Genomic DNA, 254,798 nt, shown 5'->3' on the forward strand with positions numbered 1-254,798 from the left:
TTATCTGGACCCATTTCAGTTTCATCCAAGAGTGCTTGGAGTTGTCCCGCCACCACCCGCTCCAACACATTGCCCAAAAACGGGATGTTGGCCACTGGTCTATAGTTAGTGGCCATCTCTGGATCCAGTGACGCCTTCTTCAGGACCAGTCGGACTACCGCCTCCTTTAAAGGGGCAGGTACCCGGCCATCCCTCAGAGAGGCCTTAACCACTTCCAAGATCCAGGTCCCTGTCCCGTGTTTGGCGTTGTTAATTAGCCAAGATGGGCAAGAGTCCAGTAGACAAGTGGTAGGACATACTTGTCCAAGCATCTTGTCAACATCATCAGGCCACAGTAACTGAAACTCATTCATCAATTTTGGACCAGACAGCGACATTGGTATCTCCCCAGAAGCCTCTGAGTCGCTAGTAGAGTCCAGCTTGTGACGAATCTGAGCGATTTTCTCCTTAAAATGCTTGGCAAAATCATCACAGCGGGCCTTCAAGGGTGGTACCGGATCTTTCTTAGGGCCAGGATGAACCAGCCCTTGTACCACCCGAAAAAGCTCCGCCGGACGACATTGTGAGGAGGCAATGGAAGTGGAGAAGAATTTCTTCTTCGCCGCCCTCACCGCCACAGCATAGGCCCGATAATGGGCTCTTAAGTGTGTTCGGTCAGATTCATCCCGTGAATTCCTCCACCTACGCTCTAGACGTCTCCCAACCCGTTTCATCGCCCACAATTCAGGTGTATACCAAGGGGAAGAGTGGGTTCTCCCCGGCGGGAGAGGATGCTTAGGAGCGATCGTGTCAATAGCCCTGGTCATTTCCCCATTCCCTAGCTCGACCAGAGCCTCGACAGGAGCACCAGTCTTGTCAGCCGGAAACTCCCCCAGGGCCTTCAGGAATCCATCCAGATCCATTCGGCTCCGGGGGCGGACCCACACAATCGGGTCCGCACCCTTACAGAGGGAAAAGCTGCTCTCGAGCACAAACCTCACGAGGAAGTGATCTGACCATGACAGGGGTGTTAGACACAAATTCCTCACCCTCAGACCACCCTCTTCCTGCCCCGTCGAGAAAACCAGGTCCAGAGTGTGTCCACGTTCATGGGCCTGTGACATGTTGAGACAGCCCCATGGCTGTCATGGAGGCCATGAAGTCCTGAGCTGCCCCGGTCAGACCAGTCTTGGCGTGGAGATTGAAGTACCCCAGGACCAACATCCTGGGGGTCCTCAACACCAGGTCTGAGACGATCTCCATCAGCTCAGGCAGGGAGCTGTTGGGCAGAAGGGTGCACGGTATACCAACAGAATCCCCAATCTGTCTTGGTCACCCAACACCAAGTAGAGGCACTTTATCCCTGGCCTCGAAGGGACTGGAAGCCCCATGAGTGAGGGAGATGGAGGCTCGGTAAACCAAAGCAACCCCCCCTCCCCTCCCCTCCAGGCGTGGACGGTGCTGAACTAGATACCCGGGCGGGCACATTTGAGAGAGGGTGACAACCCCCACCTCTCCCACCCAGGTCTCTGTTATGCAAGCCAGGTCGGCCCCCTCATCCACAATCAGGTCGTGGATGAGGGACGATTTATTGTGGACCGACCTGGCATTAAGCAGCAGCACCATCAGGCCTGGGAGGCGGTTGACAAGACTACCTGAAACCCTCTGGCTGGGGGTAAAACCAGAAGGAGGGACAGGTGTCAACCATCTTTCCCTCCTTCTACGCGGACACGTTAAACCCCCACCGCTGTAACGTCCATTGCCCACAACCACCCCAATGGTGGCGCCCATGTGCTCCCCAGGTAACCCAACCGCCGACATGGCCAGGAACAACTCCATAAAAACAAATTAAAATACAATAAAAATATTAAAACAGTATAAAACTCCCCGTCTACCCCTGATATAAAATTCCACCCACTGACAGAGTCTCTCGCCAGCCCAGACCCCGCATGGCCAAGAACGGCCACAAATGGTGGCGGCCGCCCTTCGGCCGCCAACCCCAGGCCATGACCGGCAAGTTAAGCCGGCACCCGCGCCCTGCCCCAGTCCAGCGTTGCTCTCACTGATGCTGGCCGGCAAGATGGCGGCGCCCTCCTCAGCCACGACGGTGGCCCAGCGTCTACGACCCCGGGATGGACCGGCGGTGGCCACGGAAGCGGCCTCAGCTGGCCCGTGGACCCGGCGGCGTGCCTGCCATCCAATTGGCAGGAATGCTAAGAGTTGTAGTTCTGGAGGCGCCATGTTGGAGAAATTATCCAAACACTTTCTTGCAAGTGTTTTCAGTTTTTCAAATCAGTGTTTATAATCTCTTTTGCCTGTTATCTGTTCTAGGTGCGTGCTGTCTACCCTGAGGGTGGTTGGTTTGAGGAGGGTATGAAATTGGAAGCCATTGACCCCTTGAATCTGGGCAACATTTGTGTGGCTACTATCCAGAAGGTAGGATTATCTGAGAAGAGAAAATGGTTTAGCTACATTAAACTACAACAGTCAAAAATCCTCTCCGTTTGTGTATGTACACTTCTAGCATCTTTTGCTTTTGAAGGAATAGGAAATTAGATGTCGGATTCATCGAGGAACTATTATGAAAGAAAAGGGGTATTGCTGTGGGAACTCCTGGTGTGCCATGCACAGAAATGAGAGATCGGAGTCCCTTTAGACAGTCTGTCCTAATGTGGCATACCAGATGCAAATATCCCCACACAATGAGGAACATGAGAATATTCCTATTTAATGAAAATGTAAGGGTCTGCTGTTTTATATCTTATACTGTTATTGTAGTGATGTTACAGTTTGGGCATATGCATGTTCAGATTTTATTTGCTGACTTGATTCCTCTTGTGAAAGAGAAGCAGTGACTACATGCTAGACAAATAGAGCTGAGAAAAGTAGTGAGGAAATTTGTCAAGCTTGGGCACTAGAAAGGATACAGATGCTTTTATCTACCTTGCTTTTCTCAAGCCAGGTTGGAAATGACTTCCATAGAATTCTGCAATGGATAAAACTTGGATGCAAACTTCATTTCCCTTCCCTTCTGTCCTCAGATCCTTTTAGATGGCTATCTCATGATTGGTATTGATGGCACAGCCTCCGAGGATGGCTCTGATTGGTTCTGTTACCACGCTTCCTTGCACTCCATTTTCCCAGCCGGTTTCTGCAAGAACAACAGTATTGAACTGACTCCTCCAAAAGGTGAAATTCCAAAAGAGCTTTCTCTTTGCCAGTCTTTTCACAGAAGCCAGCAAGCAGCACTTTCCCACGATACTACAGGAAGAAAATATTAAAATATAACTGAACCCTGTAGATTATTTTTTCTTCTTTGTCATCAAGATCTTAGTGAAGGATGGAACTGAATGTATTGATCCTCCCTGTCTAGGAAAATAGTTAGAATTTGATTGTTCTTTTACTACTCTTTGGACTTACTATAAGATATATGATCCAGAAATATATTTTCTTGCTGTTAACATCACTGCTCCTCTTGCAAGAATGGGTAGGAGGTGTGTGAACAAGCATGCACATTTACCTGCTTCCTCGCTCCTCAGGAATCGGAAACTATTTGATTTTCTGGATAATTCTCACAGTGTAGTCTTTCTCACCTCCATTCCAAAAAGCAAACAGTACTATTTTGTCTCCCTGTCATTTCCTTGTGCTGCTTTTTGAGCAAACAGGCACAGAAAGGTAGCCCATCAGTCCTGCATGTTAGCACAATTCCTCCTGGTGGGAGGCTTGGCATCCTACACCTTCCTGTCTGATGCCAGTAACATCCCACATTCTTACTTCAGGGTATGATGCCAAGACCTTCAGTTGGGCAACTTATCTAGAGAAGACCAAAGCAAAAGCTGCACCAACACGTCTGTTCAACATGGTAAGTCCACATGGGGGGCAAGATCGCAGCAAACACCCCTGTAGAACCATAAATCATTGAGCTGGCAAAATAACCCTAACTCTACAATAATATATTAGTATAGAAATATGCCAAACTGAGTTTGAAGGTTCAGTACTATGACCATTGACAACATTGTTCTCCTCAACTTTGTTCAGCTGCTTAAAAAAAAAACAAGCGAACTTCCTGAGCTCTAGAGCTCTCTACTGCATCTTGCAACAGCAAGTTCCATGCATTAAGGGTTGTTTTGTGTGAAGAAGTGCTTCCTTTTGTCAGCCCTCAATCTATTGCACATTCAACTCCATACAGTGACCTGTAGTATTATGAGAAGCTGAATTTCACTCTTTCTGCAGACTGCACAAAATTTCATGAACCTAAATGAGATTTTCCCAGGCTGGCACCCCCTGGATGTTTTAGAGTACAACTCCCAGCTTCCCAGTTGTCCTTTTTCCATAAATAAACATACCTGAAACACTGCAGCTTTTTCCACGTGGGAAAGGCATTCCAGTCACGCAATCATTTGCCATCTTCTGTACCTTTGTCAAGTCCATGACAAAGAAACCAGAACTGTTTCCATTATTCCCAGAGTCTGCCTGTGGCAGCAATTAGCAATTTTTAAGCTCTTGGCTTATTTATATTTCTTTTAAGGTGATTGCTGGGTCATCTTTCAATCCAAAACAGGCCTCTACAATGAATGACAGAATAAAAATGTAAAACATTTTAGGGATTTTAAGCATCCCGCACAGCAAAATTAAGAATGGAAGAAAAGCCATTATTTAAAAACAGGGAATAGAGCAAATAGACATGGCTTTGGGTTGTCTGGTATCACAACTGTGTGAGCATGAAGAATCTAATGCAGAAGTTGACATACTGAGAATAGCAAACCATCTTGCAAATCTTCTGTTGCTTAGCTTCCTGTTCTAAGATGTGATCACTTGTTTGGGAAAAGTTTGGAAGCCGTGGGATAGTCGTGGCTTCTAGCCGCTCAGTGGTTGGCTGTTGTTCTCTCCCCTAAAAGTTCTATCTCGTGCCTTTTTCTTCCCCCCTTCTATTTTCCCTCCACCAAATCCCAGGCCTAATGTACAACCCAGTTCATATTGGACTCAGAACCAGAATGACTGTGATCTGAGGGCAGGGGAAGCCCAGCTTGCTGCTTTACAGTAGCACTTGCTGAAAGGAGATCAAGCAGTTTATACTGTTTATAACCCAGGCACAGCACGTTGAGTTACATGCATAGGTTTTTTTATGCATTGTAATGCATTCTTTGTCTTACTACATATCTCATGCTGGAATACTTCTCATACTCTTTCTCTTCCTGGATTGTTCAGCTTTCACAACTGAATTGACTATAGCATATTTGGGTTCCTGAAAATGTGTCATTTTTTAAAAAACATCATATTCCTAGCTGTCATTGATCATTAAATACATGTTACTACTTGGTAACTTAGTGTGTTTCTCCTTCCCCCAGGATTGCCCAAACCATGGCTTCAAAGTGGGTGCCAAACTGGAAGCAGTAGACTTGATGGAACCCCGGCTTATCTGTGTAGCCACAGTGAAGCGGGTGGTCCACCGGCTCCTCAGAATTCACTTTGATGGCTGGGACAGTGAATATGACCAGTGGGTGGACTGCGAGTCCCCCGATATCTATCCTGTGGGTTGGTGTGAACTGATAGGCTACCAGCTGCAGCCACCAGTTGTCCCAGGTAAGAGATGATGCCTCTTGTTCTAGCTTCAGTGGTTCAGCCCAGACTGGGTAGCAGGCTGACTCGACGGTATTTTCTCTTTTTCATGAGTGAGAAAGAAGCTTTCCCTTTTTCTTACCATACGGAAAACCTTGACAGGTTAGAGTCCCAGAACCATAGTGAGAGCTAGAGCAGTCACTTACAGGGACCTGAGCTGACATGCAATGCAACAGGGGTTCCTAGGGAGTGGGGGTATGTCCCCTTGCAGAGGCCATTTAGCCCACAAGTCTTGGTCTTCTGGTCATGACTCCAGTTATTTAGGAAAGAATAAGCTTTAGTTTCACTTTAGGATTATTCTCTTCCACAGTTAGCTGCGGTTGGTGCTACTGAATCCTAATTTTCACTTTAATTCATTGTAAGAGGTCTACTTTCCCTGTATTTTTCTCTTTCCAAAATGAAATACTAGATGCAGCCCAGTCTGCAGTGCAGAATTTAGAGTCCTGGGCATCTCAGTGCCCTGTGTGTATTTCTGTGTATTTTTCTTTTCTTTTTAAATTTAGACAATGTTTGCAGACCTCATTTTGTGGCTGATGTGAGGTGGGCTCCTGGTGTGGACAGTAATGACTAAAACACCTATTTGCCCCTGCCTTTCAGTGACTTCCAGCAGAATCAGCTACTTCTGCTTATCATACTCAGGTTTTATTGTATTTTATCATGATTTTATCTTGTTAAACCACTTTGGAATTCTTAAAATGAAAAGCATTAGAGAAGTTATTTGAAGTACATAATTCGTTAAAACCTGTCTGAAAAAGCAGGTGACACCTGGAAGACAAAGCTCCTGCTTTGGAGAGAGAGGATAGCGTTGCTCTTCTGCTCTGAACAGGAAGAGCTCAAATGGACTTTCACTTGCACCTGCTTTCATAAGGGAAGCAAAAACAGCTTCACAGATAAGCAGCCCATGAAGTCTGGACTATGCTGACCTCCTGATTGTGTTTCTCTACATGCATACTCCCTTATCCCCCCTAAAAAACCCTGTTAGGGCTTTTTTTGCAAAACACATTTAATATATCAGGTCTCAGAATGAAATATACAAAGTAGGCAAATATTTAGAAAGTGTGACAGAGTCATGAGAGAGGGGATTCTCTCTCACGGCATCCTGTCTTTTGCACAAGACGTTCCAAGCATAAATAGTTGGAATTAATCATGGAAGTGCTCACCTGGAGACTTTACTCAGCCATAGTTAGTCTCTACTACTTAAAGCCCCTGTGTCTGTATATCTTCTGAGATAGAGCTCTTCTTTTCTTGGTGACAGAACCCATGTCACTTGCATCTGCCAAAGATGTGCCAAAGAGGAAACGAAAGCCATATGGAAAAAAAAGTAAGTGACCTTTGGATCAACTTGTTCCCCTATGAGGCCTCTTCATTTTGTCTTGACATCAAGGGAAGATCTGATAGTTAGATGAACACAGACACAAGCTAGGTGCAGATGCCATGTTGCCAGGAACTGCCACTGTACAGGCCAGGAATATGGGGTGTGGCAGGGGATACCCATGGAAGGATGGAGAGGAAGGCGCATGGGAGTCTACAGGGCATGCTGCTTGTTGTCTGACATTATGTCTGTTAACAAGGTTGCTATCCTTAGTCTTGGTTAGGAAGTTGCAGGGTGTTGAATTTTACATCTGCATTCTTTTGCTCCAGGTCAACCTACCCGTATGTTTATTCTAGACTATATCTCTGCCATATCATAGGTGATAACTCATTAGGAAGCTGCTCTCTGTCTCAGACCCCCATCAGTTTCTGCATATGATGTGCCTGTATGCTGGGGAAGGAAACAAGAAATTGCCTTAGACTCTGGTGCCTCCAAGTAGGTGCCTGCTACGAATTAGAAGATGTGGTGCAGCAATTCTGTCTTTTTCTACATTAACAAAAAAGACAGGAGACTGGGGAAAGCAGGAGGGTTAAAAATGGAAGGCAATGTCTGGTCTGCTGTGCTTCTGTAGAATTCTGAGAGTGAGGCAGGGCAATGCTGTGATGAAAACCTCAGCCAGAAGCACTCTCAGATGGATTACTGGACCCTCCCACTCTTGCAGGCAGGTGCTCCCCACTTCCTCTGGCAAACCTTACCCAAATTCTGTTTTCCTGATCTCCTTTAATGGGAGATAATAGGGAATAAATAGGGGACCCTATATGTAAAGCCTGTATTATCAGTGATGGGCTACAAGCTTTGTTTAAGGCCCTGAGTCTCTTTCACTGAACAGGCCCCTGTTGGGTTAGAGGAGTAAGACCCCGTACCTGAGGATCTGGAGAAGTCCATTGCTCCAATTTTCAACTCCTATTGTGTTGCCCAGCTAGGTGGGTTGAATAGACACAGACTATACCAATAAGTTAAAATGACATTCAGTAGTATCTGTGTCAGCATAGTGTCAATTGTGTTTGGTTTTGATGCAAGAACCTGAATTCAAAACATTGTCTCATTTGCTCAGTGGCCAAACCTAACTCGCAAGTTCTCATTGTCAATGGACTGTGCAACCTCAGCTCCCCTTACCAAAGAGAAGTTCCCCGCCACCACCAAAAGAAAACCAGGAGAAGGAGAAGCTTATCTCCCTTCTTCCTGATACCTATTGATTGGAGAACCATGTAGTTATATGCCTTTCACTTGCAATAGAAATGGAACAGTCTGGATCCAGGTTTGCCATTTCAGCAAATGTTGCTGCTCTAAGTTCTTTAGAAGAAGAAATTTAAAAAGAAATAAAAATTGTTAGGAAAACGGGTGCATGACATTCGTTGTTCTTTATCTCAAGGGAAAAAAATAACTTCTAAAGCTCGTTCCACAAAGCAAACAGCTAAGAAAATAACTACCCCAAAAGCAAAGGAGGAAACGCAGGTGGCTAAGAAAACGGCTGCCTCAAAAGGAAAGGAAGGAATGCAAGGTATCAAAAAAATGGCTGTCTCTAAAGCAATGGAGGAAATGCAAGCTGCAAGCAAGACCTCCCCAAAGCCACCATCTGATGAAAGTAAGAAAGGGGATTTACTTAATTATGCCTGTTCTTCCTCTTCCCACAGCCCAATCTGCACTTCAGCCAGGACAGAGCAGGGGAAAGGTGCTAGGAAAGTGCTGAGATTACTCAAGCATTCTCACCTGAAGAGGTGCTTCATGTTTCCTTTGTGTTGGGACAATAGTGCAGTGTCACTTTCAGGGAGGTTGGAGGCTTCCTATTACTTGTATGGAATGGATTGCCAGAAAGAGATGGTATGGTGCAGGATAGGAGAGCCCGGAGGAATGTTGTCCATGGGGTCGTGATGGGTCGGGTACGACTTCGCAAATAACATAATCTGGCACCCAAAATCCTGGATTACACCTTCACTATGAATCATGTAAATGAACATTCTTCCTTTTCAATATGCAACACTATAATTGTGTGTACTTATTTTTATTTATATGTGTCTGCATAAATCCTACTAGCTAATTGAGCTGCAGTCATCTCAATAAAAGAGCAGAGCAGAGCAGAGCATGGGGTGCTTAAAATAATGCATGATGTGGAGAAAGTAGAGAGGGGGACCTTTTTCTTCCTTTCCCATAGCACTTGTACTTGGGGTCATCCCATGAAACTGACTGAGGGTGTGGGGGGGGGGGGCGAGGTTTAGGACAGATAAAAGGAAGCACTTCTTCACACAGCATATAGTTAAACTATGGAATTCGCCGCCACGGGAATGATGCCATGGTGGTGATGCCACCAATGGTGATGCCCTCAGTTTGGATGGCTTTAAAAAAGGATTTGTGACAGGAGGCTATCAGTGGCTACTAGACTTGCTGGTTGTGTGCTTTCTGCTTTTCCAGAGGTGGCCTGCCTGCATACACCCACTGAGGAGCTTGGGCAAGAGGAGGTCTTGCACCCATTCTGCCTGAGGGATCCTCTGGGCAGCTGGTTTGCCACTGTGTGCACAGAGTGCTGGATTAGATGGACTAGATGATCTGTTCCAGCTTGGCTTTTCATCTGTTCTTACGTGTTCTTAAATAAATCTAACAACAAAGAACAGAGGCTAATGTAGTTATCAGACTTTTCTGAAGTACAGCTTGTTAAGAGCCATCTGATACATAATGGCCTACATTATAACACCATTTTATGTGGGCTGGTTGTACCCTGGTATGCATTCAGTGTCCAACCAACCTGTGGCCCTATGGATGCTTCCAAAGTAAAGAAGTGCTACTTCCAATGTAGTTAAAGTCTTACATGCCACACACCTTAATTTGCAAAACAATACACAGAAGTCAAAGTTAAAAATTTGCCCAGTCTTTCTAGGGTTTGTATGGAATTTTGTATGGAATTGTGTACTAGGTTTCAGTCTTAGTGTTTCAGAATTACTATTAGATTCTGCATTATCATCAGTATTCCAATAGTAACCATGTAGTTCCTAAATAAGGAACTATTATAACTAATAAGGGATAAGAGGGAGGAGGAGGAAGATGTAAGCTGCCTCGAGCCCGTTGTAGGAAAAAGGCAGGATATAAATCGAAAAATAAATAAATAAATGCCTTGACCCTAAAGATCAGTAGATTTTTTTTGCAGCTTTGCCTTTACCTATTCAGTCTGAAAATCAGCATGCAGCAAACATACTACAGTGGAATATGACTTCCAGTGCAGAATGTTTGCTACTGTTTGTTGCTTTTGATCAGTAACTATTGTGTATATCTGGATGCAGTTTGTTGATGGCATTTTGCTACTGTATATTTTACCATCAACTTGACTGTGGGAGATTTTTGAGAATTGTGTCCTATATTGTGAATGTAGCCCCTCACTCTGTTTCCTAGCAGTTGTTGCTGTGCAAGTGAAAGAAGAAATCCTTGAAGACTCAGTGATGGAACTTGAAGCTTCACAACTTCCAGTCCCAATCAGCTGCTTAAAGAATGAGGACATGGAACTGGAAGCCCCAACCAGTCCTGGGCCAATTGGCTGCTTAAAGTCAGAGGACACAGGGCCAGAAGCTCCAGCAAGCCCTCATCAGCATGGATGCTTCAAGGATGAGGATGTGGAACCAGTTGCTCCAGCAAGCCCTGTACTGATCACTTGTTTAAAGGATGAGGATGTGGACTAGAGCTTCAAGAAGCAAGGAAGTTACATAGTCCTGCACAACAGTCCTTGACAAAATAAGTAAACTGCTGGCCTCAGTTGGCAACTTGAGCTGTGCATTACAAAGCTGTCTTTTTTTCTTGATAGTAGATGCTGTTCTTGGAAAATAGATGGACCATATCATGTCAAAAGACAAGTCTTCAGTGCCTTTCTAAGAAAGCGGTAGAGAGAGGAAGGTAATAAATGCTGAAGTACTTCCTGATCTAGGCATGGAGGTGGTTGAAAAGGAACTGTGGGAATGGGCAGGAGCCCCTCCCATGGGTGCAAGGAACAGGGAGGGGAAGGCTTCTGCCCAAACTAAGGCTTAGCTGTAGAAACTGCCCGCCAACAGGGCTCCATGCTCAGAGACCATGAAGTAGAACTCCCACCTCAGGTGGTAGGACATCTTTCACCAGCCCTGTCCGTACCCTTGAAGAAATTGTCTTCCAGAGAATTTAGGGAGGACTTCTTTATTCAGGACTTCTAATCATAGTTCTTAACTATAAATAAGTGAGGAAACCAATATTATTCAAACAGAAATAATAATGAGCATTTCTTTTGTTCTCTTTTTACTGTGAACTGAAGCAAACATTGAAAGAAGGGAGGAGAAAATGTAATGTTTTTAATGGGCATTGCTGTTGTATGTTGGTTGATTTTTCCCTTTTTTGTACACATGTAAATTGTACTGATGAAACCATTAAATAAAATTTAGTAGATAAGCGATCTCATGTGTGGAAGAAATATAAGGTCTTCTCCAGTCAAGAAAAGGTTTATAAAGCTTCTTGCAAAAGCAAGTTTTCTATTGTTTGCTGATTTTAAAACACACTTGTTCTCAATCTTTGAAAGGACCTCTGTCTTCAAGTAAAGATTTGCAATTTCACTTCTTTGGCAAAATGGTTTCCAGGGTCATAATCATGTCAAGATTTAAAACCTTTTATGTCCTGGAATTTGATAGTTTGAACATGAATCAAATTCATGTTCAACATGTAGAGGAGAACCATAACTGCTGAAGAACTGCCTGCATTATGTTCCGACATCACATGTGTTTTAAAGTAGGTCTTCTCAGATTAGAAAACCATTTTTAGCACGGGCAATATGAACATGAGCAAGCACAATAAACATGAGCAAGCACAAACAGCATGACTCTTGTTTCTTTCCTTATTTGCTGAGCTCTTTTGTGTTTTGAAAGAAGCTTTGAATGCCTATTGGCAAAGTGCTGCCATGCTCCAAAAGGCTTCATGTGGATTGCAGGCTTCAACTCACTTTCTTGACCACTGCTCCATCTTTGTTAACTTCTGACTCTGCTTTGTTTCCTACTCAGTGTATGCAACTGCTTCTCAACTGAGGTTTAACTTTCTGGAATCAGAAAGGATTAGGGTACACTATAAATCCATGTCACATACTTTATTCTTAAAAAAAAAAAAAAAACCACTGTCTCTTTGTTACCCTCTTTCCAGTGGGTGCCCTGATGTGGCTGGAAGCCAGTGGGTCAATTTGGTCAAGACGAGAGACCTGAAGTGTGGGCCTTTCCTGTGCAGCTATGCTTCCTTCTCAGTTTTTCAGGTCTAAACCCAATGTGAAGGTGGCTTTTACTCACTCCTGTTCTCCAGCAAATAAATAAATGTTTGCATTGAAAGAGGAAGAGTCACAATCTGACTTTATATTTGAACAAATTCTGTTCCTCAAAGATTTTTGGAATTTCCACACTTTTTCCTTCAAAGTGTACATTTTTAAATCAAGAATGCTATGTTGTATATCATTTTCTAAACAACTCATTATAGTAAGACCAGGAATATAAACAACAGAAAATGATTATCGTTTTCTGGATGAATCTTATACTCAGTTGTTGCACACAGATCAAGGGACAGCAGCTGTATGTTGGTTTTTTCTATTTAGACCAGCATGGCTTAGTTTATGTGCTTTTTCATAGTTGGCACGTATATATTATATAACAACTATATATAATAGTTACCTTTAAAGTCTGTTCCATATGTTAGAAGAGCAGTGTGCTTTCTACTTTAGAACTGCAATTCTTAGTATAAATTGGTGCCCTTTGTGCGAAACCATGTCCTGGGTGGAGGGAGGCGCATGAGTTAGGTCAAAATCGCCTTGAGCCATTTCAGAATTGTTCTGATCAGTGGCTTGCCAGATGGGGACACGTGTGTGCACATATGTACACATGCACACAAAATGTATACTAACAGTATACTCACATTTTGCCAATATCATATATGAAGCAAGCTCAACACTGAACACAGTGGAAGCAGAAAAGGAGGCAACAGAAGACCTCCAGGAGGAAGCTACCTTTTGAAAGTTCCTAGGTGAGACCGCTCCAGTCTTCGTGCTGAGCCGATCACTTGATGAACAGAACACTGCAGTCTAGCCACTGGCCAAATGGCAGGTCCCCTGCTTTTAAACCCCATCCGCCAATTAGTGCATAATCCTATTTAAAAATCTCCCCTGAGGAAATTCCACTGCTTTCCTGGGCAACTTGTTCCACTGCCTGCTTGTTCTTGCAATAAGAAGACTTAAGCAAAACTACTACAAGCATAGTTAGGATCAGGTTGTAAATCTGCTGTGTAAGAGTTCACACTCATTGCTTCTTGTGTTTCCTCCTGTAAGCTGTTTTTGCAGGCCTTTTCTTTGGAACCTGGTATATGGCCTATTCCAAATTCAATGAGCTTTCAGCTTCTCCTATCCTATGCTTCTGTAAATCGTGATTATTTTTTGCATTGAATCTTTCTTCAAATAACGATCAGCTTCCCACTTCTCCCTTTCCACTATCTCCACACCATAAATAATTTCATACTCTTTATCATGTCTCCCTTTTTCCCTAAATTGAAAAATCCCAAGTATTGTAAACTTTTAAGGGAGTTGCTCTAAGCCCTTTATCACTCTGGGTGCCCTTTTCTTCTCTTTTTTCCAGTCCTATGCTATTCTTTCTAAGATCAGATATCAGAATTGCACACAATATTCCAAGACTGATTGCACTATTATATTTATCAATAGTATTACGATGTTTGATCTTTTTCTAAATGATCCCTAACATGCAATTTGCTCTTTTTCCACAGCAACCACACATTGGGTGGAGCCAGAATGGACATTTTTATATTAAAATTGCAAAGGTTGCTCGGTATAAGTAGATGTCAAGTGATAGACATGGTGACAAAAGTATTTTAAATTCACATATACAGTGATGGGCTGAGTTGACAGTGGCAGGCTAGGAAAGAGGTTTTGGTGGATGAAAATATTGATTCTGTGTGTATTGGGGGTGGGGGGAGCAGCTATTGAAAATATTAATTCTGAAAAGATTGAAAAGATTAATTCTATGTTGGGGATAATTAGGGAATCAAAAATAAAACTGAGTTGAAAGCAAAAATACAGAGGTTAAAGGTTGATTGCTTACCCCTTAACTCAAATGGCATTAGCTGCACAGTGCCATAAACTTAGCAAACAGAATATGTTGCGTACTGGAAGTCAAAATAGGTAGCCAAACTTCAGTTTTGTCAAATGTTCTGATGCCTAAGAAAAGAGCTACAAGGTCCTTAATATAAATGATACTATGATCAAGATACCACATAAAATTTCCTTGTCAACCATTGCTTTCTTAAAAAGGAATACTCCCATCTGTATTTCATGCAGCAAAATGCTTCTAATCAGGACTTTGATACTCCTCAATTCAGAAAGGTGCTGAAGTAGCACAGAATTCTGTAATGGGCACACAATTCAGCAATCTTAAGAATCAAAAGGATTTTATTTTTTTTAAAAAGCAAACTTTAACATTTTTTGAAAACCCTTTTGGGGTTATAAAGAGAAGCTTGAAAGTGTGGGACGTATCTGAGGAATGCTCAGGTCCTTTCACTGCCTTTAGATGGGCATAAATAATAAAACTAAACATGCACATTTGCCTAAGTGAACAGCTCATGGATTTAAACTATACATGGTGCAGAATTCTGATTTTTTTTGTGGAGGTGGAGGCGGTTGCATTCTTCTCCACTGGCCACCTCTTCTAACATCCTGAGATTATCTGTCTTTTGGCACAATCAGGTCTGTCTTCTTCCATTGAAAATGCAACTGCTGTACTATTATGTATTTACAGGCCATGAGTGCATCTACTGATGGATTTATTCTCTTTCTCTAACCTTGCTTTTCTAATAGCAGAGAAAAGTAGAAGTGTGGTTCTCGCAGAGCTCTTGCTTCTTTCCCTTTCAGACCTTACTTTTCCTCCTTCCTCTAACTTGCATATCCCCTGCCCCCTGCCTCTTCCTGGAGCTTCTTCCAGCTTTGGCTTTGGCTTTAGTTAGGCTTGTTCGTTTGGCCTTCTTCGTACTCCATCCTGGGCAGCTTTGGAAGGCAGCTGTGAGCTTCACCTTCTGCCCATGTACAGCCGCTGGTGAGCCACAGGCGGCCCCTGTTCTCAGGTTCAGCTTGTCAAGCCACCTGAAAAATAGAGGAAAACAGTGAGCAATTATAATCTGCTAAGCCCACCTATATTTAGAAGCACTCAACTGGCTTTACATTTTCTTATGTTTCTGAGCATTCTTTCATTTACTGGCTGTGTTCACGCAACACGACAAGCCCCTGTGTGGTTGCCATGGTTCAGAGTTTTTTACAACAGTTTACCTGATAGACAATCAAGTGGTTTCTACTTTCTACCATGAATGGGTTCAGAACACAGTGGTAAAAATTCACCATGGCTTGTGTGGTCGGAACACACCCATTGTGAAATATGCAGAGGAGTGCTTGGGCATGCTGTTCCATTAACTTGCCCAATAGTATAATTTTCAGAGTCAACTAGGTAATATGACTGATCAGCTTAGCACATCCAATGGCCCATTCATCACCTTTTGCGATAAACCAGGTTAGTGCTAAGCAAGCTTTTCTCTGCTGAGGGCAGTGCTCCAAGTGGGTAGTCTGCTGGGCTGCCTGTTGGCTCTGAGTGAGGCCACCTGGTGGACAAAGCCAAAGCCAGTCACCCTCTTTCTGCTCTCCCCTTTGTGTTCTCCTTCCTTCCCATGCAGCAGGCTACCACTGAAGGTATAGTCCTCTCTTGCCACAACTGATTGTTTGCAGAGCCCTTTCAAAGTTAGGCCAAAGGCCGAAGGTTGCTCTCTCTGACCTAGGTGGATACTGTGGCATTTAAGGTTTGTTTAGACTTGCTTGTAACAGCCAGGTTCTGCGGAGAGGTGCAGCTCCCTCAGATGGCCTGATAGGCAGGGCAGCCTGGCCCAACTCCAGAATGGGGTCAAATGCAATCATGCAGACCAGCTGGAAGCTGCAGAAAGTTCTATAAAAGGACTCCCAGTTCTGCCTAGCTTTGCCGCAGTGACACGAGTCTTCCTAGTGCTGCTTCATGTTCATAATCCAACTTCTGTCTCCAGTCCTACAACTTCTTCAATTGTGTTTTGACTCCTACTTGTTCCTGATTTGCCTCTGGTGCTGCCATGACTTGCCAGGTCTCTCACCCTTGGTTGTTCCTGGTTCTGCCTTCACCTCTGGTTCTGAGACATTGTGCCAGTATCTTATCCTTGCCTGTTTTTCCCTTTGCCTCTTGTCATGCCACACCTGGAGCAGATGATCCTCAAGGTACCCTCCAATCTATAAAACAGCCATGTATAGTGATGGTACTGGAGAAACAGTAAATGTAACTGTATGACAACAAGCAGGGATAGACTGCTGTGCAATTATGTGACTTTAGGCCACAAAAGCTAGAGCAGCATCCCTAATCGCTCTATGCAGATGGCTGGCCAGAGTGCTGGACCGTGCACATCGCCAGGACTTCTAAATCCTGCCAAATAAGAAAAAGAGCAATTGCTCCTCCCACTGCTGTTCTACAAGTTCACGTGCACTAGTAGGAAATAAAGGCTTACTTGCGCAGAGGGAGAAGCTGACAATTGCAGCTGAAAGGTACATCGCTCAAGTTGATCGCTTCCAGGGCAGTGAAGCCATGTAAGTCAGGCAAGCTGTCCATTTTGTTCTTCTCCAGGTACAGGCTCTTTATCTTCCGACCCAGGCCAGTGAAGGCACCAGCGGACATCTGCAAGCACAGAAGAGGTTGGCTATGGGGTTGCTCAAGGATGACCCCAGTGACTTATGCATGAGCATGCTTCTCATCTAGGCCAGTTAGTCAAAACTTCAGCTCACACTGATCTTCTGTGTGCCTTCTTAGTGTCAGCAAACCTGTGTAAGGTGCAGTTCTAAGTACCTTAGATGCCCTATCCCACCCCAGACCATTCGAATTATTTTGACGCCTTGTTCTTGAGAATGAAAAAGGGTGAATTGTTTCCTCAGAACTGGATACTATTAGCCCATACACATACCAGTGGTTGAGGAAAGGAATGAACTCTGGGTTTGGTCTCATTAGTACAGAAAGGTTAGCACTGCATCTATCATTCGGTGGATGGTTTTGCGCTTATGCATATATATTGTGCAGTTACTTGGAAGGCAAGCTGTTTTTAAGAAGCTGCCATGTACTGAGTCCATCTAACTCAGTATGGCAGTATGATGGGCACTCTAGGTTTTAAGCAGACATATTTTCCAACCCAAAGTGTAGGTGTTGACCCCAAAACCGTCTGCATACCATGCATGTATTCTGGGTTGTGCCCTTCCCTGTGCCTTGAAGTGTCTTTAACACCAGCTGAGAACCATGTGTACCTCCTGATATTGGTGGACTGCCACTTCAATCATCCCTAGCCAGCACAGTGAATGGAGAAGGAAGATGGGAATTTCCCATCCAACTTCAGGAAGGCCCTACATTCCCCTTCTCTGTTTTATGTTCCCCTTCTCTGCTGCATAGCCAGTAGAGTTTTAGTAGGGGTGGCTTCTCTCGTACTTAAAAATGTGTGAGCAGCTTTCCAGGTCCAGGGAGAAGATTCAGTCCCTGGCATCTACAAGGCGGACAACCTAAGACACCTGACCGATAGTCCAGAGAGCTGTGGCCAGACAGTGTAAACCCCTGCTCCTCAGCCTAGTGCCCTCCAGATGAGCTTGATGACAGTTCTCATCATTCTTAGCCAGCATGGCCAAAATTCCTTACAGGAATTAAGTCTAACCCATCAAGTTTTATATTAGTAGTGAGGCTTGTGCTTAGGAAAGGGTAGCAAAATATGTTCTACATGCTGACGAAAACCCTGTGATATATAATCTCAGAGTTTACTTTTAATATGACATCATTAAACCAAGAAATGTTCCCATAGCTTCAAAGAGATATTCTTGGAAATTCTCCTGCTTCAGTTTACCTTTTCCAGCCCCATGTTATCTAGGTACAAATGCTGTAGGGATCTTGCCACTGGAAGGAAGGCATTATTCCCAATGTACTTTATGGGATTCTTGGACAACTTCAGTTCAATAAGCATGGGCAGACCTCTGAGAGAGCTGGTGGGCACTTCTTGCAAAGAATTCTCATCTAGGTGCAGCTTTTCTAGAATCTTGGCATGACTCAAAGCCTTGGGAGCCATCTGAGCAATTCTATTTCCTGTTAGGTAGAGCCAGCGTAGCTTCTCCATCCCAGCCAGAGCATTGTCCGGCAGCTGACTGATTGAGTTGTGTTGCAAGTGAAGGGCAAAAAGGTTGGGCAAGTGACTGAAGACCCCCTTGGGCATGTGAGTTAATTTATTGTGGTCCAGGTAAAGATAGGCAAGCTGGGTGGTCCCTGCAAATGTCTCAGCGTCTATAGAAGAGATGTCATTGTTGGACAGGTACAGATAGAGCAGTTTTTTCAGGCCCTGGAAAGCACCAGACTGCAGGACAGCAATCTTGCAGTTCTGCAAGTGGAGAGATGTCAAGTTTTTCAAGCCAGGGAAGGAGCCTTTTGGTACAGACAAAAACTCATTGTGGCGCAAGTCCAGGAGCTGGGTGTTACTAGGAAATCCTTTGGGAATGCTCTGGAGATTTCTGTTGTCACAGTTTCCATGCTGGTAATCAGGTGAACAATTACATCCTTTGGGGCACTTTACAGTCTCCTCCTCTGGCTCCCTGGTGACTGTGGCCATGCTGGGAAGCAGCTTTTCTTCCAAAGAGTGATCTGTACACTTCATGTCTGATGTCCTCAGGGATTCTAGATGCTCTCCCCTGGAAGCAACAGGGCCGGCACACACCACCTCAGCATGGATCCTTGCTTTGGCTGCCCATTCCTTGAAGGGACGCATGTAACACGTGCAAAGCACAGGGTTCCCTGTTAAATCGATGCTTTTAAGGTGGGCCATTTCTGTCAGTGGCTGCAGCACAGACAACTGATTGTTGTGCAGGCTGAGCATTTCTAATAGGGGGCTCCTGACAAAAGCTCTGTGTGAGACATCCTGGAGGGCCATGTTGTCCAAGAAGAGCTGTTTCAGGGAAGCCATCTCAATGGCCTCCTCCCCAATGTAGGTGATGGGATTGTATCCGAAGTTCAGGCGGGTTGTGCCTGACAGTCTAGACAGTGGCTCACTTGGAAAGAACTGCAGTTCATTGTGATCTAGGCTCAGTCTTTTAAGTGTTGGTAAGCCACCAAAGGCTTCACTGGCAAGTACATGGAGTGAATTATGAGACAAATTTATCCACTTGATCAGCTGCAGTCCCTGGAAGACCATATCTGGTAAGTAAACCAAGGCGTTCCTGGCCAGATTAAGAAAGCTCAGGAAACCGAGTTGTCCAAAAGCCCCTGGCTTTATTTCTTCAATGCGATTGTCTTCTAGAATAAGTTGTCTGAGAGAGAACAGGCCATCTAATGATTCTTGATAGATGAAGGCTATATTATTGGAAGCCAAGTTGAGATAGATCAGCCGTCCTAATCCTCTGAATGCCCCTTCCTCAATGCTTTCCACCTTGCATTTCTGAAGGTTCAAGTGGGTGAGGTATGGAATAGGCAAGAAGGCTCCTGCAGGGATGACTTGAATTTCATTACGCCGGATGTCCAGTCTTTGGGTGACCTGTAGATTACACAGATGAAATCAGTTTTATCCCCTATTCATTAATGTTCCTGCTATTTCTGTTTGGCTCAAGACACTGTAATAGTTGTCCTGGTAGTAAGTAGCAATGTGCTAAGTCTTGCTTAAAACTTTGACACATTGGGAATGGACAGAGAAATTAGCATAGCAGTTAGTCTCATTTTTTAAGTCTGTAGATTAAATTTTCATTTTAATCCCAGAAAAAGACTAGGGGATTTATCCAGATGAGGAAGCATAATATATATAGAGAGATGTACTTAATAATAAATGGGAAATTAGGATAAGTAGTGATTATATCTTTGCTAAATCACAAAACTAGTTATTCCCTTGGTATCATTGGGCTGGTCCCAGATTTAAAATGTACACAGTGAAATCAAGTACTAATTCCCAATTTCAATGGATAGGCTCTTAAGTATGAGAAAATCTAGACCCAAACTATTATCTTTAAATAAGATAATTCATTGAATCTTCTATCTACTCACTTTTTGGGAAGGTGCTTTTATGGCAATTTATTTTTAATAATGGGATGCTTTCCCCAATATCTAACTTGCTATGTCAGTTTGAAGGAAAGGACTACTAGAACTCCTTGGAATGAAGACTTGGGGTGATGCAGTCCACACAGCCTCAGAATTGAGATGTCAAAGTCCAAACCATTGCCTCACCCGGTCTTCCTCACATCCAGAGTGAAAAAGAGCCATGCTGGCTGTTTTAGCGATTGGTTTCATTATTTTATCTTGTAAACGGCTTTGGATTTTTATAGTTAAATGAAAAGTGATATAGAAATTATTTGCAATAAGTAGAAATAAATGAATAAGATTGTCCATTCGAGATACTGGGAGGTTCAAGCTGCATCATCAATGAAACAATATCTGATCAATTATTTACAGGTTGTGGAAATGGATAGACCGGCAGATGCTGTTCAAAAGAGAAATGGATTAGAGACAGCTGCTCTTTATTCAGGTGTGCAGGTAAGAGCAACCTTCCCTGGCTTCACTAGAGGCATTCCCAGGGTGACCACTTGCCCCAGTGCTTCCTACAGACTGACCTGTGGGATGTTAACAGGCACCTCAGTGAGGTTCTTGTTCACGCACATGACTTGATACTTGATGCTGTCACAGATGCAGATCCGTGGGCAGCGTTCAGCCACCACCTTTCCCACAAGCAGGGATGACATCAGGAGAAGGCTTGCAGAGGCCCACATCTTGGGAAGCTGCTGAGTGGGCAACAGAAAAGGAAAAGGAAGTCAGTTGTTAGACCAGGGATGTGGAATCTCTTTAAGCCTGGGGGCTAAATTTCATTTCATTTCTTTTCTTTTCATTTCAGAGAAGTTCCAGTCAGCCACATGCCTGCGGTGGGTGGGGCCAGAGGTAAAAGGTGCATGGTCATAAAACATACCCAAACATCAACATAGTTTATCTTAAAGCTCTTACTCCCAATAATCTGGGGAGGAACTTCAACCTTGTATGGGGTCGGGGAAGTGCAGAAGCTGGCAAACCCCAAGAAATTGGGGTTGGGGAAAAGGAAACATGGCCTTCTGACAAACCCTGGAGGTCCAAATCTGGCCCTTTCCCCTGTCCCTGAAGTTCTGCATCACTGTACTGGACCATGTTCATGTTTCTGCAGTTTTATTATATGCTACCTCTGGGAGCCTACATTCAAAACAGGTTTTCATCACTGCAGCTTTTTAAAAGAGCTCAACAACACTGAAGAGCAGCTTGAAGAAGTGTATGAAAGGGGATAATAAAAGCAACAGAAAGCAGATGGAGATTATGCAGCAGAAATGTAGCTCTTTCTGGTATCCAGGTCGTCTATCGGTGGGTAGGCTTACTCATTCTAGCAGTGTCATTAAGATTCTTCACACAGTCTTACACTCAGTCACTACAGTCATTTGAAACATATGTTTTACTTAGCATTCATACAAAGCTATCTCATTTCAGACTAGGAAATAAAACTAACTCGGATAAAAATAGCTGTGAAACAAAAGGCTGTGAAGCCAGTATAGGGAAGAAGATTCTGAAATGTATTTCTTTCAAAACTCTAGTCTGGCCGATCAAGCTAAATATTCTGTGTTTCACCACAGATGGAAATGCAATCTCTGTATTCCATCCAGTGCGTGGGCTCAGCTGCTTATCCTCCCAGTAATACCAAGTTTTCGGCACAATGCCCCACAGCTGGGGAAAAAAGCTCTTTATCAATGTCACTTGAGTTAGCCTTCAGCACCTACACAAAACTGAGCTAAACCTCTTAATAGAAAAATTGCAGGTGTCCCTTGCCATAGGTGTCCCTTGCCAACAAGCGGCGCTTTACAATGGCTATAGGTTCACACACCGGGGAGCATGCAAACAACTTGTATGCCAGGCAACATGTGAGTGGTACTAGAAAACAGAAGGGGATGCTTGCAGTGACACTTTATAATGAGCAGTCAATGCACTCATGATGAATAGGAGCCACAGCCCTAGATCAACTTGGCAGTGTAGGAAGATATAGTGCGTTAACATCCTAACTTAGCAAGAACCTGCTATGTGTGCCATTCACAAAACCTGGAAAGTTCAACTCAAATGTAAACTGTAATAGGAACATGAAAAGCAATATTAGTCAATGAAAAAACATCATACTTGGACACATCTGAAATATGCCTTTATATGCTTTTATAATTATTATTTCTGAGGGAAATGAAGCCATAGCATTTCAGTCCTGATATCATTATAAAAATAATGACACACAAATTACAATAATTGGAACCGAATTACTAGCTGGTCTGAGGCAGGCACAAGATAATCTATGACCTTGTCCTTGCAGCTGAGGACTGAAGAGGGACTACATGTTATAAGGAAACCTGAGGTTTTCAAACTGGCTCCTCTCAGAACTGTAACATGAAGGCCATTTGCAAGGCAGAATCACCACCTGCCCATTCTCTGCATAATTCCTCCTGGCCACCCCATTTTCATCTATTGTATCCAAAGTGCACATACTTAGCTGGGGCCCAAAAGCCCAAGACATAAAATAAGTCCTGCAGGGAATTAAGTTGGGGAAAGTATTAAGTAATTCACTGCTCCCCACACATGCATTCTTGTTCCTTTGGCAAAGATGGACCTGGGATCCCCTGGAAGCGGAAGATGCACTTCTGAAACAGCATAAGAGAGACCAGAAGGTTGAGTCAATGACTGTAAAAGAATGACTCTGTTCTGTGATCAGGCTTTAATACTGCCTTGAATATCCTGCAAATTCCAGTTTTGTTTACATTTGTCATCACAAATGCACAGCTGACACTTCAGTGTTGCATAAGTAAGGTAATTATTTGTGTTGGGAAACATAAATGTGTTAGAAAACAAGCAAATCGTTAGCATGCAATATGTTTTTTTTAAGTAATAAACAATCGGTGTGCATGCTTCAGGCAAAAAACCTTTCCCTTAAAAAAAAAAAAGGATTGTTCTATGTGTCCTTGATATGTCATTCTGAACAGCAGAGTTAGGGAGCACCCCCACTAGGGCTGAAGCCTTGAATTTTTCATTTGGAGCCCAGAACGTCGGGAAGGTTGTGTGTCCCCCCCCCCCCCGATTGTCCATAGGCAAGTTCTAAAATAAAGGTAAGGGGCCCCGATGAGCTCTGTGGTGCCCGATCCCCCTGGGTAACCCTTTTGCCCACACGTGCGCCACTTCCTGCTGCCCCTCCCCTTTTAATCCTTCTGCCTGATACTTTTGCTGCAATCGAATCCCCTCCGTTCTGCTATCCATGCATCCCTTTTCACAAATGTCAGAGTCCCTAGAAAACAAGGTCCTTTAAATCTACACAGAGAAAGGAGGAGAGAGTTTACAACATACGTAAATTAGCATATGCAAATTCGCATGGTTTTTGACCTTTAGGCCTGAGCCCCAGTCATTTTCCTTGCCTCCCACTGCTCCTGTTCATTATAACGTAAGAAGAGGGACCTTAAAAAAACCATTGCCAGCCATCCAGGCTTTCCAGCTTCCTCCATATTCAACGCCATTCGCCCTTCCCTGCCATACTCAACAGTCAGCCAGTCTTCTCTGCCGCTGAGCCTACAGAATTCTCACTGAGTTTGGGTGCATTTCCTCCCCTTTAGAAGTTTTTGCCTTTTATTTCTACTTCTGCAAACTCTGGGATTCCCCCAAGCCTTATGCAAGGACAGTGAATTTTGGCTATGTAAGGATCCGCATGCAGATAATGAGTTCATTATTAGTACATAAGCAGAATCAAATATAACATCAACAAATGGTTTGAAATTACTCTGCCTTTTTGTTGTATCAGCATTAATTAAGAGCATTCCCTTCACTTGAAACTTTTCCCTATCCCATCAGCAACAAACCCAACTTGTAATTATGCTCATGAAGGTGATTGTTCTTTCTTTTCAGTTAAATGAATTTAAATCATCTGAGTTTTGAGAATTCAGTCTTAAGATGTCTGTGCTGATTTAATATTGCTGCTTCCAGGTTATTTTCATTTTGAGAGAGAGAGAGAGAGAGAGAATTTGTGCGTGCGTGTGTGTTACAGAAGACAAATACCAAGTCTCCGATTCTTAGAAGGATTCCTAGCATCCTTTAGTCAGGCCCCTCATCTAAGACGAGAGAGCCACGGGGGCTTGGGGGGGGGGGGGGGGGGGGAGGAGAGCACGAAGAGGAGAGGGGGATGCAGGCGGCAGCAGCAATCGCCGATCAACTGCAAGTTTCGACAAAATTAAAATGGTGGCAGAAATCTCTGCAGGCAGGAAAGAGTACATAAATGAAACACAAGAAAGCAAAACTACAGCGCTTGTCATTTGTAGAGCAATTTAATTTTTACGGTATTCCCCTCCATCCGTTCCTGCTTCCCCTGGTGCTCAGGATATTTTACATAATGCAATAAATACACTCAATGAACAAAGAATTTAATTCTATTTAGAATGTCATAGCTTGGAGCCAAGAGGTTTGTTTTCTTGCTTTCCCTTCACTTGTTCTCTTTCAAACAGTTTCCTGTGTGAGTCACAGTTTTACCCATCTCTCCTGTCCCTCCTCTTGTTTATCTTCTGTGCCTTTGCTCTGTTATCTGGTTAAAGGCATCCTTCCAGCTGACAGTCTGCTTTCTCTTTACAGGCTGAGCATTTTTACACATGCATCATCGACATTGTCACTCTTTCTGTACTGAGAACAATTAATACTAGCTGCCTTGATAATGCAACACACGCACACACATAAAAGATGGATTGCTAAGGGATGGTGTTAAGTGAAAGTGTAAAAATGATTTTCACTCCTTGTTTTCAGCCAACTTTGTTATATGTCAAGGGTGTCTTTTTATTCATATAAACAAAATTATATATAGCAGTAATTAACATTATATCTTGGGAAATGTTGTGCGATGAACATTTTATTTCTTTTTAAAGAGTAGGATGTGTATTTAAAGCAAGGCTGTGGTGCCTTGAGGAACTGTTGATATTTCCTTACTGTGCAGTTTGTTTTGCGTTAAGAAGACTCATTGCATTGTAGGAAGATCAGGATCAGGCCACAGCTTTGTCTGGTCCTGCAATTTGTTTCTATCTATGAGAAGCTCAAAAGCAGGATATGAGCAGAGTTACAGTACCTTCCCTCTCATGTCCTCCACATTCTTCAGCATACTTGCCTGTAATACTGAAGATAATATACAGCCAAACTGACTAATGCCATTGACAGCCTTATCCACCATGAATTTGTCTAAGCCCTAGCTAAAGCCATCCAGGTTGGTGACTGCCACTTTTGCTAAAATTCTCTACTAATGAAAGAGTCTGCTCTGTTCTTATTTAATTTGAACTGCAATCTACTGATCTTAGTGATATTTAGTCTCAATCCCTTACCTTCTCAGTCACTCGTTGACTGTAACAGGTTTGTCTGTTTATCAGCAGTACAGTTGGCTAGGAACAAAGGTACACAGAAGCCTCCCAAATTTGCCATGAAATGTTGAAAGCCTTAAAGAAGAAAGACATGCTAATACAATATGCTGATTCGCCAAATATCCAGGCTGACCTGAGGACTTAGCAACAGTTGTTCTACATTTAGAACTACCCAAATGCTACTTTAGCAGTGTGAAGAAACTCCTGTTCAAGAAAGAAACAGTCTTGATTACTTGAACCAAAAATTTTCTATCCTTTGGCAGCAAAGGAGTATTATGCAGTGTAAACCTAAACTGTGACTAACACTTTCCCTAAATGAGTTGATTTGAGTTACCTTTTCCTGGGGTACCCAATAACTTACCTCGTTATTTTCTCCCATATGGGCAGGATGGGAAATATTAAGTATAGTTGGGAAGAGCAAAGAAATTCCCTGCATGAAACCCCTTCATCTAGTACCTACCAGAATCTTGTGAATTTCCCTGGTATGCGTGTGTGCAGTGAAAAGAGCTGAATGAACTGTTGTTCAGTAGTGGTATGTTCTCCCTCCTTCCTTCCCTCCCACCCACCTTTCTACACACACACACACACACACACACACACACACACACACACACACACAGAGAGAGAGAGAGAGAGAGAGAGAGAGAGAGAGAGAGAGAGAGAGAGAGCAGTAGCAAAACAGAAGCATTGCGAATCACTTTGGGCTGCAGTTTAATGCGTGCCTGCCCCATTGAATTTAACGACCATTACTTCTGGGTATGTATAAGGTTACACTGTTAACCTGTCAGCTCCTACTTAGAAATCAGGCAGCAGCAGAAGACTCTTGTATACATTCCAATGTTTTTGAATACAAAATTGCTACTGGAAAGAGGAGGTAGAGGAATATAGAGCCACATGTGCATACTTTACAATTACTATGCTATTTGCACAGTATACATAGTTATACTAGAGAAATCATAGCAGGTGATTTGGACTGGGCTGCTGGTCCATGGCTGCCAGTTGTTCCTGGTGGCAGACACCAAAATATGTGTTAAGTGCTGCAGTGCAGAGATATGTGAAGCTGAGCATTGTTACAAGTCTGTAGGGATGAGCAGCTTGTGGCCTCACACAACCCACTGCCTAACCTGAAAAGCCCTTTGCATGTAGACCTTTGGCAGAAGTGCTCTCTTGCTCTCACTCTCCCCGTGACAAGCCATAGTGCAGGAAAGAAGAGCAAGAGAATGAGAAAAGAGGGTGCCAGAAAGAGAAAAGGGATGATGGGCTGACTTTTGCTGTGGCCCACTTACAGATCACCCCAGAGGAAATGTGGCCTTCAAAAGAAATAAAGTTTCCCTCCTATTTGGAGTATCACCCATGCAAGCATTTGCTCTGTGAATAGAAATTGCCATTCTAATGTGTGGATTATGCAAAAAGCCTTGTGGCATGAAGAGAGGTCTAAGAGGTGAAGGCCCTTCTTATCTGTAGCTGCCGTTTGTCTCCCCTTCATTTCCCACCACAGACATCCTTGACAAGCATATCCAACTTACAAAGATATCTCCAGGGAACCCACAAGGTTAGTCTCAAAGGAAACTTATGAGGCTATGATGAATGTTTTGCTTCTGTAATATTTTCCTCCATGGACTGATTTCAATTTGCCTAAATCAAGTTGACTTAGTAAATAACCACCTCTGCATTTATTAGGACAAGAACTGGCATCAATGTTAGGCATGGTTGGCTACTTTTTGTGGACCCTCACCTCTGCAGGGGCCCATTGACAAGAGCCCCATAGAACTTGTGCTCTTGCATTATTGCAGCCTGCTTCTTCACCCACCTCATGCTTTGGACCGAGCAATGGTGATAGCGGTGGTGAGGGAGAGCAGTAGATGGCACTGCCCACTAACTAGCTGGTTCTTTGCATGTCAAGCAAGTGAACATTAGCAATGATGAGAAAGAATATGAGTCATAGCAGCTGGTGGCAATCGTAGTAAAAGGAGGAGCCTCTGAAGGAGGTGAGCATTTGTCTTGCCCAAGGACCTTCAAAAACCTGAAGCTGGCAATGACCACGACTATTTGTGTGGTATTTCTGAGGATTCTAATGCCTGGGTAAGTGAATTTAGTGGGCTGCCACTACCTGGAAAATAATATTAGGAGGGAATATAGAGTGAATGCCATGGCCTCCAACTTTGACTACTTGATGATATATCCCAGTAAGGGTCTGAAGCAATTAGGGAACTCAGTCAAGTTTGGTATCGGTTTAATTGGGTCAGGAGATTGCATCTACTTTTAGTTGGAGTTTGGGAACTGATTTGGCTAGAGTGCATCCTTTGTTTCTTTGATGGTGGTGTAAGGCACATGCAAGGCCTTGCAGAGCCAAAGAAGTACACCCTTGTAGTAAGTGCCAAGTAAATGGAGAGAACATGCACCCCTTCTCCCGCAGGGACTGGAGATTGCACTATTAATAGTAATGCAAAACGGATGGGAACTGTACAGAATCCAAATTCTGTTTGTTCAGGGAGTCAATGATTATTAGGATTATGAATCTTCTCAGTATCCAAGTCTATTTCTGCAGTTGGCGTGCTTTTAGCAAGTGTCACGAAAATGTGATAAGCAAGGTCTGCTATTGGAAGCTTGCTTGTGTCTTATGATGCTCAGTAAGCCTTTATTATAATGGTGTATCAATATTTTGTAGCTCTTTGGCTGAAATCACAGTTAGGATTTTCAAATCACTGTTAATGAGGAACTGATAAGATCATTACCCGGTTCATGGCAAAGTTGGCTTCATGTGAATTCAACAAAGATGGCAAACACTTACACTCCAGTTCAGGATGTGGAATGAAGATTTGCTTAGTTTGTGGGAGGTTTGTGGGATCCATCAGGTCCTGGCCCTTTCCTCCATTTCATGTTCTTAATGCTGAATCTTACTTCTGTTATTGATGTCACTAAGTCAAAGCTTATCAAGTAATAGCAGAGGAAGTCGCTGAAGCAGATGATTTGTGCTTTAAAAATTAATGATTGTTTTTGGTGATGTTTGGATAATTTTTGGAGCAACTCATACAAGGAAAATATCATTTCTGAACTGAAATTGCATCAACCATTAGGCCTATATTTGCTATACTGGAGCCAGCAACAGCAAATTCACAGAGGGTCTGATATTAATGTGGGTGCTGGTGGGAGGTGAAGTAAAACAAAAGATGGGCTTCAATGTGTTCTGCCTAGACTCACATTACACATTCCTTGTTTCTTTTTACAGGCCACATAGGCAATAATTTTATATATGATTTAAGCTTTTCCTGACTCTTACAGGGTAGCTTTGGATTTAACAGACCTTTATTTCAAAATATTCACATAATTCCATGTGAGTTAGATCATTTGTTTTTCAAGTAGAGTTGCCCCTGCTGTTTCTGCCTGTGTGAGCGCATTAGGAAGTAGGAATTTTCCAGTAGGTTCTGGAAACTCTTTTTCCTGGGCAGAATGGAAGGTAATAGGAGTGAAGACAAACTGCTTTGTCTGCCATAGGGCTAAGCATTTTTTTTTCCTTATTGGGAATCCAACTTTGCAACTCCTTTGAATAACAGAAAATAAGGGATGCACATAATTACAGAACACTCAAGAATATCTCAAGAACACTCCATCCAACAAAATATGTCGCTCCAAAGTGCCCCTTGTTTTTGAAAATTCAGTCTGTAAAAACCTCAGGGAAGAAATTGCACCTATACACAAGTAACTGTTGTTTCTGCTGCCTGCCATTACAACAGAAGGTATGGGAAACATGTGTGAAGAACTGGCCATACTTCCATTAACAGTGGATACTTTGAAAGAGCATTTGGGCATACTGTCCCTCTTCCATTGACAGAAACAGCGAAGAAGCTCATATCATGGCATGTGGTGCTACCTCCTTTTAAACTGTCAGAAGTGAAAAGCTGTATTTACACACACTCTTATTTATGACGATATAGTCTCACTCTGCAAGCAATTCCTTGGTGTGTGAACATGTGTGAGCACTACACATGTAAACACATACAGAAAATGAAGGTATATTCCAACAGTTTCTTCTAGATTTTTTGTAAAATTATTGACCATAAGCAAAATTCCAAAATCCATATTAATGTAATATATTTATTAGGCAACCAAAGACAACAAAAATGGGCACTTTCTGGATCTCCAGATCTTGTCCTCAAGCAAAAGAAAACAAAAGGTAGTAAGGAGGGAAAGAAAAGGAAAATGTGTGTTGTTGGTGTTGCTGATATTGAAATCACGGTGTCTGCATAATAACAATTACGTGATGGAGCAATAGGTAGACATTCAAACAGGAGATGAAATGGTTACAGGTTTCACATGATCTGCAAGAGATTTTTCATGATTTTCACTACCACCATCTATTTCTGCTCCAGTGCATCAACTGTGATGTAAAAAAAGGGGAAATAGCATTGCCGATCCCAAGGGCTTTTTTTCATTAACTATGCCAAATTATTATTTGGAAAGTACACCCAGCGACTTGCTGAATCACAATACATGAAAAACCAGTTTTTAGTTTATTGGCTTGGCCTTGAGAATTCGCCAGAAGACACTCCAGATTTCAAGGACACACTGAAACATAAATCATAGTTATGTAATTTAGTAATAGGTAAAAACTACACTGACAGTTGTTTTCACGCCTGCCAGAAAAAATTTGTCTGGATCCTGTGTACAAGCTGTTCAACAGGAGGTGCACTTATATAATCGCTTTCATTTCAACGGCACATTTTACTTGAGACGAGTGTCATTTAAATAATTGGTTGATTAGGACTTTCGCATTCTCACTCAATACTATTTTTATATACCTGTCAAATAACTATTTGCAATTAATGAAGCTTACAAAATATCTATAAGAAGAAGCTGCGATCTATTCCTTGCATGCATGGACCCCCCCCCTTTTTTTTGGAGGGGGAAAGACCCTTAAGGAGGAAGGAGTGATTTGAGGCATTTCGTTGGCTTGAATGAATTCCCTCCACCGCCTCCCCTGAATTAGCGAACACGGTCTGTACGTCCTGCGGCTCACTTCCTTTCTCTCTGCCGGAAACTACCATTACGCCCTAATTACCCGGCATCCTTAGCGACGAAACTGAGCGTTTCTATCACAAGAACGTAGCTCGCGGTGGCGCTGAAATTAAACGATCTCGGAGAAAAGGAGAGAACTGTTTATTTGCATACCCATCATGCATTGCACGGAAGGGCATGAATGTCGATACATTTTTAAGATATTTAAACGTTGGTTGTGGATTATAAGCATTATACTTGTCTCTCAACTTTGAAAATAGTACGTTTATTGTCGAGACAAAGTTTGGCATTCCAATTTTATATTCACCCTCACCTCTGAAGTTGTCGCAGAACTCCGCGTAGCAACTCTTGGAGAGTTGGAGTTATACTCTGGTTTCTCTTCAGATCGTATAAATCTTTCGCCTTTTACTAAAGATTTCCGTGGAGAGGAACATTTATGAGTTTGTAACCAATTTTTTGAGGCTCTGCTTCGGCAGAGCTATTTTCGTTGGTAAAAAATAGAACTGAAAATGCGGAGGCTTAAACAAAACAAGGACCTTGTCCTCGTTTAAAATATTAAGTGTCATCATGAATTTTATTATAAATAATGGTGGTACTGAAACAAATTCTGACTAGCTGAAAATAATTTTTTTGCGAGCTAAAACATGAGTTAGCTAGACTTTGTTTTCCAACAGTGATCTTGGGTTAAAACATACTTTAAATAAAATTACGTATTTTTTTGAGGAAAACATAATTGTCCCCCATTCTTCTTTCTGATGTCCCCAGTTGAAGTATCTGAAAACATTTAAGGAGAAATAATTATCTTATAACTTACCAAGACACTCTGATCAATCAGTACAGGACAAGTTAAATGTTGGCAACAGCTGAAAGAAACATACAGTGGCTCCTTTATCATCGACTGATTTCAAGACTGAAAGGGGAAATACAACCAGGAGAAGGTATTTTAAGAGATTTGACAGATTTTGAAAAGCTGATTACACAGCAGAATGACCATCTACTGGGAAAAATACACACATTGTTATTACATTATGATCCTGAAAGCCATCAAGATAAGAAATGTATGATAATTTGGAAACAGAATCATGGCGAAGAAATATTGTGTCAGTGGGAGGCTTTTTGAAAGAAAGAGATTAAATTCGCTGCTAGTCAAGCATTAAGAGAAAATTGGTATAAGCTGTTTTATTGGTGGTACATAACTCCAGAAGTTATTGGAAAAAATAGATAAGAATTACAATGGAAAATGCTGGAAATATAACATGGTGAATGGGACTTTATCATATGGTGGACTTGTGAAATAATGAAAAAAAAATGAAAATTGATACATGCAGAAAACCTTTAAAATCAAGTTTCCCATGAGTCCCAAGAATAAATTTTGGATACTGTACCAGAAATCCTTTCAAAAAAATATATCAGAGTTATTCAAATACATGACACCTACAGCAAGAATTACAATTGCTTCTACATGGAAATCACCAGCGCCCGCAACAACTGAAGATCGGAAAAATAGATTAGCAGAATATGTGGTGATGGCTAAGTTAACTAATTATGTAAATAGAAGACTGCTAGAAGAATTTAATGACAAATGGAAACTTTACTATGCTCAGAATGATTGATTTTGAGAGGAGTTTGGCAGGGAGGAAGAGGAGCTGAAGCAATTTTAAAGGATATGAAGTAACTGACTGTTGTATAGATAAATGGTTTGTTTGTTTGTTTTTTTGTTAAATTCCTATACAGTGTTGAAAGATAGATAAACTTTGGGGGGCGGTTAAAAGTTTTGAAACTATTGATTGTATTTGTTTAGAATTTCATTGGCAACCTTGATCAATTTAGCTTGTTGATTTTAGTTTTGTTTTACTTTACTTTGTTTCTTTCTGTATTAGTTCATGTTAAGAAAATAAAAATTTTATATAAAAGAATAAAAAATAGAACTCAGTTGGAAATAGTAACCTCTGGTGATATTATTCCAGAGTTGGAAAACTGTCTAGTCCAACATCTTCCTCCTTACAGAACTCAAAGTTATTTATCTATTTCCATTTCTATGCTGCTCCATAACACAAAAATTCTCCGGGCGGGAGACTTCAGGTCGACATTGTGGTGAGATGACTGTGAAGAACAGGGCTCTGTAATTCGCGCTGGTAATCCATTCGACAGGGGGCCAGGAGAGGCCCATCCAAGCCCTGTTGGGGCAGGGATTAGAAGCCCGAGCATACTTCTGGCTGGTGGGGAATTGTTTTTTGTTATAAAACAATAATCAGAAAAAAGAAAACAATAAAATAATAGATAACATCTCATAATGAAATATACCCACACCCCGAAAACATGCAACCAATAAATTAACCAAAATTAAAATAATCCATAGTAAGATATAAAATAATTAAACTAAATTAACCAAAACCTTGTCTAAATAAAAAAGTTTTTACCTGGTGCCTAAAGGAAAGAAGAGTAGGTGCCAGGCAGGTATCCCTGGTGAGAGAATTCCAGATTCTAGGTGCTCCTGCTGAGAATGCCCTCCTGCAGCCCTTTCCCCTTTGGTCTCCTTAGAGGAGGGCATTCAGAGGAAGATCTAAGTGGAAAGTTAACCCATTCTTCTCAGGTGGTTGTGTGTTGTGTTATTTTACAAAAAAAGGTAGCGAACATCCTGAACTGGTACTACTTTGCCTCTTTTGTACTTAAAGTGATTGTTGGAGAATATCTGAAAAAATGAGCTGAAAGGAGATTCCACTTAGAATATAATCCTTTAGAAGTTTGGCTGGCAGGGCCATGCTAGGAATTGAATTCAATATGCCTCTGGTGTATTCTCAAAAAATATCTGAATATACATGTCTGTACCTTGAGGATCTCCTTTTAGTAAAAGCTGTGAAAATGATATCTATTTTCTCTTTAGAATAACTAATTCTTTAAAAAATAGATTTACTCCTATTCCAGAATCTAATGCTAATGCCACTTTTTAAAGCGAAGAGGTATTTGTACTCAGCCCTCAGTACTAATTAGGAACCATTTAATTATTATATTCATCCATTTGTTTGTTGTTAATGGAGTAGCCAGTAGGTCATTAATTTTCAATATTCTGATTTAGCAAAGGTCAAAGATCTTTCAAAGATCCTAACAATGCAATTAAAAGTGTTGCTGAGAATTGGTGCCTGGTTATTAATTTCATGTCTTTCATCCTGTCTTTCCAGGATCACTGCATGTTTAACTAGTATTTTGAAATGGCACACCGTATCCAGTATTGGACATTGGGTTGGATCTGCATGCAACTGGGCAGGCAGAAATTCGGTGGAATTTGAACCCCTGCTTCACACTCTGCCCTATTCAGAGCATGCCTCTCACAACCCTCTGGGTAAAACTTCAAAAATTTGAGTATCAAAAGTACCAGGTGTTATGAAATATTCGCTCTGTGTGTGGAGCGGGGGGGGGGGGGGCAATGTTGCCTCCCTTTCCCCAGCCCCTTTTCAGGACAAACAATAGGAGGAAACACTTGTACCTCAATGCAGCTTCTTTCAGACTGTATGGAATACAAGGGAGGTATATGAAAAAGCAGAGAGGACAGCAACCTGCCCTGCATTTCTGCACTTGGACAACAGTCCCAGCACTGGGCTATCAAGCAGTAGTCCATCAGGTAAGGGAGATTTCAATTCAAATAAATTATGATAAATAATCCACCCCCCCAAAGAAAAATCAGGCAAAGCACACATTAAAGGGGGAAATACATTAAAATGTACTGCTCTGAATTGACACTGTCCAGCCAAATTGAAGGGGCAGGTGGTGGTTCCCCATTAAGCAGATCTCTGTTTTAGCATCTCAGACTTTAAATAAAAGTGGTTGTTGTTGTTGTTTTGCTGCTTAATTGTAGTGGGTGGCGTTAAGCATAGCTGGACTGGCCTTTATGCAGTAGCTTGTCTTCATGCCAGGACACATATTAAGTAATTTCCAGCAACACATTTGCTGCTAGTAGGCAGTTTTGCATCTTCTGTGACTAGTATTTTGTTTTGTTACTAGTGAGATGTAGTTTTTATCCAAAAAAGTGCATGAAATTGCTTTTAAAGTCTCATAAGACTGGTATGTTGTAGTTGGGGGTGTGTAGGGGTTGCGCTTTCTAAGTATGTGTAGATAACTGGTGTTTTCTATTTTTAATGCCCATGATTACAGCAGGGAAAGGACCCAGCCCTCCCCTCCATAAGGGGCCATTTTATGAACTTTTAGATTGTTTATTTTATGAGCTGAATACTCTTCCAGTGAAGTTTATTTTATTTTGGACAATTTCTGTCTCACCCCACAACAATAAAGTCTTCAGAAATCTTTCGAATGCATCATAAAAAGTGACTGCTGAGTGCAACAAGTGCAATAATAGTTTTAAAAAACTTAAATCCAAAACCTAAAAAATAGCAACATGTGATCAGCCACCTAAAACAACATCACACTCCTTCTATCCATCAGAATCCAAAATTTGTGCCCTCCAAAATGCCTGCAGATATTCACCCAAATGGCACTGACTTCCTAATAGTGCAAGCCTTGCTCCCCATTTCTGCCAGTCCTACCACGATTAGAAGGACTAAATGTGCATTTAGGAGTTTAGCTTACAAGCAAAACCAAAAATGACACACATCAGAGGGTTCCCTCAGCAGAAATGCCCCAATCTCCTTTGAAAGTTTCAGTGGTTTGGAGGGCCGTACACTCCCTCCTCTAGCACAGTAAAACTGCAGAATATGATCTCCCAGTAATTTCCCTTTTAATGTAAAAGTAATTGAAAGTTTCTTCAGTGCTTATTCAAATTAATATACTTTTCAGATCAAAGAATGTAAAAGTAGCTCCTCCTATCTCCCAATTTCCTGCCTTTCTTGGCAACAGGGCCATTGATCTCGTATGTCTGCAGAGAATAATAGCTTATCTGCCAGCTGTCAGGACACAGCAGGAATCATTTAAAGCAGATGGTTTACAAAGACCAGCCGATTGAAACAGGGAAACCTGGAGCAGGAGGGCCTCATGCCAGTGTTTCCTACTATCCAGATTGCTGAATCAGCACATTTTCAACTGTACATTTTGGCACAGACAGAACAAAAGGAGGAAATCTTGACTCTCTGCCACTTGGGCTCACTTTATTTCCAGAGTGGACACAAAACGGCAATTGTGTGTCTTGTATCATCTTAAAGACTCAAATGCATCGTGACTTGAGCTTTCATGGACTCACATCTGTTTCATTAGATGCATGTATGCTAATTGCTTGACAATGAAACAAAACCTCAACCTGGACTTTAAAGAAGCAAGTGCACTGGGTCCCCAGCAGCACAGGGAGGCTAGGACTGGGGCAGGAGGGCCTTGGGGAGGCTATCAGCCATGGGGAAAGGAGGGCGCAGCCGGGGTGGCTATTGCTGTGTGATTGCCTGTGTAAGTCACTGATCAGGTAGATGTGAAGACCTGGGGGGAAATGTTTCTCCCCCTCCCCATTTTTTTCGGAAGACCTTTTTTGCATTTCTTCAAAACAATTGGAAAAATTGAATAATTTTGGATTGATTTTTAAAGTCTTTAAAATGATTTTTAAAGAAATATATAGGTAGATTTTTTTAAAATAATTACACATGTTGTTACCTGGCTTTTAGTCCTCCAAAATGGTTTCTAAAAACTACATAATAGGAAGATGTTACATTTCTTGAAACTTCAGCTGTAAAACTTAACAGGGATCACCGCAATAAACCCTCCTGCCTAAAGGAAACTTACTAACCTGGTTGCTGTGTTTAACTTTGGAATTGATTTCATCACTGTAGACAACCTTTCAAATTAATTAAAATTAAGATGATTATTAAAGATAACCATTTATAAAAAGGAATAAAATATCACTCTTCAAATCATGAATAGCAATTGCTTGAAGGTTATTAAATTAAATATGAATTGTTAACATTCCCAATGCGTGGGCACTTGCCTGATGTACTCAGACACTTAAGTGCTTAAGAAAGGATGTATATTCAGGATCTCTTACACCTGAGTGGGCAACTTTGGGTGATCTTGGGGCCATGGTCAGCACATGGAGCACTGCAGGGGAGCTAAAAAAGAGAAAACTTACTCTTGGAATGTTAAATAACTCATACCGAGTATTTTTTGTTTAATGCTAAAGTTAACTGGTTCAATGTTCTTATAGTAGTAACTATGGTGGGAGGGGCTAAAAGGCTTTTTTTCATGGAGGGGGGCTGCAGGAACCACAGGTTGCCCACCTTTGCCTGATGCAGTAGCTGCAGAGTGGCAAAAAGTGAGCAGACAGATGCTCCCTTCTCCATGTTCCCAAGCAAGCAAATGCCCCTCCTTGGCCCACGTTCCCACGTAGCCTGACTTGGGCAACGTTTGTGTTTGCTTTGGGTTGCATGACTTTTTGGGACTGCCCACTTAAAGCACTTTTGGCATGTAGACTACAATTACAGCAACTAGCAGTGCATTTTAAATTAATGACCAGCACCAAAGAGTATTAAAACAGTCGAAGGTGTTTTCGCACTACTCTGCCAAAGCAGCCCTATGAGAAACAGATTCAGATAGGACGGGTGTACATGTGTCCAAGTTGGTGGACAAGTAAAGATCTGTAGATGTAACTTTTACATATACCCCTCTAGTAATTGTTCAAAATTGTTTGCCATATTACCTGCTGCTAGTTTTTCAAGTATATTAAATTTGTTCACCATCTGCTCTAAAAGTACAGGGAGCTATACTGTGCCTCAGCGGTGGCACCCGGCCTTCTCCTTCCTGTGGCTGTGAAGTATGATCCTTGCCCGCTGTGAGCTCTTCCTGGATGGTTCTGAATGCCCCCGCAGTTGCAGCTGCTCTTTCATAGAATTTTATTTATTTATTTATTTATTTAGGAGACTCCTATGCCGCCCCATTCACCGAAGCCTCGAGGCGGCTCACAACCATAAATAAACTTCAAAATAGAATAATATAAATTAACAATATAAATTAAGTCGCCCTGGCCATCGAATGGTTTGTTCGATGCTCCCATGCCAACTTATCTTCTCTCCCCACTGGCCTCCCTCATGCCACTGTGGAGCTTGACCTGCAGTTCAACCAGTTTGACAGCCTGCTGGCAGCCTCTTTCCCAGATCTGCCTGAGCTCACCACTCTTTACCTGGGGAGCAGCCACTTGCGCCAAATTGAGCGTGGAACTTTTCAGGGTCTGAAGAATTTGTACCACCTCCATCTGGACAACAGTCTCTTAAAAGAGATCCCAGAAAGGGGCCTTTGAGAACCTGACCAATCTAGTGTTTCTACACCTGGAGCACAATCAAATCGCTTACCTTTCATCAGGTAATTTCCAGATTGGTTGTTTTGTAGCACCATTATGGAATTCTTGCATCTCTCTCCTTTCTTCTTTCTCAACTATCTCGGGGTTTCCATAGTATGGGGAGGAGGAGTTCAGGCTGAGGCATGTGGAGTGAAGTATAAGTGGATGGGACATGTAAAGATTAGATGAACGCCAACAGTTTACTGACTCTTAAGCACAAAGCTGACCTGGAATGGTTTAATACAAATAGGCTTGCACAACTCACCCAATCTAATTATGCTGATACCTTCATATTGTATTAAGCTGGGGTGAACAGTTCATCACAAGAGCAATAATACACAATGCCGGGGTTTGTGTAACACAATCATCATTTGTCAGTTGGTGTATCAACTTGGACCAATTTCCTTGGGGTGGCTTCTCCACTGGCAATTAGCCATCCCAACAACCATGGGCTGTGCTATATTTGCTACATTCCCAATGTTGCCTGAACCTGGGCAACTGACTGGCCCCATAGTAAGCATAGAGAATCACTACAGAGCTGCTTAGCACAAGTGGCCCAGTAAAATAAAATAAAATAAAATAAAAATAAAAGAGCCAGTTTTGCCAAGTGGCTCCTGGACAGCTGCTAGTACCATTTATCCCCAAACTGCACATGCAGGCAAATCCAGAACACTTGGATAGTAAAGGACAAACAGCCAGGAGTTTTATCTCAATAATAAAAGCTGATGCAAAGGAGATGTGGTAAGCAGGTAAGTGAGAGAATGCCAATTAATCGTGGGTTGTTTAATCCATACTTTGTTACATGTGAACTAGGGCTTATAAGTATTAATAGACTGTTCATCTTGCACATAGAATAGGCACACAAAACTAAACTAATTTGGTGCCCTCCCTGTGAATTCTGTAGTCTCTGCGGCACAAAAGCAGATATTTCCCTTTTGGTGAGAACAAGAACAGTTGCTATTCCTTCTGCAGATTTAGGATTAAACTAACACAAAAGCAGGCTTTATTAAAGATCAATGTTGCAATATTGCAGGAGGGATCAAGAGTGTAATTCTATACTAAAGCAAATAAAATTACCAAAACAAAACAAAAGCAGACTACCTCCCCTGGGGGCATAAACAAGTTAATATTGAGTTGTGTGGGTATGGAGATAGGAAAAAAGGTCAGATTTGTTTATTTGCCTCTCCCAGTAGTTGAAGCTCTTTGGGCAATTATTGGGAAACAAAGTCAATACACTGTGGTTTGTGGTGGTGTCTGTGTGTGCTATTTTGCATATCCAACTGCAAAGCATACCCACTACACCATGGCAATTGCTATGGCATGCAAATCATTTATTTATTTATTTATTTATTTATTAAAACATTTTTTAATAAATGTTAAAATTTTAATAAATATATATATATATGAATGAGATATATGGTATGTTCTAGGGTTCTGTGAGGGCTGTTTAACCCTTTGTTTGCACAGCCTGACAAACTTCAGGCAGAGGTTGGTTACAGGAATTGGTGGCTGCACATGCCCTCCACATACTGCAGGAACTGACCTGCTATGATGTATTGTGTGAAACAGCCCACTATGACTAATATGGTCTGTGAAAATGAGATGCATGCCAGTGTTCTTACTTTTATTTACTGAAATAATTATACCCAGATTCTCAAAATTGCCAAGGGACTAAAGCATAGGATACTCTTACCACACCTTTGACTTCAGAGAAAGGAGGCTGCAAACCCTAAATGTGAAAATAGCATAGCACTAACTCTCTCTCTCTCTCTCTCGCTCTCTCTCTCTCTCTGGTGCATTTTCCTCTTTGAAGCAGCTGAGCGTCCTTGATTTAAGTCATAACCTGTTGACTGAACTTTCAGACAAGGCTCTTAGTGGCATCCAACAGCTACGCCAACTTGATCTCAGTGCTAATTTCATTGCCAACTTGTCAGTCCACACTTTCCCAGGCAGTTTGCGCATCCTCCACCTCAACCACAACAGGCTAAAGAGTGTGCCAGTTGCCACCTGCAATTTGGTAATGCTTTCCAGCCTTCATCTAAGTAGCAACCCAATCAGGGAGCTGACAGCTCTCTCCTTTGGAAGGAAACTTGGCTCCTTGAGGCAGCTGTTCTTAGAAAACCTGCCCCTGGAGAACCTTACCAGCTCAGCATTTAAAAGGCTATGCAGACTTGAGGTCCTGAGCTTGAGGAATAGTAGCCTGGTATCTCTGTTATCTCTAAAGACGCTCTCTACTTTGTATTTGACTGGTAACAAGTGGAGCTGTGACTGCAGCTTGATCTGGCTTCGTACCTGGCAGAAAAAAGCATCGAGAAAAGATCGCAGCTCAGTGGAGTGCAGCTCACCAGTGGCTCTACAGGGACAACAGCTTGTGAATATCGAGGTAATTGTCAGTTCGATTAACACCAGCAGGGCACAGAAATGTTGTACCAGCAGGACAGCCTGTTTATTTTTAAAGTAACTTTAGCCATTACTTTGCATTTTCCTTTAATTCCTCAGTTTAAACAGAGCTCTACTGATGGATTTGGTAGGCAAGTGCCTTTGGGGGACTTTTTCAGGAAACGGCATGTGGAAGCTATTTCCTGTGTAGGCCAAAGCATTTTCCTGTATAGGGTCAGCAGCTGAGACTACACAGCACCGAAAGAGGCTCCCTTTAGATAACAGCAGGAGGATAGAACTCTCAGAACTGCCATGAAGGCAGTGAGAGCACCGTGAGACGCTTGTTCCATAGCTCCCTATGAGACTTTATTTGGATTTTTTAAATATAGCATTATTTGTCAGAGGATTGTGGCCAATACCAATATAAACAATACACCCAGCCTTCTATCCTGGTTGCCCACCTGCCTCCATTTCTCCTGCAAGCCTTGCACAGCAGCTTCTTTTCAGCTATGCTGTTTTTTCTCCACCAATTATAATTTGTCAGTTTTTAGTGAGTACAAAAACTCCCTGACCAATTCCCCAGAACGTACTAATATAGTATATATAGTAATATATATATACACACACACAAATATAGTATATATAGATGGTATATAGCTAAGTAGCCAATCTAGTCTTGTGTTGTTCATCATTCTGCCAGCACTGTATGCATGAGAAACAAAGCTGTCACCAAGTCAAAAGCTCAGGTTGTGGAAGGTGAAGCCTGTAGGTTCAAGAAGTCCCTTTTACCAGGTCAGCTGGCTCCTGATTTCATCAGGTGGCCACCTTTTATCGGCATGCATCCATCCTTTCTTTTGACAAGAGGGTGGCTACTTGTTTGCTATACTGATTTGTTCTGTGTATCAAGTCAGGTTCTGGTTTTCTTTAAGTGAAGGGATTCTGATTCTCTTAAACACAATTTCCGAAAAAGGATTGACAGTGCTCTGTACAACCACAGTTGCTGTCTTTGCCTGCACAAAGGCTACACCAGTTTGACATAAGTAGGCTCTGACTGTGGAAAGCTTGGGCTGGTGGTTTATACTCTAATCTATTCTTGTCTGATTGGGTACTCGTTACTTTTTCAAACTTATATATAACCATAATTATATTCCATAACATTGTCATGTATACACTTTTAGACATTTGCATAACTCATAGCTCAGAATAAATACTCTTTCCACCATTAAGTGTTAATATAGAGAAAAACTAGAACTGTGTTCAAGGTTCATGGTAACAGGAGACAAATTCCTAATGTACAACTTGCAGAACCAAAAAAGGGTTGTGTTAAAAGGTTTCAAAAACTTGATCAAAGCGAAAACTTGATCAAAGCGAGGATTCCTATTTCATACCATCTTCTAGGGTAAATACAGTAATATAAATGTGATGATGATGATGATGATGATGATGATGAAAATTAGGCAATACTTTCCCCAACTCAAAGATAGTATGATGGAACTACTATCATACTATTATGCACATCATTGCTTCTGATGTGCATAGTAGTCCCATAGCACTACCTGGCAAGTTGGTTTTAATGTTTGTATAATGCTGCAAGAATATGCAAACCCTGCCATCCAGGGGCAGGCAAGAAACAGCAGGACAAAAATGCATACATCATTCATAGGCATTGTTGTCCCTCTTCCCATCTTTGGTTCTCTTAAGAGGTTCAGCTTAGAAGTTCTGCAAGTTTTCCTATGAAACCATGAAGTTCTGTAGTTGAGGAACATCCACTGTACTAAATTTCTCAGGAATTTTCCTTTAAAAAGTGTGTCCACCCCTATTACACAATGTGACACTGAATAGGATTGCTGATGTGTTTTCCTTTGCACTTGCTTGTCTTTCCTTTTGTTCAGTTACAGAAGCTGACACGTCCACCTTTTCAAACTGTTGTGGACACAATCAGTCATTCCTCCGCAAATGTACAAAAGGCCACTACTCCATTCACAAAAGAACCTTTGCCAAAGGCTGCTACTACACCTCCTACCACTGCTTTAATTACCAGCATGGTGACCACCACCACAGGACCAGCGAGCTACCACAGTGCCATCGCAGGACCAACACGGCCTGATAAACCTTATATACTAGAGAAATATGACCCCTGCCTCTCTGACCACATTAATAGCAGCAGCACACGGACAAAGGGCAACACTGCTCTGGTGGTTACTGGTCTTTCTATGGAAATCACAACCAGTTTGAAGTACGCTGCAAGTCTTCTCTGGATCAGCACATACTCCAAGTGATTGGAGGTTTAACAGAGATTGAGCTTCATCATCTCCAACCAGGGACAGATTATAAAATGTGCATTATCCCCCAAAACAAGAATATCTTTGAGTGTGTAGTCCCTACAGCCCAGCAGTGCACCGTAGGGCATACCAGAACCCAAATTCTGCCTCAGCACAGCAACTTAGCCCTGGGAACTGGCATCAGTATCACAGTTTTGGTTATGCTTGCCCTGGCCCTCTTTGCCTTTTACAGGTGCAGGGTCCAACCAATCCGGTTCCAGTGGTACTATAATGAAGCTGCCTCATCTTCTCAGAACCAAGGCGTTGCCCAGTCCAAGCTGACCTCAGAGTCCTCCTGTGAGAACTCGGAGAGTGACCAGCATGTTTATATGACAGTAGCCAGCCAATGGCCTGAAGAGGAGGTAGACTGCACCCCACTGCCTCATCCAGATTTTCATCCACACCAGTTTATGTCTCTGATATTTAAAGCTACAGAAACTTCAGGCTCCAGGCCTCCAAGCCCAATTAGGCAATTGCAAAAGGGGCCAATCATTATTAATAGCATTCATATTTTTCACAGCTGTGGGTAAGAGTGGCTGAGCTATACTTAAACATAGATACTGAAGTAGATAGGAATTAGATGGGAAGCATAATCTAAAACTGCTCTTTTTATAAAGATTTACTCAAAGAAACAAAAATAACTGTTATTCCTTTTTTACAATACAGTGAAGAAAATTTTACTTATATACTCATGTTTGCATCAAGCTTAGATATGCCTGAAAGGAATTCCATCTGTGTTATGTCAGTAATTGTCAAAATACAATGTTGCAGGTTAGAGGAGGACAAACAGGCAGAGATGCCATCACAGCTGCAGCTGGACTAGCCAGGACTAAGCCCTCTCATCTGCCATCTTTCAGAAGCAACCCTACCAGGATAAAGGGCAGTTTAAATGCCAAACTGGGAGGCTTATGGGCATCCAGTGCTGAGTGGGAGAAGCAGCAGAGGCAATGCTCAAAAAATTGCCTAGGTGAGAGATTTTTGTCTAACCGGAATGTCTCAGAGGGGGAAGGAAGGAGGCCAGAGCACCTTCAGAATGTTTTGAATGTTGGCCTCAATGGTTTTTTCCCTTCCCACCCCCTGAAATATCCCATTTCAGGGTAGCTTTTCTGCTAATGCAGATCTTTCTGCATTGCTGCAAGGAGAGCAATGGAATACTGGTTCTCAGCTCTAAGGTTGCTGACCTTGGATGTGGAAGTCCAAAAAGTACACTAACTCTTCCTGATGCTGGCTAAAGGCCATAGAATCACTCCATGATAGAGCCAATTGCCCATATAGTGTAATCAAATCCCATTTGTGACAGAATTCATCACCTATAGTTTATGACATGACTGCTGTATTGATAAATAACACCATATGGTTCCATTTTTTCAGTTCAATTTTTCCAGTCCAAATTTGCCTTCTGCCATCTGGAGTAAACCTGCAGGTCATGTGTGCTTTGAATACCTCACATATTTGGAGCTGGCTTAAACATTGCATTGCAGATTCACAATCTGTTTCTCAGGGTTTTTTTAATGAAATGCAGCTGAGGGGCTGTGAGTGTTAGCATAACAATGGTATGAGGGAAGGGGAAACATTTTAACTGTAGACTATTTTTACCTTCAGTGTTATATTCCAGTTATTTTCCCATTTGTAAGGGGAAAACTATAATATTGTTCCCACTTTAAGAAAAACTGTTCCCCACAGGCCAGGTGAAAAACAACAAGTGATGATCAAATTGGCAGCCCCCAGCTACATTTCTTCAGTTATGAAAAGTGAGAGTAATACCTAGAGTTTGCTATTCTAAGGCTGCAAATAGCTTTTCAGAGCTGAAAGAAATACAGAAGTGATACCTTAGCATTCCCATACTCCTTCTGTTTGCCCCAAAAAGATGTTGAGCATTTTGAAACACTGCAGAAATCTAGAGACCATTTTGACAAGGGATAACTGCAGGATAATAGTGGTTATTTTTGTAAACTGACAGTTTTTGAAGAGTTGGAATGTAAATTTTGTATAAGCCTGGGCTACCAAATCCCATAGATTGCTCTTTCCATAAATTTGTGAACACACCAAACACTACTAGAATTGTTCCACTGTTCCTGTATATACATCATAGTGGTAAGTCATGGGTTAATTAACATGCATTGTCCACAAACAGCTTCCATTTCAGTAAAGTGCCTCCAATTGACCTGAGGTTGTAAATAGGCTATGCAAACCCAGGCTGTTGAGTTTTTTAACTCAACCTAGCACTTACCCAAAAATAAGCCATGATTAGCTGCTGCAATTGGTTAATCAACTGGGTTGATCAGAGGCAGTTTATAGAAAATGGAAGGATTTTCTTACTGTGACGTGTCAGCTAGGTAATTCATGGATAGTTTGCTGAGTTGAATCCCATTTTCTTGAACACAAACGTGACAAAGAGCATTACTTCACTGAAGAAAAACAAACTATGTTTATCAACTACAGCATTTAGCTAGCAGTTAAAGTATGCAGTTTAACATTTCCATTCATAGTTGATTAAAGCAGCAATTGAAAGAAGAGGCTACTTCCTAAATGAAGGCAATTCATTTAGGAAGGAGATAAACTGTTGAGCACCATTTTTGTAGGGAAGTAAAATATTCTTACTCCCCTAGTCGTCCTCTTTAAGCAATCCACTAGGAATGACTGCTGTGCAAGTCCCATTTAAATGAATGACTTGTCCTTTATTTCCTTCCTTTGCAGAGGAATTACCTGGAGATTATCCTAAAATCTGTTTTTTCCTATTGAATAAAAAAAGCCCTTTTGCTTAGACTGGAGAAAATCTGTGAGAAGAGAAACTAATTTGCAATATGCTCCACTCTTCATTCTGCTGAGGGCATAAAACATAATCAAGTGTAGTAGTACTACAAACTTTAAATACTGACATGGAAAATAACTGCAAGTGTAAAAGCTAAAAAAAAAGGTAGAAAATGGTCATTATTAGAACTGAATATAGGACTCTGCTTATTGTCCATTTCACATCTGCTCAATGAGCACATTTCCATATATGGGACCCTCACCCAACAGATGAGTTGATAGAATCTTCTATTTCATAACCAATAATTCTCCCACCTGGAGTGGTAGTAGAAAGAGAAATAATAAATAGAAAAAGATTCCAAGGGAAGTCAGAATTGATTATGCTTATTCTGAACTGAACCTATTTTAATTGGGCACATATTTATGTATACCACTATAGTCTCAAGCAGGCCGCCAGAATCAGTCTTGTTAGTGGAGAACATCAGTGTGTAGTGAAGAAGGATCACACATGTGAAGAAAGCAGGCAATGAAATGTCCCAACTGCACCCCCTACACTTGCCACATCACAAAATGCTTGGAAATAGCCAAAAGACTGACACTGCTTGATAATCTGGTGCTTGTCTACAAATGGAGGGGGAAAACCAAGTCCAAAGCATAATGCCAAAATAAACTTAGATGGAGCATTTGAATGCTATCCTAAGACAGGTGGTCCTTTAACAAATGACAGCACGAGATATTAGGTGAGTCCTAAGTCCTGACAACAACTGAATTTAGTCCCAGCTGTCTAAAATACAAGAGAACCTCAAAGAAATACATCCTCCCCCAAAGTAAGAAAACATGGGGAATGTAGAGTCCACTTTGGAAACATGGAAGTTAAACACAACCCACCCAAGAACAGTGAACCAAAAAAATAAAAATAAAAGCACACGGCAGAGTTCCTCAAAGTTTGTTATAGCAGAAGGCAGCCAAGATATCCTGGTATGACAAGACAGGCAGAATGTGTCATCCCAAAGTCTTGATGTCTTTGTCTGCTATCCACCTCAGAGCACTGATGGCAGTCCTATCATGGGAAGGTGCACAGCTGGTTCTGTCTTACAGCTGGTGGAGTGTTTGTAACAGCAAGTGGCGGGCAAATGAACATGAATCCAAAGCACAGTTGGGCCTGCAGAAATAAAATAGAAAGGAAAAGGGGTCAAGCATTAATCCCAGAACTTCCCTTTATATATATCCAAATTGACTGATATTCTCAAAAGGGTAAGTTCTGCTATTCTGCATCTCAGGAACTACATTCTCTAGCCCTGGAGCCCACCAAAGGCAACTGCAATCATAAAATACTTACTGTGGGGCAAACTGTTGTGGAAAACAGGTTACCTGTAGGAGAAGGAAAGCTAAGGGCAAAGAGGCTCTTGCACTGGGGAAGTCTGTACTGGGCATCTTTTGAATATGCACATTTATACATAGTCCACAGTAATGTGGGCAACTATACTTTGCTGGCACAAAATCATGGTATTAGCAAGCATCACTGCATGACTTAGATCAAGTAAGCAGTAGCCAAAAAGGGCAAGTTATTTAGGTCACAGTTCTATGGTGATACCCACAACCCTTTGAACTCAGAGGAATAAGGATGTCCCATGCAAGGAACGTCATGCAGTTCTATGCTCTCCTCCTCTTTGCCACTGCTCTCCTCCCACTGTGTAAAGCCTCTAGAGAGCCAACTTAGGCTGTCTAACCATGGCACTTCAGAAGGAGAGGGAAGGAGGCTGATACACTGTCAGGATAAATTGCCTCTTGGTGGCACCAGTCTTCTTCTGCCACAGAACACTTTCTCTGAAGTCACTGTTAAAACCTTGGAGAAGCAGTTAGCATGGATGCAGAGAGGGGGTGGAGGGGATCCAAATATAGGCACCTAGACGCAAGGACAGAGCTCTTTTCGAACTTTGGATATGTGAATCAACAAGTCTTATGGCCTTTAAGTCCTATCTAGGAGCCAGAAGATTGCTCTGTAACTCTTCTATGACTAATTGTACTTTTCCAGGGCATTAGGGTATGTCCATTAGGGTACGTCCTTCACAAAATATGAGGATGTGCCATTGGGCTGGAAGAATAAAGTCAGTTGGTGAGGCTTACTTCACATGTTCTTCAAGGTTATCCTACATTTGTTTTCATTGGAGAACAAGGTATAGTTGATGTCAAGGAAATGTGATTTACTACATTATTCCTATCCCCACATCCTCCATTCAATTCAGTTGATGATTCTTGTTCAAATTCTTTTGGGAATGAGGAAGTAAACTCTAGGAATGTAGAATGAATGCCTAGTACATAATGAGAAAAGGAAACTCTAAAGATGCCATATTAAATAAGGATTTACCTATTGGGTATCATATGTTGAATGTTTTAAATATCTGTGTGTGTTCATTTAGTGTGCAAACAGGAAATATTATAAACCAAATGCATTAGAAGTTCAAGGGGTATCTATTAGGGTACCCAGTGACTTTTCCCTAATGTGAGGCTTTTGAAGTCCAGGAATTCATGTACTTGCTTTCCATCAAGATATCTGTATCTATCTATTTCAAGTAGTCTTGGTTGTAGAATGATAAGTGATTTTAACTTTCAAATTCAAACATTGGGTTAACATGTTAATTACCCAAATTAACTTCGCTCACTGTTATGGTCAGTTTTGAAATTAGAATACACAAAGCTAGATGAGTAATGTGTTATGCAGAAGGAATAGCTTCTATTAGATTTTTTTAAAATGTGCAGCTAATTTTTCTCCCAAAGGGAAGCATAATACTTACTTTGTGACAAAGGCCAAGAGAACCGGGACGAGAGACTTAGGAAAATAATCCTGCTGGACCATATGGTTCAGAGTCATCAGAGGGCCATAAAGACTAGGAACAGCCTTGATCTTCTCTTCACTCTAGAAGATGGAAACAGACGGGAATGAGCTAAATAAGCAATTGTACCTGGGGCAGCCTGAGACATTTGGTGAAATGCATTGATTCAGCCTTGCAAAAGCTCTAGGTATTATTAGAACCTGCCCAATTCTCTCTCTTCTTTCCCCCACATCTGTTTCCTTACATACTGCAAACTGGCTGTCTTCCTCAAGGCTTTAGAAGCCCAAGCAGACAGCTGGAATAATCTCATGATCTCTTTTGCATGAGGAATGAAAACACAGAACTATATCATCAGTGCCCATTCTGGCCTAAAAGGACTAGAAAAGGTCAACCATGCAGCTGCTATACTGGTTCTACTTCTGCAAGGACAAAATAGGCTTAGAATATGTGCAATGATGATGGGAAAGAAATTTCTCATTCATGTGCTGCTTGAGTATAACTGACTCCAGGCCCTGTCTATGCAAGCAGGTTATTTGCATTCAGTAAATGCTACAAACAGAAATGGGGGCTTCCATTTTAGAATATCAGAACATGTTTATATTTATATGTAACTGCTAAGTATGCATAGAGCCTTATATGGTTTGGAAAGAAGGACTTTCTCAAGACAGAACTCACATGACAGAGTGACTCCCTAGAGGTTGTTTAACCCATAAGCAGCAGCATGGGTAAAACCAAGCTTAAATTGTGGTACTTTTTGGAATGAGAATTCAGTGCAGCTTTACAGATCACAGTTCATAACTATCACACAGAGTCTACCTCATGCCTCACCTTGAGTAATCCCATGTGAATCAGAAGGCTGGTAATGAAAGCATCAGAATTGAAGGTAGCAGATGAAAATGCTTCCCTCATCAAAGCATCTGAGAGAGACAGAGAGAGAGAGAGAGAGAGAGGCTCTTGTTTAAGAGGTCAAGAAGCTCTCATCTTTATGATAGCAGGCAATTTGATTTAACCCATATCTTCTAAAGCCCCAGGCCAGATATCATGCTCACCATCAATACCCGGTTTAGGTAGCAGTTTCAACAATTCCAAAGGCTACACATGATAATATTGTGGAATCCCAAGAAAAGGACTGGCCACAACTTCCACCCACTCTGCATACTATCACAGCATGCAATAGATGAGACTAGTTGTGGGGATGTGATGGCCTCCAGATGTTATGGACTACAAATTGCTGTAAGCCATCCTGAGATATTTATATAAAGGACGGCATACAAAAGTTTTTAATAAATAAATAAATGATAAATCCCCATAATCCCTGAAGGATTGGGAATAGAGTCCAGATAGATTGGCTGCAGCTTACTGGGGTTGCAGTCCGAAACACCTGGAGGCCATCACATTGCCTTTCCTTGCCATAAGGCCACAAAATTAACAAGTAGCTGATTAGTTCTACTATAAGATATCATGTAAACAGTTTAAAAATAGCATGTTGGGGAAGGAATGGGGAATATCCATATTGGATATGAAGTTGACCTCCAGCTGCGTTGAACTACAACCCTGATCAGCCTCCTGCGCTATAGTACTTGGATGGTGTGTACCTACACCTGGGAGACTGAGTGTGATGGCCTAATGGCCAAGGTATTCACCTCTGGATGTTAAAAAGGCATGCTCACCTGTTGTTTCATTCACTGCTGTTTTTACTGTTGCCTCATCTTTGAATACAGAAGAGATCTTCAGAAAAACTGTGACAAGCTTTTCTATGTCAGATGTGTCTGTCTAAAAGAAATATAACTTTATAGTCTATGGCAATATATTTAATCATTAGAAAGAACAACAGGGTTACCATGGCTGTTATACTTGGAGTCATAACCCATAATAACGATAGCACAGCAACTTCCATTTAAATAGTAACCATGTTTTTCCAGGGAAAATGCATGAATGGAAGTGGAAAATTTTAAAGAAAAGGATGGATATAGCCACATAGTAAAGGCTTATGTAGCTTTCCCAGTGGCATTTTACAATTTCCACAATGAATCATCTGGGATATCTAGTAAGATTCAATCTCCCATCTATAGTTTTGCAAAAAGATAACCACCATCTGACTCAACTTTTTCCTAGCACAGGAAACAAATATCTTAACTGCTATGAGAGATTAGGTCTTAGAACTCTTTAGAAATGCAATCACTTACTACAGCCTTAGCTTGTGGATTGAATTCTTTAGGAATTCATTTAAAGAGAAGCAAGTTCTTTTCCTGTTTTCCTTACATATTTGTATGCAAAGCATTCTTATATATAAGAATGACAGGAAGAACTAGATAAAGAGTGGAACAACTGAAAAATGGGTACACCAGTCACCCCAGATACATCAAACATCTGTGTACATGAGGTTTACCTGCTGAGCTATCAAGGTTGAGCATTTGGGGCCCAATCGCAACAGTTTCTCTGGAGATGGGAAAGCTAGAAAAGTGCCAACATCCACAGGAGGAAGAAGGGGAGAAGACACTGGAGGAGAATCCTGGAATAGATAATGCTGAAAATTAGTAGTTCTCCAGAAAACTCACAAGCACTGGAACCACAGCACTGTGGATGAGAAATGGAGGAAAAGACAGGATAAATACAGAGAAGATAGTTATAACCTAAGGGTTTGATCCAGACTTTATCATATTTAAGAGTATTATGGCCAATTTAAGCCCCACTGATTTTAGTAGATCTACTGCAACAAAACCTGGCTCCCACCCAATATACAAAGAAGGTTCCCATAAAGATTGAAATTAAGTGAGCTGGGAAAGACATCAGACGAATAGAAGATAAATTAACATTTCAATTTATGCTCACATGCCCGAAAAGCAATTGGGGTCTGATTTAGCATGTTTGATAAGTTGTAGTGGATACAACTTAGAAGCACTCCATGTTAATTTATGTTCTGACAAAGAACCATACCTATTTCTGCTATTGATGTAGTGATAGTATAAGCATGCTCTTGCACAATGTCATTAATGTATGTGGGTGCAATGGGCTTTCCAGGGAAGCCTATAGCACCAGCATATACATTAGTGTTGCATTCAGTAGTGTACCAGTAACTTTGAAAAGCAAATGGTCATTGTGATGCTCCCAAGGAGAACCCAAAACTACAGGTAGCTGTGTTGATCCATATTGACAAATAGCTTCTTGCAGTTTTTATCTCCACCAGAAGCAGGTCTTTTGTAAAGTTAGGAGTCTTCATTGCTCTCTTAAGACCAAGCTATCCTTAACTCTTTGCATCACAACTGGGAACAATATATACTTTTGCTAGAATTTTTTTTCCTCCATAGCTACCAGGAGGGCTGTTGCAAGAGGAAAACAAGAATTTCAGGGTAGAGGTGTGTGTGCATGCCAGATGACATCTGCATCCCTGCTAATCAAAGATTGCCAGAGCTCCAAAGATTGCTATGAGCCCTGGCCCCATTCCACCACTGCTTGTTTTAGAGGTTGCAAGTGTAATAGTGTACATCAATCAATAGTGTAAGCAAAGCAGCCATTTTGGATACTGCTCAATATGTCCCAAGACATTTTTCCAACAGTCAGAATTATTGAAACTAAATATTTGATCAAGAAAAAAGATTTAGATGAAGTGCACTTAATGTGGTTTAAAAAGATATATTTAAACAGTTCCTTAACTTTAATTGGAAATTATTTTTACTGGAATGCTTGTGATTATTTGAGACAAGTCAACTTAATCACATATGCTTCTTTGCATTGTTTAAGTTTCAAAATAAAAATAGGATACTGAAATAGTAAATAGACTCGTTTTAGCCTCATACAAAGGCTAAAACCTTTGTACGAGTCTACTCGTTTTGTAGACTCGTACAAAGAATTATGCTTTTATATTATGCATGCATGTTTCAAGGGAGTCACCTGGAAACAGCCTGTAAAATTTAAAGTGTTATGAGACTGTATTCCTTTAAATGTTTTCTAGTTTCGGAAGTTTCAGAAGAGCACAGTGGGGTAAGAGGAGGATGAGTGAGGGAGGTGACTGGCTGGTGACTGAAAGTATATAGGCAGAGCTTGGAAGTGTGTGAGGAGAGAGAAACAGACACTTTGAGTCAGTCCGTTGTGGCCTGTCAACAATTAGCAGTTGGTTGGAATCAGTCAGTGGTCTGCAGAATCTGAAGAGGCAGCCTTCTCTTTAGAATCCTAGGCAGTGTTATGGGAGACATTTCAGATTCACAAGAACAAAGGAAATAGAGTACTTGGAAGGCATGTTTGTGACTGAGAGTCAAGACTTAATATTGTCAAGTATTATAAGGATGTGTGCGAGAGAAGCTGACTGAAACCTGAATGTAGGAGAGAAACAAGGATCTGTGTGTGAGGAATGTGAAAGAGTTGGAAGTTGTTGTTATACATTGTTTCATTCATTAAAGAAATAAGTTACTGAACATCTTGAAACCAATATGCTTATTGTACAAATAAAGTTTTGTTTTATTGTTAACCTAGAGGCATAGGCTATTTGAATGTTAGTGTCTTACCTTCAGGACCACATAGTCCAACAAAGGAAACTTATAGCTTGGGCACAATATTGAGGGAGAGGTTAATTAACAGGATTGGAATTAAATTCCTTGTGGCAACAGGGAAATATCAAAGAAAGATAAAGACACCCATATCCAAATAAATATAGGCGAATACCCAGGACATAGTTACAGCTGACTGATACGGTATTCATTATGTTAATAATAATTAATTTTATGCAATGTATTTTTTGGAAATGGAAAAATTTCCATAGAAAAGTGGGCACTAGAAAGGTTTCCAGAAATGCTTCCCACCCAACATATCTCAATCTACAGTGGCTTTTCCAATTCACCTAAAAGCAGCAGATCATACTTATACTTACATGGGCCTCTAAAATTTTTTTAGGAGTCAGTGATTCTTGTTCTCCTTGGCCCCTCTCCTGAACTTGAGGTGGCTCTTCCTCCTCCTCTTCCTCCTCCTCCTCCTCCTCATCCTCCTCTTCATCTTCATCTTCCTCCTCATCTTCATCATCATCCTCATCTTCTCCTTCATCATCACTAGATGGAGAAGTTTATGCAAAATGTTATAAATATAGCTACTTCTACATTCCATGCAAAAACATTTTATTGCCAGTTGATAATAAGCATAAATTAATGTACACATACAAATAAGTAGAACATCCAAATTAAAACATTTCTTGAAAACTTAAGAAATCCAATTTCCCTCAGAGCAATTTTGCATAATTTAAAAGCCATCCAGAGAAATACCATTATTAAAACTGACAGTAAACTACCTCAGTGACAAAAAGGGTATCTAGTTTACCAACACTGGTATTGCATCTCTAAGAAATCTAGGCCCTGAGACAAAAAAACCCCACAGTTTCCCTTTGACCTGGCTGTTGAATGTAAGAACCCCAATGAATCAGATCTAAGACCTAACATCTTGTTTCCCACAAGCACCAGTGAGATGCCTGCAGGAAGCCCACAAGAAAAGCGTGAGCACAATAACCTTCTCCTGCTGTTGTGTCCCAGCAAATGGCATTTAGAGGGTACCTACTTCTGATCCTGGGTGTAGCATATAGACACTGGATAGCCTCATCCTTTATGGATTTCTCTAATCCCCTTTTAAAGCCATCTATGCTAGATGGATTATCACAAGTTGTGGTAATGAATCCTATAAGTAAACCAAAGCTGGCATTGTTGTGCGGCTGTCAACGGCCCATGTTTTAAAAGGGGCCCTGGCCAGTCCCTAACCTGTTCATAGTGGTCTAGCAACAAGACTTTGGCTGTAGAGGGTGAACGTGGGACTGCTGTAGCTCTCAAAAGCCTGCTGCCGATGCCATCAACAGGTACTGGCAAGCCATGGGCCATGCTGAGCTCTGGCAGGCTTTCAGGAGTCTAGGTGTTGCCATAGCAGCCTGGGCTGCTTCAAAACCCTGCCAATCAGCTGTTGGCAGGTCAGACCTGGCAAATCTGGATAACAGCAGACACAAAGATTACAGGCAATCGGCACAGAGGAGGAGGAGTGCGTGCATTTGTGTACTTCATGCGTACACTCAAAAACGCAGAGAGGAATTCAGGCAAAGGTGTGGAAGATACTGGCAAGGAATGCAGAGAAATCAAGGAGGAGCTTGAAGGGTGTCTGCCGGGATTGGCTGCAGCAGTTTTCCTTAGCAGATACAGGGCTGCCTTCATGGATAGAGGAAGGCAAGAGAGAAAAAGTGTGGAAGATAAAAGAGAGCGCTAAGTGGCACTTATTCCTTATTTGGTAGATGAGCTGTGTTTGAGCAGTCAATTTGTTTCTATCCTTTTAAAAATATTATAGAACATAGAGAACTTTCTTGGACGATGGACAGAGAAAAGGAGCAATAAGATACAGGTCATTTCCTGGTTTATACTGAGAAATAATTTTAAATCTCTCCCACCACCTGAGGGAGGCAGCTAGGGAGCATTGTCTATTAAAATACATGGGAAAAATCAGATTTTAGTGTAACTAACCTATCATATAAAGGGTAGCATTAAAGAGAGGAGTTCTTGCCCTTTTTAATGTGGGTATAAAATGTTGGAGATGGCAGTATTTGCAGACTTGGTTGCCTGCCAGGGCAAATTCCAGAAAGGATGCAAAAACAACACAGTACCTTGAGGCACTTTAAAAAGTAACAAATTTATTCTAGTATAAGCTTTTATGGCCTATAGCCACTTCATCAGATGCATGGAGTATTAGATTCATATATGATATGGGAGGGATGGGGTTAGAATTGTAAACAAGTTCAGAAGACATTAAATGCAGAAAGTACTGAGCGTGATAAACACAGTATTAACCAAAGGTTATTCACAGTGCACTTGTTGGTGATAATATGAACATCTTGGCACTGGGTAGGCTAATTAAGCCTTTATTAATGGATAATACAAACCTATTATCCAAAATACTCCCCAGTGATAGAATTAAACCTGCCAAAGAATTCTAAGTCAGCAGTTTCTTGCTCTAATTTCCCCTTGAAGTTTCTTTGCTCTGTAATGGCTTCTTTAAGCCCAGTGACACAATGCACTGTAAGGCTAAAATGTCCTGCCCAGTGAACTTAAAGCAGTGTCACTTAAGTGCTGCCCGAGAAGCAGCCCTTGCACAAGTACCACTACTTGGCCTTCCTTTCACTAGAGAGTTTAGGAACCACAACAGCAAATTACTACAGCCTCTTCTTGTATCTTACCTCAAGGATCCAAGCACCTCTGCCATGTTGAAACCTTCAAGAATCTCCTGAAGTTGTTCACAGCCTTCCTCCCCAAAGCAGTTGCCTTTGAAAGGACAGACAATAAACTGACGAAACTGAACAATTGCTAGAAGTAGTTTTGTCCTGTCTATTCAACAGAGCCAGTGAAAATGACCTATGCTCCCACATCTGGGGGAAATTATCATTGCTTCATTATCATTTTTATACAAAAATAAACTCTGAATGTTTCTATGCAACTCCAGTTGATTTGCTACATTAAATGACAGTATAATTTTTAATGCCCATAATATATTGTCCTTGTTGGTGCTGAAACACTTCTGATATTGGTTGGCTAAGCTGTTGAAATGGTACAGAAGATTCATAATCATTAAATCTGCTCACAAAACAAAGCTGTCAGGTTGTTCCTATTCTGGCTCTGAAAGTATGAGTGAGGACTAAAACCAGCACAAGCCAAAGGAACTACAGTAGTTTAGTGTGGCCTAAGGACTTGGATGAATTCTCAGGAGTTAGGGACACTAAAAGACAGGAAACTCAACTGTGAGGTGGTAAAAAGGAAGGTGCAGGCTAAAGAATTGGAAGTGAGAAAAGGTGCAGGTGGGAAAATCAATGGAAAGGGGCTTGAGGATTATAAAGGAGCTGATACAGTGTTACATGCTGACTTGAACTAAATGGCCAATTCATTTGCCACAAATTTCGAGTTCCTAATGTAGCACCATCAACATGGACACAATCCTGTACCATTGAGATCCAGCTTCTCCAGTTCTGACTTGTCCTCAGTAGCTTCAGCAATGATCAAAGCAGCATCTCGCTTGATTTCACAGAAGGACAGGTTGAGTTCCTGAAAGTAAGAAGGCATGTTTTATAGGAATATGCAGTTGTACATTTTTGAGAGAAATAATTAAAACAGTTCTTCCACATGCATCTATGTTAAAGCCAGTAATTTTCACACTGCATTCTACCATGCAAGGAACAGAAAGACACTTCATACTGGGTGGGGAATGGCTTGATGAAAAATAGGCCAGCAAGTCCTTCTTTTCTTGATTCAATTCAAGGACCAAAAAACTAATCCTGGATGAGGTTTCACGTTGACCATATTTGCTCATTTTGGAAAGTATTTCATATCTCAATTTATCACCCAGTGTACTTCAAGTGGTTTAACACAATACAGAGACATTGGGGAGATTTATGTCTTAACAATATTTTTATGCCCCCCAATACCAAAATCTTCTATTAGAGCTCAGGAGTGGACAAGAGGAAAGAGATTTTCCCCCTTGTCCACTGCTGGGCCTCACTCCCAAGAAACTACCTGGCTCAGCTGAATGGTTTCCAGGACAGAAATTGGGCCTGCGATGCAACCAGTAGGCCATCCAACAAAATCATCCTTTTCCTTCCTCCTGTCTGAGGCAGGAAGCCCGCAAATAAGCATGGGCTATAGATGTGCTGTTTCAATAGCTACATTATATTCAGTAAGATTAAGCTGTAAACAGTACCTTAAGCTTATGAAGTCCTTCGTTCACAGCTTCCGCAATTGCAACAGCACCCTTTGAACGAACCAGGCAGTCCCCAAAGTTGATCACTTCTATTTGTCGGAGCTTCTTTAGGGTCTGTGTAGAACAGAAAACATGGGAAACCAAGAGTTCAGTCACTGACCATGTAAGACTAACTATTTATTCTTCTCGGAACTTTGTGCCAAAGCACTGTTAATATTAACAGGTATAAATTATAACAGAAAAGAACTCACCTCTGCCATGGCCACAGCCCCCTTCTCTGTGAAAGTGTTATCATTCAAGTTGATAACTCTCAGCAATGGATTGACACCAAAAGCCTGAGCCAAGGCTGTGATTCCTGGATGGTTGATGCCATTCTGAGGCATGTGAACTTCTTCCAAAGTCCCAATAACCTGAGGAGCAACACAGTATAGATATCCTGTGAAAAGGTGATGTTAAGTGATAACTCTGGCAAAATGGTGTTTTCAGAACGTTTGCTCCCTATAGCTGCAGTAGTCTTTGGACTGCAACTTTTATACACCACAAAGCATTCAAAAGGAAACAAGATTTTCAGTATTCCAAATAGCTAGCATATACCCAATTATTCCAGAATGTTGGGAACCTGAAGCTATTTTGTTGCTTGAAGTTAACTTCTAAAAGATGTGATACAAACCCAAGTTTCTAGACTTCAAGTAAAAGGCCTATATATTAGAAACTAGACTGTTAAGCAGTATAAAACAATATGCTTTTAGTGACATGGTCCAATATTTTAAATACATTGGGATGTAGCTGTTGAGGTCTGTGGTTGCTCAGGAGATGAAGAGGCACAGTAGGAACACTCCTCTCCTACAGGCAAGGTTTTCCCTCTCCCTCTCCCACCCCCAGCCTATATGCCAGTTAGTTCACCAAATAAGGATCAAGAATCAACTTGAGCATAGAACAAATACCTCAGCCCCCAATAGGCTATCTAGAGCCCATGAAATGTGCCTAGTGCTTCGTTCGCTTTTCAGTTGCTTAATATTGCCTGAGGTCTGCTAAACTTTGTGTTAGATGTCAACTGATTAGATTCCAGCTCTCTCTTTTCTGCAAAGTCATCTAAGCTTGGGCAGGAAGCTGAAATTTTGAACTAATATTTGGTGGCAATTTTTGATGGGATGAGGACAAACCATCTAAAGCGTCATCCTTTCATGCTTAGGAGGAATTAGTTTCCGTAAGGACAATCCTACAGGATGAATTGAGCAAAACAAGAAGCTGTATAGACAAACCTCAAGTAAGCCAGCATTAGGTATTTCAGAAGGAAACAGAGAGCGCAGACAAGCAAACAAGTGGCACAATTTGGAAAGAGCATATAGGACCAAAACATCACTAGCTTCCTAACTACCCATGATGAGGGAGTTGCAAATAGGCCAATCTGATGCTGCAGCAAACCTACCCACGACTCAAAGTGCTTCATGAAAGAAAGAACAAAGTTATAGCAAAGCATTTTTTAAAAATAAAAAGGTTAATATACTTTTGGAGGGGGAATGTGCATGGCCCTTAGGACTAATTTTACACTGACATAAACTTTCCTTCCCATATAACAAATATCAGGTTAAATTTGGGGTGCAGTCCTGTGCATGTGTAGACAGGAAAAATGTCCCAAACTCACAGCATTCACCAACTCGGAAATGCTAGGACTGTAGGAATTTTTTCCAGTCTAAAATTGCATAGGATTGCACCCTTAGCCACTTTATATCAAGGTTCTACTTGTTGTACTTACACTGAATGCCTCAGCAAGAGCAGTTGCACCATCATTTTCCAGGCGATTCCTGCCAGCCATGAACACTTTCAAAGCCAAAGGCTTCCCTTGAGTACTTGACTTTCTGTGACACTCTTTCAGAGCTCCAGCCAAGATCTGAAATCAAATTGACATTTTACATTGCTATAATTATCGTTTTAGCCTGAGTAATTGCTTTCTTGCAAGGTTCACATTTAAGCTTCTGCGACCTATACATAACCAGGCACTCTGGGCTAGAAACTTTGCACATCACTAAAGGCATTAGCATGAAGGTAATTTAGGCCACCAAGATGTGATGATTCTGCTGTATGACCTCAGCTCAGATTTCCCATGCATGGGAGATAAGAACATGGGGGGGGGGGGGTTGCCCATCCTCACAAGTTATGGTTTTGGTTCCCTCTCAAGAATCCTCTATGGCAGGCAAAAGAATACATTACATGTTGTTTTTTTAATATGTCCTACAAAAACTGTTTTTTTTCACCATTAGAGAAATACAAGACTGCCAACCTTGTTTGTGGATGGTTCAAAGATAACAACCTAAAGCAACAACAGTGAAAATGTAACAAGGGAGTGTGGAAATTCAGGACTCTGCAACCCATCCTTGTACAGACTTGCCCTTACCTTGCCACCACCAATGCCCATGCCACAATTGTTTAACTTGAGCTCCTGCAGGGTGAAACAGGTAGGGCTCTTCAACAATGCCTCAAATGCACGCACGCCATCGGGACCAAAGGCATTGTCACTGAGATCCAGCTCAATAAGCTGGCAGCCAGCAGAAATGAGGGCTTCTCCAAGAGAGATCTGCAAAACAACCAGAAGATTCAACTTGACTAAGTCTCTTCTCTTACAGAGGAAGGAGAGATCTTGCTCAATGTGCACAAGGTTTTGTGATCCACGACACACCAGTTCAAACTACCTCCAGAATTAAAGGGAATAGCTGAGCTGATGTGTAAGGGTGTGCATTAAGAAAAATACCAAGTGTACAGGTATCAGTCTTTCTATGCTCAGAGGGCCTTACCAAGTATGTCTGTAATAGACGCCAATTTTGCAATGACTGTTAAGCAAATCTCATGTACCATATAGCCCCTTTTATAGTTATGTGTGGGTTGTTTATCCCTTGCATAACTTTTGCTTGCTGGGTTTGCACATGAAAACCCTGAATGGAACCTGGATGTGCAAACTGATGGCTGCTGGTGCTGCAGCTCATTGTGGGTTAAACATGCTATGTCATCTAAACATAATCTTTATCTCAGGTTCTTTAGCTGCACCTTTGAAAGAGCTGGCAAGCAGACAGGATGACCAAGCTACATATACCCACTACCTTGCCTAGATATGACTTGACCTCCTAGCTTTTTCCCTACAAGTGTTTTGTGTCTTTGAGAGGCAGAGGACTCAACAAACAACTTATGATGACCTTCTACCCTTCTTTCATAGAGTATACATGTCTGCTGTAGAAGCAGGCAGGAGCATTCCTACGGTAGCCAGGAAAAAATGCCAAGCTAGAGGATTCATGAAGAAAGAACATGATGGTCAAAGGATTGTATCAACTTACCAGAGCAGGCGGAATCTCAGACCTCAGTCTCCCAGTGAACATATCACTCCAATGACACCTCTAGAATAAGACATGCATATTATATACCCAATTAAGAATCACAGTGCATTTCTTACTACCTATTTGAACTTAGTTCTCTATAAGAAATCTAATAGACAGAACTATTCAGCCCATATGGTACAGGAGGGTGATAAGCAGGCCACCATGCTAATTTCTAAGTCCCTGGTCTACACTGCTACCACCACTGCAAGCCCAGTGTTCTCCTGGTAAATGTGTTGTGCAGGTAAAATGTATCTAGTTGCCAAGTTCTCAACAGCTACATGAGTTTACTTGGATATAATGAGCACAGGGAGTGTAGCTCTGTTCCTGGCATAATAATATACTGCAGAAAAACAGGGCTCAGATGAAGGCTCTGTTTGCATGCCCTGCTCCTCTATAGAATGGCACTCCCAACAGCATGATCCCCAGAGGCATTGTTTCCCAGCAGAACTGCTGGATCTGGGTAGCAGTAGCTGCTTTTGTCAGTAACAGGGCAGCAGTGCAACAATGAGCCTCCAAAACCACTGCAAACTGTCCATCCTGCAGAATGCAGATTGCTTCGCTCACAAAGAAGTTATTTCTAATATGCAATATAACATTTAATAGCACACAGCACTGATGCCTAAGAATTAAGAAGTTGAGGATCACTATCCTCCAAAAGAAAGCACACAGAAGAATGTTCAGAAGAGTCATTTGCCCAAACATTCATTGCAACACCCTCCCTCAACCTGATGCCATCAAAAGGTGTTGGAGCACAACTCACAGAATCCCCCAGCCAATCATGGATGGGCCAACACAACTGAAGGGTGCCAGGATGGGAAAAACTGCACAACCAGTGTAAGGACACAATCTTGTGCATATCTGAGCAAAAAAAGTCATATGACTCCCAGGTATGGATTTTCATTCTCCAACAGAATTTCAGAAAGTTCTATGGATAATCCACATTATTCAAAACTGCTAATGCAATTTTACATGTTTCTCATGCTTGCCCAAACTACATATGTTCTTGTGTTTGTGTCATCTGCTAGTCAAGTAGTTGGTGAATTTAAGGTACAGTTCCATCACTACTTTGCCCTACAGGAATTATGTAAAATATTGAACTTTCTACACTATCCTTTGTCATTCATAGAAATGCTCACCTTGAGCTGGGATTTCTTTTCCAGAGCCTTGGCAATGACTTTTGCTGCTTCCACCCCTACAGTGTTGCCTTCTAGACGGAGTGCTTCCAGGCCATCAAACTCCTCAATCTCTTTAATCACCTCTTCAGCTGCGCAGAGCAAGCACATTTTTACTCCTTCCTAGTTGTGCTATTTCAATTCCTTGAAAACTTTACATTGACAACCTAGACTGTGAATTTGAAAATCATTCCCTTGTTTATACATTTCATAACTAGCAAGGCTTTTATTATAGAAGAGCAAAGAGAAAGCATTTGCCTATGAAGTGTGATTGAATACCCATCTTGCATTTTGAAACCAAAATCAAATATTAATCTGGTTTCCTAGGAATCTGTTTTTCTTTTCTTTCTTCTTACTAGTGTTTCTGTTCTGTTCTCATGCATGGGAAAAGGCAGCAGAGCTGGGAACTGATGATGCAGAGGAAAGAGATGGGGAGGGAGTGGCCCTCTTCCTGATATCCAGTCCCTGGGTGTGTCCCAAGAGGGAATCTGCCTCCTGAGGCCAAAACAGGCTACACTGCCCCAAATGCTGTTTTTCAAGCAACTGTCAGAAACCTTTCTTCAATCAGCCGCCAACTGCCAACCAGAAACCTAGCAACCTCATCTGCATGCTCTAGACAGGATGCGCACTGGAAGAGCATGGGAGGGAAGCGCCACTTTAACTGTCAGGCAAGCTTTTCAGATGAGCAGCCATTTTACAAATCTATTATGAACTAAAGGACTGGAGCGAATTTGTATAAACAGTTTCTTCTGCCTGCTCCCCTGTAAATGGACAAATAATCCATGACCTGTTTATCCATACTTTGGATGATCATATCTCAGTTTAATAAGCAGAGAAATGCATGGACCTTTGGTTTGAACACACAGTCGCTTCTTTCCTCCCTTCATAGCTCGCAGGAATTAAACTTTGGAAGTCTCTGATTAAACACAGTTTACCATTTCATCAGAACAAGCCAGGATTTTAAATGTTTTCAAATTTACTTTGGATTCTGGGAGGAGAAAATGGGTTATGTGTACAGTACAGCACACAGCTCTATATAAGATTTAATGTTCTTCTCTTATATTCTTGTAGTCGTGGTTCTTAACATAAATCCATGTAACAGAGAAAAGGATTTGGGAAGCTACAATTTGCCTATCCCAGCTGAAATGCACATTTATAGTAGCGTAAACCAACATTATTATGATATATCCACATAGCTTCTTTGGGCTTCTTCAAGATGCGATTATATTGTGGAAAAAACCAAAATCAAAACTGCAACACCAGCTGCAGTGCAATTTCTCTTACCATCTTCTGCAGTATTGAGCTTCATACTCTTTCCTTTGAAGCTAAGTTGCCCTCCGCCCACTTGTGTTTGAGCAAGGGACTCTGCCAGTTTAGTAATGTCATCTGATGCCATTTCTGGGTTGTATCAAGCTTTGCTGATTACCAGTTGGGAAGGATGCTGAAAAAACAAAGAGAAAAATTAGAAACCGTCAATGAGGATAGGGAGGGATGTAATTCTAAGGGAGCAGACCCCAAGGGAATGCTCATATTCTTCCCATCCTCTCCTTGAGATGTACTCCAATGCAAGGTAGCCATACATGATTATTCTGTTGAATGTGTTGTTTTATGGTTAAATATTTTCATGTTTAATCACTTACCCTCTCTTTCATTGCTTTAGTTCTCACTGAAAAACAAAGTAGCCAAAAGAGAGGAGAGGAAAGGGTTCAGTCAGGAAAGCAATTACTTATACAAGCAATTTTTTATTGGATAATAATCTTTGGACTACCTTAGATTCTAGTATGCCCCAAGAAGAGAACAGGAATGCTCAAAACAGGTTAATAGAGTGAATTTTCCCTGCAAAGACAATAAGACAGACAAAGCTACTGGATCATGTCACAATCAGTCAAAGCTATTGGATCATGTCACAAGTTGCAGGGGAAAACAACAAAAACAAAACATTACCCAAGTTACCATACACCAATTCTAAGAGCTATACTGTTGATGAGCGTGTGCCACAATGCTTCTGCCAAGTTCCACATAAATAATGCAGCTTGGCTTGGTATTCAGAGTCAGCACATTTCGAGAGAGAACTGATAGCACGAGACCAGAGCTAAGAGCACAAGAGTGTCAAATAGCTGGAAAGCCACATTTACCAACCAGGAGCTCTTAGGAGGTTGCATCCCTATTTGAAAAATCATCAACACATTCATTTAGCAAATATTTATTTTCTCAAGTCCTGCACCTGATTTCTAAGTATCCACATTAGAAGTGTGGAAGTACGTGTATAGCCCAGGCAAAGAAAAACTCAGTGGGGGAAGCAAAGGACTAAAACAAAAAGCAGCAGTCAGACTCCTCATCCTCATATTTTTCTTTCTTTTCTCTCGGTAGTATGTGAAGAAAAGGAAAGGAAGCAATTGCTCAACAACACATTCTGATCCTTTAGCCAGGCTCTATCCCAGCCAGTAGCAAACCTGCAAAAAACCTGAACTGGCACAGAAAAGCTCTTATTCTAAATTTCACACTAGATTACACTAGCACACATGCATAGAATTGCTTGGCATGTTTTCCAAATGTGTAAGATGCACACAGGTAGCAGAATTCAGTTGTACTGAAAATTGAGGGCACTATGCTAAAAACAACTCTGCAGGCACTTTTCAAATTATAATGGGAACTGCCATCAATTTCAACGTTAAATCATACTTGGACATTTAGCCAAGGCACTCAGTCCTCCTAAATTATGGACTAAATAAGTATTCATCATTCTTGCTTTTTAAAATGTTCACAGTTTGAATAATATTCTTCCAAATTGTTCAAATAAATATCCCTCTAAAGCTGACAGCAAAAGATAGTCTGCCATCTCACATATTTCAAAATGTTATATATCAGTCTCCCTGGTTAGATAGTTAGGAATACCATTTGCTTGTTGTATTTGCATGTCTGCACCTGCACATATCCACAGAACTGCCTTCTGCTTCCTGCTTTCTAAAAGAAGTATCACCTTCACACTATATTTAGACTGGAGGTGTCACATTCCTCCACAGACCTAATTATACCTACTGGCATTAGTATTCTATTAACTATCTTTCAAGCTACCTGGATTCCATCAGAATCCTGATTCAAAATGGTACTTTGAAATACTCTTCAGCTCTGACATTGTGGAACATTCAGGTGCAAAGGCAGTAGGCCACTACTGAATAAAACAAGAGGAGAGAAATTTTTACTTTGCTGTCCTGCTTGCTGTTTTCCCAGAGGCCATCACAGGAAACAGAACACTAGACTAGATGCACCTTCTCTGATTCCACAAGTTATATCTTATGTTTAGAAAGAGCATCATAATTACAACAGACAATAGTTATCAGCATGCCAATCAAATCCTGCCCTCCTAACTTATAGGCAACTTAGTCTATGAAGCAACCTGTTTGATTTTTGGCTGTAAAAGTATGCACCAATCCACCTTCAACATCACATATTGGTGGGGGGCATCTGTGTGCACGTATGTTGACACTTGAGGACACAGCGCTCACATTAAGAGCCGCACCTAAGATAACCAGGGATCCTTACAATTATTTATGTAAGCATTTTTTTAAATTATGAACCGCTTCTCCATGTGCTCAGAGCAGCTTAGCAAAAATTGATTTCTACAAGATCACACTCATCAGCATGGCAACAGATCAGTGTTTTTGTTTGGACAGGTATATGTTGCAAAATAATATATGCAGTTGTTGTTGACCATATAGCAATCACTGTTGCAAGGCAGCCCTCAAATTGTTTTGTAATGCTTCTGGCCCTGCCTGGACAGCAAGGGCTACTGTCCCACACTACAGCTATTGTCTATAGCTATAATGTACTCCTCACATATGCTAGCTGACAACTTATACAAAATGGGGCACACATTTTAAAACTTTTTAAAAATTTTGTAGTGTGGAAAATTGTTATGGATGTTTGTGCCATATTATGTTCTACTTCTAGGAACTGTTACAATTTCAGGAGAGACTATTGGGCAGTATAGAAATGAAATTAAAGGAAGTCACAACAAGATAATGCCCAGGAATTTATGATACAATTTTATCACATAATAATAAAGCCCAGTCTTTCCCATTTCCATCCAATTCTAGAAAGTTTGTTCAGAGGTGGACCCACACTGAACTAACAAGTTAAGATTTAATCTGGATAAGTTAATAGTGGTGTAGGATGACATCAGTGACTGTACTGTCTCAAAGAATCAGGTTTGTTGTCTTGGATTACTTATGGACTGTGGTTAGGAGTGTTTTCGTGCAGCTTCAGTTTCTACACCAGTTGCACTCATCCTTTCAGAAAGGATGGCCACTGTCAAGCATGCTTTCATCAGATATAAATGATGCCAGTCTACATCCTACTTTACATGGTGGGTTGTCATGTCATGTGAATCTAGCATAGTTCTTGCAGGCTGGCTTATTTTTCAGAACAAAACACACTGAGAATCCATGGTATTTTTAGGATTGTTCCTACCCATAGTAAATTGTTTCATCCAAACCCAGCAAAGCGATTTTATCACAGGTTGCCAAGACTGGCTAGAGAGCTGCCGGCCTGAGTGCTCCACACAGTCACATTCATCCAGTTGCTATGCTGCCTTATCCCTTTGCAGCGGACAGTTGTCCTTAAATGCCCACAATCTTCCCTTTGCAATGACATTTGTATATGTTTACTGATTCCATTCACTGCTCTGTAACTCCTATCAAGGTGCTCTGTATCAAGTGCTCTGTAATTCATATACAAGATGTGTCAGAAATAATAGAAGAAACAAGCAGAAAGGGAAAGCCAAAGGCATTTTGGTAGTGGAAGCTCTTACTTTCAGAGTGGGTGTGCTTACCTTAGAGTAATATGATGCTGGCTTTTTTAAGGTGTTTGCTAGCTACAATGTAAGCGCCAAAGTGGAAGAGAGGAATACAAGAATGCTTGGCTAAATATCTGAGAGGAAGACTTATGCAACAACAATAAGCCCTTCTCCCAAAAGTTGACAAATGTATATCATATTCATAAGGGCTCATAAAATTAATTCTAAATAGCAAGTTGATTCAGGGAAAAATGGAGTTCCCCTTGCTTAGTCAGCAACCCCAGTGGTCCAACTGCAGAAAGGTGCTGACACAGGGACTGGGTTCTGCTGCAAAGGGGCCTGTGTGTCAGAACCAGCAGGAGGACAAAGGGAGAATGAAGAGGAGAAGTTAATTTTTTTTTATCAGAAGAACAAACAAAGAACTTGGTTACTCATTTGCAGGAAGAATGACATACAAACCTGCACGGGGCATTCTCCAAAAAGTGTTGAAAAACTTCAGCCAATACAAAAAGCTATACCCCGGGCTTTTTTTTTCAAAGAAATGGACTTTACTAATCACTAGCTTCCAATTCACTTCCATTCAAAAAGTGCTGGCAATTTCCTTTACAATTCTAAATCAGGAGCATGGAACCTATAGTCCTACAGATATTGTTTGACTATAATTCTCACAGCCCTTGACCATAAACTATGCTGGCTGGAGCTGGAATCCAAAAACATCCAAAGGGCACAAGTTCAGAATACCTGCTCTAAATGGTTAGGGAACAAATTATTTAAAAGGAAAGCCTTCCTGCAATACACTATTCTGTCCACCCACTGTTCTGTATTCTAGTACCCTCAGTCCTGGAATCAGTGAAAACACAGGGCAGGGCTTTTGGGCTGTAGAATTTGGTGACACTGTTTGGCTCAGAAGGCCTCAGGATGTACTAGCACATCATTTTCTTAAACCATCTTTATTATTACCTTGTGGGAAGAATTAAAGAGTCATGCTGGATCAGACCAAGGGTCTGAGTAGTCCAGTTGGCTGTTAGAAGACCATAAGTACATATGAAATAAAAGTCCACTCACATTCCCCAGCAACTGGTACACAGGAACATACTCGGTCTCTGATCCTGAAGGTAATGTACAGCCACCATGACTATTAGACAAAGTCATTAATAGCTAGATCCCCTTTTAAAGTGTTCCAAATCAATGGCCTTTACTGCTTGATGTGGTAGCAAATTCCACAGTTTAAGATGCACTATGTAAAGAAGTACTTCCTTTCATCTAACTTGAATCTCCCTCCAATCAGTTTTGCGGGATAATCATGGGTTCTAGTATTATGAGAGAGAAACGTATTAGGTTATCAGTTTTCTGTTCCAGCTGTTCAGTTATTGCTGAAAATTAAGATATGAATACTTTAATACCACATAAAAATGGTCCTGGAGTGGTTTGAGTTGTATACTCCTTTGTTGTAAGCATCCTAGCAGCTTTTATCTGTGCTAAACTGTTGAAGCACAGAGTCAACATCTCTTCAATTAAAAAGAGAGAGCAACGTTATTATTTACTTGTGATTTCTCCCCTATACTAACAGAATATCAACTTTTTAAACTGTCAGTCACTTCGGAAAACTCCCGGAAGTGCAACTTAATCTAGGACATTTGCACCCCTCCACCTCGCTTATTCCTCCTATTCATTATGTTTTCTTTACGCATTTCCTATTGTTGAAAGTTATTATTCTGCTTGTCAGTCATTGCTCAACCAGATTAGACACAACGTAAGCTTTTATTTAGCCAGTTTGGTTTGCCATCCTATGCACTTACTTGGGAGTAAGTCCCACTGAACTCTATGGAGCTTACTTCCTAGGAGACATGCATGGAGCTGTACTGTCAGCCTCTTTCCTCGAGCGGTGTCGCGACAGCGACAAAGAGGCAGGCAGGCAGGCAGGCGATCACACAAGCCTACTTGTGATCGTCGCTCTGTAATGCAAGAAATTCACATACACGCAACATCATTACACAATCCGACCTAGTCTCCCGGGCCATGCTGGCTGCCCGCATACTGAGGACCTGAAGCTGCTGAGCCAACGAGGGCATAACGTCATACAGGGAGGAGACAGGAAGGTTTTAGTCGGAAGAAGTGTTAACGGTGGGGAGGTTTCATCAGCGTCTTCTCTGACCGCGCAAACACGAGTTTAGTCCTTAGCAGCCGTGATACTTGTACAGCGGCGATCTATGTATACACTCACACGTGTAATCCAAGGGGCGAAAAACAAGGGTCTTCATTCCCAATAGTACCGACCTCTTTCCGCGCCGCCCGGCATGGCCAGCGCGGGGCAGATCTCAGGAAGAGAAGTTACTGACCCCCCTCCCAACTTACCAACGACCCTGCAATTAATCGACCCAGCCAACTGCCCGCACCTGCGCGCGCGGATCCCGCGGCCGCTTACCTGCGGAGCACCCGATTCCAGCTTGTCACGTTGCAGCTATTACCGCAGCCACAGCCTGCGAGGATGACGGCGTTACGGGAGGCGGAGGATTTGAAAGCCGGCAGTTTTTTTCCTGGGTTGTGATTCGCTCCTTAGTCTCCCCGCCTTTTGCGCTTGCGCAGAACGGCTTCCTTTTTCCTCTCTTCTGCTTTCTCGCTCTTTGTTGTTCTTGCTCCCAAAGGCACTTAGGCAACTGTAGAGTGGAGGCGGCAAGAAGAGGTCACAGTTTCGTGTCTTGCAACGTAGTTGTTTGTCGTGAAGCATCCTGGGTGTTGTAGTTTTTTATTTACGAAAACGTCGGCTCCCCTCTCCATCTTTTTTATTATTATTTTGTAGAGAAGTAAAGAAGGTTGTTTTCGTCACAACTTTATTACGAGAAGGGGCGAGGAAAGTGTGTGCGCAAAGGGATCGGATCCCGTTATGGAGTTTTAGTATGGCTGCTACCTATTTCCTAGCGGAGTTTCGGTGCTTTTAACGCACAGCAAGCAGACATTTTAACAACCTCATTTCTGTGTTTAGGAACTTTATGTTTTCTTATGCGATTATTAAAGGCACTGGAGTAGTGTTAAGAAAGGCAGGATTTTCTAACAAACCGTTGGTGATGTAGGGATGTCTGGCCTGAGGAAATAAGCCACCCGAGATCATGGTAGTATTAGCCAACTTAATTTTTCTGGTAGGGCTTTCCTGTTTATTAACAGCTGCATAATCCACCGATGTACCTGCTGACCCTGATTCCAGGATAAAGATGAAGTGATGCTAAAAACATTGCCTGAACGATTTAAGTTTTGGGTCAGTGGTTAATAGAGGTACACTTAATAAGTTTTAGGTTCTGAACTTTATAGTATTATAACCTGTCCCCAGACTTCACAGTACTTGCAAGAGGGTGGTGGAATTCAGCACTATGTCCTGCTGGAATATGAAATTTAAAATACATTGTGATGGTATACACAAATTTTTCATGATGTGATCCTGGGCCTATTCTGTTGAAGACTATCCAGTTATTTGCAAGATACCTTAAAGGAATGCACCTATGAATTATTTTGATGACTTTTTTCCCCTTCAATCATCCTGTTTCCATCTACAGTTTAATACTAGCTCATTCTGTAGCCTACTATCTGTAAGGAGGAAAACTTTTTCATTCTTTAAACTTGGATACTCATTTAATATGTCCTTAATAATTGATGGGGGGAGGGGTTACCTGCTGAGCATCTCTATACAGTCTGCACCCTTCCCTCCTCACATCCCTCAGCCTGCAACACTAAAGCTTGAAAAAAGCATTCCCTTGGTTTCAAAGGAAGGCTTTCCACAAGCCTATTGGCAATTTTCAGGTGATGGAGGGTTGCAGCTAGAAAGAGAAGAGGTAATCCTGTCATCCCTATGTACTGGATTCCTCAGTCCCCACACCTTACCTTTTTCCAAGCCTAACTGGTATGCAGGGGGCGCATGTGTGTGTGCGTGCACGTACGCGTGCGAATGGATGCACAGAATGTGTGAAAGTGTGTGTGTGTGCCTGTCTGAACATTACAACCCAAGAGCCATGCTAAATTCGACCAAGGAGCATCTAGTTCAGCATTCTCTTTACCCAGTGGCCTACCAGCTGCCTGTGGGAAGTTCTCAAATAATACACTAGTGCAATTTCAGCAACCCATTTGTGTTTCCCAGCAGTGGCTATACTGCCTCTGATACTGGAGATGATATCTACCAATGGCTACTAAGATTTTATCTAATTTATTTTTAAAGTCTATTACTACATCTGCCATTCTTTAAATGTGCACCATATGAAAAATACGTCCATTGATCTGTTCTGAATATCCCACCATTCAGCTTCATGAGATGACCCCAGGTTCTAGAATTATGAGAGAGGGAGAATTGTGCCTCTTAGGTGCTTTTTCCATGCTGTGCATAATTTTGTGTATTTCATGTGTGCCCTTACTTGTCTTTTTTCCTGGTGGTGGAGAGCAGGATGTGTTCCAATGGGGCAAAGCTCAAGGAACCAGGCTTCAGGTTGGATGTCAGGAAGTACTTTATGATGGTTAGGACCCCTAGGATATGAAATGGGCTTCCAAGGGAGGCGGTTGAGGTCCCATCAGTGAGAGTGTTCAAGGAAAGATTGGACAACCACATGTTGGGGATTACATGAGCAGAGCTGGCTGGAGCCAGGGGGCTAACTAGATGGCCCAGGAAACCCATTCTAACTTGCTTTGTTTCTGTTTCTATACCTTTTCCAACTCCAAAGTATACTTTTTGAGGTGTGGCAACCAGAACTGTTCACAGTATTCCACGTGACTGCACTACAGAGATATATAAGGGCAAGACTGTGTCTGTGTAGTGCAAATGTGTTTGACAATGCAGAATGGCCCTACTTGCTGTTAGTTCTCACTCTAGATTTGTCCTACTATCTGCTGACATACAGCTTCCAACAAGCTCCAACCAAGGTAATGGTCTCCTTTGAACCCATGATTTGCTGTCCAAACCCTCATTGCAATGAGCTGGGAACTTAGAGATCCCTCTGGTCTCTGGGAATGAATACATTCTTTCACAAAAAACATTCTCTCTCTCTCTCTTTGCTGCCGAAATAGGGCTAAGGAGGCAGAGGTTGTGTTTGCCATGTTGCTATATTCACTGAGTGTGCTATTCTCTCCTCCTGACCATTAATCTGTGCTCAAGATGGATCTGTTGTGGGCTTTTCTGCAAAGACACAGGTTATTTTGGGGGGAAGTAATAAAAAGATAATTGACTATAGGCACTGTCTATGGATGCCCCATTTTCCACTTAATAGCTGTTGGTCCTGATTGGCTAAGAACTGAGTTGAACCAAATATTGCAGTTAAGCAGAGCAGTCCCTGAATGGCCTGCCTTTTTCTGTCAGAGGAGGAAAACTGCATCCAGAGTGCTCACAGGTAGCAGGGCATATGTAGGACTGGAGCAGTTCACGCACAGTGGAATCCTCTTTCTACATGACAGCACCACACAAGCTGACGGTTGGCTGGATGAGGTTAAAAAATGGGACAGAGTCCATTGCTTATAGATGAGTTCTGAAAGACACAGATGGAGTTCTGTCCCTCACCAATTGTGAAGGCTTGCTTTAAAAACATTAAGGTCAGCAATAAAATGCCTGTAAATAAAGCAACCAAATGGGGCCGTGATGGAACCATTAGATGGCAAAGGAGAATAAGGCAGTTACAGAGAAGCTAAATGACTTTAGCTCTTGTTGGGAATAGTGACTAGAATAAGCCAGTTAGTCCACTGCCTCATTGGTGGAAACAAATGAAGAATTATTCAAATGATAGAAGACAAAGCCTGTTGAGAAAGAGCGTGGCATTTGAAGGCTTTACCAAGCTGTATGGCATTCTTTGGTGACTGAAGATGTGTTTTATATCAATATGTTTCATATTTAAAATCTCTGTGTGTGTGTGTATATATATATGCGCATGTACATACTTTAAATTATTTAAATTCTTAAAGAATATTTTGTTTTAAAATTTATTAAATCTCTTTTTAAAAATTATTTTTAATAAAGCAATAAAATTTATAAACCAGATGCACTATTGGTGGTCATTTTGCTTGTTCATTTTTTATCAATAATGGGGATGGGGTGACCTAATACATTTTATTCATGTGGACTTTCAAAAAGATATATATACACTTTCTCTAAAAGCCTCGGAGTAACTTATCAATTGAAGGATAAGAAAATATGTTCTCTTATACATTACTTGTCGAACAACAGAAAGCATCAAATTATTCATGGTATTAAAACATTTAGAGCTTCAGAAGTATTTCTTAAAACTGGAAAGAGATTAATGGTCAGTAAAGTAGTAAATGAAGATCAATTTAAGTGTAAAGTCATACAGATTGGACAAAAAACCCTTCAAATCAATGTTGGGATGGCAAATTTATGCATATTTTTGTTGATAAAACAAAAACTAGCTGAGGGATATATGGCTAGGTGGGTCCAGGGAATGGTAAATGAGTCTTTGTGTGAAAGAGTTGTTCCTGCTGTTCTCAAGGAGGCAGTTGCTCCAGAAGAAACCGTCACTGGAGTCAATGGTACTTGAAAACTACTGCTTGGTCCCAAATACCTCTTTCTTATGGAAGGTACTTGAGACAGTCATGATAGAGCAACTGCAAGCTTTCTTGGAGGATACTTATTATCTAGTCTAGTCATTCTAGTCTAGATTGCAACCTGGTCATGGGACCAAATCAGTTTTGGTTGCCCTGATGGATGATCCTTATCAGGAAAAAGACACAGGGAGTACAACTCTGCTAATTCTACTTGATCTCTTATTGGCTTTTGATACCATTGACCATGGTATCATTCCTTCAGCTGACCATTGGAGGCACTATGTCACAGTGGTTCCAGTCTTACCTGCAGGATTGATTTCAGAAAGTAAAATTGGGTGTCTATTTCTTGACAGTTGGGCTGTGGGGTTCCCCTATCCCCAGCTTGGTTCCCCCAGTGTAATTCAACATGTATAAAAGCTGCTGGGCATAGTGGTTAGGGGATGTGGAAACAAGTGCCATCAGTATGCTGCTGACACACAGCTCTGTCTCCCAGTGACATCTGAGCTGGGTAAGGCTGTGCAAGTCGTCTGTATCAGTGCCTAGGCTCAGTGTTGCTCTGCAGAAGGATCAATAAAATGAAACCGAATCCTGGTAAGATGGAAGCCTTTATGCAATTCATCTGATTCATCTCATATTTGGTCTTTCCTTTCTTCTTCTGACTTCTACTTTCCCTAGTAATTTTGTCTTCTCTAGTGATGTGCCTGAAATACCACAGCCTCAGTTTCAAAATTCTTTGCTAACAGGGTAAATTCTAGCTTCATTTGATCTATGACCCACTTATTTGCAAGTTTGTTTAGGTCCAGCATATTCACTAAGTTCCCCTCCAGCACCATGTATTGAATGCATCAATTTTTCTCCTGTCAACTTGATTCACTGTTCAGCTATACATAATGATTGGGAGTACAATTGTGTGGATGATCTTGGCCTTGGCCTCCAGTGAAACATCCTTATGCTTGATGATCTTTTCTAGTTCCTTCATCACTGCTCTTCCAAATCTCAGCTATCTTCTAATTATTTGGCTGCTATTTCTATTTGATTGGTGACTGAAGCAAGGTATGTGAAATCTTTTGCAATGTTTCTTCATAGTTGATATTAAAGTTGTGTAATTCTCCTTCAGTCATATTTTTAAGTACTAGCTGTAGTCCTGCTCTTTTGTCTTTCACATTCAACAGGAGTAATTTCAGTTAATTGTTGTAGTAATTAATGGTCTGCCAGTAACATGGTATCATCTGCATATCTTAAATTATTGATGTTTCTTCCACCAATTTTCACTCCTTTCTCTAATCTTAATCCAGTTTTTTTTATGATATGTTCTGCATACAGATAAAACAGATAGGGAGAAAGAATACACCTTGCCTAATGCCTTTGCCTGTAGGAAACCATTCTGTCCTCAAAGCAGCTCCTTGTCCATGATTCAGGGTGTGCATCAAGATAATCAAGTGCTGAGGTATATCCATTTATTTCAGAGCTATTCATAGCATCTTGTGAGTCACACAGTCAAAAGTTTTCCTGTAGTCCTGATCTTCTTCTGAATTTCTTTGGTGCACTCCATTAACCAACATATTTGCATTATGATCGTGAGAGTCTTTTCCTTCTCAGAATCCAGGCATTTCTCACTCCATATTGGGTAAAAACAATTTCTTGTGACATCCTTGCTTGCATGGAAAATTAGTGCAATGGCCTTGTGGTTGCCGCACTCTTTTGCATCTTTTTTCCTGGAGACTGAAATGTATATTGAACATTTACAGTTTATCGGTCATGATTTTCTTTTATATTTGTTGTCATATTCTTGCTAGGTTTTTGACCAATCCATTCCCTGCAGCTTTGGAAAAGTTCTACTGGTACCCTGTATATTCCAGGCACTTTATTCCCTGCAAGTGCTTTCAGACCAGCCTTCACTTCACTTTGCTGTATTGCAGGTTCTTCCTCATAGGCCTCCTCTTTGAAGGCATCTGTCACCCTCTTATCTGTTTCTTATATTTATACTGTATGTACTTTCCAACTTCTGCTTATTTTGTCATAGAAAGTATGCTCCTCTGTTCAAGCTTCAATTTCCCTTTGATTTCTAGGATCTTCTCGAAAAGGTCCTTGGTTTTTCCTCTTTTGTTGTCCCCCTCCCCCTTTTTTTGCACTGGACTTGAAATAGTTCTTTTTATCCATATGTGATAGTCACTGAAAAGTTGCATTTGGGAATGGAAAAGTGCATTTGCACTATTTCTGTCATCTTTTGCATGTGCTTCTTGGCTGTCCTTAGTGACTGTAGGTGTTTCTTGTGTCACCCATCTAGGCTTTTTCTTGTTTTTCTTTGTTGCTACAGGAGTTGTCTTTTTTGCATTCTTCTCAAAGAATATCTCTGGCCTCGATCAACAGTTATTCTGGTTCACGATCAGTTGAGTTTAGTAATGCAGACATGTTCTTTATGTGATCTTTATATTCTTCTGCAATATTATTTAAATTGTATTTTGGCCCTTTGCTTCTTTTTCAGCTTTACACTGATTTTAATATTAAGAGTTCATGGTCATTACCACAATTCGCTCCATCTTCTATTACAATTTGTGTAGTCTTTGTGTACAGTTGTCTGGTTGATTGCTTGAAATATATATTTGCAATAAACAGATGGTTGGTTTCACAGAATTCTATGAGTTAGTTTCCTGTTTCAATTCTGACTCATTGGCCAAATTCTCCTACAGCATTGGATTCTACTTTTTTTCCTACTTTTGTGTTCCAGGGTGTTAACAATGTCCTCTCAGACACTTGCATAAGTTTTCAATCTCTTCCTCTTCAGAATTTGTTGCTATAGCATAGGCTTGAAAGAATGCTGTGTTCATAGGTTTTCCAAGAATTCTCATTGATATTTATTATGATTTGGTTAGTATTATAGCCCCTTACTGCCTGGCTACATTTTGCCTCAGTACTGGAGCCACTCTGTTTCTTCTGAGAAAAGCACTTTGCATTTGTCCCATTCCAGTCCATTTCAGTTCACTCATACCAAGTGTGCAATGGTTAAACATCCCATTCTTTCCTTTACAGTTTCCAGTTTGCCTTGATTCTCACATACCATGTTCCAAGTGAGTGTGTTATGCAGCATCAGAATTTCCTTTCACTCCTGTGTATGCCTGCCACTAGACTTCCATTTGGCTTTGATCCACTTGCAACGTTAGCAGCATTGCTATTCATACTTTTTTCTTACATTAGCAACAGTGCTATTCATACTTCCCTGCAGTTGCACAGTCCGTTCTGGACTCTGCCTCTCGAAACTTTTGCAGCAGGGAGCCTTTTTCTACCTAGATGGGCCCTATGTAATATATCTCTGAAATTGTGCAGGCATCATTCATGGATACAAAAAGGTTCCATTCTGCAGAAGTTTGCCTTCATTATATAAAGGTGTGGGAGGAGCTGCACTACCTTAGAGCAGGGAGGTGTATGTGACCCTCTTTCCCTTCATTGCCTCTTTACTTCAGTAACAACTAATCCTAGAACACACCAATTGGTTTTCAGCAGCAAGTCCAGAAATGGGCAGGCAACTCTTGTGGCTGGTGTTCAGATTACCTGAATTCTTGACCCTCATCAGCATCCTGCCAGCTGCCTGTACCAGTTTAAGTTTCCAAACTGTATTTAAAGGTAGCACTATATCCAGCACATTATAGCATTTTCTAAGCTATTTTTAAATGTCCCCAGAGATGGAAGAGAAAGCTGCCCATAGACATTAATGGAGAGATTAAAGAATTAAGCATCACTACAATTGGGCACAAGTAGGTTCATCTTGTCTATTATCCCACAATCTAAATGGTAAGTGATAAAACCAAAACTGCCCTATAGGAACATAGCAGATTCAGTAGGCATAGAGTGTTGACTGACTGAATATTATAGAAGGGTAGAAGAAGGAATGGAGCAGTGGAACCTGAATAAACACTCCACACTGCGAAACGTAATTGCAGGGCCCATTTGTTCGATATATTACGTACTATTTGTTGTTGTGAAGTCATGTCTGACCCATCGTGACCCCATGGTCAACATTCCTCCAACATTTCCTGTCCTCTACCATACCCCGGAGTCCACTTAAGCTCACACTGACTGCTTCAGTGCCTCCATCTAGTCACCTCATCCTCTGCTGTCCCCTTCTTCTTTTGCCATCAATTGTTCCCAGCATTAGGCTCTTCTCCAGGGAGTCCTTCCTTTTCATTAGGTGGCCAAAGTATTTGAGTTTCATCTTCAGTATCTGGCCTTCTAAAGAGCAGTCAGGGTTGATCTCCTCTAGGACTGACCGGTTTGATCACCTTGCTGTCCAAGGGACTCACAGGAGTCTCCTCCAGCACCACAATGTAAAGGCCTCAATTCTTCGGCGCTCAGCCTTCCTTATGGTCTAGCTTTCACAGCCATACATTGCAACTGGGAAAACCATAGCCTTGACTATACGCACTTTTGTTGGTAGGGTGATGTCTCTGCTTTTTAGTATGCTGTCTAGATTTGCCATAGCTTTCCTCCCCAGGAGCATCTTTTAATTTCTTGGCTGCAGTCCCCATCTGTGGTGATCTTGGAGCCCAGGAAAATAAAATCTGTCACTACCCCCACTTCTTCCCCATCTATTTTCCAGGAAGTGAGAGGACTGGATGCTTGATCTTAGTTTTTTTAATGTTGAGTTTCAAGCCAACTTTTGCACTCTCCTCCTTTAATGTACATCATCTTGGAAGGGGATTTGCCTTGAAGGGTAACATAGACATCTTTGAAATAAATGCATTCTGTATATGCTTATCTGGTAGTAAGACTCACTGTACTCTATTGGACTTCTTCATTCTCAAAAGTCCTAAGGAGTTCAATGGGAATTACTCAATTGTGTAGTGATTCACTGACTGTCAACCCTACCTAACAGAACTGTTGTGAGGATAAAATAGAGAAAGAGGCTTATGTGCACTGCCTTGGATTCCTTGCAGGAAAAAAGGTTATAAATAATTATATAGCAATTGTTCCGAACTTGTGCCTTCCGGAAGTTTTGGACTACAATTACCCCCATTCCTAACAATTGGTTGTGCTGATTGGGAGTTGAAGACCAAAATATTCAGGGGGTACCAGTTTGGGGAAGGCTGGTATATAGGAATACAGCTCTGTCTTGAATGAGAAAACTGACTAATCTTGAGCTGCAAAGATTTTTCACTACAACTGCATATAGTCAGTACTTGTAACAAACAAGACAGCTAAAATTCTAGAAGCTCAAACATTGAAGACTTAATGAGAAGTTCCTGTCGTTCCAGAGGAAAGGCAGGGAGCACATGGATTGTACCTTTTGTTATGCAGCTACTCGTGTGCTTGTGTGTGGTGGGGGAGGGGAGAGGGTGGTCCTTAGGACCTGGAGGGATCCCAAGGAAGCGTTTTGCCTGGCGAGTGAGGCTGAGCTAGAGAGACCTGGAAATGAAAGTAAAAAAGACCAAGAGGCACATGGAAGGAGCTGCAGGGGCAGCAGTAGTAGCTGCTGTAGGAACAGAATGCTGCCTTCTGTAATTAAATAGCAATTATTGGTATTATTACTAACAGTAATAATGCTCTAATAATATCCCTAATAATATTATACCATTTATCAAGGCGAGGTGATCATAGTGTAAGGGAATATTCAAGCAGAGAAGGTGAGTTTATTTTATTTTTCTGGGAAGGAAGAAAAGCAGGAAGAAGGGTCAGGGGTGGAAGAAAACCTCCCCGAAGCAATAATCTGTGTTCTTGGCAGAAGAGCAATGGAAGTATTATTAGCTGCAGGTATTCCTTAATCCCTTCCACTAGAAACGAATATGATATGAATGTCCCGGAAATGGCTTATTCCCTTAAATGTACAATAGTTTGAAGCAAATTCTTAGAAGAACATTCTTCCTACCCCATGCCTCCCACCCCATTTGAGGTAGGGATCGAGAGGCTGTTGTAGGAGTTTGGATTTGGCGGAGAATGGCGATCAGAGAAATGTGAAGTGATGGGACTTCCCACTATTTTGGTTCGGCGTCTGTGGTTCTAGTATTTTAGCTGTCTTTGTTGTTTTGTTTTTGTTACAAGTACTAACTATATGCAGTTGTAATGGAAAATATTTGCTGTTCTCGGATGAGGGGGACTTTGCTAAGAAAGGTTTGGTCGCTGCCTGTCTGGCATTTTATAATCTGACTTGTAAAAGTTACCTGTTTAGCAGGATGGAAGTATTTCCATTTTTTAAAAAAGTAAGGTTTTGTGTGTGTGTTTGTGTGTGGGGGGGTGTATTTCAGCCTGGAACCAACCCGAAACAGTATATTGTGAGTTTAGCAGCGCCAAGCTGAAATTAATATAGGAAGAGTATGGCTTCCACAGGAAGACGGCCCTTTTCTCTCCATTTCCGCGATCGAGACATATCTAATGCCGGTTGTCCTTGCTAAGCGAGTCCGGGGATTGGAGGCCTTGGACAAGTGGGAACAGGCTCGATTTTGCGCCAATGAAATTTAAATGAACATTTGATCTTTTAGGGTTGTTAATGCTGGGCAAGGGAAGGATAATTATTTGAAGGAGCAGGAAAATATGGGCATTGAACAAGACGGAAACCACCGTCAGTACGCTTAAACAGGTTACAATCCCCATACAAAGGGTTACTACTCTGTTATCCGCCTGTTGCATTAATATGATTGCTAAAGCAGAATTAACTAAAAGAGTGGTGAATGGAATGGAAAGTTCTTACTAAAGGCTGCTGGGAATCTGCCCCATCCCCCATTCCTGCAGAGTGCATATTTGGGGGAGATGGAAGATGAATGAGTGTCTAACCAAGTAATCCTAAATTAGGGTCTGCAGTTCTTGGCTATGCTGTTAACAGATAAGCTGGATGGCTGCAGCTAATCTGCATATGTTTATATACTCAAAACAAGATAGTGCAATACGTGTGAATGCAACAAACTGTTGTGTTTTTGACAATCTATTTGCACAATTTCTGGAGAAAGCCTCCTTACCCTGTAACCAGAAGAAAGTTGGGTGGGATGATAAAAGGTTTGCATTATTCAAATGTTCAGAAGTGTGTGTGAAACTGTGGGATCTGAAGCTATCATAATAAGTGAGAATTCCTCTTTGTTTTCTTCTTCTATTTTGAAAAAGCTTCTAGGACATCTTCTAATCACAGTGTTAAATGTTTACTCAGCATTCTTATTTTTTAGTATAACATATTTGGGCTTGTAGTAGATTAATAAAATGAATTTGCTCCTGATTCTTCTAGAAATTGAGAAACAATATGGTAGGTTCTGATGGCAGCAATTACAGAACATCTGAGATTTGTGGGTACAGTTTTGGTATAGGATTAAGTTTTGTAGGTATCCTTGAGGGTCATATGGATAGACTGCGGTGCAGAAATGGCACTGTGATGTATCAGTAGGGCCTGTAGGGTAAAACAGTGGTAGAAGGAAGATTGATTTCTAGATGTTTGGATTTCAGCTTCCAGAAGCCCCTGCTAGCAAGGTCAATGGTCAGGAATGCAAGGAATTTAAGTCCAAAACTTCTGGATATCTACCTTCTGCCCACTTTTGTGGTAATGTAAAATAGCAGAAAGAGTTGACAGGGACAGACAATAGTAATAGTAATTAGGATTTGTACTGAAATCCATATTAGGTTAATGATCAGATATAAGAAATGATGATGTAATGATGGCTAGTTTGTGTTTTCAGAAAAAGGAAAGTTAGGGAGTGTTCCCTCCCTGGTTCTGAAAGGGGTTTACAACCTCCCTGGGTAAGTGGGCTCATTTGGAATTTTGATTGGGTGCCATGAATTTCCTCACAAAATGACTGACATTTGGTGGGAGGCTTCCCCATTCATATAATAGCGGCCATGTTTGGTATTGCCAGTCAAAAAACTGACTGAGTCCAACATTTTCCAGAAGACAAACTGGTAAGACTAAAAGAACTTAAATAAAAGCAGAGGTGAAGTCTAGGCTCCAAAACACAAGACTGCTCTTTTGAACCCCAGAAAGATGATGCTGGAGGCAACACTTGACCTACAGCATGCCAGCTTCCACATTTAATTTAATTTTTTATTTTAAGCAATTTTTAGAGGAGAGGCAGGGAGCTTGGTATGTGCAAAAAGAGGGTGTCCGTAGGGACATAAGTGCCTACAGACACTTCAGAGGCCTTCACCACCATAAAGGCAATGCAGATGGACTGATTTATTCCCCTTTAAGTCTTTAAAATATTGCATTTAAAAAAGGGTTATGCAAGTCAGGTTCTGCCCTCTTCTCCTCACTCTTTTTTATGTATTCCATGCCAGTTCTGGAAGTAGTTTATATTGTTAACTTGTTTCAAAATGGACATTTGAATTTTAAAAGTTAATTGCAAAGTTGTGCAAACTGATAGGCTCTAATACCCTAAAATAACATTTAATTTGTAGCCCATATGTGGCTCTAAAGGCACTTCTGAACACCCTGTGAGTTATTTGAATTTGGGCTATTCCTGCTTTGCAAAAATGATGTGCTGAGTTAATAGACTTGAAAACCTAATGGCAAAAATTAACAAAAGGCAAATAGAACTCTGTCCATATATTAAGGGGTTTTACCATGGTTATACCCATCTCAAAATATAAATTATAGAATAAGTGTCTTGTGCCCCCCTCCCTTTGTAACTTGTACACCAGATTGAAGAAAATGGCATGCAGAGTATGTCAATTATTTACAATTATCATGAAAAATAAATCTGATAAGTTTTTAGTGTGCTTTTCAGATGCTGAACAGCCTGAACATTTTTTCTCTCTGACTTACATTTTGACAGGATACATTAAAAGTCAGGTTTGATTATCCAGTCTTCTCACTAAGATCTGTTACTCTTCCAAATCATTTTCTGGATTTCTAATTCAATAAGTGGTTGTTGCCTATTAGTTAATACATTGCAAAATATATGTCAGGTCCCACGGTGTCCAGGTTGGTAAGCCTAATGGCCAGAGCTGAGATCCTACATATGCAGGAGAAAAGATAGTACATGTGCATGACGACTCAGGTGAATTGCCTGCTTGGAAATTGAGGGTCCATTAACCACATGAAATAAGCAAGCCTGACTTGAAAATAAGTATGTGTGGTTGTAAAAAACCACTACCTGTATTCTGATCAAACCTTGTTGAATGGAAATGATTCCTTGATGCACATAGAATACTGATAATTGTGCAGCATCAGCAAAAGAATGACAAATTTTCTTGTTGCTTCCCGTACCCCTAAAGATTGGTTTTAGGGTGTCCACAGGCACTCTCTAATATTGCAGCACCTGTTTACCCGAAGTGGTTGTTGTGGGGATAAGACTGAGAGCAGGAGAAGTATTATGTAAGCCACTTTGAGTTCTTTGTAAGAAAGAAAGTCAGGACATAAATCTAATAAACAAGTGTGATGAACAGGGATTCCTCCAGTGTATCTAAGTTATTTTCTATAATTGTTTATATATAATTTATATATTGTATTCACCTAGCACCTAGTAAAAAAGCAACCTGGATTTTTAAAAATAACCCTTTGTAAAGTATTTGGTACAGCACAGTGTTGCCCAAAGTGAGTTATCTAAAAGCACTAAAGAGGCGTGCAAAAATGGCATAAACAAAGGCTTTTTATTTTTAAACAAGCAAAACCATTACATTTTAAAGTTTAAGTTAAAAGAGATAGTCTATTGAAGTTTTACTCTGCTGAGAAAGGCCTTGACAAAACTGCTTTTCCAGATTACACCATCAGCTTATTTTGATGCTTGTTCTGAGGTTCCTGTAAATTATTGGTGGCATATATGTGGGCAAAATGTTGTATATTATATTTTATTGTAAATAAATAAAATACATGGAATCCTTAGATTCCTTATTATAACATTTAGAAATTTTTCTGGATTGACAGGATTATTATTTGTTGGCTGATGTTCATATATATATATTGTTTATAGCTTTGTGTGAGGTGTTGGCTGAGAAAATTAAGAGACCAGTATGTAAAACCTGTTCATATAGTTTGTCAGGTAAATCAGTTTGCATAAATCCATCATGTTGACAATGATGCCAGTGTTTTTGGTCTGTAGGCTAATTTGTATTGTACATTTTGAGGCTTCTGCTGATTCTCAGTTGGATTTTATTTTTCTGGGTTAAATATCCCTTTTTGTAATCATGTTTTGGTTGTAGTGAATAACATAATCAGCGTCTTTAAAATATCCTTTCCCTCTCAATTTGGATTCCTAAGTTTGCAAGTTCAATGTATCTTTCAAAGTATTTGAACAACTGAAAAATCCTTCCAGTTTGCCTAGCACAATTAAGGTTAATTGAGAATAAATTTTGCTATTCTCTATTTGTAATCTGATTTGTTAGGATATCTCACTGAATCATAACATTATTTTCATGCTCTTAATTTTTCTTCCAGACTGGTGTTGCAGTTTGGTTTCATCTTTATGCTTCCAGTGATGTTCCCATAAACAATTTACATTCTCCCTTCTGGTATACATATTCCAAACTGTAAACATCTAACCTACACTCAGGAGGTCTAGGAATTTGCATTGTCATCATATTTTCTGTATCCTGGAAATCAAGGACTGCCTTGTTTGTTTTCTAAAAGCATGGGCACTTGGATGTGTAAAAGTGAAAAGGTTAACAGGAAAGGTAAAAGGAAATGATGTGTGAAAAGTTGCCTGAGACCTGGCAATATCAGCCATGCTGGAGCAGACCAATGTGCCAGCAATCTGTTCACACAGTGGTAAGCCAGCTGCCTGCAGGATCGCACATGTCGAATATGAGTGCAACAGCACCTTCCTGCCCAAGTGTCCCAGCAACTGGTGTAAATAGGCAGACAGTTTCCAAAACTGGCATTTTGATTACTTTTCTAGTGTTCATTTTTCATATAGCTGGACATGAGTAACTACTTTCATCTGTGTTTATTTAAAAATAATTAGAAGTGGACATTACCTTCGGCTGTTTAAAGTTAGCTTTCATGATAGCAAAGGAAAAAAGTGGGCAGTTTTTCTTGAGGCAAGGGGAGATTAGAGTACGAGTTAGTAATTGAAAAAACTGGGTATGTTTAACCTTGAGAAGAGAAGATTGAGGGGAAAGAAGATAGCACATTTAAAGTACTTGAAAGGTTGTCACAAAGAGGAAGACCAGGATCTATTCTTAATCATCCCAGAGAGCAGGGCATACAATACCAGGCTCAAGTTAAAGGAAGCCAGGTTCCAGCTGAGCATAAGCAAAAACTTGCTGACTGTTAGAGCAGTATGACAATGGAACCAATTACCTAGGGAGGTTGTGGGCTCTCCCACACTAAAGGCATTCAAGATGCAACTGGACATCCATCTGAGAGGAATGATTTAACTTGGAGTCCTGCACTGAGCAGGGGGATGGACCTGATGGCCCTCTGGCTTCTTCCAACTCGTCTGTGATTTTATGGCACATTGAACTTGATGCTCATTGAGGCTAGAAAGTTAATCCATCAGTTGAGGCTCTTCCAAGGTAGTGGAGATTTCATAGTCTTCATCCTGGATTTTATGACTTCAGGAGTTTACCACTGCACTGTGTAGTGCATAAAGTTGTATTGGGGTGGTGTAGAATGCTGCTGTCAAGCTTCTTTTTTTGGTCTGTTGCTTCTTGGAGCTAATTGGAAGCTATTGATCTAATTTGTGCATAGGTTAAACACATAGGGGTGTCATGGTTTGAGCAGAGCAGAGAGAACTTGCTGCTTTCCTTAGTCCCCACCACTTCTGCTTTTACCCAACAGCTCATTCATAAGGTTGTTGACCTTGATGTGTGAATCCAGAGTGCTGAGTTGTTTAGGAGTTAAATAGCCCAGTAGCTAACACTTGATTTGTTGTTGAGTTAACTGTTGAGTGGTTTGGTCCTTAAATAATCTAGCATTCTGGGTTAGCATGTCACACTTAACAACTCATGAATAAGCCCACCATGGGTTGTTGATTAAAAGTGACATGCTAACCCATGTGCTAAATAGTCTGAGAAACCAGGATTGCACATTTATTTCAGTTCATCCTTTGTAAAGGAAGCACAATAATCTCTTCCTGAATGTTAACTCCCTCTAAAACCATCTGTAGTCTCCAAGAGTGAATGCAAGAAAGTGAGGAGGATCTTCCCTGGTACTTCACTACTATAGATTAACTGAGCGTGGTGCCCATACATTACACTAAACTGTTAGAAACATATGTTGTTCTAGGCAGACTAGAAGCAGCCCATGCATATAATCCTGGCAATTTGTGACCTGGTCCAGAATTACAGTTTGAGAAATATAATTAAAGAGACTTTACTTTTTGCTAAATGCTTAAGGCTTTTCATCTGTATCACACAGTGATTAATAGAAGCCAGCATGGATTTCTTAAGAATAAATACTGGCAGAGTAATCTAATTTCATTTTTTGGCTGGGTAACCTCCCAAATAAACTGTGGGGATGCTGTGGACATACTCTATCTTAACTTTAGCAAAGCTTTCGACATTGTGTTCCACAACATCCTGATAAACTAGCAAACTATTAGTGGATCCACAACTGGCTACAAAATCAGACTCTAAGAGTGTTCATCAATGGCACCTTCTTAAACTGGAGAGAAGTAACAAGTGGAGTGCCTCAGGGTTAAGCCTGAGGGAGGATATGATAGCACAAGTTCCTGAAAGGCTGTCACAGAGAGGACGGAAATGATCTCTTTTTGCCCATCTCAAAGTGTAGGACACAGAATAATGAATAATAAGTTGCAGCAAACCAGAATCAGGCAGGATATCAGGAAAAATTTCCTATCAGTTGTTTAGGGAGGTCATGGGCTCTCTCACACTTGGGAGCATTCAAGATGAAACTGGACAGTCATCTGAATGGGATGGGGTAATTTGGTGTCCTGTACCAGCAGGGGGTTGGACCCTATGGCCTTCTTGGTTCCTTCCAGTTTTACTATTCTATGATTCTATAAGTTGGTGGATTGTTGCCATCACAACCATTTTGAAGAGGAAGGGGAAGAGGAAGGGGAAGAGTAATGTGCTCTGGGAAAGAAACCTAAATTGTATCTGCTGCAGCTAGAATTAAATCTCAGCAGGTTAACTGGCTCATGCAAACTGTAAAGATTTATGTATCTTTTCCCCACTGCAGTGATTGTGATGGAGAGACAAAAAAGAAAAGAGGAGATAGAGAAGGGACTTCAGTTCATACAGTAAGTGAACAAGTTTGGAAACTATGATATTTCTGTTTTAATTAATCTGCAAATAGAGTGTATTATTCTAGTGAAGGCAACTACTTTTACTGGTTGGAAAGTTACCAAATATACATGCCTAGTATTGGTATTATATTACTATACCACCCAATATTCAAAGCTCTCTGGGAGGTTCACAATAAGTAATGCAATAAAATGAGTAGGTTTCCAAATATTGCCTCTTTAAACTTGCCATCTGACACAAACAGTAGCCATTAAAACTATGCAGAAGAGAAATTTCCATTAAATGTGAGGGGTTTTGTGGGAAATACTATACTTGCTTGTGTCTACAAGTATGAGCAAAGTATTGTGCAACTGCAGGTAAGTTTTCACAAACCACGGCCAAAAGGCACAATGCAGTGTCCTGCACAGAATTGTATAGGTTTGTAGTGATGAGCATATGGAAACAAAGCTACGGCAGTGCTAGCAAGTGAAAAAAGAAGAGCAGTTCTCTGTTTTTTTTAATGATATTATACACTTAGAGCTGGACCCATGTGCAGACTAGATTGGTATGTATATTTACATTTATTTTTCAAATGTATATGCTGCTGAATTACCCAACAAGGATCACAACATAAAAATACATAAGCAGCTGACAACATAAAAATACATTAATTACAATTTATTTATTTATTTAAAGATTACAAGTACAGGGTGAGGAGAGGAAGGAAATCTGCCGGAGCAGAGTGAGCTCTATAATCAGGTGTTAAAATCAGCTCTCGAAATATCTTCAAAAGAGGACAGTTTTTGCCTAGCAGCGAAACAAAAGTAGTGGCAGCTCCAGGTGAACCTCTTTAGGAAGCCCGTTCTAAAGGGGGGGCAGCCATTAATTTTATATTTCACAAGTCCTTCTCTTTCTCTAGGTCCACATTACCACTGAGCCAAGAAGATTATGAGGTAATTTAAGATTTGATTTCTGTTTTACAATATGAAATGTTAATACATATTATCGTTTTATCAAAATCAGTGCTGGGGTGAAGCAATTTACTTTTGTGGCTAGGTGGTCATCATTGCACATGGAAGCCTCTAACAAACACTCTGGACATTAACTTCAGTTGGAGCAGTGTTAGGCAAGTGAGGGTTTTGCTGTTTAATTACATAGGTTACTGGTTTTTCGGCGCCAGGTAAAGACCTTTTTATTTAAACATCATTTCAATTGTTAAAACATATGATCTGGCCTGGGCAACTTCTTCTTCCTTCTCTTTCTCCTCCTATATTTTTATTTTATACTGATAATTTTAATTTTGTATTTGTAAATCAATGTATTTTTTGTATTGTTATATTTAATGGTAATTTATTATGTACTATTGTATTTCAATGTATTTTATCATGTTGTAAGCCGCCCCGAGGTTTCGGCAAGGGGCGGCATAGAAATGTTATAATAATAATAATAATAATAATAATAATAATAATAATAATAATATACATACAATTACTTATTACATATATTTTACAGCATTTAATACATGTTTAAAAAGAACCTTTGAAAAGCCATCAATAAACTAAATTATATCATGAAAGAAACCTGAAAAATGAGCATCAATACCTTGAAAGCACATAGAATAAAACATAGAATTAGCAGTCATCCTAGATCAGTGATGGTGAACCTTTTAGAGACCGAGTGCCCTAACGGCAACCCAAAACCCGCTTATTTATTGCAAAGTGCCAACACTGCAATAAAACCTGAAAACTGAGGTTTTAGTTTAGAAAAAACAACAACTCACAGCCAGTCCAAGCAAATATATATATGGCAGCGCACCAACTGGCCATGCGAAAGCTCGGACAAGTTGCGGCTAATGAGTCACGGCGTGTATTATTGCCTGGCGCTACTACTCCTTTCTGAGCATGCGCATGGCCCCTGTGTGCACTGTTATCTGATGCTCGGCTGCTGGGGTGATGCTCGGGTGACATGGCTCTCATTCTGACAGAGAGGGCTCTGCTTGCTCGCTGTGGCATGCGTGCCATGGGTTTGCCACCATTGGCCTAACCCTACACTGGTGCATACCAATAACCCTAATATAGGGCTAAAGTTCCGTGGAAAATAGGACAACTTTGAAAAAGCCTTCTTTGAGCAGCTTTTTCTGCACTGCTCAACATTTCTGCCCATTCTAAGCACATTCCAACCGTCAAAATCATGCCAGGACACCTCATTTTTCTAAGCCTAACCCAGTGATGGTGAACCTTTTAGAGACCCGAGTGCCTAAACTGCAACCCAAAACCCACTTATTTATCGCAAAGTGCCTACACTACAATAAATCCTGAAAACTGAGGTATTAATTTAGAAAAAACAAACAACTCCAAGCAAATATATATACATTCTTGGCAGCGCACTGACCGGCCATGCGAAAGCTTGGACGAGTCGTGGCTGTTAAGTCACGGCTTGTGACGTCATTGCTTGGTGCCGCTACTCCTGTCCGAGCATGCACATGGCCCCTATGTGCACTGTCATTCAATGCTCAGCTGCTGGGGCGATGCTTGGGCAACTTTATTCACGTGCTGACAGAGAGAGCTCTGCATGCCCTCTGTGACATGTGTGCCATAGTTTCGCTGCCACTGTCCTAGATGCTTTCTGAAAAAAGAAAATATTTTGCATTCCTCTGAAAGGGCATCAGAGAAAAGAAGAAAACTGTTTAGGAGGAGAGTCCCAGACCAAGGAGGCATATGGAAAAGGTGAAAGTCCAGTGAAAATAGCTGCACTAAAACAGAAAGTGTGAAAAGGGAAATTAGAAGGAGACAGTGTCTCAATAGTCCCCTGCCCCAGAATTCCTTTTCTTTTTTTCATCATTCCTCAAAGCACACTCAGCATTCTTGCTCTCCCATGAACTCAACACTCCTCACTTCTCTAGGCACCGTCCTAACTGCTACTGCTACTACTTAGTATTATTAATAATTACATTTCTATACCACCTGTAGCTGAAGCTCTTTGAGCAGTTTACAACAGGATAAAAAACTAAAATGCAATTTATAAAACAGCATATAAAACATTCTAAAATTGATTAAAATATATTAAATACAATGAAAAAGACCCAGCCCGAAAGGAGGAACAAAGGCACCTAGATAAACCCATGAGACCCCTGGATGACTGGAGGATCTTTAAAGGCCTCCACAAAGAGGGCTTTCTTAATCTGGCACCAAAAAAATGTCAGATTTAGCACTATGCAGGCCATTGCAGGAAGGCTGTTCCAAAGATGGGGGGCCACCACAGAAAAGGCTCTCCCCCAGTTGCCACCCTCTAAGCTTGGTCTGCAGCCTGAAGCACCGTTAAAAATCCTGCCTGAACAAGTTATATTTGAATTTGGCATTAAAAAAGGGATTATGGAAAAACATCTGTGACATTTTTGTCAGATGCTGTTTACCTGAGCAAGGAAGGGGTTTAAGTGCCTGAGGTACAGGAAGTTCCTGGATGCTTTTAGGGAATTCGGGGGGCGGGGGGGGGGAGAGTTTGGAGAATAGTTTGCGTAGCTTGGAGGTATAAAGATGCAGGTGTTTCAGGATGACATCCAGTGGGGTGAGCCCTTTGCCATCCTTTACATGGGGAGAGTCCCCATTCCCAAGGAGGATGAGGACAGTCTCTGCCCTCAGGAGCTCACAGGCAAGATGCAGAGGGGTCTTGCCATCTTCTTTGTGAAAGCAGCCAGTACTGTTGATGTAGGAGTTCAGACTGGGCTGCTTGTGTACAATGCTGATGATATCAGCCCCAAGATATTTTATTTATTTATTTAGAATGTTTGTATGTCATCCCATCGCATAGCCTTGAGACGGCTTACATAAAATAAATAAACACAGTACAAATAATACAAATAAAATCCAGATTCACCCTGGCTGCAAATTAAAACCTATAGATGATATTAAAAGTTATTAAAATATTAAATAAAAAGGTCTTAGCCTGGCGCCAAAAAACAAATAACGACGGCACCAGGCGGACCTCTCTGGGGAGTGCATTCCATAGGTGGGGTGCCACCGCAGAGAAAGCCCTCCTCCGAGTACTTAGCCTCCTAATGTCTTTCACGGAGGGTTCCCAGAGGAGGGCCTCTGCTGTTGAGCTCAGGGGACGGGAGGGCAAATATGGAAGAAGGCGTTCCTTTAGGTATCCAGGTCCCAAGCCGTTAAGGGCTTTATAGGTGATAACCAGCACCTTGAATTGAGCCCAGACTTCGATGGGAAACCAGTGAAGTTGGTAGAGGACTGGGGTTATATGAGAGTAACGCCCAGTCCCTGTCAGCAACCTGGCTGCTCTATTTTGCACCATCTGAAGTATCCGGACTGTCTTCAAGGGCAGCCCCATGTAGAGCGTGTTACAGAAATCCAGTCGGGAAGTAACCAATGCATGTGTCACTGTTGCTAGGCAATCGTCCTCCAGGTAGGGACGCAGCTGATTTTAATATCACTCCTGTCATAGGTTACAGCCATAGCTAAGTGAGGGGCAGAGGATGGGCAATAGCAGAAAATGCTCCCTAGGGCATTCTCTGGAAAATGAGACAGCAGGTACTGAGCTTAAGGCAGGTGATTGGGCATCACTGCATAGAGCAGGCTTTTGAAGGTGAATATGTCCTCTGGCTGGCATTTTCCTCCCAGTAAAAAAAAAAATCCCAGTTAAAAACTTAGAAATCAGTTAGCAGTGAATAATTAGACCATGAAAACTTAAAATTCTCTTTAGATGTTAAATTAAAGAGTTAAATTCTCTTTAGATGTTGATTTTAAGATTTAAATTCATATTTTGATGTTGATTCCAGAGGGAAGCTAGCCTGCCCAGGTTGTCATACCTAGGGAGAAACTATTGGCACCATTCTATCATGTAAAAACTACACTGAATGCTGTCTCCTTCTCAGAGCCTCAGTGGTTTATGATCAGAACAGTCTCCTGCATTCCATCCTCCAAGGACAAACCCTTTCAGCTAAATATTCCAAGCTGAAACAGCAACAGCCAGTCATTGTGGCTTTTTGTGTCCCTAAACTTTAGTTTATCTAAAAATCTTTAGCTGGTCTTCCTGTACCCAATATACTATAACCCTGAACAGATCCAAGCAAGTGAGTTGATGATTCTGTACTAGCTAAAGTTACTAAAATGTCATCAGAGGTAGCCCCTTGTGGAGCACAATGTAGTACCCTAGTAAAATAGTTTAACATGGAAGTTACCAACATGTAAATAGCAGTGTCCAGGTCTCTTATCTTCCAGGAGCAGCAGGGACAGTAGAAGTATCTCCTATACAAGGCCACAGTTACAACCTTGGAATCTAGGACCAATACTTGGTCCATCCATATTCACAAGCTAAGCACCTGATCTTCACAAGAGAGTGTGACCTCATTTGAAACAGACATCTCCCCCACTAACTGTACTTCTGCATCTTCCATTTCTTATCTAAATTGACTTTTACTTTGTTCATCTTCATCCAGTCTACTGCTAATCACAAGCACAGACTAAAGTATCTCAGATTTGATGAAAAGGAGAATGACACTGATCTCCAATCCCTCTGACAACTTCATTTAGCAGTTTCATATAAATGTTATAAGGAAGACAATATTAAATCCTGAAGTCTGAGGTGGGGGACATTTATCTAGCTGGAAAGCCTAGTTAAGAACAGACCTGCTACAAAGCACTGCCCACTCTATTCCAAAAGGCAGACCAGAAGAATGCCATGACTGATGAGGTCCAGGTAAATCAGCAGAATCACACTCCCCTAGATTCCCTTTGATGAAGTTTGCTAATCTGATGGCTAAGCACAAGCCTATGCTTGTTTTATTCCTGAGTCCTCCCATGGGTTCAGTTTCAAATCATGAATATTTTTGAATTTATTAAGTAAGAGGCAAGGGGATTTACCTCCCGGCACTGTTTTGCCTAGCAAATATAAGCCTTTGCTTCTTGTAAATTATGGACATTGCTCTTATGCATTTGTTGTTGTTGTTATTTCATTTCTATACCACCACATAGCTGAAGCTTTCTGGATAGTTCACAACCATTCATAAAAATTACAAATGACAAATAAAATAAAACAGAATAAAATTCTAATATATAAAATTGAAAACAGAATGCAAAACAATGTGAGCAGCTAAAACAATTTCAATATAACTAGACTGATATAAATGCCCTAATATGCTATTATATGCAAATGAAGGCCTTGGAGACAATGGCAGTCTTAACCTGACAGCAAAGGAATAAACAGAGTTTGCATCGGGAAGGCCTTATGCTTGAAAGGAAATCCCTCTTTATTCAATCGGACTTTTTTCCCAAAATGTATGTATAGAACTGCTTAGCATTTTGCTTAGTATTGTTGTATGGGAACAGCAAGAGACAAGCTATTTTTCCTTGCAGAAAATGTAATGCTGTAGCATGGTGCTTGTGAGTTGAATCATCAAATGGTTTGAGTTCTGCTTCTAGGTTGCATAATGCTCTATTAAGCTTCCACCAAATATCCTTTAATTACTACAACAACCAGTTATTATGTATGCTTGTTCAGCAAATATGGGTTTCAGAATGGGAAACTTGATTTTAGTTGAGTCCATTTATGCACTGAGCTGTTCCTTTGCTCTGTAAACTCTTCACTTGACAGAACTTTGGCCCCCAATTGCCATGATGGTGGTGGTGGTGATAAAGTTCCCTCACACCAACTTTTACTATAAGTTTAGGGAGGGCTGTACCATGTTTTTGTTTCTTGCTGGGTTCTATTTACACTGTGTTGTGAAAACAGCACACTGTGCAACATGGCAGGTCTATAGTGAACTGTAATAATGTGATGGGACATAGTAGAAAGAAAAAACAGATACGGTATGGCTTTCCAGCTTTTTCTCACAGTTGGCTAGTTCTTGCTCACAAAATTGTGAGCGGAAGAATGTAGCTTTCTAGGATTGCCCTAGTTGTGTATTTTTCTATTATAAGAAAGTGTAATTTAGTCTTTATTTTTATTTGATGTATTTTTGTGCTGCTGCTCAAAAAAGACTCCCAGAGTAGCTTACATACAGTCATTTAAACAAGACAGTCCCTGGCTACATGTTTAAAATACAAAATAACAGGACACACAAGAAAAGAGGAATGGGGAAGGATTGGGGTGGAGTGGGATAGTTCTTTAATCAGAACTGGTGGAATGGCCCAGCTGTCCCTCTTTTTTTCCCTGTCAGCTTGAATGGCTTCTGATGGCCATGTTTGTGAGGGAAGGAGCCTTGGTGAGGGAGGCCTTTCAAGTAGGGCAGATGAAATGGCCCTGCTCATCTCCCCCAGCAAAACCTGGTGGTTTAGAAGTTGCTTGGAGTGGGAAGCCTGAAAGTACCCTGCAACTTCTGTGACACGTTCTCTCTCTATTTCTTCCTACAGGCCTTTTTGCAAAAGCTGGTGCAAAACTTATTCGCAGAGGGCAATGATTTGTTCAGAGAGAAGGATTTCAAACTGGCACTGGTGCAGTATGTAGAAGGACTGAATGTGGCTGAGTATGCAGCGTCTGATGAAGTGACCATTCCATTGGATCTTTTATGCAAGCTGCATGTCAATCGAGCTGCCTGCTACTTTGCCATGGTGAGTGTGCTTAGGATTAAGTCATACATGCTTGCACTCTGTTTAATCTTCCCTCACTTGATAACTTACAGCTGAATGTGTGAACAGGCTCCAATGAAAAGTACTTTATGAAGTAATTTTTAGATCTGCCTGGCTCATGTTCACATAGAGGCCATTATTTGATGTTGCACATTCAACATGTGATGGTTAAAGGATGAACCATAAAGTCATTTTCCTCTGGAGCAGGTGAAAGGCATGTAAATAGTCAAGGGGAAGTATGGGGAATATGATGTATTCTTGTTATAAAAGGTGGCATAGCACACAGAGGTGGAGATGACATTGTAAGAATTGAGGTGGTGGACTGCTGTGCTTTGGTACATGTTTCCTAGAACATAAAGCTGGCCTTCCTGAGAAGTGTCAAATTCTAGAGGAGTAGCAAAAACTAGGAAACTTCTGGCATCTTGAAGGCAATTGCATTTATTGATGAACATGGGTTACAGTCCATTTGGACAGGAGTGTGTATATCTATAAAAGTATAAAAGCACACACAGGCTCCGCAGAGATGTAAGGGCAAGTCATGATTTGTTATTGTGACAATGAGTAGCAGGAAGCCTGAGGCTAGTGCATTCCTTTCATCAAACATGAAATAGAAGCATCTTTTTTGTTCTTTCACATGCAAAGCGTGGACGAAAGGGGGAATATAAGCCAGAGGTTTGTTATTGGATTGCTGTTGGACAGCAAGATTTGTCATTTTGTCTGAGCTGAGACACATGTATTAACCTGCATCATGTGCAAAATCTCCCCTTCTCCCTATACACATTAGTATCAAAAGAACTGGGTAGAGGATGAAACTTTTATCAGGCTACTAATGTTCATGCCATGTGACAGCTTTATTAACCTTCGGGTCATTGGAGAGCAGGAGAGTGTGTATTGTAAATCATGCATTTAGTGTCCATGTAGGACACCAACTATCAGTCCCTGTCCCAAAGGCCAGGGGCTAATCAGCTGCTTCTGCAAGCCATGTCTGTTTAGCTGTCTCTTTTGCTCCCCCTTCTTTTCCCTTACACACTGTATCTAAGAGCAGTGGATTATTTGGGACAGAACTTGCCTGGAAGGAAACATGTAGAATCTATATATGTGAAAGATCTCAGGATGATGTTGCTTCCTTTTTCAAAAGGGCTTGTATGAGAAGGCTTTGGAAGACAGTGAGAAGGCTCTGGGGTTCGACAGTGAGAACATCCGTGCACTCTTCCGGAAAGCCCGCTGCCTGAATGAGCTAGGAAGGCACAAGGAAGCATATGAATGTAACAGCCGCTGCTTGCTTTCCCTCCCGCACGTAAGTAGTAATAGACATTTACAGATATTCAGGGGAGGGGGTATTGATAAATAGAAAAAACACCTTAGGGTGCAGTCCTAAACATCTGATCTCAGAGGCATCTAAGTTTTCCATGTCCTGCTGGCATGGGAGAAGAGTGGCAGAGGTGGTTTTCAGCTCTCTGTTCATCTTTTATTTTTTTCCACTAGATTGGCCTATCTGAATGGAGTGTGAGTGTGTAGATTGGAGTGGACCCAGCATGGGAGAGGCCATGTGGGAGAGCATATTCTAACTTCTTTTCCTTCCTGTCCACTGGCCTGTCTCCCCTTTGCTTTCCTCAGCCAAGAGAAGCTGCTGTTGAGCTTGATGAGAGGTGGTAAAGGTGGAACCAGGATTGTCATCTTCAAAGTTGTAGCTTTGAAGGTGGTAAGCCCTAATGTATTATGACTTCTCAGACAATATCTAGGGGGTCATAGAATTGTGCCCTAAATATTTTTAAGTAAGTCAATATGCGCAAAGTTCAGAGCTGTTATCCTCTTCTCATCATTTGCTCTCTGCCTTTTTAAGCAATAGTGCAATAAAAAAGCTATCAGTAGGGAACTGAGAAATCTTGCAGATCTTGCTTATCAACTAATGCATGGATGTGGTAGAGAATCCATTTGCTAGCACAAATGTGGCAGTTCCCCAAATATCAAGCAATTCTTTCTCTACATACAGTGTAGAGAATATATGGATATTTCTGGTAGATTCCTTGCCCTTAAAGCAGTTTTCTTGTGTCTCCTACAATCTCCAACTCTCACATTTCCCTGTCTCTGTGCCCTATTCGTCTATCCCAGTTTACTTCCTCTTATTTATTTATAGATTTGCTACCATTTTAGGACAGGTTTCAAAAGAACAACACTGTACATAGAATAACTTATGCAAAACAAAGCTATGCAAGGTTAACTTGACTGTACACAATTCTGCATATGGATGTGTTCATGTGGAGTGAACAAAATCCATTGTTCACCCAAATAATAGTGTTTGTTATGTGCAGTACCATTACATGCAAACAAGCAAAAACATCCACATTAGATTATTGCTTTTTGTTTTAATTGAAGTTAGGAAATAAGAGAGGCTTACTACTTTATCTGTAGAATCAAATGAAAAGGTTTTTACAAAAAATAAATACATCTTAATTTTTTTTTCTCTACTGAAGGATGAAAGTGTGGCTCAGCTTGGCCAGGAGCTTGCACAGAAGCTGGGATTAAGGGTTCGGAAAGCATATAAGAGGCCTCAGGTATGGCATTCGTATTTCACTCTTTCAGTTAGAATTAATTGGGTATTGTTATTTTTATCCTCTCAGTGATCCTTGGAAAAGAGTGAGCTTAGTTTTCCCTAACCTGATGTCCTCTGAATGTGTTGAGCAACTCCGATTGTTGCTCAACACAACTCTGATTGTTCTAGCTAGTATGGCTGGCTGGGGATTGTGGGACTTGTAGTACAATATATCCATTGGGGGAAGCTAAGCTAGACTGAGAGATAATGATTTTACTGCAGGCAAATTGTTGAGCATCATGGCTGGGTGGAAATGTGATTTTGGGGTTCAACAGCCAGACCTAGTGCTCTCTCCCAGAACTTCATGTCATGTGACCCATGAAGCTGTAGCTTAACAGCAATGCATAGTTACCTCCTGAGCTGCTTGGTACTCACCTCTGTTTATGTAGTTCTAGAGAGTGAGCAGAAATTGGAATATATGTTGGTGCTCCTGATGTGCTGCTATACACAGCTGGTGCTCTGACTTGAGTTTGGTGTGGGTTGGTTGAGCAAGTCTGAACTAGCCACAGTTGTTCTCACGGGAGTGATAATTGCTGTCTGTGTTTGAATGTAAATGTGCATAAATGTTGTATGAGCAAACCAGAAGGTTAGAATGATGAGTGCTCTGTACTCCACCCTACTTTGAGGATAAATGTTACCATTTTTAGGTAGTTAATATCTTATAGGCACATCATTTTATTTTTGCTTCTTAGCTGTAGCTTTTGCCTTGCAATTGTATGATTTTATTTCCATTTGGGATTGTACCACATGGTTGCAAGAATAGAATTGGAGAATGTGCATCATTAACTAGAAGTTGCCAAATGAATTCAGCTAACAAATTCAGAACAGAATATTTTTGTCTAATTGCCCATAAAAACTTCAGAGAGTGTTTTCTCTAAAATTTTAGAGAGCATTTAGAGATAGTGTGCTTGCTTGGGATATGTGTCTTTAATCACATCTGCAGTCTACTCTGTGTTCAAGGAATAAGCTCTTCCAGAACACGGATTCCTTGGGGAATTTAGCTCAGATGTGGTGGTAGTGGGATTATTTTTCTTCTGTGATACTGTTTTATTGAAGGACATGTTGCTATTTGTCTGTTAGAGCTGTCCCAAACTTATATTTTAACAAAAACACAAGTGTGGATTTAGTTTGGTCTAGGTAACTGAATAGGTGTCTAAAGTACTTGAGGGAACTATGAAAATGAAGTGACAGCTTTTTCAGAAATAAGGTTTTATTGGAAAAGTAGAGCAAATACAGTGGTACCTTGGCTCACGAACTTAATCCATTCCAGGACTCTGGTCATGACCCAAATTGGTCATGAGCCAAGTTAATTTCCCCATAAGGTTCAATGTAAATAAGGTTAATCCACTCTGTAACCATTTTTAAAATCAGAAAAATGTGAAGCAAAGTGACAAAGTACAACAAAGATCACGGCCATCTCTCCCTCCCCACCCTGAGCACAAGCGAGGCCATCTCCCCACTCCCCCAGCACGACTGAGATCACGCCTGTCATCCCTACACGCGGCCGTCATCCCAGCACACTGGGGGAGGGAGAGACGGGTGTGAATGGGGCACTCTGGGGGAGGGAGAGACGGGTGGGATCTCAGCCATCTTCCCCCTCCCCACGCCCCCAGCACGATCGCGGTCATCTCCCCACTCGGGGAGATGATTGCTTGTGTTCTGGTACCAAGACTTAAAAGTAGAATATCTTGTAGGATGCCTCTTAGGGCAGGAATGTGACCATCCAGCTTTCCTTGGATTGGAGTATCCGTCAGACCAAGCCAGCTTAGCATTTGTTGAGGGATAATTGGAGTTGAGGTTCAGCAATATCTGGAGGACCACAAGTTGCTCACTCCTGCCTTGGGGGGTTTCAAGGGCCAGTTCAATAGGTGGTGCAGCAAGATTAGAACCAGAGGAAGGTTGAGTGTTTACGATTTCACAAGATCCCATGCCAGCTGAATAGTGAGTTGAGGCACTTCCTTTCCCATGTAAATAGAGAATTTCAACAGCAGATGTTATTTATTTATTTATTAACAATATTTATATCCTGTCCTTTACAAAACATCCCAGGATGGCTTACAACCATAAATAAACAAATAAATACAACAAAATACAACATAATACAACATAACATAACAAGCATAACAACGCATAGCTGAGCATAACAATGTTAAAACCTAGTTAAAATAATTAAATATTAAAATACTGGGCAAATAGAAAGGTTTTTGCCGGGCGCCGAAAAAAATATAATGTTGCAAAATTGAATGATTTAGACCTAAGGTGTCTGGGAGCATACATAATGGCAACCAGCGCAACACAAAACCTACTTCTACTCTTGTTAAGGCTTAGTGTTTGCTTCACTCAGGATGAATTCCTACATGGTAGTCAGTTCTTGGTTGTGGATAGCATGTAACTCATGCTTGACCTATCTAAGCATGTCTTGTGCTGTGTGTATGGCACTGGGATGATAAGATGAATACAATATTGTCACAGTCATTCTGTTTGTTTGGCTGCTGCTTATTTCAGGGATGCACAATGTTTTTGACCCCAATGTTTTTGGCATTGGGTGTGTGCCAGGCCTATCCATGTACACTCACATGCACATTTGTTCGCATCCCCCCTCCTCCGCACATGCATGCGTGCACACGGATGCATGCTTTTTCCTCCTTGCTTTACAGCAGGGGTCCTCAAACATTTTCAATAGGGGGCCAGTTGAAAGGCAGTGGTGACTGGCGTAGGCCGGTAAGGAGAGGGGGCCGGGGCGTGTGGGCCAGTGAGTCATCGTTGGGCGCCCGCAGCAGCAGCTCGCTCTCTCAGAGATCTCCCAACGAGTCCAAAACCATCTCCCAAGTGAGCAAGCCACCATCTCCCACTTGCGTGGCAAGGCGGCTCCGCATGCGGGCGGTGGTGCGGGCCAGATAAATGGGCATGGCGGGCCGGATCTGTCCCGCGGGCTGTAGTTTGAGGACCCATGATCTACAGGGCTTTCCCTTGTTAGTGCTATGTACACTAACTGTATATATACACCTGGCTAACTGTATCAAGGGAAACAATTTCCTTATCTCTGCTGTGTCAGGAGAAATCAGAGATGAGGGATGGGCTTCCTTCACTAGTGCGGCTGCTAGCAAATGCAAGGCTTTCTATAGCCAGTGCTATAGAAACACTGAAATCCAGGTTGTGAATCCTGTCTTATGAGGAAGTGACTTGGTGCTGGATTCTTGTCATTGATGGTTGTTCTTTTAAGTGTCTGCTACTGTCTATTCCTTACAGCAGGAATTGGAAACATTTTCTCTACTCAGCAATGGCCTTTCATCCACCTTACAAAATCAGGTAGGCCTTTATTATAAAAATTTTACAACTGGGACCAGCAGTCCAAAGGTGCAGTGTGGAATGCTTCTGCTCAGGGCTGTGGTCAGTCAGCTATGTCCTCTTCCAGGAATTTTCCATTCTGCTTTCTTCTTGTTTTCAGCACCCCTGCTCTCAGGCACTCTGTATTCTGGAGTTACTGCACATACATGCTTAGTCTTCATTGAATTCTTTGGGTTTGTTTCTCTGAAAATATTTGTGGCTCTGCAACTTTTAGGGTTCTCATGTGCATACTGATCTCTCTCACTTGTTTCTCAGTGGACCCATTTTGGCACCTGTCCTATTAGAACTCACTAGCTGAGTTCACTGTTAGACAGAGTGGTGGGAGTTTTTTTTAATATATATACTTCTAATTTTCTAAATGCTTTTAACTACCTTCTAGGAGTTGAAAGGGATCTAAAACTCTTTCTTCTTTTCAGCCTGTATCACTGTAGTGTTTGCAAATGTTAGCCTTGGTCAAGGATTCAGAGTGACTGTGGAACTGGGGTCTCCCATCATTGCATAGTGGAGAATGTTTTATCTTCCTAGCCTGCTCTAATTCTCTTGCATTCTCTTGATGTACGTACTTGATGAGTGGCCCACCCTCAGGTTCTCTGGATCAGAATTAAGAGACCAACATAAAAATTTAGACTGATTTCCAAAAATATGTGACTTCCAGATAATGCCAAAAATAGTGCAGTTAACTTCACTTGATATTTCTAATGTCAGAACAATCTCATAGCCTAGCAAGGTAGAGCTATGCCACTGCTATACTGGAAGAATGGGCACTGTTGACTTTTTGCAGTGATGCTTTCAAATGTATTCATTTCTTTGTAATACTTGCATAGTATTTAATTTCCTTTTACCTTTTATAAAAGCTGAAACTATTTTCGAATTACCACTTCTGGAAGAAGTTCCCATCTGGAAGAAATTCCCATTATGAGAAGTAGAAACACTAAATAATAGTCTGCTTTCTAACACTTAAAGTTTCTCTTTTATTTAATCCTTAGATAGCTTGATGGTTTAAAACTGAAAATGGAACACAGTGTGTTCTTTTGGTGTTTTTATTGAAGATGGTTTATTGACTAGCAGTCTAAGCCTCTGCAAGCCTTTTTAGCAGGGCTCCCAAGAAAGCATTTATAGGATTGCAGTAGATTGAACTCTGTGTGAGTTATTCTGATGAGGATGGTGACTTAGGTGTGTGCTTTCAGCTCTGATTTATGTTGGTGGCATTTAACTTAGCCAACTAAAGAAATTGCAATTATGTAAGGTATGCATAATAAAATCTCATGTTCTATGAGGTTTAGGCAAGATTTGATATGACATATGGCTTGCGCAAGATTATTCTTATTGTACACAGCAGTGTGTACAGAATCATGCAGCTGGTCTCATATGGATGGGCTTTCACTTTCTGTAAAGCAGCAGTTCTCAAATTGCAAGGCATCAGTCCCATCTAAAGCTCACTGTGACCAAAGCAGTGGTACACAGTGATGATAACTAACATGTCTTACTGTTTTCAGAGGGAATTTAGTTATGAGTACTTTAGTTGCCCTTCAGGGCATGCTTTAAAGGTGCATGATGCAGCAGCCATAACAGTAGGGGTCTCTTCAGTGTCTAAGAACTGGTGTGTTGGTTAGAATACTGAATTGGCAACCTGGGAGATCCATGTTCTAGTCGCCACCCATCCAGGAAGCTCACTGGGTGACTTTGAGCCAGTTACAGACTCTCAGACTGACCTACCTCTCAGGGTTGTTGTTGTGAGGATAAAATGGAGCTGTGTAAGCCACCTTAGGTTGCTCAGAAGAGTGTGGAGACAGGGAGGATATAAATGTAGTGTCATGATAATAAATGGGAGTCATCCTGGAAGCTCCATCTCTGTTGCCTTGGAAGAAACATTACATTATAACTGTAATAAATAAAATGGTCTGTGGTCCATGTTTGCATTACAAGTTGACCCCCTTATGCTTGGTGTATTAATGATACTCCAGATTTGTTCTGATGATGAAATAATTGGAAACTCATTCTTTTCTCCCTAACTGCAGTAGTACTTGGAAATTGCACATTAGGGTTGTGGTACATATTTTATTGAGGAGCCTGTTTTCTGTTTTCCTGCTGTACTCAATCTCTCTTTTTGCACATACCTATTCTTTTTTGGAAAAATGATTGAGAACATTAGCTTTCAGTTGAGATTTAAGCCTCTGAATTTTCCCCATCTCATACTGTTGTTATCAGACAGATGCACATGCTTCACTTGTTTCTACTCCATAAACTCACTGCAGTTGTCTAGTACTACCATTGAACTATGTGCAAAATTGCTGGTGAAAGGGCAAGTATCTTCTCATTTCACATACTTATTCTGGATTGTTCTAAGTGAACAGAAAATATATTTCTTTTTATTTTTACTCTACTTGTGCTTTAACATTTTACATGTTTATGCCTTTCCTTTTCTTATTTTTAATTCTGGATGTAGTTACAATAGTTTTTTCTCTTGACAAAGAAAGCTTCAGTAGAACAGCAGATGCTCCAGAGTTGTACTGTCTCTAGTTTCTTTAATAGTTTCAACAAGAGGAGATTTTCAACAGCTGCACAGAGTTGCATTGGAGAGAGAAATGGCATCTGCTCAAATTCCTGACAATTGTGAAGGCAGAAGAGTCTTGTTCCATGTGAAATCTGGGAACCTTCTCTCTAATGTGGGCAATGAAAAACCATTTTGGGGAAATCTGGGTGAACATGGAAATAAGGGTGCATTTGTCCATACACTCTGAGTATGAGTCCATTGTGGATTCATGCATACCTATTTGGCCATACAACCTTCCACTGGAGAAGCTCAGGAGCAGCTGATTCTTCTTATTTTCAGCAGCTGACTTTGAGAGGGAGAGGTGCTGGATTCATAGTTAGTATATATGTCAGTAGACAAGCAAAGGTAAGGCAAAGCAGAGAGGGGAAAAAGCAACAGTTCCTGTGTGTGCCCTTATGGAAATTGGAGAAGGGAATTGAATGACAGGACCAGCTAAGAAAAAAACTGAATGTGGTCTTTTCTCTTTCTCTTGTCTCTTTACAGACTGTTTCCAATGCATTGGGCTCTGTAGATGACATTGAGACAGGTGATAGTTTTATATTCCTTTGATTTGTTGTTATTGCTTTCTCTCTTAATGACTCAGCTGTAACTTCAGAAAAGCTGTGCAGATAGCTGCAGATCATCTGGCTGTTTGCTTGCTAGGTCACTAAGGCATACAACTGGAGCTGCAGGAAATGCTCATGGGGAAAGGCAAGTTCTTTCTCTTTGGGAAGTTGGTGCTGTTCTTGCAATTGTTCACATCAACAGTGTAGTTGGGCAGGAGAACCAAGGCAGGTTGAAGCTCCTAATGCATGAGGGTCATGAGGAAATCCAAACCCCATGATATATTGCAACCTTGCTGTAAAGATTAGAAGGTATGTCTGAGCCGTATATTATAAAGCAGTGGTTAGGAATGTGACTTTAGAACAGTTGATCTTATCCTCCAGGTGCTCTGGACTTCAGCTCCTATCAGTGGTCAGGAATGCTGGAATTTGTATTGCAAAAAAATAAGGTGGATGTCAGGTAGAAGAAGGCTGCTCTGGAATATAATCTGCCTAATAGCCATTTAGTGAAAGGCCAGCTGTCATATTTTGAAAGCAGGAGAAACTGTAGCTGAGCAGTCAAGTGTATGACTTGCATGCAGAAGGGTCCTCTGGCTTTGGCAGTTTAAATAAAGGGATCAAGTAGCACGTGAAAGAAAAAGCTCTCTGCTTGAAACCCTGGAGAGCCACTGCCAGTCAGAGTAGGCCATGCTGGGCTAGATGGACAAATATTCTGAGCTGGTTCTAAAGTAACATTGCTATACTTCCAAGTGGGGGTTTTCTGAGTTTCATGTTTTGCCACCTGGCGGGAATGTGTGTGCGCTGCCAGCCAGCCATGATCTAATGATTCCCCTTGCAGACAGCTCTGTGGGCCTCCAGTGCATCACTGCTCCCAGTGTGGCCTCTGCTGCTGTGAGTGAGGGCCCTGCCTTTGCATCATCTGACTTGGATACAAAAGGTGCGCCAACGTCACTCCCTGCCACCACCCTGCTCCCTTCTACAGATGCTGCGTCCATGCCAGGCTCTGAGTGTGTGGATGATTTCACTGAAGGAGGAGTTCTGGGGGATGAACTGGACTCCATCTTAGATTCTATCACAGATGGGTCACAGTATGCATTGGTAAGAGAGAATTTCTTAAATACGTGCCTGTTCATCTCAGTTTTCTGTTTTCATATGCAGCCAGACCTTGAAGGCAAAACCTGGCTGCGTACGATCTGCCTTTCCCAAGGTTGTGTCTCCTAGTTGCTTTGGACTACAACTCCCATAGCCCCAACCTGCATGGTCAATGGTTAAGGATGATGGGAATTACAATCCAAAAAATCTGGATGATGGGAAGGCAAATGAGGGAAGCCTTGTGTGTTTGTTTTCCTCTGTAACCCACCCTGCCATTGAATGCTAGGTCATCTGAGGCTGTTTGAGCTTCTCTGGCTCCAGCCTCATAATTGCATAAGACAAGTGGGAAGAGGGTACTAACAAGCTAGTCAACAACTCATTTTTTCCATTTGTCTTCTGTTCTTTGCCTTGTGGTGCCCTGGAGTCTGTCCCAGTTGAGCTGTTTGCTTGCTGCCTGCATGTTTTCCCCTATCCTGTATCCAGCCTTGACTCAACACTTGGTTAGCCTTAGCCATGGTTAATGTTGATGCCAGTTTACCATTTAACAGCAGTAAGAGTGTAATTTGGACTTTAGAACAGAGGAACTGTGTGAAGCTATGCTTAGGCACAAGTTGGTTTTACTGCTGTACTGGGGAAAATAACTGGGAGCTAGTCTTACATGTCAACTGTCATGGTGCCCTGTGACACTTTACTTGCTTGTCTATTCTGTTTTCTTGCTCCCTTCTAATTGTGACATGTCTTATCTTTCCCACTGAAGTCTCTGGTGCAAGGTGCCATCCCTGCCAGTCTGCCTAGTGAGATGCCGCAGCTGATCCCTGTGTTTCCAGGTGGCACTCCACTGCTCCCTCCTGTGGTGACAGCCAACATTCCAGTCTCCACACCACTCCCACCTGCCTCATTTGGCCTGGTGATGGATGCCACAAAGCAACTCTCCTCCACATCTGTTTTGGATGCCTTTGAATCACCTGTGGGTGGCAGTGGCAGCTCCCCTTTGGACTCATTGGATTCACTAGACCTTCTTCCATATACAGAATCCCGTCTTGATGTGCTAGATGCTTTTGGAACTAGTAGGGGATCACTGGATGCACTGGATTCTTTTGCCTCAGGTACGTATTTGAGACCTATTAGAATTCCATATGAATTGTGATGCAGGAACAGTAATGCTGCATCAACATTCTATATTGAGTTCTGGGCACTTTACTGCAAGGAATCAACTACCCATGGCTGAAGGTATATTCCTCCATTGTCATCTAATTCACTCTTCTCCCCCCACAGTTCCTGGCTTATCCCCTTTATCTCCAAATCATTTCTTGCTAGTTATAAAACCTATTGCAAATGTTTGACTTGTGGTTACCAGTAAACAATGATAAATAGCAGCTGCCTGCATACATTAATTCAGTATAGATTAAACAACATCTGTAAAGAAATGCATGTAGTTAGAAGCATGAATTGAATAACAAGATGGTGCAGAGAAAATTAACTCATTGAAGAAAGAGGCAGGGAAAATGTTTTAGGATAAACTAAGACAAGTTTAAGCAGTTTGGCATAGGTTTTTTTCTCTAACAAGGAAGTCTGATAGACTAAAAATACTTTTTCTGTTGCTGCATGGAAGCACTGCAGGGAAGCTCTCCCATAAAAACTCCATTGTAATGAAGCTGTGCAAAAATGCCACTAATATGTTTTCAAAATTAGTGTGGTCTCCCACTAAATTCTTGAAATTACTTGCTTTGCATGCTAAAGGAGCATGGAACTTGGGTTTTTGCTGCCTTTTGGATAGGTGCTTATAAGTAGTAGTGTTCCTATAGGTAGTCCTATGGTGTTTTACCCTGACAAATCATCTGAATGCTGCTTTTCTTCTACTCTTTAGAAGAAACCAGCACACAAGAACCACGACAACCTGCTGGAATCCAGAAGCCACCACCAATGGTGAGTTGTTGGCTCTCTCTGAATTGGGAGATGGATGGAAGTAAGCTTTCTGTTTCAGTGTAAGTCAAAGTTCTAGTATAGTTTCCTAGTCATATGCTCCCAAGTTTCATCCAAGCCATTGCACTAAATTGGTATAATGTGGCAGCTGTTTCATAGTATTTGTTTGTTCACTCCCAGTCTTGGCTAGAATTTTATTTTTGATAGATCACAAAGTTTGGGAGCAACTTGACTATTCTTCCAGTGGAGTTATGCCAGAGGGCAATCCTTCCGTGTAAAGTAAGCACTGAGGTTTGTTCTTCTGAAAAGTGGCTTGACCTGGATGTTCTATAACTACATCTTGCTTCGTAGAATGAAAATGAATTACTACTTTATGAATTAACTTAGGAACCTCCTAGAAGAGTATGGATGATCTTTTGCTACACATAGAGAGGTAGTTGTTTAATTGAATGGACTGTGTGTTAAGAGCTACCTCTCTGCTGTCATGTGCTGAGAATGAAGGCATGGACTCTTTTAATCTGCTTGCTTCTGTCTTCTTGTCCTTGAACTGAAGGACCTTGGAGGAAGCATGACTTAACTTTTGGTGAGATTTATAACCAACTTCTTTTTGTTATTTTTCCAGGCAAACCATACTGGGCCAAGTCACACAATTCCCAAAGTGGTGGAATTGCTGATGCCTCAGCCAGAGTCAGGGATGCCCAACACAGCACTGCTTGTGAAGAATCCACTAGCATCTACTCACATCTTCAAACAAGCCTGTCACATCTGCTATCCCAAAACAGGTTATCTGCACTTGATGACATGGGCCAAATGTTCTTAGCAAGGCTGGACCCTTATTAATTTTGTCCTCCCCTTGTAGGGCCAAAGGCTGGGGATTATACCTATCGAGAAGGTCTGGACCACAAGTGCAAAAGGGATATACTGCTAGGTAGACGCCGTAACTCTGAAGATAAGACCTGGAAGAGAATCCGGCCACGCCCAACCAAGACCAATTTTGTGGGATCTTACTATCTGTGCAAAGGTGAGTTGGAAGGAGGAGATAGAGATTGAATGGGGGCTATTTTGGGAAGAAAGTGAGTAAATATGGAAGAAGCTCACTGACTCTCAGTCACTGGGACTTAGAAGTAGATGGCATGTGTTGCCAACAGAGCTTGAATAATGGGTCTACAATCAAGGATCATTTTATTATAATGACGGGTTACATCAAGATGTGAGAACTTTTATTTCTTTTTAACTGTTTGTGAAGCTTGGGGTGGGTGGGAAGAAGGAAACAAAAGAAAGGGAAGCAAGAGACCATGGTTCTGATCCCAGCCTCCGTTCCATGTGTGGTGGTGTGATGTTTGTTGCTTTATAGATATGCTTAACAAGCAGGACTGTAAGTACGGGGATAACTGCACCTTCGCGTACCACCAGGAGGAGATCGACGTGTGGACAGAGGAACGGAAAGGAACCCTCAATCGAGACCTCCTCTTTGATCCCCTGGGTGGGGTCAAGCGGGGCAGCCTCACCATTTCCAAGATCTTGAAAGAACACCAAGGGATATTTACTTTTCTTTGTGAGGTATGATGTAGGAGACATACAAAATGTCCTCCCACTAGAGTCCTCTTCTTGTCTATTTTAACTATAGCTGGACCATTCAGCCATTTCATCTAGCACTGCTTCAGACATTTTTTGTTTGGAAGTAAAACATCAAAATCCCCCCTCCCATGCACTTCTGGACTGCATCGCAGCTCATTGTTTGAATGCAGTCTTCCTTAACCTGGTACCCACTGGGTGTGTTCAACTATAGGTTTGGGACAATGGGAGTTGCTGTCCCAGTTAGCTGAAAATCTGTTTTAAAGACACACAGGATAATAGTACTCCTCTGGAATCTCCTGTCTAGTTTGCTTTAGCTGCTTTGCACATAGCTTCACAGTCAGTCCTGATGCAGACACTGAAAGTAGACAATAGTGTGAGGAACAAAGAACAAAAACATCACTGTCTTTAGCTTTTGCAGTCATTAGGATAAGTATCCTGTTCTCTCTAAGTGACTGTGCAGAGAGCCATTGTGTTCGAATGGGTGGAGTGCTTGGTTGTGGGAGATGTGGAGCAAGCTGCAACTTCAGAGCCTCAGTTCTTCATCAGTATTAATGGCCTGTATTTAAATAGCTATTGTGAAAATTATTTAAGTTCTTATAGGAAAGGGTTGCACTGTAGTGAAAATGTGATAGAAAACACTACTGTTTAATGATAATTTGTAGAGACATAAAAACCTGAACTCCCATTCTCTATGTATGCTTGCAGATCTGCTTTGACAGCAAACCCCGAATAATCAGCAAAGGGACCAAGGACTCTCCGGCAGTATGCTCCAACTTAGCTGCAAAACATAGCTTTTATGATAATAAGTAAGTGGGCTAGGCTTCTCTTCTAGTGGCATGCCTGGTTCTAAAGGCAAGCTGAGACACAAACTCATGTAGTACCTTTCCTAAGGCAACCATCTTAGCACCACTTCTCCAGTATAGAAATAAAACTGGTCTGTCTTATATGATTGTGATAAGGATTATGAATTTCAGCTTCGTGTATTGTCTTTCAGCATAGCTGCTGAAAACAAGAGCTGCGTAGAAGATGGGAAGAATTTGATGGGGGCAAACATCCAGTGGGTTTTCTTTATAATTCAAAAACATGAAAGGATGCAACTAACTAGGGACAGGTGGCATTGTTCATGGCATTTTCTTTGGATCTCTGGCAGTTGATACTGTAGTCTGGATTTTAGACCCTTCTGTCCATGTTGAAAAACCTTTTTCCTGTCAAGGTTTATTGATCTGTTGGAAAAGTGAATCAGGAGCAGCAGCTGATAGTAGGCAGAGCCAGAAGCAAAAGTAGGCAAGAGTTTGCAGCCTTGCAGGATTGCATAGCTTCTCCTTTTTCCATGCCATCCCATCCTGTCTTTATCCATCTCTCTGTCTTGTGCATGCATTTGTCTGCACATACACATGCTCAGAGGAAGCCATTTCCAGAGTGATGGCCTGGAGGGCAAGAGTTGGGCCCACGGCATCTGGAGAGCCTGATGGCATTCAGGGCTGCATAGAACAAGGTTCTCTACTCTTGCTCCAGAGGGAGGAGGCACAAGAAGCTGTAAATGGACAGACTGGCTGGCTCAGCATTATTTATTTCTATCTATAGATTTACTCAGTATCACTGACATTTTAAGAAGTGATGATAAAAGAGCTTGTACATTTGTCCATTAGTGCTGTACTGCCAAGGCCATAAAACTTAAACGCATGAAACTTTCATCCTAAAGGAATCCTAGCAGTAAGCACCTTGGAGATACTGTATTTTTAAAACACCTTAATTTTAATGTACTTATGTGTGTCTATGTGTTTGAAGCCTACAGCAGCAGCATCCCTAATCAGCACTTAGCTTTGCAGTCTAGACAGGTTGAAGCTACGGGAAATAGTTGGCAATAGGACAGAGTGTCATACTGCCCTCTTCCATTCCTTGGAGGCAGTTACTCCTCAGTGGGCAGACCCCTCCTTCAGGGGCCTATAAGAATACTCCATGGCAGGGGCCGTGCAGGCATGGTTTCATTCAGTCCAGGTGAGCACAGTGTATCCAACTCAGTCAGTTGTGTACATGTGCTGAAAGGCTTGGGAATTCCACCTGCTTGTAAATATTGCTCTCTCTGTTTCAGGTGTCTGGTTCATATTGTTCGCTCCACCTCTCTGAAATACTCTAAGATTCGCCAGTTCCAGGAGCACTTTCAGTTTGATGTGTGCCGGCATGAAGTGCGTTACGGCTGCTTGCGTGAAGACAGCTGTCACTTTGCTCATAGTTTCATCGAGCTTAAAGTTTGGTTGCTACAGCAGTACTCTGGTGAGTGGGCCCCTGGGCAGGAGGAAGAAAGGACTGAGGGTGCCCCAGGGTTGAGCAAGTGTTCGGTAGGGTTCCACATGCTTATTCTCTGCCTCACTGAATTGTCAATGGGGATCCTACTGAGTGAGTTAAGGAAGGTAAGTGCCTTCACTCTATATATATATATGCATGCGCCTTCTGGCAAAATCCCATCCGTGCTTTTTTTAGAAGTAAATGTCCCCATGTTCAGTTCAGTAATTATTAAAATACTGCATCAATGTTTATGAGTAGGGAAATGACTGGAGGTGCAAGTTCTGTAGGAACACTACAAAATCTACAAAAAGAGAATAACTTTAAGCAGATTCTCTGGAAAAGACCATAATTTAACAGAGTAGCTGGAGGATGGGGCTGTGGGAAAAGGCAGGGTTTGAATCAAGGCAAGGTGGTGATCCCGGGACTTCTGGATTTTGTGCCCTGTAATGTCACCTTTCAACTTATGCAGGGAGCGAGAGCTCAACATAGCACTGGGAACAGCCATTGCCCCTTTTGCTGTGCAAAAAGACCATGTCTGTGGTCTTGGCAAAGGTGATGAACTACGCTTTAACATTCTGTTACGTTAACAGCCTTTATCAAGCAAGGCCAGTTAATAAAATGACAATTGTCTTTTATAGTAGTGAAATGTTTTTGAAAATCTAACAAGACTCTAGAGGGTGGAAGTTCTTAATATGCCTTTCTCCTGGTATCCCAGGAATGACCCATGAAGATATTGTAGAGGAATCCAAAAAGTATTGGCAGCAAATGGAAGCACATGCTAGCAAGTCTAACAACAATATGGTAAGGGGCTTCAAAGAGCCTGTACCTTTGACTCTTGGGCTTATGCATTATGTAAACTGACATGTTCTCTGATCAAAATAGTACTAGGCAGTTCTAGAAGAATTAATCATTAGGGTGTATTCCCTATGTCATTCTATATCCTCATATATGTATATATAAATGACATGTCCGAACCTTTCCTGACATTTCCCTGCAAATGGAGAAATCTACACCTAGTTAACCTGTGCCATTTTTAGCACAAGAGGAGTTGAAGGCTGCCAGCTTATTTGGCTTTGAAAGGGGGATTAGATGAATCCATGGTGTATATGGGTGCCCAATGGCTATTTGCTTCCTCCAGGATTAGGTGGGGCTGGCAAATGAATACCACTTGCTGGGGCAGAAGATCAAGAGAGAGTTATTGCCCTTGAAGCCTGCTTTGTAGGCTTCCTAGAGGCATCTGGTTGGTGACTGTGGGGAATAGAATGATGGACTAGATAAGCCTTTGGCATGATCCAGCAAGGCTCTTAGGTTGTTTGTGTGCTTTCTAGAGAATGAGTAATGATTTCCTATATTGTGACTCACCCCCACCCTCCAGAAAAGTGGATCCTTGTATTTACCAGATAAATCTCTTGCTCAGATGGCACCATGTCCTCTCACTTTCTTTCTTTTAATTTGCTCTCAGAATAAGGCAGGGGCTAAAAAGTGTTAAAGAGTTTAAGTATGTGTTTACACAAAAACAAGCCACACCTTGTTATGTGTCTAAAATGGTAGTCCTGACCCACACTTACTAGGCAGTGTCATGGATCATGGTGGGCTTTACATCTGGGTAAACATGTATAGGATTACATACTTGCATAGGATTGCAAACATGTGTAGGAGTGCAAAATGGGATCCTGACTGAACAAGTCAGCCTTGAAGTAACTTCCAGTGAGAAAGGGTGTTTCTGGGCTCAAATTGCTCTTTGTACAGCAGTCAAGATCATGGAGGTAGGGGAAATACCTTGGGGCATGCTTTTGTCCTTGTAGGTTAAACCTTAAAAAAATCCTATTAATTGTTTTTGACAATTTCAGAGACTGTAAGCAGTTTTTTCTGACACCACCACTGCTCTCTCCTGTTTCCCTTCCCATCCTGTCCGTCAAACTGATCATACATGCTGACAGCTAGTATAAGTCTGCTATATACAACGATCTCATGTGTTGCTATTGGTCTCTTTAAAAACAACACTAACAAGAAGTTATGCCAAGAAAAACCAGACAGGACAGAAAAGCAGCAACAAAGCCAACTCCAGGGACTCCAAACCTTAGAAACAGTCATTTGATTAAAAATTCCTTTGAAATGTGGTCCTGGGGACAGTATTAATTCTTGGAAGATTTATGGCTGTCTGGGAGTGCTGTTATCTGGAGGCTGCTGATCAAAAGTACAGCACATTTCAAGTACTGCTTTATAACTTGTTTTCCTCTTGGATGGGAAAAGTGCCTAGTTGCTGAGTAACAAAGGAGCCCATCCCAGATGGATGAAAACAACTTTTGGATTAGAACACAGACTTCTTTGCCTTTTAATTGCTTTCAGAAGGTGTGGCTGGTAAGAAGAAGAAATAAATGGAGCGGGGGTGGACCATAAAGTCTTCCCATTGCTTAGATTTTGTTAATTGAAATACTTAATAACTATTCTTTCCACTAGGTGTCTCTAAGTCCTCCTGTCAGCCATTTCTAGCGCAGGAGAGCATGCTATGGCTTGTCTTGTGCATGTTATATTGATTGTGGTGTGATGCTATTATAACAACACAGGACAGGACTTCAGATTACGGAGCTGCCTTAGGGAGCTTGTTTTATTTTTCTCTGCAGCTGTATTTGTGCGGTTTTCAGAGAAAAGCATGGAGGATGGTAGGTAAGTCACAGGACTTGATGTAGTAGAGATAAAACACAGCTACAGATGAAACAAGGCAACCGCTGGGAAAAGGGCATGCAAGGATTCAGCTGGGCCTAGGGCTTGTTTCAGTACTGAAAATAAGACAAAGCGAGTGTGACTGCACAGCACAAATTGCCACCATTGTGGTTTAACTGAGTGTATGCACAACACTTAGGGAACAATTTCCCGTGATGTCTAGTCTCCTGGTGAAGGGCTGAGTTTTTGCTTCTAACCACAGTTTTGCTGCTGATTAAAAAGGTGGAGAAGTGGATGCATGGTGTCGAAAGGAAGCAAACATTGTTACCATGTGAGGGGCATGTCAGGAATATAATGATACTTGTTTCTGGAGTTCTGTTAATTAAGCACTCTGCAAGGTACTAATAAGTAAGGTTCCAGAAATGTAAATATAAATATAGATAATTAACTGGTCCCAGATGAGTTTGCCGCAGCTTTGCAAGGGTCCAGGCACCATCCTTCCTGTTGTTAGGCTCCTACTCAAAGGCATCAACAACTTTCTGCTGAAGGGAGTGGTAGGCTTAGTATAATCAAAAACAATGTTCATTTTTTATTTTCTTTCTGTGCAATGTAAGCAGCTTAATCTGGCATAATGCACATTCAGCTGTGCTTCCAGCTAAATAACTTTTGTATGGAAAGCAGCACAAAGTAACTTCCTTGCAGGGTGCGAGGGGAAGAGAGGGGACAGGCTAGTATAAATTCACATCAAGAGGGTGTATGTGGAACATCCACAGAATCTGCTGCTAGAGGATTCTGTCTCTTTTCACTCTCTTTGCTCTTGTGCTAAGATGACCTAGGTATGGGAAGACTACAAGGAAGAACAGGATGGCCATGTGTGTTAGTTTCACAGGTTGTAAAAAGTCATACTACATTTTCTAACCTATGAACTAAATTCAGAGCTGACCTTAATAGTGTGATGTCATGAATATATTTACTTTAGTCCCATATAATCAGCTTCCCTCCGATTGCTAGTCATGTAAGTTAGGGTTGACTTGCTTGTTTGCTGATAGATAGATGTGATTGATTGATTGATTGAATGCCCAGTAGCTCTAGCTCTACTGCCTATTAGCTCTCTGGGCAGCTAACAACAATTGATCAAATATAAATGATACAAGAAAATACAAATAGAATAAAACACAATATAGAATCCAAGCAAGCAGGTGACATAGAATTACCAGACTCTGCTACAGAGCTCCTAAAACAGAGCTAGGAAAAGGTTACAAGAATACTTTTATTTCTATAAGTTGCCTCTGACACTCACTGGAAAGCTGCCTTAAACCAAATCAGGCCATTCATTGCCAATGTTGTTGATACTGATTGACAACAGCTCTACATGTTTTCAGACAAGAGTCTTTGCCAGCCCTGCCTGGAGGTATAAGTAACATGTATACCAGGGAATGGGAGTCAGTGGCCCTCCAGATATTGTTGGGGTGGAAGTTCATCAGCCCCAGCCACCATGACCAATGGTTAGGGTGATGGGAATTGTCCAGTATCACTGGGGAGCACAGGTGCCCTGGTGTATGTTTTTGTATCTCTATCTAAAGAGAGGTCAGACACATGTACTGCCACAGCTGGGTATGCAAAATGGTGCCACAAGAGTGGGGCATTCAGCATGCTTAGGGAAACCACAAGGTTGCTTGAACAAGGGGATTCTTCCCCCCTTTAAGGGGGCAAAAATAAACTCAAAACAGCTTAATATGAGGGGGAGAATGGAACAGGATGAAAGTAATCTGAAAGAGGCACGGCTGATTGAAACACTAAAGAAGAGCACTTCATGCTGCAACATTTTGCTACGTGTCCCACTTGTGTGTTCTGCCACTAAGTACAGCCCTTTCCTTTTTTTCTTAAAGCATTACTGTTGCCTTATTTGGAATAACAAAACATGATTGTGCCAAGGCTTTTAATCATGTGGTTAATATGCTTTAGTTTCCAATTTTATATTGTAACGTTGGCCCCATAACAATAGATGCTGCTGTTACCTATAATTAACCAGATGCTTAGGAATGTCTATATAACGTAATTTCCATGTAACATTGGCTAATGTCCTAGGTATCTGTTCTGGCATTTGTCTAGTCTTTGCAAATAGTCATGTATGGTACTCTTTTAAAATTCCTGTCTGTGAACATGGGTTTCCCTGGCAAAGGGCGCATATGTAGTGCCTTTGGGTTAATTGTGTCAGAAAGCCTGTTCAGTTTATGCTTGCCTCATGATCTTGAAAGAGCCACTTGGGAGTTACTGATGTTGAACAGAAAGAGCTTTTCAAGGCCTTAATCAGTGTGATCTTCTTATATATTCCTGCCTCCAGCTCTTAAATGAATCTGACCTTTATCTTAGACTGTACTGGAACTGTCTTATTGGCTAAAAAGTTAAAATAGCAATATTTGCTGAATTTCTAGATATCTTGTGACTTCTTGCTTAAGGTGTGCAACTACTATACACAGGGATTATTAGACTTAGATTTAAGGAATAAGCATTTTCTACTATAGTGTCTTCAATAGATGGTATTTGGTGGAAGTCTCTTATTTTTCTGATGTTAAGAGAGACAGCAGCTTTCCCTCATGCCTAATCTACACTCTAGCAATGGGTGAGTAGTATTTTAGGGGAGGATTAATTTTAGGGTTTTTTGTGTTATCATCATTACTTGCTTGCATTGTACCTCCCACAGGACTAATCCAGCTTAGTCCTGTTTTTACCATTTGTACTAGCAGTGATTAGCATGGGGATTGGCACAGTACCTTATGTGGCTTGTGACCACCTGGTGTGTTTATTCAGATTGCATGAGACTTGGAAAAAGTCTCGTCTAGAACAGCCTGCCCTACTCTAGGTCCTTCAAATGTTTTGAACTACAGCTCCCATCAGCCCTATGGCCAATGATCAGGATGGTAGAAATTGCAAGCCAAAAGATCTGGAAAGGGCTGATTTCAAAAAAATTCTAATACCAAAGTATAAACTTCTCTGCTCAGTTTGGCCTGGGCCCTACACAGACTGGCAGGAATTTGTTATCTTGGGAGATTCCTTTGACCTCTGACATCAGTTTGTAGAACAGATTGAAAGCAGTGGCTAACCAGGCTGATGAGTTGGTCTAAGCTAGATGGTGTGCTCTTGCTGCCTGTATCTTACTTTCTATGGACCAGGGTTTCCCATCAGGCTGCAAGCGTCTTCTTCGATTGACAGATGGAAGTGAGTATTTAAAACCAACTGGTTAGCCACCCCCTTTCTTAAATACACCACAAAAAGCTAAGCTGTGCTTTACAGGCATGACGGCTCTTGTACTGAGGCTTTCCCCTGAGTTAGATATGTAGAGAATTGAGCTTTTTTTGTATGCTTGGTGGTAAAATGGCCAAATCTTGTTTTGGCCCTGTCTGCATTACCCTTGGCCTTACCTACTTTTCCAAATTAATATTTGGCTCTTGGGTTGAAGAGGATTTGTCACCCCTGCTGTAGAGCTGTGCACCACAGCAAACTGAGACACCCATTTCTTCTTCCCTTCCTACTCTGTAATTATTTATTTTTCCTGGACTTGATCTCCATGCCTTGACTGCATGAATGCATTAGCTTATAGTCCTCCTCTGGCCCTTTTTCTTTCACGATTCACATTGATACAAATTGTCCTTGAATAACTAGAGTGTTTTTTCATCTTCTATTTGCACTCATTCAAAGCTGAAAATATTATTATTGTGGTCTGTGTCTGGCACAGGCAGAGAGATTATTTATTTATTTATTTATTATGCTGCGCCCATCGCAGAGTATATCTACATTGAGTAGTAGACTGTAGTCCAAAATAAAGATCAATATGGTACAGCTGAAATATAGTCTGAAGTGATAAGCCATCTCAAGGTACATGGGAAGATAACATCTCCACCTCAGTATTGGTTTCCTTTGCTGTGTTCTCAAGGGTTATTTGCTCCTGTTGTCTGGATTGCGTTCTGTGTATTCACATGCTGCAGATGCACTGATACTTTTCCTAGAAGAGCTTTGTGCTGCTTGCTATTCCATACTCAATACTCCCACTGTATGCCATGACAAATACTATTACATGCGACAGTGGCTAACACTGGGAAACTTGCAGTTGTTAATTAAAGCAGCAAGACCATAAAGATGGTTTTTACTGTGAGGTTTGCATTGTGCCATTTCACTCTTCCCCTCCACAGAAGAACAGAAAACCATGTAGAAGATCCTGTGTAGTATACACTTCAGTGTGTGAGTGCGTGCACTCAGGGTTGCATGCATTTAGTCCTTTATGTATGTCTTCCACTTTTCACTGAGTGGCGATTGTTTGGAGAGGAGAATTTTTGCCTGAAAATTAGTAGGAAATGTTATTTTTAATACATACATACTAGAAATAAATAATAGAAATCTTTAAATACATTGATTTTTACTGTTTTGATTTGTAATTTGTTTTTATTCTGCTATCCTCATTAAAGAACAAGCATGCAAAGAAATACGTACTCTTTTAATCTACCTAGATTTTCTGATCTTAGAATGCAGCCTCTTCACTCAAGTTTGCTTCTCACTCCTTTCAGCCTTCTAGTAGGACTCCCACATCAAACACTTTTGACCTCCAAATGAAATTTGTCTGCGGTCAGTGCTGGAGGAATGGGCAGGTGGTGGAACCAGACAAAGACCTCAAATACTGTAGCGCTAAAGCACGCCACTGGTAGGTGCTCTTGTTATCTCCCCATTTTGTGAATTTTTTTCCTGTTGCATAGTTTGTAATGTGCTGTCTTACATAGAAAAACAGTGGAGCTTTCTCTTTTTAGTGGACTGCAGAAATACCTGTGGTTGTTAACTGAGTTACAGCCAGGCAACCCAGGGCCTCCCTGTCTTGAACAGCTATAAGAGAGAGAGATGCCTCCAACGCTTCCTTATGTATGAAATTTGTGTCCTGTTTTCCCTCTGTGATGCTTAAGTCTTTCTTTCATTCATCTGTTAATCAGACCTGCTTAACTAGGGTCCACTAGTCTTGGGATCACTTCCTTAATGTTTGTAGGATAGACTGCTGCCTGAGAGGCAGAACTAGATGGTCTGCTTGAGTAAGGCTTTTCTTATGTGGTACTGCTTTGTATGGTTGACTTTGCTTAGTTCCCCTCTCCAACTCTCATCGTACAGAACTCTCCTTTTTTCCAGTGTGAAATTCTGGATTCACTAACTTGAACTGTTCAGCAGTGGCCACAACAGCCACATACTGCTAATAAGATGAATTGGCTATGAAAGATGAATTGGCATGAAAAATGCTTTCATGGCATTTTTGTTGCCCATGCCTTGCCTTTATATTGGGTTTCTTGTCACACAGTTGGACCAAGGAGCGCCGTGTCCTACTAGTGATGTCCAAAGCAAAGAAGAAGTGGGTATCTGTCCGATCATTGCCTTCCATTCGCAACTTCCCTCAGCAATATGATGTAAGTAGAGCAGTCCTTTAGTGGACAGCACTTGCCTTTTCTTTTGTGGTTGAAGTAAGCATGCCATGAGAAGGGAATAAGAACATAGATGCTAAAGAAAAAAGTCCTCCATAGACAGTATAATAATAATCATTCTAATAATGACAAATTGGGACTGGCTGAAGGCCAAGATAGTCAGTGACATGAGACTGGGAGAAGATTTGAGTCCTGTTGAAATCGCCTGTGCAGATTTGGTCTTTGATTAATAATCCTAATTGCATGAAGGACTGGTTGGCTCTGGTATCAGATGTAGTTTTTCATCTTGAATTACCTTCCTTAAATGCAGAGCAGAGGCAGAGTAGTGTGTATGAAAGAAACTTGCAATATTTCTAAGTTTGTTTACTACTGGAAAAGATTTGGTAACAGTTTCTGAAACATGAATAATTGACAGCAAGTTAACTCAAGTATGTTTTTGAAAACAGCACTTGATTTTAGTAAGTTAAATGGAAAGAGGAACAGTAACATTAAATACAGTCACAATAGAACACATAAAAACACTTTATCTCTAAAAGGAACCATCATCTTTGTTAATAAAAAGGAATGTGTATGTGCATGCACACTCCAGGCGTCCTATGAATCATTTGGGTCAAATGTCTCCTTTTAAAAAACTTTCTTACAAATATATTCTATGGCCTCTTATAAGACAGAATTTAATTCTACACTAAGGGAAAACGTTGTGCTTCAAACAGAGTTGCTGAAAGGAGTTGAAGATTTTCACTAGTGTGTCTTTGTAGATTGCTAAGATAATGCTTTTTCTTTCATTGGAAGCATTCATTAAATCTGTTTCTAATAGGAGTGCCTGCCCCTTTGCTTTGAGCACAAAACCATGGGTGGGTTTGCATGTTATGTTAAATCATTCTGAGAATAAACCATGTGGGTTGGTTGTTTGCCAAATAGCCCACTGATCATGCTAACAGATGATCAGTCTCTCTGAGACTTGTCATGGCTTGCTTCAAACTCATTCTTCCTGCCCACTCTCAGCATGTATCCCAGGAGCTTTTGTGAAAAACATTCCCAGCTCACAGTCCTTTGCTCAGTTCGTACAGCAGCCTTTTTTACTATTGGTCCTCTGGGTCTGTCCTGCCTTTCCAATGGAAAGTTTTCTGATCCTTCCCTGCCCCACGGCAGATTGATAACCACCTATATTTGTTTTGTCCTTTGGCGGATTTTATTTTTGTCTGGCATTTAGTCTGTGGTTAGTACAATGCTGGCCAAGAAACACTTCACTCGTCATCCCTTCCTTGACACCCCCCTCTCCTCTATGACAGCCATAGAATTGGCTGTCCTTGGCTCTTCTTTTCCTCTCACCACACTCCTGCACACCCAAGAAGCAGCTTGAGCTCTGGCTCCTTCTTCACCTGTTTGCTACCCCAGCCCCATTACTCAACAGAGAAGATGTGTTTGTTCCCCCTCCCATCTTTGCTCCCATCTATGTTCTTCAGTTGGAGTAGCTATCCTTGCCCTCCGGTCATGCTTGGTTTCTAACAGCCTGATAATTTGTTTGAGTTCTGGCTCCTCCTTCACTTAGTTCTCCCACCATGCTTTCCCTGGGCCAGATCATATCGATCATGCTTCGCTCATGTTGCCAGCTCCTCCACTGCCCCCAGCTTGTCTTCAAGAACACGATAGGCATTTCTGCTTGAACCTCTCTCTTCACTCACTGTGGCATGCCCACTGTGCTATCAGCCTGGTTTCCCCACACACACCACCCTCCCATCTTCATCATGCAGTGGTTCTGCAGCTTTTACAACTGTTGTTTTGTATAAGCAGACCCAGTGTTAAGGACTCTGTGCTTTACTGAAAATGGGCTTTGTTCAAACAGGGAGTGTTAACCAAAGTGATACTGATGGGACAGGTGCTGTATAAAGAGGATATCCTACAGGCTAGGAAATTCAAGTGGGCTTATACATGAAAAGTGAAGGATTACTGCACTAATAAGATGGGGGTTACACCAGGCATATTGTCAAGTGGATGACTAGGAGAGGGGGAAGCTTACACGGTAGAGACCTGCCAGAGGTATACTTACGGGGAAAGGATGTATGGAGCATGACTACCATAGCATCTGTGGTGGGGCTGGGTAGATGTACCTATTCTATTCTGTCTGCTATAACAATTGCGGGCAGCATAGGCCATTCTGCTCTTGTAAGTAAATGTAACACAGTGTCTGTGAATAGCACACACATGGGTGATGGTCCCAGATTCACTCGACAGTAACTTACTGATACTGGAATGTGTGACATATTGGAACAAGGACTCAGTGTCCTGCTTCATTGCAGGGTCCTTTATGGGCTGTGATGAAAAGTGGACTGTACCAGGCAAATTTGGTCCCACAATGCCTGTTACAGTACCCAAAGCAAATGCCATTCCAGTTCTGATTTTAGCTGTTTTCAGCTGGGAGGTAGGCTGATGAACCACAGGTTCTCTCACACAGACAAAGTCATAAGGGTTTGAATAACTTTGGGCAACATGGACTAGGAGGAGAAGGAAAATAGTAATGGGAAGACTTCAAAAATCTCTGTACAGGTTTGTTGCATAAACAAAATGAAACTTTGCATAATCAATCATTTTAATGGCCTGTACAAGACGAAGGGTCAAAATATCACCTAGGTTAAAAAATGAGAGCCGCCTTCTCTATGAAGATAAAACTGAACTTGACAAAGGAAGTAGCAAAATCACATTGGAGTGGAGGAAAAGCCAAGTAGTATACAGGCTACAGTCAATTGCTCAGTAGAATTCAGGAACTGAGATCATTCACAAGCAGCAGCTTGCTTTTTGTCTTCTCTTGCAAGCACCCTTTCAACAACTTACGGTGAAATCACTCTGCCAGTTCAGATCACACAAGCCGCCATGGGTATGAAGTTTCCTTAAACCATAGGTTCTCAGGGTGTCACGCTGAGGGGAAATAAGCAACTCTGCCAAAACGGCACAGGGACCAAACAGTGCAGCAATCCATCGTGGCTGTTTATGATGGTAGATTGTTGTGTCATCCAAATCAGGCCAGCATCTTCTATTCAGACCTGTGAGAGACAGGTAAGAAGACAGAAATAGAAGTTACAAGGAGTTGCTTTAGAGACCATTCTTTTGTTAGAATGAATGATTTTGTGGAGGAAGGCTGGGCATGCAGTCTCAGGTTGTGGTTTTCTAAGAACCAAAGAGGCTTTATTTTTATTACAAGTTACCAACATGCCATAGGTGGCATGAGGAAATGGAAAAGGTGTGACGATATAGCTTTAGAGGAGAAGCCTCTCTTTACTTCCTCTTCTATGTTTTTGTTTTTAGTGTTTGTGTTTTCTTTATATTATTTCAGTGTCTGCTACCTGGATCTGCAGTATAGAAGATCCTCACTGAAGCTTACATAACATAAAAATCATAGCAATAAATTTAAGATAGTAATTATGGAATTTAAAAGCAGCGCTTCGAATTCTGCTTGGAAATAGACCATATCTGAACTGTAGAAATACATAGAACATAGTGGTTCTAAAAGTAGCAGGATAGGTTCTGTTCACCCAGTCAAAATCTAGCTGTAATTTATTAATTATATTTTAGTCTGCCTGCTAACAAATTTTCTCTTTATTAGCATTTATATACTGCCTTGCCTGCTAAATAGCCATCAGTGCAGTGTAAATAACCAACCTGGGCCTCCAGGGACATGGACAAATCTAACAGCATCCTCTGATGGCATATCTAAGCCTTTTGGGACAGTGCAGTGCTGTGCAGTCCAGATTTGGTTGAATAATATTCCCCACCAGAAGAATTGCTCTCTAACAATACCTTTCTTTATCTGACTTGAGCTTTCCATTGATGGACTTACTTACAAATTTCAAGCAACTGTTCAGCAACTCCACAGGTTCACATGAATTAAATGCAAAAGAGAAATTGAGATAGGTGTCATCAGCTGTATCCTTCAAACATTGTCCTCCCGTGCTAGTGAGATATTTGGAGGTATTTAGTTCTTAAATATATCCATGTTGAAGGGTGCAAATGTGACTGCACTGAACAACAAGGCCTATTAAACCTGCCCAGTGCTGGTACATGGCAGGTCTGTGCCAATCCACTTTAAGGCAAGTGAAAGCTGTCTTGAAATGGCAACTTCCTGTGCTGTAGGTACAGCTCTTATGTGACAGAAATAGGGGTCACCAGTGTGCAAAGCTGGATTCAAGCCATCAGCTTAGTCAAAGCTGGCTACTAAGCTACTTATGAAATGAAGGGATCTGGTCATGATTTGCTTCTACTCCCAAATGGAAGAAGGGATCTGACCCAGAATTAAGTTTTTGAGGAAAGAGAGTCAGCAGATCTTGTCTGAGCTTTGTTCTGACTCATCATTTCTTTTTTTATTCAATAATATGAATATAGCATGCTGAACCGCTCTATTCAGTTTTCCTTTTCGAGTAGATCTTATTGTAACTCCAGATGCTGGAATATATCTGCAATTCTTTCAAGTTCATTCCCAGTCTAAGTTCTGCTTAGGAGTTCTACACAATTTCTCAGTATCAGGGAAACACCTTTTTATTTTCTTAGGCCTTTTAAACAGCAACTTGTTTTATTTTTAATATAAACTGCTACATTTTAAAATCATCTCTGTTTTTAGTTGATCAGTTATTTCTATTTAGAAGGCTGAATTTTTGTTGCTGCTTTTTAAAAAAAGTACTTTTAAATGTCTTCTTACTTTTTATTTGATATATTTGTTTTATTATGCACGTTGCCCTGAGCACTATGACTGTAGGATGATTAAGAAATTGAAATAATAATATGCAAGGGCTCAAAGAGAATGACTTGAGAACAGAGGTGAGAGAAGGAAAGGCATGTTTTTCCCTGTGGAGTGTATTCAGAAATGGCAGGAGGGAAGGCGAATGTTCAGAGGCCTTCAGGGCCAGTTTCGTGCTAAAGCAGAGATGATGGGAACAGTGAGGTTGGGGGCAAGGGGGAAAAGCAGGGTGTGGGGCCATGACAGGATTCTCATAAGAAACATAGTCGGACTACAGGCTTATGTAGCATCCTGTTTGCATGGTGGCCATCCAGATCCCATGCAGAAGCCTGTCAGCAGGACTTCTTGAGGCACATGTAGTCGCTGCCCTGCAATTCTTATTCTGAGGCTCAGTCCTGCACTCCTGGAGATAAGGAGGATAGTGAGAGACACAGTTGATTGAGGCCTGGACTCCAGAAGTTGGAGAAGGCTCACTGCAAACAGAAAGATTTGCCACAGCTGTGGTCCATGAGGATTTAAGAGGAGCAGAAGGGAAAGGTAGAGAAGAAGCTTTTGGCAAACAGAAGGGGGCCTGCTAGCAGCTCTGCCAGAGCCTTCAGGGCAAGGGAGAGAGCCACCTATCAAAAGAGGACCCCTAAAGGGCTGCAGTGTAGTAGATACTAAAGGAATGCATCCCAGCTTAAGAGCATTGCAACCTGCAAGGTACTAGCCAGGGGAGCTTTTCTTCTCTAACCCTGGAACACTAGCTCTTTAAGTAGCCCTCAGAAGACTAAAGCAAAGGCAAAAGGACAATGGAGGATGAACAGACAGCCAGAGAATAGGAGAATGGCACCCTAGTGAAACAACTTGATTTCCTGGGAGCTTACTGCTTACTGTAGCAACAGCTACTTGTTTGAAAGCAAGCATGTGGTGCTGTCTTGGGCAGAGAGCTCATGACACTGCATGGACTATACTTTTTTGGACTGTGCCATCCATACTAATCCTGCTAGCCTGACTAACAGGGTTCAGCATGTGGAGAGTGGCACACTCAAAAGCAACTCCCTCTGAAAGCTCCCCACCACCACCACTAGTCTCAAGCTACTCTCAATTGGAAGAAAGTACAGGAATAATTTCACAGCAGTATTTCCCGAAACTTTACTAAAGAACTACAGTGGCTGGTGGTGGCTGTGGCAAAACCAGCACCTTTCTCACCCCAAGCCTCCAATGCTTCATTTCCCATCTCAGGATGGAAAAGTTTAAACTTCCTCCCTGTGCTTGGGATCACACTGATGCAGGCTTAGAAACGGTGCAATCAACTGTTGGGGAGAAGCCCACATGGACAGTTCATGGAAAATTCTCCATCAAAATCTTGCTTCTGCTATGCTGCCAAACCACTACTTTTCGCACTCCTCTCCAGTACAATCATGGCATAATTGGAAAAAGTCAGAGGCAGGAGCAGCAGGAATTTGGGCACCTAGATATGGCTTCACTGAAGGCCTCTTGTGTGGGTTCCCCATCTGTATTCTATATCAGGGACTGAATCTAGATTTCTGTGGAGATTCCTGAGTGATTTGCAGTAAATCAGTAATAGATTTCAGAATCCCAAAAGTTTAACAAAAGGAGCAACAAAATGACTTCCCTTGCTATACTTTATAGTGCCTTGAAGAAGTATTCCCGGTCCCCTTTGACTTTTCTACATTTGTTGTTTTACAACCTGGACTTGCAATGGACTTAATTTGCATTGTTACCCCTTTATGAACACAAGATGTGAGGGTGCAGAATACTGGTTTTGTTGCACAAAAGTAAATGAAAACACACTGGCACTTGTCAGTGCAAAGGTATTTTCCCACAAGTTTATACTTGGTAGAAGCACCTTTGACAGCAATGACAGCTGTGAGTCTTTATTAGCTTGGTATATCTGGATTTGCCTGTTCCTCAAGGTAGAGTTGTTCCAACTCTGTCACATTGGATGATAATGTAACGGTGAACAGTAACTTTGCTTGCCACATTCTCAATTGGATTTAAGCTTGGGCTTTAATTGAGTCATTCTAAGACATTTAGGTGCTCCAGTGTTGCTTTGACTCTTCAGGGTCATTGTCCTGCTGGCAAGTGAACCTGAACCCCTGCCCCAGGTCCCTTGCAGACTGAAACATGTTTTCTTCTAGAATTGCCTTCTGTTTAGTTCCATCCATCATGCCCTCAATCCCCAACTAGTTTCTCAATTCCTGCTGAGGAAAAGCATCCCCACAACATGATGTTGTCATCATCATGCTTCACCACCGGAAAGGTGTTCTCAGGACAATGAGCATTGTTGGCTTTGTGCTGAATGTAACATTTTGTGACAAAGCCAGACAATTGAATTTTGGTCTTATATGACCAGAAAACCTTTTCCCACATGTTTGTTATGTCATCCACATGCCTTTATGCAAACTCCAATAGCTTGTTTACAATTTTTCTTACACTTTTTCAGATCTTGTTGAAGATCTGGTTGATAGTGGTCCCATGGATGGATGCTTTTTCCCATTTCAGCTGTGGAGCTCTCCAGCTCCTTCAGAATTATTATTAGCCTTAATGAAGTTACTAATGCCCTCCTTACCAAGTCAATGAGAATAGCCTTCTTTAGGTGCAGTCAAAGTTGAAATAGATTATTTTCATTTTGTAATAATGGATTTAATGGTATTCTGGGGATGTTCATAGTTTAGGATTTTTGAAATCCAGCCTTGACTGGGGCTACTGCAAAACTTTATCCTGGAATTATTTTGACAGCTCCTTGGTCTTCATCATGCTGTTTACTTAAATATGCCTTTCAACCAATTCTGGGCCCTTCCAAAAACAGCTCTATTTCATCTGAGATCATGTGTTACTAGAGTTGCACCCATGTGGACCCCATTTAACTACTTACATTATTTCTGGAGGCAGGGAGTTGCACCAGACCTTATTCATGCTTATTTATGTCTCCTTGTTTTATTGTCTCTTCACAGCTATGTATTCATGCCCAAAATGGCAGGAAGTGCCAATATGTTGGAAATTGCTCCTTTGCCCACAGCCCCGAAGAGAGAGAGATGTGGACCTTCATGAAAGAAAATAAGAGTGAGTGGAATACACATTTGGGAGCTAGGAAGCGCTCTCTTCTAATTGCTTTTTGTAACCATTTTAGGGATGTTAACTGTGGGGTTAATAGATTCACTGTAGCCCAGTGCTGCCACCAAGACAAATTATGGTTTGAAAACTAAGGAGCAGCTTGTGAAGCCCATTCCCCTTTCTGGAGCAATTTGTGTTCATGATTTCAATGACACTCACATATGGGATATGTTTCTGCACAGAACAGAGTCCAGGCCATTTAAGAGCTCAGCAGAGTATTTTGGCAGGAGTCCGGCCCCCTTGGTGCACTCTCAAAGCGTAGCTCCTGCCCATCTTTCAGTTCCTTCTTTTCTGTCACACCAACAAGCGGCAGTTTGGAGTGTTCTAGTCTCATTGCAAATGTTCTGTATATTTTCTTTTTTCTTTTCCTTCCTGCCACTTAGGCACCTTAGCAGAGCTTCCTTTCTTTATTTCCCTATCTTTGTCTTTCATACTTCCTCACAGTATTTCAGTCTTGTCTTTGCCCCTCAGGGGCACACAGCCCTCAAGGTGTTCCTTGAAGTGTGTTCCTAATGCAGTAGTAAAATCCCTTGATCAGAAGGACATTCCTAGTGTCTCCTGCACCATGGAGAGACCCACACATCAGACACCTGCCTTTACTGCAAGGCCTTTACACTGCTGGCCCAGAGGAATAGGTAGGATTGACTCCATGCTCTCTTCTTGTAGGAAGTGCTACAGGCACAGACCCTGCAGCATGCTGCTTCACTGCTTCTTCTCGTAACTGCAGAAGACCATCTCCTTCCTCAACTGATCTCACACCCATCCCCATCAGTGGCAACCAAGAGAGCGGTAGTGACACCTTCAGCTGTCTCCCTGGACCAATGGCTTGAGACTGGCCCTTTGGTACTGACTGTTGATAATGAACAAATGAAACAGATTCATCAAAATGACCAGCTACCTCTCAGACCCCAAGATCAAAGTTAAAAAAAGAAAGGGGCATATCACTCCATTAAGTTCTTTAAGGAGCCCTACTTGGTCCAGACTCAGTTGCTGAGGCCACAGCCTTTTTCACATCCAGCAGTGTCAGTTTTGGGGAAGCTTCATCTCCTTGATAAGCACAACTCACAGGACAGTCTCCATTGCTTAGTTTCTATGTCTGGTGGTGAATTTCTGCAGTACTTCTTGCCAGAGCCTTTTTCATTCAATCCACCACCATTCCCCTCACATGTACCAATTCCCTTGTACTAACAGGCTTTGCCAGCATTTTTTGCATCCCTGGAAATCTTTTGCTGCTTCCCTGACATGTTCAGACACATTCATGCTTACTACCATCACTATCATTCTCCATCATATTGCTACAAAGATCACTTCCTCCAGGAGTACTGTTATTATCTGGACATTAACCTTCCCTACTACAGATACCACCAGCTGAGTGTGTATCTGGAACTTCCAGACATGTCCTGCCACACACATAATTTGAGCTGCTACTGTCTACTGTTCCAGCTGCAGCCAACCCTTGCACTTGCCCAGACACTTTGCTCACAGTGTAACCAGGTTGGTCACTTCAACTCAGCATCTACTAAATTCCCAACCCCCTGACATTCCGGATCTTATTATTGAGCTCTCCCAAACACAAGACAGCTACTGCTCTGACCCTATCTCCTCTTCTTCCTTATAGTCACTGCCGTTATCATTACAGGATGCTCCAGTCCAAGATCAAAACCCCTTCTCACCTTCAGATGACATCAGGCCATACAGATCCGCAGGATGACCAAATCCCTGGACTTAGAAATCAAACTTTCACCAATCTTGTTAGCTGACCCAGTGTTCAATAGAGTTCAGGTAGACATAGCTCTATCAATATCAACATTGATGCAACCAACCCTAAACCATTCTGTCGAACAGTCATGGGCAAAACCTTTCCCTCTACTACTAACATCTCACAAAATCAAGAATCTTTTTTTCCCCAAGTCTCTAAAAATTTATTTTCACAAGTATAATAAGAAAAGGAAAGGGATTTAAGAAAGGAAGGTGCCAAGGGTTGATCTGCAAATATAACATGACATCAATATACACATTCATAAAAAAGTGAAAATCTCATGGGTTATAATCTCATTAAAACAATTCAATTCTCAGTCAAACAAAATTTGTCCAGTCTGTTGCTTTAACTTTAAAGTAGAAATTACTGATATTTATAAAAACTATATTTTATTTAACAATTAATTAAATTGCTCAGAATAAGCTTTCATTCTTTGAGTTAATTATTTGACTGGACTTTTATTAATATAGTCAGTTAACTTGCTTTTCCAATCCTCAACAATTAGTCTTCACCTTTCCATAATTCCATAAATAATTACCACTTTTGCTGCTGTTTTCATGCATTTAAATAACTCTGTCATAATCTCTGGGCTGGTCTCTACAATGCCCAATAGCATATTCTTGGCATGAATTGGAAAGTCCATTTTAAGTATTTTCTGCATTTCCATGTGTATCTGCTTCCAGAATCTTTTAGTTACATGTCTACCATATATGATAGAAAGTCCCTTCTTTCTCTCTACATTTGCAACATTTTCCATTAGAGTTCTTATCTGTTGTCTAATATACCACAAAAAGTATGTATTATACCAGTTTTCTCTTAACGTTTGACTTGCAATGAATTTTATATCTTTAGTCCATAAGGCTACTCATTGATGAGATTATATTTCTTCTTCAAAGTTCTGTGACCAACTCTTCACAGATATTTGAACTTGTTGAATTTATTGTTTAAGCCATAATTTATAAATTCGTCCTAGGAAATGGTCTTTTTGATGTTTAATTATAGTTTCAAAACCAGTAAGATTCCTTATTAGGCTTTTTTCCTGTTTGAGTTTCCTTTTTTAATCTGAGACCAATTGATAATAAAGGAGTCATTCTATATTTTTTTCCTGCATCTTTTAATTCTTAAAAGATGCAGGAAAAATTCATCTTTCTTGGTTGACCATGTCTCCTTAGTTGTAGGATTATTATTTTTCCTGAAATGTTTTCCATAGTATGCTTGTATTGGAGACATCAAAGGAGAGATTAGAGAACTAATTCTTCTTCTCATAAGATACCAAATTTTATTAGATCATCCCTGAATGCATGAGTAATATTTAGGATCAGTGCTTTTTTAAAAGATTCTTTGGTCCATGATTATTATGCATTCTTTCTTCAAGATCTACTATCTCCAATTTCACTCATCTTTCATTGAAATTAAAGATCCAATCTGTGCTCCAGACTAGACCAGCTGCATACAAAATCAAGAATCTTTACAGGGTTCAGGAGGATGACTGTTCCTTCCTTTTTAAGTACCCTATACCCAATTTCATTATAGTGGAAACATCTCAACCAAGATCCAGGCATAAGACACATTCATCACCCATGAATGCAGAGAGGTGGAAACATGGTTTATTAAGCTGAAAACTATATTCCATAGCCATCTTATCTCTATGAATTGCCTGGCGTGCATGTCAGCAAATCAAAAATTCTTGTGTGACAAGGTAGCACCTCTAGCTCCCTGAGGGTGCCAGAAACCTTGCCATGATTTTTCAGACCAAGGACCACAGGCTGGCTAGTCAACAAATCAACACCTCAGCTTTGACAGTGATGGCATTTTCAATGCTTGACCAAAGATGACGTGCTTGGCCAAGTTTTTAAAAATGAAATTATTGGCATGTAGGTTGGGATTGGCCCCCAGTAATCAGGATCTGAATTCCCTTGAGTCTGCCCTAATTGGCACTGCTGCACACCACATCACTGTCACTGCAAACTGAGTTCCGACAGGATACCTGAATAATCAATATGTCTACCCACAATAAATGGCCATCCAATCCAAAGATCAATATTCTAATCAAGGAAAGATCACCACCAATAACAAGTAGTCTCTTCATTCCAGCATTCTCTTATACTCAGCTCTGTTCTTCAACTGCAACCTGACACCCTTTCTCCATGCCTGGGACCACATCACATCAGACAAGTGGGTGCTGTCCATTGTCACTGACAGGTATCACATCAAAGTCAAGGGCCTTCCTTCACTGGAAATGTTTCACTCCAGTGGCTCTGTCAGTGCTCTGCAAGGAGATTGCCACTTTTCTATACAAAAGTATGATAGAAAGGATTTCCCTCAGTCTAGAACGGTCCATTTTTTAAAAAAAATAATTATTTCACAAATAGGAGCCAGTAACTTAACTAATCCTGTTGTCTGATGCCAGATCAAGAGGAACTAGCCAATTAAGTAATATCCACCATTCCCAATATCTGGCCCACAAGCAGCAGGAACCTCCGTGAGGGTTAGGGTTAGAAGTGTTGGATTGGGAACCTGGGAGTTCCAGCTTCTAGTACCCCCTTGACCATGAAGCGCACTGAGTGACTTTGGGTCAGTCACTTGCTTTTCAGCCTAACACACCTCACAGAGTTGTTGTGAGGACAAAATAACATGGAGGGGGGCTATGTAAACTATTTTGGGTTCCTACAAGAGGGGAAAAGGTAAGTTATAAATGCAGTGGTATAATAATACTAAACTCCACTCACTCAACATTGGCAGGGTCATTTGCTTTCTACATTCAGGATTCCCAGTCTCTCTTTAACTTCTGACAAAATGGATAACTTCTATCCATTACTTGGCATACCAATTCACTCATCTGTCATCTCTATTACAGGCAAAAGGACATTCTAAAAGGGCAGAGTCTACCTCAGAGACATGCATCAGAGATATACCAATTCCTCAGCTTTGTGCCATGGTCACATGGTTTCTGACATCTAAATTTATCAGGCACTGTTGCTTGGATATTAGAGCCCAGAACAATGCTTCCTTCAGAAGGGCTTTTCTCTCCTCTGTGTTAGCGTGACATCTCCCTCCACTGGAAATTCTTAGTTTTGTAGTCACCCATTTGTGTGAGTCACAGAAGCCACAAAGAACAAGATGTTAATTATGCGTAACTGTGGTTCTTCAAGTGGTCAAATGTGAACTTACATAATCCATCCTCCTTCCCTCTTCTATGTCCTGCTTCTGCTCTTGTAGGACTGTCCTGAACTAAGATACGGGCATGAGCCGCATCCCAAACATGTTTCAAGGAGTGGGTGGGACTCCCATCAAAATACTCTGCTATGTTTTAAAAAATTAAAAATGCTGTTATGTACAGATGCATAACCCATATGTGTGAGTTCATAGATGATCACTTGAAGAACCACAGTTAAACATAAGCAACCTGTTATTTCCCTTGCCTGTGCCAACGGCAGTTTCACATTACAAACACACCAGTGCATACATGAATTCTCTCAAGCCACAAATTACAAGTGGCTTGAAATGGATTCTCAAACCTTGGTTCCATGAAACCACAATTAATGTGAAGAAGAGAGCAAGAAGATGAATTTAGGGAGGGGAATACGGAGGGGACACACATGGAAGCACATTCACAACAGTGGCTCCCAATCTGCAAATCATGTTCTGCAATTCTAACCGCATTATTTCTGGAAATCCAGTTAGCCATTTTACCCAAGTAAAAGTGAGATAACTTGTGGTCATTGACATCTGGTATAGAGGAGACTGCATTCCTTATTCCTACTTATTTCATGGAAGAAGTGAGGCACATGCTGCATGGTAGCCTGGCTTTTCCTCTGCTGGTACATGTGGTTTCCAGTGAACCATGGGCCTAATTGAGCCTGGAGGTGGGTTCCCCTTGTAGGAGTAAGTACTTCTGCATATCCCTTTAGATGTGATGGTAGTTTAATGGTTGAGCATCTGCTTTATATTCAAAAGGTCCAAAGTTCAGTCCCTGACAACTCCAGGGAGGACAGGCAAAAGAGCCTTACCTGAAACCCTGGATTACCCCTGCCAGTCACTGTAGACCACACTGAGCTAGGCTTTGGTATAAGGCACATCCCTGTATTCCTATGTAATGCTTTCCTCTTTAGCAAGGTTGCATCCTGACTAATCAAATTACTGTTTCTTTACAGTTTTGGATATGCAGCAGACTTATGACTTGTGGCTGAAAAAACATAATCCTGGGAAACCTGGTGAGGGGACACCTCTAACATCACGGGAAGGGGAGAAGCAGATCCAGATGCCAACTGATTATGCTGATATGGTAATATTTCTCTCCTGATCTTTATCTTGCTGTGTTTTGTCTTTTGCTTGAACTTGGAGGTTTCTGACAAAGTACTGCACTAAGCAAAGGATGTGTGGGTAACCTGTGGTCCTCAAATGCACTTCAGTGTGTCATGCGGCAGTATTGAATACCATCACCAGACAACTGTCACTGCTAAATTTTGCCATAGTTGTGCTGGAAAGGACAGTGCGTGAGGAGAGGCATCTTCATCCATCATCTTCATCCATCATCAGCTGATAGGCTCTGGGAGGAGAGGCACAATGTGATCTCTGCAAACAGGAAAGGGAGGTTTGCACCCCCATCTCCACCATCTGAGATGGCTAAATAGCATGTGTGTCAGCTTGAGGGGCAGAGGAGGCTGTGGACCAGTACCATGATCACCACCCCCATACAGCTTCTGAGGCCCATCACCCATTGACTGCCACCTGTGGCCTTCAGGGAAGAAAACTCATCCATCCCTGAAAGATGAGTTTGAAAGTAACTTCCGTTAATTGTTATATTTTGTTAAGAAGTCCAGAAGTGTGGGGAATCCACAATCAGGGTATGGGAAGTGAAATATAAAAAGGATTATTTTAAATGTGGATAGGATTTGATTACTAGAATGCAATTGGATTTTGTGTAGAAAAAACAGCCCTGGGAATGTACAATGCTGCAAAATAAACTTAGTTAATCAGGAGAGGAGAAGCCTATGGATATATATATTATATTTTCCTTAAAAATTCTTTCTTCAGTTACTTTATGGGAAGGTCCACAGGATGTTGGGTCCTTCTACATTTCTTTGTTACTGTTTTTCTACAAAAGTTGAGCTGAGCAAACCTTTTTTAAAATAGGCTTGCTACTGGAAAATTTGTTTACAGCTCTGACTCATATGCAAATCATACCATAAATAAGAACAATTACAGTTCTCATTTTTGTGAGCCGCCCCGAGGCTTTGTTGCAATGGGGGCGGCATAGAAATGTTTTAAATAAATAAATTATAGTTATTAATTAGTGCAGGTAATTCAGCAAGTTTTCATTGTCAGGCATGTTCTACTGAAGAGTCACATGGATGTAGACCAGGGGTCTCAGACTCGCGGCCCACAGGCCAATTGCCGGGATGGGCAGGGCACGGGGGAGGGGCCCTGTGGCCTTCAAAGCGCCGGCAGTGCCTGGGCCAGCCTCCGGATGAGCGGCCCACCACCACCGTGGTGGTGGAATACTTGATATGGCCCAGCCTCACCCAGACTCTACTTCCAGCGGCCCCCAGGGAAGTTGAGTTTGAGACCTCTGATGTAGACCCTTTAAAAGCATGCCTGTGTTTAGCCTTATTTCAGAAGCCCATCCCTGTAGTTAGATATCAGCAGTGTTTAGAAAAGAGTAAAAAGAAATAACTATAGAAGAACAATGAACTTAGGTGGGAGTGTGGAAACTTTGGGTCTCCAGGTTTTGCTTCATCTTTTACTAGATCCTCAAAGCCCTTTGAGAATATGGATAAGCTTTGATAAAATTGATAGGAAGACATTTTTCTCCCTTTCTCGTAATATTAGAATCTGGGGCCATCCCATGAAGCTGAATGATGAAAAATTCAGAACTAGTAAAAGGAAATACTTCTTTATATAGTTAAACTGTGGGATGTATTGATAGGCATCAACCTGGATGGTTTTCTAAGGCTATTAAACAGATCTTAGAGGATAAGTCTATTAATGGCTGTGAAACATGGTTGTATGTAGTACCTCCAGTATTGCTGGTAATATCCCTTGTATACTAATTGCTCAGGAACACAGGAAAGAGAGTGATATTGAACTCGTGTTCTCCTTGTGGGTTTCCAACAAGCATCTGTTTGACCACCTTGGAAACTCATTGTTGGACTAGATTGCTCTGATTCAGCATGGCTTTTCTTATATCCTCACATTTTTAAGGTCCACCAGCCTTAAATGCAAATTAATGGCTCAGGGCAGACATACATCTTGCAGAATTCAGGAACAGGATGTTTCTAAGCATATGGTTCACACCAAGAATTTATTTTTTAAGTAAAAGAATTGAGTATGCATAACTTTCACACACCACTCCAGTTCTGTTCCTTCCCCCACCCCAGCTGCTTTCTTTTCAGCAGCCTAATTTAAAAGAATGAATTTTGTTCTTGCTGTTACAATTGAAAAACTGTTTGTGGCTTTTTTGAAGATCACCTACAGATCTGCCAGTATATTGTGATCGACATTCTGTCCACTCCTAATTTAAGCCATGGGAATGAGGATTTTGATTGACACCATGGATGGAAAAACTCTTTCTTAAAAGCAGTTGGTCAGTTGATCCTAATGAAGTTACAAAATTGTCATCTTCTGCTCTCTGTTTCTTAGATGGGTTACCATTGCTGGCTTTGTGGAAAGAACAGCAATAGCAAGAAGCAATGGCAGCAGCACATCCAGTCAGAGAAACATAAAGAAAAAGTGTTCACATCTGATAATGACTCCAGCTGCTGGAACTACCGTTTCCCAATGGGGGAATTCCGGCTGTGTGAAAGGTACTGGTGCATAAAGCTCCCCTTTTCCCAAGTGGCAGTTGCCTTTGAGGAGGGATACGTATTATGATCTGCCTAGAAAGAGTGGCTATTGGGCACTTTAGAAATGCACTAAATTCCTAGTTCTAGTCCTCCTTGCCGCTGGAAGCACTGTCTAGAAAGTACCCTTAGAAGGGAGTATGTGATGAAATCACATGAAACAGTTACTTCATTGTCTCTGTCATTTCTCTATCTGTACCTGTGCTAAAACAACAATCCAGTTTGCTTTTGAAAGTCATCAATCTGGTTTGTAAAACATGACAACCCATCATGGAATCCAGCAGCTGGAGAATCCAGACCACTTCCTGCAGGGTTTTGCAACAAGTCACCCTGAGGATCCCTGGGCTATGGGCTATTGTAATGATTGTTCAACCCGCAATGGATTGTTGTATTATCTGACCCTGGGTGGCCATCCCACCATGGGTTGTGGAAAGAGGTTAGCAAGACACTTGGGGAGAACAGGAAAAAAACCTCTTGTTGCCATTACCAGGCTTGTTTGGACCACTGATAAGTGTAGATGCCTCATAAGTGCCCAAACACACTTTGGGATGACCATCCCAAGCTCAGTGCCCCTGCTACAATTGTGAGCCCTTTTTCATTCACTGCAGCTTTCACCCACTTGTGAAAAGCAGTCTCCAAACTGACAGTCCCTCCAAAGTACCTAAGCTACATATTTCAGTGGCTGACACTAGTTGTTCTCCCTTTAAAATCTGCATATTGCCTCATCCATCTACCTTGTCCAGTCCTGCCTAAATCCATTGTCAAAGAAAGCCCCATCTTACACATCTGTAAAAAGCAAATGTTCAAGAATGAAGAAGTCACTTTTCTGCCTTCTCAAGTACCTACAATTCTTGGGAAAGGGTGGGAAAGTTGGGGACACTGGCACATATGGAGGGAATACTCAGAACTCTGTGAAACAGAAACAATGTTGCCTGCCCTGTTTCACATCAAATCAAAGTTAAGAACCAAACAAAACTATCAGGAGTCTCTCTGGGTCATTGTCCAGGGTCTCTGCCTTTTGTTTTTATCTGTCCATCCATCCATCCAAACTTTTTATGCTGTCCAATACTAAAGTTTCTGGATGGCTTACAAAAAACAAAACAACTACATACAACAAACATGTCTTTGTCTTTGGTTTTTCCTGAAAAAGAGTTCTGTGAAACTTGACAGGTAGCTTACTAATTTGTGAATTTTATTTTGTCCTAAGATATTATATTATCACTAGTGTTTTGGATTTATTATTTTTATGTTTGTTATTTAATGCTGCTTCTTGCATTAACAGGAAGTTGTGCCTGAAACAACTCCATGGTAGCAAATATTCTGGATTATTTCCTGAAAATTTGTCCCCTGCTTACCCATAAGCTTTATATTTAGTAGAAAACCACTTAGTAGTTCAAAAGTTGACTTTCTGACTTGAGAGAGTAAAGAACAGAAGGAAATAGAATGAAAAATTCTACAGCCATGTGTTTTCCTTCTGCAGATTCCAGAAGACAAAATCTTGCCCTGAAGGGGAGAAATGTCATTTTGCTCATGGCCAGGATGAATTGACAGAGTGGCTGGATCGGAGAGAAGTAATGAAGCAAAAACTAGCCAAAGCCCGCAAGGATATGCTGCTATACCCCAGAGATGATGACTTTGGCAAATACAGTTTCTTACTACGGGATAGCATATAATTACTGGGGGTAGTAGGGGACACATACAAATTTTCATAACTGGAGATGGGAGTAGGAGGAACTGCACAGTAACACAGAGACTGATCATTGTTCCACAAACCTGTCTTTGACTGTAAGATAATCAGGATGATTTGCTTATGTTAACTGGAATTGAATCATCTGTAGCCAGTGAACATGATGTTTCTAGAGCTTTGTTTTGGTTTTTTTCCCCCTTTCTAAAAATACTATGTTTAAATCTACCATCGCCAGCTTCTTTTTCTCCTTAAAGAAGATACTGTTTGCAATGTTTGGTACATAAGAGAGAGGGTACATTTTATTTTGATTCCATAATTCATGAATTCTTAACTGAGCTCTTTAGTTTTGTTGGGATATTGCGGTGTCATGGAAACAGACAAAAACAGTGCAGAAATGATAAGCACATAGGGATTTGTTCAGTATAGGTCTCAGTATAGGTGTTTTGTATAGGTGCCAGTGCAGTGCTGTGTACTTCTGCAGACACCCAAGCCTCACTGTGCAGATGGTCTCTAAAAACAGTAATAGAAAAAAGAATTTAAAACACAAATAAGAAGCTACCCCTCAACACTTAAATCTGGTTTTATAGTTTTCATGACTCCAGTAATTGCTGCAGCTAATAGTCCAAGAAGTTTCTTTCTTTGTTTATTTTAATCTAGGTAACATCATATGCCCTTCTTTGATCTCACCGAATTCCTATCAGATGAGGGAAGGCAGTGGATTCTTAATTCTGCTATATGCATCTTAAATAACCTATCAATATGTTGTCTTTGGACTTTGCATTAGACTTTTTTCATGTTACGTTATTCCAAATGCAAACTGAGAATAGATGATAAAACTGGGGCTGATATTCACCTATGTTAACCTTAATCCTGAAGATGCTTCCCCCACGATGATGTAGCAATTGTACAAGTCAACTTTGGCTCTCCTTAACAACCCTTAAACCCAGTTACTTTTTGCCATTATGTTCTCAAGCTTGACATGCACTTAGGGCAATTTTAGTATTTGGAGTTATGTGGAGAGACTATTCAGTTCTTAGGGAAAAGGTGCCAGTTCCAATTTAGAAGTTCCATCTTATTAAATATAGATTTTCATCTGCAAAGGCCCAAAACCACTGAAAGTGGCAACAGACAGAAATAATTTCAAGGGATGTTAAAAAATCATCCAATAGTTCAGGTTAAGAAATTGCCATTTAGGAAACAGCATTTTATAAATCTGATATATTAGTTTGAGTTAGATTTGAAATCTTCCTGTGTCATTTAATAATTTGACACCAGCTAGGGAACAAAAAGTTAAAATGTTTTGAAAAGTGAAATTACTTTTAAAAATCATCTGCTTCAACTATGATTGGAACGGAGAACAAAATCTCCCTTGAATCTAAATATATATTGTCTAAAACAAGTAGAATATAATATCTAAAAATAACTCAGGCTCAAGAACATATGAAAACAGCTTTCCATTCCCACATTCAAATGGAGAATGTAGGAAACAGTAACATCTTTTATATGTTAATCAACATATACATATAATATAACTCTGAAGTGAACTTCCAGAGGCTATAATCCAAAACATTTTTACTCATTTTGCTTTCTGGGTAAACATGTTAAGGATTGGACTGCAAAGTCTGAACAAAATTGAGATTATTCTGTGAAATAATAGTTGTAAAGGAAAAATGTGCTCTGATGTTCTGACACTTGGTGTGATGTGAGGGTAGTGTGGGTAAGGGAACACATGATCCATATGGACCTAGTTCCCATGTAAACAATAACACGGAGTATGAGTTGTTACTGAATCATGGGTTGTCATTATCTATGAACCCCACTCTGTAGTTGACCACAAACTATCCAGAGTTCCCCACCCAGCAACACACTGTGGGTTCTTACCCTGGCTTGGTATGATTAACAACTATGAGTTAAACTGTGGTGCAAAGGTTTGCATGTAACAATAACCCATGTTCAACATCTGTGATCGTCAAACTTTGTGCAATTTTCCTTAGAGTTTAGGAGGAAATGCACCAGGATGTTTAGCACAAATGGATATACAGTGTTGCAATCTTTATCTTTTGCAAGGTTGCAGATGGCACTGTGTGAGATGAATGGAAAAGTTTCATTCTGAGATTCCACTATCCAAGATGGATAGTGAAGTCTTGGTTATACCATACATTTTCCTATCTTATCCAGCATTTCATTAAATTATATGTCCCTCTGGTATGAAATAACATGGAACTGATCTGAAAGGCCGTATCTTCTCATATGAAGAGGCACAAAGGGAAATATGGCTAGGAGGGGAATGTAATGTTGGTAGCTTAGAATTCTGAGAGCTCCTTTTTCTGCTTCATCCTGTTCCTCTTAACTGATCAGATGCCCCATTGGTTGGCTCATTTTCATCAGGTGTCTGGCCATTGCACTTATTAACCAGTTGTTACCTATCATGAACAATCAGCTTAAAGAGATCTGCTGTATACAAACAGTAGCCTTAGGGTTATTTTTGTGATACAGCAGCCACCTCTTTGAAGAGCCGTGGTAGGTGCTTTTCACCATTTTCTGAAGGTATATCAGAATATTTTTGTGTGCTGAGTGCCTGTGAACAGTAACCAGGTACCCAGAGCACTAACATTGAGTGGAATCCATGTTTACTGTGCTTGAAAGCTGTGTTTGGAATAAGCACTCACTATATAGTCCCCCTATTGATATGACTGTTCTGAACTTTGAAATGAGAGCCTTCAGATCATGTTAGAGACTTTTCATTGTCCTTGTTGATGTTGTTGTTGTTGTTTTAATTAAAGGGAGCCGATATTTGTCTCCTGTCTTACCAGTTAAATAGTCTTAGTTAATGTGACACTGGGATGAACAACGCCACAGCACTCCAGCTGCAAGTAAAATCAAATCACCCCTTCTTCCCATGCACAGACATCCTAAGTAGTTGCCTGCTTGACCATTATGGTCTCAGCCCATTGGTCCTAAGGGTGAATGACCAGCATTTGGGTTGTGATGTTAAGTATTTCTAACAGGTAGAAAACGTTATAAGAAATGAATGCCTAACATTCTTAAACTATTTAGATATGTAACTATAAGTGTATGCTCTGCCATGACTTATGATATGTGAATTTACTTAGATAATGAGGCAGGATAGTATTTGCTTTCCTCTTTAATTCAAAAATAAACTGCTTTGCAGCCTCTTTTACCTGCACAAGATTATTTTGATGAGGAAGAAAGGGGCTTGTGGTTTATGGAAGCAGAACAGGGAGGTATAGAGTACATATTCCTGGATATTGCAGTGAAAATCAACTTTTGTTTTTTCCGGATATGATAACTTGATACGTGGTGTTGCAGTATTTTGTCACCAGACTTGTTCTAGTGTGTATATATGTAACCCTTCCATAAACATATATACACAGGTATTAAATATATCACTCTATATAATATTATATATGTATGTGGTATCAAAGGAAACATTTTATTGAGGGTTAAGGAAAAGGACTCTTGCTGGGGAATAGAGCATCTCTCCTTGAAATAAAGCTATAGCTGGGAGGGGAGGAGTATTTCTATTGAATGGGTTTTTTTTTAAATCTCTGTGTTGTGGCAGGAGTGTTAGCCTAAAAAGTGCTGAATTTGCCCTTTTGTAAAGGTCTTTAAATCCAAATCTATACAGGTAAATTATCACAAGTGAAAGAAAACTTTGTGTTTGCTTTATTGAGAAAACAGACATTGTCAAGCACAGGAGGATCAACTTTGTCTTCCTGCTTCTTTTTGCTTTTCATTTTATAGAGTATATGGGGTATATATAATATCCCACTATATCTATAGCTCTAACTACTTTGCAATAATTAAGGAGTAAGCCCAATACTCCAGGAGAACTAAGTGGGAAAAAAGCATTTGGTTAACTAGAATAAACAAGCTAGTAAGGGAAAGTTATTCATAAAGCAGACATATTTGATAATGGCAATTAAATTAGGTAATTTGGATGTATGTATTTATAAATATAAACTGTGCTCTGAAAATTTTGACAATGTCCTTTATTTAAGAGAAAAGAATGGTTTTAATCACTGTATAAGATTAAAAAAAAGCAGATAGGACTCCTCTCCCAAACCCTCTGAGCCTAGGGAAGGATATATTTGAATGAGATGCTGGTCAGCTAGGCCTTCAGGGAAGGCAGTCCCTAAGAAATGTAGTTACAGAGGAAAGGGAAGGAGAATTCCACTGAAGGGGAATGCTCTGTTTCTAAGCCTGGACTTTTAATAAGTTGGAGAGTCCTTCAAAATGTCTTTGTATTAATATATTTTAAGAATACCACGCTTTACTATTACAAAGATATAATACCTTTCACAAGGTCTAGTAACCAAGATAATAATGTAGATGTTCTAACAACATTATTGTTCTTAACCAGACAGATTTGCTTCTTTTAGCCTTTGTAATAGAAAATAAAAGTGTGCACTTTAAACCCTCTACATATGCCTTATGTGTCTATATTATTCATTAGCAAAAGATTTTAAGACAGCTTTTCTATCTCATGCATTTTGACAGGGCAGTGTGGTCAGTATGAAATGTGAACAAAGGGATCCATTTGTGGCACAGAAGTGGATGGCATTTCATCTTGGACATCCCTCCAGTTTGCATGTTTTGCCATTTTGCCTTGCTTTCAGAGTCAGGTGGGGCTATGCAGGTGCTGGACTGATGTCTGGATACTATAGTGGGCTGGATGAAGGCCAAAAAACTGGAACTGAGTTCAAGATGAAGCTCTCTAGATTTGTAATTCTCAAGTCTAGAAACTGAGCAAGTGACCTGTTCTGGATGGGGCTGCATGCTCTCTCAAGGAACAGGCTGTAGCCTGGGAGGTCTAGATTCATCTTTGTTACTGGAAGCTGAGCTAGCCTTGGAGGCTTGGAGTGTTTTTGAGTATCTTCAGTTGGCTTACAAGCTACGACCATTCCTGGACAAGAATAGCCAAGCTACGGTAATTTATACACTGACAATTCCTTTTTGGATTACTGTTATGTGGGCTGCCATATAAGCTATAGCTAGTGCAGAATATAGCAGTTAGATTGCTGTCAGGAACAGAATTTAAACATAACACTGAATTTCATGATGCTAGCAATGATACTTAAAGCCTTAAAAGGACTTGGGGCCTTGATTTTTGAGGAAGCCACTCTTGCTGTATACACCTGACTCCTAAGTCAACCAAAGGCATCTCCTCTTCATCCTGTAGTTGAATCATCATCTTCATCAGCTATGGATCTTATGACAGTGTACACCTAAGAACTAAAAAAGATGTCCAATGCTAGTTTGAGGTATAGATATGGAACCTAAGATAGAATTAATGCATTTTAAGTCTCTTTCTGGTGTTGGTATTCATTAGTAAAAAAAAACCCAGAAAAACAGTTTAAATATGTTCACATCTGGTTTCCAGATTGTTGGCAGTGAAGGAAGGTAAATCCCCAGTTCCCTTGCTAACTTGCCTCATGCCACATTTCCTTGCTTTTTAGGACATGTGTGAGCAGATAAATTCTCTCTCAATTGCATTTTAGATCTTTATTCATCATTTTTTCAGTCCAGTTCAGTGTGACACCTTAACCTCTCCTCCCTCTCTTTTGACCCATCCTTCACATGCCCAATTCCATCAGCAGGAGCAACTTAACATATATCCTTTCTTTCTCAGTTAAACTGACATTGTTGATGGAAAAGCTTTCTCAGACTGATTTACTGGGGTTTTCTCCCCCCTCTCTGATTTAAAAAGGCATTTGTACCACCACTTAGCTGTGCTTTCTAAAATGACATGGCAAAGTAACATGTCCTCATTGCCATCCACTGACTTAAGGAACCAGCAAGGAGCAGGATGGGATATTGAAGGAAAAGATGGCAACATAGGTACAACATCAGACTGGCACAAGTAACATGAACAAGTATCAAGTCTAGTCGTGGGTAATATGGAACAACATCCAGGCAGTTGCAAGTGGTGAGAGAAGTTTGCCACCAGCTGGAGGAAGTCTGGTGCCATTTAAGGGAAGGGAGAGTCGATTTGTTAATATAATGCAATCAAGTGGTTACAGAGATTGTCAATTATAATACTTGAACATTTGTATGATTTTGGACTAATTCATGGTTTAGTTGCGTGAGGGGGAGGACTGCAAAGACGTTGGCTCAATTTTGGGTATTCCATTGTTCTTTCTCTATTTTAAACTCAAGAAGAAAGGCTTTACAGGGATATAATGAAAAACATGAGGCAATGTTCTATCTAGCTGTTATCTGTAAATATTTAGCCTGTACACAGCTTCCAGTATTCTGACCAACAAAGCAAAAGCACTGAGAAGATTGACAAATATTTGGGACAAGATTAATTTGCTTTCAAAAGTAAATATGCTATCCTTGTGCTTGGCTTTGCTGGTTCACTGTAGCCCTTTCCAGTCATTCAGTATTTGTGGATGATGAATGCATATTTTGCAAGGTGAGGTTTCTTGTATGCTCATGAAAATGTTTGTAAAGCCTGCTACCCTTAACTTGCCATGTGGATTACTGAAGGATGAGTAACGGATGGAGACTACTATAACATTGCTTACTCCTGCACCACTCAGGAGCTCAAGAGGGGGGATATTTCCAGATTATCAAATGAGTGTTGATCTAAAATTGGGTATCTCCAGGTCCAAATTCTGATTTAGTTATGAAGCTCACTGAACCAGTCAAATATCTCTCTCCCTTATCTAGCTCACACGGTTTTAAGGATTAAATTGTATGCCATCTTGAGCTCCCTGGGGGAAAGGTTGAGTAAGTGCAATTAAATGAATCCATAATGGTCATGCCTGGAGTGTGATATCCAGTCCCCATGTGATGGAGAGCAGCAAGCTTGTGAGGAAGGAGGAGGGAGGGCATGTACACAGCATTACCTGTGCTGCCTTCCAGCTGAAAAAGGCAGCTCACAAAGTTCATTACAAAATACTAAAATAATGGCATTTCAAAGACAATGTATTTCAAATTTCAAAGGCAATGTATCTTAACATCTTTAAAATAAAAAATCATAAAGCACAAGCTCCCTCTCCCTTCCTAATAACACCCTGCTCTGCACAACAGCAGGAAGCAGAAGGAAACCCTCCATGTGCAGGGCACTGCCCCTTGGTTTCATATCCAGTGTCTCCCCTGCAGCAATGCCCTCCAGCCAGAGGAATGGGGAGCTGTTAGAAAAGATCTCTCCATTCTGGCAGCAGGTCAGTGCTCCAGTACAAGCTTAGTATAATAGGGAGCACAGAGCTGACCAGGACAGAAATACCCGAAATTGAACATTCACGGAATGGTTTGGTATTGTAGGAATTATCAGAAGACCCTTTTGCTTTAAAAAGAGAGAGAGCCAGATGCTTGTATCGGCTGTGTGTGCCAGCTATTGCTAAGCAAACTGGAGGAAGTGCACAGCCAGCAAGAACACTTTCCTTTTTTAAAAGTAAAAAAGAAATAACAAGCATACACAGTGGCATGACCCTGGTTGCTGGTGGTTGCTTTTCGCTTATGGTGTCACATGCACTGTTGAATACTTGAGATGCAACCACATGCAGAGAGGCTACTGAATTGAGAGCAATGCTTGGCTATCGGTTGCTTGCACCTGAAAAGGAGAAGTCAGGGAGAAACTGGTGTCAGTCACTGTCCAGAAGCCCATGGACTGGTGGAAAGGTGTATGTGCTCCTCCTCCTTGCTAGATGTATAACCATTGCCGCCACCTCTCTGCATCAATGTGAGTGAGGCAGAGAGCAGGGAGAGAGGATCTGAAAGAGTTGGGAACATTCTTCTATGTGTTTATAGTTCAGAGACCAAGGAATGACGTGGGATATAAATAAAATGAAAATTTAGCAAGTCTCTTTGTCTGCAGCTGTATGTAAATTAATTAGAAAACTTTCTCAGAATGTCTTTTTTAACTTTTTGGCTTGTGGTTAAATGGTTTGACAGCTTTGACTTTGTATCCCTAACCTGACCCAAATGTTTTAGGCAGCTATAAATTATCAGGTTTGGGAAAGTCATACAGTAATGTTTCCAAGGCTTTTTAACTGGTTTTCTTTACAACTCAACTGCCTTATCAAATACATACAATTTTTAGGAAGAGACTTAAACACCTAGTCACCACTAATAATATTTCTCTTGTTTTTTTGCTTTTATACTTCAAAAAGCTAGGGCTGGGTGCTCCTTCATTGAACTGAAAGTATGTGCAAAAGCATAATTTTTGTTTGCTGATAGTATTTCCCTTTCTGCCCCAAAGATAGCTGTGCTCAAGAGATATTTGTACAGCAAATAAAATGTTTGGTTTTAGATGTGCTGGATATAGAAGACTCAGGGTTTGAATCCTCATTTGACCATGCAAGACCTGTATGAAACTTTAACCAGGCAACATTTTAGAGTCAATCCTACCTCAGAATTGTTTGAGTAACAGTTGTGAAGTATTTACTACACTGTATGGAATTATCAATAGTAACACTGAAGTCAGAGAGAGAAAGAGATGCTAAAACTCTAGTCTGTCCTGCCAACCAAGAACTGTAATCAGCAGGACTGACACAGTTACTATGTGATGAGGAAACACATTCTGGATATGTTGAGAAGCACACAGACATACTGATCCCCATGTTTCTAATCTCTGCTTTGAAAATGGCTACTAAGCAAACTTTTAACTCACGTTGTCGTCATAGTAATAGTAGTAGTAGAAGAAGAAGATTCTTACCACCCTCTGACATGCAAGTATGTTGCATTTTCATTGCTGTTATTTTTCCTGTTACAGCTTTCTATGGCATATTTCCATACACAGAGTTTTGTGTGATCAGTTTCACCAATTTTCTGCTTTGTGTTACGTGCAAGTTCCCTGAGCCTGGCATGTCCTAAGAATCCTGTTTACATAAATCCTGTTCAGACTCTAAGATTGTCCAAGAAGCCATACTTCTGAGAGTGCCCCTTCAGGTGGGTGACTATTAAGAAGAGGGCCTTTTCTGCTGTGGCACCCCAGCTATGGAATGATCTTTCTTGGCTTACCTAGCACTTACATCCTACTCTTTCTGTTGCCAGGTGAAAATGTTATTTTCCCAAGAAGTTTCCCATAAATATTAGTTCCAGTCTGCTTTAAAATTCTGAATTAAAATTAAAATTTATTTTTTGTACTGCTGTTATGTCCTACTCTAGATTTTACTTCTATTTTAATCATTTAAATGTGAATACAGCATTTCATATTTTTAAATTGTTTTAAAAAATGGTGAACAACTCAAAGATCTTTGGCTATTGGGTGGTATAAAAGATAATAAACAACATAGATTTATATTTGCAGAAGGAAGAGATTTGTCTTTCTCAAAAGAAGGACTTCACTAGCTCTTTCAGTTAATCCCCACCCCCACCCCGCTTTTTCTCTAAGATTAGTATCAGCTTGTAAATGATGGACATGTGCCAGTTTAGCAGTAGCCTAATCTTTGGAGCTGATAGCTGCCTTCAGCTTTGAAGGAAGCTAATTAGGTGTGGCACACCAACAAGTGTGAAAAGGGTGGCACTGGTTCAGGCAATGTGGCTACTTGCTTTAGGGCAGGGATCTTACAGGTAAGTTGGCCAGGCTGAAAACTGTTTGTGGGTAAGACTTCTAGGAGGGATGCCAAGAAAGAGCTGAGGCTTGTTAACATTGCTTCTGGGTAACTTGGTTGTGTATGAAGCATGACTTGAACTAGTTGAAACAACCCCAGTTTTAAACAGGTACAGCAACATACCACTGCTGGACTTAAATGTACAGAAACAGCTTATCTGACTCAAATATAACAGCCTGATTGTGAGGTTTGCTCCCTGTCTTATGTTAATACAACTACTTAATACATCAATTAAGTAAAGCTAATCAATATAATTACAGGATTAAAATACCAAATGCTGTTCCTACAAAACAATGACAAAACAGCAAGAAAATTATTTGTCTTAAAATTAATTAGCAGCTTTGAGGGCTCCCTAATTATTATATATATTAACCAATGCCACTGGAAATTGGGAGCCAAATTTAAGCTAAGAGGCACTCGGGAGCTGTAGCATAACATTGGACTGTGGCAGGTAGCCTAGATTTAACATAATTGTCTGCTTCAATGGTTACTTTTATAATAAAATTGTGGAAGCCCATAGACTAGTCACTCCTTTGCCCAAACAGGTATGCATGCTGAGAAGGTCTTGCCTTACCACCTGGGATACCAGCTGAAAATGGGCCAGCTGTGTCAAGAATGCCACTCACAGAAGTCCTAAGCCATTCCTCTGGGGCTTGCATAAACACTGCAACAAGTTTACAACTGGCATCCTGATGTAAAGGATATTGTGAGGCTGCCCACTGTGGCCTTGGGCTGCTGGGAAATTTCCAGGACCCCTAACAGCACATATGACTGGATATGCTGTGCTTCTGCAGCTTCTCCGCAGTTGGCAGAATTTGCTTTCTGGCAAAGAATTTAGTGTGAGACTCAGTTTCCCTTTAATGGTAAATTTGTTTTAAATTGTACATTAAAAATTTACACCAAAACACACACACACAAACCTTTTTATGCTTACCGCACAAATGTACAAGACCTTGTATGACAAGCATAAAACAGTGGTGCATGGAAATCAAGAGCTTTGGTGGAAGATTGTATCAAGCATCCTTTCATATTTAGCCATGTGATAATGGAGGCTTCCTTCCTGTGTTGCTTCAGTTGGAACAGAAAAATAAACCCTTGCCAGACAATGCAAAATGGGTCTAGTTTGGCTTCTCTGTTTAAAGACAACTGTTTAACTCATTATAGCTGTGAAAGGAAGTTTTACATTTTCTTGGTGAGGCATGCTAGTATCTCTCAGACTGAAGGAAAATGGATAGTGGTTATTGCTGCACATAATGCTTGTTTTCTGTCTACCTCCTGATTTCTTTATGGCTTGGAAAAGTGGAATGCATGGCTTGGGACTGCAATACCTGATGAAATGCCTCTCCTGAACTAAGTCTACCCTTATCTGAGGCCTTCCTCCAGCATACTACTTCTGTGGTGACAAGTAGGAGGACTTTCTCAGTGGTGGCCCCCTGATCACCCCACTAAGGTCCACCTGGCACCAAATTTGTTATACATTTGGCATCAGGTTAATACTGCCCTTTTCTCTTAGGCGTTTCATGACCTTTGGGGAGACAGCATTTATATCATACTAGCCATATTAAAAATTTGTTTCAGGGTGAATCCAATGTCCCCCACCCTCAATGCATGTAAGCCTTTGTACTTGGAAGCGTACATGCACCCAATACATGGAGTGAGGTGCATTGCTGCCACTGTGCTTTGAAACAGCTTGTTTTAATCAAATAGATGAGATGGCACAGAAGGGGAGGGGAGGGGAAAGCTATGGGCTCCAACCTTTCCCAATCCTGCTCCCCTGGCATGCCTTGGTTGCTCTGCCTCAAGGCTGATTTGCATCCATAAAGAGGCAACCAGAGTGGTTCTTTCTGTTTTAAATGTTGTGTATGGAAATCCTTATGCTGTTTTTGCTGTATTGTGGTTGGTCTTGGCTGTTGGGTGGTATAGAAATGAAACAAAGAATGAGGAAAAGGAGATGATACTGTGCCAAATAAGCCAACACATGCAAGCACCTTTTTATTTAGATCATGGAATCATAGAATCATGACTTTTCTTGGCACAACATGTGGGCTGCCTTTTGGGCAGAAATAAGATATTTGTAGTAACTAAACATATGCAACCATCTGTATTCAGTTTGTACATGGTTTGATCACATCCCTTTTTGAAAATGCTCCATGCCCCAAAGAAAGGAGGCATTTTAGCAGCAGTTAGCTCTGGGTTATCTGTCACGATCGTTATTTAATTTGAACAAAGGACCTCTGCTTCATCTCCAAGCAACATTTACCTTTCCAAAACATCTTACAATCTTTGCTACTACTCCTTTAGATGGATTTTCACTTACAGTGGTTAGGTACCTTGCCAAGCAGTTTTTAATATTTCACTTCAGAGCCCCCCACCCTTGTTGTTCCCAGTCATTGACACACAGAGGGATGATAGCTCTAGCCCTGGAGAGAGTATATAGCCATGACTAGTAGTCATGAGATGCTCGCAGCAGCCATATCTCAAGGCATATCACCATCACTTTTGCATTGCTGCATGGGGTGCTTTTCCCCCAGGTAAGAATCCTGTAGGTGCTTGGAGTATGAGAAGACAAGTGTCAGAAATACTTTTTTCTGTATCGATACAAAGTATTCCTTTCTTGTGCAAAGTTAAGTGCTGTCAAGTCATCTTTGACTTATGGTGACCCTATCAACGAATGCCTTCCAGAATGTTCTATCCATGGCAGCTCTTTTCAGCTCTTATAATTTCGAGGCTACAGTCAATCCATCTCAAATTTGGTCTTCCTCATCTGCTTCTGGCTATGACTTTCCTAGCACAAGTGTCTTCTTCAGTGAGTCTTGCCTTCTCCTTTCACCTATTTCTGCTCACCAAAATCCCCCTTTCTGCATTCTAGTAACTATGGATGAGATAAAGCCAGGCTGATACAGCTATATCTGAGTTATGGGCTCCCCATCTGGAGATTCTAATAGTTGTGCTGTGATTACCTGCAGAGTTTGATTTAGATGGAGATGGAGCCAGAAGAAGATAGTGGACAATGGTTTGGGGCCCTCCACTGAATTTAGTAAGACTATTAAAATTACACTATCTCTTTTGCTGGTGTACTGTTAACCAAGGTCTGAGGTAGCTTAGCACCAAGCTAGATGCCAAATCTATGAATCTTTGTAGAAATACAAATAGCAGCTTGGGGAGGGGGGGAAATGAGATGAGGTGACAAAATCCCCCCAAGCCATTTGCACAGTGAGGGTATTACCACTGGAATGGATTTCCCTTACAATACAAATAGCAGCTTTCTCCTCTCCTCTCCCCTCCCCTCCTCTCCCCTCTCTCCAGCCCTGATCAAACTCTGTCCCTCTTACTGGCATTTTAAAAAGATGAATGTGTTGCAAGAAGACTTATTTAGGGTCTGATGCAATTTGGCTCTTAAAATATTAGTTTTAAGTTCAGCTCCAGACATGCCCCTGATAGACCATATTTGGCTCTGTACCAGCAAGGGATGCATTGGTGGGGTGGGGGCAGTTTGCTGGCATAGAGCCCTCCTATGTTGGCATATCTCTAAGAATCATCAGTACAAAGATCTTGTTCATTTTCCTCAAATTCCTCAGCTAGTGTAAATGCAGCGTAGGATTGCACTGTTTGTTAGAAGCAGTTGTGATTCAAATTTGGAAGACAGTTTTGCTGTAATCAATCAATCTTTTCGTTCTGTAGCATCTATTGTCAGGCTGCATTAAGGAACTAAATCTGTACTACAGAGCTTTATCCAATCCCCACTTGATCTGAGATAGTGCTTACGGTTGTCTAAATTAAGGCTAAGAACTTTGATCCTTATAGGTCATGGCTTCACAGACACTATCATATGAAGCACACATATAGAACGTTCCTCATACTGGTAGATTTGCAGAGCTTTTCCATAATCTCAGTGAAAATGCACAACTCTAAAGCCCTTTTTGTCGACAGATCCAGAAAAATGGTGAGAGCCTTGTAAGCCGCCTTAGAGACCTTTCTTCCTCTTCCTAATGTAAGAGTGCTAATGATATCCTTTGATCTATTCACCAGCAAAGGATGGTAGGTTGGGAGGAAGGGCTGCTGACAATACGCTTGGCGGTCATGGTAGGCATAAGTTGCGCCGACTGTCAGTCGTTTGATTTGTTGCTTGTCTGATCACACTTGAGATAATAAAAGTCTTTCTTGCTATCAAGCCGTTTCCTTTCACCAGTTAGGTAACCGGCCCAGTTCTCTGTAGCCTGATTGGCTGAGGCGGCCCTTGTAAACCCCTCTTGGCAGTACAACTCAGCCCTGTTTGTCATTGGGCAGCAGGAAGGGAGTGGTAGCGCGGAGCGACGGGCTGCCTCTGATTGGCGCGCTCTCTGCTCCACAACCCAGAACTGTGCAGCCGAATTGCTCCGGGCGCCTAATCGTGGCTCTGGAGACGTCGCTTGAAGACATTCTTTGCGCTCAGACACGCATCTCACAACCCACGTGTCATTTCCCCTGGGAAGTAGGAATCGGGATTTTTCCTCCAGCCCAAGACGGGAGATGTCCGGCTGCAACAGGCTTGGGGTCGCGCCCGCCATGGACTTTCCTGAAGTCTTGAAGTCTCTTCTGGAGTACTCGCTACCCTGGACGGGCGCTCTGAAAGGTAGGCTAGGAGCTGGGACGCGTGAACACATGCTGTCGTCTCAATTTCCACCACGAGGCTCAGCTTTGGAGGGAAAGGGGTGGACGATGTATTAGCTTCACCCTGATTCTGCCTAAGTTGATCCAGAGAGGTTGCCGCAACGGAGAGTCTGTAAAACGTTGCGACACCCCTCGTCGCCGTTAAGCCGAGTTTGGCAGCTAGGATTGTGACTCCGTCATGCAAGGAGTCGGGAGGCAAGGCGTGTGTCGGCGGGCGTCGTTCCTGTTGCTGCTAAATTGCTTGCTTGGAGCCAGGGGAGCGACGGAAGATGTAGAAAAAGGATGTCAAATACGTGAAGTGTGTTGATTCGGTTTGAACAGTCAGTCCAAGCAACTTGCTTCTGGAGGTGCTCTACGTGAAAAAACTGCCAGGAGTAACTCCCTGGTCGACTTCAGGATATTCCGCAAGCTATAGGTCTGCTCTTATGTACAAGCACCGAGCGTTACACGACCGTCAAGGGTGAAAAGTCCTTTCCTCCCTCTTATTTCTTTGAAATTCAGAAAAGAATCCATCACGAGGTTTTTGCCTCTGAGAAACTCACATAAGACGAAGCACATCTGAGCAAACGTTAATAAACTGAGTTGCTCTCTTGATGCTGTACACTGGAGCAGACCAATAATTTGTCAGACAGAATACACTGAAATCTATGTGGTTGTTTACAACTTTACACAACCCAGAGAAAGGACTTCCCTAGGAAAATAATTTAGGGCATAATTCTGTGCATGTAGAATTCTGTGCAAAAGTTCTCCAACTCCCAGCATTCTTCAGCCAGCATGGGACTTTTTATGGCATTTTCTTCTTGGGTAAACATGGATAGGTTTGTGCCCTTAATCACTTCACCAAAATATGGCTCTCTAGTACATATACCAGAATTGTACAAATGCATTATTTTTTGTGCACATGTGTGTGTTGCTTCATACCTGAGCAGTGGGCAGGTGTATGGCTGAATGCCATGATGTGTGCCCTGCTTGTATTCCTGGTTAGTTCAAAAAAGTGGGTGGTCATGTCCAAGATAGGGTATTGAATATAAGATACTCCAATGAGCAGAAAAAACTTGCTGACTTTGTGTCCCCCCTTATCAGTAAGAAAGCAATGACAGCTAGGGCTAAGTTGAGCATGTGGTGCTATGGTGAAGATGGGGATAACAGAGAATATATTTTTCTCATTTTTTTTTCTCTCTTGTCCAGAAAAAAATAACTTCTGGTCTTCTGTTTCCTCCCTTGCAGAAACTTATGCAAGAGTTTGCCTTTTTAAAATGGAGCCAGATGTGTTCAGTACACATGAAAGGAAAATATATATGCAGGGCCAAGGATCAAACTGTGATACGCTGACAATTGATTCCTTAGCATTAGTATTCAGATCTTAATAGGCAAAATGATCTGGAGGATTTTATCAAAGAAGTGTGTGTGAAAAGGAACATGTCGGGATCTCTGAACTGTAACTTGCTCTTGTTTGGATGTAGCTTTTCTTGGCTACTCTAAAGCTACTCTTAAGTTATGATGTGTTGGCATGCAGAAGGACCTCCTTATCACTTAACCATTTAGCTTTCTGCCTTTACTTATTATCAGTACTGCACAGCTTTATGAACTAGACCATCATATTAGACTACCTATAAACCTGGATGCAGTACCTATTTCTGGAATCATGGGAAGAAATGTAGAAGAAACAAGAGCCTCTTTGTATCTTCCTCTGTAAATTAAATGAAGCAAATCCTCAGTTTTTACACATATTGCTCTGCAAAATGACTTCATATTCTCTCCCTTTGCAGGCACAGCTTCATACATGTCTGCTTTTTGCATCAGAACCAACCATCTCCCTACTCAAAATAAAATAGTATGAGAGCCAGTGTGGTGTAGTGGATAAGAGTGCAGGACTGGGACCCAAGAGATCTGGGTTCTAGTACCCACTCAGCTGTGGAGCTCACTAGATGACTTTGTGCGAGTCAGAGACTCTTGGCCCAATCTATCTCAGAGTTCTTGTTACGAGGATAAGATTGAGAGGAGGAGAATTATGTAAGACACCTTGTATTCCATAAAAGGAAAAAAAAGACAAGACATAACTAGAATAAATCTCACACACACACACACACACACACACACACACACACACACACACACACACAGAGAGGAATGTACCATTACAAGTTTAATTCTGAAACAGTTATCACCTTCTCTGAATCTTTAGTTTGTGCATTTCATTGCCCAAGGCTAGTACTGAAACGAAGAAAGAACTGGATCTGAAAATGATAGATTGCCAAACTTGAGCAAACTGAGAAGAGTCATCTGGTGGTCTTGTATACAGGATTTAACACACTTACCTTTTTAATCTCCTTGTCAGTCTGAATAATTAATTCCAGAGGAATGCTAAGAAACTCCGAATAAGCTTGTCTCATCAATGGTCCACTGGAGCTGCGACTCAACCTTATGTATAATGTTATGTGGTTTTAGCCTCATAAAAATTTCCTGCAAGTCGGAATTTCTGTGCAACAAATTCTGTTATGTGTAAAGTCTGTAGTGTGACACATTATATGGAATCCTAGTCTAGAAGTTAGTCTACAGGGTAATTCTGCCATGTCAAGTGGTGGCTCTTTCATTTGGCAAAGTAAGCCTGATTTAAATAAGATGCCAGGAAAAGGAATGCCAGAGAAACTTCCCTGTAGGATGTCCCATGCATGCGATGCCTTGTTTAGATTGCTTTCAGATGCAGTGTTAGCATGCTGGAAATCAAGTGGACAGCTCATTTGTGTAATAACATTGAAGAGAGAGTTTCAAGGAGGTGATGAGGGTGTGCAGCACTTGCACAAGTGAATTCTTCTTGCCCCAGGCATAGTGGACAATTTTCTATTTGTGGATGTGCATTACTGACCTCTACTGGGCAGAATATAGTTTATTTTGCACACTATATATACTACTGGTGTAGATCAAGTCATCTTTGATTTATGGTGAGCCTGTTCATGAAATGTCCTGTCCATTACAGCTCTGTTCAGCTCTTCCAAGTTCAAAGCTGCCACTTCCTTTATGGATTCAATCCACCTCATATTTGGTCTTCCCTTTCGTCTTCTGCTTTTGAATTTCTCTAACATTATTGTCTTCTTCAGTAAGTCTTGCCTTCTTATGATGTATCCACAGTATAACAGCCTTGGTTTTGTTATTTTTGTTTCTAGGGAAAGCTCTAGCTTGATTTGATCTAAGACCAGTTGTTTGTCTTTCTGTCAATCCAGGGTATTCACAAAGCTCGCCTCCAGCACTTTGTTTTGAATGCATCAATTTTCTTCCTTTGAACTTTCTTCACTGTCCAGCTTTCACACCCATAGATTATGACTGGGAATATAATAGTTTGGATGATTTTTACCTTGATCTTCAGTAAAACATCCTTACACTTTATGATCTTGTCTAGTTCCCTCATTGCTGCCCATCCAAGTCTCAGTCTTCTTCAAATTTCTTGGCTGCTATCTCCCTTGGAATTGATAACTAAGTTGAAGTATATGAATTTTTTTCACAATTTCCATTTCTTTTTTATTAACAGTAATGTTCTGTAATTATTCTGTGGACATGATTTTTGTTTTCTTAATATTCAGCTACAATCCAACTTTGGTATTTTTTCTTTCACTTTTATCAGGAGTCATTTCAAATCACTGCTGCTTTTGGTCCTCATTAGTATGGTGTCATCTGCATATCTTAAATTAGTGTTGTTTCTTCCACAGATTTTTACTCCTTCCTCTGGCTCCAATCCTTTTTCCTTATGATATGTTTTGCATACAGATGGAACAGATGGGGAGATAAAATACACCCTTGTCTAACATCTTTACATATGGGAAGTCATTCTCTTTCTTTGTATTCTGTCCTAACTGTAGTTTCTTGTCTTTAATACAAGTTACTCATCAGGACAATCAAGTGCGGAGGCACACTCATTTCTTTCAGGACCATCCATAGGGTCTTGTGATCCACACAATCAAAGGCTTTGCTGTAGTCTATTACTTTGCAATGGACAGGTATTTGACTTATATATTTTATTTATATATTTGGAATTTTTGTATGCCGTCCCATTCGCATAAGCCTCGGAACGGCTTCCAACATCATAAATAAATACTTATACAAATAGATACATATAAAATCTGGATACATCCTGGCTGAATAATTTAAAACCAATAAATAAAGTCAACAATTATTAAAATATCATTTAAATAAAAAGGTCTTGGCCTGGCGCTGAAGAACAAATAACGACAGCGCCAGGTGGACCTCTCTGGGAAGCGCATTCCATAAGTGGGGCGCTTGATCCTGCTAGGAAACCATCTTAATGAGACTATTCTGGCCTTCTGATGGGATTGCTCTCAGTTGCTTTTACTCTCTCAAACCTCCTTACCATGTTAAGGTGTAATTAGTAAAACTTGAAGTAAAGTTTCAGAGATGGATTGAGGCACAGACAAGTTGCATAGAGGAGAATGCGACTGTAGTGCCTACTGTATGAAAAGTGTCAAATTCAATCTTATTTAAATTTGCAGATCATCATGATTAAACAATGATCTATGACATCAATGTAGATCATTGTTTCTTGTGGTCACTGTGAGATTATCTCTTTACATTCATTTTCTTAAATCGGTTAAGGCGAAGCCTCTACAAAAGGCCTCTGATTGCTTCCTTTCTCTGATTACTAATGACCTCCTGGAGGTCCTCCTTCCCACCTTTTGGGGAACGTCCACAGCTCCCATGGACTTCTCAATAATGAGGATGGGTTGGGAGGGTGTTGACTTTCATTTTCTTGGATTTATAAGCACACTCAGTGGATTTGGTGCCAGGTCCCCCCCTCCCCCCCCAACTTGTTTCAGTTTGCCACAGAGTCCACTGTCTCCCTCTGGTTCTCTCTGTGTGCACATCGCTTGGAGACTGTGTGGTGCTGGTACCACAGAGTTAAGTCAGGAGGAATAGAGATGGAGCGTAAGAGAGAGAGAGAGAGAGAAATAGAAGGTATATTGACAAAAACAGAAAAGTTCTACAGAATAGAGAATGAAAAGTAAGCAGGTGTTTAAAAAGCAGTTAGTTCAAAATATGGCAGAACTGCTTTTCTCTGGTTAGCATAGTGGGACAGCCCTCTTGAGTTAATAAAAATGTAAGATAGGTGTTCAGAATGAATAAAATTTGCACTCTGTTTTCAGCTCTGGAAGCAAGCCTCTCTCTAGTTTGTGGGATAGAGTTTTGCATCACTAGAAGGAACTCGTATGCATAGCTGGTATGATATGACAAAAACACTTCAGATTTACAGTCATAACAGGTTTTGTGAGCCTTCAGTTCAAAATAAGAAATTTATTTATTTATTAAAACCTTTTCTGGGCTTTTAATAAATTCTAGCTAGGCCTTTCTAGGCCATCCACTACAAGTGTGTTGGGACAGCTTACAAGAAAAAGATACTGAATGTTAGTGGGTTTTTTTCAAGAATCACATTAGCTATACAACTGGAAAAAAATGAAATCATATTAATTTGAGGATAAGTTTTAAAGCCAAAGCAGCTCTACCAGGACATTTATCTTTGAACATTTTTTAGTGGTGGGATTTTCTTTGGCTCCTCAACGAGATACAAAAAATTGAAATAGCTTGCTGTCATACTTCAAATAATATAAGTTCAGTATCCAGTTCAAATCCCAACTGGCTCTTCTTCCCATTCGCTCCTACCTCATCTACCTTTTTTGGTGCCATTTTCCATTTAATATTTTTTTTCATACACTCTTTTTGACACTTTAAAAAACTGTTTCAAGAAGACAGGAGAAAGTGACTATATTATTGGAATAAGGCCAGCAAAACAGTGCTATGCACTCTCAGTTTCTACCTTGAACCAGAACAGTATGTTTCCACTGACCTGAATTGGGAGGAAAAGTTGCAAATCTGTCCAAAATGTGTCAGACATGTTGCTACAAGTTTACCTCCAAAACTAGGTAGATCTGTATGTTCTTCTAATAGATAGTGTTATTATTTCATCATACAACAATGCAATTATCCTCTCTGATGTTTGAAGTAGTTCTTCATGATGCAAGCTTTACATGAGCTGAGAATGAGAGACATGATCTTACAGTTATTTATTTTATTTCTCCCAATTTTGAGGGAAAAGGAGTAAACAGGGCACCTAAAGTGACTTTTATTGAATGATTAAAATTATACTGTTTTTCTCTTAAGGCCTTCAGAGCAGCTTGCAAATTTAAAGTTGTTCTAAAAACATGCAGTGCAATAAACGTTTAAAAGCAGTAGCACTAGAATAAAGTAAATCACATGCATCCCCAGAATAAGGAGATGTATAATGTAACACTAAAAGTCTTCTTTCTAATCCACCTGGCACCCCAAAGTCTGCACAGCTGGCACCAGAAGCTGCCTTGGAGAGAGCATTCCAAGACCATGAGACAACCACCTGAAAAAGAAGCTCTTTACCTGGATATTACCTAACTTACTTCCACAAATGAGAACTTGGAAAAGGGCCTTCAAGAAAGCTCTTATTATTTGGGCAGATTAATGCAGTCCTTTTGGGTTTAGGATTCCAAGGTAAGAACCATGTTTAATGGTTCAGTTCCAAGCACAATTAGTGCAGTTGTTTCAAGATGGGCATGATGTGATCCATTCAACCAGTTTCAGTTGCTAATCTTGGCATTGTATTTTGTACTAACTGAAATGGCCAAATAGTTCTCAAAGGTAGCTCCAAATATGACACACTACAGTACTCTAACCAGATGCTTCCAGAGCATGGGTAAATATGGCTGGTCTATCTCTTCCTAGCATAGGCTTCTAGGTAGACCATAGAAGCTACTTGGGCTTCCAAACTATAAGAGCAGTTCAAACATGACATTCAGGCTATTAACCTGCTATAAGGAGTATAATCCCATCCAAAAGATTCACAAAGCAATAGGATCTCCACCTTGCCTTGACTGATCTTCAGTTTCTATCTTCATCCAGTGTACTACTGTCTTCAGATTTTAGCCTAGCAGCTTCACAGCTTCAACTGTCTCTGAAGAAAAAGAGATTGAACTAGGTATTGTAAGGGCAGTAATGATATACCTCAGCCCAGATTTTCAGATGATGCTTCCTTTGGTCATGACAATGTTTGGAACTATGACTGTTACTGAGTTTCAGATTTTATGCCGAACAATAATTCCCCTCCCAGTCATTCCATTTAGAATTGAAAGCAATAAACCTTCAATGGGGCTGCTAGAACTCAGCATTATGACCTGATGATTTCCAGTTGGATCTTCCATAGATATTGTAAAGGTGTCTAATAGTAATAGTAGAATTAACTACTGAAGGAAGTTGATACAGGAGAGGAATATGGTCTGGTTTTGAGACCATGGTTTCTTTAAATCCTGGGAAATTTATTCATGCTTCAAGCTGCCTCTAAAACTTCTGTTCAGAAAGTTTACTAAGCCTTAAATATCATAAGCCAACTTTCCTTACTTGACTTTAAAAAGGTAGATGGAAAGTACGGCAATATTGCGACTCCTGACAAGCATACTTGAAATTAACAGTACCCCATACTAAGTGTGATTTATTCTGTGGTACTTCTTATTTCCATAGAAGAACATTTTGTGGATTCAAATGTCAGATGACTCTTATTTATACATACCATCATTTTGTAGCACCTTATTTATGTATATATATACTGCCCAATAGCTGATGCTCTTACGAATTTCCATAGGCAAAAATAGATTTATCCCTTCGTCCAAAAGAAAACATGACTGGGAGAGTGAGAAGGTCCTGTCACATCCACTGGGAAGAAGCCCTTCTGCACAATAGGTAAAGGTAAAGCTTTGCCCATGACATTAACCTTTTGCTCAATTTTATAGCAGAACCACTGACACTAAAATCTTGTCTTGTTCAATGGCAAAGTTGTGCCTGACTCTCCACAACCCCATGGACCACAGCACACCAGGCTCCTCTGTCCTCCTCTGTCCTCCCAGAGCCTACCCAGCACCAGTGACTCCATCCAGCCAATTCAACCTCTGCCATCCCTTTCTCCCTTTGTCTTCAATTGTTCTGAGTATCAGGGTCTTTTCCAATGAGTCCTTCCTTCTCATTAGGTGGTCAAAGTATTTGAGCTTCAGCTTCAGTATCTGGCCTTCTAAAGAACTGTCAGGGTGATTTCCATTAGCTCCGACAAAAGGGTAGCCACTGGAGAAGAAAATGGCAACCTACTCCAGTTTCCTTGCCATGGACAGTATCAAAGGACACCTTAATACAAAATCTTAATTTCTACAGACATTTATGGAGAGGCTTTCCTAGCACTACAAAGTGAGGTTAGTGATCCTTTAGCACAGTCTGAGTGGAATTCTACTGGAATATTTTGCAATACTAGCGTGTCTTCAAGACATTTCATAGCTTGACTTGTAGAATTTAAGATTTTTGTTTACTCCAGCACTGCTTCAATAACTCCTCCCCTCATTCAGAACTTACATTTTTATGACAATTATAAAACATAGGTTTCAATTGTCAGATGGAAACTACTCTTTCTTGAGAGAGTGGACGCTTGTGTGTGAGAGAGGGAAAATGATATGTGTGTATTTTAGGGACATAAAAATACCATGCACTCGTTTCCACGGTGTAATTCGTTTTCCTAGTTTCCCTCGCAGAAGGGTTTCCTCCCTCCCAGTAAGAAAAACTCCACAATTCTTTGTAGCGCCCAATGGGGCTCTAGGCCTCTGACGTCATCACACCTCTTACGTCTTTCCCCCACTGTCCTCCCCCTACTTGTCCTCAGGCAGTGGTCACGCTTTCCGCCTCCTTCCTCTACTGGCCCCAGTCAGAGTGTTTGTGCGCGCGCTCAGCACAGCACGGAGGCCTTCCCTTCCCTTCCAGGCCACGGGCGCGCGCGGAGTCCGAAAAGCGATAGGGGGAGCCTCAGCTGGGCCGCCAACGCCAGGGGTGGGGTAGGGGCGTGGCCCTCATGCTAATAAGATGCTCACCCCTCCACGGCATGTGCCGCGCCTGCGTTAAGGGTTGTCTCTCGTGGCCGCGAAACTAAGCCGACTGGCCAGACCCGCCTTTCGGGAGGCATAGCCAATCGCAGGTGGTAGAGTATGTGGGCGGTGGAACTGGGTCTTATGAATAATAAGTACTTTGGGGCCCTCGAAGGAGCCGCCGTGTGAAAAGCGCAGGCGCAGTCGCGGATATTGGGTGGCGGTGATTTTTTTTTCCTAATCGGGGAGCCCCTTCAGCAGCTTCGTTTGTCGTTTCACTCTTCTCTTTAGGCCCGAAGGTGGTTGGGGGGCTCTCTAGTTCTGTCCGTTGACTCCTCAGCGTAAATAGCATGTCCAGCCGTGCTGTACCTCCGGAGGCGGCGGCGGCGGCGGCGACCGCGGCAGCCGCGCCACAAGAGCGGGGCCTGACAGGCGCCTTCCCTTTGGTGTTGAAGAAACTGATGGAAAATCCGCCGCGGGACGCGCGCCTCGGTGAGGGTGGCTGAAACGCGGCTCCTGTACTATCTGCTTCTGCGGAGGGAGGGAACGAGAGAGCTGGAGGGTGGGAGGAGGAAAGGCAAGCGAGCCGAAGGGCTGCGCTCTCTTCCCCTTCGACGCGCAGGTCGCGTCCATTTTGCTCTGTCCCGGCGGCGAGAGTGCTCTGCTTTGTCCTTCGCAGCGCGGTCAGGTTCTTTGCCAGCGATTTTGATCTCTTATTTCAGTTTTCAGTGACGCGGGGCCCAAGTTGGAGATCCCTGTGCGCGTTTATCTGGCTGTAAGCGTCATTGAACAAGGCGAGACCCCGACTTGCATGGACTGGCATTGCAAGAGCAGCCGGAGGGACCTAGTCAGTTCGACATCAGAGACTTTAACTATCTCCAGTTCCAGGTAGTCCAGCTGTTGCCAAACCCCAAATGGGGAAGGGGCATGTAATCTGCCCTCGACTCCCAGTCAAAGAAACAGTTCCTCAAGGCAACAGATGGCGCGTTTAAAAGGCTGCTATTCTGCTAGCAACCTCTTCAAGGTTGAACTGCAAAAAGAAAGAAGAGGCAGTGTATTTTTAATGTGTTACTTTTGGTACTCCATAATGAACCAGAGATGGAGGTGTTTATCATAAATAATCGTATGTGGTCTGAAACTGTTTTTTGTAAGTGGCACATGTGGATACATATTTCTCCCTTAGTGTTCTGAAGTGAATGTAAATCCCCTTTCATATCTTGCAGCATGAATGAATAAAGCTGCTTGTATAATTTTATGTGGTTTTTCTCACTTATAAATGCCCCCCTTTTGCATATAGTGTGAGAGAAGAAAACCTCTGTAAACTATTCATTTGCTATAATCTCAGTTGTAACAGTTACTGGACACTTATTTTCTTAGCTTGAATCAGCAAAACCCTGTTCATTTGACTTCTTCACAAGCTCCCCAGTCTTTGATAGCCACCATCTCAGTGAGAGTGTGCTACCATATACAGAAGAACAGAACTATTATAGATACAGCACTCAAAAAGTGGGCTGAGTTTCACATCTTACATAAATGTAACTTGTATTACTTACAATATCTCTTCTCTTTTTGGTATAATTCTTTGAAGAAGGAAGCACATTGCTGCTGTTATTAAGGTCCTGTGCTTCTTTTGATAAAATCGAAAAATAAATAAATAAATAAATCAGTTAACCCAGGAGTAGGCAATGTAGTGCCCTCTAGATGTTTTGGGCTACAGCTCCCATGATCCATGAACATTGGTTTATGGAAGTTATAGCCCAAAACTTCTAAAAGGCATCTAACCAGGTTACCTACCTCATCTTAACCTCTATATTTGGTTGTATATCTTACTTTTTATCTTGTTCATAATTTATTCCCTGCATTATTGTCTTGCAGCAGAGAGAAAAAAGGCTTCTCTACATGAGACATTTATTGTGTACTTGTGATCCTTCACAGAAGTTTGCAGATTCTTTGTACTACATCATTGTCCTTCATTGTTATCCTCTGCTGTATTTTTCCAGCCTTTCTCACAGTTATTTTACAGGGCAGAAAGGCTGGTATTAAAATTTAAATTGTGACAAACAGAAACAAAATCTTACGGTACTGTTGCAAATTCGCTTTACTGCAGCTATACCACAGTGCCATCTGGTGGGTGGTTAGTAAAGTACAGGTAGTCCCCAGATTACCAACAAGTTCCATTCCTGGTAAAATGGAAATTTGTTTTTAAACCAACTATGTATGTAAGTCAGATCATGTATAGTTGGTCCTTCACATTTGTGGGGGTTAGAGGAGTAGGACCCCCATGAAAATGGAAACATTGCAAATATCTCTAGCCTCTCCCCTACCCAAACTCACTAGTGCCTCCTCTTTGCAGCAAGGAAATGCTGGGGAGGTTTCCCTCTCCAGATGGACGGGGCAGGAAAGCCTGCTTTGGAGGACTCCTTCTCTTTTTCTCTACCCTTTTGCTTCCTCTCTGTCTATGGTGCTTTTCTGCTGTAATTTTTGAAAATCATGACAATTTGTTCATAACTTGTAACTCAGAGACTGACTGTATTTTTAAAAAAGCAGAGAAATAATGAACTCCAGGAAAATCCTCATGTAAAGGATACATTTTACCTCCCACAGCAAAAACCAGAAGTCTTCTTAAAGCAGTGGGTTAAATCCTTCATGTAGTGAAGCCCAAAGTTTTCTGACAGCCCTATCTGATAATTGACTAGATATAATTGCTGCAGCTAAGCAAATCTATATCTTGGACCATGGTATTGCTTATTTACTGAATAACGCACATGTATGAACCAGTCCTAGTTTTAAAAAGTCATTGCTATACATAGTTTTTCACAACATAAATAACATCATCTGTTTTAATTTTAGATAAAGAGAAAAAGGAAAAACTTGAAGAAGATGAAGCAGCTGCTGCAAGTACAATGGCAGTCTCTGCCTCTCTCATGCCTCCTATCTGGGACAAAACTATCCCTTATGATGGAGAGTCTTTCCATTTGGAGTACATGGATCTGGATGAGTTCCTCTTGGAGAATGGAATTCCTTCCAGTCCTACTCGTCTGGATCTAAACCAGAATCCACTCCTACCTGTGTCTGAGCTGGAAGGAAAAGAACCTACTAATGCTTCCGCTGCAGTTAACTCATCCCCATCATCTTCCACAGTGGTTTTTCAGCCATCAGAAACTATCACAAGTACAGGTATGTGAACTGCTGCAATGTCTTCTAGAAACACTTGAAAACTGTTAGAGATAGCTGCTACAGAATCTGACAGCAAATAGGATTTTCAGCTACCTTTCTGTTCTTGTTATATGAATCTATTACATATGATAAGCAAAATCTATATGTTTGCTTGTTCTGTTTTAGGTTTCCACTTAACATTAAAATTTTTAAAAAGACACAACAGGTAAACATATAAAGATGGATGACAAAGGCAGTGATACTGTGCACATGTCTTTATTTAAAGCATTTCTTTAGCCACTTTTCAGGAGCACATCATCACAAAGTGATACACAAATAAGAGCCTGGTCAGATACAAGACATGATGGCCACAGTAGCAGGTATATTTTACAAAGCTGTTTTGACCACAAAAGCCCGTTAAAATTTGGTTGAAGGCAGCTTTAATCATAAAAGTCTTTAGTTCCTGCATGAATGACTGCATGGAAGGGTTTAGTGGGGAGGAAGTAGAATTAAAGAGATTATTCTACCTGATATTTAATGTGGCACTTTGTCATGTGGCAGTGTGAGATCCTAGTATAATGCTTACTTGGTCAGAAGTCTTATATTTTACTTATAATAACCATCCTTTTAATTAAAAGCTTTCTCTTTCTGCCTTAGTAATTGTTTCCTATTCAGCCAGGATGCAGTATAACAGGTGGATTATCCCTTAATAAGTATTATATACTCAGTTCCTGTTCTCTGTGTCCCTGAGGGTGTACATGTATTAATTTCCACAGCAATTTCTGATTTTAAATAAATCTTTAAGTACTATTGCCAAATTGTAAAATTAATATTCAGAAAGTATTTTAATGAAGAATTGCTCTTCTTGCAAAGTATAAACCGGTACTTAAAACCCCTCTTTCTAATGCCCCTTACCAAGTAGAATAGGAACGGAGTAATTGAGAGCCCTATAAAGGACAATTCACTAAAAAGACACATTCCCACTCAATGTAAAACAATTACAGGAGAGAAGCTATGGTGAGGAAGTACCAGATTTCAAGAACAGTACTCCTAATTAGATACAATGGTGTGATGTTGTGGTTACCAGTTTTGCTGAGGGACAGTGTAATACACTAGGTTGGCAATGATGATATTAGGATTTACTAAAATCAAAACCCTGAGTGGCAATTCCAGACTGAACAGTTGTAGTGGAAGCCACTTTTCTACTCCTGCTGCTATCCATCCACCCTCTCCTGTGTATTCCTTATTACTTTGTCATGACCATAAGAATCTACTGGGACGGTTTTGTCCTATGCTTTGATGTCTATAATACAAAAGGAAGAGATATTTAGCTCTAGAATTTCAGACTCAACAATGAAAGAATAAAATATGTTATTTGATTGGCTTCATTTCACATTTTCTGTGACAGTGAAGTGATTAAAAGAGCCCAATACTGAAATATTCCACCCAAATAGGTAGTCAGACTACTTGTCATGAACTGTCCTTCCAGTTGTGAGGGGTTTCTGGTTCAGTCAAGTGATCTTGTGATCCCAAAGTTTTCTGTTGCCAGACATAGACCACTGGTCAAATAGTCTTACATTCTTGTTGTTGGTAATGTTATTTAAGATTCTCCACCATAACTGAGAAGCCTGTTCTCCTCCCACCCACTTTGGCCTATTTTGGATCATGTTGCTTTGCTTGCATTCTTGAACAATTTCTGACAGGGTGCCGCCTCTAAGCCTTGTCCCCTGCTACACACCCTGAATGCGTGTACTGACACCCATGGTAGTGGCTGGTAATCCCCTTGAGGTGTATATCAGCATACTACCCAAGAATATACTGCTGGCTTTAGTTTTTGCCTGACCATTTATTTATTCCTTGTAACATCTCTGATACTCCTTAACGTGCAAGTTGTACCAACTCATAATGCCAAAGCTGTTTTCACAACCTGCTTCAAGAGTAGTTTAAGACAGTTTTCATGGAGTGCTTCCATCAGACTTGGTTATTGTATTCTAAAAATTTGCAAACACAACAGTAACAGTGGCAACAACACCCCCACCACACACACACACAATATAGGGAAGAAAAAGTGGGGGATATTTAATACTTCCATTTCAAAAAGATGCATTAATACAGGTAGGTATATATCTAAGCATTCGCATGAAATTTTTGGCTGTAGGAGTTACATTGAAATGTAGCAAGAGCAGTAAAATCTTCAGACTACTAAATGACAGATACTATTTTTCTTTCCAAATGTGAAGTAAATCTTTTGCAGCTGTAAGAGTTGTTCTTGATATTCATTTTTGCAGTCCACTTTAAGAGTCCAATGGCATCCACTATTTTCACAGGTATTTTAGAACAAATTTTATACAGGCAATTGTTTTCAAACAGAAAGAAGCCATTACAGGATGTGCCTCCATCATATGCCTCAGCCTGGCATTATCCTAATTACATCACTAGCATCTGGCAGAGGTAGCCAATTTACACAATATGTCAGGTTTTTAGATTGTATGTTTCAAAATAAACATAGGTACAAATCATTCTGGCATTACAGCTTTTCATAATGGGAGCAATATATAAGTGATCTTCCTTGAATGAAAATAATACTGGCAATGGCTTTCATTACATGCAGGTAATGTCATGCTGGATACTACCCATGCTGTAGATTGAAATTTATTTTTCTAGAAATCATAGGTATGGTAGTTTTGTACAGAACAAGTCCAATTTTGTTCAACACATGAACAAGATGAAAGTATAGGGATGAAAACATTATGTATTTGTTAGTATTTACATATATATTTTTAATGAAAAAGCCATTAAGGCAGTGTACACCTATTAAAACAAATTACAAGTAGAGTACTAACATTAAACTACACATTTTTAAAAGCTCAGTTGAAAAGATACATCTTTACACCCAAAATCTGACTGAGTAGGGGCCAGTCACAATTCTTGAGAGAGACAGTCTATAGTTTGGGAGAGACAAACAGGCCTCTGTGGGTAGTGGCACCCTCAAAAGGTCCTGCCTTACATTTTTTAATACCTAGACAGATTCAAAGCAAGATGTACTATTACTGCATTAAAGCTGGTACTGAGATTGTAGCAGTTGAATTGTAGCAGTAGAACTGCAGATGCTGACTTCTGAGAATATCTTCATCCCAAATTTCAGAACAGATTTTAATATTTTTATTACAGAACATTAGAGGGAATTAATAAGCACACACATTTGTTGTGTTGGACTTCAATATCCAATGGTGTCTAGCCAGGTGGTGCAGTCCTGAGGATTCAACAGGAGGACTAAGTCATAGTATTTTCCAGGAAGCCTTTGGCATAACCATACAATATCTATGGAATGAAATGCAAGAGCACATAAATGAAATAATGAGACACACCAAATTTGAATCTAACAGATTATTTTGCTGTTTTACGTTCATTCTTCCTTTACTTGGTTCCTAGGGGGTCTACTCTCATTCTTCATTCTTCTATAAAGTTTTATGTAAAGAGGGTACTAAATTGGCCTTTCAGCATTGGACTTCTTTGGATATTCTTGCTACTTTCTTCACACTGAATTGTTATTGCACTGTATTCTTCATTTTTCAGAGTCCTCACCAGATAATGAGCGACTGACTCCCAGCCCTATTGATCCAGACTGTGTTGAGGTTGATGTGAATTTCAATCCTGACCCTGCTGATTTAGTGTTGTCCAGTGTACCTGGAGGTGAGCTCTTCAACCCTAGGAAGCACAAGTTTGCTGATGAGGACCTTAAACCACAGCCAATGATTAAAAAGGCCAAAAAAGTCTTTGTTCCTGAAGATCAAAAGGTAACAGCCTTTGTCTGCAGTGCTGCATGTTAGTGTTGCATGTAAAGTATTTTCTTGTGTTTCTTTAAAGGATTTTCCTTTGTTGCTGTTGTGTAGATAGATGGTAATATTCAAAAGGTTCTTGGAATCAGGTTTGTTCCTACAGGGTGAATTTTCAACTGTGCTGTTCTGGTTCATGGTACAATATTTCCCACAACTGCTCCCTTATGATCAATTGGTACTTTTTCTGGTACAGAGGAAATGGCAATGGGAAAATGATCAGTTGCATCTAGTAAAGAGATAGGAAGGCTGTTTTTCATTAGCACATGTTTGTCTACAAACACACATTAACGCACATGTGCATTCTCTCATGCACACTCTGCTCTTCCATGTGTGTGCACTTGTTGGGTTGGATGCAGTATCTTCTGTTGTCAGAAGGGCTCACTCATGGAAGGTACTTCCTCCTTATATTGGGGTATCCTTCCTTCTCCCTTCACACTCTATAGCTCACCATTCAGTAGGGAGGAGAGATCCTGTGTAGTGCTGTCAGGGAGCTGAAAGGCATGATGAGTCAGAAGTATGCTTCCCCCTAGCCCAGTTTACGTACTAAATCTGGATCCAGCCCTTAGTATGAAAAACGGCATTTGAGCAGTCATACATTTTATTGTGGTTGAAACAAAAAGAGATTGTCTTGAACTCCAAAAGAATCTCTCCAAACAGGAAGAAAGGGCATTAAAATGGCAAATGCAGTTCAGTGTAAGTAAATGTAAAGTGATACACAGTGGGGCAAAACATTCTGACTTCACATATACACTGATACTGATGTGAGCTGGTGATGATGGGTCAAGACAGAGATCTTGGGATTCTCTTGTGAAAAAGGCAAGTTTCATGTTAGTCATAATTAGAAAAAGAATTGAAAATAAAACTGCCAATATCATACTGCCCTTCTACAAATCAAGAATGTACTTGAAATGTTGTGTAGATGTCTGGTCCTGAATCACAAAAAAAGATACGTTAGAGCAGGGAAAGGTGTAGAAAAGGCAGGCAAAACTAAGGACTGGACCAACTCCCCTGTGAGGAAAGTTGCTATGTTTGGCACTGTTTAGTTTAGAAAATAGGCAAGTATGAGGTGTATAATATTATGCTAGGTGTGGCGAAAGTGGATACGGAGAATTCTGCCTCCCTGTTCTGTAATAATGGAATCTGGGATCATCTTATGAAGCTGAATGGAGGTTTAGGACAAATAAAAGGAAGTACTTCTTCATATAGCACACAGTTCATCTATGCAATTTGCTACCACAAAATGTCATGTTAACTACCAAGTGATGATCACAAGCACTTTAAAAGATGATTAGGCAAATTCGCAGAGGATGAAGCTATCAGAGGCTGCAGAGCATGATGGCTGAGGAGTTAAATTCCTCTCTTACCAGGTACTGGGGGACAAAAATGAGAGGATGCTGTTGCACTCCCATAAGCATCTGGTTGACCACTGTGCAAAAAGAATGCTGGACTAGCAAACCTTTGGTCTGTCCAAGAATGTGGCTCTTACGTTTTGGTTATTTCAAACAAAAACTCTGACCAGAGGTTGTTGTACTGGTAATCCCATCTATTGAAGTGGATGACAAGACTTTTAAGTTGTTTATATATTCTTTCTCACTGGGTTGGTCAACAATCTAATGATCGTATTCCGGACTATAAATCAAAATAGTCCTAAAAGGTATTGCAGTAGTCTACTGGAGTATGGGTAACATGCTCCTAGGATAGGGTAGAGTTGTAGTGAGGCTATAGATGATCAAAGGAGGAAGCCAAATAATATTTTGTTGGTTGTTTAGAAGCACTTAAAAGCATTATATTGTCAAACTGATTATTTCCCCCAGGATGAAAAATACTGGACAAGACGAAAGAAGAATAATGTGGCGGCCAAGCGATCTCGTGATGCACGACGTTTGAAAGAGAACCAGATCACAATTCGAGCTGCTTTTCTGGAGAAGGAGAATACAGCCTTGAGGACTGAAGTGGCAGAGCTGCGGAAGGAAGTGGGAAAATGCAAGAACATTGTCTCTAAATATGAGAGCAGATATGGACCCTTGTAAGCAACCCTTTCCCCTTATTTGACCCCTGGATTGTTCTGCTTTCTGTAAAGACTCATAGAAATAAATTTTATGGTGCCTTTGTGCATCACTAAACAAGTTCCATTTCTGCTGACACAATTTGATCAGATACTTTCTGATCTTTGTGTTGCAGTATGTCGGTTTTTAGTAATTTGTTAAATGTTTGAGAACTTGGCATTTCTAACCAAATAGCACATTTGACGATTTGAGCAATAAAGACTGACTTGTCTAGGCTTCTAAACTGACAGGACCTTTATGCTTGCTGTTCTGATTGATGTTTGAATTGGAAGGAAGGTATTTGACTCAAAGTAAAACAAACTGTGTAATGTGGAAGAAATGGTGCTGGAAGAATTATTAAATAATTGATTCCTACTCCAAGTTAACAAAATGCATAAAATCATCTGAGGTGCAGAGTTAATCATAGTTTTCATTTTACAAAAAGATATGCATCTTTTTTCAGTACTGAGTCTTTTGATTCTTCAGGTACAGGTATATAGATAGTGTAGATTATATATTCATATTAACAACACTGTTGTAGCTTTGTCCTGAAAACTATTATAAACAAATTTCCATTCATAAATTGGAAGACTTTTCTCTTAGCTGACTGACTTGTAGTTAATTACTTTAGGTTGACAACTTTTCTTTTTGAGTCACTTCTGTTAGTTTAACTAACATGAATGTTCAATCAAGCAAATTCACTTGAATAATAAGATTCATTTGGTATAGTAAATTTTTCACATCAGTTATCAGAAGGTTTTGTTCTTATTTTTATTAAAAGTAACAAGTTTTAATATTTTCTAACCTACTGTTGTAGAATTAGCAGTATTGGCATAGGGATAGCTTGTTTTAGACACTTCCAAGTGATGCTTTACTGCAGGCTTATTGCTGACCTCTTGACTAATATAAAGAGGAACCATATCTCCTTGATACAAACTGCCTAGGACACAATCCATTCAGAATGCCTGTAAGCCCCTGAACTTGAAGTAGCAGAGGTAATTAGCACTGCAAATGAGGCAAGAAGAGGCGACAGCAGTGTCAGGTTATCTCATCCTGGTTGTTCCTGGCTCCTCTTCTCCTCACTACCTTGAATCCATCTCCATGATTGTTTTCCTGGTCTCAGAAAGCAGCTGATGCACTTCTTTTCACTTCAGAAAGGAAGTGGAGAGAGTCAGAGCACCAATTTCCCCTCTCCAAGGTTGGGGCACTCTCTCTGACCTTAGAGTATGGGAATCCAAATTATCCAGTGGCCTTCAAACCATGTCTAGGGGCATAGGTTTGTTTCTTCCATCTCATTATCTCTGCCTTACACCTGGATTTTTTCCACAAAACCTGTCTTATGTCTCAAGTATCTTTAGTTCTTAACTTGGAAAGAACATGCAAAGTTTTTCCTATAGTAATAAGCAGTGCTTTTTTTGTAAAAAAAAAAAAAAAAAAAAGGTGCCAGAACTCACGTCTTGGGGTCACACTTTTACACAATGGTCGCCACTGGCAGTAAGAACTCAGTGCACGACCACACGACCAATCCCAAGCCGAGCAGCGCCCTCACAATCAGCGCTCACAATCAGCGCCGACACACAAGCAGCCCACAGGCACTATGTTAATGATTTTTGCCTCGGATCTGCTACACCCAACAGGGCAATTCACAATCACTTGGAAAAATCCATCAAAAAATGATGCCGGAACTCTGTTCCGGTGCGTTCTATGACAAAAAAAGCCCTGGTGCTAAGGCAGAAAACATTTCTATTTAATACCAGAGACCTTCTCCAAGACCATCAGCTTCAAAGATCAGTAAGACAAAAGTAAATTGATATCTGCATAATGTCACTGGAACCAATTCAATTGCATGCATCAGAATCCTCTGGAAAGGTTGCTTGTTCAAAATCACCCCTTTCCTGTATGTCAAATGCACCGAAAATGGAAGAAAATCTAAATCGGCTTTTGAGTGATTGTTGCATGCTTGATAAAGTTGATTGTTAAAGATAATGTTTGGGAAGATGATATTTTAGCATAAAATCATTTAAATGTGCAACAACCAATAGTTGCTTTCTGTTGGGCACTTTTATAGTTGTTGTCCCTTTGAAAGAGAGATCAGTTAAATAGCTTTAAAAATCTCCCAGGACCAGATATAGATTGGACATTGAAACAAATTCTAATATATTTTTTAATATAATTGGGAAGCAATCTAATTATAGTAAATTTTTATTATACTCAATACTTATTCTCCTTCATGATTCTCTCGCCTTTGCTTTACTGGAACTGGCTTTATAGTCAGTACTCATTTAATGCTCTCCATATAACCTTAGGAACCAATCCTGTGACCCTTAAACACTGTCTAAGGGGCCATAGAATACTGGAGATTCTCCTTGCTTCTAAAGTCAGAAATAGTACTACATCCTAGGAAGGGATGTAGCCCCCATTTTCCTGTCCCCTTGTGAAAAAAAAACCAAACAAAACAAAACTCTGGCTTACCTCAGCTCAGAAATGTGACTTCAGAGAAATGCAAAAAGGAGGTGTTCCAGTGGGCAGGGAAAGGCCAGGATACAAGCTATTCTGAGGCTGTTCCTGCCTTTTCCCCCGACTTCTGGAATGCCATATATGGTGGAAGGATGGAAAAACAAAGATTGCCTCCATCACCCTTCCTGTTCTGCCTGCCTTAGCCCAACAAGGCATTGAATATATGGAACCTGTCATGTTCAGAGGCTTCAATCTCACAAGGGCACAACTCATAGGATTGTGCCCTGAATGTTATTTCTTATATAGTGGGGGAATTCATGACATCCCTAGCAGTGCAGTGTTGAAAAAATGCTGTCTCATAAATAAATAGTCATATTTTTGCTTTGCTTTATTTAAAGTGACTTATCCGATTCCGAGTGATGCAACTTTAAAGACTCTTAAAATCACAAAGAAACTAAAAACTACTCATGAAACCACCTGCCGTCAGAGTGAAGAGTGAAAGATGTGAGGTATTCTACACAAACAGCTGATGACCCTGCCTCCCTGCAAGTACCTTGTCTGAACTACCCAAGGGCTGAGCATGATGAAAAGGCTAAGGTCTCTAATGTTACACTTTTCTTTGTACTGCTGTTTTCTCTTTTTACCACAATCTGCAGTACAGTCATTAACTCACTTGGTGCTCTTATCCTTGAGTTCAGATTAAATAAGTAGTGACTTCATAAGGTGATACTAAGAAGGGAGGCGATCTTAACTGAAAATAACTCAAACTATAATACATCAAGAATTCTATGGTTGTTTTTTCTCATCGTTTCTATGCTTTAGAATGGATGTCAATTCTGCAACTAAATGCTGTTAAGTAATTATTTCTTACATTATTCAAACAGAGCATACATGGAAAACAGACTAAAATACATTTCAGTCAACCAATATATTGGCTGAAATTGAAGTAATGGGATTAAAACAAATACCCCAAGATGTACTATATAATATTAAATTTAAATAAGTAAGATGCACCTTATTTTCTCAGCTAATAAGGCTAACGCTAGGTTTCTGAATTAAGCACTTTTTCTTAAGCTTACTGACTTCTGACAATACTGTTGTAAGACTATTGTCATGGTTTGCTGATGCATTTTCTCAGTCTTTATAATGATATATTCCTATTCCCTTGTTTTTATAACCATTCTTTAACTGGAGCTTGGAAAAGAGGAATGAGGATAATGATAAAAGGATTGTAAATGAAGAATGATGAGGCTACCTTTCATTACATCTCTCCTCTGCTGTCACTTCCCCCTTAGGTGGGGGGAAGTGGGAGCTCTTAATATCTTTCTTTAGTTTTCTTTATCTCATGCAAATTCATTGCATCAGGTTCTCTGGAATTTTACATCAAAATGGGGTAACATTCTGGTTTCCTCAATTGCATAAATATTTAATTCTAGCTTTCTCCCACTTATTCTTGCACAGTAGCAGAAGCAAAATTAGAAACATTTATGCCATCTTCCCTTACTGCTTTCCTCTAAAAATTTTTTATAAAAATTCACAGAGTGCCTAAAGTAGTATGATGTGTGTTGCATTCATAAATCTTCTGAAAGGTCAGGCAGAGCACAATGGAAAATCCTTCACACCTATGAGGTAGAAAAACTATAGATAGGCCATGTAAGTACCAAGGTGGACATTTAAAAGAGATTTCAGTTGTGTAGAATTTGTACCCTAAGCATGAGCTATATTACATTTGTAATATATCAAAGTTATATATTTGTGAATACATTTACTAATGATGAGCATGCCCTGTTATTCTGATACATTTAAAAAGACTTAAGAGGGTAAGTGCCTCAGTGTTCTGAGGCATATTTGAGGAGTGAACAATTGGGAGAAGAATGCTTCTGAATGGACACCCTTTTTCAAATGTTTAGTCAAATAGTTTCCCAAACTGGGTAGAATTCACAACAGTTTGTCATGGGAGCCCTATGGATCATCAATTTTGCATCAGTCAGTGGGGGATGGCAGAGCAGCAAGTAGATTAAAAGCATGCTACTCTCAGTTTCAGGGGTAGAAATTGACAGGCATTTCCTAAAATAGCATGCTGTAGGATCCCACTTAGTAAAATACTGATCTAGCCTGCTATTTTCAAAATGTAATCCCAACACAATTAAATACTTGCCTGTCCAATTTAAAAAATGGATTTTAATTGTTCGTAATGAATAAAGCAAAATACATATTGTTTAAAGCTTTTTGACTGTTGTCTGTTAAAAATCTCTGAGATCTTCAATGCAGCTAGTATAAATATTAAATATGAGACAAAAATTAGCATACTAGAATTCTAGACTTCATCTAAAGCAGGGGTCTCAAACTCAACTTACCTGGGGGCCACTGGAAGTAGAGTCTGGGTGAGGCTCGGCCGCATCAAGCGGTGGTGGTGGGCCGCTCATCCCACGTGGCTCCCGGAGGCCGGCCCGGGCGCTGCCGGCACTTTGAAGGCCGCAGGGTCCCTCCCGTCCTGGCAATTGGCCCACGGGCCGCGAGTTTGAGACCCCTGATCTAAAGGTTCTGTGGCACACTCTTGGTAGTTCATTTAGAGCCAACTTTCCAATACTTGAGTTTGCTACCTTACAAATGACTCTGCATGCTAGTTATTACTATTGATTTTCTAACCATACATTTTTGTGAAAAATTTAGAGTTGAAAAACATAATAAAATGCAGTCTGTCTTTGATTCTGGCACTATACTGTATAGGCAAAAATATTAAAATATTTTTCATTATATTGTGTACCTTTTACACTGAAAAATCTACAGTAGTGATGATGTGCTTTAAGGCCTACAAATATAAAACCTTGAGCATCATATCACAGTATGTTTTGAGAAAGTGCTATAAAATAATCTAAATAGCATGTAAATTCCCTTGTTTTATCTCTATAAATTAGGAGACAGTTCTATGGCTAATAAATACTGTCTGGATGACCACAGGAAAGGCTAGGAGTTGCAACACTCACCTTGTAGTTGTTTCTGTGCTGGATTTATTTCAGAAAATGGAAGAACAGCCTCACCTTTGGTGTTCAGGAGAGGAGACTCAGGCTTCAACTGGGGTACAATGTAACCTGGTGGTGCCTCAGCCTGTCCTCATGAGTAGACACAAAACACTTAGATAGCTGAAATCAGCTGTGTATGTTTTTTGTGAGGTAGAAGCCTCTGTGCTTCTTCCAACCTTGATAGGATGCCTGTAAACCTTGCACCCCTAGTCACATAGTATACTTAGTTACAAAATGTTACAAGTGTTATGTGTATGAGTATATCTCTACCTTTGTTTAGAAGACCTAATTCTTAGCTACAAACTAGGAGGGGTGGAAGGAGGAAGTCATGCTTCTTTCTAAGGCTGATTTCCTAGAACTACTGATCTGGAAAAAAATTCCATTGAATTCTGTGAGGCTTACTTCTGAATAGACATGTATAGAATTGCACTGTTCCTTAAATTTTATAATTTCCTTTTAAGAGATGATTATAAATAATGAGTCTAATTAGGTCTAGCACTCTTTTCTTTTTGCCACTGTTCAACTTGATACCCAGTTTATGGTGGTAACAATAGAAAAGAACATTCTTAAGTTGCACTAATACTTAAAAGTAATTGTCCAAAGAAGCAGCAGAGAGTGCAGGCAGCAAATGTGCCAGCTGTTCTATATACCACCTGTCTTGTTATCCAATGGAATGAGCTTTTAAAGAAAACTAGTGCAATCTAAATGATTACAGAGTTTGGTAAGAAGAGTTTGTGGACAAAATTAACCTGTTTGATTACTCAGTGATGATCCATTTGCCACTGAATGACTGTGGGATAGCAAATTTTTGATTGTAAATGTTAGGGAGAAGAAATTTTTTATATGCAGACACATTTCTGTGTAATAGTGAATTTGTTACAGAAGTCTTAACCAGGCCATCCCTTGTGAAAATAGAGAATAATATATCCATTCTAACTATTCATAGACTTAACAATTAATTTGTATATGAAAAAATAAATTTGGGAGCTAATTCTCTTGTTCATAAATTTGAACTTAAATACGCTTAGCATAGGCATTTAACCTCTGTTTAACTGATGTTCAATTACTGAATATTCATGTGAGGTTTCTACTTGCAGCTAGTGCAGTGGGTTAGGTTTAAAGGGCAATTCACATTTCATTTTTGTGATCTCTGTGCAGGCTTCATGTTTGATGGAGTTTTCCCTTTCTAACTACTTTTGTAATATCCATTTGAGAAGTAATTGGGGTATTAGTGCTGTGGATGCTGAAGCCTTTGTAAGCTTTGATATTAAACATACGATGTTAATCTTGGTTGCTATTTTGTATAATGGTTAAAATTCCAATTGTCTGTGTGGGTATGGGTGTTTTTTGTTTTTTAAGAAGTTTATTGGATTACTCCATGTCCTTCCTGTGCTGTATTGTGCTGTGCTTCCTGGAATAACCAAGTATTGTAGATGTTGCTTATGGTACTACCTAGTAGACAGTCCAGTTCTGTCAAGTTCTGTCTAATGCAAGATGCATTAGAAGAGAACCGGCAGTTAATGTTGAAGGGAATACTGCATTAGTGTTAGAGGAAATCTACCTTCAATAGCCAGAAGTACCTGAGTTTGTACTGTATTTTTTGTTTTGTATTTTACAAAAATCTCAAACACCTCTGAGCCACAACCTAATAGTGGTTAAATTACTCCCATCCCCCCCGCAAAAAAAGGTTAAAGGGTTAAACCCCCCTCCCCAAATACTCTTATGCTGTTACTGATGCATCTACAAAGGTATCTATAGAAAACCAAATTTGTTCCATCATCTTCTATAATAGCAATTCTTTAAACATCTGAATTTTATTAAGGAAGGAGATACTTTATCTATTTAGTTCTGAAGGCATGTTCATTTCTTTCTAGGCCAAGCTTGCTAGTCCTCAGTTACTCTTCAGCTAAAGAACCACTTCATGTGCCTGTTCAGTGTACAACCACTTTTACATGCACATATAAACATACGTAATGTGTAAATTTGATTAACATGTGTTTTCACATGCATGTATCTCATAGGTACATTTAAAATATATTGTTTTTATGTGGGGCTCTGAATGATCTCTCATTCAAAAGATGGATCAGATCAACAGCTATTTAGATACCTCCAGGCCATTTCTTTACTGTGATCAGATATAAGACTAAACCATGGTTTATGAGAATCAGTGTAGTCTCCCCCAAACTCTTATCACCGCTACTCTGTATAGTTGTGAAAAAAGCAGAATCTTACTCTGTTTTAGATTAACTACATTTTAGAGTATGCCTGACACTAAATGTAATAATAAATAACACTCTAGCCTGAAATAGTCTGAACTGGTTGGTGAAAGCAAGCCAGCTCCATAATCTATGGTTTCAGTAATTGTAACTAAGACTAACCACAGTTTGGGCTCAGCTGACCAACACGCTGCAGTTAATCAAAAAGCAGTTCATCTGAACTCCTTCTGGCAGCCATGCTAAAGGAAGCATGGGGAACTCTCTAGACTAGCAATGGGCTCATTCTTGTAATGCTAAACCATGTTTTGCTTTATATCAGGTGCAGGTCTCAGTGTCCAACAGGTAATGTATAAACTGGCCAGTATATGCTCTCTTAGTTTTATGCTAATTAAACAAATATTCTAGCTATTTATTGTTATTTTCTTCAATGAGACAAATATTGTATATCTGTAGTTCTTTATATCAGATGTATATCTAAGTCCTTTAAAGTTTTTGTTCAAAGCAGCCTGTCTGAAGCAGAGTGGGGGAGCTGTACAAGACTGATGCCTGAGCCAGCATTCAGGATGTTTGTACATATGTCTTGTTTATAAGTTGAGAAGCAGGAAGGAATTCAGATTTGCCTGCGGATGAAAGACACACTTTCCCCATGTTGTATCGGTTTTTCCTACCTTTGCTACAAATCAGTCCACTGTTTGAGTAAAGATTACTATAATTTGGGCAGTCCAGGTATGTTAGGCATTCTTCCACCCCATACTTTGTAATACATGTGTTCTTGAGCAAATTAAAAATGATTATGCAGAATGTTAGGAAGAGGTAACAAGTAAAGTGGGAAAATAAGGGGACGGGACATTGCCCTAACCAACATACTGAAAGCAAGGCCCTTTTGGGCTCTAATTCTGCTGGTCTGGGTTCATTTACAAGGGGCATTTGTTTTGATGTGAATGTTCTTCATCTTGAATTCATTGAATCTAATGGCAGTGAAAAGAATGCAAAACTGTGAAGGAAAGCTAGCTATATTTTTTAGTCTTAAAATATAATTGTATGCATGTTTAGATGAAAAAAGCCTTATAAATTCCAGCATCCATCTCCCCCCCCCCCCCCCCCAACATAACATGGCTGGCTAGGGAATGCTGGGAATTGTACAACTCTTCCATCTAAACATGTATTAAACTGTGCCTCCTTACAACTGGCCAGTTAATGACACATTTGTTTCTTGGGTGCCCTATGTCATGAATTCAGATAATGTTCACAAGACAGCCTCTCAGTGTGAAACTAAGGATAAGGTGGCTTTTTTTAGCTGAAGTGGGATAAGTATTAACTTGACCTTTGAAACATCTGCTGGCAAAGTGCTTAGTAGGGTCCAGGATAGCTTACATGTTTTGTTTTTACATTGGTGTCTAAAATAAGGTGATTACAATATTATTGGCATATGCTATTTTGTATTACAGAAGTGTAAATACACTTTAATATTATTCTTGGTCCTTATGGAGTAATAAGTGCTTCCATTGTAATCTCTGCAAATTTGTTTTTAAATCTTTTAATGTAGCATGGCTTGAAAAAAAATCCTTAGAAAACTGCAGGAATCAAACAAAATTAAATTGATGTTGTAGAGTTTTACTTTGTGATGCTTTCTGTTTATAAAATGTTTAATAATTCACAAAAGCAGAGAGACTAAGAATTGGCAGGGAAGGTATTTCCATGGTCACTGAGTTTATTCATAATAGTACTCACCCAGTCTTACCTGGAGGCAAATCAATCTGCCAGTTACCAGCAACCCTCACACATCATGTCCTATTGACAAATGGCATGGGATGACTTCTGTATTTTCTGTATTTTGTCTTCATTTGGTGTTCTTTGCACACTTCATTCGTCTCTACTGAATCGCAATTCATTGTACCATAAATTAGGCTTATGACATTTTAGCCATAAATAGCAGAGCTCATCCTCTGTCTTATTAGATATATATACATTTTCCATATATAATCAAGCATTTCAATAAATGGACATTTTAAATGACTTTGACTGAATGCCTAAATGTGGTAGATGGATTTAGCAATAACTCTTGCCCTTTTGTCTGTATTTTGGATTGGGAACTGGTCCATGCAATATGTTTTCTGGTATTTCTCGAGCATCATGGCACAGATCACTGTTGATAAAACATCAGTATCACTGATGTGGCATTGAAGCAGCAATAGAAAAACTAGTTTGTTTACAAAATAGATGGAAATAGATTAACTAAAGAACATGTTTCTAGATTGTTGCATACCTTCAGCATAGCTTTGTTCAGTGAAGCTATTCTATTAGACAAGTTTTATCCAACCTGGTGCCCATTAGACGTATTGACTACAACTTTTATCATCCCCGGCAAGCATGGCCATTGAGGAAGTCTGTTTTCAGAGGATAAGAGTTTCACAGGGCTCTTGTGTTTCAGTTCAAAATAGTGTACTCTGTCCTTTTCCTTTGCATTAACAAACATGTTTTTGTTCCATTTGTCAATATAAGGGAAATCAGACTGCACTAAAATCTGTATTATTTTTATATTTTAGAAATTGCAGAATACTTTTAACATCTGCTGCATTTCTCCAGTGTGTATCCTGTCTGTAATGAACAGTTATTCCTGTATATAAGTTTTATAGATTAGTCTGCAAAATGCTTTTGACTACTCAATTAAAGGCATTGTAGCAAAATTGTTACTATGTATAAAAACCCCTGTGTAAAATTGTATCTTGCAATGCATCTATTGTTCATGCAAATACTCATTGCCTATGTCTTCCTTTATATATATTTACAAATGTTAATGGATTATTGGTGGAAGGATGTAAATGATAGTCCTGGTAAGGAAATCATTCCATGTTCAAGATCCACATCATATCCATTTATATTTCTGTTATGCTTTTTAAATTATACAGTTATGGATATGAACTCTCTCTGATTATGGAAATGGCTTGATTTTTCTGGGTGTATTAAAGCCTCTCTGCCAAGTATCTTTTGTAATGCATTTCTTTTAAAATGTAATATTTTGACTGTACTGAATTCTCTTAGTATTCTTTCCCTTTTGAAAAAAATAAAGTGTATATTCTACCAAACTAAGATATATTCACTGCTCAAGTTTGCGCTCACAAACCATTATCAGAACATTATGGTCTGATGCAGAGTGTTTAGCTATCAGTGATGTCTATCAGTTGGAATTGATTGTATTACTAATTTTTGATGGCTATGAGAACATACAAAGTTTATTCATATTTCTCATGTTGTCATATTGTGTGGATCTCAGAAATATCACAATTGCAACTGAACACAATTGCAACTTCTGAGAAAGAAAATCAGGGTTACTTACTCTCCTCTTTAAAATCTGCATGAAAAGTAGATTACATCCTGACTAAATCCTTCTGAAATATTCAACACTCTTTTATGTTACTGGAAATGCTGCCTTTATCTCAAGTGGTCTCCAACAGCTTTTTGTTAAAAACAGTGAAACAAATTGTAAAGACTAAGCTGTTCCCTTGTGCTTAGAGCCACTTTTTAAAAGTATGTAGAAAAAGGAACTTTTTGTATGAATTAAACTTCACTGTTTCTTGCAGTGCATGCTGTGAAGTCTATCTGTGGTCTCTAAAGCATCATTAATCAATAGTAAATTAATCATCTTAAGCACCAGAAAGAGTTGCTTAAAATTGCTGAAATCTCTCCCTGAAGGGCAAGGACTAAGATTAGATGCTGGTCATGTAATCAATGAATACTGTATGTAGTTGCAAAGAGAGAAGACTAAATGGCCTACTGGATGTGGGATCTGTTAGAACACCAAGAGTAATTTCTTACTGTTTCCTTAGCAGAGATGTCAAATTTCAATAGGTAAAATATGACACACAATGAAGAAAAATAGTTTTCTCTACATAACTTTATTTAAACAGGAGGGATTCTGTTGGGCAGTAAAAGTTCTGTGCTAGGAATAATGTGTTACAGGAAATAGAGTAACTACCAGTTAGGGATAACAGTATCAGGACAACTATGATTTTTTTTTCTTTATGGCAAATAGTATGGAATGATGAGGTGGGAGGGGTTCTTATTTAATTGATGCAGTTTGGTGCTAAATGTGATTTGAATTATAATGTATGGGATTTTTTGTTTGAAGATAGGAGAGGAGAATCAGTGTTGTGACTAGACTTTAATATTAAAAATTAGGTTAGTCCTTGAATCCTTTCCAGCATCAGATATTTCTAAAGAAAGTGCTTTTAGACAGACAATAATTTAGGGGAGTTGCCAGGGGAAAACACTTTCCTCACTAATGTTTATGAGGAAAGATCGCCCATAACTTTGCTTTGAATTGACAATTAGCCTTTTGACAGTTGTCAAGATAAAGTACAAAAAAGCCCCCCCCCCCATCCTCTCTCAGTCAATGTCCATTGTTGATTCCTGCTGGATTTTGCCAACAGGTATTTCCCAGAGTATTCCCCAGGTGGTTTCCCATTTTTGCCCCTGCAGAAATGCACCTTAATCAGTCTCCATTATTTTACTTTTTCCTAATATTTGAATATAATGAAACACCATATTGACATCATTTCTGGTCTTTCATATTGTCTCCTTGTTACTGAAGTAGATGTTTTCTGCATAGCCCTGGTTTTTTTTGAAGAGTATTACACATTTCTCCCTCACCTCCAATAGTTGCACTTGGATAAACTGTGTGATGAAAGTGTGTTTGAGTAGTTGTCCTTAGGACATTTTAAATTATAGAAACAGTAAATCTAATCCATTTACCTGGTTTTTCCTACCTAGTGTACTAAACTGTCTGTTTTGTCCTTGTCCAATACATGCCTTTATAGAAATGGGGAAAAAAGTTGCTTCCTCCTTAGGAGACAAAAGCAGGTTCTAGACAGTAGATCATGGAATAGAAAAGTGGGGGAGATCTAGGCGACCTTCTGTGGAAGGAGGAGTGACACAGAAAGGAGATTGGTGGAAGTGAGTGGGCAGTCAGGAATAGCAAGGTTTCAGGGTAAGGGTACTGGCAGTACTCCAAGCATGGTAAGAGGTGACCCCGTGTATGATTTACTGGGAATACACTTTCTTTTATAATGTTTTTGAGCTTCTGGGTTTGAACTTTGCATTGAGAGAGGGGAATGCATAGTTAGCAGCCTCAGTTACCTGGCCCTGTAACAACTTTCCAGATCCACAGTGCAAGTGAGGTTCAGAGTAAACAAACAGCTTACTACAGATTTTGAGGAATGAGGTTGGATTTGATAGCCTTCTGATCTGTTATAGCCCCCTGTGTTCTATATTCATCTCCCAAGCATCCAAGTTATTTCCTTAATCTGACAGCCTCATGGTAGCCATGCAGACTTGAACCTTACTTCCTTCAGAGTGTGAATGGTCTGCCGTTTGCTCCTGACCATGACCTACCTTTGGCCATTTTGATCCTTCATTGCTTGCCTCAGACCAGACTCCCTCCCCACCACCTCCCACCTCTCAGCTGCAACCTGCCTCAGAGCTTTGCAAAAATCCGGCAGTGAAGCAAAGGAAAATAAGCTAGAGGAAAGCTTTGCTCCCTCTCACCCATGCACCACCTGATGTAAAGAATAAAAGCTTCACACTCTGCCTCCCCCTGCTTTTACAGAAATGGAGCAGGTGAGCGAATGCGCAAATGGGGTGGCCCTATTTTGGTTTTCTAACAACTGACCACCAGATGGCTCTGTTGCAGCACAGCAAATGCTACATGACCTTGTGTCTTTAAAAAGAAATAATACTCCCAATGGGATGCAAGAAACAAAAGGTTATTGATACGGAATTAGAAAGAGGGAAAGAAAAGCAAATAGCTTTGCCTGCTGACATTAATCCAGACTAAGCTTCGCAACCTCTGTAGTGCTTAAATGTGTAGGTTGTTTTCTCCCATTAGGAAATGATTGTGACTTGTTCCTTGTACACCGATTGAGTGAGTATGATGGATGATCAAGGTAGAGTACGACCAACACTAGACCTTCTGGTCATTTTTTCTCAGCTTGCTTTGGATGAGTGAATAGCTTCAAGGAAAATAAATGACAAAAGAAAGCTTTTATGTTGCAAGCAAAGGCACAGAGAACCTAGGAATTGGCAGTCTGGCCTCAATTCCATCAAACCCTCCAGAGGAAAGCTACCCAAACTGCATTGGAAAAGCAACAACTTGCTTGCCCATTAAAGTTTCTTCTGACCTCTTTTTCCTGCAGAGAGAGAAAGAGAGAGAGAGAGAGAGGAATATGTACCTTGACATAATCACATAATAACTGTTAAATGTTTCTTCTTATTAATTTCTGTTATGGTTATTCTTTATTTTGTTTATTTAACTTCTGTACTACCCTGTGTTTAACTGAAAGGAAGCCTTACCTGCTTGACTGCATGAGTGCTCTTGAAGTGACTTAAAAAGAAGGGAAATAACTAGCACCAGTCCTAGAGAACATATGCCAGTTTGTTTCTAAGCACAATTTAAAGTGCTGGTGTTTGCTTTTAAAGCTTCATGTGGCTTGGGCACTAGTTTCCCATAGGATCATGCTTTCCTACATGTACCTGTCTATGTACTAAACATTTTTGAAAAGGAAGCCCTTTCTCTGGGTCCAGCCTTCTGAAGCCCGACTGAGAAGAGGCCTCTTTGGATGTGGCATCTCAGGTGTAGAACACCTAGCCTGAGGTTTTTGTCTAAACATGCATAGGATAACACACACTTACAGGATGATGAGGCCCAATTTATATCTATATGAATAATATTTGGGTCAAATAAAATTTATTTTGTCACTGAAGTATATATTCCTCTAATTTTAAAAATTACTTTTATATTTTGATTTTGTATCCCTTATTCTTTTAAACTTCAAGCCTTGCTGAGGTTATTTTGCACTCTTGGGCCATTATTATTACTGTGTGACTATTTTAAAAGGTCTATTATATTAAAAGGAAAAATTGAAAAATTGAACAAGATATACAAAGATTGCAAAATATCACAGAATGTATTCATTTGGGATCCTTATACTGACTAAAGATTCTTTGATCTGGCAAAGGCCTCCATTGATGCAAATAGGATTTTTGGCAATTTCTCCTGCTCCCTGCAGGCATTCCAAATTCTGTTCTGCAGAGTTTGGACCCTCTTTATCGTGGGAATCGATGTGATTGGTGGCTCTTTGTGATGAAGAACAGGACATAAATAAAATAGTAATTTATAGAAACTTTAGCTTTGGGGTAGTGGTGTATCAAAGAGGCTCAGGTTTAAACTAGCCTTCTGACAGTGTAACTTTTGTATTATTTTGTTTGTGATCTTCATTTGTGCTGGCTGCAGGCCAAATAGTTTCTGTGGAAATAAACAGTTCAAGGAAAGCTGCCATCTAAATAGAGGAGGGTTTAGGGCCCAGAACCAATTCTGGAATCTCACTGGTCAACTAGCTTTTGAGGACATTTCTTACTTGCACTGAATCAAGATGACAGACCAGCCCTGATGTCACCCAAAACAGTTGAGGAGAGGGGAAGAGAATCTGGTCAGGAGGAACTAGGGATAGCACAGTATTCCCAGAAGTTTTTTCAGCTGCTTCAGACTAGGCTTGTTTTTCCATGCTGCTGTTTTTAATTCTCAGTTCAGGTGCAAGACTGAGGATAACATCAGTGATTCCTCCAGTGTGACATTGGCTTCCTGGTAGATAAATTGACTTTGTTGGTTCCAGAACCAGTGGTGTTCTCACTTGGATCAGTGACTGATGTTCAGCATTTGCTTTGCAGTTGGTTGCAACACAACATGGATTGGGACTATTTCCCTTGAATAAACTACCTGCTTTACAGCTAGAATTACAGCCTGTAATCTCCTGCATCTCTAAACAGTTGTGTAGAAAGGGAAGTTTCAGCAGGGGCATCTTTCTTTATTCTTGTGGTGCTGCTCAGTGATGAACTGCAATTTCCCTTGTTGAAAGGATGAGCCTCAGCCCTGACCTCAGTTGCATCAACACAGTCTGCAAATACTGACTAGAGCCTTTTCCTTGCGGTTGGCAGATTCCAGAAAGGCCAGCCTCTGGAGCAGAATGTATGAGCAAAGCATCAAGAAAAGACTGGTCACATGTTGTTTCTTTAAGCAAGCATTTCCTTGCTTCTTTAGGCCACCTGTCTCACTCTGTTCAGCTGATACAGCAATTCTGAAGTGTCAGATTCCCTTCATGATAGTGCAAGTTTCCCCTTCTCACAACCCTTCCTGCTTTGCTCCTGGAGGGAAAAGACTGGGAAGTGATCTTTCTACTATTACAGCAAAAGAATAGAAACTGCCAGGACCACAAGAGGCAGTGCTGGGATTAAAGCAACACAGCTGGATCAGCAATGGGGAAAGGGTAGTTGTGGAAGTGTGGAGTCATACAGACTGAATCAAGAACAAGAATGTGTCTCACCAGGCTACATTTCTGCTCCGCTGTCATAGTTGTTGCTAGGATGATCAGGTGCTTGCAGTTTCTCCCAGTATGTTCACTGCCCTTGTGCTAGTGATCAGACTTTGAATTAGTAACCCAGAGACCAGAAACCTGCAATTTTGCTTCACAACTTTTCAGAGTTGCTGGGTTTCTAGCAAGACTACAGTAGCCTCCCGTGCAAAAGGGTGATATATCCTAAAGTGATAGACGACGACTTCTTTCAACAAAAGCCCCTAGTACCATAGTTCTCTGCCTGGAGTTAAGAGAACCACACAGAAGACATGGAGGAGGCAGGGATGAGCAAAATGAATGATTAAAAACAACTCTGACTGATTGCTTCAGCTGTTCTACTCACAGTCTGTAACCCACCCTGTGGCATCCTAATTCCCAAGAACATGGTGAGTTATATAATGGGAGACAATCACTTTACTCCAGCTGCAGAAAAGAGAGTGACATGACATTTATTGTGCTTGTGTTGCCAATCTGTTCCTCCAGCTGGGCTTCTTTCCAAATCCTGTCCATGCTAAACCACTCTTAGGGAGCTGGAAGACATGTGGGAGTGAGTATGGGGTGTCCTTAATAAAGGACGCAAGGGATTTCTCCCTGCACATGAGGGCATTACCCATGGGATTGTGCTGGAAATGGGCAGGGATAGTAGAGTTTGTTTGCAAGTAGTTTGAGATGGACAACAGGAGAGTAGTACCCTATTGCGAATAGTTGCTGTGGGGAAAGCAGTGCGCTGACAAGTGACCAAAGATTTGCTTTGAGTGAAAAAGTAACTTTATAAACCTGTCACATGTGCAAAAGAGATTTAAATGTTTGGAAGTGAGGTGGTTTAGTTTGACTATGGCATAGTGTTAAATTCTATAGCTATCTCCTGCCATGGAATTTACAATTTCTGTGTCTTTCCTGGGGAGGCAATGCAGAGCCTTTTCTGTGTTGGGGAATCCTGCGTGAAACTGGCCAGTGGGCCACAGTAAACATTCGTACTCATTCTTACTATCTCAGCCCCCATCCTGCCTGCACCTTTGTGAACCCAAGATTTCTGCCAAGTCTTCAGTGGCACATGTCTAGCTTGCCATATTGCCTCATTTGTGTAGAGATGCGAAGAAAGGCTATATCTTGTCTCCATTGTTAGTTGTTAGAACTTCCCAATGTCAGATGAGCAGAAGCTGCTGTGAAGCTTCCTGCCAGGAATACTTGGCTGTGGTTAATGGAGTTTCCTCTGCTATGTTTTTATCTCTTCCTAGAAAGTTATCTTGAGCCAGTTACTAATTATTTCAGTGAAAAAGGATTGAGAATGTTGAAGTCAAATTCAAAAGGGGACAGGACATGTGAGGGAGTTTTGGAGTACCACCCGGAAAGGGAAGATGTGGTTGCTGAGCCAGAACTCATCAGCCATGGATTATAGACTAGCAGGTCAATTAGTAGGTAGAACAGTAGTAAGGCTTGGCAATTAGAAGTCCAAAGAAAATAGAATACTGAAAGGATGATCTCAACCTCGTTCACATACCCTAGCTCTGTAGCTTTTGTCTGTGGACTCTTCAGTATTTGCAGATCCATCTCTGACATAGATTGTACAAAAGTCTTCCTTGTTTAGGCACCTGGCTAAGTGGAGGTGCATGGCCTTGAGTTGACCTCAGGCAGGACATCTGCATTGCAATGCCAGCATAATTACAATACAATAAATAAACAACCAAAATTAAATAAATAATCCATAACAAAATGCAAAATTATAAATTAAATCAAATGAACCAAAAGCTTGTTTGAACAAAAATGTTTCCACCTGGCATCTAAAGCAAAGCAGAGTTGGTGCCAGCCGTATGTCTCTGAGGAGTGAGTTCCTTTGTCCAGGCGCTGCTGCCAAAAATGCCCCCTCCCAGCCCTTTCCCCCTTGATCTTGCATGGGGGGTTAGTCAAAGGAGGAGTTCCAAAAGGGATCTAAGTTGGGTGGATAGGAATATATGACAGAGGCGCTCCCTCAGGAACCCTGATCCCAAGCCATTTAGGGCTTTATATGTCAAATACAATCCTTTGAAGTGGGCCTGGACTGTAACCTGAGATTGGTTTTCCATCAACATCTTACCACCATGCCCAGAAGGATTATGACAGTTGCAGCAAACTCCCACATAGATTGGCCTATAGATCTTTCCTCTAACCAGGAGCTCAGTCATACTAGGACCTAGTTCTTATTTCACATGGCTTCTGACTGATACTTCACAGAGCACAAGGCCTGGATTTTTCTCCAAACTGTAAACACTTGCCCACTAGCAAAGTTACATCCTGCTCCCTGCCAAAATAGTTGTTTTTCAGGATCACTTCTCACTCTTGCAACTAGACCATCCTGGATTTGCATTGATGATTCATTATTTATTTAACATGCATCTGTTTGAGCGGTATCTGTGAAATCAGACCCATACGAATCACACAAAAAGAAACAGCACTCATAGGGTCAGATATTGATCCAGTTTGAGCTGTAGTTACTGGATTGTTTAACCCATGAATTGCCTGGGATGAGTGAAGCAGTAAGCGTGCTGCCTCCCTCATACTCATCAATTAACAAACCTGGAATGACCCATTCTTGACTTGTCCTATGATGTGCAAACCCAGAAATATTGGCTGCATAATGACAACTCATGGATTCTTTAAACAATCCAAACTATCTCCTATGCATTCCTTGTCTCTGTTTTCAGCTAATAATACAGACATTTCCCCTTTCTGGTTTGTTATTGTGACATCTGAACCCAGAAAGTATGGGTTGATTAGGGATTAAATACTGCAGAATCAACTCTGTTTGTTGTTGGGCTAGCTCTGGATTGTTTAACCCATAACCCAGAGTTTTTGAATTTGTAGGTCACAAAACAACCCAAAATTGTGGCATTCTTGAGTTGCTAAACAGATGTGGAAAAAATAAGCATGTGCAGGCAGTGCACTTGTCCTCTGCAGATCCCAGTTTAAACAACCCAGGAATTGCAGCATGACATACGAACTGGTTCATTAAAATTTTCTTTGTCTGGGTTACTATCTCTGGAATTAATAGTGGCTGCAAGTGTCCTCTTAATTTCATTATGAAAATAGATCTTAATTAGAGCTTTGACTATTGGGCAGCATAGAAAATAGACCGACCGACAGACAAAAACATGTATTTCTTGGACAGCGTACATGAGTCCTGTATCCATACATCCCCAGTTGCTTTTACCCATCTTCAGTTATCAGACTGTGTTGGGGGAGGAGGCAGAATCAGATCCCGTATGTAGGTAAGGAAATTACATGAGGCCTTCCTTAATCTTTCTATCCTGGGGCAGTGCTAAACATGTTAATAGGGACTGTTGATTTGGAGGTGTTAATGTGCAATAGCCTTTTCTTTTTGTTCAGTCCTGAGACCCACCTTTAGCCCAAACCTTTTTTCGGGGGCCTACATCTTAGTTGTTTACCATATCTTTATGTGCTGGCAGTGCTGCTGTTCTGACCCACCATAGATCAGCCTGTAGTATGGTACCCAGTAGTATGGATGCCAGCCCAGAAGCTGAAGACACAATTGGGTTAGAGTTTACAGCCTTGTCCTCTAGAATGATGCAAAAATGCAGGGAGGTGACTTTAAAAGGGCTTTTCTACTTTTTAAATCTTGTTTAGTGACCAGGTCCTATTACCCTTAGATTGTACAGGCCCTTTCTTCCACTCTCTTCTTGTTGATTGATAAGAGTGAATGATAGACAATTCCTTAAGCAGGCTGGATTACAAGCAAAACCTTGAGCTTGCCCTCCAGAAATGGCTGCCTCTGAGAGGGCTTTGATGAGACCCAAGAGGAAGGAAATGTGGTGATGTAGAATTGTTCATCCCTCAGGAATATCCTTGCCTCATTGGATGTATAAATACCATTCTCAATACCTTGGCTGTTAATTGTTCATTAACTATTTACAGAAAGAATGAAGTAATTTCCAAGAAGTTACATTATTGGCAGGGGAAGTAATTTGTTATAGAAACCCCCATCTACTTTTATATGTCCATAATTATTTCTTTCTTTAAAGTATTTTCTTTAAAAATATTTCTTCTTGTACAAGAGCCTTTCTCTGACTGTGTCTTAGAAGAACTTATAGTCTCTGAACTGATAAGAGGTGAGGCTGATCCTTGAGCATTGTAAGTGGAGCTCAAGATATAATTCTATGCATAGATTTGATGCAAAAAAATTATTGTGCTAGCCAAAGCCCCTGACAAATACATCAAATAAATGTGCATAAACAACAAAATAAAGAATTTCAGCAGTATCAATATAAATAAATTAAAATATACTATTAACAGAAATTCATCCTTAACTCTGAATTTCCGGTGCAGTTTATAGCAATTTTGTCTAATTCTCTCTTCCTGATCTTTTTTGCTGCCAAGCAGACAAAGCAACTTATGTGTCACATAACTATTAGTATCACTTGAAAGAAAAAGAGCAGTTTCTGCCAAGGCATTCTTGTATCCATATAATAGCTGGGGTTTCAAGAATCTCTTCCTGGGGTCAGTATGTAGAGGACAAATTAACATGGAATGAACAATGTCTTTAACTTGATATAAACCACAAATAGATAATCTGTGTTCAAGAGGTAACTTGTTATAACACCCATCCAAAACTGAGGCTGGCATAACTTGAAATCATAACATTATGCATAGGGGTTGTTGAGCTGCCTGAAAACAGTGCCTACAGTCAGTTTTTGTACATTGGAGATAGACCAGAGTTCCTGGAATTTCTCCAGGGAAGATGGCAAAGCAATCAGCTATTGGTGTGTCAAGCACATTGTCAATCAGGACACTTCTCTTCATGTGAATTCATCTCTTCATGACATCAGGCTTGCCTCTCTCTCTCTCTCTCTCTCTCTCTCTCTCTCTCTCTCTCTCTCTCTCTGTCTGTCTGTCTTTCAGTAAGGCTCTTGTGCCTTTTACTCAGTGCATTAAAAGAAGAAACTGAACATCTGAACCTTTATGCAATATGGAGACATAGTGCCTGGAAAGCCTCTTGTCCTGATTATTTTCTATTAATATTTTATATTTAAATCAATACCTGTTTTAATACTAATAGTTTCTAACAAAGCATTCAGCACTGAGACATGATATCAGCAAACCTAATCTTCGTATTAATCAGCCATTCCCTTTCTGTGCTTCAGTAGCAGTATAAGTCAAGTTATGTACAAGCCACACTATGCTAGGATACTAAAGAGAAACCAACATGAGAAGAGAACAAACAAAAATAGGCAGTGAATAAAATGTATTTCTCCAAACATTTGAGGAATAGCTACAAAAGTGTCAGTTTCATCTTATTATTGTGAATAACTTCCCTAAGAATAATTTATTTGGTAACTATGGAATCTCTGTGAATGATCATAAGGTGACTATTTTCAGAGAAGAATTTCAAAGGCAGATGCCAATGTGAAAAAGCTGAAGTACAGTTCATCAAGAGATGCAGCTCTATTTCCTGTGGTTTGAATATGGTCAACGTTTTTTCCCTTCCTTATCTGTTTTAATCAGCTGTCTATTGCAGTGTCTTTGTTATCACCCAACAGAATTTGTGAATAGCAACTTTTCAGATGACAATATTTGTTCATGTTTGCATTTCAGTTTCCTCTGACAACATAGTTTACATCTCCTTCTCCCACCTCCAGTATGTATATATAGACTTGCCAATTCAAGGAAAACATTTCATGCATCTGATGAAGTGTTCAACCATAAAAGCTTATACCAGAATAAAGGCATTAGGCTTTTAAGTTGCCAGAAAATGCTGCTGTTTTTGCTTTGGCAGACTAACATGGCTGTCCCTCTGAAAAGAGCTACACCCAGAAGCACTGACATTCATACGGCAAAGTGTCAGAGCTGCTGCTGAGGGGCGCTGGCAAAGCCTTTTGTACAACATCTCGCTCCAACTGCATGTACAACAATAAGCCATAACAAGAGGGCTAGGGGAACATCCAGCTCAGCTCTGTGCCAGCCTTTGCGTCCTCGTCCTCGGCAGCAATCTCTGCTAGCTGTTGCCTTGATGTGTTCCTTGGATAAGCCAGAAAGACAAGTCTATCCAGATTTCCCAGAAGGCTGAGCTGCCTCTGGATGGGGACAAGTAGGTTAGGCAGAAATACAAGGCAGATGGCCGAAGCAGAAGCAGGAATGAGTTCTTGTGCGCATGTTGTACACATCATAATCCCGAGCCATTTCCTTAACAGCTGATCGAAAACACCATTTTTGCATGATCTGTTTTCATGTTGGCTCAATCCACACTTCATCTGGGGAGCTATCACTATTTGGCACACTAGGTATTTTTTATACCACTATCCCTTTTTGTTGCACAAACACTTGTATAGCAATTAGGATCCACAGATGCACCTGCATTTTTTATTTTTTAATTTTATTATGTGTCTGACTGGCCATTTTAGCAGATGTAGCTTTCATGCAGGGATGGGGTGTAAACCTAACTTTGCTGCAATAGATTTTCCCTCCTTTCTAAGGAGCTCTTAACATCTGGTCAATCTTTGCATCATTAAAGAATTTGCTGTGGTCATTATTGGTGGCTCTCTTCAGTTCAGTTTTGTTTTGCACTTTTGCAGTCATGGGCTTGAAAGTCATCACAGGTTGTATGCTTTTTTTCTGATGAAGCAAATGGGATCATAAAATTTGCAGTAGCTCTTATTGCAAGGTCCCCTACCCTCTCCATTTCCCCAGCATGCAATGACTATATAAGCAGGTTAATTCTTTTTCCTCTGGGGTTCTGTGTCTTTAATAAGTGCCTCGTTAAAATTGTTTTTCTAATATTTAAATACATTGATGGGGAACATCTTCATCTGTTTATTTTTGTTCTATTTAATTTTGTTTTGCTTGTCATTAAAAGTGTTACTGTGAGAGTAGGGTGAGGAGGTAGCCATACTCAAACACTAAACTCCCTTGTTTCCTGTTAAGCAGATGAACATGTGCCAGGAACTGTATCAAATCTGAGGTGTGTATTGGGTTGAAAGCTAGTAAACAAAATCCAGATGGCTCAAACGCAGGGGCTGTGACACATACTGCAGGGGAACGTGTAAACTGAGAGCAATACCAGTCAATTTAACTGAAAGGAAAATCCCCTCTCCATAAAAAGGCATTGCCCCATCATCATGAAATCAAAACCTGACCTCGGGGTGATGCACGCATCTGTGGTTTATTGCTGGTGTGGCACTTAATGATGATCTTTGGATGTCATCTTCACACCCCTGGTGCATTTTGGACATGAAGGTCCACAGGAGCATCTATTATGTGCAATTTCTGATATCTTCTTTCTGTCAGAAGGAGGCTGATATCTATAGATCTAGTTCTAGGCCAGCAGACCCACTATAGCTAAAATGCTGTAGTAACTTTATCTCAGTGGTTTCCTGCCTGTTGTATAAAAGCAGACCTGACTGTAGACTATAACCAGTCTTCTGATTTCTCTTTCCCCATCTGAAGGCAACCTCCAAATCTACCATTCTTGATAATTTCAGGAATCTAAAGTGTGGTGTCATTTAGAATTAACATATCTGGGCCTTGATGGCACTTTGCTGCATCCTGTGTGTGTCTGTTTAATCAGTGCATTAAAATGTTTAAGCTTGCTTTTTAAGCTTACTGGTGTGAACCAGATTTACACTGGAGTTGACTTGCATGGGTACCCATTTAGACAAGTCCAACACCAGTGCTTGGCAAGGCATGGTCTTATTAATATTTGAGGGGCTCATGAAGCCAAACTCTGGACTCTAATCCATTCTTGTGCTAGTCAGGAGATGGGAAGGGAACATAGATTAAGGGCACGGAAAGGAAACAAACGCCATGCAAAGGAGTGCAGATTGCGCTCTTGCTGGAGGAGAAGGAGGCTGTTTCTTTGTAGTTGATGTAACTAAGTGGTCACCTGTGTGAGGAGAAACATGGCCTCATGGTTGCTGTTACTTCTGGGCTTTCCCCTTGAAGGGAAAGCCTTCCAAATGCACGTGCCTCAGATGGTCCAGCAAGAATGGCCCCAGCCAGCTCTCCTATTTGACTGAAGTAGAAGGAGGATCCTATGAATGAGGTGTGTATGGGAAGGAGGACAAGGCACAGCAGGGGGTGGGGTTCTGTGACTGCATACTTGAAGGTGAACACTTGAAGAACATCAGGATAAGTAAGTAAGGGCAAAGAGGGAGCTGCAGCATATAGTAGAGCTCATTCTCTGCCCACAGAGAGGAAGGGCAGCAAGGGAAGAAAGCTGTGCAACCTGGGAAGCCTTCTTCATGCCACGATAAGAGGCTCTACTTCCATGGTTGGAACTCAGGCAGAAGGAGCATTCTGGAATGGATCTGGGGAGGGTGTAAGATCCAAAGCTCTCTCCTCACCCATTCTCTGGAGAAGAATAAGGAAAGCTCCATCAGACCTGAAGTTGCCATAGGTTGACTCATGTTGTTCATGTTGCTCTCCAGAAGTGGAGCAATTGAGCAGTTTGAGGTAGGCAGCAGATAAGAAGTGGCAGTTTGGCCACCGTGGAGTCCTCTGCCTCGTGAGTTGCGATAAAGCAAAAAGCAATATGTCCAATTTTGCCATCATATAATATGTGCTGTTAATCTTTGCAACTATCCTGCATTCCATATTTTATTAGTCACTATTTGGAAGATTGTTTGCTGGGCTTCCATTTGGCACTTTGCTGTTCTTCCATTAATATTCTGGCTCTTGATAATAAATTATTGCTTAATATCAGACTATGCTGATTCAAATATTTACCCAAATTCCCCTACCAAATTATCGTCAGATCCAAAAATAAACTAAATTTAAGGTAATTTCCTTAATCTTATTGCCTAGGGCCTTATAACAGCTGAGAAATTGTACCAGATAGGCTGAAAATCTGCAGCTTTGTGTAAACCTTGTGAGCATTTAGAAGTATTTTATATGTGGGGCAAAGTGGGCCTTTTGTGAGCAGTTTGGACAAGAGGAAGTCCTCGGGCAGGCAGATGACAATGCTAACTTGGGTCTAAGCCCACAGTGAAATCAGGGCATCTATGAATGGGATTCACTGGATATGGGAGTCATGTTTGCACTGATATGGCAACAGTGGAGGCACACTGAGTGGGGCAGGGAACAGAAAAAACGGGAAATTGGGAATTTTTCTTTTTTCCCTTCAGGCCTTTCTGGAAAATTTGCCTGGAGGGGGATTCCCCTCTCTGTAATTTTGTCCTTTTTTCTTGTTTTATTTCCCCTAAGTCTCCTTATCTATAAACAGATGATGAAGGTTGATAAACAGACTGTGCGGAGGAGCAGGTGCTAGGCATCTGTAACCAGAGATCCATCATATCTTCATGGAGCACAGTAACACCAAAATATTTGTGACGACAGCCATCAAGGTCATATATGTGTTGGGGACTGCTGGAGCATTCGCAAGTTCATGGGGTAGAACCTTGTACTGAGAAGAATGAATCCCTGTCGTAAAATAAAACTATGAGATGGAGATAGGAAAACGTGTTCCTCAGGTCTATGAAAGCCATTCAGATTACTGTGTTCAAGGGCAGCATAAAAGATCATGGTGTGAAATGTTCTGGATGTAACATTGTCACTGGTACCTCTGAGTCCTAGGCATGGAGAAAGGTGACCTCGCATGGAATAACAGTGGCAGAATCATTAAGACAATGGCAATGGGTGTGGAAGTTCACCACGCTCTGTTTTCTGTAGCAGTCTCAGAGAACTGAGTGGGACAGTGATCCATGAAAAGGAGGGAGATGTTTCTTCCATTTTTGTGGGTAGTGTTGGTGGGATTATGGCTCAAGAAGATTCATGAATGGAACAGGTGCAGAACGCTTAACTGTTCCTGCACTTGGGCTATGAAGAGTAGCAAATCTCTTATTCTTGACCCATAGAAACTGGAAGCTTCCATTGGGGTGTCAGGCGGCCACTGGATGTGACAATTTTGCTAGAAGATCAAGGATATATTTTAGGGCAGAGATGTTGACTGAAAGTAAACATATGCTCTTAAATGAAAAACCTTCCTTTCTCCTAGCCCACAAGAAAAACCATATTCCAAAATTGATATTTTCAATTATCTTTAATATGCGGTGCCTCTGGAACTTATACTTATGGCATTTGTCTGCTGTTGTACTGCGATCCTCTTACAGTGCAGTCCTGGGCATGCTTACTCAGAAATAAGCCCCTCAGTGGAGCTGACTCACAGAGAAATGTGCACAGGACTGCAGCCTTAATGTTAAGCAAGTGCCTTGATTTCCCTTGATGTGTACATGCTGTTCGGAATCCTAGCTCACAGACGCTTCAGACTGGAAAAGAGCACCGCTGTCTTTCAGCTGAGGAATCCAAGAGTCATTTCTCATGTGAATATTTTGCCCTACTTCTGTGCCATTGCATATATTTGCTGAGGAACTGCAGGGATCCATCACATGTGTGTTAGTAACTTTTGACCAGCCCTTGAGGGGGGACCGTGAAGGAAGACAGGTATAGCTTTAGTGTATAGTAGCTTTTTAATGTTAACAACATTAAATAATATTCTTTCAATTGACCAAGCATGCAGGGAATAGAATACAGGGCTAATCCACTATTCAGCCAAAATGACATGCATGTGATTTGATCTGTTTCAAGGCATCCAAGGGATATTTTTGGATTGATTTAGAGTTTAGAGTCAGAAAATGGGCAATGCAGAAAAGTAATGAGTTGAGGACAAAGGAGGGGTTAACTCACAGCAGCAGCTGCCACAAGCAGCATCAGCCTCTCTCTGCTTGCCAGCTCGGAGACTAGCTGAGAGTTAAGGAGTGGAGAGTGAAGGAGCTGGGAGCCTGACGTCAAGAGGGCCAGAATAGAAGACTCTATTTATAGGGCTGTTCCAAAGGGAATGGGAGAAGCACAGGCAGAGAGATTGTTCACTCATTTGTGCTTACATGGTTGTTTTCTCTGTTCTTAACTGTGTTGGCAGCTGCCTCACTAGCTGACATAACTGGCTTGTTTGGAGGGAAATGGGTTCCTTCCCTCCATTTCCTAGGCTTGGGTTGTATCTCACCCCTTGCTCATTCCCCCTTTCCTATCGTGAAAGCTGAATGTTTATGCATCTCTCATGCAAATGCAAGACAAATTCTCCCAGTTGCAGAAGCGATGAGCCTTTTGCTTCAGCTTCATCTGCAGTGATGACATTCTAAAAGCTTTTACCCAAAAACCCAAATGAATGGAAACTGGCTGTGGAGAAGGAAAGGTATGATGCCTGTATTCAGAGGCACTCTTTGACGCTCCAAGGTTGAGAAATGGCTCTGAAGAGAGATTCTCAGGATAAGCCCTGTTGCCCCCAGTTGAAGTCATGGTTTGCTCATATCCCCAGGAAAGAATCCTTCGGAAGGTTTTGAGATATGATTGAATGTTTTGCCTTTATCTGTTTCCTGGTGCTACTGATAAATTTGCTTTTATTTTTTAAGGGTAAAAGCTGTCAAGTATAACACCTGTGCAACTGTGCTCTTCCCTGCAAAATTGTAAAATTTGTGCAAAAGTAGAAGCCAGAGCACTGTGCCTATGATGCTTTTGTTTGCCACATCTCTCCTCACTTCTAGGCTGGTCATGTGTGATGGCACAACCGTAACACCAGGACAACAGACTTGCACAATGCCATGTTTTTCATGGGAAAGCTCCCTACCCTAAAATATGTTTTAAGTTGCTCAGCTAGCAGGAATGGGGCTTCTTTCCAACTTCTCCAGTCCTCTCTCCAATCTTCATTTTGATGTTACGAGTACTACGGTTGCGTCTCTTTTGTCTGTTGGACAGTGGAAAAAGTATCTTTTCTACTGCAATCTCTCTTCTAAAGCAGAGATCTGTGTTATAGACACCAGAGGCTGTGACATCTTTTAAGAGGAAAATAGCATTTGCCCTTTGTATGGTTGTTACTGGGAGAGTGCCTCCTACAATGCAAATTTATGCAAGAAGCTGGGGGATTGTATGTTGGGCACTCACAGCAGCATTTTTGGTGTCAGTCTAATTTTCAGGGCTTCTTTGCACATTAATTTTTGTTTATGTGTAGTAGTAGTGTGCAATTTAAGGCATGAGGAAGTGACGCCTATTTGCAAACATGAATCTTGGAGGTATCCTTAGCAAAGTGGCATAATTTACTACAGCAACTTGTTCTTCCTGCTGTACATTCCTACTAGACATTATGAAGAATTCAGGGCTGCCACCAAAATCATCTGCCCCATATAGATTTCCTGCCTTTCCATTTCATAGTATCTGATTCAGCTTACTCATATTTAATGTCATTCTACCTTTCCCAACGTGTGAAGCACATAATTGCTGAGGGTGGGGGAGAGGAGTGAGGAATAATGTCAGCACACAGGTAAAGTTTAACTAAACATTACTGAGGAAGGAAGACCTTCAACACTGGGCCACCATTTTTTGGCAGTAGGCCTGTGTTTTCTGTTACAGAGCTCTGTCCTTGGAATGGGATGGGTTTGCCTTTGAGGAATGGATGAAATGTAATATTTTTCGTATGTGAATTACTAGCAGTAAATACTACCAAGAGAGCTTCAGCTATTAGGAGGTATAGAAAGTAATTAATCAATAAATTAATTAATACTTTTGTTTTGTAGATGCTGCTGTTCCAGTTCCAATCCTAGAGGCATGTAAGTTATTGCCTCATGAATGGCACAAGCAGTTCTCAGTTTTCAAAACTGTTAATGGCCTGCCAAACTGGGGTCACCCTTTACCAAATCTGTAGTAGAAAGCTCACTGTTTTTTATATTTTAGAAAATTTTCCCATCTGACCTGGGTGCTTTTTTGGTAGAAACTCAGGGTATGCATCAAATAAATAAACTTAGCAGAAATACCAACATAGCTTAAACTAACCAGGTAATATACATCTATATATCTATATGCACAAAAATATAAAATTTAAAGCCCAGCTGAGGAATTAAAACCCAGTATAACCCAGATTTATTCTGATTAGCACAATCCTATGTGACATGCTGGAAAGCTGGCCATAAAAAGGACTTTGCATGACACTGTAAAATACTAAATTGGTTGCCAGACAATGCCATAGCTGGGCATGCTCCAGTTGAAAGGGCCCTTTGACCAGCACCTGCCTCTCTGACCGAAGTGCAGGTGCTCATGAAAGGTGGGCAGGCTCATGTGAGGAAAGGGGTGGTCTCTTGCTCTCATGAACAGGGAACTCACGACTACATATTTTCCTGCCGAAAACGATTGCAGAGATTTTCCAGAGTTGTAAAAGAAAAGCCTTTTGATGACTGTCCAAAGAAGGGTTCCCAAATAGGGGTTGACCTCATGATCTTCACTTTGCTGAGTACCTGGAGGGTACGATAAGTGAGGAAACAATAGAGACGCCATGAACTATTGGGGAACACTAAGCCCTATAGAATTCCGCCACTGACAGCCCTTCCAATGTATATTTTGGGTATGTTGGAGGGACAGTGGGTGGCTGTCATTTTGGAGATGGTAAAAAGTCATCTCTAGAACAAAAACAAAGCAAGAGAGAGGGAGGGAGAGAGAAAAGATAGAAAGAAAAAATAGAGAAAAAAAGATGGAGAATAAAATAGCCACAGTGAGCAAAAAGGGATTACAATCACAATTATGCAATTGCAATTATGGTTCTACTCAGATAGAGGGAACCAGTAATCACTCCAAAATGTGACTTGGGCACATGATGGAGCAACTATTACAGGTGCTGGCTCAGGATTACACACCAAAAACAATAAGGGTTTTTGTTGTTGTTGTTGTTGTTGTTTTTGTTCGTTTACCCCTTCCCTGGAACCATGATGAGGTTAATCTCCAGGTTTGGATGGAACACCATCTCATCATGGATCAACAACCCCTATAAGAAGTCAGGGTTGGCAGGAAGTGCTTTGCATTCACATGACACAACAACCACCATGGCTAGTTGCCCATCCTGGATTGCCATGTCATCCAAACCCAGTCAAAGAGTAAGAAGTACAAAACAGGTAAGGGACATAGCTCAGACAGAAATACATTGCTGTATTTTCCCACTCTGTCCTAAACAGCGTACAAAACTTCTGTCTGTCCAAGGGAAGGGAGGGGAGAGGAAGAACTGAGACACTTCAGGCAGAGGGGCCAAATCCAGCCTTCTTGCAACCACTCATCATCAGGTGGTTTCCTGGCTTTTATGCAGTCCTTCCCTGCCCCTCATTCTTAAGCACTCTTCTAAAGTTAAGATGCCAGCAATAAGAGCCTTAAGCTACCATATGCTGAGTTGTTTTGTTCCATATTGCACTGCACTTTGGCCTCCACCCCTTTTGCTTTTGATCCTGCCCAGCACTGGAATGCAGCCCTGAGTGCAAGCTTCGCTCAGCTTCCTTCTTGAACTGCATGGCATGTTCCAGTTGATCCTAGTAACATAAATATCTCCACAGTGCAAAATGCTGTGCGCCTGGCAGTGGCCACCAAGACTAGCGATTGAGGCGAATCTGGATGCCCCCTCTCTCAAGATTTTTTAATTGTCCCTACCAAATGTTTGTTCCTTAGGCTGCCTAGTGGATGCTGGGAGTTGTAGGACTTTTTTCTTTCTAAACACATATAGGACTGCACGCTTAGGTGTTCTAATGATGCAGCTGTGTGAGCTAAAGTGCTTTTTATACAAGTGCGAACTGCTGCAGTCCCCTAACCCCACCTGTGCACAGTGAAATTGAACCATGCTGTGAAGTGTGCAGCGACATCATATATTGGCTGAAAGTGCCTTCCTTAGTTTGCCCTTTTCTTCCATTCATAGAATTGCAAACCATATGAACCATATACAAAGGAGAGCTCATATGTGATACCTTAATTATTACTAATTACGGTGTGGGAAACCTAGCCGTTGCATGCAACCTTTTACACAGTGTTCTAGGCAGTGTTGGTCTTCTAGCAAATGCTGCATTGTGTTATGATAGAAGTAATCAGCAGAGATACTTTCCTATGGCTTGTGCTTCCTTTGCCTGCTGGATAATGCAAGGATGCAAAAGTGATTTTATTGGAATCAACACAATACAGAAAGCAGAATTTGTGGATAATAGAACTGATAGTGTGGGGACATGCACAACATTTTGCACAGTGGTTTAATAAGAAGGCTGGGGACGTATCTGGATGCCACTTCTGGTACTTCCTGTGTCTCAAGTACAGAATATGAAAGTGACACATTCACTCTGAGAAATCTGCAAATGATAGTGTGCTGCTGTTATACAGATTATATTGGGCTGGCATCAGGCTCTGTCTGCCTACTGTCCTGGTGGAAAGCATGGGAAATAAAGCTGGACCACAGAGGCTAGATGTGCTGGTTGACTGCATGCAGCCTTCCGAAGTGACGGTAAACTGGATAGGTGGTGGAAGTCACAAAAGTAGGTGGAAGCACCTACTAGCTTTTCATTTCTGGCTCCATGCTGCAGAGCCTGTAAACAATGTAAGCAGCAGTTCTGCTTGCAGAACTGTTAACCACTCCTCCCCGTCATCAGACAGCACAGCATAAACTGACTTGCCCTGCTTGAATGCAACGACTGTTCCTCATCTTGAAGCTAAAGATGCCTACTCACATCCGCTTTCACCTCAACAAACTGAAATCCTGCTCAAGTTACGCCTAGAGGACAGCGCTACCAGGTTATTTTTTTTCTAGCGTATGTGGAATCACATACAGAAATGTGACGTTTGACTCAAACTATTTGTCACATTTGTGACACACCTTGTCTTGTGTCTCTTGATGGACACACACATTCCATTCTCTCCCTTGCTGATTCCCTTCTGAGGCAAGGGATGTCATTCCCAACAACAACAGCAGCGTGTTAACACAGAAATCATCTTGGTAAATCATGCCTCTTTGCAATGCAGGAGTGCAGAAACACAATGCTGAACTTTGTTCTAATTACATATGAGGCTTCCACATACTTCCTTTAGTTTCTTTTCAGCTGCAAAGCTGAAACAGAGAGGACCATTTTAGCACAAGAACTCATTGGCCTGCTTTTCAAATATACTGATTCTTTCAAAGTCAGCCCTGCCTTTGCAAACAAGAATCAGCAATTTTTAAACCCCCTGCCCCAGAACTATATACCATTGGCTATTCATTACAGAAGTTAATTAAGCTGAAGGAGACAGCTAGAGGACAGCCGTTCTGAAAAGCACAAAAGGTTTCTTGAGGTGAATGAAACACAGCAGGGGTAGAAAGGGAGGCCTGGAACTGTCACCCCTCAAGGGTGCTGCTGATGGAGAATGGTGAGCATATCCTGTTAAGTTGGATGGCGTCCCGAAAAGTAGGCATAAAAGCACATGGAAACCATGCATAGTTCTAAAAGCCCTCTTATCTTGGCTCAAGTATTTCTTATGTATCTGTGTTTATGTAAGACTTTACACCTTCCTGTACCAAACCAGCATGGGAAGAATTTGTGTAGAGTTAAGTAGTACTTTACTCATGAGCCAGAAAAAGGGTGTAATGCAGAGAGGGGGGATCGTGCAGCAGTAGCAGAAGGACCCATGGAAAGATAATGAGTTGGGGAATAGATGTTAAGACTATTCATTACATAAGAGTGCTATTAAATGTGTGTTTAAAACACAGCTCTTGAAGGTGTAGCTTTTATCAACAGAGTCCAAACCAATCTAGATGATTCAAGCAGGTCAGCTCTGTCAAACAGGTCAGGAAGATGAGTGTTGCAGCATACAGCCTGGATTATTTGGGTCTCACACACCTAGGAAACCACTGTCTTCCCGATATCCAGTGGTTCTCATTTCTCCCTATTCAGTATGCCAAGTTCAGCTGAGAAAGAGGGAGGCAGTTTAGTTTTAAAGTGGGTAATGCTGGTGTTCAGCTTTCTTGAAGGCACCAGTTCTGAATTCAGGTATGTTAGGCCTAGTTGTTATTGGGGTTAATGTCCTGCACTGGCTAAACTCATCTTTGCAACACTATAAAAATTGTTTATGAGGGCTGCTTTTGACCAGCAGTGGCTGAGATTTAAACCAGAAACTGGGCAGGGATCATTATGACTGTTGCAAATTAAAATATGATCCCTGGTTAATAGGAGGGTAAAGTATCTGTAGGTTCAACAGATTTTTTTTTTAAACTCTGTGTGCAACATTTGATGGACAAAATCAAGGCTTTATAAGCTAGGGTCCAAAGCATTTTAAGGTGAACCCTCTGTGAATTCCTTCAAACATTACATTCCTAGTATTTCATATTTAGATCTCTCATAGCAGTACTGATGGGATTTGATTTTTATTTTAGAAGCAGGTTTGGCACTGACCTATTCTTACAATGGAAACAATCCCTATGTTCCAGGTTCCAAAATAGATGGGAAAATGTGGAAGGTACATTTTCCTTTTCTTAACATTATCTTGTACTTCAGAGAATGTATGTCCTTTCCTCAGCATGTACTTCCTAGGCAATTCTATTTGAGGTAGAGGCACTATGTAAACAAATATTCAATCAACTATTTAAAAGCAACAAAACTGAAAAATAAAAACCAGCTTAAGGTTGTGTCACCAATGTAAATAGTTCAAACTGTATGAAATTTTTCAGGGTAAGTTGCAAAACTTAATTTGCAGTGCTCTTAAACTAAGAACTTCCACTTGTGTGCAGGAAGCAGGCAGACTATTGAGAAGTCACAGTACTACTTTATATTCCCAAATATTCCCTAAACCTGTTCTGTCTTCACAACATCCCAAGCACTGAAATATCAGCCTTCTATACACAATCATATGCAAAGGCCTCTCTCCCAGCATAACTTAACTAATGCTCTAAGTTATGGCTGTCATTGTGTCTTTTTACAGGAAGCAGTACAGAGACATGAGAGAAGCAAGACAATTCCACAAGCACTGCTGGAAAAGACTTTTTTCTCCTCTTGCCTTTCCATTTTTCCTCATGTGTGTAATTTCTTCTTAGTAAGCCTGCAGGAAGGCATTGTCTTGTTTTACTGATTGTGTATAAAATGTTTTGAGAGTCTTTATGGGTGAATAGTGAGATAAAAAGTACTTTAAAATAGATATTCTTGTAGCCCTGAAAGCAGCAGCAAGCAAACACCCTAACATTTTTTAAAACATTTTTTTTACCACCATTCAGGTAGATCTTCCTCCCAGTGACTCAGATTCCTAATTTCCTTATTAGGGAAGTCCGCTCTTATGTGTCTAAACACCATCCCACACCCTGGCTTGGCAGAAACCACCCAGGAGTTTCTGGAAACATGTTAGAACGTGTTGGTTTTTCTGCTGGGCTACCAGAAGGTTGTGTTCTGGCCAACTTTATTTAGCATTCATGTTATTTATATAGCAAGGCGTTGAACTTAAAAAAGGTATGCTTTACCTTGCATCAGGGCTAACAATGGCAGCTTCTGATGCTTACTGCAGAGACAAGTCTATGTTTGGTCTTGTGGTACATGAAGAACAGCTGTATATTTCCCCCCCAAAATACTTACTTTTAAAACCATTTTAGACAACAAATAGTAATAAAAGGCGCAAAGAATGCCTTTAGTATTTGAGTGATGTCACCAATTCTCTATTAGCAGAAGTACAACTCTAGACTGCATCCTCAGGAGAGCAAATCCTGCATCTGCACTGGGCCAATGCAATGCTTTATGTTGGATCCAGAGTGAGTCCCCTTGAAGTAGATTCATTACAATCAATGGAACTTAGTTTTATCATGATTTACTTGACTCATTAATTTCAGTTGGTTTACTCTTACACATAACTATCAACCGAGCTCTTGACTTTGTCAGGTATCAGCAGCCTACCACTATAGACCTGTACAGTTGATTTCTACTGCTCCCTAGACCCTACTAAATCTGTTTACAATTTCTGGGCACATCACGCATCATTTTACAAGGCCAGCCCTCAGCAGTTGGTAGGAAAAGTATCATAAACACCAATAACTAGGACCGTACCAGCAATTTCTGAATTCTAAGACTGTACGTAATAGTCAAGCAATGGGCTTTTATTTTAAAATTAAGGCATAATGTGGAATGTTCTGACAATCATGAACATTAGTTATGTTGCCTTGTAACTACTACTAGGAAAAACAAAGTAATTTTAAAACAACTTCCTAAGTCCTCTAATTGTGCATCCCCTAATTAAGTAACAGCTGGTAAATATACTGCAATTAAGGGGAAGCAGAGAAGTAATCCTCAAAATTCTTGGCACTCCTTATACTTGTAATTTGCCTTATATGGCCCTTCATATCACCCCACATTAAATACACAATTGTGAAATGAATGTAGAAATGTTTACTGATTAGATTTATATCCAACCCTTTTTTCTTCAAGACACAGAATTGTTTTATTAAAAATGAAGTCAATTCCAGGCAGGTTATGGTGCTGAACAGCATTCCTTGGCTTACGTTTGATGATTCAAGAACCTTTAGTGAGAATTCTACTTTGGATTAAGTGCGTGATTTTAACATTTTCGGTTTTCAATGCAGAAGAACTCCAGTAATTTCCAATTAGGTACTGAATGTGGATGAGTATGGCCATGCTATTTGCATAACTAGCTCTTCACAGTCCTTACTGTTGATATGCCAGAAAGATCCAACTTTTTTTCCCCAAGGCACTTCCCACATTTCTAGCTGTACATTATACCACTAACCTGGACCATATCTGAAGAGAAAATCTATTCCTCTCCTTACAAACCCTTAATTCCCATTCACAAACAACAGAGACAGGAGGCTATTATATATCATGCTTTTAATACAAACTTAAAAAAATCTGGAACAATAGAAACTGTACAGATTTGATCAACCTTTGTTGTTTTTAACTAAATCTCTAGACATGCCAATGTCCTGTTCCAAAATATTGCACAACATTCTGAATACAAAACTCTGATTGTATTCCTCCTTCACTAGAGAAAAAAAAAGAAAACAAAGAAACCCCTCTGGATCCCTACTCAATGGCCCCCTGCCTGTAAAAACAAAACGAAACAAAAAACGAGCAAGAACAGCATGGACCTCTGCATTAAAAAACATACATAATTCTATCCTCTTTGCGTTCATCCATCCTCTAAGATCACTCGTTGCTGATTCACTCTTCAAAAAGGGTCAGGAAGGAGGGAAGCGAGGGGAGAAAGGAGCTTTCACTGCTGCTTTTTTAAAATTTTCCTGAAAAAATATTTTTCTCTCCTCTAAGAAAAAATCTTGAAAAGAAAAATTTCAATTTTTTTACGTTAGAAATATACATATATTATATATACCTCTTACATTTTACAAATGTAGCAAATTATTCAATATAAACGGACAACAAAAAAATTAACACAAACCCATAAAAATAAAAGTTAAAAAAAATCTCTTTTTCTTCCTAAGAAACCAGGTAAATTAGTGCAGGTTTTAAAAATAAAATTGAAGCTGAACGTCTAACTCTTGAGACAAGAAGACCAAAAAGAGGCCGTGAGTTTCATTGTCGCCAGCACTGGAAATGCTTCTGAAGCACGGTATGTGTTCCTTTGGGAAACAGAGGTTGGTCCCTCCCTTTTTCCTCCTTGTGTATGCAGACTTCTTTTCCAAAGCAATTGGCAGAATAAAGCGGTGTCAGACATCACAGGTGCTAGTGAGGTTTCTCTCTCTTCAAAATAGTGAAGCCTTAGAAGGGTACATAAGCCCACCCACAGAGTGGCTTGTGGCAGCTTCTCCTCCAGGAGTAAGTTATCAAAGGATATTATGCTGGATGAATAGGAAGCCAGAAGCTCTCCTACAGAGGGAGGCATGGTTCAAGTCCAGTGTAATAGCTTGGCAGTCTACAATACACTTAGAAGGGGAAGTAGGTGGCAGTGGTAATGTTGGGGCGGGGGGGACAAACAACAAATGCCTTTTGCTGAGCCAGTTCTAAGTGTCTTGTTTGAGTTTTTCATTTCTAGGCCTACAAAACTTTACATTTCACATCAGTGCCAAATACTGCCTTCCTTTCTTATCCATTGAGTGGGTCACAGAACATAACCAGAGTGCTGAAATAGCTTTGAGTATCCTTTTCCTCAGCCCAGAAAAGGGGGGGGGCAAAAGGGGGCTCAACTTGGGGGGACATTTGGAGAGACTTCCTGCACATATCCGATGAATTGCACAATGTGGGCTGTGCAGGAGATACTCCCCAGGAACCAATTGCATGAAATTTAGTGCATCAGAAGATACGTGTTCTTCACAGAAGGGCAAATGCTAGTGGCAGTTAAGGTTTAGGTTTAAGGCTCATATACAGTCCTGCAGGGAATTCTCAGTTCAGCTTTGGGGGTGGGGGTAGTGGAAAATTAAAGTCTCTTGCTGAATCACTGGAGAACTCTAGAAGAGCAGTTCATAGCTTATCTATTCAATTTGACTTTGACAAAGAAGCAGCAGAAGCAAGACTTTACATACTCTAAACTATGCTGTGGAGAAGAGCATAAAGCAAGTTGGTTGGAGAGAGTGTATACCTATTCACAGCCCTTCTCTCTACATATCTTCACTACTCTTAACTCCCTAGAAGACCTCGCACACCTTATCACCATAGCTAGTTAAACTGCAGGACTACTATGCATCTCACAAGGCATGGACAGGGAAAGCTTTGCTGCCAAAAGCAGATTTTCTCAACTCAACTGCAAGACACTCAACTCTTGAAGGCCACTACTGTCTCTGTCTTCCAGGCTGTCCTCTCTTGCTGGGAAAAGGAATTGTAGGGCATATCATTAGGATTTCTAGTGAGTAAGAACAATAAGGAAGGAGAGACTCTACATTCGTATCAGAGAACACTTTCTTCTTGCCACACTAAGTCACTTGGTAATTCTACAAGCCCATCTCATTCCCCAAGAAATCTCTAGATGGAACACACCTGTGCTGGACCTGATATATAGGGCACTCTTCCATACAGGAATACCTGCTTCCTTTCAAATGAAAAATCATAAGGTTTTTGGTCAAAAGTCTTAAAAGACATGAAATTCAGAGTGCAAACCCTCAAGTCATCCATCCAGAAAGCAATCTACACTTTACCACTCCATTTCCTGCCAAAATGTAGTGCTGTATTATATTCAAGAGAGTCCTTTCCATGAGAAACAGTAACCAAATATTTAGCTGTCAACAGAAGAGCTCAGAACCCCATAAAAACAAGGTGATTGGTCCTAAGAAGCATCAGCAGGGGCTGCTCAGGCACAAAACACTGAAAAGCCAGCATTCACTTGTACTCTTGAAAGAGTGCAACATACTTAGATCAATTTTGCTCACAAGTCAGAAAAAATTGCATCAGGACTCTTATTTATACATCAGAGTATCAGCAACTGACATTGGATCTAACCTTTTAAAGAGTTCAGCTTACCCCAGACACTTTAAACAGGGCTGAGGAAGAGGAGGAAGGACTTGTAATGGTAAGCATGAGGCAAACCATGCTAAAACGCTATTCCTCTAGTACTGCCCTAGAGCTAAAGGAGCTTCTAGGAAAGTTACATGTTCAATACACAATTCTGCCATTACCATGTAAGCAAAGGCAAGGAGAAGAAAAAAAGCTGAGAACTTTAATCCATTCCTATTTTGCAATAGGAATATGAAACTGGAAAGGTACAAGCAATAAATGCTTTTCTCTCACCATCTGTGCCACTCATCACATATATAGAGAAGCAAGCCTTAAGCCTCCTTCAGGAAGCCCATGAGATGTCACACATCCAAAAGCAATATAAAACCATTCCCTTTCCATACCCCAAACCTTTAAAAAGGGGGAAGGGATCAAGACACATGGGCCTGAGGGTCATAACAACACCCTGAACAAGGCCATCTTTACAGCAAATATATCTGAGAACCAGTTCCAAAGAGCAGCATGGCAGATAATAAAGTGACTCTGGTTCCCACCACTGCTAGGCTGAGAAGAATAGCCTTCCTTGTTAAGTGTTTAACAATGGGTAAGAAACAGCACAGGATACATGTTTTTTTTAAAAAAATCAGTGCTTCAGCAGCGCTCCCTGGCATGACACAACGAATCAGGATTTGTCTCTTTCCAAGAAGCTATATTTATAAGATTTCAAATATTTCTATTTTTTTCTCTTTTTTTGGAAATTATTTTCCCCAGAATACTCTCATGGCGGTCAGTTGGCCAAAACAACTGGCTGGAACGACTGGCTGGGATACTGCATGGCATTCAGATTATAGCTGAGTCCTTCCACGAAGGGCGACTTCTCCAGAAAGATGCTGTTGGTGCTCCCACCAAAGACCTGAGCCATGTCAAAGCTGCTGCTGCTGCTGCCACTGGCACTGAACTGGGATGCCGGAGGGATGCCATTTGCCTGGTTCTCAGTGGCAACTCCATCAAAGAAGAGGCTGCTAGCCCCTGGTGATCCACCATTGTAAACAAACTCCTTGGCATTGGGGGAGAGCTGAGACTGAGAGGCTGGACTGCTTCCAATGAAGTTCAGAGAATGCATAGACAGGGAGAGGCCTTTGTGCTTCAGCAGGCCATTGGTGGGTGACCGGGCCAGACGTTGCTGTGGCTGTGGAACATTTGCACCACTGGCGCTTGCCCCAGCTCCTCCACCTTTCTTCATCTTAGTTGAACCAAACTTTGTGGCAGCAAAAGTGGCAGTGGTAAAGGTAATGGGCTGGGCAGAGCGGGGGATGAATGTAGGGCTGGGTGACTGACCAAAAGATGGAGATGGAGAATTGGACAAGGAATTGTCCTGGCTTCCAATTGGGACAAACACCTGAGCATCAGGGTTGAAGCTGCTCTTAATCTCCTTGTCTAACTCAGCTGCACTGCAGCCCTCACTGTCATCTAGATACAAGACCTTGACTGACCCTTTCTCACCAATCTGGTAGGACACTTCAAATGGGTCAATCCAGACACTCAGTTCTTCAGGAACATTGGCTCGCACATCCTCTACAGCCAGTCCACTCCTCTTGGCTGCCATCTCCACTACAGGATCCACGGTCTCACCAATATGAACACAGCGGTAGCCAGAGCCCTTCAAGGGCTTTTCTGGATACCAATGGCCTTCATATTTTTTCTTCAGCAGCCGCTCTAGCTCTTCACCAAACAGGTCAGCCCGCCTCCGAGGAAGCTTGTTGTATAGATATGAGATGATGAAGTTCAGAGCAACTTTGATCTCCAGATGCATACTCCCTTCACAGCAAACAAGTTAGGGCAGTATATTAAAAAAAGGCAAATGACAGAAACATAGACAGATTTTGGCTCCAAATAATCCTGTAAAAGACGAGAGAATGAAAGACAAGAAGTAAGTATGGTACCTTTATACTATTGCAGTATGATAATTATATCTTAAGATGAAGAAGACAATAACCAGTACAATAACTAGTCAAATGCAATTTAATTAATAATACATAACTTAAGATTGTTATGGAGGCTAAAGTCAGGTTATTAAATGGCTGCTATTACCTGATAAAATACCAAATAATCCCAACATTTTTATTTAAACACAAGTTTGTAGCCTTCTTGGTTTTGGAGAAAAGTAAACTGTTTTCAATGGACAAGACCAGAAGAGCTTTCCTCATTCCAAGCAGTTCCACCAGGCCTATTTGGTCTAACACAGACATGGACAACTTGTAAGCCAAAAAAACTAGAGGTACACAACTCCCATGATTCCTTATCAATAGGTATGCTTTGCTAGGGCTAATGGGAATTGTGATCCTCCAAATTTTTGGCCTACTTGCCCATCCATAGCCTATTAGTTTGGTTTCAGATCTAAGCCACTGAGAAGAAATGGGTCAATCATATTTCCTAACACATTAGAAAACCGATTCCCAAAATTCAGTGCTACATCTGTGTTAAAAGTTTGTGCATGATGTTATTGTGAAAGAATACTTGTTGACTATAATCAATCTTTTGATAAATGTATTTTAGCATGACACAACATGGATATTCCTGTTTACTTGATATTTATTAAAAATTATACTCATAAACTGCCTTTCTTGCACTGTGGAACTGAAGGTGGCTACATGCTGCTCCCAGATGATCTTCCTTGCAAGCAGGGACCAGACCTGCTTAATTTCAGTAATGTAGCTGTCTCATGTGCCTTTAGACTATTTGCACTCTGCCAACAAATGAGACATAATCAGAACTGCAGGGAGCCTTGTAAGTTATCCAGTTTAAGTTCTTTCTCAATGCAAGAAATCCAGAGCTAAAGCATCCCCAAGATATGTTTATCTATGCTTGAAAATCTCCAGTGGGTAGAAGCACACAATTCCTTAACTATAGCCTTTTCTGACCTGCTGTGATCCAGATTATTTGGACCACAATTACCATCAGCCTCTGAAGTAAGCAGACAAGAAATCCTTCTCTTTTCTAAATGACAGCCTTCAGATATTTGAGTATGTTCTCATGTCCACACTCAGGCTTCTCTTTTCCAGGCTACACACAACCAATTCTTTCAATCTTTCCCCATAGCACTTGTTTTCTGTATTGCTGGTCACCTTACTTGTTTTCATCTAGATCCATCCTAATTTCCCTATATCCTTTTAAAAGTATGGTGCCCAGAAATAAACACTTTTGCTCCACAAGATGTCTGACTAATATAGAATAAAGTGGAGCTATTATTTCACATGCCTGGAAACTATGATTTTACTAATGTAATCATTTTTAAACAGACACATCACACTGTTGACTCATGTACTGATAAGCCAGGTATTCCCCTTCCTATACCTGTGCATTTTTCTTTGTCTAAATGCAGAACTTTGCATTTGTGTTTGTTAGTTTTAGCCCTACCTGTCATTCTAAATTTTCTTCTCCACAACATCATAGAAATTTTTCTCTAAGCACTATTAATAGTAATATAAGCTGGCTAGCCATGGACTAGTGTCTTCTGTACTCATGAAAATGACAAATGTGAGAGCCCAGTTTATCATATACTCCCACACTGACAGTACAGATCTACCCGCTAGTGATGCATACCTATAAAGCGTTGCAAGTGATGATTCACTCCACTGTGGTAACACCACCCATCCTGGACAGCCAATTGGTAAGTGGGTAACAAAAATTTAGAGCAGCCCTCTCTTCTTAAGACAGTTTCCCAAAAACAGAATATAGCACTGGTAATGAATTAGCAGTACCAACTGACTCTAAATAAGATCAATCAACAAGTAGTGCATTCATGAAGGCCCAGCACTCCATGGCACTCTCAGGAAGTACCGTGTGGTTTGCAAGACAAACTTTTGGCTTCCCAAACCAAAACTTCTCTTTTTATTAAGAATCAGGTTCCAAAAATTATCCACTAACTTGCCAATAGAACCTCCAATCTACATTCTACCAAATAATCTCCTAGGTGTCCCAGAAAATTAAGAAGAGAAGTTACAGTCTATTTAAACTGAAAGTTCTGCATATTATCGCCTTTCAGCTAAGATGCAGCATGTCTAGGTTTTAATGGAAGGTGAGAAGCAGACAAAGGCTCTGCTTCCTTAGAATCCACTACAAAACAAAAGGTGCCTACTAGCTTTTATGTCAAACTGTTTCGTTTGGTCTGGTATCTGTAGCTATGGAAAAATGTGAAGAATTAGGAATGAGAAAAACTTTAATTTCAACATAAGCAAGAAGGGGAGCTACCACATTAAGAGTATGCCTTAGATCCTATTTCTGAATATCTGAGCCAGTTTATTTGCCTGCCATGTTTGAAATTGCACAAGCATACTTAGAACAAGACTAAGTTGCACATAAGAAACTAATACCACATGATGGCATATTCAGTTGGTGACCTGTGGAGGAAAACTGCACAGTTAAACTATGGATGAGACAACTACATGGAGGGTTGGGCACTACATGATGGCTGTAAGCTACTTCTAGAAGCAAAGGCAACATACCTCTGAATACTAACTGCAGAAGAAAAGCAGCAGGAGAGCTCTATTATTCCCTGACCAGCTTATGGGTTGCCACAAGCATCTGCCTGGTCACTATGGGAAATAAGGATAATGAACAAGATTGGCCTTTGACCTGATCCAGCAGGACGTTTATGTTTAATTAAAACATTATAAAATAAAAACAGAACTCTGTATTAAAACATAACTTGGTGCATAAGCACAGGACTTTTATGCCTCATAAATTGGTACAAGCAAGGTAAGTGTTTTCCAAATAACTTACTCTGTATGTAGCTTTATTATGCTGAGAAAGCAGCCCAAGACCTTACAGCTTGTATTTCAGGAGTTGCTAGACCATGAGAAGTTCTATCATGACTATCTGAGTGTGCCTGTTAAAATAAACATGGAAATTGCCACAGGAGAAATTTGAGCAAGGCAACTTTCTGAAAGGTCAACTAGAAGAAGACTACTTTCAGGCAAATGCATAAGCAGCCACAAACTCCTTAAGATGGAACCATACTCTCAACTGATCAGCCAAAACACTAAGCTATGTTATAAAGTCTGGTTTACTTCTGCATCTGTTTATTATACTACAAAGTCTTAGTCCGGTGTGGTGAGGGCCTAGCAAGTTTGAAACGGTTAACAGGTAACATAGGTAAGAGATTTTATATTTTTAGGTCACAGGTACCACGAATTTGGAACCAGATACCATGCTTTGGTATTCACAGCATAAATCTAAACTCTCCCTATAGGGCAGCAAAAAGTGGTAGAAAAAGTGTTTTTCAGGAATTAGACAGAATTTCTGCCTATGTACTTGTCTATTCTCTTGGACAGGAAACTGATCAACTTTCAGTTGACCTCTGAATAATTATTAACAGGATTAAATCTCACTAAATTCAAAGAGCATTACTTCCAAGTAAGTTTACATAGGATTGCAACCTTTGGATATAAAATTATCTGCCTGATTTAGAAAACCTTCTTCAATTCAAACTATACTGAGATGTTTTGAGAGAAAATCTCCTAACAGTCTTTGAGATTATCTGCAGCTAAAGAATAGAAACACAGTCGCTCAGATCAGTCCATGTGTCCTTCGGTTCCCCTTTCAGAGAAACAGATTTATTACTCCTAGAGCAGTATGACTTTTTCATTACACTAAGATGATAAATGCCAAAAACAGGCATTTAACTTTCTAAAGTGCTTTTTAAAAATATTTATTTCTATGATGCTTTCCTCCAGCACATAAAGTTTATATTCATCCAGGTCCCTTATTCCCTAGACTGTTAACATGGCAACTACAGAGGAGACAACTGCAGGTGGCAAAGCATGTAAGTCAGAATTGTTCCCGTAGTTTTCTTGGCAAAACTTCCTTAATAGAACATCCAAGTCAACTCAAGACAGCCTACAACTGAATGTGTCAAAGCAAGTAGTAATTTACCTTGCATGTGATTCAGACACAAGACATAAAACTAAATAATAAGCTCTATGAAAATAGCCAATGATTCAGCATAAAAATGATCCTGACATCAACTCACAATGTCTCAAAATGCAGTATTTCTAGTTGTATTTCTTTTATATGCCATGATTCTACAACAATCCAGTCATATTACTGTATTATATGGGGAAAATAAATTTAATAATCTTGCAAGCTAAGTTTCTAGTCAGACCTTTCTTTAAAATAAATGCCCGTTTAAAAAGAAGCAATTATCTTGGGGTGGGAATCTGTGATGCTACCCATCCTAAAGTGATTTGAACAAATATGCCTGAGGCTTAGAACTGTCTGCTCTGTTTGCAGGCCACACCCAAGCAAAACAGCAGCTTTAAATTCAGCAGTCTCACCTCACTCATACCCAATTTTCATGGAAATAATCTAAATATCTGCCTTAAGCACAGATGTAATAGAAAGTGACGGTGCAGCCACAGAACATGAGAGACGGGGAGGCTGAAGGAGAAACGTTCTCGGCCGACAATTGCACAATCCACTCCCACTTCTGCCAAAACCACTTGCGTCTGTGGGCGTTATTCGTACAGGGCACCTCCCTCTCGGGCCTCCCCACACAGGCCAAGTTAATATCAGCTCTAAAGGGACCTGCTCTGTCCGCCCCTTATCCCCCACCCTCATCGGTGCCACCATCAATGTTCGCAGATTAGGTACTTGTAATAACCCTGTAGAGGAAATCTCCCCAACCCCTTTCTTAGCCTTTTCCCTCAGGCGCCGAGTGTCCGGGGAGTCACACTACGTAGCGAGCTCAGTTTCTTCTACAACAGGCAGCGCCTGGGTGAGTGACCTACTTTGCCTTTTAACTACCCTTCTCAATATGCTTTGCGCCAAAGCTGGCCCAGACGAGGAACGCCTGCTCAGTGGAGCACAGTACAAAATTTTCCACGGCGCATGCGCTCTCCGCACTCTATTGCTCAACGAAGCCCCCCACCCTTGCCATTTTGCGTTGGTGCATTATATCGAATATGCCGAATTTCTCGCCCTCTTTCTACCCTATAAGGAGAGGGTTGTGGGGTGGAAAAGGGATTACGCTGAAAGAAACGTCTTCTCCGTTTATTCTTAAATTTGTAGATCAATATCCGTTTCGACTTTCCACTTTGCAAGCAGACCACTGCTTTCTCCTACACATACCTAATCTCTCCCCACTGTATCTTTTAATCCTAGGCCTACAAAGATAGTAGTACAAATAACGAATACAGTCCGATTCTTACACGTTTACCTGAAAGTCCGTCTCCAGACGGTCACTGAACCTGCTTCCAAGGGAGTCTGGGATTGAGGCCCTCAAACTGACAACCATTCAAGGCCTCGGAATGTCTCCTCACCCTTGCGGAGGGAAAAGTACTTCCCTTTCCTACTACAACGCAAAACCAGGCAACACCCCCCTCCCCATGATGCTTCCATTGCGCCTATGATAGCAATGCTTCCCTCCACCTAGTAAGCGGAGCTTTGACAGGAGGCCTAAACGGATGGGCGGGGATGAAAAGGAATAAAACAGGCTATGTCCGAGTGAAGGTTATCTGGAGCTGACCTTTCTTTTTAGATTCCGTCTGGAAAAAGTTCAGGCCAATTCCAGCTCTCTTCTACAGGCGGATGCCCAAGCTTTCTGTAAAATCTAATCCAGCTAACAAGCAGCCTCCGCCACTCCCCCACCTTCAAAATATGCTCCCCCCCCCCAAACATCTCTATCCCTTTTCAAGACTGCGTGTGCGGAGGAAGAAAAAGCACGCTCCAAAATTAATTTGAGGCAAGTATAACCTATACAGCGTTGATTTTGGGCCCGGAACGCCAGGCCTATACCCTTACAGCCCACATAGGGGTCCCTGGGCCTAATATACTTCACAGGGCAGATAACAAGGATGAATGAGATAAAAACTACAAAAGCTCTTCTGACACCTGATAATGTAATGCTACGTAAAGAATCCCTGCTATTTTATTCTACTGAACCCCCGGCCCGCCCCTTTATTAATCTTCGGGATAAGGGAGCAAGTTCACCCCACTTCAGCGGGGGAAGGGGGCTCTCATTTCCGCACTTCTTTTTGTCTGGGTTTGTGACATGAAACCCTAAAGAGGCCCTCAGGACTCCATTCCGAGGAGCGAGGAAGAAAGTTCTAGCATAAAAAGGGATGGAACCATCTTTTCTGACAAAGCCAGGCTGGGTTAACCCCTAAATTTCATGAAACAAGCGATCATCCTGCGGCCTCAACCCCGGAAAATTTCCCACTTCACTCCAGCCCTTCCCTCTTCATCTGTTTATGACCACAGTTCAAATCCTTAAAGAAAGCAAAGGGTCTGAATTAGCTCCCGTGTTTTCTCTACTAAGCAATACACACCTGGGGGAGGAAAAACCGAGAAATATTTATTGCACCATGAACAACCATAAGATTCGTTTTTAGCGAATTATTTCTTGTTTGTTCCGGCTTTTTTAAAGGCCACCCACGACTCCAAACCAACGAGCAAAAACAAAATGGTGAACTGAAGACATTTTTCATCCATTCATACCAAATGACTTTCAACGTCCCTCCCTCCTGAAATTAAAGACATCGACAATCACTTCTGGAAAGAGTTTAAGAAATGTAGCAATATTAAGAGAGTGTGCGTGGGTTTTTTTTTTTAAAGAAGCAGAGCAGATCTAGCCGTAATCTGAGCAGAAGCCGAAAATTCTCAGAGGGAGCGAACAGAAGAACGAACCTAAGAATGACTTCTCAGAACCAGACTTGGAAGATCGACAGCTTCTGAAAATAATATTAAAACTGCTCTCTAAAAAGGAATACTGGGAGAAGAAAAACCTGAAGAAAATTGAACTGGAGTGGGGGAAACATCCTCGATCTAAATGTTTTTTAAACCCCACGATATCGAAATGGTGTAACTAAGGAAATCACTTCTTTTTCTTTACCCCTACCCCTCAGTTCTAGCAATCAGCCATCACTTACTTCTTTTTTTCAGCACCAGTTGAGATGATTTGGTGGCTTCTTTTTCTTTCCAAGGTGTTTCTTAGGAGTTTCTTTTTCACAAAGTGCTGATGTAGTAGTGGGCGTTCGATTTTTTTTTAAATTAAACGGATGCTATTTGAATAACTTCTCCCCCTTCTATAGGCCGAATCAGAAGTGGGGTGAGGGGATGTTGACTGGGGCGCCCCTTCTTCCTTCCCTCCCTCCGCAGGGAACCTAAAGCCACCCTCTCCCTGGCCCAAAGTGAGCAAAGTAAATGAAAACTTTCACCCTTAGCAACCCTGCGTAAGGATATTCTCTTCCACACCCAGGGTGACGCGTCCTGCAAAGGACAAGGAAGGGGAGGAGGGGGAGGGAGGGCCGGTACTACTTCCCCAAACGCCGGCTCTAAATTAACCCGTGCAATGCCGAATTCACGCTGGATTCTCAGCTACTTGGAGAAGCCATCGCTCAGAAAAAAAGTCCGTCATTTGCTGCTCGGATGTTTTCTTGATGTCTTAATTAACTACCCATTTTTCATGTTGTGACTGTAGTGGCCTATAATTACGATGTTTTTTGAGCTCTGACAGACAACAAACTTCACAGACTTTACTGAGAATTTACCAACATCGTGAAATGCAGGTTATATCTCCTATTCCGAATAAACATGCATAGGATCGGCTGCAACAAATTTCAAGTAGTTCACTGAAGGCTCCCTCTCTTTCTTTATAATCTAGGCTACTTAAACTAGAATATCTATCAACTTCTGGTTCCAGACGTGGTTTCGGACTAATGAAGATTATTGATAATTAATATTGACACATTATAAAGAATTCACTGAGTGGGAAGATTCTATCATGTGCAAAAATTGTTGTATGCCGAAATGGTTAAACAGTGGCATACCACAAAGGCAAGAAAAGCAGCAATTTACTATGCTATAAAACGACAACCTCTGCCTCCAAACACATTCAGGATTTAAGTGCAGTCCTTTGACTGTTGAACCGGACTATTTGCAACTGCATTATTCTAGTTGAAGGATTCGTTCAAAACTACAACACAGATTATTTCTTAATATAATCTATCTTTAATGTTAATCTATTGAATCCAAAGCGTGTTTATTCTCCAATTTCCATAATATGTGTTAGCGCTGTAGTGATTAACCCAGTAAAACAAAGGCTATGATAACAGAACTAGGTGACTTAAAACTGTTACTGTCAATTGTGGATTATAGTTAGAATTTTGCGGCCCTCATCTGCTCCTTCGGGTCCCAGTGTCCATATTAAATTTACCTCTCCAAGGATTAGCTACGTGCGGTTTAAACACGTATTCTTTTGACAGATGCATAGATGCAGAGAACTAGCATTCTCCAGTGGAAGGTTTTGCATGAAGAAATAGAAGAGGAGCCCTGGGAATCCTGGAAAAGGTGGTTTGAACCATTTCTCGCTTTCCTCTGAATGGTTTTCTTCGCAGGGTGGTCGCAAGGAATTTAAAACTTCCCACTACCCCGAGCGCTTCTGATGTACTGAAACACAACGGGGAAAACAGGTTGAGTCAAGGGCCGCACGCACGGTATTTCTTTTGGTTTGTAGAAACAACAAACCAGTCGTAACGGAGGCAGAACCTTAGTTCTCATCTCGATGTTTCTGAGAATGCTTTTCAGAATAGGGTTACTAAATCCTGGCTGGACACGGGGGTGGGGAGGGGTAATGACAAAGAGTGTATTTCGACGGTGCTTTATAACTCCGTATTGAGTTAATGCCAGCCTAAACCTTGCTAAACTTGCCTTGTCATGTCAGGAAATTACAGTTCAGACCATGAGATCTTTTTCAAAAATGGCAGCTCTAAATTTATTTTAAAAAACAAGGGCCAGGACTCGGGGGTTGCCTAGAAACCATCGATTGCCACTTGGGAGTCCTGTGGCTCCTTAAAATCTGCTTCCTTTATGAGGGTATGGACTTTAAAAAAAAGAACTGGAAATGCATGAAGCGGACTTGAACCCCGTAGCTTCGATGGAGCGGGCACCCGATGGCAAGTGTAAGGCGCAGCGCTCCTCCTCGAGGCTCTACGCTTTGGCTCTGCATAGTGAAGGGGTCCAGTCATGGCTTACACTGAAAAGAGGTCTTGGGACCGAGCCTGAATTTAGGTATTTCTGTGACCTATCCTCAAATTTCGCGTGTTCATTTTAGCTGAGAGGGATCCCTATGGTTAAAATAGACTAGTGAGATCAAACAACGCATCTAATGTTAAGTGATCAGTATTAAAACCTTTTCTTTGGCCCCATAATTCTTCTAGTTTGCACTTGATCCGAGTATGTTTTTAAGGACCGAGTACAATACTAAGCATTATACACATACAATAGATATGTATATGACACGCACGCGCGCTCACACACACACACACACTTGCGAACGCGCCATCAGGACTGTTCGTGAGTTTCGTTTCTTACAGCACACCAACTACAGCCTTAACACAAGAGCACAAATTTTCCTTGTTTATTTCTATCCATCAAATGCTGGAACGTATGCAAATCAGCTCACATCTCCTAAACAAAACCCCACAAGGCACGGATGTCAGATGGCATTTTAAGTATTCATGGACACGGTTTCGCTACTCTATCTCGCAATGGCTACTCCGCACGATGTAGGGACTACTTTTTAATCAGTGCGCCTGTGCACTGCCTTCGTCAACGTAGCTTCAGACGCAAGCATTGAGATAAGCAGAACAACCTGCAAGGTGTAGAAGTGCGGGCTGTGCTAAAAATAACAGCACTCTGTTAGCAACAGCTTTCCTATTGGCTGGAAACGTCGGAGGTTCTGCAGATTGGTTTGTGGCATTAACCAGTAAACTAAAAGTGTCTCTGTAGAATTGGCAGTGCAAGGAGAAGGTTGATGGGAAGTGTAGTTTTTGTACAGATTCCCCAGATCTAAACGAATATTGCCAAATGAAAATTAAAAACAACAGTATTAGGCAACTGTGTTGTTCGAAATAAGGATTTTGAACGTATTGTTCAAAATAAGTGATAAGTTGTATTTGATTTGCTCTTATGGATAGAAGTGCTGTTTTGATATCTTCTATTTATAGAGCATTTTAAGGATGCAGGAAAATACATATATTCACACAAGCAGGGGGCTTACTCAATATTAATTTAACTATCTGGATACCAAAAGAGATGAACACAGGACAATTCAAACTGCTCTATTGGAACATGTTTTGTATGGTTAGAATACTCTTCTCCACTGAGTTGTACCTTCTTCCTGAACTATTCCCCTCTTCCTCATTAAAGACAAATCTGCAATAAACACTTGAAACACATGCGATTCCCCCCACCCCCACATCTGCTACCTTGAAAACTGGATTCTAACTGCTTCCTTGTAAGTCCTACTAATTTCAAGGCTACCCAGTGGGCACAGAATGTTTACTGCCTATTACAGGAAAATAATGAAAATGGGTGCTAATTTATATGAAAAGTTGCAAATTTAGAAATAATTGCAAGAAATTAAATTTCACAGAAGGCAAGCGTATTAATTACCCATCCAAAGCACCAAATATGCTCTCCTGAATTTGTGCCTGATCCCCAGGTCACCCCAAATGAGTTATTCCTTCTAATCTCCCCAGTAATTTCCCAGATAGATCTTCCTCCAAATCAAATTCCCTTTTAATGTTTCCCATTCATCATACCCCACATATCACTTTTAGGTTTGAGGTGAAGAAAGGTAGAAGATTCTTTAGATGAGAGCCAGTGTGGTGTAGTGGTTAAGAGCATGGGACTGGGACTCAGGCGATCTGGGTTCTAGTCCCCGCTCAGCCATGGAGCCAACTGGATGACTTTGGGCCAGTCACAGACTCTCAGCCCAACCTACCTCACAGGGTTGTTGTTGTCAGGATAAGATGGAGGAGGAGAATGATGTAAGCTGCTTTGAGCCCTTTGTAGGAAAAAGGCAGGCTATAAATCAATAAATACATAAATAAAAATAAAGATGGTAGTCAGAAAAATTAAAACCTCTTTTGAACTTTTTAACAAGATTGTGTGAGAGCCTATGTAGACAAGAGAGAAACAGCTACCTTTGGGTGGATGAGGTATTAAGACAGCAATCCTCTAGGCATGTTTAACTGAAAAGTGTGCACACTTTGAGCAACTTCCATTCCTATAATATTCCCAAGATCCCTTCTTCATTCATATAATTCATTCAAATTAATTCAGTGAAATCTACTCCTTGGTCAGTGTGTATATGATTGCAGCTTAAGTATTTCTTCTAAAATTTCTCTCTCACAAAGTGTATACTGGGGCACAAAACCTAACATTTTCTAAAAACAGGTTTGATGACAAACTAGCTTCTCTGACCTTTGTAGCAACCCAGATGTCACTTGCTAGGCCTATTTGTTTAACATCAGGCTATGAAGAATCTGGATTTGTGCATCTCTAATATAAATGTTTAAGATGGATGACATTCTATGAGGTCTTAGTATTTACCTGTACAGATGTATTCAGCTTGAAATGTGTCAGTTTTTAATATGAACTATTAATTACCTAGCAGAAATAATTACCCATCTAGGGCTCATAAACTGCAGACTTCTAATACTGCTTTTTGTCAAAATAGAAAGTCAGGGATTCTTTAGGTGCATTTACGTATCATTTGCATTTGGTTCCACAGGACTGTTGTTCAAAGGATATCGCAACTAAAGTCCCATGATATGTTGTGTGTACAAAAGAGAATAATATCTGGGATATGAGCAAGGAGATGGATACAGAACTGGAAAAGACTGTTAGTGTTAGGAGGTAGTTAATGAAGAAAGGAGCAATGATTAGAAAGGGTAACCAGACAACAAGAAAGAACGGACTCCCCTACCTCTAATAGCAGTGCACAAAAAGAAATTGCTATGAAAACTGTTCAACATTAAGAGGAATGCAAAAAGCTGCACATTACATTATTTCTTCTACACAGCTATTAAAGGTTCAGGAGGTCTGCAGCTTTCTTTCAGGGCTGGGTTATATGGGTGTAGAATACACAAATTCCTTCTTTCTTGGAAATAGGAACGACAAGGATGGTGAGGGAAGGAGAATGCCTGGAGGGAAAGTGTGAAAAGAAGTTTATAAATCCATGTTGTAGAAGATGACATGAAGGTAAGACTTCCTACAATATTTGTCTGCCAGTATTTGATAGTGGGGTACATGGCTTCTGAAAACAAAGGTTCCATGATCATAGCTAAAACCTTTACTAGACCTCTCCCCTCCGCAAATGTGCATAACTTCTTTAAAAAGCCATCAAGGTCAGAATCTTCACAATACTCTGTGGCCCTGAAAGTTAACTGTACTTTAGGGCAGAAAAAAGGGGGTAGGGTAGAGAACTGGGACACAAGATTTGGAGCAGTGAGGAGAGAAATTGGTTACAGAGATGCAAGGTAGCAGGAGGGAAAGGTCAATTTTGCACTATGGGAAATCATGACCCTATTCTACTTCCACAGGATCTCCCCAGCCAGAAGTGTTGTTGCTTGAACAACTTGACTGGTCCCCAGGCACTCTGCCTACTCCCATTTTTGTCCCTCAAGCTCTCCCCCACAGCAAAAAAGAGAAGATCTACAGATCTGCAGGTTGACTGAGTTTCAGGGCACTTAGAAATATATTCAAGAAACAGTTTGAGTGGGCTCACTTTGAGCAACTTCCATATCTATAATAGTCCCAACATCCTTCTTCATTCCTGTCTATAGTTTGAAACTTGAAAAAAAGAAAAATCTGAATTGAAACTTTCCAGCAATTTAAAGACAATTCTGATACACAATATTGATGTAGCCAGTTTTTCCTTGCTGTACTAGAAGCCTTAGTCTTACATAACCTCATCATAGCAAAATGGTGCTAGAATTTTATATATTCATATTAGTCCCTAGTTCTAAATAAAATGAAACCAGAGGTTATTCATGATTATACATGTTGATGTTCAAACTATGTTAATATGGTTTACTAACAACATGCAAGTAGAAACTCAATTGTTTTTTCTTAACTATTTCAAGACAAAAACACAGGTGAGCTATTCCTGTACGGTTTGTCATTGTATGAGGTATTCCTGAACAGTTTGTCATTGTATTAGATGGCAGGCAAAGGGGGGAAAAACCCATCCTTCCTCCATACTAGTTTAGCTATTAAGTTTTAATACCAGGAAAGACCAGTCTATAATTGGCTCTAATTAGTACTCAGTCATCTCAGCGTTATGTGCACATCACTTGACACTTAAACCCCAAGGAAATTAGTTCTTTCCTGCCTTTCAAACGAATAAACAATGTACCAAGAAGCTCTATGAAGGCACAAAACACAAGAGTTAAGACAGACAGACTTATTTAACCCAAATGCTTTTCCAATTTAAGCACCATCTTAGTGTGGAAGCTGGGACTTCTATAGTGGTAAGCACTGTTAAAAAAGGAAGCACAAGCTTCCCAAACCCGTGTACCTTGATTAAGTAGGAAATTATCCTACTCCAACTAGTATATTAGAGGGAACCTTTTTTCCGCCTCCTTAAATTGATTTACAATGCTATATATAACAGGAATAACTGTATGTTTTACAGATGTTCTGTCCCCTTTGAACTCCTCCTCCTAAGCAAATTATATTGCACTTTGATTGGTTAGAGAATTGCTTTCCTGACAAAATGACAGTAGGGCAACGTTTAAGAAACCTATGAGTAATAAACCATCTATGTCCAAGACAACCATTTGGCCATAAGTTGGTCAGAAAGATGATTAGGCATGTGATTTAATGATTCTGGTAGTCAGTAATGGGTTATATTACAGGCTCTACCATGTCTCTTCACATGACTCAGTCCCAGCTTAGTAGCTGTGACTCCTTTCTTGGTTTAGGCAAAATATTGCATGTGTTTTCTTTGTGTAGGACTCAACCAACTGTGCATCCAATGAGGCACCCAGGCCCAGAGCAAAGCATAACATCCTTTCAGCAGGGATGGCTAAAGTGCTACATATTAACAACTCCTGAAATCTCAAGCTACATGAAATACCTCTTTTATAGGTCCATTGAAATGAATGAGACCTGTAGAAGACTATATCACAACTGCAAAACACCAATCCCTTCCAGTGGGGACTTGTTCAGGACCAGTCTTGATTCTCTGCCCACATTCTTAACATAACATTTTCCATCTGGCAATTCCCTTGTAATCATAATGGAAACCTCTAAGGAAAATACATTATACATTATTATAATTATTAAAACAAAACACTTGGTATTAAAAAGATGATAACAAGAATTTTGTGTAATGAGATCAAAAACCAACTGCAGAATCTTCCTCAGTCAGTTGTTCAGAACAGAATAAGATGCAGCTTTCTACTTAGAGTTAACGTGTTGTTTTGTCACCTGGCTGGTTTAAGTCTAGATAAAGTATGAAACTACTAAAGATGAACACAGTAAAGAGAAGGGCGGGGATCTCTTTCAGTTGCGGGTTGTATTCCATTTCAGAGAAGTTGCTGCAGACATACATTCCAGTGGTGGGTTGATCCAAAAACAAAGAGGGTGGGGCAAAAACACCCCTCCCCCCAAGTTATTGTAGCCTAAGCTACAATACTAAGCCTTAGTTGAGGCATTTCAACCTTTTAAAATGGGGGCGAAGCAGCACAAAACCCAAGAAACCACTTAACAATTACTGTGAGAGGCATGTGGCCCTAGGAAGAAAGGATATGGCCATCTGAAAGTCCTGAGGGACAATTTGGAATCCCAAGAGGGTCAGATTTGGTGCCTGACATTCCCTACTCTTGAATCAAGATGATCATAAAAAGAGATGGGGGGATGTTAGGGAAACTTCAGCCATGTCTCTATGCACAAGAAATTAATGTATTTTTAGCTCTCCATTTCCATTTGGGAATCACAAAGCCCTTGTATGAGCTATAGCAGAAAAGCAAATTTCTAAAAGGACTGCCTATACAGCTATGAAAAGCAGTGTTCAATGTTCTATGGCACTCCATTGTGATATAGCAAGGGCATCCAAGGCAGATCTATGCACATGAAGGGATAGAATTATTCAGGTAATGATGGGTTTACTGTTTTTATGGCAAGGTTAGGAACAAAGTTAGATCTGGCTTAATGGTGTCCTTGTATGCATTATTTCCTCCCTCCTCTGCCATATACATGATTGAGGGTCATCTGTATCTGCTGACCCTATTGTGGTGAAGGGAAAACCTGTCCTCTAACTCTTGCAGTTGATAGCCCAATCCCTTCACCTACAGAAATCCTGCTGAATAGTGCATTTCCCAGTGGTCCTTACATTGCCGTGTTTTCCTTCCAGATACATCCAAACCACCATGACAGGCATTTTCCAGCATTATATAACAGGCTGTTTAATAATTGCAGATGACATCTAAGGAACAGAGATGGTTAAATTGACATCTTTTAAAAATTACATCTCTAATTTTGCAGGAGCAACATGAACAGAGAGTATCTGTAGCACACATTCTATACTACATTCACCTACACAATAATCCGAAGAAATAGGCTTTTAGTGGCTGAAATATAGCAACTAGGCTTTGGATGGGCATCATGTAGGTTCATGGAGATTGTTCTCTTTGGGGGCTGTATCGGTTTATAAATCTTGCAACTGCAGCATAAGATGATGGCATGAGTGACTACAAATCCGCAGTTTCCAAGAACTGGGTTCATTAACTTTAAGGTACTGCAGACCACAACTCGGTAATATTGGTTTCCCTGAAGATATGCTAAAGTAGGCCTGCACAACTAGTAATCCATCAAGTTGAAAGCAGCCCACTAGCCTTGCTATTGCAGAACTGACAGCCTCCTGGTTTCTGCAGTTCCAGGAAGGCAGCAAAACCAGTCCCAGATGGCCATGTATGAATTCAGCTTGATGGAGCACAACTTAGGCAGTCCCAAAATGAAAAACTGCAAGAGATTCAGGATAAAATCCCTTCTATCTGAACAGTCCACTTTTCCATTGTCACTTTTATTGGAATGTTAAGTATTATAACAAACAAGGAACACATTTAAGATATCTGTGCCAAGTAGAAGCTAAATCCATGTTGCTGAGAAAGCACGTAAGAATGGAAATATTTTTTTTCTACTGAATGGTCCTATGTCTACCAGACTAAACATGCATGCCTTTTATTCTTTCATCCCATCACATATTTCCTCTTTTCCCTTACATACCCCTTTCTGCCAATCCTTCCTTGTGGTACCTGACCTCTGAATAGGAATAAGTGGAAGAAGTAGTTTGACTATTCTAATTTATATTTGAACATGTTTCACTAAGCATAGTGAAAGATAGGCTCAAAATAGTGCTGATCATTTGTATTTCAGTCAGTCAAAGGAACCATAAATTGGATTGCCCTTCAACATTAACTCAGTAAGCTTTTAGTGCTATTAACAATTTTAAACATTTAAAAATCAGGTAAGGTCAGGATTTTGGGACAACTTGTTTTGCATACATTTCAAGTAAACAAATACAGAACAATCCAAGCCAGTGTTTGAAGAACAGTATTTGGCATTATACTGTAGTCCTGAATAAATATGCCTTGCCTAATGGGCACCCTAAGCACTTCGGAAGTTAGTAAGGTCAGTTGAGAATTATCTTCTAAGAAAACTAAATCTGAATCCAGATTTAGAGATATGTTGCTGCTTCCCTTAATGAATTTATTCTGTAACAGGTGCTTTCTATTAGGTAGAGGCCACCGCAGTACTTCAAAATCTGTGTTAGTACTATACCTCTTTCTTTCACCCACTACTACTTTCCTACATGGATTACAAGTTGTATACAACATCTGGCTGTGATTTTGAACCTAGTAATCATAGGTCACAGCATTGCCATTTATGGAATGGAAAGATTAATCTAGGCTAGGCAACACCCATCTTTTTATAGCCTGCTTCTCATGGGCCTTTGTACTAGCAATAAGATGTTGTTTTCCTGCTGCTGAACTAGTTCTAAGTGGATAACCACACTAGAACAAAAGTGGGTAATTCTCAAGAAGCAGTCAGACTTTCACAGTACAAGACAATAACAGTGATTTTACAGTATAACTATATTGTACTGGTGCAAGAAACACAAGTTAGGGCAACACCAAGTGCTGTTCCATAAAACATCTCAGTGTTGTGGACTTCAAAGGTGTGATGGGTGGAAGGTAACACATTACATCCATTTTCCTAATCATCTCTTAGAAGAGAGAATATGGATAGAGAGATACAAAGACAAGAGCTTCCACCAAAAGACTACTATAAAACTTTATTGAGCCATAATTCACAATTACAGGGAACATAGACTAGTTGTTGCTTCAGAAGAAATCATAGGAATGGTCAGAGCTCATAGCAAAAGGCATCAGACAAAATAAAGGAAAGTTGCTTGTAAGTAAAGGCATGGCTTGGGAGTTACAGCAGCTGAAATTTTAACTTCCTTCCTTTGAGGCAATGATAGTTGTTTCACTCCGTAACATTAGCTAATACTAAGAAAAAGCAAGAAAACCAATAACCACCAAGTTTGGATGTAGGTACTAGTCTTCCAACAAATAAGATGTACTAAGAACAAAACAAAATTAACTGCTTTCCAGTAAAAATGTAGTCCAAATATATTTTAGGAAGCCTTCCCATCTCCAGCAATTGCACTGCAGTGGAGATTAGATCACCTTTTCTTGAAGCCGTATTTCTTTCGCTCATAGAAGAGATCTGTTTTTGAACTGCCCAGGTTGACAATCTTGGGACAGCCATCTCTCTGAAATGTAACAGGAGATATAATTATTATAAGCTTATTACATGAACTTCAGAACAGGTCAGATAAGGGGAGTGGGAGCAACTGATTAAAGCCTAATAGACACACTGGCTACAGTTAGCTATACCACCCTCCCACTCAAAGTCCAACGATTTAGACATCTAAGGTTGCTGTCATATACATGCCTTTGGTTAGAAGCAAGCCCCACTGAACATCTGATTGCACAATTTAGGATTGTGCTGCTGCAGTTCAACTTCTCAGCTAGCAATCTGCAAATTCTGCACTTAGAATAAGTTGTTTACATCCCCCGCCCCATTATTTGAATACTCTGACCCTGGCATTGGGGCTTCACAGAATTCTGAATATTTTCACAAGGACTGGTGAAATAAAAGAAAATGACATCAAACACTGAAGGAAAATTTTAAAAAGGGACAAATGAAGGAGACAGAGGGTTGATGACTCTGTCATATTTTGAGTAGAGCCACTTAAAGCAGTTAGACTCAAGTCTTTAACTTGTCCTGCAGATTTTAAAGGGCCTATTCTAAGTATGACTAATTCTATATCTTGGTAGGTACACAGGTAGCTGCACAGCTCCTTGCAAGCCCTACCTCCAAAGCTGCGTATGTGTTTGAAGGCTGCTTGAACTTTTTGCAGATACCATCTGTATGTTTTCAGATTCCATTTAACCCCCACAAATGCTACAAAATTATTAAAAATTAAGAGATCCACATCCCCAACAGCTGAACTCTTCTAAGACAAAATAACACAGGGATGAGAAATTACAGGCAAAATCATTTTAGGTACAATGTGTAGGTATAATCATCATTTTCCTTTGTGGAGAGTACTTGATAGCAAAAATTGCTATTTTCTTTAAAAAAGCAATGTTTGAATGTAGGTTGCATTGGAATATTGTTGGTCTGGTCTGGTCCTAAAATAGAATATACAACATCTCTGGTGGAAAACTAGAAGAACCCTTCCCAAATTTTTCAGTCCTGGCACTATCACCAAAATGTTTGCATTGTTCTTATTCCATTCAGCAAAAATAGCAAAAACTAGTTTAGTGCATTCCAGATGATGCAATAACTAGAATACTTTTAAAAAAAGTTAACAAAGATTGAGTGGCTATTCCACAGAAGTGGAGAAAGATGGCTAGATGGAGAAAAGAATTATGAGATATAGAAAGCACAGGGATAGCTAAAAACAAGGTAGAAAAGTTGAACATATCCTGTCAAACAAGTATCAGAGAAAACCTGTACATTTGTGTGCATGTAGAAATGCCACAAAACATTAGTTTATAGAGATTATAAACAGTTTACACAGTTGGAGAAGGCTGCTGCTGACACAATAGCTACAGGATTAGCAGGGACCTAGCCAGTATTTGCTACTGAATATGCCAGAGTAAATGGCACACAAGAAATCCAAGGTCAGTATGACTTGCTGTTCAAACACCAACTATGATAGGGGTAGAAACATGGGACAGGTACAACTACAGCAGTTAGCTTGTGTGCCTTTTTTGGTACTAGATTACATCTGCAATCCTTCCAGAAGATGCTTTACCCCAAGGAAATCATTTCATGGCTTTCCCATCTGAATCTGATTTTTAGTTTCTAATTCCTATTTTCTAGAAAACACTTTCATTATTTCTGCTTTCTGAAAAACATGTTTTTAGAGAGGATAAAAGCTGGCCTGAAAGACTGTGATTATTCCAGTCGTCCCCCCCACAAGGCAACCATGAGCAACAATGGTTCCTGCAGGGACCTCCAATGGTGCACATGTTGCTTGCTACTCTCGCCTCCTTCAAATATCTAATTTTAATTTTAAAAGCATTAAAATGATAAACAAGTCAGGCCTTCACTAGCCACATCCTCCATTGGAACCATTTTGTGGTGATACCCACAGCAATTTCTCAAATGCCAAATGTGCCCAAAGTCCAAAAAGGTTGCAAACTCCTGAATTATATGCTATGGTCTTGCTGTTTTATCATAAGCTTGATTTGGATATGAACTTCATCATATCCTGTCTTAGCTAGCTTGTGACAGTACTCTGTACTATTGGTCTACTTTCTTTGCATTCCCCAACAGCCCTGTGATTTCTTTTAGAGCCAAGAAGAATTCAAGCAGGCAGTCAACACACATTCAACCAGACATTCACTGTTGATCTGTGCATGAACCATCCTGAATACCGTGAACTAATATACTTCATAACATCTCAAACGCAGCATGTTTAAAATGAAGGCAGTTTTAACGCATTTTTACATATTTAGCTGCAAATAATCAAGTGATGCAGATGCACACTGAATCAGGCTACAAAAGTCATTTTCTTTTTAAAAGTCCATTCTTTCCAAGACTTTCCAGCATACTCAGAACTCTACCTTTTCCAAACACGAATCAATTGCTCATTGCTCCAATTATAAGCTCCATAAAATATAGCTAGCTGGGCAGGATCCAAGTTATCTCTGTGTAGCAACTGTTACAAGTTGTGTTTTATTTTCCAGGTTATTTATTTATTTATTTTAGCACATGTATGTCACCAACTATCCCAACAGGACCTCTAAGGTGGCTTACAACAGTAATCAAAAACACAATTCTTAAAAACAATACATCATATAAAAACATAACAGCAACAGTATCATAACAGCCATTTTAAAATAACGGACAACTATGTACACCATTAAGATCAAATAAATTAATCAGTTGTTAAAATACTTGGTAAAGACAAATGTTTTTACCTGGTGCTGGAAGGATAAAAATGCTGACACCAGGCTAACCTCTCTGGGGAGCCTATTCAATAAGTCACCAAAAAAGTCCTTTTCCTATTTGCCATCTCCCTCACCACCTTGAGGGATGGCTCATTCATTCATTCATTCAGAACATTTCTGTGCTGCCCTCATCGCAACAAAGCCTTGGGGCGGCTCACAAAGAATACATAAAAACATAAATAATAATAATATAGCAATTAAAAAAACATTAAAAACCCCAGTGCATTCTCAGGTAAAAGTTTTAAAATCCTAATGAATTCAATAATTTAACAATTAAAATAAGTTTTAAATAAAAAGGACTTAGCCTGGCACCAAAAAACAAATAACTTGACCTGCTGCTCATCCCTATTCCCTTGATCTCAAAGCAAAGGATGGAGTGATCACTCACATCCAGAACTCCCCTAATTTGTACCCCATTATCAGCTCCTCCCTGTTGGTCAAAACAAAGTTAGGGATATGTCCCTCCCTTGTAACCTCCCAGACCCTCTCCTTAAAAAAACATTCCTGTAGGAAGCGACGTGACCTGTCTTTCACTGCTGAGTCTCCCAACTAATATTAATTAATTAATTAATTAATTAGAAGGACCTCTTGCCCAGATCTTAATGGGCAGGTATGTAGCTTCTCTGATGGAAGGGATTTTTGTTTAATATTCATTACTGAACAGCTGTGACATCTGCTGTGACAGGAATTTTTGATCAAGAAAAACAACCCCTATAGGATGGTAACATTATACGCCCCCAGTTTAATATACTGCTTCAGGCGCGAGGTGTCCTAAATTCAAGGAATATTAGAAAGGACTAAGGAGGGCTGTAGCAAAATAAAAATATTACAGTACTACTTAGACATTTAGTCTACATTATTAAAAATATCACTGCATTACAGTGGCTACTAGTTGATTTACATTATTTTACCAGTGATTCAACTATGACACTGTCCTTAAAAATAATTTAAAACAATTTTGAATAAACAAACATATTTCCAATGTACTATAATCTAAGGCATAAATGAATTCTATGTGATTGCAGCAATAAGTTTTCCTGGAAGAGTTTGAAATTTAAAACATGCATATTTTGAGGGCTTTTTTGAAAAAGACACAAATAGAGAGCTTCATTGAAAAGGAAAGGCACACATGTAATAGTAATCAAAATTAAGGTATCAAAAGTGTTAGATCTTCATTCAAGTTATTCAACTTTATTCTGAGGAAACATAGTCTAAGAACATGTTCTATCTACTTCAGAACAGTAAAAGGTAAACCCTTGTACAAATCTTACGTCTTTCTCCTGGATGGTACATTCTTTACAATAATAGGCATCAGAGACTCCAGGACCTCCACATATTACGCAGCGCCCTTGGTAAGAGCCATAGTTACACTCGTCACATATTCGCACCAATGTGCAGGGCCGCACATAAGAATCACAGATAACACACTTGCCATCACCTGCAAAGAAAGAATGCAGATTTCAGCTGAGAGCAAACCTACAGAAAAATGTCATTCCCAGAGAGAAAAGATATAGTTCATTAGATTATCTAGATAATGTGTTTCACACACAATCTGCTGCCATTCATTCTAAATGCCAATATATTAGCTTGAGTTATTTGCACACCGTAGCCCTAGGCAACTGCCATGTGACTGAATTCCTCCATTAGCTACTGTACTACATTTCTGAACAATGTATAAGAACTCTGAAAAGGTATGGGCATAAATAACACAAATATGCACAAAATTCTATCTTGCCAATACAAGCTTCAACACTTTCTTGAAAGGGATATTTAATGTTAAACATTTTTATTTTGGCTTTGGAAAAAAATCTGAAAAGAACAAATTCACACACATGTGATGGAAACAGAATGTTCTGAAAGTATGAAGAAACAGTCCAACTAAGCCAAAGCCAACACTGAAAATGAGAAATACTCTCAATCATATCAATGACCCAAAGATGAAACATTTTGTACCTCATTACCAGTGCCTTGATCCATGTAATCTTTAGTCCTTTTAGAGATCTGTAGAACCTGCTCTTTACATAGTGGAGAGGCTTAAATTGCTTCTTTTGGCAATTAAATATGCTCCCTGTACATGCAAGATGTTGTCCTGGACAACAGCTACAATTCTCCTTCTCATATTTTCTACCACTTCTGCTAGATTTCTAGTTTCCAGCAGAAGAAATTACAGTTAACCCTCCACATTTGTGCAGGTTAGGGGCACAGGACAGCTGCAAAGGCTGAAAAATGCTAACATCTTTACCCCCCACCCCGCACCACCTTAACTCTTAATACTGTTGACCACGTGTGTACTGAATTGCTTCGCCTTCTCTCTCTCTCAGATCTTGGCCTGATCCAGCAGGCTTCCTCTTTATTACATTCTCATGTTCTTATTCCCTACCTTTCATTCACCAGCACCTTCTGAGCTTCAATTTTAAAAGATCAGTGGAAGATATTGACTTGACAATCATAATTAAAGAAACTATACTTACATTTTTCACACAACCGTCCAATAGCTGCAATAGATGAGAAACATAATTCACATATATATGAAAATTATGAGCATTTGAAACACTTATACACATTTCAATGATCCTTACAATCTTGCGGTACTATCATCATGTTCATTTGAGGGCAGGGGGACTGAGACAGAAAAAATACTGACTTTCAAAGGCAAAGCAGAATTAAAAGATACATGTTGAACAAAAGCTTAACTCTGATATTCCAGAAACAGGTATCAGTCAATTCTCTACACAAGAAATTAATACAATTTATTTTAAACAGCAAAAAAGAGGCAGTGCATATATTAGGTGATCCAGGGTGCATTGGCAGCTAGCCTGTATGGCACCAAACACCAATGTTTTAAGGTGTTTCTAATTTTCCACTTCATTTCAAACAATGAGACTTATTTCCACATACGTATGCTTAAAACAACAACTTTAGGAATACATTGTGAACGTTTGTAAGTCTAAATCTAAAGCAAACAATACTCTATCTTTCCCTTTGCTGCCAAATTTGAATTTACTAAGATTAGAGCTTGCCGTTTTCAAAGCAACATAAATTAAGACCTAAATACTCATTTTAGATCCAAGGAAGAGAAAGCATTAAGACAGCAACACAAAGGCAAAGCTTTTATGCTCCATGTACGTCACAGGCTGGCAATGACGCAGCGCCATCCAAGCCTACAATACAACTGCTGCAAATACAGAAGGCAGCAGGAGCCAGAAGTTACAGAGTAGAAGGTTCTTCTGGCCAGTAAGATCTTTTTCCCCCTTCAATCCTTGCTATTTCAGCAGTTAGCCAAACCATTACACAGCAGCAAATCTTATAGCCAAGAATGTTCATTCTCTATCAGTGGGAAAATAGCAATGAATCAAAAGATCATACTTTTAAACAAGGTGAAGTATGTATGCTAATTTGAGTCTGAGAAGTCTCACATATTTGTGCTCCCTGATAAGAAAAATTTATGTGACTATCTAGAATTGTCAAAGCATATGCTTATAGAGTCACTGGTTTTATGCACATCATTTTATCAGTTATGAGAAGGTACTGTGCATTTGGTTGCAAAAGACTCCCCAAAATGTTTGAGACCCCCTAGATCGTTTCCTGCAGCTTGAGGTCCAAAGATAGAACATAATTTGTATGCATAGTATCAGTTCCAATACCATAAAGCAATCTCTGAATGTTTTCATTTACTAGCTCCACAAGGGAGTAAGGCTGCTTTTGCCTTCTTTTCACATAGGGCTGATTATGAAAGTTGCAAGATTGGCTATGTTGATATTATTTGGCAGTAAGAAAAAAAGATTATATACTTCTAACATCCAATCATGCACAATATTAAGGACAATATTAAAGGAGAACTATATGCTTTATGCAACATATACTCATATATTCAGCCTTGGAGAATCCTGTTTGATCAGATCAAGATCCCATCTAGGCCAGGATCGCCTTTCCTAAACTGGCCAGCCAGATGCCTCTATTTAGTTGTTAAAAGCATGAAAGAAACAATTCTTATATAATACATATTCCCCAGGAAAGGAGAGTCATACTCTGAAAACAGAATATCAGTTTGGTGAGCATGGCTAATACGAATTGAAAGAACAGCCCTCTGTAAGTTTAAAGACTTTTGTAAAACCATCTAAGCCAGTGACCACAGTCACATCTCACAGCAGTGAATTCTACAAGTGAGTTATGCATTGCATGAAAGCACAGCGTTGTTAGTACTAGTGCCATGAGAGCAGAACTGTGAAAAAGTGTTCTGAGGCCCACTCAGTACAATGAAAATGCCTCCCAAATTAGCGTGAACTAATTTACACTTTCAAGTAAGTATTACACATTATCTTGTGAAAAATACCATTAAGTCCATGATCTAAAGTTTGCACCAGTTTGTCGGTTCTTGATTTACTGCCAATGAATTTAATCGGCTAGTTCTGATACCTGCTGCCAGTAGAGAATTTTAATCGGGTTACACCGATATTAGTCTAATTTAAACGCCATTCATTTCAGTGGGCTTACATTGGGTGCAACCCTCCACACCACGCCAATTCTAACTCTCCTCCCACCCACCGATCATCTTCAAAAGGCTTTGGCCTGCTGCTGCCTCCCATTGTCCGCCTCCTAATTCAACCCATCCAACACGTGCAGGCAAAGCATCCAGAGAGTGCGGGTGGTAAGGGGGGAAGTGCGGCCCTCACCTACTCCCGCCTGCTTGCGGCAAAAGATCAAATCCGGATGGTGCTTCGCCATCCCTCAAACGCCTTGCGCCTCGCGCCGTTCTCGTTAGTGACCTCTCACCCTTGACCTCTCTTTTTTTAATGTCCGGAGGAATGGGCGGTGCTCCACTCAAACCGATCTATCCCCACACCTTGCTGAGCTGGAAATCACGGCCCAGTGGCGCGTAAAGAAATAAAGTGTTGTTCCTTATTGCGAGAGAAGGCCTCAAAATAACTTTACAAGGCGTAGGAGGAGGAAGGGGAAATTTTTAAGCGGTTCCTATGTCCCGTCTGTCTCTTCCAGGACCCGGCAGAGCCCGCCCACCCCAGCTGTCGTCGTTGGCATCGTAGAGACTGGAGCAGCTGAAGCGGGTCGCATTAGACTTAAGAACTGGACTCGTACACTGCCGTTATATGAAGAGTCTGCTGAGGACGGAAGTGAACGTTCCCCCGAAATCGGCCATGTTAGTGTGGTTGTGAGTGGACCGTGTTATGTCCGAGAAGTGGCGGCTCTGACGCCTTAGGAGAAATCCCTTTGACCAACGCTTGAAAAAGTAACTCATTTGTATGCCCCTGTTTTCGAGGCTGCTGATCAGTGGATGTGGACAGGGAAAGGGTCCAAGGAAGTAGTTTAAGGAGACTGAATTTTTGAAAACTGAACGGTGTTTTAGCTGAGATTAATTTGCGGCTGAGAAACCGAACCAGCATCCTCCCTCCTACTTCTGAGCTGCACTGCTGAAAACCACATTGTAGAATATTAAATAATATTTAATACTTATTGACTATTTTTTAAGGCTGTAATCATGTATCCCGAGAGTAATTTTAGTTGCATTCAGTAGGACTTACGCTGCAAGTGCCATACGTTTGTTTTTGCTGCAATAGAATAACACGTTACTTCTGAGAACAAAGCTATCTTCTCTCAGTCATCAATCACCACCATCGGTATGGTAAGAACGGGTGATATTTGGGAAGGCACTGCACAAGCCTGCGTATACCTACTCAAAAGTAAGTTTCATTTAGGTAGTTCAAATACTTGTGAATAGCACTACAGCCTTCGTTATACTTCAAACGCGAATAACTATAGTTTTAAAATATCCCTTTTCTTTTTCTGCTACCTTTTTCGTGATCATGTTGCTGCTGCCCAATCATAACTAACGTAATAGCTTCCATTGTGTACGGGTGGGCTCTCACTTTTCCCTGCCGATGTAAGAAAGATGGCTTTCAATGTATACTCAAAGGTTCCTCACCCAGACAAAGAGATGGGCTATTCCAACATTTTCTGATCTCTTTAGCGCTGAAGTATTATAGAGACAAAATAACTTCCTGTTCAAAAGTCAAGGTTCCGGAAATTCTCTTCTTCCTTTCTGTCCTTAAAAAGGAGGCTTGACGGGCACTGCATAGGCCCCGCCTATCGTGCACGTCTTTAAAAGCTGTGCGTGACGCTATCGCTTGGCGACTTCATCTTTGTCAGTGAACAAAATGGCGTCGTACTGTGTCCTAGTCAGTCGGTTGCAGGTGAGCACAGCGGTTGTGCAGATGGCTGTCAAGTGGAACAGGAGCTGCGAACGGAGTGTGGCTCACCTAGCGGGCGATGGGGCTTGAGGCCTGTGTGTGCCTTCCCTTTCTTGGATCTCAGTGCTTCTATTCCCGCATGTAGGTCAATGTGTCCCTTACGCTGCTCCTCGTTGTGGCCCCGGGTAACAAGGAGCGAGTAGGAGAGCAAGCAGGGTAGGAAGCTTTGGTATGCCTCGTCTGCATGTATGCAGCAAGGTTTCGTGCTCATGTTGGGCCCGGCACGTTGCCTCACTGCCAAGGTGAGAGCAAGGTGACTGGAGGTCTGCGCTGTCGGTAGGATGTTCCCGTGAGAGAGGATGACAGGCAGTCACCGCAGACATGACTGTATTTGATTCAAGGCTGCGTTTGTATTTTTTTTTAAATTTTTTGGCGCCATGGCACTGAAGCAGTTAGGTTGCATGCACTCAGATGCTTCTGATTTCTGGCCTTTTCAGTTGCCTCTGTGTAGGTTCTAGATATTAAGTTGTACTGCTAACGGTAGGCATATGCTCCCAAAATAAAGCTTTCTATTCTAGCATTTCAGGTTTCTTTGAGGGAAGCATATAGAATGGTGATAATGCATTCTGGAAAAACTTATTCATTATTGGAATCTAAGCTGCTTCCCTTTTCTCTACTGTGTTCTGCCCTGAACTTCTCAAGGCAGAACTAGAAAAGCTTTGATGTTTTACTATTGCACACACAGTTCTGAAACCAAAAGCTGTTTCAGGATCTTCTGGTTTTTGTCACATAATGACACAATGCAGTTTGGGTTTCAGTTGTAAGCACCCTTGTAATGGAGTTCCATTTAGTTAATAGGATTTACTCCTGAATAAGCATACTTTGTTTGTGTCCCATGTATATACTAAGCACAGTCTTGGTGGAACATGGAATTTTTGTCAGGGATAGCAGCAGCAGCAACAGGTAATGGTACTAATCTCTACTTGAACATAAACTTTATCCATTACATGTAGAAAATGCTTGCCTGTGTATTATTAGTCTCTCTTACATGTGATGAAGTTGCAAGCAAAAACATGCTGTAGCTTCTCTCTTCATAGCAGAAGATAGCTCTACTGGAATGCATTAACCTTTTCCTGAGGTGATTGAATACAACTTATTACACTTGTATCCTGTCATTTCTCCAAGGAACTCAGTGTAATGGTTTATCTTTGCAATTTTCCTATGAGATAGATCAGTGTGACAGAAAATGAGTTACTGAAGGTTTTCCAGAGTCTAGCTTATATGTTCTGATGGAAGATTGCACAGTTTTGGCTTGGTTTACATGAACAACAGAAAGAGGTAGGAGTATGACTATAAAATAAAGTTCTATGCTCTTCCACATTAAGGATTTAGGGAGACATTTCCTACAAGTACGTAAGCAAGAATGACTCTGTGTGTGTGTGTGAGAGAGAGCGAGCGAGAGTGCACAAACGCGCTGTTTCATGTCTTTACCCTAAAGTTGTACGGGCTAATCTGTGACCTCTCTTTCATGTCCTGCACATGTGGGTCTGTAGTATGGAAATTAACAGAGGTACATTAGGCTGCAGGAAAGAGCTCTGATGTGCTGCAAAGTAGCAGTGTTTAGGAAAGGGCCTAACACTGAGAGTGAGGAAAAGAAAGGATTCCCCCAGTGGTACTTTAGCATTCTGACAGCTGCAGGGACTGCCTTAAATTCTAAAAGCTAATTTGGAAGGAATCATTGTTATAATATATGATGTTTGGTGTTCTGCAGCTATACTTTTGATCTGTCTGTTGTTGGATCTGTATTTCCTTGTCAAAATATGATGGTGACAGTTGACCACTTCTCTATCTATCTTCAGCAAGCCTTGAGTAAAGGTGTTCGAAGGTACCATGTCACACCTATCCAGTGCCAGCGGGCCAAAGTGGCCATGAGCCAGTTTGAGCCCAGTGAATACATAAATTATGAAAAGCTTGAAAAAAACATCAAAATTGTCCAAAAAAAGTAAGTATTGGGCTTGGAGAACCTGAAGTTACTGCACTGAAGATGTAGAATTTCAATAGCTATCAAAGCAGGATTGGTTTGGATTTATATATTAGATTTTGTTATGGTCAAGGAATACAGAGGACTACTAAGTTTTTCATGTATAATGTTTTGAATAAAAGTAATAAAAATTTTGACCTGCACATGTATTATTTTGCCATAAACCGTGGTACAGATGAGAATCTCAGAAAAGCTGTATGATCAGAGTGGTGTATACTAGAGCATATCAATTTTTCAATAGTTTTTAAAGTAAATAGTTCTTTCTATGATTCATTATTTTTATTTAAAAAGCTGGTGCTTTAACAGGGTTCTGAAAAGAGGCATAGTGTCATTAGGAAATATTTAGGAACATTAATATTAGGAAAATTAAGTCTTAATCTGTACCAAGCAAATTAGATTATATTGAAGCATTTAAAAAGTACTGTCACAATGGATAACTATTAACAGAGTATTTTAAAAGATACCAATATGAGTGTGAAAAGATTTGTATAAATTGACATCTTATTGATAGTCGTGAGGGAGAAACTATTGGCAGGTACAAAAGTAAAGTGGTTGTTCTTACCTTCAGAGCTGAAAAATAATTTTGAGGTCATTGATGTTGTAGGTGTCCTGACAACCCACAGAGTTCTTCACCTGTAAGATTCTAGAAATCCTATTAGAATTAATATTAATAATAATTAGCACTCAGTGGTGACACCTATTTGATCCAAAGGAGAAGGTGAATATTTGAGTGGAAAACTGCTTCAAAGTGTTAATGGTTATGTTGCATTTCAACAAATAACACATGAAAATTTAAGAACTAATACATACAAACTAGAGAACTAAATCTTTTAAAGAGCCAGTATAGGCATATGTTCCAGTTTAAGAAAACAGGCCTGAGCCACCGAACTGTGCCCTCACTCTCCTTCCACTTCTTGTCTGGAGCACAAATTTATTCTGTTTGTTTGACCTTTGGCTATCTCTTATGTACAGTAGTGTGAACAATAGTTACATAACCAATGTTGCCACTTAAAATGTGAAACTAGCTAGTTCTGTCTGAGACAGTACCCCAAATGCAGATAAAAGCTCAGAATTAACATTAAAGTATGTGCAGAATGGGGATTGGCTGTTTCTGTCCATTAATGCTTCTAGCATCTTGCCTCACATATTTCTATAAGAATCAGGTGGTGCAGGTGCTTGCACAGAGGCTTCAGGCAGGATCCTTATGAATCTCATTGCAACTCATGTTTGAAATATGTGACATGGTTGAAATATATGAGTGCTGATGACATGATATTCACTTTGATTTCTTTCCAACAGACTGGACCGTCCCCTCACCCTGTCAGAGAAGATTGTATATGGCCACTTAGATGATCCTGTCAAGCAGGATATTGAGAGGGGCAAGACATATTTGCGTCTGCGGCCAGACCGTGTGGCTATGCAGGATGCTACCGCCCAGATGGCCATGCTGCAGTTCATCAGCAGTGGGTTGCCCAAAGTGGCAGTGCCCTCGACCATCCACTGTGATCACCTTATTGAAGCTCAGCTAGGTGGTGAGAAAGATCTTCGAAGAGCAAAGGTCATTATTTACATTTCACTTCAATTCAAACCAGTAGAACATCTGGCTTCTTCCCCAGTACACTTTGGCTGTTATCACAATGGTGCAGAGTAGCAATGGCATTCACAAAAGGTGCAATTTCCCTTCCAGCATCTAGCTCTAGCAACTACTTCCTTTAGTTATCCTGTTTCTTGTCCAGTGTCCTGGATGCTCCTGTCTGTCCTTGATGATATACAGTCCATTTCTGTTTAGGCTCTTGGCCTAGTTCCCTGCTTCCTCTGCCTTTTACATCAATTCACCTACCCTTCTTTTCAGTTTTTCAATTTGTTCCCTATTCTACATCCTCCCTTCACTCTCCTTGTTTCCAGGCTCCCAACTCTTTCCCCTCACTATAGCCTAGCATCCTTTTTTCCAGTCCTTTTTATCTGCCAGCTCACATCAGCACCCTAAAATTGTGGTGCATAGCTTCCAGAAAGTTAAATTGCAAAAGGCTTGGGAAAGCTTTCTGCTCCTCTACAGCAGGCTCACACAACAGGTGACCCACTGAGATTAACATTGTGTGCCAGCTGTGTTAAGCATATAACAATACCCACCATGTGCTTGCTGCCCTAGATGACAGTTTATTAGATTTGTCATGCATCTGATGGGCTGTATTGACCTATGTGGGACACAATTTGGAGTATACATGTTCCAGATTCTGAGGAAGAACCATCAGGTGAGCTTAGGTGGGTATAATTCACAGGGGTGTGTGACAGCCAGATGAAGGTAAGTCACTTGGATTTTGATCTAGGAGTAAAACATTACACAAAGCTTTATCCAAAACAAAATTTCAACCAATGTGATGTGATAATACATGATGTGCTCATTAACAATGCAAGATAAACCTGTGGGCTATCAGCATATTGCATTTTCAGATTTTATTCCCAAGAGATAGTATAAGTTTGATGCTTATAACAAGTTAGATCCAAGTATTGTTTTCATATGTACTTTGGGAAACTACTGTGAATCCTATTTGTAATGTGTTCTGTCTCAAACTCTCAGGTTATGTGCACATGCAATTTTCTCAGTCCTAAAGGCTTGCAAAAGGCCATCAAAAGTAGGCAGAAAATTGATTCTACTATGTGAATTGGGCTAAAACAAGGAATTTTGGCTCAGAATCTCAGCCAGCATTGAGATAATGAGCCAAAACTTCTCCCTCCTTTTTCAACAAGGATTCCAATTCAGCTGCCTTACTCTTAACCCTGGTTCCATATCTATCCACTTTTTTTCAGATTGCTTTGAAGCCCCTAGCTGATGCAATAAGGCTTTAAAAGATTGATATATTCTGCGTAAATGGACAGCTCTTTTATCTCCCGGCACTTGTCTCTTTTTTTTTTGATGTCCTAGGTTTGATTTCATGAGAAGACAGATTGTTTGCAGTTTGCATATCTTTTGCCTTCTCCTAACTTTTCACCCCGTTACTTATCCAATGAAACAAAAGTTAATCTGGGAATGCAGTCAACAGAAGTAATAACAGTTTATTGGATAAGAACTTCGTTTTGACTTGTTCAGTATGTGTAGGTCATTACATATGTATTATATAAAAATTATATTTATAGTATAATGTACATTGTATTTATATTAGAATACAAAAAACTTGAAAATGTCTTCCTTAGGAACTCTATTTTTCATTAGATAAGGTTTACTTTAGCCACCTTTGGAATTAGTCCTATATTGTACTTAGGTATAAGCTCTGGTAAATTCATGTGGGAGTCTCTTCTACATATAAAGGACAAAACCTAATGTAATATTCAGGGGCTCCAGATTGACCATCTTTCCTTAGGATGAGACAGTTCTGAATGGAATAAATCTGCATCTTGTGATGCAGGCAGTCATCCTAAACACTGATTTTAGTAGAGTTAACCTAGTGAGTATTTAGGATTGGTACTTCAATTTCCTTGTCCACAGAGTAAAACTAGAATGTTTAGGATTAAAGGTTAAAAGTGTAAGAGTAAACGTTGTGTAAAATGTGGCAGGTAGAATGCTGCCTGAAATGGAGGAAGTCTTCTCATTGGGGCTCTCATTTCTCTGTTAAAACATTGCGGTTGATCACCTTCTGTTAAATGTTTTGCCATCACAAACAGCTATACCACATGATCTGCGAGCTGTACTTGAGTGTCCTCTGTGGCAATGCATTGTAGGAGCTGCAGATTGTAGCTTTTGGATTACATCACCTCCATGGATATTCCAAACTACTGCTTGGCTTTGCCTGTGTAGTGAAGTCAGACTTGGTTACTCAAACACTACCTGAAAAAAAGCTAATGCAACAAATGTTTACTAGTAAACATATGTGGGCTGTAGTCAACAAAAGCTTATGCCATAATAGATGTTTTAAGTCTCTAAGGAGTCACAACATTCCTTATTTTTGCTGCAACAGACTATCACTACTGCCCCTTCAGAATTTTTTTAAATGAAAATTGCATGTAAATTGGGCCTAGTACAAGAATCACTTGTATGCTGTATCTGGAGATGGAACCTACTGTTACTGTTAATTTTAAAATGTCAAAAGCTGTTCTGGGAACCTGTTGAATGATGGGATATTGCTCCATAAAATAAAACAAATCTAATTTAAAAAAAATCTATCTGCTTGGCATGTCACCCTTAAACATATACTGCAGAAGATCAAAGAATGAGATAGAGTGTTAGTGGGGTCCATAACTTGTTGCCTCTACTCTGCACAGTAGAAATCTTATCATGATTCTCAGTAGGAATGCTTTATTTTTGTGTGCGTGAACAGGACATTAACCAAGAGGTATACAACTTCTTAGCCACAGCAGGGGCCAAGTATGGAGTGGGTTTCTGGAAACCTGGATCAGGAATCATTCATCAGGTAAACTATTTCCTCTTTAAGGGCAAGGCAAGCACTCCGCTATATGTGGTTAGGAACATAGGGAGCTCAGTATTGTGTACACTGACTGGCTGCACCCCTCCAAGGTTTCAAACAGGAATTTCTTAGCCTTACCTGAAGTTTGAAACTTGAACCTTCTGCATAAAAATCATGTGTTTTACCCCTATGCTGTGGCCCATCCTCTTCTTGAGAAAGATCTCTCTGTATGCTGTGACTTCCCTTGCAGGAGTAATAGTTCCATCTTCTTAATGAGGCTAACTTGCCACTTTGCCTTTTTTGCAACATGACAGTGTATGCTGCTCTAGACAGATTCTCCAGCTGCCCATTCAAGGTTATGGAGGTCAAAATGCAATTTGATACCTAGTTATTTAGCAACTCATTGAGTGTTTATGAAGGCAGGTGAATCTCTTTAAAATCAAGTGGAGAATTTTCTCTCCAATTAAAACAAGATGTTGGCCTGTCAGAATTGTGCTGGTGCACAGGGTCACTTGCCTATATACTTGCTGAAATAAGTTGTTGAAATTAAGAGAATCAACTGAATTATTCCTTTCAACAAAGTAAGCACCAAACGTTTCTGTGCTAGAACTCATGTATTTAACTTTAGCATCAGTCTTCACATGTCTTGCTAGAAGAGGCATGGCTATCATCTTGCTTGACTTGATCCTTATGTTTATGGGTCACTTTAGAATAAATCGATCTACTTTATAATGAACCGGTCAGGTTTTTAGAGAACAGTGGATCAGACAGATTGGAAGGATATAAACACACATTATTACAAGGAATCCCTTTCATGCGGCTTACAGCTTACTTTCCTAATTAATATAGCTCTTAACTCCTTGAAGGGCCAGTCCAAGTTGATTGCCACCATCTTTTTTGTTTAACTTGCTTTAGCCCTAGAAAAGTTTAGGCCTTTTTTTTTTTTTTTTTTTTTTTTTAGTGTTTTTTTTTTTTTTTTTTTTCAAATCTTTTTTTTTTTTTTTTTTAGAGAGTCCTGTTGATTTTTATCTAAACAAATATTATTCTCTTTCTCAGATCATCCTGGAGAACTACTCATATCCTGGTGTTATGCTTATTGGTACAGATTCCCATACTCCCAATGGTGGTGGCTTGGGAGGAATATGTATTGGAGTTGGTGGAGCTGATGCAGTTGATGTCATGGCAGGAATCCCCTGGGAGCTCAAATGCCCAAAGGTGAGATAACTAGGAATCTTTGCAGAAAGCAGGATATTTAAAGGAGATTTGGTTTTATTATAGTGGGATATTTATGACAATAAAATATACTGGTGTTATATATGCCCATTGCTTCTGAATTTCCAGTATTCCACATGCTTGCAGCTTAAAAGAATAGATTAACACAGCTGATGATATTAAATCAGAGCCAACAACAGGTGGCTCCAAAATCTGTTTGCTCAAGGAATCTCTTCCTGATAAGAACACTTGCAAAGAGCACTCAGAGAAATGGAATCAACATGCTTATTTGGATGCGACTCATATCACACTTTATTTTCATTGCTGATTCTTCAGGTAATTGGTGTAAAACTAACTGGTGAACTGTCGGGCTGGAGCTCTCCTAAAGATGTGATCCTAAAAGTAGCTGGCATCCTTACTGTGAAAGGTGGCACCGGAGCCATAATAGAGTATCATGGGCCAGGTGTTGACTCAATCTCTTGCACAGGTACGGGAGCACTGCCTTATTTCCATGAATGCAAAGACTGGATTACTGACTATAGCCAGAGGGGTTCCACTGCCTGCTACTCATCTTACGAGCACAATATTTTTTGTGGGGTGGAATTAGAATACAAGAAGCAGCCCTCAGCTTAGTTGATCAACAGTATCATCACCATGATCTAGAAAATGTGTGTGTCCCAGTCCTTTGCTACAGTGGTCTACAAACCAGAGCTAACCAAGGGTGGCTCTGTGGTGCCATTGGAATAGTTTATTGAGAGAACTGAATGCATTCTATGTCTGAATGCCATGTGCTTAAACTTGAGGTCAGGACTGAGGTTCCAACAATGACCAGGAGCAGCAATGGTTCCAGTAGAGTTTGTCTTCCTGACAATTTGAGTGATTGTGTCTTAAGAGTAGTTACTTGTCACTAACACACAAGTAATGTTTGGCCACAGGCAGTGTCCTTTGAAGGTAATTAATGCACTTTAAAAAACTGTTAATTGGTTTTTTTAATAAGCAAATAATAAAAATGGCTGACTTTCTTGGTCGCGGTTGTGGTGCTACTATATGGAAAGAAGGGATTTAATAACCATTTTCTTTCAAGTATTGCACTATAAACAGTAGTTGAATCAGTTTCACAAAAAGTAAAATTTATAAGTGGATTCATGGTCCAGTAGTGTTTTCTCCTCCTTCCACAAAAAACTCAGTATTACAAATAAGATGGCACTGCAAGTTTGCTGTATAGTTACTCCCTCCTATATTAAGATAAAGTCAGCTTGGAATGAAAACCTCTGCAGTGCTTGTAATGGATTTTTGTTGTGAATGCAGGAGTGCATAGAACCTTTTCCTTTTTTTTACTACACAAAATCAAAGATCTCTAGTACTTTTGAAGTGGTACAAGTGTGCACGCACATGGAATTTATAAATGTTGATAAGTTACTCGAGTTAGAACTGAAGACATTTACTTTAGGCATTTTGTCAGTTCACTTTCCTGTTCATTTCAGTAAAGATAAATCTGCACTTTGAAAATTTAGTACAGCCTGTTCAGCCTTCTGTCCTCCTGATATTTTGGACTCCAATTTCCATTAGCCCAGTAAGCATGATCAGTGTTGATGGGAATTACAGTGCAAAACATCTGGAGAGTACTAGTTTGGGGAAGGCTGGCTTATTAACTTAAATGTACACGTTTCAAAAATTGAAAAGGTGCTGGGGTAATGACAACCAATCCAGTAAACTGTGCGGAGTACATGGGCTGTGAAGTAGTGCAGGTTTGTTAAAATAGTGTATTTCATAGAGTTCTTGGGATTCACTGCAACCTCATTGGCTTAGTTATAGGGACTGACATACCACTAACTTGCACTGAAATGCGTCCATAAACTGAGCTGTAAATGACCTTAGCACTTCAGATTCTTGTCTCACTTGCAGTGTGGATTTCTTCCAACTACAGGAATGGCAACTATCTGCAATATGGGAGCAGAAATTGGTGCCACTACTTCAGTCTTCCCTTATAACCACCGGATGAAGAAATATTTGTCCAAGACTGGACGAGCTGGTAAGATCTTTGTGCAGGGTCAGATTATTGGAAAGTACTTACTAGTCTTTGCTGTTCTGTCTTATGTGAAACAGAGGTTTAAAAATTGCATGCTTAATATACTGTGAAAGGAGAAAACCATATACTTTCACAGCAATTCTTGCTGCTGAGTGTTCTCTTCAGAAGTGCTCAGGAGAGATCCATTGGCATAGCAGATGCCTGTGTTTTGCCCTGTGTCTGCGTATTACTACTTAGTAAATCTTGCTGGATATTTGCTGCTTTGAAAGCCACTCAAAGGTTTTGGGCAAAGATACAATGAGCTGATGAAACATTTAGGTATTTTTATATGAACAGATACTGAGTACATGAAACATGTTTGAAGAGAGATTGGGAAATGCTATGTGTCACTTGATTTTTAAAATCTGCTTGTATTTATCATAATTAAAATGATTTGACTTTGTCTTACTGCAAAAGCAAAGTGATTCTTATAAAACCTGAAAGAAACATTCAGGTCTAGAAGCCATTCATAGATTGAAACTAAGTGTAAACTCTAAAGCATACTCCCTTAAATCACCACCAAAGTCTGATGATAGATGGACTAACTTGGCCTGACACAGAGTGCAGCTTTGTATCTTAGTCTGGGCTCAAACTTGGCATGGACAACCATTAATTTTTAGGGCTTTTGTATAATTTAATTACAAGAAATTTGTTGCTAGGATAATTACCTTCACTGTTGACTGAAAAATTCAGATGGTAAATTCCCAGTTCAGATGGTACCTAAAATAATAGCCCAGTTCAAATGTGGCTTAGATAGCTGATGGTGTGCATCTGGATTAGCATCTTCTCCTCCCCATAGGAAGTGGAGAGTGCAAGCTTCTGCTGCCAATTCAGATTAAATCGCAGTTCTGGAAACTACATTTTTTTCCAATATAAATTAAACCATGATACCATATTTTAATTAGAACAGAATTCCTAAGCATGTCTGTAATGCAGAATTCTATTCATTCCGGAGAGAAAGTGGAAGCTTTCATGCTTTTCCACATGCACAAAGAGGCGAGAAGGGTACACATGAGCCTGAAGATCTTCATAGCTCTATCCTGATCATTTAAAGTGGGCCAAAGTCTTAGATTTTTGGTTTAGGATGCTATTTACCCAAAACAGTGAAATTTGTGGGGTTGATCTCATAAGGCCTAGCAAACTGTTTTGTTCAAACTCTGGCTGATGAGATGCTTATGAGAATCTTACAAGCAAGGTGTGAGCACAACAGCACCCTTCTTCTTGTGTTTCCAAGAATCTGAGCCATATTGCCTCTGATGCTGGACATAAAGTATGACTAGTAGCTACTGATAGCCTTAGTCCCCTTTGATATGTCTAATCCTCTTTTAAAGCCATCCCAGTTGGTGGCTATCAATTTATCCTGTGATGCCAGATTCACTAGCTTAATTATATACTGTGTGAAATACTTCCTTCTGCCCATCCTGATTCAGTTTCCATCACTCAGCTTGATGGGATGAGCCTGGTTTTAGTACTAGAGAAGGAGAAATCCACTGTCCCTATCCACTTTCTCCATGCTATGCACATTTTTATTCACTTCTATCATACTTCCTGCCCTCCCATATTCACTGCTGTTCTTTTTTTTATACTAAATGGCTCCAAACATGGGAAAATTTCCTCATAGGGGAGTTGTTCCAGCCCCTCCATCATTTAAGGGGTATCCTCTTTCTTTGCTTCAATAATACCTTTTTTGAGAGGTAGTGACTAGAGCTGTACGCAGTTCTGTCAAAGGTTAAGGTTATTTCCATCAATATGTTTTTCAGAATGACTTGGATTGATTTGTCCAAAATATGCCTAGGGTATGGGACAGTCTTGCAGTTACTTGCTCCTTACATATGACCATCACTAGTTTATTTCCTTTGGCAAATATGTTCTCATTCTCTCCTCTCTGATTTCAGAGATTGCTAGTTTGGCAGATGAATTCCAAGAGCTCTTGAAGCCTGATCCTGACTGTGCCTATGATCAGCTAATTGAAATCAATCTCAGTGAGGTAAAGCACACTGCTGTTTCTCAAACATTGGAGAAAGCTCAGATCCAACAAGGGCATTTAAGGGCTACAATCAAATTGTTCATGTACATTAAGAGAGCTCTTACATCATACCTTTCAAAAGCTTAGCCTATGTTTTAGCAGGCAAGATGGATTGGGAAAAGTTGGCCCTTGTGTGGTTCCATATACTAAAGAAAATTTTGAGTGTTGATATTTTGCAGAAAAATCATTATCTTATAATTTATCATTGAAAACATTCCAGAGGTAATCAACTTCTTGCATTTCTTTCTGTTTCCTAAAGCTGAAACCTCTTATCAATGGGCCTTTCACTCCAGATCTGGCGCACACTGTGGAAGAAATAGGTTCTGTGGCAGAAAAGAAGGGTTGGCCAGTAGAGATCAAAGTTGGTGAGTAGCAATTTGCCTTTGCTGATTGTCCAGCAGCTTCAAATAACTGGTGACTTTCCCTCTAGTCTGAAACTGAGGTAACACTACTTCAGTTGCTTGTAAGCTTTCACTTCATAAAGTGTCATTCTGTTCGTGCTAGTTCTGAGGAAGCATATGTAAGGTATATAGGAAGAGAGAAAACTAAATGAGACTTCTTCTCTGCTGTATTGCTTTGTTATAATGGAATTAGAAAGGGATGTGGCTGTGATCATATGTTTGCCTAGAATATTCTGAGCTCTGTTATAAACCATGTCAAACTTGTTCTAAAAACAAGAGCATGTACCATCTTTCCACAACTCTGTGTTCCCTCTTTCTCGAACTCTAATTCTAAGCTGGTACAGTGGGATTTTTTCTTTTATTGAGCATTGCTCTAAGATGTTAGAGATTAAGCAGAGGTTATGTGCTCAGTTAGCACTTCAGGCTGGTAAAATAAGTACTGACAAATTACACTTTGGCCGGGGGTGGGGATGAACTTGAGAAGAATCTGGTGACTTCTTTCCTGTATTGCATGTGCACAGGTCTGATTGGCAGCTGCACCAATTCAAGCTATGAGGATATGGGGCGCTCTGCTGCAGTGGCGAAACAGGCGCTCGCACATGGGGTTGTGTGCAAGTCTAACTTCACCATCACACCTGGCTCAGAACAAATTCGGGCAACCATTGAAAGGGATGGTTATGTAAGTACTCTCACAGTTATGCAGCTTCATGGTCAGTATATGTCTGCTGAAAAGTTGTGGTGAAAGCTGTAGCCTAGCCTTTTGTTAGCTAATTCTGTTCTTTGCCTTCTTCAGTCAAAACTTCTGCGTGATGTTGGCGGAGTGGTTCTTGCCAACGCTTGTGGGCCGTGCATAGGCCAGTGGGACAGGTAAGATGGAACATCTGTGGGACAAACTTTTGTGCTTCACAGGGCTTTTACGGTTTCCCATTAGAAACCAATTCCTTAAAATGGGAAATGGTATATATGTAATGTAGATCTTTAAGTGTTTATAGGCAAAAACCATTCTCAGAATATCAGATAAGCTGGCCTGTACACATGCCTTCTTCCTCTATATTCACCTTCTTATAAGGCAGTTTGTCTCTAACTGAACATGTTGTTCTTTGCTTTTTCATTGCACTTGTTGCTATTGTCATTGTCTTGAAGGTTCTGCAAGCAACTTTCATAGATACAACCCATGCATACAGACTCTTTAGTTTGCCATACTAACAGTGGCCCTTTCACAGATAGCAGAATCATAATTATGATGAGCCTTTCAGGAGAGTTTGCTTTGGGGAAAAAGTGTAATCACTTAAGCCAGACAAGGTAGAATTGATATTATGTGAGTCAGTGGATTAACTGTAAAGGGTTAGGGTTTTGGACTGGGTCCAGCTCTGTTCCAAGATTGTCAGGTAGCAGCTGCAACCTGCAGCACCTATTAGCAGTTTTGGCCAGTACCTCCATTTGGAAGATGGACACCTGGCCTTTGTCATCCATGCCCTGGAGACTTCCAGATTATGTAATATACTCTATGCGGAGCTGTCAGTAAATAAGGTATGGAAATTTAGCTGTTACAAAATAGCATTTCCCATGTCTTATGGGTTTAAGTTGCCATTGTGCCTTTGCACCAGTTTAGAATCAGCTACACTAGCTAGTGAACTGTCTTTGAGCCCAATGTAAAGTGCTCTTTTTAACCTTTAAAGCCCTAGCCAATCATAATAATGGGCCAGGGTGGAATTGGGAAGTCTTTCATAAATTTGAGATGCTCAGATAAGGCTCTGCTTCAGTTACTGTTGAATGTGCTTGCTGGACTGGTTCTAGATCTTGAGTTCCACAGTGCTCTTCTGCAGGGTTCATTGGTTTCCTCACTGATGCTGTTCGCTAAACAGTGAAAGTGCTTTTCTTTGTCCTGCTTTGAGGAGTTGGGTTTTACTGGTCCTACTTGTGTGTTTTTTGTGATGACCTGATCCTTTTATTTTCTGCACAGCTTTGTGAGCATCACTTGACAAGAAGTATAAACACTGTCCTAGTTTACGAAGTTATCAGCAAACTGCTCATAGCTTAAGGCAGTTGATCTTTCATTGCTCTTGATGAGGCTTGTTCTCTTACTCTGCCTGTCTTTGCAGGAAAGATACTAAAAAGGGAGAAAAAAATACAATTGTTACATCCTATAACAGAAATTTCACCGGCCGCAATGATGCCAACCCAGAGACACATGCCTTTGTGACATCTCCAGAGGTATAGTATGTGTCAGGCTTAAGCTACAAGGAGAAAGAGGTTTGGGAAGAGAAAAGACTTTGCTGCAATTCTTGTGGGATTCAAGGTGCCTGGGTTTTACAGTATTACAGGGAAACTCTTTTTGCTTGTGCCACCATCAGAAGCACATCTGGTGGCAACATGAGAGAAGGTCTTCTTGGTGCCCACTCACAGACTGTGGAGCTCCCTGTCAAGGGAGGCTAGGTTGGCTCCCTTTCAGTTGTCCTTCAACCTTCTACCATAAACTCTTTATTCAGGAAGGCCTTTTGTTATGTAAGTTTCTCTGCTGTTGAAACTCTGTATTTTATGGTAAAAGCAGACATTCCCCAACAGGCATGTCCTTTTCAAACTTGTGTCAAGTCTTTAGTCAGATTTTTGTATTATAATGGGTGTTTTTCGTAAGGTTGAAGAGTTATGGGAGGTGAAATGAAACAAAGGGGGAGGGGGGAAATCTTATAATATGGACACCTTTTTTTCCAGATAGTAACAGCCTTGGCTCTTGCTGGTACCCTGAAATTTAATCCAGAAGTAGACTTCCTGACAGGAACTGATGGGAAGAAGTTCAAACTTGAACCTCCAGATGCTGATGAGTTACCTAAACTGGTAATTAATCTACTCTCAAATATATTTCCTATCCTTCATTCAAGGGTAGTAGGAACATCATTAAAAAGTGATCTGTTGGAAATAATTTAGTGTTCATTGGAATACAGCTATATAGAAAGGATCTAAGCTCCCTTACAAACACAGGTTAGCATTATGTTAAACAAAGGTTAGTGTGTGTGTTTATTTTATTGTATTTGTATGCCACCACATAGCCAAAGGCTCTCTGGGTGGCTCAGAGTGCAGTATAAATATATTTAAAATACAGCTAAAAATAAATGACAATAACACACCATAAAACTTAGTAAAATTAAAATACAATATAAATACAACCATATAAATAGGAAACAGGAGGAAAATAAACACAGTATAACTGATAAAAATAAGCAATAAAACAGCAGCACACCAATAGTTCATTCTAAAAACAGATACTAAATAAGAAAGTCTTGACTTGGTGCTGAAAGCAAGATAAAGTGGGTGCCAGTCGCACCTCTCGGAAGAGAATTCCAAAGGTGAGGAGAGTGCTGCATCTGAGTTAAGGGTAGAGGAGTGGTGGGGCTAGAAGCTAAGGAAGTGGCACAGATGAAGTGGGAGTGATCATATGTTCCACAGAAGAGCTGAAGATGGCAGAATGGACAGATGACTGATTGGGAAGGCTTTAGATGGCCTTTTCTTGTGCCAGCGGAATGCACAAGGTGTATGGTCTTGTAGAAATACTTTGAATTTGACTTTTCCCTTCTGTATATTTTCGCTTTCCTCTCTGCAATAATTTCCTCTTGCTTATATCCTGTAGGAATTTGATCCGGGACAGGACACCTATCAGTATCCCCCCAAGGATGGCAGTAACCAGCATGTGGATGTGAGCCCCACCAGCCAGCGCTTGCAGCTCCTTGAGCCCTTTGATAAATGGGATGGCAAGGACCTGGAAGATTTGCTGATCCTTATAAAGGTAAGGGTTGCAGCTAGGAAGGTTTGAAAACTTCTGTCAGAGTTGAAACTGGGTAATTCTCACAGTCTTGTTCCACTAATATATGAACAGAGTTCCCCAGCCCATGTGCCTAAATCATCCCAGATTTCCAAATCTGGTCTGTAGAATTAAGCATCTCCTGTGGGCCTCTCTGCCTCCCCTCCTCAGGTCCTACCCCCTGACTGGAGGCTCCCAGGGGCTTAGGAAGAAGGCAGGATGGAAAATTTCCTTGTTGTATATGTGATTAAAAAATAAGCCTTTCCCTCTCCCAGTAGATGAATTCATCAGTCTGCAATGGTTGGAAACAATTTAATCTTTAGTAGCAATCCCTAGTATCAAAGATGGCTTCTTGCGCTTTATTTCTTAAGCAGTACAAACCTAAGCACGGTATATAGAGCTAGGTTGCTTTGAACAGTTTCACCTACTTAGTAAGGATGGTGATGCTTATTAAAGCTTGAACTTCATGGAAAATCTAGGTACTTGTAGCCAGGGGCTGCTGACAGAACAGCTCTGGAAATGGATCCACGGGGTTTCAGGGGGCAGGGAAGAAGGCTCAAGAGGTGGGATTGACAAAAATATTTTAAATTACTTCTAACCTTCACCTGGGAATGATAATCAAAGGTTGCTATAAGATGCTGTGCTGCCAGTACAAGCATTCAGCAATGGTACTATATACAACATATACAAAATTGAATCAAAACACACTTTCTGGTTATACAGTTCATATTTTTTGAAGCAATCTGGTTCTCTTGTTAGAACTGGATTGCCCAATGAGGGGAAGGATGATGTCATGCTGGGGCTTGAGGGATTCTGAAGCAGGCTGAAGGCATAATTGCTACAAGACAAAATTCTACCTACCTGTGCACACAATCCTATGCCCTCCTGACCTTTTCTGGGTGGTGGCCATAGGATTTTTTGGAATTCCAGCCTGAGGTCCTGAGACTTCAAAGGCTGAGCTCATACCCTAACCCTTACAGCTAGTATGGAAAGAATTAAAATGTGCCTCTGAAGTGGGAAAGGGGATGTGCTGGCAGGGAGGAGAGAAGACGGGGGCTATCTTCCTACAGATTACTGTCGGCACCCAGCCTCCTTTCTCCCTCCCTGGCACTATATTTAGTCAGCCAAAAAACAGCCATACGGATAAAATACACAGGGTCAGGTGTGGTGCTGGACTGTGTGGTTTAGGATGCACATAAACCTCCAAGCATGGAGGCTTGCATGCATTGAGCATGAGGGTGATAAGATTGTGTCCTTACAGTTTCTCTGAAAAAGGCTGAAACACTGTCTTTAAGATAGTTTACTTCTAACTCCATAGACTAGAAATACACTGCTCCTTGATTCTAAATGTACACACTCAGGAATCAAAAGCCCACCATCACCACCTAAACTGGCTGTATAATTTCAGCTGTTTATATCAGCCTCCAGATGTGTTTGATTACAGTACCTATCTATCATCTTCACACTGGAAAGAAATGAGAACCTTTGAGAATGGACTTTGGTGCTGTCAATGTACTCATGTTGAGCATCTCTTATCTTGCATCCCAGGTGAAAGGGAAATGTACCACTGACCACATTTCAGCTGCTGGTCCCTGGCTCAAATTCCGTGGCCATCTGGACAATATTTCAAACAACCTGTTGATTGGAGCCATAAACATTGAGAACGACAAGGCCAATTCAGTGAGGAATGCATTAACCCAGGAGTTTGGACCTGTTCCTGACACTGCCCGTTACTACAAGGTGAGACATTGGTAAGCAGCATGGATACCTAGCTGCATAGGTCCTGTCCACATGATCACCGATCATATTCCTTCCTTCAAAATTTATCTCTAAAAGTGTGACAACAATGAAGCAGCGAGAGAATCTATCCTGCTCCACTTGTACAAAGGCTGTCAAATACATACTGTTTCAGACATGACCTGCATGAGCAGCCAGAAGAAGCTGCTATTCCAGCCACTAGGTGTTACTGTGGAGCCAAGGACTTTTTAAGGCAGTGTTTTCAAAATTTTGATCCATAGTGCAATTGAGCACTTGAGACTGGGAAAGCTGAGGGGAGACCCAAAATCTGCCAGCCACTAAAAATTCTTTATTTCTTACATTTCAACCCTACCATCTTACTCTTGAACCTGGTTTCTTCCCATATACACTCAGCTATGCATTTGTTAACTCTTAATGTCCTTCAAGCTCCGTTGAAATGGACAGATCCTATACCTTGGCAACTACATCGGGGAAGAACTGTAACTTAGTGGAAGAGCATGTGCTATGCAGACTGAAAGTCCCAGGCTTAATTTCTGATTTTGTTGTTGTTGTTAGTCGCGAAGTCGTGTCCGACCCATCGTGACCCCATGGACAACATTCCTCCAGGCCTTCCTGTCCTCCACCATTCCCCGGAGTCCACCCAAGCTCACACCAACAGCTTCAGTGACTCCATCTAGCCACCTCATTCTCTGCTGTCCCCTTCTTGTTTTGCCATCTATAGATTAACCCCTGCTTAAAAACCTGAAGAGTGAGTGACTGCCATAACAGACAATTCTGACCTAGATCACTGGTCTTACTCTGTATAAATGAACAAAATCACTTTTCCAGCAACTATAAATTTTCATACTGGGCAAAGACTTTCTTGTCTTCCTCCCTCTCTTCCCTCCATCTTAGAGCTCCTTCAATTCCATGGCCATACAATCTGTTAGCACAACTAGTTTATATACCTGTGCTACAGTGCTTGCCTTTTCTTTGAGAACATGTCTTTGGGTGAATACTGTTTCCGTCCTGTTGAACAGAGCACAATATGTATAAGTTGCAAAGGCTGACCTAAACTATTTTGGTTCCTGAATTAGAAAATGTGAAGGCCTTGATTTAAAAACAAATACTAACGTTCTGGTCTTCTGGCTTCTAAAATCTACCCCCTGAGAAGCACCTTCCTAACTCAGGCTTAGTATCGGGAGGTACCACAGAGAGAACAGAGCAACTATAATATAAATTCTAACATCTAGGCAGCACTTGAATGTTCTGAGCCTTTTGCACACACTGGCCTGGCTTGCACAATCACTGCAGCTCACTTAAGTCATATTTAAGCCACAGTGGCTTGTGGCACCACATTTTCTATTCAGACTGCATTGCTGCAGCTTTTTGTGTTGTACAAACCCAATGAAAGTGGCTTGTTGGGGTGGATAACAAACTGCACAGAACTCAGGATGTATTCTGGGGTGGTTTTTAACTGCCTCAACAGGTCGTGGGTTCTGGGTGATTGGTTAGCCATTGCTAAAAAGCCACCTTGGATAATATAAGAAGCTACACCCAGCAAAGGTGATAATGTAAATCAGGTTGACACACAAGTGACGCACACACACGGTTAGTTTACAAGCCACTGTGGCTTCTTAACTAGGCTAGTGTCATGTGAACCATCCCACTGTGCTAGTGCCATCTGTGTAAGAGCAAGAATGTAAACTGTGGATAATATTTTTTTTTATGTGAGGGTAACCAAGGTCTTTTGCCACTAGAATTCAAAGGACCCATGTTCAACTCCTCTAACTTCCTGTCTCAAACTTAATTCTACCTCTAGTAGTTTTTCATTCTATTTACCTTCAAGTGGTTTCTCAGCCACTCTTGTACATAGCAAACAAACATCGTTTCCTTAAAAGCAAAGGAAATCCTGTGGCTGAAGAATGTTTTTGTTTGTTTTGTTTGCAGAAACATGGTGTTAAATGGGTGGTAGTTGGGGATGAAAACTATGGGGAAGGCTCAAGTCGGGAGCATGCAGCTTTGGAACCACGGCATCTAGGAGGAAGAGCCATCATAGTCAAGAGCTTTGCCAGAATTCATGGTGAGAAGCTCCCTTTCTTAGGGGCAACTGCAGTAGAAGTGTTAAGCTGAATGTTATGTTGGGCAGTTTTGCCTAGATCCAAAATTTGCAAGTGTGCACATGCATAGATTGACTGGTCCATCTGTAGTTGGTAGCAGTACAAAGAGTGTCAGACTTGCCTTGGATAAGGTTGTATTTTGCTGACCAGAATTATAGATCCCAGTGCATTAGTTATTTTTAAATACATGTCTCCATACACCTGATGGTACATATTATGAATTTTGACCTCTTGTGCAGAATCTTAACAGTATAGTAGGTAGAATGTTACTTGCTCACTAGTTTGCCAATTTGCAGATAGTTTTGTACATACTGTGACACATTTTAACTTAATGGGATTCATCAAGGGCCCTCTCTAAAGAGTGCTGGGCAACATGACCTGTGAGCTATGTATGGCCTCCTGCTACCAAAAGCCATGGTGCTGGGGAAAAAAATCTGATTTGATACTGAAAATTTATGGTAAATTACTATGGAATGCTACACTAAGTAATTGTAGCTTGTCTGTAAGTTAAATCTGGCCATTGTTGTATTCTGTAATGATCTGC

The 254,798-nt window shown here is 40.7% G+C and overlaps 9 protein-coding genes and 1 non-coding gene across 27 annotated transcripts in view; 6 read left to right on the forward strand and 4 right to left on the reverse strand.

Moving 5' to 3' along the window:
* Positions 1-11,372, forward strand: part of L3MBTL2 (L3MBTL histone methyl-lysine binding protein 2) — a 32,879-nt gene extending 21,507 nt beyond the window's left edge. Inside the window, exons 11-17 of one of the 7 annotated variants that reach the window (XM_044455596.1) lie at positions 2,311-2,415; positions 3,021-3,168; positions 3,759-3,841; positions 5,328-5,562; positions 6,854-6,919; positions 8,343-8,555; positions 10,352-11,372. In XM_044455596.1, the coding sequence (XP_044311531.1) occupies positions 2,311-2,415; positions 3,021-3,168; positions 3,759-3,841; positions 5,328-5,562; positions 6,854-6,919; positions 8,343-8,555; positions 10,352-10,635 (1,134 nt within the window). In that variant the 3' untranslated portion in view covers positions 10,636-11,372. Of the gene's footprint in view, positions 1-2,310; positions 2,416-3,020; positions 3,169-3,758; positions 3,842-5,327; positions 5,563-6,853; positions 6,920-8,342; positions 8,556-8,604; positions 8,689-10,331 lie in introns of all 7 variants that reach the window. The other 6 variants (XM_044455597.1, XM_044455603.1, XM_044455601.1 and 3 more) reach the window with 6 other exon arrangements.
* Positions 11,373-14,857: 3,485 nt separating this feature from the next.
* Positions 14,858-21,941, reverse strand: CHADL (chondroadherin like). Its single transcript, XM_044455172.1, has 5 exons — positions 21,924-21,941; positions 20,622-20,789; positions 17,888-19,558; positions 16,520-16,686; positions 14,858-15,089 (listed from the first exon to the last, which is right to left on the reverse strand). The coding sequence occupies exons 1-5, from the start codon at positions 21,939-21,941 to the stop codon at positions 14,858-14,860; spliced, it is 2,256 nt and encodes a 751-aa protein (XP_044311107.1).
* Positions 21,942-30,816: 8,875 nt separating this feature from the next.
* On the forward strand, positions 30,817-30,932 carry LOC123036529. The gene has a single exon (XR_006417157.1). It is a non-coding gene; the product is annotated as a U5 spliceosomal RNA (small nuclear RNA).
* An 8,552-nt stretch (positions 30,933-39,484) lies between these two features.
* LOC123036157 (nyctalopin-like) lies at positions 39,485-43,880 on the forward strand (the record flags this gene model as incomplete). Its single annotated transcript, XM_044455174.1, has 4 exons — positions 39,485-40,096; positions 41,985-42,328; positions 42,607-42,775; positions 43,785-43,880. Coding segments are annotated over 4 exons (1,221 nt in total), but the record flags the coding sequence as incomplete, so codon positions are not given.
* Positions 43,018-68,641, reverse strand: RANGAP1 (Ran GTPase activating protein 1). 3 transcript variants are annotated; one of them, XM_044455386.1, is made up of 17 exons: positions 63,007-63,726; positions 62,879-62,904; positions 62,523-62,679; positions 61,203-61,330; positions 60,025-60,084; positions 59,094-59,273; positions 58,455-58,589; positions 56,950-57,108; positions 56,699-56,812; positions 55,947-56,046; positions 55,188-55,272; positions 52,863-53,037; positions 50,388-50,510; positions 49,669-49,771; positions 48,827-48,915; positions 47,960-48,081; positions 43,018-46,326 (listed from the first exon to the last, which is right to left on the reverse strand). In XM_044455386.1, the coding sequence occupies exons 3-17, from the start codon at positions 62,632-62,634 to the stop codon at positions 46,257-46,259; spliced, it is 1,755 nt and encodes a 584-aa protein (XP_044311321.1). In that variant the 5' UTR covers positions 62,635-62,679; positions 62,879-62,904; positions 63,007-63,726; the 3' UTR covers positions 43,018-46,256. The 3 variants fall into 3 exon arrangements, with proteins under 3 accessions (XP_044311321.1, XP_044311320.1, XP_044311322.1); XM_044455385.1 differs by lacking the exons at positions 62,879-62,904; positions 63,007-63,726 and adding an exon at positions 68,459-68,641; XM_044455387.1 differs by lacking the exons at positions 62,879-62,904; positions 63,007-63,726 and adding an exon at positions 67,833-68,345.
* Positions 68,642-77,986: 9,345 nt separating this feature from the next.
* Positions 77,987-139,842, forward strand: ZC3H7B (zinc finger CCCH-type containing 7B). 6 transcript variants are annotated; one of them, XM_044454920.1, is made up of 23 exons: positions 77,987-78,176; positions 85,607-85,667; positions 86,570-86,603; positions 93,012-93,209; positions 94,366-94,524; positions 95,702-95,782; positions 99,070-99,129; positions 102,206-102,248; positions 103,103-103,362; positions 104,114-104,462; positions 105,224-105,282; positions 105,902-106,061; positions 106,139-106,300; positions 106,634-106,839; positions 107,563-107,663; positions 108,950-109,131; positions 109,859-109,944; positions 116,370-116,503; positions 117,140-117,245; positions 124,950-125,058; positions 131,023-131,153; positions 133,511-133,674; positions 135,191-139,842. In XM_044454920.1, exons 2-23 carry the CDS (start codon positions 85,615-85,617, stop codon positions 135,381-135,383), a joined length of 3,030 nt encoding a protein of 1,009 aa, XP_044310855.1. In that variant the 5' UTR covers positions 77,987-78,176; positions 85,607-85,614; the 3' UTR covers positions 135,384-139,842. The 6 variants fall into 6 exon arrangements, with proteins under 6 accessions (XP_044310855.1, XP_044310853.1, XP_044310858.1 ...); XM_044454918.1 differs by lacking the exon at positions 77,987-78,176 and adding an exon at positions 78,227-78,303; XM_044454923.1 differs by lacking the exon at positions 77,987-78,176 and adding an exon at positions 78,227-78,303 and having other exon boundaries at positions 103,247-103,362.
* Positions 139,843-149,337: 9,495 nt separating this feature from the next.
* Positions 149,338-178,380, forward strand: TEF (TEF transcription factor, PAR bZIP family member). Of its 5 annotated transcripts, none has more exons than XM_044454981.1 (5): positions 149,341-149,593; positions 161,409-161,735; positions 165,291-165,511; positions 167,368-167,579; positions 170,454-178,380. In XM_044454981.1, exons 1-5 carry the CDS (start codon positions 149,491-149,493, stop codon positions 170,473-170,475), a joined length of 885 nt encoding a protein of 294 aa, XP_044310916.1. In that variant the 5' UTR covers positions 149,341-149,490; the 3' UTR covers positions 170,476-178,380. The 5 variants fall into 5 exon arrangements, with proteins under 5 accessions (XP_044310917.1, XP_044310916.1, XP_044310914.1 ...); XM_044454978.1 differs by lacking the exon at positions 149,341-149,593 and adding an exon at positions 158,743-159,050; XM_044454983.1 differs by lacking the exon at positions 149,341-149,593 and adding an exon at positions 159,161-159,446.
* Positions 178,381-203,298: 24,918 nt separating this feature from the next.
* TOB2 (transducer of ERBB2, 2) lies at positions 203,299-215,070 on the reverse strand. Its single transcript, XM_044455766.1, has 2 exons — positions 214,796-215,070; positions 203,299-207,767 (listed from the first exon to the last, which is right to left on the reverse strand). Exon 2 carries the CDS (start codon positions 207,679-207,681, stop codon positions 206,656-206,658), a length of 1,026 nt encoding a protein of 341 aa, XP_044311701.1. The 5' UTR covers positions 207,682-207,767; positions 214,796-215,070; the 3' UTR covers positions 203,299-206,655.
* A 9,916-nt stretch (positions 215,071-224,986) lies between these two features.
* Positions 224,987-233,075, reverse strand: PHF5A (PHD finger protein 5A). The gene is made up of 4 exons (XM_044455768.1): positions 232,924-233,075; positions 230,722-230,745; positions 229,522-229,688; positions 224,987-225,495 (listed from the first exon to the last, which is right to left on the reverse strand). The coding sequence occupies exons 1-4, from the start codon at positions 232,973-232,975 to the stop codon at positions 225,406-225,408; spliced, it is 333 nt and encodes a 110-aa protein (XP_044311703.1). The 5' UTR covers positions 232,976-233,075; the 3' UTR covers positions 224,987-225,405.
* Positions 233,076-234,342: 1,267 nt separating this feature from the next.
* Positions 234,343-254,798, forward strand: part of ACO2 (aconitase 2) — a 50,203-nt gene continuing 29,747 nt past the window's right edge. Inside the window, exons 1-16 of the mRNA XM_044455175.1 lie at positions 234,343-234,456; positions 236,313-236,455; positions 237,794-238,052; positions 240,808-240,900; positions 241,951-242,109; positions 242,443-242,593; positions 244,034-244,138; positions 246,070-246,161; positions 246,460-246,565; positions 247,123-247,280; positions 247,395-247,468; positions 248,704-248,815; positions 249,314-249,436; positions 250,227-250,382; positions 251,946-252,137; positions 254,085-254,217. Coding sequence (XP_044311110.1) covers positions 234,421-234,456; positions 236,313-236,455; positions 237,794-238,052; positions 240,808-240,900; positions 241,951-242,109; positions 242,443-242,593; positions 244,034-244,138; positions 246,070-246,161; positions 246,460-246,565; positions 247,123-247,280; positions 247,395-247,468; positions 248,704-248,815; positions 249,314-249,436; positions 250,227-250,382; positions 251,946-252,137; positions 254,085-254,217 — 2,092 coding nt within the window. The 5' untranslated portion in view covers positions 234,343-234,420. The remainder of the gene's footprint in view (positions 234,457-236,312; positions 236,456-237,793; positions 238,053-240,807; positions 240,901-241,950; positions 242,110-242,442; positions 242,594-244,033; positions 244,139-246,069; positions 246,162-246,459; positions 246,566-247,122; positions 247,281-247,394; positions 247,469-248,703; positions 248,816-249,313; positions 249,437-250,226; positions 250,383-251,945; positions 252,138-254,084; positions 254,218-254,798) is intronic.

Source organism: Varanus komodoensis, unplaced genomic scaffold (genome assembly GCF_004798865.1).
Source record: "Varanus komodoensis strain SLA01 unplaced genomic scaffold, ASM479886v1 scaffold8, whole genome shotgun sequence".
NCBI lineage: Eukaryota > Metazoa > Chordata > Lepidosauria > Squamata > Varanidae > Varanus > Varanus komodoensis.

Bases quoted from the DNA above. Each gene is read 5' to 3' on its own strand.
- CHADL (XM_044455172.1), bottom strand. The intron at 19,559-20,621 runs GTCAGTCTGTAG...TGTAATCTACAG, and splicing joins TGCCTGTTAACATCCCACAG to GTCACCCAAAGACTGGACAT. The intron at 16,687-17,887 runs GTAAACTGAAGC...CTGTGCTTGCAG, and splicing joins ATAACATGGGGCTGGAAAAG to ATGTCCGCTGGTGCCTTCAC.
- RANGAP1 (XM_044455385.1), bottom strand. From the start codon at position 62,634: ATGGCATCAGATGACATTACTAAACTGGCAGAGTCCCTTGCTCAAACA. The intron at 59,274-60,024 runs GTAAGTTGATAC...GTTGTTTTGCAG, and splicing joins CTGAGATTCCGCCTGCTCTG to ATCTCTCTTGGAGAAGCCCT. The intron at 50,511-52,862 runs GTAAGTATAAGT...TATCTATTCCAG, and splicing joins AAAAAATTTTAGAGGCCCAT to GATTCTCCTCCAGTGTCTTC.
- ZC3H7B (XM_044454918.1), top strand. From the start codon at position 78,282: ATGGAAGTATTATTAGCTGCAG. The intron at 93,210-94,365 runs GTGAGTGTGCTT...CTTTTTCAAAAG, and splicing joins CTGCCTGCTACTTTGCCATG to GGCTTGTATGAGAAGGCTTT. The intron at 117,246-124,949 runs GTAAGTAGAGCA...GTCTCTTCACAG, and splicing joins ACTTCCCTCAGCAATATGAT to CTATGTATTCATGCCCAAAA.
- TEF (XM_044454978.1), top strand. From the start codon at position 158,909: ATGTCCAGCCGTGCTGTACCTCCGGAGGCGGCGGCGGCGGCGGCGACC. The intron at 159,051-161,408 runs GTGAGGGTGGCT...TTTTAATTTTAG, and splicing joins GCCGCGGGACGCGCGCCTCG to ATAAAGAGAAAAAGGAAAAA. The intron at 167,580-170,453 runs GTAAGCAACCCT...CTTTATTTAAAG, and splicing joins GAGAGCAGATATGGACCCTT to TGACTTATCCGATTCCGAGT.
- TOB2 (XM_044455766.1), bottom strand. From the start codon at position 207,681: ATGCATCTGGAGATCAAAGTTGCTCTGAACTTCATCATCTCATATCTA.
- PHF5A (XM_044455768.1), bottom strand. From the start codon at position 232,975: ATGGCGAAGCACCATCCGGATTTGATCTTTTGCCGCAAGCAGGCGGGA. The intron at 230,746-232,923 runs GTGAGGGCCGCA...CATCTATTGCAG, and splicing joins CCGCAAGCAGGCGGGAGTAG to CTATTGGACGGTTGTGTGAA. The intron at 225,496-229,521 runs GTAAGATTTGTA...GTTACATTTCAG, and splicing joins GTACCATCCAGGAGAAAGAC to AGAGATGGCTGTCCCAAGAT.